This window comes from Macaca nemestrina, chromosome 19 (assembly GCF_043159975.1).
Source record: "Macaca nemestrina isolate mMacNem1 chromosome 19, mMacNem.hap1, whole genome shotgun sequence".
NCBI classification, from domain to species: Eukaryota; Metazoa; Chordata; class Mammalia; order Primates; family Cercopithecidae; genus Macaca; species Macaca nemestrina.
Window position 1 is genome coordinate 60538018 of NC_092143.1, and position 288358 is coordinate 60826375.

A 288358-nucleotide genomic window follows, 5' to 3' on the forward strand; every position below is an offset into this window, starting at 1 on the left:
TCCACACCAGGAAATTCCCTCAGTTTCTTCTTTACCAACTGAGATTCCCTCCAGCACCTCATGCACAGCCAATGGCTCAAAATGCACTAATTTAGATTCCCAATTTTCACACAGTCCAGTTCCGTTAGATCACTCAGTGACCAAGGAGGAGAAGTCGGTGAGTTCCCATCCCAGGATATGGGGACCTCCCAGCCCGATCCTTGTGGTGGAAAAATGGCATGCTTTCACTTTCGGATCCTGTTCATGACCACAAAAACGTTTTGTGCTGGAGACCTGCGAGGGGAGAAGGCATGCACAATACTTTTAACAGTAAACAACCTTTATCCCACGTAAATGGCAATGCAGATATAATAAACAAATGATACAATAAGCCAATGATATAATAAGCAAATTGATATAATAAGCAAATTGCAATGGGAAGGAGAGAAGGGAAAAGATAAATATATATGTATATGTATATATGTGTGTGTGTATATATATATATTTATATTACCTAGACTATGGAGGATTCATCACCAGACAGGGAAGCAACAGCCTGATCTCCAGAGTCGGCCACTCATCCGTACACTGACAAGGAGATGTCTCATGAAGCTTCGGTGCAGTCTGGGACTGTAACCAGTTGTTTGACATGAGGCCCAGTCACCAGGGCTCTTCACGACTGGGCTCAACTAACACAAAAGGTCAACTTGTTTTTGCGATTGTCTGTTGTTTTTCAATAACTAGTGTATAGGTATAGATTGAAATAGAGATTTCTTCAAAACAGTGCTGGATGAATTCCTCAAGGGGCTCACACAACCTCTTCCAGGACTTGATGACCATTGTTTGTGTCCATGTTCAACTGAGTTCAAATGTAATATTTAACTTTTTTCCCATGCCTATATAAGCATAAAGGGTTATTTGGAGACTAGAAAGAGAGGTTTGGCATTAAATTTGGCTCAAATAGTAGAGTTACTTCTGTGGTTCAAAGTGCCCCCTCACCCTCTGGCAGCATCTCCCAAGTGCCAATCTTCAAGATCTAGTAAGGTCACCACCTCCTCTTTACACTCTTTCTTCCCAGGCCCCCAAGGACCACTGCCTATTTGAGCTGAGAGAAGCACATTGTCCGTATGTTTGGGGCTTAGCTGCTGAGTAGATTTTCTCTTGCAGTTACTTAAGTGACGGTGGCTGAATTAGTTGAGGACTTAGCTCATCACTCTGCTCAGAAGTGCCCCAAACTGTGCTGTGTACTGTGGGATACTCTCAGTAAACTTTTTTACATAATTGAATCTGGAGAAAATATGTCTCAATTTCCACTGCTTTCTCTTGAGCTAGATGGGGGTATTAGCACACCTTGGTGACACTTCTCATTTGCCATCATGCTGGGAGCACTCCTGATTTAAGAAGTGAGGCTTTTACCAAATCACTTGCAGAAATAATTGTAGGAAACTATATGTCAGTCCTGCCTTAAATTTGTGCCCTTGCAATTGAGTCCTATAGAGAAGTATTTATGCTTCATTATTAAGACTTCGGTTTCTATTCAGCAATGAAGACAATCGTAGCTTCCAGAATGAGAAATAGCTAATGCAAACTTTATTTCTGTTGTATTTTCAACCTCCCCTGAAGGCTGTCAAAGTTAGTTTCAAGGTAGTATTCCTTCTATAAGACATTTTCCCCAGGACTTTGAGAGAAGGTGCCAATATGTCATCCAATGCCATGTCACTCCTGAATTAGTTCTACTTTAAAAAATCTAAAACTTATGACTCAGGGAGCTGAAGGGACTTCTTGAGAATCAGATGTTTCACAGCTATCTCTCTGGCTCTTAACTTCTTTATGCTGGGGTTAGAGTAAATCTCTTTTGTACATCTCTGTGCACAAAAATAAATGTAACCATTACCAACAAAGGACTAAGGATTTGTTTACAATAAATTGAAGTGTTAATAGGATGTGAAAATTTTAACTTTCATGTTTTCCTCCCCTAAGTTAGTTGAACATTATGGTAAATGTACTTTTCTTAAGACATTTAGAATGGATTGGTTCAAAACATAATTTATGCAAACAATAATTACCTTTAACATCTAGATATATTAAAAATATCTACCTGAATTTATGTTTTCCAGAATACTTTGCTTCACACACATACACAGATGAGAATAATCTTCAAGTGATTAGCTCATTAAAATCACCTCTTTAATATGATCTAAAACAAAAAATACTTTAAAGGGTTTCAGAAAGATCAATGAAAATTAGTATATCTCTTTTCTACTAACACTTCCTCCTTACTCCCAACACATCCTAACATTAAATATTACTATAAAAATGGACAGTTCTTTGCTAAAGGTCTGATAAGTGGCTGATCACTTAATTCCAGTGAAAATTTCATGAGTATATGTATTAGATTTAATGTTTCAGAGGTGAGAGCTAAATCTGGTTGCTATCCTTTTAAAATGCCTTATAAACAAATCATAGAGTTGTGTAGCTGTTATAAAAAAAGGTTATCATGGTCAGGAGGATTACTCATAGAATGTTGATTACTAAAGGGCGTATGGGCACAGGACAAAATATGAAATACTCCCAGGTAATCTGAGAAGGGAAATACAAGGAGGAATCTGTTTTTTTGGTTTAGCTCTACTAGTTTATTCAATATTTACCTTGTCCCTGTTCAACAAACATTTAATTTTCATTTTATTGGGAATGCAGAATTAAATGTTTTCCCGTATCCAAAGAAACAAGAATACGTGCTTATGAAATAATATAACTATAATTACTTATAAAATAAAATAATATAACCGCCATGGTAGAACTACACATGCAGTATAATATGAACAATGAAGAAGTTTCCCACCTCACACTTTGGACAATGGGATTAGAAAAGGCTTCTTGGAGGAAGTTTGGTGAAGTGATTCTTAAAGGATGAGTAATTGTGAACCAGGTGTTGAATCTGCCTGGGCAGAGGAACTCAAAGCGTAGACGCTGTTGATGAAGAGTCAGGGCTTTTGCTTTAGCTGTGAAAAAAGCTTTCTTTTCATCATGATGACACAAAAAGGGAAATCAGAAGTAAAAACTTCTCTTTTGGTAAAAACATGTTGAATTTGAGACATTAGAACAAAATTCAATTAGAAAAGCCTGGCAAGTCATTTGAAATGAGAAAGGACAACTGCACTGCAAATAGATTTGGGTAGCAGAAATAGTCACCTTATTTTGTTCCCATCTCACTGACTGTTCTTTCTCAATCCATTTCTTACCCTTTGCTGCTTGTAAAATGTGTGTGTCTTCTGAGTTCTGTACTTTGCTTCTTTTCTTCTTACTTAGTAGCAGGTATGATTCTGTGGTCACTTCCATTGTGTAAACTTAGCTTTCTTTCTCAAGCTCGAATCATGGGACATCACTACTTGGATATTTCATGGGAACCTCACACTTTCATAGTAATTTTGTGGGGATATCAAACAGCATATTGACAAAAAAGCTTTCCCTCTGATATGGTTTGGCTGTGTCCCCCACCTAAATGTCATCTCAAATTTTAGCTCCTATAATTCCCACGGTGTGTGGGAGGGACCTGGTGGGAGATAATTGAATCATGGGGGCGGTTTCCCCCATAGTGTTCTCATGGTAGTGAATAAGTCTCACAAGATCTGATGGTTTTATAATGGGTTTCCTCTTTCGCTTGACTGTCATTCTCTCTTCTCTCCCTTCATGTAAGACATGCCTTTGCTTCTCTTTTGCCACGATTGTGAGGCGTCCCCAGCCACGTAGAACTGTGAGCTTACTAAACCTCTTTCCTTTATAAATTACCCAGTCTCAGGTATGTCTTTATTAGCAGCACAAGAACAGATTCATACATCCTCTCTTTACTGTCTCTCTAGTGCAAGCTTGCTACTTCCTCATATGCTCCACTCAGTCAATGGCAGCCTTGCGAACTTGGCCACTCACGCTAGGACCTGAGTGGCATCCTCTATTCCTTTTTCTATACTCTCCGTGTCTAGTTACTTACCTCTCCTTTAGTGCACTGTGGCTCTATCCCAGATGACTCATACAACCTGCATAGCAGCAATCACATTGTAGTTTATGGTCATTTCATCCACGTCTACTACTCCACCCATTTCTTTTTCTCAAAGCTGTTCCTTCTTTGAGAGCAGAGGCTGTATGATATTCACAGTGGGCCCAACCCTCAACATCCAGCACATATCAGATGATCAATTAAGATCTGTTGAAATAAGACCACACAGGAAGGGATTAATTTTAACTAAAAAAGGAGTATTATGAGGAAAAGTGTTTGGAATATCCACTGTGGGTGAATTAGCAGAGGCTCTGGTAAGAAAATGTTGGTCTGTGATATGTGTGTGTACATGCATTTGCACACACATGCACACATGTTAGTTGTGCACATGTGTTTTCCCTAACACTGCAGCCCAGGGCAGAATAAGGATGGCAGCTGGTAGGTGTAAGTCAGGGTTGTAGAGTGGCCTGACGGACAGTTAAGAGGTGTAAGTATCCAGGAAAGATCAACTATTATTTTGATGTTTTTCTAGGTCCACATTGACAACATCTTATGGAAATATCTATGTAAAACATCTATAAAGAGAACTGAGCTAGGCACTGAGGACAATATCACACATACAAAGATGATAAACAAGATCTATAACAAAAGGCTGAAAGTGCTGGGAATATTTAACCTAGTAAAGAATAAAGTGGTCAGGTGCAGTGGCTCAAGCCCATAATCCCAGCACTTTGGGCGACCTAGGTGGGTGAACCACCTGAGATCAGCAGTTGAAGACCAGCCCAACCAACATGGTGAAACCCCATCTCTGCTAAATATAAAAAGTTAGCTGAGCGTGATGGCGCATGCCTGTAATCCCAGCTACTTGGGAGGCTGAGGCAGGAGAATTGCTTGAACCTGGGAGGTGAAGGTTGCAGTGAGTCGAGATTGCACCTGTGCACTCCAGCCTGAGCAACAAGAGTGAAACTCCGTCTCAAAAAAAAAAAAAAAAAAAAAAAAGAATAAAGTGACAGTATCAGAAAAATAATATAAAAGCCCTAAAAATCATTTCTGTAAGGAATATATTCCTATTGCTTCTTTAAGAGGAAATATGTTTAAGTTTCAGAGGAAAAGGTTTAGGTTAGAAACTGTAACTTTCCATTCCATAAAAAAAGCTTTATGAAAAGAAAAGAAAAAAGGTATAAGTATCCAGGATACTCCTGGAATTGAGTGTGGTCACGAGGAAGACAGACAGGCTAAATGAAGCTGGAGGAGCTCAGGGGCCAGCTGAGAATAGACAGTTCGTTACATTGGCCCTGGAGAAATGGGAGAGGATCGTCCTTCCCCTCAATCCTGGAGAAAGACCCATGATCCTATTCCATGTAAGACAAGGCATGGATGACAGCACCGACATTTGGAGTCAGGACCTTGAAATTCTTATGGACTCTCCAGTTAGATGGACCGAGAGCTGCTTCTGCCTTAGGTGGCGAGAACTTGGCCAACTTGGGGGTGGAGGAGGCCTCTAATAAGAGAGTGGGAAAAGTTATGTTGACTTTCCCAGTTAGAACTCCCAGGATAATAAAGCCCAGCAGACTAGAAGCCCTATTTTCTAGCACAGAGAAGCCAGCACGCCCTTAATGAACAGTCCCCACATTCTGGGGGAGCAAAAATAGGCAGCCCTGAGATCACAGCCACAGACGTCAATATCCCGAAAGAGTGAGAGTCCCAGTGCCGTGAGTCACAGTGTCTCACTGAGCTTTCCCCACGTGTTCCTCCTGGTGAGTCAGTATACATGGACTGACTGCTTTGGATGCAAAGTCTCTGAGCCAAGCTGTTTTAAGGAAATTGTTAACATTGTTCATGAGGTAGAGGAGAATTAGGGAAAAACAATGATAGTTGCACAATAGGATTTGGTGCAGTAGAGGAAACAAAATGGTCTATTCTTGGGAATCAGTAGGGTGTTGAACACATCTCATGCAATCTTTTTTGAACTAAGTCACACTAGTTTAAAAATGTGATCAGAATATAATAATGCTGGATTGAGGCAATTATGAAACAGGCAACTGCCTGGGAAAACCCAGCAAGGCCTGGAGGCCCCAACATAAGGCCTCTCCCGTTCACTGATTAAAGTTGGCATTCCTTCAGCAGAAGGCTTCCTTGGAGTGCGTATTACTGGGAGGGCAGCATGCTGATCCATTGTCAGTTACTTACATCTTAGTCTAATGCCACAGGTTCACCAGGCACGCCTCACCTCGGAGGCTTGCATTTGTGGTTCCTTTTCCCTGGAAGGTTCTGCTCCAGAAATGTACAAGGTCTTTTCCATCGCTCTTCACTTTTCTCCCCTCAAATGTGACCTTCTCAGTAAGGACATTCCCTGACCAATGATTTTTAAAATTGTAATTACCCCCGTCCCCCACCCCGCCACCTGCCCGTGCCCAGAGCTCCCCATCCTCTTTTTCTCTTCTAAAAGACTGTGTTTTAACTTATTTCTTATCTGTTGCCATTCCCTAGGATGTAAACTTTGTGAGGGCTGGGCTTTTTTCTTGTGAACTGCCATGTATCCTGCAAATAAAACAGTGCCTGGCCCAATGTAGGCCTTTAGTAAATCCCAGCCGAATGTGTAAATAAATGAGTAAGTGAAGAAATTTTCAAGGTTATTTTGGAAGAGAGAGAGAGAGAGAGAGTAAAATGAGGGTAAAGGGGAAAAGGAGAAGAGAACGTTGGATTCATGGAATCCAACTCATGAGTGACTGTCACCAAACCGGGGCGGGGGTGTGATGGGAGGCCTGGCTCACTGTGGACAAAATTGCTCTACCTCACAATTTCATCAAGGGTGGGCATTGCTAAGACTGCTGGGACAGGGTGAAGTGGAGGAGTTCAGAGGCCAGTGGAGAACACTACTGTGTTCTTCCTCTGCTTTAAGGCTCCCTTCCTTGCAGGGGGAACCAAGGAAGAAAACATTAACAACATGAAAAATCCTCCTTCTCCCTGGAAATGAACAAAGTGTGCATTCACTAAAGGAGTGCAACACTGGGGAAAGCTGGTTTTATCTACTCATGACAAATCTATTATTTTGGTTTCACCCTAGGTTTTGTTTATGGAAGTTCTTGGAAAGATAAGGGAAATAGCAAAGAAAGAGAGCAGGGGAGTCCTCGGTTGCTAACAACAGTCCTGGACTGGAATCCATCACCAGCATGACAGGGCTTGCAGAGTTTTAGGGCAGGCACAGCAGTACTTACTGAGTGTCAGACAGAAACCACCACACTGACCCATTGTGACTAATGAGCTTAGGGAGATACCCAGAAATAAATAAATAAATAACCCTCAGAAGACAGAAAAAACAAACAAAACTGGTTTTTGGCAATTATTTCATTCGTTCGTAGATAGACAATGACATTCTTATGTGCGAGGAAAAAGTGAAATAGAAGCAATGCAGTAGCTTTGGAGAGTGAACCCGGAAGTAAAATAGTGGGTTTAAAAATCTTTCCAAATGACCTAGAATGATCATTGTAAGTACTTTGGTTGAGAGATACACAATTTCAAAAGTACATGATTTTCATTCTAAAGAAAAAGCAGGAATTTAAAGTAATTAAATTATTTATTTTAATTGACTTTACAAATTAGTCTTTTTGGTGGTGGCTTGAAAATTTCAGTCAACGTACTAATTTTTTAATAGTAACAGTCTGAAATTTGTGAAGGATTTACTTTGTTAAAATGATTGGAGCACATTTAAGGCTATTCAATAATGAACTTACCCACTTGTGTTCTGCTATTCTTCTCAGGCTGAGGAGGAACATGGGTTCCACCAGGGAAGGAGATGGGAACCTTAGCCTTGATCACAGGGCTTCTCCATCTGAGGGTGTGAGCTTGTGAATGTCATCTACTTTTGAGGACATACTTCATGAACTGTGCTGACTACAATTACAATATTGTTATTCTTGAATCCCAGGTTGGATATTGTGAATGGCAAATTATTTCTATCTAGTAACTTTACTTCTGTAGCAAAAGTAATTGAAAACCCCGTAACATGATAAATAATAATTTAATTAACTTAGTTATCTGTACACAGCCAGGGAACTGGAGAGTCGAAGTAGTCTTTCAGATATTATAATAGAAGAGAACCAAAACATTGTCTCTGGATGTCTAGAATTTCAGGAAAAAAAAATTTTTTTTTTTTGAGACAGAGTCTTGCTTTCTCACCCAGGCTGGAGTACAGTGGCACGATCTCAGCTCACTGCAGCCTCTGCCTTCTGGGTTTAAGTGGTTCTCCTGCCTCAGCCTCCTGAGTAGCTGGGATTACAGGCAGATGACACCACGCTTGGCTAATTTTTGTATTTTTAGTAGAGACAGAGTTTCACCATGTTGGTCAGGCTAGTCTCGAACTCCTGACCTCGTGATCCACCCGCCTTAGCCTCCCAAAGTGCTGAGATTACAGGCATGAGCCACTGTGCCTGGCTGAAAATATTTGTTTTTAAACCCATTTTGTTCAAATTATATAGCCTTTTTTTTTTTTTTTTTTTTTTAGTACACCTAGATTGAGTTATATCACCTCTTCTAATTCTCACTCCAAGTGGAGGTTTTATGAGACAGAGATATGTTTAAAGATTAAGCAAACTGATTAAGCAAAAAAAGTTTGATACAAAGAAGGCAATGGGAAAAAAATTGCTCTAGATAGTTTAGATGTAATGCTCACAATGACCCTTTTCAGCTTGTCCGAGGACAATTGTGGTTAAAATTTTAAAAAATGACTGTGTTCACTATGGACATTACTGTGTATCTTGAAAGCTGACCCCTTACTTAGCTAGGCAATCTTCTGCACATTTACTGTAATGTCTTCCTCCTCCCAATGGCCGTCTCTGCAGCTGGAACAATATGTGAATGACATTATACCTTTGGAGAGAGTTACACCCATTTGATGCAGAATCAGCTACAATAAAGTTACGTCAGTCAACAAAGACTGCTTATGATTAATTCTCTTATAAGTATGAGAGAGGAAGAAAGTGTATCATTGTACTTCTTTCTTAACTGTGGGATTAGAACATTAATCTAAAGTAAGTAGTAAAGTTGATGACAGCAGGTTAAGCAGAACAGTATTACAGAAAAGATTCGGAGTTGGATAATGTGAAATCCATGTAAAACCTCATGTGAAGAATTGCTGTATGGTTCATAAAATTGCCATGGCGAGTTTTCATTGTCTGACACTGTGGGAGAATCAGTCTACTCTATACCCCAGAATTTTCAATATTTGAAATCTTGAGTCTACAGAGTATGCTCAATGGGTCAGAATGTGAGGCCTTTGTCCCCGGTGCACAGAAGTGGTCTACATGGACAGATGTGAAATGTGCAATTGGAGGGATGCTGGATAGTGTGAGTTCTCAAGTTGCTTTACCTCCTAACCTATTGCTTAATGATAATGAAAATTCACTTTGTTTATGCAGTCAACAAATATTCTAAACATTAAAGACACACATTTCAGAGAAAAGTAACAAAGTGCTTTTTGTGATTTATACCTTACTGTGAATTAATTTCTCAAACATTAAAAAACTTATCAACTAGTTATGGCCAGTTTTTAGAGGAAGAAGGTAGCAGTGAATATGAAGACATCAGGCATGTCATGTGCTAGAAATAAAGAATAAACATGCAAAGGTAAAGACAGATTTCACTTCCTTCCATTTTATGATGGGTCAGCTGGCATTTGCAAATAAGCTCATTTTTCACTTGCCCAGCAGTGATAATGATCCATAAATCATATAGAAACTGAACATAAAATGTGGTCTTTTTTCATGCAGTTTGTCACTATTCTAGTAACAGTAAAATATATATCCAATGGAAGTGGGGTCGATTAGTGTCATTCTTTTCATGCTAGTTTTCAAATAACTGTTTTTTTTTCCAGAGCCATCTGGCTATCCCATCTATCCAAAGTATTCTTTGGAATACTTACTATGTCATTTCTAGTAAGAAGAAGAAGAAAGAAGCCATCCATCCTGCCCATGACCCTATTGCAACATGATAGAAACAACCTACACGACCCTGTCACATTCAATATCCACCTGAACACAGGAATTCAATTAGAAGCCTAAATTCACTTTTCCAAGGAAGCTGAACCGAAAAATGGCAATCATCTGGTGATTCTGATCAGTTTGGGTATACAAGATAACAATTTGTGATGAACTGGCACATCTCCATTGGACTGTGTATTCATCGGAATTTCCAGTGCTTAGAAGACTAGGACAATCCTTGTGGCTAAGGCAAAAAATTAATAAAAAAGACATATTGTGGTGGCAGTAGCAGAAAGAGAATCAGCCTAGCCAATTCTTAACTCTGAAATTCATCCCCGAGTTACTTCTCAGCCTCAATTTAAGCATCCATATAAAAGGAGGGCTTTGGATCATACAATAGGGATATTTCGAGATTCTGTGGTTTCAGTAGTTTGTACATTAGAACTCTTAACTTTGAGATGATTGAGTTCATCTTGAAGATTTAAAATACAGTAAAAAAATGAAAACAAATCTTTATGAGCATTTACTATGTTCAAAGTGCATTCTTGTAACTTTACAGAAACTGTGTGAAATAGAAGCTATTATTATCTTCATAATAATAGTCCAGAGATGTTCAGAGAGATTAAGAAACTTGCCCCAAACCATAAAGTTAGTAAGTTGGGAAACGGGGATTTGAACTCAAGTATGTGGTATGTCTCCAAAGCCTGAACTCTTAACCATTAACTTAAATGCACACAAAAAACCAAAATAGAAACCTTTTCAAGTTTAATTTTTGTTAATCATTAAAATATAGTTATTTTGATTGACTAATAGATGGAGTGAGATTTTTAAAAATTCTCTTAGCTCCTTTGGTAGTGGTTTCATTGTTTTTTTTGTTTTTTGTAAACTTTAATAGGTTTTCTTAGGTTGACAACCCATTCTCTATATTCCCGAACATCTCCTGACTTGTTCCTTCAGTAGAGATACCCTTTTCTAGCCAGCATTGGCAAAAGTAGCAATAGCATGCACCGGCTTGTTTGACAGGCCCTGGGTGAGCCTTTGTTGCATGAAGTAGGAGGTCTGTTATTGTCTTGGTAGCATGTGCCTTCATTATAAGTTTGCCTCTTTGAAAGAATATTCAAAGACCAGCACGAAAGAGAACATTTCCAGGATCCAAGAGAGTGTATGTAGAAACAGTGGCAAGTTAGAAAATCAACTTAGATATCAGATAGTTAGCAGCCACAAAATATGTTCTGAGGAAAAATTCATAGCAATGTGTAACAGCTGAGAAAAAGAGGGAAGATGCAGGAAGGTAGATATTGTCAGAACTTACTAGACTAAGGATTTATTGCATATTTTTTACTAATTAAATGTTGGGGATGTCAGAGCTGGTTGAAAATAACTGAAAGTCTGGTTAAATAAGGCTTTTTCACCATAGCTTACCTAAAGAAACTTAGGTGCAAAATCTAGGTGATTATTATTATTTTCTAAAATAATAAAGCTAGATAGGAGAATTCTTAAATGTGGAAACTTTGTGTCTGCAATGTACACTAAGCATTAGTGTCTGGTCCATATATTTGATAATGGAAAGACCCTGCTTTAGCTATGCCAAGCCATGAGGTTACCTAAGGCAAGAATGTGGGTGTGTGTGTGTTTCATCTGAGTTATGACCATATAAATCTTATTATCAGTAGAATTCAGTTGGACATGAGAAGACATGACTGAAGTTAATCTCATATTTTGTGTTTAAATACTCATTTTTCACTTAGTAAAAGTGTCTCCTTGCAGGATTGAAAATCACGTCATTATGTCATTTGAATAAATACAGGATTACCTGATTCTTCACTGCTTTATAATCAGGAAAGTTCCTTCCAATCCTTCTTTTGATTATGAAAGAACATAAATACTTCTTCTGCCTTCTGGGAAAATGAGGACATACATATTGTTTCAATATCAGTGTTTTGCTTATATTATCATCATTTGATTCTCTGTGTTATCACATAAAATTCACTGTTTGCTAACTTAGTAATGATGAATTCTGCACACAGAAAACATCAGAGATGTTCTGAGGCGTAAAATTGAAAATATAGTGGTACCATGTTCTTTAGGAAAATCAAAGTAGAAATGAAACTGACTTCAAGGAGTAAAAAATTTGTAGTTGTTAAAACATGTTCTTTTCCACAAATCATGGAAACACTGAGCTGGAAGGACCTGTTTAAGGTAATCATTTCGTATCTGGATACATTTCATACAACCTCTTCTAAATAGTGTTTTATCAAAGGAATTCTTAGGGAGTTTACTGAGAAAGAGATTCCAGGTAGTTTTTTTCAGTACTTACATCAGTTATAATTGTATAAAATTGCATTTTAATTTTGTATTAAAATACAAAAATTGTAATTTAAATTCAGCTAAATACTTGTTTCTGCAATTTAGGCTTTTGGCTCATTCTTATTAGTTATTGGTTGTGGAAGAGACCTGGTCACTGACCCCTGAAAGGAAAACCTCCGCATGTACTTCAAAATAGCAGCAAATCATGTATTAGCATTCTCTCTCTCTCTCTCTCTCTGTCACTCTCTCTCTCTCCCTCCTACACACACATATGCCTACATTATACTACTTCTTTAATCTTTAAAATTACATCTAGATTTCTAATTCTTTTTATAATTTTCACTTTCTTTGTATTCTTTTTAATTTTTAATGTTCTACTCAAGTCTTAGACTGGAAGTGAACAGATTATTCTGAGAGTAATAGTTATTATTTCTGGACAACTATTGATCAACTTTCACATTTGTGCCACTTATTGTGCAACCTTGAGAAGGTTACTTTGCTTCTCTGAGTCTCTGTTTCCATGCCTGTAATCTAAGGATTACTCTAGAATTGAATTAGAGTATGTAGCTCTCTTGACCACTTGGTAACCTTCACTAATGTCTCTTTTCTTCTTGCTCTGATAACCGTATCCATTTGTACTTGTTCTTCAGACCTTATCCTCTTGAGTTTTAATTATATCTCTATTGTGTCTACATTTTTTTGTTTTGTATTTGTAAAAATGAGTCAAACTGTAGAAGAAAAAGGAAGTAAAGACACCAATCAGACAACAGCCTGATGTCTTTGGCCACGGAGGTAATCTCAGCACACTCTGGACAGCAAAGCAAGAGGAGTCTCAGCGTTCATCATGGAACACGTCTGTGGTTTCTGGCTTCTGGAATTTAAATGATTTTTTATCTTCTTGTCTTATCAATCATCCCCTTTACATAAAACCATCTAAGACTATGTTATTGAACGCTGTTAAACCGTATAATCTCTAATTCAGTATTCCTCTTTGTAGACCCAGAAGAAGATACGAGACAACATGGAAATGCAAGAACAAGAAGAATTCTTAACCTTTAATTGTTTCTAAATTGTTAGTTGCATTGAAACTAGTCAGTCGAACGTGTTCCATTCACACTCTTACCTCATGTATGAAGGTCCTCAAGTTAAATTAACCGATTTTGTCACTTTTGTTCCTTGAACTTTCTATGAATAGAAGCAGCTAGTAATATTTTTGGATTTTATCTACATGACTTTCATTTTCCTGGAATTGATTTGAAACATTTGAGTTAAGCCAACTACCATTCTTTACTCAATATTTGCTTTAATCCATTTTTTTTTTTCCCTTTACTCCATGTCCAAACCTCATTATCCATATTTAAGGAGGAAGGTCAGCCAGAAGAAAGTTCTGAAGCATTGGAGGGACTTATCCTGTGGCATCTTTTAAAAGGAGGCATATGGACTTTAGCATTTACGGAAAAACAGTTCCACTTCTGGGGCTGATGGCTTTCACCAGTGACATGGCACATGTTTTTCATCAGGCTAGATTGTGAACATTACTTTCTCTTTACTCCAACTTTTCTCTCCAAGTCATCTTAGAATGTCACAACTTTTGAATGTCACAACAATGATCTCTCAGTTACCCGAGAGACAATTGCAACTTACAAAATAAACAGCAAATGACTTAAAGCATCCAGTTAGTGAAGTCCCTCTGCCCTGACCTCATCCAGCACTTTCTCCTGCACTATGTCCACCTGGAGTCATCCTGAATCTCAAGATCCTTCCTTCCTGCCTGGAAGATGCAGAAAAGGAATCAGCTAGAAAAAATAGCTAAAATACTGATAAAAATACATATGTGAGTCATTTTATATCAGGGGTCCCCAACCCCTCCCCCACCCCCACCCCCAATAGTACCTGGCTGTGGCCTGTTAGGAACCAGGCCGTAGCAGGATGTGAGCTGCGGGCAAGTGAGCAATCCAGCTTGAGCTCTGCCTCCTGTCTGATCAGCAGTGGCATTAGATTCTCACAGGAGCGTGAACCCTATTGTGAACTGCGCGTATGCAGGATCTAGGTTGCCTGCTTCTTATGATAATACCTGATGATCTGAGGTGGAATAGTTTCATCCTGAAACCATCCCTGCCGCCGTCTGTGGAAAAATCGTCTTCCACAAAAGTGGTTCCTGGTGCTAGAAGGGTTGGGGACTGCTGTTTTATAATCATATTTCTTAATAACTATTAATATAGAGAGTAGTTCATTTTTTACTTATAAATTTATTGCTGGTTTTATTATAACAACGTTACACTGTTTATGGTTTAATACATATGGTTCAAAATGTATAATACATCAAGTAGTAAAGTTTTAAAATTTTCTGCTTAAAACAAGTTTTGTATAAAAAATGCAGATACATTTTACATGGCAAATCAATTTTTAAGTCATCCTAAAGGCTGATTTTTTTTGAAATTTAAAAACATTTAATTTCAATTTATCTCTTATATAAGCTTTATTACTATAGCATGATTTCCTCTGCAGTTTCACAATGCAGCAAAATTCCCATTTCATGGTAAATTGGGTTTTAAGAGGCAAGGTTAAAATGCTTGGAGGATCCTGAATACACCTTTGAACTTCCAATAGGGGTTACGGTTGTTAATTTAACCCTCATGCATAAGCAGAGGCACAAGTTAGCTGCATGTGCTCTAGACCCCAGAGCGAGCCACCACTGAGAAGCAAAGAGCAGCAGCAGGAAGAGCAATGAAACCTCCTCAGGACTTACCGGGCTGCTGCACAGGATCTAGCTTCTCTCCCGTAAGACGGGCGCATTGAAAGCCTTGTTGCAGCAGCACCGCCGTCTGTGGAAGCACAGGCTGCCTCACTTCTCCAGCTGCTCTAGCACCTGCCTTCCCGGTAGTCAGGGTGCCAGGGAGAGGGAGGAGCACCAGGGTGGGGAATATTTAGGGGACCTCTTTCTTTCAGGACCACACCCTTCTAGGTGAAAGCACAAACACTTGATTACTTTGCATTCCACCTGCAAAAACAAATTTAGGTTTTGAATATGGCAAAAAAAAGAAGAAAGGAAAATATAAAACTCTGTATTTTATATACAATAAGGAATAATGGAGGTTGATAATGATCTTGTGATCAGCTAAAACAATATCAGTAAGCACGTGAGGTAGGGTGCTCTCTATGGGCAAAAGGGCGAATATCTTGAATGACCAGAAATGACTCGAAGAGCTGCATTACTATCATGGTAGCATGCATGAAGTAATACATCTAAACCTTTGCTAAGCTAACATTATTACTCTCAAGCTTTATTACCCTCAAGCCTTAAATGGCTGTAGCTGTTTAATTTAAAAGCAAGGCTTAAAAAAATAGAGGTTACTCATAAGTGCCTTTCCATATCCCTTTTTGACTTGAAAGTTATTTCACCAACTACTTTTCTGAAATGCTGCTTATAATGCATATTCACAGATTGCCCCATGTGTTATTCTAGTCATTGGCCCTTTTTTCTTATAAAAAAGGCCATGTTTTGTATTCCTACAAAATCTGCAGACATTGTTAACATAATACACGTCATTATACATCATATGTATGCTACATCTATTCACTGACATTTAAAAAATAAGGAGCTATTTTCAAAGACTAACACAGGATCTGTTACTGAGATGTGTGTAGGAAGGAACTCAATGTAAAATATTTTCTTTGCATAGATCCTTTCAAAGTGATTAAAACACGCAAAATATTATTTATACTAAACTTTCTTAAATGTTCTATGATATTTCTATTTCAAAATTCTCTTATTGTGAGAATATGTGAAATATAGATGTAGCAAATTTAATGCATAAGCTTATACCCCTTAGCTTGAGGAAAAGACCCAGGTATGGCCTCCCAGCACCAAAAAGATGGAAGAAACTCTACTGCAACTATTTCCCTTTCTCCAAGCAGCTCAAAATGCTTTAGCAAATACCTTGTGATTCTTACATCATTATCAATGATATAAGAAAAGGCAACGGAGATAAGAACCAGCGCTCCTGCTTAATCCACTAAACCACATTGCATTTTAAAATGATAAACACCTTCCTTTGGCAGTGGAAAAATAGAAGCTTAAGAATGTTTAGGAAAATTTCCTGGCAAATATGATCTTAAGGGTTTTGAAAAACTTTAAGATTTACTACAATTTGAATAGTACTTGAGAATTAGGAGTGACAACATATCGCTTTTGGGGTATGAACCCAAACATTTAATTTATAATTGTGATCAGTTTATAAGAGAAGCTAGTAAGTGCCAAATTATTAGCCCAATACAGTGAGCTTTTGCTATGCTATTTTGAATAATTTAGTCCAAATATCCAGATTTGGTTAGTGTGCTATTCCAGCTCATTCTAGTCATATTAGACGGGAGCAAGGATCCTCTGTACAGAGCATAGTGTGTGACTCTCGTAGCTGCGTTGGGCCAGCTAGGTTGCCAGGAACACTGGAAATGGGACAGATCACCCTTTCTGTCACTATCACATTTTGCGTGAGAAGTGGATCAAAGCCTGCAGTGGAAGGTTGCACAAGGGAACCAGAAGCCGAGTAAGTCTCCGTTACCAAATAGTTACCATGCTGCAGAGGGTCAGGGATGGAAACAGCTGGCTGGACAGACCCAGAGGCGGACAAAGCAGAAGCTCCTTGACCTCCTGACAAAGTCTGGCACTTAATAAATCCTGACTGCTGGACTTCTGTGGAACGGCCACAGGATTCAATCCCATAACCACTGTCTTTAGAGGGTGGCTGAACTTGTTTGCTTTCACCATCAACACCGAGGCTTATCTCTGCAAGTTTTTTAAATTTCGGGCCAAGTGAGTCCAAGAAGCTGTCATCCAGGTCATCAGCAATAAAACTGCAACAACCCACGGAGCCCACAGGAGAACCAGTAGCATCTGCGCCTTCATTATCATAGATCAACAAGCAGTCATTTGCTTCCTGGCCATCGTCTTCCTCCGCACAGGCAAACGCTTTCTAAGACAGAGAAAAAGTGGGAAAAAAATGAATTTTAAGAAAGAGTCAATTGAACAATATAATACTGTTTGTAGAACTCATTTGGATTATGAATACCCAAATTAGGTAATCTATATAAGTAAAGGACACTGTCTATTAACAATTTTGTTCAAAAAATTATCTGGTGTTTGGACAAAAGTATGGTTGACATTCCCTCAAAATTGGGCTAGAACCTTTGTCTAGATTCTACAAACCTTATGGGAGCCTGACCTGTGGCTGTAACACACATCCCACCTAGAAATATCCCAAGAATCCTCATCTCAAACAATCCCTCCCTTTCTCCCATTCCCCTCAGTCTTTCTTCAAACACAATATCACTCTTTGCTTGGATACTAGGTCAAACCTTGGCACTTACCAGTATCAATACCAAAACTCAATGTGAGATCCATTCTAACCATGCCTGTCTACCCACTAATCTTTGGTTATCAAATGAGAGGCAAGCATCCTACTTTTCAAAGTCTTGTCTGTTTTGTACCCATGTTCCTTTTCTGTTCTATGCTTCCTGACATGTCATTCCTCCCATCACTGATCTTCCATCCTGTTCTTTTTGCCTCCCCTTTTTTGGGGGTCATTAATTCAGTGGTTCTTCAACTTTTTTAGACCAAGACTCTTTTGATAATGTGAATACTATACCACTCTCTCAGGAAAATATACACACGGGTATTTGGATATCCTTTATGATATAGGAAATACAAAGTGAACTGATTTGTATTCCTAAAGAAGATGCTGGAAATTCTCATATAAAAGAGATTTGCCCTCAGTTGTTTGTTCAGTTGGAGGAATGAGATGCTACTTGCTATATGCTTTCATGTTGTGGTTATCTATTCATTCTTCTTTTATTATTAATTTGTTTATTTTAGAGACGAAGTCTCACTCTGTTACCCAGGCTGGAGTGTAGTGGTGTCATCATAGCTCACTGCAGCCTCTACCTCCTGGGGGCAAGCAATCCTCCCACCTCAGCCTCCCGAGTAGCTGGGACTGCAGCTATGCTTGGCTCCCATTCTTCTTTTCATCAGTGATCCAATTTTGACAGCTACCTTAGGTTATCTGTATTATTTTGGCAAAAAAACTAACAAACCACTTTTTTCTTACATTTTAACAAGCTGTAAATAAAAAGAACCACAAAACTGAAGTATATAATCAAATAAAAAGATCTCTAATGTAAATAAGATAACCAAGAAACAAAGTTTTTCACCAAATTACCTGAGAAAAGTAGGAGTCCAGAAAATTCATGCTTATTGCCCCATCAGTATAGTCCTTATTGGTTCCTCCAGTGGAATGCCTTGTTCTCATGGTTCCAGACTGCCCTGAGGAACAGATGCCAACTCCAGTGACTGCTCCGAATCCTGAAGCAGCCGCTGACACTGTCCCTGTTGCAAAGCCTGCAGCACCTCCGGATTCAGTGGCTGCCCCAAGCTTAGTGGTCATTTCCATTCCCGAAGTGCCTTCCACCGCTGTCCCTCTGGCATACGTACTTGTACAAACTTCTAAAAACAAGGGAGAACATTCTGTAATATCTTATGCTGTTATTTGTTGCATTTTTATAGAACGGGTCTTGGGTGTCTATAAGCAGTCACCACGTAAAGCAAGTAAGTGGGAGAAAATACAATTATGTGACTAGAGATGATAACATCCCACAGTGTGTTAAGTGAGAGTCATAAAGGGGGGCATATAAGTGGGTGAAAAAGCTCTACAAATATACTAATTTTAAAAATGTACAAAGAAATAAGATTTTCAGTGACAACAGCCAGAAATAGAAAAGACAGGCTATTTAGTACCCAGCTATGGGAAGCTTCTAATGCAATGCTTGTATGTTTTAATGAAAAAACATTATAATTCAGCAGTCATATGAGCTCAGTATGGAAACCAAAGAGGAAACATACATAATGTAATCATGCAAGTTAGCATGTCTTGGTACCTAAAGAGAATTTAACAAATCACGACTATTCAGCCTGTTACCTTTACATTATGCTTTCATGGAAAGTTATTTTTTCTAGATAATTCTTTATATAGCTCTTGCTATGTAATTCTAATGGGAAAAGCAGGTGAGGATTGGAGCATCTGATAAAGGAAGACAGTTACATATTTGGGGAAATCTCATGTGGATTGTTCAGGATGGACACTTGAAAACAATCTAAGTATGGAATTAAGCAAAACTTTAATAGTAGGCATTATTATTGTTCTTTTAGTTCACTGAGTAGTTGTGGCACTCAGATAATATTAATGAAATAGCCACTTGATAAAACCAAAGAAATAAACAAATTCACCTGTATGACCTGTATGACAACATAAGTGACCATGTCCTATTATGACTGAATGAAGGAATTAGTGATTGAACTGAAATCAGGATACTGTTAGTTCTGGGGAAGGAAAAAGGAGAACAGGATTGAGGATGTGCACATGAGACTTTAACTGAAAATGTGGCCAATGTTTGGAATAGACAAAGTTGGGTGGTAGATACATAGATGTTTGTTATATTTTCCCTTACATTTGTCTATATGTGTGAAGTCTTTCCTAATTAAAAAACTAGTAATTGATTGAGAACTATACTTCACTAAAGTTTGGAAAAAGTATAACAAATCTTTAGATATTGAAAATGGTGGCATCAATGGATAAATTAATTTATTGAAGCCAGACATGTCAGGGAATTGACTAATATAAGAATATTAAAACAGCTTTTCTCCATTTCAGTGGTAACAGCTCCTGACATGTGCACACAGATGAAATTATTAAGAAGAAAATTTTAATTTTTTTTTTTTTTTTTTTTTTTTTTTTTTTTTTTTGAGACGGAGTCTCACGCTGTTGCCCAGGCTGGAGTGCAGTGGTGCGATCTCGGCTCACTGCAAGCTCCGCCTCCCGGGTTCCCGCCATTCTCCTGCCTCAGCCTCCTGAGTAGCTGGGACTACAGGCGCCCGCCACCGCGCCCGGCTAATTTTTTGTATTTTTAGTAGAGACGGGGTTTCACTGTGGTCTCGATCTCCTGACCTTGTGATCCGCCCGTCTCGGCCTCCCAAAGTGCTGGGATTACAGGCTTGAGCCACCGCGCCCGGCCAGAAAATTTTAATTTTAACCACTTCTTATTTTTGAATATCTCTCACTTAACTCACCATTGCTTTCAAATATTTTATGTCCACTTACCAGAACTTTCCATGAAATCGGCTCCATTGGCTGTTATAGGAGGCACACAAATATTTGTGATTTCCTGCAAACCATGTGAAAAATAAATTAATTTAAAAGTGCACTAGATTTCAGAACAATATAGTGACATGTGGCCCCTTGCAAATTTGCAAATGATAACATTACAAGAAGTGCAAATTCTTGCAGGGATAACCATTTTTATGATTTTGACATCTGAAGAGCTAAAATCCTAAAAGCCTCCATCTATTCAGCACTGACTCTCAAACTGAAGGTCAAGAAATCTCTTATTTTTATGTCCCTTTGCCTCTTTTCCTATCTCAATGTAAATCAAACATTTTTTCTATTTAATTGAAATAAATAATTTATGAACTAGATGTTTACCTTGTCTTCAGGATGGGCTCCTTCAATTCCCCACTGATGAATTGTTCCTTCTGAGCCATCAGGAACTGGGATAAAACCACCTGTCACTCCCCCAGTAGAACCTGCCCCACAGTCACAGGTCAACAGCAGAAGGGGGGCCACTAATGAAAAACAAAACAAAACATCAGAACACTTGACTATTTTAGGAACTATTTAACGTGACAATTGTCAGAAATGTTACAAAGAAAATACAGTATCTTAAATACTTGTAGAAAATTCCTAATGAAAGCCAAAATTAGTTTCTACAAATGATTGGTACAGTAAGCACACTAAAATTTCATGTGATTATGAAATTGAAGGAGACAGATCAGATCATTTCTTGTTTTTTTTTTTTTTTTTTTTTTTTTTGGTATGTTGTCTTAAGATAGGCACTGATGTATGGTGAAAGTGGCTGTTTGGCTCCTCAATCCTTTTCTTTTATATATTTTTATGATTATTGCATTTATTTGCACATTTGGGGCTATGTATATTGTGTCAGGTGAATACACAGATAAATATATGACCAGAATGGCCCAGATTTTAGGTGGGCACAATGGTGTTTTGGCAATCTAGTCTCTAATTATCTCTTAGCAAACAGTAATTAACCAGAAAACTCCCTCAGTAACTAGAGTGATAACCTAATAAATGGCTATCAATGCATTCTTAATTGTGATTTAAGAATTTCTTAGTTGTGGCTTGAGCTTGGCGGGCTCTTCGGGCAGTGTAAATATCTTTCTGTGCACATCCTTGGCAATAAAGATTAACGTCATTCTCATGTTGACTGACCAAAAGTGAAATACTTTTTCTTGAAAGCAGGTGTTTCCTACACTTTGTTGTCAGTGGCCCCACTGCCACCTCTGCTCTGCCAAGGCCACCTGAATCCTAATGTTTCAGCTCTCTTCACTTAGAGGCAGCTTAGTGAGGGGTTTAAGCACGCAGCCTCTGGAGTCAGATTCTAGAGTTTAAATTTTGGCTGTACCACTTAACAGCTATGTAATGTTGGGCATGTGATATCATCTTTCTTTGCTCAGTTAACTCATCCATAAAATGGGGCAATAAATAGTATCTACATCATAGGTTGTTGTGAGGATTGAATTAATATAGGTAAAGGCCCCACTCGTTAATACTATTGCATTAGGGTTTAAATTTCAACATATGAATTTTTTTGGGGGGACACACACGTTCAGACTATAGCAATTCATCTCCCAGTCCTCTCCAGGGGCCACTGTAATGCACTGCACGCTTTTCCTTTCTTTTCCAGTCTCATGTCACAGCTCTGAATTTGACCTGCATCGTCTCTTTTGAACTCTTACAATGACCTCTTAAGTGTTCTTTCCTTTCTAATTTACCATACACACTGTTGCCGGGGTTGTCTTTCTAAAATACAAATACGATCATGTTAGTCTTTCATTCAAATGCTTTTAGCAGCTCCTCTTTTTCATAGGATAAAGCACAAACACCACAGCATGTGTATGTAGGCTTTTCAAATTAGTCCCAATGCATTCTCCGTTTCTCCTCCACTTTCCACAATTTCCCCATGTTTTAGCCTTCCAAGGCTGTATGATTCCTAAAACAGAAAATATTAAGTGTTTTCTGGCCTTGGCTGATGCTGTCAATTTTTGGAAACGCCTTTTCCATTTTTTATACCGATTATATCCTAATCATTCTTCAAGGCTCAATTGAATTATTCCTCTATTCCATAAAATCTTCTGTAATTACCCCTTTGTAGTAATTTCTATTATAGCTTTATCATGGTATTTTTTCCCCTATAGTTAGATATGCATGAAAACCAAAATCAAGTTTCCTTTTCAGCTAGAAGCTAGCATAGTGATTCACATAGAGGTACTTAAAATTTTTTGGTTCTTCTACTCGATTAATATGATATCGAAAAACCAAATCTCTGAGTGTCAATTTCAGCTCTTAAACTAAATGGTATATAATAACTTTAGAATAGTAAATGCTTTTGGAGAATAAGGAAGGGAAAAACATAGCATGTGTGGCAATTAGCTGTATCTATAGCAATTTATTTCTTTTCAAAACAGAGACCTGAAAAATATTGCAAAACATTAATATCTGTTCAGTTGAAGTGATGGTTATACGTGTAGTTGTCTACACACTTTCTCTACTTTTTGTGGTTTTAAAATTAATAATCATAAAATTAATTTTAACTCTAAAAGTCTGTGATTTTTATAATAAATTAAGAACGTGTGAATTTAGCAAGGATTTCTCTTGTTTATACAAGAATTAGTCAGGAAGTTCTTTTAAATAGTGCCCTCTTACAATCAAAATACTATTTGATTTACAAGATTTTGATTCAAATACAACTTTTCAGAAACTTATCTATCGAATAAATTTTACCTTTATTGAAAAAGGATACTTATGCATAGTTTTCTAAATGTGTTTAATAAACTTAGTGAAGGTCTTAAAGGGGATGCGTATTCAGATGGTAATCTATTTTGAGGAAATGCTAGATGAAGCAATAACTTCTCAGAACCTATGCTATCTTAATAGCATATGATGTTAATATTAACATCATTAATAACATATGATGTTAATATTAGCATCATATGCTATTAATTAATATTAGCCTATGATACCCTATTTGTATTTCCCTAAGTTTGACTAGTGTTCTCTTTTTATCTTAGAATCTCATGAGATGAAATGAATATGGAGAAAACATCTTAGAAAGTGTCACACTCATGGATAAAGCCATAATTTTGACCATGAACGTTACTAACAGTGTATAGAAAGTCTTCATGATTCGCTTTTCTCTTGATTAACTCGTGCTGTCTTCTAAATGTCTGACATATATAACTTGTGTTGCTATATTAATATAGACTGTTAGCAAGTGACATGTTACACATTTCAGATTCTTTCTGAAAATGCCATTTCCCCCTAGCTTTACCTATAAAACATCAGAGAATGTTCTTTCCCCATTGCACAGATGAGCAGGGTAGCATGGAGGCCTTTGCAAATGAGGACACCCCATCCAACAGAGAATGAAACATTGGCTACTCACACAGCAGCAGCAGGAGTCCAAGGAGCAGCAGGCCGATGGCGGCAGGCCCCAGCCTCCCTGAGGGCGGCCTGCCGTATCTGGTCCCAGGCCATGTGGTTGGGTAAGAAGTTCCACAGACGCCCCTGTTGTCACACTGACAGACTTCCAGTGTCAAGCTGCCTGGCATCTCACACCGATTGTTCTGACTGTCTGTAAGTACCAGGGAGATGTGGTATACTCCAGGAGCTATCTGTTCCTGGGCTCTGAGGAGGGCCGAGGTAGCTGTAGAGAAAGAATCATGCAAATCAACAGTGGGACGAGGTGTCTTTTCAGTCTGTTTTGTGTTGCTATAACAGAATATCACAGACTGGATAATTCATAAAGAAAATACATTTATTTCTCACAGTTCTGAAAGCTGGGAAGTTCAATATCAAGGTGTCAGAATCTGATAAAGGCCTTTGAACTTCATCATCCCATGGTGGAAGGCAGAAGGACAAGAGAGCAGGAGAGCAAGTGGGGGCTGAACTCACCCTTAAAACAACTCACTCTTACTGTAATGAACCCACTCCCATGGTAACACCATTAATCCATGCATGAGGACAGAGACCTCATAACCTCATTACATCTTACAGGTCTCACCTCTCAACACTGTTGCAGTGGGGATTAAGTTTTCAACACACGAGCTTTGGAAGACCTGTTCCAACCGCAGCAGTGTCTTACGCTCTTACTACTTATTTTCATTAGCAGAGTTAGAGTTGCCACAAACAGTAGGGTTGATAATAGAGAGAGGTTTGAGCAGTGATGAGGGCTATAACGGGTTCAAGTGGGTAAATCTGTCTATACCTGCCTCCTTGTCCTCTCTGCTGCAGGTAGGCCCATTATCCTCCCCCATGAAACTCAGTTCTACTCTGCTTTTCCCACTAAAGAAGATGGGCAGCATCATTTAGAGTCAGGCACTCCTCTTCTGGGGCTTAACCACTCTCTTGTATGTCTGCACCCATCCTTGGACTTGTGTGGCCCTCTGAGTGTATATGTGTTCCTGACTCTGTGTTCTTGTGTTTTACTTATCAAGACTTTCAACTTTAGCTGCTACTACCTCAACTGCTCTTCCCAGTTCTTAGACCATGAGCTGCAGGTCTATGATATGGGATTTCCTTGTGGTGATGGCCTATTGCCTATCTGAGTCCTGAGAATAGACTGTTTTCTATCTCCCATTGCTATGTTGCCTTTTTTTAAGTGGACCCCACAACAGTTCCTGTAAGGTTCAGTATTGCATTTCTTGAATCCTTTCTGATCCCACCATACCCTTTGACATTGTGCCTTGCCCACCTAGTCTAATCACTGTTGCCTTGCCCAGTCACACTTGGGCAGGTGTGTCTTGTGCCACATCCTGGCCCTCTCTGATCTTTTTTTGGCAGCCTCTTCATTGGTCACGTATCCAGTAAACTCATTTGGAGCAAAATGCTACATGCACAGTTTGGAGATAGATCTTTATGCCAGAAGTGTGAGGGCCCAAGGGAAGATGACCATGGAGACCAAGATCCTTTTGGTAACTCTGGCAGTGGCTGCTACTTAGGACTGAAGGACATGCTTTAACAGCATGTACATTCATGAAAGGAAGCAAGGCTGGTTCAGAAAGGAGCTAGGGAAAAGTGAGTTTACTAAGGGTTTGAAGTGATCCCATCATCACTATAAAATCCAGAAAGGACAGAAACTTTTAGGAAGTCTAATGTCTATTTCTATGACACTTCTGGAAAGCACAAACAATGTAAAATAAGTATGATAAAGGTTAGGAAAGAGAAAGAATGAATTAGCTCCTCCCTGTTGGATAAAGGGTTTGCAAATTTCAGTCCACTATGCTCTCAAGGTTCCTGACTAGTGACAGTGTAAGTGGCACTCCCTGTGAGCCTTGAGCAGGCTGACTTCTTCATGCTACATGTCTGCTCATAGACTGCTCCATTAGAACAAGTTTATGTATTTAGTATTTAGAAATCTAAACAGCTCTGTGATAAATAGATATCTGACTTTTTTTTTTGAGATGGAGTTTTCACTCTTGTTGCCCAGACTGGAGTGCAGTGGCACGATCTCAGCTCACTGCAATCTCTGCCTCCTGGGTTCAAGTGATTCTTCTGCCTCAGTCTCCTGAGTAGCTGGGATTACACACATGCACCACCACACCTAGCTAATTTTTGTATTTTTAGTAGAAATGGAGTTTCACCATGTTGGCCAGGCTGGTCTCGAACTCCTCACCTCAGGTGATCGTCTCACCTTGGCCTCCCAAAGTACTGGGAATACAGGCATGAGCCACCGTGCCCCACCTAGATGCCTGACTCTAATCTTTTTTTTGGGTGCACTATGGAAGTAGAAATAAACAGATTTAAAATGTTAAAATATCAAATGAACCCTAAAAAGGATTCAAAATAAAATATTGAATGGTGCTAACAGCATATCATTCCTTTTCTCTTCTGAAAAGAGAAATAATTCACAAGGCTACAACCACATCTTCATTGCAAAGAATTTTTCAAGTTACTTTTGGAAGGACCTGCTCTTAAATGATCTTCCTTATCCTTCTGGAAATATAAAGGAGCAGTTTGCATTTGTAGAAGCAACTTTACTGTTACTCACCATTGAGGGTTGTGATACTCCATATAGCAGGCAACTTCACAGGTTGATCTTCCAGTGCAAATGTATAGGGGCCAGTGTATCTATTATTCAGTGTTCTAGTGGTGACAACCACGGAAGGTGAAGAACTGCAAATCGCATCTTTATCGAGGACAGCTGTTGGACAATTGTCACTGAAACCGGGTACTCTAACATATACCGTGCCTGTAGAAGTTCTACCTGTGTATTCTGTAAGAACAACGTTTTAGAGTTAAAGAAATGTATGGAACAAAGTTGTACAAAAAAGGAGAATCTTTACATTTCTCTTTTCTGCAGCCAACTTAGTGTGTCTTCTCGTGAAATACTATATTATCCTCAGAAGTAAAAAAAGTCATCCTATTTCTGCATCTTGTAAAAAGCAAATTGAAATTTACCAAACAGGCTGATGTCTCCAATTATAATTAATTGAAAAATAATATAAGATACTTGAACCCAAGACCGGTAAGATGATGAATTCACCAATTTCAAATGAAATCAGCACAAAAATAATAACTTTCTTAAATGTGTTGATTTCACTTGTAATCAATGTGTGAAAGGTTTTTGCTTCTAAAGCACACATTTTTTATTTGGAATAAAAAATTATGTATTTTTAATACTGAAGATATAAAAGTTTATTAAATAAAAATTTTAAATGCTGAAAATAAAATATAATGAAGTAAAAATCTCTCTGTGGGGGCATTATAAGTCATTTCTGTTGTTACCCTTACTACTTTTTTTCCTGTTTTCCCAAATGGAAATATTTTTGATATTTATTTTTTTGGGGGGGGTTATATTTTTTATTACCTTCAACATAAATTAATTTTATACTTGGGGAAACACACTCAATGAATATTATTTTAAAACATTCTAGAAGAGGAAATTGCATTGTTCAATGATAAAAGTACATGAGGTCTCTATAGGTACCTCACTAAAGCACCTCACATTCAAGTTGAGCTTCCCTGATTTTTTTTTGTCTACGAATCCTCACCCATCCCCTCACACCCAGGGATTTCTGTTGGTCAAAAAATTTCTGCTTCGGCCGGGCGCGGTGGCTCAAGCCTGTAATCCCAGCACTTTGGGAGGCCGAGACGGGCGGATCACGAGGTCAGGAGATCGAGACCATCCTGGCTAACACAGTGAAACCCCGTCTCTACTAAAAAATACAAAAAACTAGCCGGGCGAGGTGGCGGGCGCCTGTAGTCCCAGCTACTCGGGAGGCTGAGGCAGGAGAATGGCGTAGACCCGGGAGGCGGAGCTTGCAGTGAGCTGAGATCCGGCCACTGCACTCCAGCCTGGGCGACAGAGCGAGACTCCGTCTCCAAAAAATAAAAAATAAAAAAATAAAAAAAAAAAAATTTCTGCTTCAACCACTGCAAACCATAGGGACCTAACACAGAATTTGCTGGTTCAAACTCCACTGAGAAGTTGGAACTCTTAGTTTTCTCTCCTGGATTCAGTTGCCTCAGACTTGAGGCCCAATGCTCCTAAGATAATTCTCTCTCTAGTGGTAAAGATAATTCTCTCTCTCTAGTGGTAAAGATAATATGTTGAATAATCATAATCATCTATGCATAGAGAAACATCAATTACAATAACATTTCTCTAAAATGATTCAAATATTTTTCTTACCGTCTATGGCCAGAACCTCAGCTGTGATTGTTTGGTTAACTATGAAAGTGGAATCTCGGTCCATATTTTTGACAAATTTGATTTCAGCAGTTTTTGAATCAATCATTAGGTAACCACCATTGTTACGTCCCATGACATACCTGTTTCATAATATTAAAAAAAAATAGTTTTCTTTCAAATGTGGAATGTTACATATTTAATGAAAATGACTCATTTTATATTTAGTATATTCATATTTAATATATGTTGACATGGAAATATGCTTTTATAAAAAGCAACAGAAAATTAACATAGCATGGATGAGCCATATTTCATAATTCTTTTTTTTGAGACAGAGTTTTGCTCTTGTTGCCCCGGCTGGAGTGCAATGGTGTGATCTCAGCTCACCACAACCTCTGCCTCCTGGGTTCAAACGATTCCCTGCCTCAGCCTCCTGAGTAGCTGGGATTACAGGCGTGCACCACCATGCACAGCTAATTTTGTATTTTAAGTAGAGGTGGGGTTTCTTCATGTTGGTCAGGCAGGTCTCGAACTCCTGACCTCAGGTGATCCGTCCACCTCGGCCTCCCAAAGTGCTGGGATTACAGGTGTGAGCCACTGTGCCAGGCCCATATTTTATAATTCTTAAGCATATATTAGCTGAGTTTTCCAACTCTGCTGTGCACAATAAAATAAAATACCTGTGTCCTTGCTCCACATAATATAGCAATTATTTTGCATGGTGCCATTATATTTTAGGCATATATGTCTTTGTATGTGCTGTTTTATATGATTAAAACATGTTCTTATGGTGCACTTCTACTCCTTTGTAAGACTCAACTGTAAGTTTCCATGAGACATGTTCCCAATTTCTGTTGATAGGCTAAGGCATTTTTCTCTTGGTTTCCACTGTAACTTATGCTTACGTTATCTTTGCTTCCAGTACAGTTAGATGATTTAGCTAAATGTTACTTCTTGAGTTACCCAGTTTCTTGTTTTTATCAATGTCATATCTCTATTCTTGGTACATAATAGTTTATGTGTTATGTTGTGATAGCTTATAGATTAAAACCTCATCAAGAAATAAGATATAAATAAAAATAGTCTTACCTGACATTTGAGGCAGCTTTGCCAGTGTCCTCATCGATGGCTTGATATGTTCCCAGGATATAATCCACCAATTTTTTGCTACTTATGCCTTTTTGCACAGTAAATGTCTTGGAAGCAGGACGGAATGCTATTCCTTCTCTTACATTTATTACCTGAATTGTGACTGGGGTTGACTGAACTCGGTATCGGGAGATTACTGATTGGTGAAATTCAGCTTTGTTTTTGACAGCAATACTAAGTTTCACGCTTTGTAGTTGTTCATAATCTAGAGCCTGGAGAAAAAATAGAATTAGAAGGCAGTTTCACAAAAATATACTCCCGCAAACCCAGTAGATGATGACAGCACACTATGCAAGATGCTGTGAATGAATTCTTTTGTTTTTAAATAGCAAAACAGCCTCAGAAATTATTGTAATGTTGAGATAGAGAAAGCTTTAGGATTCTTAACTCATGAGACCTCAGTTTGATACTGATTATTACAAAGCGGGGTACGTCTTTCCGACTAGCGAGACACCATCATAGTCTCTTTAGGCTATGAGGTGCAGTGGAAAGAACCCCAAGTTTGCTATGGTAACATGATTTGAATCCTGGTTCTGCTGCTTAATAGCTGTGTGACTCAGAGAACAATGTTTGGTTTCTCTGATCCATACCTCTCCACTTCTGAAAAAAAGCCTTACCTCATCAGGGTGTAGTGAGGACTGAACAAATCAAGCCCCCTAATACATTCTTATTACTGGCAGTTATGGTCATTTGCAGAATCTTCATTGGATTTATGTGCAATGGTGTCTTTCCTGACTTTAAAAATTCCTAGGTGGGAAAGGCAAACTATTTTCACAGTCTTGGTTGGCAAATAGGTCCCTGCAAAGCAGTGAGTGGGTGGCCCAGCAACTCTATGTAGACCCATTTTCAGAAGGTCTTGCATGATAGCCATTTGTTTGATCCCCTTATTGAGGTGGCCCAAATCAAGGCCTGAGGTATCCCAGGATAACTTTCCTTCATTCACTAGTAAATTTTTTTTGAGAGTGATGAGATGAGAAAATGCTCATATTGGTTACACCTGTATATCACTAAAAGTGATTCAAGTAAGAGATCTGGATTTAAGTTTTAACTTTGCAATGACTGGCTTTGTGTGCTGAAGCATTTTCCAGTGAAACGGAAGAGAAAGATGTCTAAACAGGGAACTATAATACAAAGGGCAAGAGGCAAAAGAGATTATAGGGTCTGTGTGTGAAAGCAAAGGAATAATTCTACTTAGGAGAGCTATGAAGGGTTCCTGAGCGGTATTCATCTAAGCTAGGTGTTGAAGGATGCCGGGAAATTACCCAGGCATAGGTGAAAGCAGTTGCAGGCTGAATACAGATGGCAAATCGTCTTGTGAATTTCATCTTAAAGGGCTAGCAGCTAGCAACCCTGGCTGACCGTAGAGTCACCTGAGGAGCCTTAAGGACCCACTGCTGACTGGGTTTCTCCAATAGTTCCTACACTCTTACTGTCTGGGGAAAGTTGCAGGTGACTTGAGTTGGTAATTAGGGTTGAGGGCCAACTGCATAGCCAATGTAGAGCTAGGGATGGTTTTAAAGAGAAGAGTAAGGGATCCAAACTGTTTTTAAGAAAAATGTGGTGGTGAACTGGTAAGAATGAGGAGAACAAAGTCAATAGAGACAAAAGGTAGGGATATCTATTAGGAGGGACTGCAATCGCCTAAGAGAAGAGAGGCAACGCCAGTCCAGGGCACAGGCAGTAAGAAGGTAGAGGAGAGCCAGATTTCAAAGACAATTTCTAAGGCTGTATGTTGTGAGGAAATGCCATGATTCGGGGGTAAGGGCCACATTTCTAGTTTGGGAGACTGAATGACACCAATACATGAGATAGAGAATAGCTCACTCCCAGGCATTGTTGGGAGTTTATAACAAAACCTTTGCAAGTGGGGATGGCTGTAGCACTAGTCCTGAAGAGTAGAGTAACAAAGGTCTGCATGTACAGCTTTTAGCAGCCCCTTGTTAAGGCATTATATGGTCTGTCGCTCAACTGGATTTAAGGTTTAAATAAGGATGCTCCCGTGGAATCCAAAATGCTGTACCAAAGGCCGGGTGCAATGGCTCATGCCTGTAATCCCAGCACTTTGGGAGGCCGAGGTGGGTGGATCACTTGAGGTCAGGAGTTCAAGACCAGTCTGAACAATATGGTGAAACCTCATTTCTACTAAAACTATAAAAATTAGCTGGGCGTGGTATCACACAATGTGGACCCAGCTGCTCAGGAGGCTGAGGTGGGGGGATCACTGGAGCGTGGGGGGTGAAGGCTACAGTGATCACACCACTGTACTCTCGCTTGGGTGACAGAGTGAGACTTTGTCTCAAAAAAACAAAACAAAACAAAACAAAAACCCCAAAAACCCAAAAACCAACCAACCAAAAAAACCAAAGTGCTGTACCAAGGAAGGGGCCCAGGTCACACTCTCAGATAAGGAGTCTGTCATAGCCAAGCATATTAAAAGCTTTACTCAATTATTTGTCTTTTATTTTGCAGACTTTGTTCATACATTCCCATTTTGTAGGAAGAGTAGTAATTTCTTCTCTACTGACTGTAGCTAATCCATTTAAAACAGACTGACAAATTGGCAAGCCATGATTCCACCTATTCTTATCTCGTCCTAACTTCAATCTGATTGTTGCGAATGAGATTAAGTCAAGAAATGTGTTTTACTTTCTTGTGCTTAAAGTATGGACAGCCATAATATATTACTATGTGCTTAAAGTATACTTAGTCACTCCCATAGCATATTAGTGTGTTTGTGTTTACTATAGAAAGTTCAATAGCTTGGAAAGAGTTCAAGATGTTAAGAGAGGTTGTCCTCAGGTTATGGGGCTCTATGGGGATTAAAAAAAATTCAATCTACTTCTATGTGTTTTCTATAATGAAGTGATATTAACAAATAAATACGTTTTATCTGCAGAAATGATCGTTTTGGTTAATACAGATTTTTTTTTTTTTTTTTTTTTTTTTTAACCAGTGAAGGGAAATCAGACCTTACCTTCACCACTTTCAGGATGCCTTCATTAGTTCTGGGATCAGTTTGTATTTCAAACCAATTTCCTTCATTCCCAGAGGTAAAGAAATATACTGCAAGCCAATTATCTGTGTACTCTTCATCCAAATCTGTTACTTGAAATCGAATTAATTCAGAACTTAAGGTATTTTCTTCAATACGTGCTGAATACTGAAAAGGTGAGAAGCAGAATTAAAGACTCAATGACGGGTTTTACATGAAGGGATTACGTTTCTTCTAAATGGTAATCCTTATTTCTCAAATTCTGTATTTCCTTCTTCTGATTACCAAATTCTTTTATTTTTAAAAAAGCATATTTCTTTAAAGATAAGTGCAGAGAACTTAAATAAGAGCCAACAAACAGGCAAGTACTGGATTAGGATTTCAAAGTATTAAAATATATATATATAAATGATTCTTTAAGGAGCAATGGGTGTACCTGAGAGTCTCTAAACATTGGGAAGTTATCGTTGACATCTTTCACTTTAATACTACATTCACATTGAGTTGATAGTCCTTCTCCATCTTTGTCTGCACCACTCACAACCAGACGATAGCTGCTAGCTTGCTAAATTTGGGTAAAAAAATAAAGAAAAATAATTAATCTCTAAGAATTATAATTGGAAACTACTTGATTCCTATGGGTAAGGAGGTATAAATATTCAAGTTTATGTAGAAGACATTTGCGGGGCTCTGGATGGTTGGGTGGAGGTCTTTAAGGGGCTAGGGCAGGTTTTCTGTTTTTGTGAGCTTCTTACGGCAGGACAGTACTGTATCCTTAGAGCAAAAATGGGCAGTGAGTAGGGTGCGAGTAATAAGCTCACTGATGGAGCTTCTCTGTTAGTCTATTGGGAAAGTCATTTGTACAAAAATAATATGGAGTCTGACAGGGTAGCTTGTGGTAGTGGAGATAGAAGGTGCTGGTGGTAAGTAATGAGGGAGATTGGAGAAGGAGATTCTTTAGTGCTCTGGAAGCAGGGATAAAATTAAAAGGAGTCAGGAGAAAAAGTGTGATATAAAAGAAGGTTTTATTCCAGATAGAAATTTCTCCCTTCATCTAAGATGCTTGCTTCTCCTCCATCACATGAGGAGTTAGTCGTAGTTCAATCTTTGTCCATGTACGTTTATGTCAATGCTTTCTTTCACCGCCCCTGTTTAACTACCATTGGTATGTTCAGGGTACAATTGATTCTGCAGTTGCCCAGTACACATCTTGCCTCACCAGAATCACACTCAAAAATGCAAACAATTTCCCTAGATTAGCCCAGTTAGGTACTGAGAACCTCTTTTCTTTTTTTTATTTTCAGGTGAAATGGAGTCACCTCTCTTGGTTTTCTTATAATCAAACCCTTTATTCTTGAATGTTCCCCCAAGTGCTTTGCTGTACCTCTCGGTCAAGAGAATTGGTCAAAGTACGGACTTCCCCAGTGTTTCTGCTTAGAAGGAACATGGGTGTGCCTGCTGGTTCCTGAGAGATAATTTTGAAGGCAATTTTGGAATTCAAGTGGTTTGGTTCATCTGCATCTGTGGCATTTAGTATCATCACCAGTGAGTCTAGGAATACAGGAAAATGTTTGTTAAAGAATATGTAACAATTGACATTATGTTTACTTTAAATATTCAAAACAAGTTCACATTGATGCTTATTTCTAAATATCCTTAAATCATCTATATGTTCAAAAAATTGCATATCACTTGTGATACCTCTTTCCGTCTCTCCCAACCAGGTAGAACTGCGCTTCCTTCCATAAAAACCCTTCAGTTCTCTCTAAGCCTTACCTTTGTTGAGATTGAGGCTATATTCTATCTCAATTTTCTCCCTTGATAGATTGTCATAACTCTCCCCTTTCCACATATTATCCAAGTAATGTGAGTGTGTCTCTGTCCCTTACAACCTAAAAGAGCCCAGCTGATGCATCCAGGCTACCCAAGGCTGCCTGTTTAGCTTTGTGACTGCCAAATGCTCATTTAAATTGTATATATAGAATAAGATACTATTGACCTGATAACCAGACTATAACCTAGAAATACAATGATAGTAAATAATTAGCTCAAATACACATTTTAGAAAGGAAGACCCAGATTTATCTTAATGAATTTTAGTTTTCAAAACAACTGATTAAGAGCATAAATTAGTTTATAAGAATGACATATTGTAGTGGTACTCATATTTGAAAGCAGACAAATTGAAAGTGGTAAGTATCGTAAAAGACTTACTTGAGGCACTATTTTCTTCAATTTCACCCATGAAAATTTGTTGTGAAAATACTGGAGGATTATCATTAATATCCAAAATTTTAACCGTTAGTATAAGTGGCTTCTCTACATCTAGTCCTTGAGCGTTGAGAGCCCGACATGTGATCTAGGAACAGAGGGGAATGTGGATTATTACTCTGCAATCTTAGTTTTCATACTATTAAAACTTGTAGAAATAAGGCCTCTGTTGGCATGTACATAAATTTTGTGCAAAGAATAAATGTTTCCCCAAAGGGTAGACAAAGTGGAAAAAAGTGCCTGCTCTGGGCAGACCAATTGGGCAAATTGCCCCTTCCACCAGGCTAATGCTGTGTCATGGCAAACTGGAGCACTTGGCATGCTAGATTTCAACCCTCACTCATGCACCCTCTGCTGTGTTCCCTCAGGCGAGGCTCTGTGGAGGGACTAATACTGTTATTTGCTGGTGGACTGATTCATGTACTGAACTCTCCTCTAAATTTACCAGTAGAAAAGTGTCACTTTCTAAAGCGATGGTATACAAGGAGAAGGGTAGCCCAATGTTGAGGACCCAAACTTACCAGGAAGCTTGGAGTTTCCTCTCGGTCAACTATCGCTGTTATGTTAATATCGCCAGTGTTTTTGTCAACAACAAAGATTCCAAAAGGCGGCTGATCAATTCCCACTCCAGAGATTCGGTAGGTAATTTTCTGGGTTGCTTGGTAATCTGAAGTAATCTACAGCCCCAAATACCCAAAATGTTGAGGTGACCATTACTCAAGCCTTTCCCTCTCCACCCCCACTTCCATAGTCTAAAGTCAACTGTTTATTCGATTCACTCTTTTTGACATTGTGCCATTTACATTTTGCCTTGATAGATACTAGGAATATGAAATAAAATCAAACTGTTGCTTTCGACGACCAGCCTGAACCAATGTGTGCTAATCATTTTGGTGTTAGAATATTTGCACGGACTATGGCCACATGATAGTGTTAAAATGTTAAAAGAAAGTCAGACATTTAATATTGACAAGGCTACTCCTGAAGGCTCCCTCTTTACCTGACAACATTAAAAAACAAAAGATATTTATTTAGTTTAAATAGGGGGAAGTGGAGAGACAAAAAGGGAAAGAGATCATATGGTAGGGTTAAAATATGTATTAAAATAATCTACTTTTTATTATGGTAATTTTAAAGCTTTTTAACATGAAAAATGTGAAATATATATAAAGTTAGAATAGTATAACAAGCCGGGTGCGGTGGCTCACACCTGTAATCCAAGCACTTTGGGAGGCCGAGGCGGGCAGATCATGAGGTCAGAAGTTTGAGACCAGCCTGACCAATATGGTGAAACCCTGTCTCTACTAAAAATGCAAAAACAATTAGCTGGGCATGGTGCCGCACTCCTGTAATCCCAACTACTCAGGAGGCTGAGGCAGGAGAATTGCTTGAGCCCGAGAGGAGGAGGTTGCAGTAAGCCGAGATCACGCCACTGCACTCCAGCCTAGGCAGCAGAGTGACTCCATCTCGGGGAAAAAAAAAAAAAGAATAGTATAACAAACCTGATACATCCTATCACTGAGCTTCAACAATTATCAATACATAGCCAATCCAAATTTTGCTCCCAACCATTTCTTTGTCTTATACATGCATTATTTTTCCTATTTGTTTGCTACACCCTGTATCCAAGTAAGCCTTCTATGTTAAAATTGGTTAGTATGTCTCAATTCTTTTTCATAACCCTAGAAGCTACCTTCCTCTCTCTCTTTCTCTCATTATTATTATTATTGTACTATTTTGTTGAGGATACCAGTTCACTTGTTCTGTGGACTCCCCAGTCTTCATTTTATTATTTGGAATTGCCATATTATTTTAATTTATACCTTATACATTTATTCTAAAAACTCATACTGCCCCTGTCGATATAACTTACCTTGGCAATTGGGTTTCTTTTTGAGTTATCTTCTCCTTCTCTGCAGGGTTTGGCAAATTTCACCCATTCACGTTTCTGCCTTCTTTTAGCTTGTTGCACAGTCATCTCTTCTTCGTCATATTGACCTTTCGTCTTATGTAAAAAGGGATTCCATTTGTTATGCAAATTAATGGTAATTTTTACTTAGAATATTCATTACAGACACCTAGGTTGAGGAACCCCCTATGTTTCAAGATCTCTAAGACTGTTAGGTGTCTAATTAGCTCTCCTTGATACTTTGTCAAGCAAGTGATAAATGTTATATAACTAAAATAATTACAAAGCTATATGATTTTTAATATTAGCATTTAGTCATATTTTATATTTTCTTTTTATACTCCACAGTATCTTACTGGGCCCCTAGGGTTTGACCAGTTGATTTGCTTAAGATAAGAAGAAAAGAATGCATGAAATAAATTATAATAATGACATTTATAGATGACTAGTGTTTAAATATTGTTGTCAGTTACTAGAATTTTAGTTCTATTTATTTTCACAATTATTGAATAATTTTAGATATTAACTATTTATTTCTCCTAAACACAATTTAATTTTTTAAACTAAACTATTATTTTAAGTACAAAAACCTTTTTCATACTTTACCTCTATTCGCAATTCTCCATGAACCAATATGACCACCTGCAGACATTTAAATAAAGTCAGATTAAATGTGAATTCTTCAAATAAGGAATTACATACAATGAATAATCCAGATTATTATATTCCATTGTTCATATTGTGATTTGTTTCTATTTCAAAAGAAGTAAGTTTCAAGAAACAATAATCAAAGGGTAAGTTCCTACTAGGAAAAGGAATATTACTGTCGATATAAACACATTTTTAATTGACTACAGAATTTTGATGATATAAAGAAGAACCTACTGGACTTTGCAAAAACTATGCCTAATAGTCAGTTGCAGTAACCAGACAATTCTTACCTGGCTGCTTTGCATACAGTTCCCAGAAGCTATGAAAGTCATCACTTTGGGAAACATTGGTAAGCACCATTGTGAAATGCTTCAGAGCGGGGCCACAGGGGATTATTAAAAACCATCAGCCACCCAACTCATTTGTAGGAAGGCGATCCTGTATTAGTCCTCTGCAATTACGGAACATTTTCTCTAATTGTACAAGTGAAAAGAATGGAATGGAACCAGTCTGGTTTAGAGAACAAAACAGAAAAGATGAGGATCTGCTATTCCAGTCACAAACCCTGTTTGCAGTGAGGCATGGATCTGTTCGTCTCTGCTCTGTTACTTCACTTTAAATATTGAACTTAATTTTCAGATTGGTCCAAAAAAATTTAAATGAGAGTAAAACGAAGCCATGTAAGCTAGGGTCTTCACCTTCTCAAGAGTATATGAGATGTTCGTCTGCGTCATTTTTCATCTTCTGTTCTGCCTGGCATGCATTACCTCTTTCTACTCCACCCACTTAAATACTGCTCATCCTTTCAGATCCATCAAGTTTCAACAACCTCCCTGAAACTGTCTTTACTGATGTCTCTTTTTCTGAGTTTGTATAATACATATTCTGTACAACGAAATTTAGCCCATGATGGTTTACCACAGTTTATTATTTCTTGTTTTATGAGCATGAAAGTATTTCTGTGCTAAGCCAGGAGAATTGTAAACTTTCCAATTCAGTGCTGTTAGTTTTTTTTTTTTTTCTTGTAACCCTCACAGGTACTTAACAAGTATTTGCTAATCCACTGATTATCTGATGAATCTGTAGAAAAATAATGGTGGAAAATCAGTTAAAAGGAAAAAAAACTGGAAGAGTAATAACAGTAGCTAATGTTTTTTGTGTAGTTTCGGTATCAGCTGCTATTTCCTAGAGCTTTATACTTATTGCCTCATGTAATACTTACAGCAGGCACCTGAAGGAGATTCTAGTATTATAATCCATAGTATAAGGATGAAGAATTGGAGATGTGAGGGAATGAATACTTTGCCCTAGCTAGTAGCCATAATAGGATAGCAACCGCAGCAGCCTAACTCCAGAGCATGTACCTCTGGTACCTACTACTAAATTCTTTTTTTCGCTCTTTTTGCCCTGGCTGGAGTGCAATGGCATGATCTCGACTCACTGCAACTTCCATCTCCCGGGTTCAAGGGATTCCTCTGTCTCAGCCTCCCGAGTAACTGGGATTACAGGCATGGGCACACCACCACACCTGGCTAATTTTGTGTCTTTAGTAGAGACGGGATTTCACCATGTTGGCCAGGCTGGTCTCGAACTCCTGACCTCAAGTGATCCACCTGCCTTGGCCTCCCAAAGTGCTGGGATTACAGGTGTGAGCCAACTACTGCTAAGTTCTAACGAAAGTTGTCATAAATAGAAAACAAACAAACAAAAAAACAAGCAAACAAAAACTAATGGTACAAAGACAATTATATGACAGTCAATTTAGATTTCTATTTGGCCAAAGGCTGTGGTTGCTCCTGAAACAATGTAGATTTATTACATTGTTTATTTTCTGGGGTTATAATGAATAGACTAGTCCAAGTCTGAACCAAACGAGTAATTATGTCAGACATAAGAAGTCAGAACTCTTCCATTCTAGACATTCCAGCTGAAACCTTGATTCCAAAGAGTGTGTGTTCAAATTTGTCATGGAAAAGAACCATTACCTGTGGTTATAACATGTCTCAAAATGATTTTCCAACGTTGTTGCTCTTTTTTAAAGCAATACCTTGAGTTACTTGGTAGAAAAGACCACAGCGAGGTAGTAACTGCACAATTCCTTTCTCAGAGAATAAGAACGACTCAGCTACACGTGAGAGGAGGGATGGGCCAGGCACGCTCCCCTTTACAGGAAAGCTGGAGAGTCATCCCGAAAATATGAATCATGCTTGGACTAGCCCCACAGAGAATGATTCTTCTAATAGACAATAAGGTACAATTTCTGTTTTCCTGGGAAGTAGGTGACAGGAGACATTTCTGAATATTGCAATGATCTTTAGATTTTTAGAGGACATCACAGCCTTACATTATTTTCAATAGTATTTTTTAAAAAACAAATTATTTTAGTTAATTAATATTTATATAAGGGCTACTTGTTTTAGTTAATTTACTAATATAATAATTTTGGATATTTTAAAAACAATTTATGTGTTTTTATTTGTAAATCTGTTTCTTTTCATTGGCAAAATTGTATATATTTATCATGTACATGTTGTTTTGAGGTATGTATAAATGGTAGAATGACTAAATCAAGCTAATAAATGTTTACGTAGTTTTCTGATGATTTGAATGAACTAAGTTGACTCTTTTGGTGGCCTGGATTGGAAATACCAATGTGGAGTAAACCTCCCTTATCTTGAGAATTACTGTACTTTTGTTTATTTTTGTTTTCTGGTTATTTTGTAAATTTTAATTATATGATTTTTAAAGCATTGATATAGCCTTAATGCCTTGGTATAGATATGAGTTACAAATATTATCAAAAGCAAATCTAATTATTAAATTTAAAAAATATATGAAATAAAGCAATTTGATATCCATATGCTCTATTTGTTAATAAAAAGGTACATGGTTATATCATTAAGGTTCCTATTGAATATGGTATGTACACAATAAATATAATCTGAGGATATGGGTAGCTAGATTAAACAAAAAGCAACTATAATAGCACCTGCTCTTTAGTTTGGCTGAGATCTTGTTTAGGGTTATCTCATACTTTAGTGTGGCAGGGGACAGAACATAAGACTATGGATTAGATGCAGGGAGCTCATCCCAGCCAGGCCTAGGGCCTGACTACGCTTCTGATTTCTAGAATGGGGATTCTTGTGGAAATTTGTAGAATGAATTAAATAATTCAAATAAATCAGTCAAATTTAAAACATGATTTTGTATTTATTAAACTTTTTTGGGAAAAATGTCATGAACCATACACAGGCAAGTAATATCATTTATATTAGCATATTTCATAATATCTCACAGCTTTCTATATATGTTGAAATTTAAAATGTAAAAACCCTAAACATTGTGATAAACGTTGTGTTTATCAAGGCAAATTCCTTAATTGAACAAAGTTGATATACGTCTAATTACATGGAAACTATTTGTGAAGAATTCAATTTCCAATAACTGATTTTTAGAGTAAACTCAATTAATTTAGAAAGTTAAGCCTTGTATCATGACAGAATGCTAGAAAAATAAATATCCTTGGATATTCTTAAATGCTCATTTGAAATGCTGTGTAGGCTGCAGTAAAGTATGATAATATAAAATTGGATACTGGATTCTGAATCACTGAATTTAAATCCAACTCTCAACCATGTACTAGCATATAACTTGAGAACATTCCTTAATCTTTCAGTTTCTTCATCTGTACAACAGGAATATTAATTTTACTTACCTTATAGGTTTGTTGTGCGGATTAAATAAATTAATTAGGTGTAAAGCACATAGGTGAGCCCTAGCCCATAGTAAGTTAGTTTTATTAAATTGACATTGACATTTAATGAAATGTTAATGCAATTCTGTCACCAAACTTCAAAAAGAGGTATAAAAGGCTTTTTTTGAGACAGAGTCTCGCTCTGTCGCAAGGCTGGAGTGCAGTGGCACCATCTCAGCTCACTGCAACCTCCGCCTCCCAGGTTCAAGCGATTCTCCTTCCTCAGCCTCCCGAGTAGCTGAGACTACAGATGTGTGCCACCAAGTCCAGCTAATTTTTGTATTTTTAGTAGAGATGGGGCTTCACCATGTTGGCCAGGATGGTCTCAATCTCTTGACCTCGTGATCTGCCTGCCTTGGCCTCCCAAAGTGCTGGGATTACAGGTGTGAGCCACCGCACCCAGCCTAAAAGAGCCATTTTTATATGAAGTGACCAGTTATTATTCATTATCAAGGTGTATAAGAATGTTCTCTTTCTTGACCATGAGAAAGAGAAAAGAAATAGTACTCCACTGTACAACTGTGTAGGTTGCTCCTTGAATAATGCCAGGGCACTGTTCACACTGTAGTTTATGTGAATGCACCTCCTGGAGTTGTGCAGTGTACAACCTAGCCAGCTGCACAGCAGTTCTCCAAGAAAAAGGTATGTATTAGATAGATTCAAATATTTGTCTCATGATTATGGATAGTAACCAATTGTCTACGTAATTTTCTTATGATGAACTACTCAAGGCAAGGCCTCACCTTAGGCTACCAGATTGACTCTTAACTGGACAGAAAGAGCCAAAGGCTAAAAGGTTTGTGAGAAACCTCATGAGCACTGAATGTTCTAGCTCCAGATGAAAACCAGTTTCAGGTATGAAGCAAGAGGGAGTGCTAATTGGTAGAAGTAATTACACCTTTCCTGACTTCTGCCCAAGTAGGCAGGGCTGGAAGAACCACTTGGCAAGGTTATTCTGATTTTAGAATATTAACCTTTTGAGAGGTTCAGTAGGACATTTATTTTTCTATGTATTAGCAGTGCTGGAAACTGGGTCAATCGGAAGAAGAGATACCTCAGAGATTTTTCATTTTGTTAAACATTTGGGCCATTTAGCCTAAAATTCTTTTTCTAAAGATTTTCTTTTTTAGATATTTTATAGAAAACAAAGTGGTTGAAGATAGTTGTGCTCTATTTAGAACACTTGCTAACTCAAACTTGGTATTTAAACTACTTCTCTCTTTTTTTTCCTACCACCAACTTCTTTAAAAAAAATTGTACTCTAAAAATCTTTAGATTTCAAACATCTCTATTAATTTTTAGTGAGGAAAGCTTTACCTAATATAATAACATGAAGTTATATAGCAAATTGTTCAAATGCTCATAGAAGTGTTGGATGACAAACTGTTGTGGATTTGGTGAACTATGAAACACAATGGTTTCCTTTGAAAATAATTTTTGTTTTCAAAAGCTTAAATCTCTGAAGATAAGCATTTTCAACCACGAGTCCTTTCCTCAAAAACGTTTATTTTACATTGCATAAAATGGATCAAACAAGCACAAGAAACTGATAAATACTGCATTTTTTTCAACGTAGACAGTTATTCCCCATGCCTTCTCCTCCCAAATATAGCTTTTATTTTTTCCTGTCAATTTAAAATTTGATGTGACAACTGTTTTTGATATACTCTTTAGCTGAAGACAAATGTAGGCCCTTTCTTGACTTAGTAACACTGGTATCCATGGTTATTTAAGATAGTAAGACACAATATGAAGAAGATATCAAGAATTACCCCATTACTAAAAATAGTACAAGTGATAAAAATTAGAGGGTACAAACCACTTCATCTTTCTCACAGTACTTTTAAATTGTTTTGCATGCGCTGCTGTTTTATTCTCACTATGGCCATTTTCATTAGGCAGGGGGTGGGGTATGATTCTTATTTGACAGTTGAGGAAACAAAGCCTATAGTGAGTCAGTGGCATAGCCAGAGATTTAAGTCTATGACTTTGCTATTATTTCTCACTGTTCTAGGCCAGCCATGTATGGATGGTGAATTATTACAAAACCTTTAAACACATCTGCCAACTTTCAGACCCCACCTGCAACAACGAAAGATGAGCATTCCCACTTGAGAATGCTTTAGAAAACATTGCTTTTCTCCCCCATAACCACATTGTTTCAAAACTCTGGGTGGCTCCCCACTTGTAAAAGGTTTCCATGAGCCTTCACAGAATGCACCTTTCAATCTGATCCTCAGCTGCCTTTCCAATTCATGTCCAGATTCTCCAAAGCAAACTGTCATTCTAGTCAAACCGGTGTGTCCATTTCCCCTAGGCAAATGTCCTAACTGTGCCTGCCTTTGATTATACTCTTCTGACAACCCACGAGATCTCCTTTTGGCCTGCGCGTCTATACTTATCCCAAATCAGCTCAAATTTCACTGAATCCATAAGGACTTGATTGCCTCACTCCTGACTGACACTGCCTTCTATCAATAGCATTAATAGTAGACCAGTACTGTCCAAAAGAAAGATAAGAATCACAAATGCGAGCCACATATAATTTAAAAATTTAGTCACATTTAAAACATTTTTAAAAGGTGAAATGCACTTTAACAATATATTTAATCTAATGCATCCAAAATACTACCATTTCAACATGTAATCAACATAAAAAGTTACTAATGATATATTTTACATTCTTTTGTTCATTCAAAGTCTTCTTCCAATTATGATGTATATTTTGTGTTAAACAGCACACCTCAATTCAGACCAACCACATTTCAAGTGGTTTAAAAACACATGTGGCTAGTGGGCCATATTGGACAGAGTAGGTTGAGACCACTCAGTTGAACAATTATGTATGAAGTGATACTGTTGTTTAAATAGCGTGTGTGTGTATGTAAAATTTTCCTGAGTGGAGCCAAGTGTATGTCATTTCATAGTTTCCTTTATGACTAGAATTATAGGGACATTGTGGGGGAGGTTTATTGTTTAGAGAGGGTTCATTAAATCATTCACTTGTTCATTCTTCAAACAATTGCATGTCCACTCTAAGATAGATATAATAAGCATTGGGAATATAAAAATAAAAATTAGCCTCAATATAAGGATGTCACAGTCACTCCAGAATCAGAGGGGTAATTGAGAGTGGCCTATATGTCAAAGCAGAAAAAAAAGAGGCCTCCTTAGCTTGTGGTGGCCCAATCCTATGTCCTCATGGCAACACTATCCCGACAGCCCATGCTGCATGGCCCCTAACTTCCTGAGCTTTGCCACTGGCTTGGACATAGGGGTTATCAGACTACCTGGAGTGCAGCCCCGACATTTCCCATCTGGAAAGGTGGGAAAGTCATACAACTGTCACATTTCTCTTGAACAACATCCTCCTTTCAAATAAACTCATCAGGTACTGAAAACAGTTACATTGTTGTAATAGAAATAGAATTTTAGAGGCTAGGTGCAGAGGCTCACACCTGTAATCCCAGCATTTTGGGAGGCCGAGGTGGGTGGATTCATTGAAGCCAGGAGTTTGGGACTAGACTGATCAACATGGCAAAACCCCATCTCTACTAAAAATACGAACAAATTAGCTGGTTGTGGTGGTGCACACCTGTAATCTCAGCTACTTAGGAGGCTGAGGCACGAGAATAGCTTGAACCCTGGAGGTGGAGGTTGTAGTGAGCTGAGATTGCACCACTGCACTCCAGCCTGGGTGACAGAGCCAGACCTTGTCTCAAAAAAAAATAATAATAATAATAATAATCTTAGAGAGAGCTAAGAAAGCCCTTTCTCGAGATCTAGCTCCGTGTGACTTCTTAAAGTCCATTTCTCTCAATGTTTTTAGATGAAGAAATGAGGTAAATTGATGCCTAGGCCAACCCAGCTTATCATAGAAACCATTAGAATTAGCATTAGAAATTGTTTTGATGTTCATTTTTAAGGTATGTTTAACTACTTTGATTGATATCTCCATATAACAGATAATATTGTGACTTTTTTTTTTTTTTTTTTTTTTTTTTTTTTTGCTATAAGAACACAGTTAAGGAGTAAGTTAAACTGTAACATCCAGGTTTTAAATAGTCCGTAACATTCCGTTTCTCTTTTAGATAATACTATGTACAACTTTCTCAATCAACAGAAGTATTTCTCTTCTGAAAAAACGGCTTTAAAATGTTCTATGTCTTTACCCCCACTCCCAAAGGCTGACATTTTCTTTTGGCACATAATAGCTAAACATAAATACTTACTTAATAATCCTCCCAACTTCTCTAGAGTAAAACACTGCTTTGATTTTAATTCTGCGATTTTTTACTTTTAAAAGCATGTCAGGTATCAAGCCCAGGCGTGTAGAGTTCTTAGCTATATGCTAAGAGACATGTAATCTTGGGAAACAGAAGTGGCTCCTGTGTTCTTGTTTGTGGGTTAGAAAAGCTAATAAAAGCATAACTTTAAAGAAAGTGAAAATGTTGTGGAAAATATAACCTGTGATTAAGATTACTTAATTCATTAACTAAAAAGAAATTCCAAACGGTTTTTAAAACTCATTTCTTTCTGGTTTATTTTTCTATGTAAAATACAACATAGACAGAAAACAACAAAAGAAGGAAATTGGTAATCTTCACAATTTCATTTTAAAGTGTGGATTTGCACTGCACTCCTTTTAGAACTTATAATAAAGATTGAGCAATCAAATATAATATTCTTTAACAAGAGATGAAGCAGGGAAGTTTGTGATTATTAGGAAAATACAGGACTTACCATGAAGATGGCCAGAGCCCCTGTGGTTGTGGGCAAGAGCCCCATCATTGTCTCTGATTTCCCTGGTGAAGAAGTCCAAGTGAGCCGCTGCTTCTATCCTGCCAGCCGTCTGCAGATGATGGCTAAGAAAAGCCCTCCGTGGCGTCTCGTCTCTGCTGCCTTCCAAAGGAGTCTACAGATGGTCTGTTATGCGGTCCCTCCCCACCCTAAACCAAGGGTAGGTCTCACCAGAAACGCTTGCATCACCTTTGCTCCCAGGTAAAAACTTAGCCACACCTCAATTCCTAAAGCAATGAAATCCTTTGTTGGAAGCTGAAAGAAAAGTTCACAGGCTAAAGACAAAGTTTAATAGGAAGGTACCAGATGAATAGTAAATTAATCATGATGTGGAAGTGCAAAAGCTAGTCCGGACTCCACTTTGTCAGTGTTGATGTCTTATGGCTGAATCTAGTTGACTATGGTTACAATGAAAACCGAAAAGCAAAGCAAAACATACAAAATCCCCCAAAATCTAACTTGTAAAAGAGCATTTATTTTCAGCCTGAGTATGTGTGGGTAGATCTAAAGTTAAGCAAAATGTAGATGTTAAGAAATGATATATTTTATTGAAAGGCACTAAAAATATGAAGAAAAGAAAAACATCCCATTAAGCAACTACGAATGTAGGCTTTGAATTAAAAAAAAAAAAGAAATAAAGTTGAACAGTTGTATGGTGCTTTGGATATTTGAAATATATAAATAATGCATTGCAAAATTACTCCACTAATATTCAAATGACATCTTTTGTGCTGTATTTCTTTTCATTTATAACTTTCAAAAAAGCCTAGATTGCCTAATAAGGTAGATTATCTTGGTGCTCTTTTCATTACTCAAGACATTTTCCCCAGTGTGGTGAACCTGCTTGCTGTTACATAGTCGGAGGTGCTTAAATATTTCGACTCTAACTCAAGATAAAGCAGAGGGGAAAAATTACCAGCCCCATTTTAGCTACTTTGCTTATAACATTAGAATTTAAAGTACTTTTTAGTTTCAGAAATACTGAAAGAAAGGTTTGGTGGAAGAGCAATTTTATCTTTGAAGTATTACACATCAGGTTTTAGAAACCACTTAATCACAGAGTGTTTTTGTTTTTTGCTTTTTTTGAATTGGGGTCTTGGTCTGTCGTCCAGACTGCAGAGCGGTGGTGTGATCTCGGCTCACTGCAACCTCTGCCTCTCGGGTTCAAGCAATTCTCCTGCCTCAGTCTCCCGAGTAGTACAGACAAAGGAATTTCCTTCCTTCCTTCCTTCCTTCCTTCCTTCCTTCCTTCCTTCCTTCCTTCCTTCCTTCCTTCCTTCCTTCCTTCCTTCCTTCCTTCCTTCCTTCCTTCCTTCCTTCCTTCCTTCCTTCCTTCCTTCCTTCCTTCTTCCCTCCCTCCGTCCCTCCCTCTCTCCCTCCCTCCCTCTCTCCCTTCCTTCCTTCCCTCTCTCCCTCCCTCCCCTTCCCTTCCTCCCCTTTCTCTCTCTCTCTTTCTTTCTTCTTTCTTTCTTTGCTCTTCTTTCTTTCTTTTCTTCTGATGGAGTCTAGCGCTGTTGCCCAAGCTAGAGTGCAATGGCACGACCTCGGCTCACTGCAACCTCCGCCTCCCGGCTTCAAGTGATTCTCCTGCCTCAGCGTCCTGAGTAGCTGGGATTACAGGCACGCGCCACCACGCACGACTAATTTTTGTACTTTTAGTAGAGACGGGGTTTAGCCATGTTGACCAGGATGGTCTCTAACTCCCGAACTCAGGCGATCCACCCGCCTCGGCCTCCCAAAGTTCTGGGATTACAGGAGTGAGTCACTGCACCCAACCAATCACAGAGTATTTTAAGCAGAAAGGATTGTGTAGTCTAGGAGTTAGAAAAAATATCTCGTGAGCAAAATTTTGTTTTTGTTACTTTTTAAATTGTGGTAAAATATACATAACATAAAAGCTATCATTTCAACTATTTTCAAGTGTACAAATCAGTGGTACTAAATACATTCACATTGTTGTGCAACCACGACCGTTACCACCCTTCATTTCCAGAAAAGTCTTGTTTTTGAAATAAAGCCTTTGTAAATAAAGTTTTATTGGAACACAGCCATGCCCATTTGTTCATGCATTGTGAATGGCTGCTTTTGTGTTGTAACAACAGAGTTGATATGGACAGAGACTGTACGGCCACAAAGTCAAAAATATTTTCTTGTTCTTTACAGAAAAAAAGAAAAATTGCTCATCCCTGAGTGATACCATATATCTTAAATGGTATTTGTGACAAATCTGATGAGTGTTGATGGTAACAGAGAAATAATTAGGGAACCCTTAAAATCTGCTTCCACTAGGAAGGAAAATTTCAAAAGACCACATTTGGTGTTCTTTGTAGAGTTCCCGCTAAATTCTATATATCATATTTTATGCACTTTTTGACTAAGATCAAAAAGTGAACTACTACTGAATCCTTTCCAACATGAGAAAACTGAGACACAGGACAAGGTCTTTTCTGAGTGAGGAGGCGATTTCTCTGTGACTAGTAGACTAGTTAACAAATAAATGTGATAAAATCTGAGCTGAGTACTATTGAATTTGTCAGTGATTTATATAATGCGGAATTCAGTGACCAAAATGTTGGTTACCTTTCTGAATTTAGTGTTTGAATTTGTTTAACAGTGGTGAGAGTTTGGGTTCATGTGGATGTATATGGGTGCTTTTTTCTTATAATAAAATGTGAGGACATATATAAGCATGGACAAACCCCATAATATACTAGAACTTATTTTTTGAATGAGGGGATTATAGATGTATTTTTATTTTTTCTTCATTGCATCTTTATATATTATATTTTCTGATTTTGTTTTTTTAATGAGAATACTTTTTTAATAATTAAAAAAGAAAGTTATTTGAAAAATGTGAACAAAGCTGGCCTTTATGAATAATAGCATTCTAAACTTCGAGGCAGGGAAGAAGAGACAAACAATATGCTTTTAGATTTTTTTCTTCCCCATCATTTAATATATTGCAACTCTTCAGAGTGTTATTGTGATGAAGACAAAGGAGATTTTTAAAAATGATAACCAGTGAATTATATTTGTAAGCATACCTATTAAGTTGCATTGTGGACTAAATTCTAGATATGATTCACTTTGTTATGATTTGCATTTTCTAAAACTCCAGTTTGTTAACAATTTTAATTAATTAGTGCTTAAAAATGGTAATGATCATTCCACTGTTAGCTTACCTGAACACAGGTTAAGGATTTCACTGGCAATTCACTTTTGTATTTTGAAATGCCATCTAAGGATTTTTGGTCAGGTAGTATATTAAGAGCAAACGCAGCCTTGATAGGAGCGTCATATGGCACATTGGTCTGATGCAGGCTGATTCCATTTCTCGTCCCTGTAGAGGAGGACTGTAGAACGCAATGACAAATCTCATCTTGCTGTCCATAGGCATTTTGGGATCTCTCATCTTTCCAAGTGCCCTTGACAGCACTGCGTTAAGCCAACACTTCCTTTCCTTTGGAAGACTGGGGACCTCCGTATGGTTATAAAGCACCCTTGTACTGGGGCCACATTTACATGGTGTTAGGAAGGTAATCTGCAGGTTAGTCCTGCTGGGACGTGCATTTGGGTAGAACCTCTGGACTTAGCAGTTCTTTCTCTTTTCTTCTCATTTATGTTTGGAAAAGGGAAGAAGGAAAAATTTTCCCGTGTTTTCTGGTGAGTGGTTATGTTATTACTCTCTGGATAATGTCTTTGGAAACCTAAGCCCAACCTGAAACTGGATCTTACTCAAGAGGTTGAAATAAAGATAAGAATTATAACACTATCATAATCACTAAAAGGGATCTTCATTTTGTGTGTAGATTGTGCTTAAATTAATGTGCCTTGTTGAAAATATATGAGTTGAAAAGTGGGTACAACACATCACCAGTTGAAATAGCTAAAGAAACCATTCCTCTCTTTGGTGGAAATCGTACCATGTCATGTTGTCACATAAGGAGTGAAGCAATAAGAATGAATATTTATTCCAATGAGCAGTGTCTTCAGAGGTTTCCATGATGTTTCTAGAGCTCATTATCTACAGAACTTTTATTGTCTATTAAGTAGAGAATGTTAATTAACTTTGCTTTCACTGGCAAGCCTTCACTGGCTTTAGTTTGTTTTGATGGGAAGCATGTAATATATCTTATATCTCAGACATTACTACTTTTTGATATTTAATTATTCTTGAATATCCAGAAATTCATGAATTGAGATCATAGTTTCACAAATCATGCATTAACAAAATTATATATACATCTTGGGCCAGGCATGGTGGCTCATGCCTGTAATCCTGGCACTTTGGGAGTCTGAGGCGGGTGGATTGCCTGAGGTCAGGAGTTTGAGACCAGCCTGGCCAACATGGTGAAACCCCGTCTCTACTAAAAATACAAAAAATTAGCTGGGCGTGGTGGTTTGAGCCTGTAATCCCAGGAGGGTAATCTTGGGAGGCTGAGGCAGGAGAATCTCTTGAACCCTGGAGGCGGAGGTTGCAGTGAACCGAGAATGCGCCACTGCACTCCAGCCTGGATGACAGAGCGAGACTCTGTTTCAAAAAACAAAACAAAACAAAACAACCCAAAGTTACACATACATCTTGAAATGGCTTGCAAAAATAACGATCTATCATCACTTTTTGTTATTCAAAGTAATCGAAATCATACAACTCTTCCATTTAGGATCATCATATGAAAATATCCAGAAATGTAACAAAATGCAATAATGTGCATCTGTAGAGAACAGTCTGTACTTGAATAATTAGTAAAAGAAGCTGTTGACCCAATTTCCTTTTAGATGGTGTGTAACATGGTTCACCATGCTTCTCTGATCCCTGGAATTACTTCTGTAAAAAGATTTGCAAAATTTTTATCATATACTGATTTAAACTCAGACTTCAGAAGGGTAAATGTGGATGAACATAACTTTCTAAATGTTTTACTTATGTTGTGGACCAGAGTCAACCTCTTTTTGCTCTGAATTAGTCTGGTCAGGTAATTGCTTATTTGTGGGAGTATATTTGTAAGGTCGTAAAAAGTGTGACGAAGGAGTTTTCCAAATTAACCTAATGCTCACTTTAAGAAAATGTTTCTTTTAGGAAAATCTCTTCCTCATTCTTATTTGTCAGAGGTACAACTGACAAGTTTTGATTTACTTGTAAATGTATTTTGAATCCACTTTAGTTCTCTTCTCTGAGCTTCCTCATTAGCTAAATTTTTAACATCTCTCATGTAGCCTGGGCAGTGGGCTTTTAACTGAACTTTTGCTTTTTTCTCATCTCTTGTCCAGTTTGTCCCTCACTTAGCACACTGAGTGCTATTTCTAAAAAGATCACAGCTTCCAGTGTGCTTGGAACAGAATAGAAACTGCTTGTCATGTTGTATAAGGAACTGCCTGACCCATTCCCCATTATCCTCTCCAGGCACTTCGCCCACTCCCTTTCTCTCATAGGCACACGTTTAATTCTTCCAAAGCCCTAAGCTCTTTCTACCTCAAGTCTTCACGCAGAACCTCCCCATCATTAAGTGGTAGCTAATGAGACCTTCTCAGAGTTGTCTTTATTCCCAACACTTGAGCACCCTCATCCCTATTTTAAAAAATCATTTATCCCAGTCTGTTTCCTGTGTAGTGCTTAGTATACACGGCAGAATTTATTTCTTGGGTTGCTTGTATTGTCCTTCTCCACCACTCAACTGTGAGCTTGACTGGGAGGAATACACGTCTATTCCTTTGACTAGAATATTCTCAACAGTTTGCAGAGTGAATAAATGAAATTACCTTTTAAAAATCTGTGCAAATATATCTGTTGGATCAAAAGGCACATATAGTCCAAATTTTTCATAGATTGTCATCCGTAAGACTATACCAATTTATGTTCCCACCGACAATGTAAGAGAATGCCTGTCCCTCCTCCTTGTCTGTCTCCTTCTCATAAAGTTTGTTATTGGTAAATCTTTTCTGCTTCTTTTATGAGAAAAACAGCACTCATGAAAAAACATATTTTAGCTCTATTTAGAAATTTAAATGTTATTTAAATATTCTAATAATTTATTACAACATAAGAAATTAAAATAAGGTAAAGTATTTCAATAGTATATCAACTTAAGACACCAGATTGAGAACTTAGAAAGTTCTGGATCTTGGTTAGACCCAGGGGACCTGGCATCCCTCCTGAACCTAACGTTGTCCTAACTCTTCCATCATGTCAGGTGATAGGATGATATGATATGAAAAGATGAGAACCAACTATGCAAAGTCAAATATTAATTTACTACACTCTTTGGTTCTGCTACGTCCCCTTCATTTGTATATTTTACATCTTCCTTTTGATGATAAAGAGCACAATCCTCAGAAGTCCTCAAGTATTTTTAAGTAACGTGGGAGAGTTGGCTTCTGTTTTTCTAGTAATCAAATTGTATCGGTCTTATTGTTGGTAATTTCTGAGGAGGGAGATTTTCTTTTTTATGAGTGTTTTAATTTAGATCTCCACCCATGGGAAGGAATAACATGTAGACAGCTCCACCAGCTTCTGAAACCACAGCCTGGAGTCCTGCCTGCTAATGGAAATGTATGAAGCAGCATCTGTGTTTCTTGCCATGCCGCGGATGCCTGTCTGTAGAAGAATGGAGTCTGAAAACAGCATGGAACGTTAAGGAGAAATGACCTCCAGGATTTCAGGAATGACTGCAGATGACAACCACTAGCTCTATCATGATGAGGAAGGGAAATGCTTCTAAAAGAGGAGCCTGTCATTGTTTATTCTTCAGAGTCAGCGCATTTTTCTACCAAAGACTCATGTATTACCGGCTTTTTACCTAGTGGGGCATCACAGACTGATACTTTTATGATTAGTGAGTTCCAGGTTCGTTTGTCAAACCTGTAAAACTTGCACAACTTATTGTACTCTGTGTTTCAGTGTTGGTGTTTTAAGAAGGAACTACAAAACCTCCTGAAAAGATTAATTTCAGAGAGAACAGCCATTTCAAGTGTCTTATTTATTTATTTTTTGGCTGCATTTTTCAGGTGACAGAATAACGCGTTCATCTCAAGTGGATCTGTAGTGCTTAGGAAAGCACCAAACTTTTAGTTTACACGCACGACTATTTTCTCTGCAGTTTTGGACATGTTTAACTGACTTTCCTTTGAATAAACACAATATTCTATTCACTGACGTTAAGAAGTAGATTAGAATCTATTACTTACCTGAATTGTTAATAAATCTGTCTTATACATTAAAATGAGACTGCAGTCACGCCCTACTCTCCCCTTTGAGCTATGTATTCATCTCCTGAAACTCCTTGCTATTGCCACAGGCAGCTGTAAATTAACTTAATAATGCCGCACTGGACACCATAACCTGTAACCTACAGGAGGGGTGTCTAATCTTTTGGCTTTCCTGGGTCACATTGGAAGAAGTATTGTCTTGGGCTACATGTAAAATACACTAATACTAATGATAGCTAATGAACCAAAAAAAAAAAAATCTCATGTTTTAAGAAAGTTTACAAATTTGTGTTGGGCCGCATTCAGAGCTGTCTTGGGCCACATGTGGCCCACGGGCTGCAAGTTGGACAAGCTTATCCTATAGCTTAACAATGTATAGCCAATCGTGAATCAATATCATTTATATTATTTATAATATTATTATAATATTATAATAATATTATTATAATATCATTTATATTTTAATATTATTTATAATATATTATTTGTAATATTAATATTATTATAATATTATTTATAACATTATTATATTATTATAATATTATTTATAATATTATTATATCATTATAATATTATTTATAATATTATAATATTATTTGTAATATTATAATAATATTATTTGTAATATTATTTCTTTAAACCAGTGAGAATTTCTGACAAACAACTTTGTATCAGCCTATTCCTGGTCCCCATTTTTTGCCTTTACAAATCCACTTGTTGCTAACTGGAGTATATACTGAGGGCAACTTGAATTTATATCTATGCTCCTGGGTTGCAGTCCTCTAGTTTAACTCAAATAAACTATCTACTTAAGTTAAAAAAAATCTGCCTTACAGAAAAATGCGTTATTAGCCTATAGTTTTTCTTTATTGTTTCATATTAACATTTAACATCATTTCAATTTCTTTACTGAAACTTCTTAAGATTCCCATGGATTCATTCAGTCTGAATTCTAGGTGTGCTTCTCAAAGCACAATTTTTGCAGCATAAATTGATGTTTTTGATCTGAGACTGGCACAGCTGCAACATATCTGGCCTTTCTTCTGGAAGGTACGCCTAAAAGAGATTAAAGGTAGAGAAAACTCCACCTCTGCTCTTCTTCATTAGCACAGCATGACCATGAGTCAGTTTAGGCTTCCTTTTTGATGCATTAGACACCAGGCCAATTTTATGGATGTTTGTTGCTCAACTTGTGCAACATGGTGGCTTAATGTCAGTCTTCAGTGTGAAGTCAGGATGGACAGATTGTCAGAACACCTCTTTATTTCTTTAGACTCTGAAGTGATGCAATTTCTGCTAAATTGGGTTGGTCTGCTTTCATTTGAGGGCAGTGCTTTGAGCTTGTGAAATTTTATCTCCAGTTACTAAGTGTTGCTATACTGAAGCTCCTCAATATTCTTTATTTATTATTGTTTTTTGAGACAGGGTCTCACTCCTGTTGCCCAGGCTGGAGTGCAGTGGCATGATCATGGCTCACTGCAGCCTAGACTTTCCGGGCTCAGGTGATCCACCCACCTTATCCTCCCAAGTAGCTGAAAGTACAGGTGCACGCCACTACACCTGGCTAATTTTGTGTGTGTGTGTGTGTGTGTGTGTGTGTGTGTGTGTGTGTATATATATATATATATATTTTTTTTTTTTAGTAAAGATGGCATTTTGGCATGTTGCCCAGGCTGGCCTTGAACTCCTGGGCTCAGGCTATCCACCTATCTTGACTCCACAAAGTGCTGGGATTACAGGTATGAGCTGCTGCGCTAGGCTGCTCCTCAATATTCAATTGATCTATTAAGGTTTTCCTTTTTGGGGGCTATATTTTGATAATTTACATTTTGTAGGAAATTATTTATATCTCCCAATGTTTTCAAATTTATTATTACACATGTGCACTTAGTACTTTTCTTAGAAATTTTAAAGTAAATTTTTATAGAATAAATATATAAATGAATAACTTTTCTTTATCCTAGTAATAAGGATCTAGAGAGTGAATCGAAAAAAAGAATCTATTCACAATCTCAGTTAAAAATTGTAAAATTCTTGCAAGTTACTTTCCTAAGAATCCACAGAAGAATATTAATAAAGGACACAAAATAGGATCAAAGAAAATAGACATTATTAGATTTCTGGATGAAAATAATTACTATTATAAAATATCAATCCCTAAAAAAATGCTTAATGCAATTCTCAGACTTGACCCATACTATAAGTAGGGAATAGAGGTGGGAGAGAATGAAAAAAATCTGAAAGTCTATGTGAAAGAAAATATGTACCTAAAAGCTAATAAAAGAATAATTATGAAGAATATTGAAGGGTTTTGTCTTACCAGATATCAAAATTTACTATAAGGATACTATTATTCAAAAAGCAACTGTTAGATATAATTATTGTTTCTGAACGCACATTTCTATGTGGGAGGCTTCAGCTACAGGAAATCTAACCTTGCTCCCCATCTCTCCTTCGCGCCTGTTTTTGGATGTAGGAAGAAATCATCTGGTTGATGAGCTTGGGAGAAGAAACTAAACTTGCTTGGTTCAGCCCATTGTCCTTGCCCCCATGAATCCTCATCTAGAGTTTTCTCTCTTTTGAAGCCAGCCTGTTGACAAGACGCATCTTGTGCTTATGCTAGCTATAAGCTCATAGAGGCACCCTCCATCTTTCTGCCATGGTTGTGGGGTTTGTCTGTGACTGGGTGAGAAAATTCAATTCTGAGATGAGTATTAGGATGCTCACTGTGACTGCCCATCTCAACCATATCACCCACATCTATTGTGTTACAAATTATAAAGCTTATATATATATATATTTTTTATCTCTTTTCTATACCTTGTTTCTCATTTGCATCTAATATGTTGGTTCCCTAACAATTAACCGATATGTCATTATGCTAGGAATAGATACATAGAATACATAAAGTATAATATTTTGCAGGTAATAAAAATAATTAATTAGAGATATACCAGGTGACTTAGAGGTATACGTACAGGGTGTTTTTGAGTGAGAAGAGCAAGATGTAGAATAGTGAATGTAGTATTGTGTGTGTGTGTGTGTGTGTATTGTATATGACTGTAAATGATTATTTGAACATAGAAAAAACTGTGAAGGATCAAGAAAGGCTATTAGAGTGGGTTTTTTATGCAAGAAAACACTACTATGATGTGTTTAACTGAGGGGAGAGGTAGCTAAGTGATAAAGGAAATGGAAAAAGATTTCACTGAGAACTCTGGAATACGTATCCTAACACCACACTTATTCATGTTTGTCAAATTAAATACACATTTGAAACATTAAAATTAAAAATAATGTCATTGATATGTTTAATATATTTCCTTTCAAAGTATTAAGATAAAAGAATGTTTAGTATTTCATGTTTAAAACTATCTCAAAAAAGATGAACTTTACTATTTGATGTTTAAAACTATTTAGAAAAAGTTTTATATATATACATGTGTAATTATTATTTTAGAGCTTTGTCTAGTAACAAAAATAGCATAAAAATACTCTGCCGTTGGATTTCTCTGAGTCATGTGTTTTGCGCTAAATAAGAACAGTGTGGTCTGAAAACACATGCGTCAGTTCTGCTTGTGCTGCTGAAGGTATTGACAGAGTGATCAACTGTGTTCATTTATTTTTCACATGACTGACAGAGATGTGCACTTGAATTAAAAGAGACAGGGGAAAAAATAGGGAAGAACCTTATTTTTACTAGCAGTTTGAAATGAAATCCCCAAAGAGCATCGTTCACTACTTTGGAAATAACATTCTTACTGCTGAAGACAGAGGGAGAGTATTGCTGTCCTGGCAATGGGTGTCAATAAAAAAGTGACATTACTAGGGGCACTGTGATTCACTAGCAATTTCTAGGAGCACAAAAAGTTTAAAAAAGTGATCCCAGCTGTACCATTGGAAACTCTGGCCCATAGCAGGTGGGTAGCTCCCAGTTGGTGAGCATAGAGGCCAGTTATCCTCATCACCAAGCCCAAGGCAATGATCTGGGAGAATCTTGTCAGCTGTGAGCCAGCATCTCTCTCCAATGGGTCTAATTCAAGAGGCTAACCACGATAGGAAGTGGGGTCTCCAGGCAGTGGCTTCAGATGTGTGGCTGGATCATAAATCAAAGCAATCCTGAATTCATGCAAGCAATTCAGGAAAAAGCATGCAGCCCAAAAGAGTAGATCTCCTTTGGAGGAACTAGCCTGTAAGCTCTCAGAGGGCAGGGGTCAGGTCTCTCATTGGCCACTTCTCACCTGGTCCACTACTTGGCTCTCAACAGCCACTTGTTGAGTAAATAAGTGGAAGGATGAATCATTGGATGTGGGAGTAGAGATGAAGGGAATTGAATTGTGATCCTTAGCTGTGCTCCAGATAGAGCTGGTCAAATAAAAGCTAGAAGCCAGGGGTCCCCATAATCCCCTTGAGGCTATAATCTAAAGATCATTGAACACCCAAATACACTTTTATTTCAAGTGAGCAAGGGAGATGATGTTTACTGAATACCCTTTATATACTTAATTGTGGTACTAAGTATTTTTTAAAATATTATTTATTTAATTCTTTAATTTCTCAAATACCCTGTAAAGAATAGATTAATAACTCTTTTTATAGACAAGGCAACAAACACTCAGAAATGGTGAACCCAGTAATTTATTCAAAATCACCATACTGGTAAGTGGTGTAGCTGAATATTTGAACCAGACCTGTCTGACTTCAAAGTTCATGCTTTTCCCACAACGCCAATGACTCTGAAAGGAAAGGCATAACTACATAAGAGAACATTTCATAATTTGGTAGAGAGTGCGTTTTTAGTCTTCATGTCCCCTTATTTGCAGACTGAAAACAAAGCAGTCTTATCGGCTATGACTTTGGTTTTTAAAAATCATGGTATTTATTAGAATTTCAAATAATTACAGATTTGTATGTTTATCAAAAGGGGTTGTGGGTTTATAAAAGTTGAAAAATACTGTACTTGTGTATTTTGTGTTCATTCTCTTCTTAAACTGTTTTAATCTTTATCTTTGAAGTTATATTTAAAAAATCAAGGAATTACAATATCTTAATATTTAGTCATGAGTTACTTGTTTTTTTTTTCAAAAAAAATTTAAAGACAAATTTTTAAGAGAAGTATTTAGATTCACAGTGAAAATGAGAGGAAGGCACAGAAGATTTCCCCTATACTCCCTACCCCCCATAGCCTCCCTGATGATCAACATCCCCCACCAGAATGGCATATTTGTAACAGTAATGAATCTACACAGACACATCACAATCACCGTAGTCCATTGCTTCCATTAGGGAACACTTGGTATTATACATTTGGTGGATTTGGACAAAAGTGTAATGACATGTATGCACCATTATAGTATCATACAGAGTATTTTCACTGCCCTAAAAATGCTCTGTGCTCTGCCAATTTATTCCTCTCCCTCCCCAACCCCTAGCAGTCACTGATCTTTACTGTCTCCGGAGTTTTGTCTTTTCCATAATGCCACATAGTTAGAATCATACAGAATGTAGCCTTTTCAGAGAGGGCTTCTTTCACTTAGCAATATACGTTTATAGTGCTTAGATGTCTTTTTACGGCTTGATAGGGCACTTCTTTTTAGTGATAAATAATATTCCATTGTCTGTCTGTACCAGTTAATTTATCATTCACCTACTGAAGAATATTTTGGTTGCTTCTCAGTTGTTTTGGCAATTATGAATTAAACTGCCATAAACATCTATGTGCTGGTTTTCATGTGGACATAAATTTTCAGCTTCTTTGAGTAGACACTAAGGGGTGTGACTGTTGGATCATATGGTAACAGTATGTTTAGTTTTTAAAGAAACTGCCAATTGTCTTCCAAAGAAGTTGTACCATTTTACATTCGCATCAGAAATGAATGAGAGTTTCGGTTGTTCCACATCTTTGACAGCACTTGGTGTTGTCAGCATTTTGACTATTTTAATTGATATGTAGTATTACCTCATTGTTGTTTTAATTTGCATTTCCCTGATGATATATCATGTGAAGCATATCTATTTGCTATTTATGTATCTTCTTTGATGAGCTGTCTATTAAGGTCTTTGGCTGATTTTTAAATCAAGTTGTTTGTTTTCTTACTGCTAAATTTTAAGGGTTATTTCTATATTTTAGATAACAGTCTTCTATCAAGATTTGTCTTTTACAAATATTTTCTTCCAGTCTGTGGTTTATCTTCTCATTCTCTTGACATTGTCTTCGCAGAGCAGACATTTTTAATTTTAATGAAATCTAGCTTACCAATTATTTCCTTTATGGGTCATGTCTTTGGTGAACTAAAACATCATTGCCATATTCAAGGTCATCTAGGTTTTCTCCTATGTTATCTTCTAGAAGTTTCATAGTTTTGCATTTTACATTTTAACTCTATGATCCATTTTAGTTAGTTTTGTGAAAGGTACAAGATTTGTGTCTAGATTCACTTCTCTGCATGTTGATGTCCAGTTCCAGCACTAGTTGATGAAAGACTATCATTTCTCCATTGCATCGTTTTTGCTCTTTTGTCAAAGATCAGTTGACTATATTTGTGTGGGTCTATTTCTGGGCTCTCTATTCTGTTGCACTGATTTAATTGGCTAGTCTTTAGCCAATATCACACTGTCTTGATTACTCAAGTTTCATAGCAAGTCCTGAAGTCAGGTAGTGCCAGTCCTCCAACTTTTTGCTTCTCTAAAATTGTTCTGGCTATTCTGAATCTTTTGCCTTTCTGCATAAAGTTTATTTTGTTTGTTTGTATTTTTTTTTTTTTTTTTTGAGATGTAGTCTCACTCTGTTGCCCAGGCTGGAGTGCAATGGCACAATCTCAGCTCACTGTAACCTCTGCCTCCTGGATTCTAGCAATTCTCCTGCCTTAGCCTCCCCAGTAGTTGCAATTACAGGCATGCACAACCACACCCAGTTAATTTTTTTTTTTTTTTTTTGAGTAGAGATGGAGTTTTGCCACGTTGGCCAGGCTGGTCTTGAACTCCTGGCCTCAAGTGATCTGCCCACCTCAGCCTCCCAAAATGCTGGGATTACATGTGTGAGTCACTGTGCCTGGGCCTTTCTACTTAAACTTTTGAATCGGCTTGTTGATATCAACAAAATAACTTTCTGGGATTTTGATTTGGATATAATTAAGTCTATAGGACATGTTGGGAAGAACGGACCTCTTGACAATATTAAGGCTTCTGATCCATGGACCTGAAATATCTTTCCATTTTATTTAGTTCTTATTTGATTTCTTTCAAAAGTTTTGTAGTATTCCTCATATATATCTTAAACATATTTTGTTAAATTTATACCTAAGTTCTGAATTTTGGGGGATGGTAATATAAGTGACATTGTATTTTAAATCCCAAATTTTACTTGTTCATTATTGGTATATGGGAAAGCAATTGATTTTTTTATTTTAAGTGTATCCTGCAATCTTCCTGTAATTGCTTATTAGTTTCAAAAATTTTTTGGCTGATTCCTTCAGATTCTTTACATAGACAGAACAGTTTTATTTTTTTTCTTCTCAATCTATATTCCTTTTACGTCCTTGTCTTGTCTTACTGCATTAACTAGTGCAATATGACATTAAAAAGGAGTGGTGAGAGGAAACATTCTTGCCTTTTTTCTGATCTTACTGAGAAAATCTTGGAGTTTCTTATCACTAAGTATGATGTTAGCTGTAGGTTTTTTGTAAATATTCTTTATCAAGTTGAGACAGTTTCCCTCTATTTTTAGTTTACTGAGATTTTTTTTTTTTTAATCGTGAATGAGGGTTGGATTCTTTTTTTAGCTTGTTGATGTGATGGATTACATTAATTGACTTTGAAAGGTTGAACCAGTTTTGCATACTGGGATAAATCCCATGTGGTTGTGGTGTATATTTTAAAAAATAAATTGATGGATTTTATTTGCTACTTTTTTTTGAGGATTTTTCTATCTATGTTCATGAGAGATATGATCTGTAGTTTTCTTTTTTTTTTTTTTTGGTAATATTTTTGTCCAGTTTTGGTATAGAAGAATGCTGGCCTCATAGATTGAGTTAGGAAGTATTCTCTCAGCTTCTATCTTCTGATAGAGACTTTAGAGAATTGGTATAATTTATTCCTTAAATATTTGATAGAATTCACCAGTGAACCCATCTGGGCCTGCTTTGTGTTTGGAAAGATTATCAATTATTTATTAAATTTCTTTAACAGATATAGGCCTATTCGGACAGTGTATTTCTTTTTGTGTCAGTTTTGGCAGATCGTGCCTTTCAAAGAATACGTTTGTTTCATCTAGACTCTCTAATTTGTGGGCATAGAGTCATTCATATTATTCCTTGACTATGCATTTAATGTCCATGGGATCTGTAGTGATGTCCCTTTTTCATTTCTGATATTAGTAATTTGTGTCATCTCTCTTTTTTTCTTACTTAGCCTAGCTAGAATTTTATTGATTTTTTTATCTTTTCAAAGAACCACCTTCTGATTTCACTGATTTTTCTCTGTTGTTTTCCTTGGTTTCAGTTTCATTGATTTCTGCTCTAAGTTTTATTATTTCTTTCCTTCTGCTTACTTTGAACTTAATTTGCTTTTTTTTTTTTTTTGTAGTTTCCAAAGGTGGAAATTTAAATGATTGATTTTAGATTTTTCTTTTTTCTAGTGTATACATTTAATGCTATAAATTTTCCTCTAATCACTGCTTTCTCTGCATTCCACAAATATCATAAGTTTAGTTTGAAACATTTTAAAATTATCTTGAGATTTCTTCTTTGACCCATGTATTATTTAGAAGTGTCTTCATAATTAAAAAAAACCCTTTTTAGTATTACAAAAATAGTAAATATGCATTGCAGAAAGTTAGAACACCCAGTCCAAAAAGAAATTAAAGTCACCAAATTCTGACCACCAGAGAGTATTTTTATTAAAACCTTAAAGTACATGTCTTGTTTGTAAAATGGGATAAATTGCATCTTCTTTGCAAGAAGCGTTTGGGAGAATTAAATAATTAAACAAGTGATGTTAAAAAAATACTTAGCATAACATTTAAGTACATAGAGGGTACTTAATAAATATTAGTTCCCTTTCCTGATTGAAATTCTTCCAGTTACTTTTCTATTCATATTTACTTGTCTTTTTGTACCAAGGTAAGATTCTACTGTAGGTGCTGTTTTGTTACTTGCTTTTTGCGTGAATGAGCTCTACCTTTTAGAGCTCATTAAATATTCATCTTCTTAATGTTAGTAAATACTTATCTTCTCTAATACTCAGTCCATATTCAAATTTCCTCAAGTAAACAAAACATGATTTTATAGTTCGTTTGTCCAAATCAGGATCTGATTCAGAAACACAATTTTTTCCTCAAATTTCTTTAACTTTAGCAGTGTCCTTTTATTTAATTATTCTTTTTAATATCAACTGGTTGAAAAAAACCGAAGCAGTTATCCAACAAAATGTTCCACTTTTGTATTGGTCTTGAGATGTTGTTTAACTTGTTCCTCTATTCTTGGATTTCTAATCCCTTGTGTTTTACTCCTATATTTAAAGATTTGTCAAATTCTAATTAAATATTTTTGTCCAGAATGCATCCTAAATACTTCATATTGCATCTTATCGGAAGACATCATAACATATGATTGACCCACTTGCTTCTTTTTTTTTTTTTTGAAATAAGGTTGGATGGGGTCTTGCTATGTTGCCCAGGGTAATCTCAAACTCCTTGGCTCAAGCTTTCCTCCTGCCTTGGCCTCTTAAAGTGCTGGGATTTCAGACATGAGCTACTATACCTGGCTTTTTTTTTTTTTTGTCTGAATGCTGCTAATTGATTCAGGTTAAAATGGGAATGAAGACCCCAAGGGAGATTCTAGTGATCTGAAGTGACAGTCTATTTAACCTGCGAAACAAGTTCCAAAATATTTCAACAGTTGCAAAAATACACCAAATATTAAAGATATTAAACTAGTTCATGGTAATATGCTTCAAGGTCTAAAGACAAAGCGGCTTATCTGTGCAGCTGACTTCAGTGGTGCCCAATAGGTCCAGACTGTTACAGGTCTAGACGGGCTGAGAAATAAATAAAGAACTGAAAGCTGGACCAGCCCAATTTCCTGCTTTCATCTAAACTTACTCTCCACAAATAATAAGAGTAAGTTTAAGTAAAGGAAATTTAAGTAAGGGAAACGTATGTTCAGGTTTGCATTTCAGATGTGTCTTTTCGGTGCCAGCACCAAAGAGGCACTAAAAATACACATCTGAAATGCAAACCTGAACATGTGTTTCCCTTACCTAAGTGTTTTCAATGTCTTCCCAAATACTGTAAGATAAACTTCCAGCTATTTTGAGTGACACGTGGTTTTCCAAAGCTTGGTCAATGACATTTTCAGTCTAATTTCCTGTCCTTCCCTGGCATGACTTTATGCTCTTTATGTGTGTGACATACTAGACTGCTGGTGGTCCCCCCACCACTGCTGGAACAGGACTCCCCCACCCCGTTCCTAGCTGCTTCCCTAGCACTAAGCTCAGGATCCGTCTTCTCCAGGTACTCGGCTCTGAGCTCGCATACTAGCCTGTGCTCTGTGTCTGCATGCCCACAGCACCCGGGTAGAGTTTTCTTAAAGGTTATATTAACTGAAATGTTGGCTTAAATTTGATCTCTGTTATTGGCCTTTGATTCTCCCAAGGGTGGGATTCTCTTTGTACCCCCAGTGCCTAGTCTATTCATAGCAGATACTGCATAAATATTTGTTGAGCTGAAGTGAACTCAGTGGATTAAAAGCCTGAGCAAAATATGAGCTAGAAATCATTCCTCTGAGGGTAACATCAAAGAACAGAGCGGTGGGGGGGCGGTCCTGGGAGGAAATCTAAGATCAGGGTCAGTGACATCAATTCAGACAGTAGGATATGGGCAAGTTTCAGTGTCTGAAACTTAAGGAATCAGAAGAGGCAGCTACTTAGTGCACCCAACTCCAAACCAGGAAATGACTGTGTTCTAGAAGGCAGACTCTCCCTCTGCTCTGCCTTGGGCTGGGTGGGAGGGGCTGGCTTCTAATCACCTTTCAGGGTGTGCCCTTCTTCCTGTCTTTCTGGACTCAGCCTACTCTTTCCTGGCTTTCTACTGTCTCTTGTTCCCTCATTTTTCCTTCCTGCTATTTCATTTTTTTTCCCTCTCTGCCTATTGATTCTTCTCTTTCTGTGTTTTTTTCTATTACTTCCCTCCTTTGTCTTTTCACTCTTTCTCATTACCTCTGGGCAGAATGAGGATCTGAAGCTTGTATCAATCTCTTTATCAGAGGAAAAATTTGTGTTTTGCATTTTCACTTAAAAATGTAAATGTCCCCAAATAACTTTTTCTCACTCTTAAAAAAATCAACTAATTAAAGTGCTTGATGTTAATTTAGATTTAATTCAAATCTGCTGTGCAAGAGCTTGAAGAAAAGCAAACTACTGTGTGTTAGGGGGAAATGTGACCCCCACCTTTACTGGGGTCAGGTGCAAGCATCCATCCTCCTGATCCATCTATTATCCCCCCGATCCATCTATCATTCCCCCGATCCATCTATCATCCCCCTGATCCATCTATTATCTATCATCATCCATCGATCAGGGGGATGGATGTCCTGACAAAGGTGTGAGCATCCCCTTCTCTTTCAGCCCAACAAGAAGGACAACACAGGGAAAGAGGTGAGGTTAACACAAAATCCCAAATAATTCTGGAGTTCCTTTTCGAAGAGTTGTCCCTCAGGGAACAATTGTTCATTGCTCTCCAAGAGGTTTTGTCCAGTTTTCTCAATTGACTATAAAACATTCTGGGGATTGCATACCTCAATTGACTATAAAACATTCTGGGGATTGCATACCTGCAGCTTTACTCACAAAGAGGATCCTTTAGCACTGATTTCTTCTTGAACAAAATGCCTGGAATCTTCAAGTCATTCTCATTCAGGAAAGATATTTTATCCAACAGGGATTATCTTGCTAAACAGGAATAGGTGACAACTGGGCAATTTAACACCCAGAGATTATGTTGCCCAAGAAACTCACTTTTTGAAGGTGATGACTGTGAAGCCCAGAGGGATAAGGGACTGGTCTACCCTTCCATGGCCTGCCAGTGTTGATGACAAAGTGCTAGTAGATAAAGGGGACATGTATCAACATCTACAGGATGTGGTCTAATTTTATATTTCAAAAGTTGTTCAAAGCAAAGACAGTCAAAAGTGGGGTTTTCTAGGCTTCAGTTAAATGAGTGAAGAAATGTAATGCACCTACAACCACAGCCTTATTTCCATGTAGATAAACTGCCTCTCCTTAGTAACGATCACAGTGGGCCTAGAGTAGGTGAGGATCATTGAGTACTCATTTTTACAAATTCTTCTCTTGCATTCTGGGGATTTAATGACTTTCTTACTTTCCCAGTGCTTTTTCAGAGGAGGTATTCTGTAGAAAGGACCTACCCAGTGCTTAACTTCCTGTGATGTGAATAATACCGAGTGTACTGATGGTATCTCTCGCATGCACAGCATTTGTTCTGCTCCGGGGGATCCTGCCTTGTGTCTATTGCTCTAGTTTCCCTCTTCCTAGCACTAAAACCCTTCCTATATCTCTCTCAACTTACTCACAGAATTCAAGCATTTGAGAGCCTAAGGAAACTTAAAATGAACTAGTCTGATGGCTTTCAAATTTCTTTTAACCACAACTCATGGTTCAAAACAGAGTTATGCCACCAACAAGTACACACACATACACACAGACACATGTACAGAAACGAAACAAAATTTTTAAGGCAATACTTACTCTTACTTTGTGTGATGTATTCAGATTTTTTAAAAATTTTATTAAATTTCATTAAAAATGTTTGTCTAGATAGGCATGCTAAATTGACTTTGTGATCCATAATTGGAGGTGTGACTAAAAATTTGAAAACCACAGATTTGGTCAAATTCTTTAATTTTATAAATAAGCAAAGAAATAGGAGCAGATTTTATGTGACTTATCCAAGAATTAGACCAAAGTATGAATAGAATTCTCAATCCAGTCATGCAAAGTTGCAAGCCTTGGTTGCAAGAAGCTGAAGCATCTAATATTTTACCCCAGAAAGGTTAATAACACATCTTTTTATAATTTATTTTTTTAAAAGATAGATTTTTCCCATAATCTACAGCTAATAGAAGAGATCGTTTTGGTAAAAATGTTAAGTGACTGAAGAAGGATAACTTAACAAATATTCATTTTACAGGCAGGTATTAGTGCCTAAGATGTACTGAACACAGTCTGACCTAGAGACATAAAGATAAATGAGATAATGGTATAATTTTGGATCAGGGTGTGCCAACAGGCATGGAAAGAAAGGAACTAATTCAATTCATGCTGTGAGGTGTTATACATGACTGCTTGGTTATGCAAAATTGACAAATATTTAATGAATGTCCATTACGGTGATTGTATTTTCTAAAACTCAATTTAATGTGACAAGAATGTATACATAAGAGGACAACAGGTGGATGATTTTAAGTTAAGCCTGAGAGGAGTGGTGATAATAATTACAAACCTGCCCTGAAAATTCAGGAGGTATGGTTGCTATTAATCACGCACCCAACCCTTAGAGTCACCAATTGTTTCAACTTTCAGAACTCATGAGAAAGCATTTCCTTATTTTGACCAGATTTTCTTGTTGGTAAATTGATGGATGTTTTCTCTTTCAAGTAGTCATTGCTAATCTGTCTGCCTGTCATGGAGCTTAGTGGTTTCAACTTCAGATTTCATTTCTCAGCCTTTTTTCTTGTTAAGCTACTTGTTTTTCTGTCTTAGCTGAGGATGCTTGACAAGTACTTTGCCAAAACATGCAGTGAAATGAACACACCCTCATCTTCAGAGAAAGAACACTCCTTTTTATTCCATGGAAACCATAATTCCTAAGCTAGGGAGATTATCTGTGGTCTTTTCTCTTTATCCCCTCCTTTTGCCCTTTAGGGGAGAGAAGAGTGTGGAGGGAGGAATCGGGGAAGCCCAGTGCCCTACTGATGCTCTGGACTTTGTTTTTGGAGGTAGCCTGTGATGCAGGGCAGAAAAGAGCTGATGCCTTGGAGAGAGACTGGGAGAGGCTGGAGTTAATAGAGGGTAGGTGTCCTGTTCTGTCTTATTCTGCTAGTGAATTGCTCACTTTTTCAGATTCTCTGGCTTGCTTTCTCCTTTTAGAGAGCCTCTCGAGTCTCTTGACCCTCCCCTCAGAAAATCTGAAAATTGAGGAAGACACTAGCTTCCTAAATTAAAATAGATCAGTTACTTAGTTGATACCAAGTTACCTATGCGATAAAGAATTTTTCTTTACTTTTTGTTTCTTTAGATAATTGGTTGTTTTTTACTGATACATTTTATGAAATTGGGATGAGTGAAAAAGTGGTAAGGTTCTAGTTAACGTTTTTTTAGCACTTGCTCTGTGACTTGATCCTCAAGTACTACTAGATTTCAGTAGTTGGTGGAGGCATTCCGAGTCTTTGGTAAAGGATTCTAATCATGCTGTGAAGATTATGCTGCTGTATAAATAGATAACAGCCATCAGAAAAAGTTAGTAACTCTTATTAGCTTGCAACATTTGTTTGGGGAAGTTTGCACCCAGCTTGTAATTGTTATGAAAGTGATTACTATATAAACGGAATGTTCCCTCACATGTCCAGGTCTTCCATCCTATCCAAGGGATAAAACAAAACATTTTATGCGAGTTAAAATGTCAGTTGTCACAGTACCTTCTTTCTTGCCAACATCACAGTGCAGGTGAGGCAGAGCATATACGTTCCCTAAATTAAGGGAGGCAAAGAGAGGGGTGGAAATGGAAACTATGGAAATAGAAAATAACAAGGAGCAGGCTAGTATGTGAAATCCACAAATTGTGAAATATTAGTCATAGTGTAATATATTCTGGACAGTGTAAAAATCTTCAATTGTTTGAAATTAGGAATGACGATAAGTAATAAGTGCCATCTCAGGATAAGATCCACCATTATCATGTCAGATCATGTCCTCTTTGCTGGGAATATATATATATATATTCTTGTTCTCATTTGCACTGAAGAATAAGCTGGGAATATTTTTTTCCGCTAAAACATGTATTTTAATCTAAGGATACTTATTGATATCTGTCAACCGAGTTCTATCAATCAGACCACAGGTAATACCTGGGAGATTCTCTTGTGGCATTGTGGTTCAGGTCCTCTCATGCCTATTTTCTTGGGGGAAAGAGTTCTTCAGGGTTCAAATTGTTAGATGTAATTTGGTTCTTTCTTAAAAAATTACATCCTCTAACTTTGGTTCTAGGACTATACTATTTGTAGATAGGGGCTGGACACATTGTAGATAGCAAAGCCTATATTGTCTTCAGTCCAAAAACCAAGTAAGTTTTATGGTCATCAAAAACAACTGGAACAACCTAACCCTTGGTAGCAGGGGTTATCTATTTAAATATGCCTTTATGATGCTGGCAACCTTATAAACAAATATAAGCTTCATAATGGTATCGGTTGGACTCACAGACTCAGAACTGGAAGGAAAACTAGAACTCCAGAGATACAAAAAAAATTATAGCTATGATTATTGTACTTTGATGTATAAGGTGTCTTCAGTAACATCAAGGACTATCTTGTTAACAGTGTGTTGTAATATACATATTTTAAAATATGTGCATAGTCATTAACCCCAAAACTTCAATTCTAATGGAAATAATGTAAAGTGCATGTTAAGCTCTATGCACAAAGGTATTAATCACACAATCACTTATAGTATAAAAGGAGTAGAGGAAACCTCAGTGTCCTTTCATGGGATGAAATACCTCTTAATGTATTTTACAAAGAATATGAAGCATAAAATGCAGGCATAGGCTTTTATATAGGATAATCTCAATTTAAAAAATAATGTATGCAATGAATATGGGTATTAGAGAAAAGCTAAATTTCAGTCACAGATTTCGTTTTCTTAGGCCTTATCTGTCAGTTGAAGGGTAGAGCTGTGTTAGCATTAGTTGAAGAGAATTATCATAGTGTTAGTTGTTGTCTCTGGGTAATGGGAAATGATTTTCATTTTCTTTTATATTTTTACATTTTCCAAATTTTCTACAATGAGCATGCTAATTTTATACCAGGAAAACAATCATCCTGCACCAAGAGCAAAAAAAACAAACAAAAAAAACAACCTTGACATCTTAACAGAGATTTTCTTTTCGTTTCATTTCTATTCCTTATAAATGTAGAAGGCATGTTTTTCTTGAGGTGGAGGACTAGGTCTGAGTCAGCTCCTTCAGCACATAGTCCTACATAGGGACCCTTATAGTTTGCAGGGCAATTCCTGGGCTCCGTGCTTTTAGGTTACAGCGCCACCTTTGGGATATAGCCAGTATCACTCGTTACCACCATTTGCTGATGATGTGAAATGCACAATTATAGTACGATTTTGTGACCACCATTTGCTGATGATGTGAAATGAACAATTATAGTACGATTCTGTGATGTGGGCAGCTAATAATTCAGTTATCCCAATGGTTAAGATGTGTAGATGGAATGCATATTATTTCTTCAGTGCCTTGGTTCATTGAAACAACTCCTTGCTGGTCTTCTCATCAACAGCTTCATTCTCTTCCTGTGCATGCCAAGGCAAACTTCACAAGTGATTTCAAATTCACTATTCTCCTTTAGGCATTTCAATGGTTCTCTTTCAGATTTAACTTTCAGATTAAAATGGAAATTCCTTAGCATGTCATTCATTTCCAGATTTCTGACTCCTTCCTGTCTTGTGATGATCTGCCTTTATTCTTCAGCCTTACCAGCTGCTTCCAGTTGTCGGAGAAGCCAGTCTTTCTTCATCTTTCCTGTTTCTCTCCTTCTCTCCAGTTCCATCCTATTGGCCTGGAATGCTCTTCTCATTTCTTCATCTGGCTATTTCCTGTGGTTCCTTCTAGGCTTGGCTCAAAGGTCATTTGTTATGGGAAGCCTTTCCAAACTCATTAAGGCTAGGCCCCCCTTCTCTTCTCCATTAACACTCTCATTCATACCCCCTTGTATAACTGTATCTCATATTGTATTTCAACCCTTTAATTCTTCCTGAATCTGACTGAAGTCCTTGATGGTAAGGACCCTAATTCACCTTTCTATCCCTAGCCCTTAGCTCATAGGCAAATAACGAAAATGCTCAAAAAACATTTAATGAATGAATGAATGAGCATTGGAATTGGTTCATGGTGATTTCCTTATAGTTTTTCTTTTCAATTTTCTTCATCTATAAAAGAAAGATCATAAGGTACATTAAATAAGAAAAATTTTGAGAAACAATTAGCCTAGTGCTAGACACATACTAGTAAATACTTGTTTTTTACTTTTTTTTTTTTAATAATTCCTATCTAGTTTCATGTTCTTTACATATGGTGGCTCATGCCACACTGATATCAAAGTCCTCACCCAGTCACTGCCTCCTTGTTAAATACATAATGTGTATTTCACGAGACTTCCTAGTCAATCAATATTTATTCTGATCACATGCATGCATGGTGGCTTTTGTGCCAACATCTCACCATCACTCACCACACAAACTTGCTGCCTCCCTATCACACACACATTCAGCCTCTCTCTTACCTTTAACTCGGTAATCTTATCAATCTCAGAAAACCTTAGCTCTGTGAATTTCTAACCAACGTATGGTCCTTTTTTGTTTTCCTCTCTCTTTTCTTTTTCATTTTTTAAAAGTTGTATTTTAGAATCAGAGAGTACATGTGCAGGTTTGTTACAAAGCTGCACATGATGCTGAGGTTTAGGGTATGACTGTCAACCAGGTAGTGAGCACAGTACCAGATAGGTAGTTTTTCAGTCCTTGTCCCACACGCACCTCCACTCTAGTAGGTCCTATGTCTATTGTTCCCATCTTTATGTCCATGGGTACCCAATGTTTAGCTCCCAGTTACAACTGAGAACATGTGGTATTTGGATTTCTGTTTTTGCATTAGTTCCCTTAAGGTAATCATTCCAGCTGCATCCACTTTGCTGCAAAGGACATGATTTTCTTCCTTTTTATGGCTGCATAGTATTCCATGTTGTATACATACCACATTCCCTTCATCCAGTCCATCACTTATGGGTACCTGGGTTGATTCCATGTTTTTGCTATTGTGAATAGTGCTGTGATGAATATATGGGTGTATGTGTCCTTTTGGTAGAGCAATTTATTTTCCTTTGGGTATACACTCAGTAATGGGATTGCTGGGTAGAATGGTAGATCAATTCTTAGTTCTTTGAGAAATCGCCTAACTGCTCTCCATAGTAGCTGGAGGAATTTACATTCGCACAAACAGCGTATCAGTGTCCACTTTTCTATGCAGCCTTGCCAACATCTGTTATTTTCTGACTTTTTAACAAAAGCCATTCTGACTGGAGTGAGATGCTGTCTTACAGTGGTTTTGATTTATATTTTCTGGTCCGCTTTTTAAGAAGAGTTTTCTCAATGCTTAGGGTCAATCTTTTATGCCAACAGCAATAAATACAGGTAGTCTTCAATTTTCATTTGTTCCCCTTTCATTCAACTCACTTTATCTACTTTATATACTGGCACCCTGACACTACCTTTCTCATGCACAATTCAGCTAGTGAACAAATACTTTGTGCTAGCACATGCTACCTGCCTGCCAACACTTCAGTAACCAGACAATACACACTGTTATCTGTAAAATGGATTTATACAATTTTATTTATAAAAAGTATATATAAATATATAAATGGATGTATATAATTTATATAATTGTTTGAATAGTTTTATTGCCTTTTACCTTATTATTTTCAAAAATGATAAAACATCTCACAATCTTTGATTTGTTTGCTTTCTTAATCCATAAAAGCATTGGCAAAATTGTTGCCAGTAATTCCTTCTCATTATCAACTGGCTTTCTTCAGCTTACTGTTATTTCAAGTAAGCTAAAATAGAATTTAAATAAGTTGTCTTAGTAAATTAATTTTCATTATCTGTATTCGATATTTAGTCTATGTTTAAAATACTGTAGCAATCATTTACATATTTCAAAATTTATGATAAAAATGGAAAATTATCTCATATTTACTGATATTAAGTTGGCTTTCTGGAAGTGGGGTTTTTCCATGTGACATGTAAGTTTAAAGTTTAGGATTCATTTATTTGGCTTTCACGTTGCTTTGGAAAATGTGATTAAAATAAATAACTTTTATCTGGTTCTTAATACTGAGAGCTCTATTTTGCTGCCTCTCATATAATTTTTTTGTTACTGAATTTGTACATAAGAAATAACTTCAAAAGAAAAGAAAAGCTATTAATAAACTAATGGCTGTAATGAAAGCAATCTTATTATCAATGGACTCTGCCAGTGATCAGCACATTTCCAGAAGTATTAGCATTCTTCTAAATCATTTATCCTGTGTAAATGTCATAATGGAAAAGGCAAAGTTACAAATTAATGCCGGGGTTTTGAAGGCATCAAAGTTATTAATGTATACATTCAATTTAATTTTAATTAATTCTAAACATATCCTTCAAATTTCTTTTAACTTGAATGTATTAGAAGTGCCAAGATAATAATAATAAAAGAAGAGTCAATGGGTGGGGACTGTACTTACCAGATAGTAAAACACACTGAAAACAGTATACTACAGCTGTAACAATAGTCAAAATTATCAGCATACCCAATAATATATCAATCTAATAGAAGAGAGACTAGAAATGTACTTAAGTATGTATGGTAATTTATAATATTTATTGATTTTTTTTATTATCAACTAATATTTACTGAATGCCAAATTCTGTATAATGATGAGTAATATCAAGTAATTATAATCTTTATTAGATTACTAAACATTAAAAAGCTGATAACATCAATTATTATTAGGTCTATGGCTAAGCAAGCTCTGTCAGGAACAGCTGGCAGAAGTGTAAATGGACATTCTTGTTGACAGAAAAATTTGGGAAAACGCTATAAAAATTATGTGTCCATATACTTTGATATGGCATCCCTCTTTAAAGAGTCTATCCTATACAAATATTTCAATTTCCATGTGTTTGTTCTTATATGTACATGTATATTATGTCTATATTAGATATGTAAATATTCATTGTAGCATTATTTGTAACAGCAAAAACTGAAATCAACCTAATTTTCTGGTCATAAGAGAATGGTTAAAAAGGTGTGGTGCAAATTTATGAATATTATGCAGATTTTTGAATGAATGAGGTTGATAAACATGTGCTGACACAACATCATGTTCATGATAAGGTGAGAAAATCAAGCTACAGAAAAGTATACTAGAAAAAATTCGATGACAAACTCTTGGCACTAAATTCACATTCTAATACCTCTGTTTGGCTAACTGTAGGAAAAGCAAATCTGCTGCCACTGCTTTAAAAACTGGCTGTATTGGTTATCTGTGCTGGATTGATAATTACCAATTGTCAATTTTGCTCTTCCATCACCCACTTTTAAGGCCTTTGTGGAACTACGTTTCCCAGCTTCACTTTCTCCGTAGCATTTTTAGAATTTAGTTTACCCATCTATACCACAATTTCTTTCAAAAAGCACGTGAAGTTATTTTCCGTGACTTTATTTTAGTACTCTTTCTGCAAAAGATCAATTTCTCCGGAAATGTGATTGTCTTGTTAGTTAATATGCTTGCGTCTTCTCCTAAAGGGTGACATTGACACAAGCTTTTTGGAGATCGTTCAGAAGGCTGCTATCTAGAGGCGACACTGTTGAACTGCAGACACTTACTTTCAGGTGCTTGAGAGAACTTGACTATATTTTTCACTTCTAAAATTAAATGAATGCATGCTATATACTAGACATTCTAACACCACAGATATAGAAAGGAGAAATGCATTGTCCTTATTCTTAAGGGGCTCACAGGCTAGCAAGCACAGGGAAGTAGTGTGGTAATTTCTGAAGGGAATAAAGGAGAGCTAGCTATAACAATTGTCAGAATTATCAGCATACCTAATCATATATCAACCAAATAGAAGAGAAACTATTAGCAGCACCCAAGCAGGCTGGGGTGGTGGAAGAGATAACAAGAAATGCTTCTGAGAAGTGGCAATGCTTGAGGTGAGTAAGGAAAAGCCAAACAGATGAGGGCAGTGGAGAGGGCTCCAGATTAAGAAACTAGGGTGGAGCAGTGTGACAGAGGTATGAGAAAGCAGGCCCTGTTCTAGGAACTACAATTAGTCCAAACACCTCACTTAAAATGATAAAAATGGGAAGGGCATTCAATTTGCAAATACTTTGACTAACAAGTAAGATGATTAATTGGAATGGTTTTAGAAACATCAAGGACCTGCTCACCTCAGTGGTGAGCTAAAGGATTTCCTAGGCTTGGAATGGTGACTTATCAGAAGATCCTGACTTCCACAGAGACAAATACTAGGCTCTCCACCTCAGTGAACAAGCCACGTGGGTGTCTCAACAGAACACAGACAGTCATGAGGATTCCTGAGGGCCATCTCAGTGCCACCTCATAAAATTGGGCCTGCCCATTGGCCAGCACAAAAAATTTCACTGGTTCTCAATTTCCTACCAAGTTAAATCCAGCCTCCTAATTGGATTCAAGATCCTTCTATAGGCTGCCTTTCATATATCCTTCCAGAATTAAATAAAAAGAATTTGGCATATAGCAGTAAGATTTTTGGAGTGAGTCCTGGGTTTGGATTTTAATTTTGCTACCCACTTAACCTCTAACAAAAATGATTTCTGGCCACGTGCGGTGACTTACGCCTGTAATCCCAGGACTTTGAGAGGCCGAGACTGGCGGATCACTTAAGATCTGGAATTTGAGACCAGTCTAGTTTAGTAGAACCCCTGTCTCTACTAAAAATACAAAAATTAGCCATGTGTGGTGGCATGCACCTGTAATCCCAACTACTCATGAGGCTGAGACAGGAGAATTGCTTGAACCCCGGAGGTGGGGTTGCAGTGAGCCGAGATCGCGCCATGCACTCCAGCCTGGGATACACAGTGAGGCTCCATCTCAAAAAATAAAAAAGGATTTCTCTTAGCTCAGCTTTTGTGTCTTCATCTATGACATGGGTATAAATCATACCTCATAGTGTTATTTTGATAATTCAGTAGGATAGTATATTTTGAGTAAATAATGCAGTAACCATCATTTAAAAATGACTGACTATATGATAATTTTAAAATTCCTATTTTGTTTCAGACATTTTTGTTTTGATTTAATTTAATGTAACTTAATTTAGGAGAGCTAAGTAATTAAACATGAGGCCAAAGTACATAAGAAAGTGGCAGTCTTTTATTGCAAATATGCATACACTCTCAGACGAGGTTCTCTGGTCCTCAGGTGTGGTGGGGGGGCCAGGGAAGTCGTGCCGGCGCTCTCGGGTGATGTTCTCCGGTCCACCAATGTGGGGGGCCGAAGAAGTCACACCGGCTCCGGCCGGCGGCGGACTTTTATGCCTGGGAGCTGGAAGGGGAGGAGTTCGGGGTGTGTGTGTAGGAGTGGCTTCTTGAATTTCAGTGTCCTCGGCTTGACGTCATTCTGCGCATGCTCAGTTGATTTGGTTCTTTTCCCGGGCGCGGGAAAATCTGTGAAGAAGAACCCGGAAACAACAGGGACTGCTCCATCTTGTTCACCTTCCTCCATCTTGTCCCTTTTCCTTCACCCAAACAGTCCAACCTCTTATTGATTATAAGAATTTAGGGCGCCGTGGTCTGTCTGGCTGCTTCCTGCTGTAAAGGGGCGTAGTTAGGGTCTGAGGTTGGCAGTCGGGTGTAGGGATGCAGGAGCATTTGGTTGAAGGTGACTCGGGTGATCTCTTGGACCTTGGCTCGGAAAAAATTTTATTAGAATGGGAGTAAGACATAACATAAGGCAGAGGATTAGTATGGGAATTAGGAATGGAAGCATCTGCTGTACTACAGGCGGTAGCCATACCGGTGGTCCGGGGGTTAAGGGGGCGTTAAATTGTTGAAGCTAGGGAAACCCCGATAATTAAGGGAAGAAAAACAGCCCGCTTTTGGATGTTATTGCTGGAGCTGAGCTGGGAAGCTAGTTCAGACAATTCTCCTTCGCTATATAGGGTTAAGCTAGGCACTAAAGATACCGGAATGCAAAGGGACTGGGTGATGGAGGTATGGTTAAGAGTTTTAGATAGAGTTTGGTTACACCAAAAGTAGCCTCCAACAGGGGCCGTCTGGATCCTGCTGGGAGCTTATGTGCAATTACACCATGAAGAGTTTGGCGTAGAGTAGCAAAAAGGAATCTCTGTCTCACTGTCTCTCTTCATATCTCTCTCTCTCTGTCTCTCTCCATCTCTGTCATCTCTGTCTCTCCCCATCTCTGTCTTTGTCTCTCTCCACCTCTGTCTCTCTCTCTCTCTGTCTCTCTCCATCTCTGTCTCTCCCCATCTCTGTCTTTGTCTCTCTCCACCTCTGTCTCTCTCTATCTCTGTATCTCTTTGTCTCCATCTCCGTCTCCGTCTCCGTCTCTCCACCTCCCGCTCACCAAGGCTGCTCCCCTCACCAACTCCCCTACCTCCTGGCTTCTCCCTATCTCTGACTCAACAGGGACTGAGTGCAGTAGAGGCCCTTGGGGAGGTCTGGGCTTTCTACTGCCTTCTGGTTACAGCCTCTCCTTCCCTGTATCTGTCCTTCATCCTGGCCTAATGAGTCCACATTTTATTTAGGGAGAGGGCAGAGTGACAACCCTGGGTGTGGGGGGGGGGCAATCTGCAGGGCCCTGCATGACTGAGTGTATCTGGTTGTCTGTAGACCAGGTTTAGAATCTCCATACAAAGTTAGGATTAGTAGGAGTAACTAGGGGAATTAGAGTGAACCATAATAATGATGACAAAGGTGTAGAGGGTAAGTTCAACATTGCCGAAATCACAAAGGGCACCCTGCCAAGCTAGGTCTTCTATGAGAGTAAAAAGTTGGGAAACCTACTGGTTGGGGGATGGGTCAGGAAGGAGGGTGTCTATGGGGTTTATGAGGGAAAAGTCAGTTAAGTTAAGATGAAGAATGGTGAGGAAGCGGGAAAATTTGAGGAGGGTGTTGATCCTTGAGTAGAACCTGGCCACCTGGAGAAAGGGAGGGGGAATAGATGTTTTGAGTTAGGTTAAGATGTTTCGTCCCAAGAGGGGGTGGGACAAGAGGGCATGATGAGGAAAGAGTGGGCAAAGCATGCATAGTCCAGGCAGTAATTTAACATTGGTGTCTGGCGAGGGTTAGACGGTTTACCGTCTACCCTCACTACTGAGATAGTGGATGGCTGGCTAGGACCTCCATAGGTTGACAAAACAGAATAGGTAGCCTCCGCATTGATGAGAAAAGAAATTGGCTTACCCACTACCTGTAGAGTTACCCTAGGCTCAGCAAGGGTGACAGGGGTCTCCGAATGTGGGCGCCGTCAGTCGTCGTCCAGGTGTAGGAGCTGGAAGGAGCCTTCCGACCCTTGAGGAGAGGCACCACGTTGAGGCGCAATGCCTGCCCTGCTGGCGGGGCAATCAGACTTCCAGTGTCCTTCCTGTTGGCAGGTTGGGCATGGCGTGGTAGGCAGGCGAGGATTTGGACAGTTTTGCCTAATGCTTAGTTGTGCCACACTTAAGGCATGGACGAGACGGAGTGGCCGGCTTGGCCTGGAGACACTGGTTTGCCCAGTGTCCTGAGTCTCCGCATTTATAGCAGGAGCCCCTGGGAGACTTGCCCTGTGTCTTCCCTGCCGGCAGAGTGGGCAACGCTGGTTGGAGGGCAGCCACTAGAGCTTGCGCCTGAAGCACAGCCCTTCTTTTCTCCTTGTCTAGCTCTGCGGCCTCAGCTGCTGCTTCTCTGGAGTTAAAAACTTTAAAGGCCAATTTTCCTGTATGGGAGTCTGAGGCCCATCTTCAACCTTTTTTTGCTTTTTTCGAATATCTGAGGCTGACTGGGAAATAAAATAGGAGGCTAGGACAGCTACTCCGGCTGGGGAGGTGGGGTCTAGCTGAGTAAATTGGGCTAGTGCCTCTATAAGGCGATTTAGGAAGGAAGCCGGGTTCTCATCTGGGTGCTGGATGATTTCCTTTAGTTTATCAAAATTGACCACTTTGTTAGAGGCTGCCTGCATACCGGCCAAGAGACATTGAACCATAATGTCTCTCCTATGGTGGCCGGGCTGCTGCAGTTGGTAATCCCAATCTGGTTCTATGGACAGGACAGCCATCTTTCCTAACAGGACGGTGGCGTCGGTTAAATGCCATTGATCTGCATGTTGCCTGGCGGCTGCGAGAATGCACTCTCTTTCCTCTGGGTTAAGAGTGGAAGTAAGAATGACATGTAAGTCATGCCAGGTAAGGTTATATGCTCTGGCCTAGGTATCGAAACTCTTTGGAATATTAGGTGGGGTTGGCTGAGAAGTCGCCAAGTCGTTCTTCAATTTTGGAAAGGTCAGCCAAGGAAAAGAGGATATGGACTCTAACCACGCCTTTGGCTCCAGCAACTTCTCGGGGTGGGGGAGGGGGCAACAAACTAGCAGGGGAGGTTGGAACAGACTGACCAGTAGGGTAGGTTAAGACAGGCTGACCGGTAGAGGGGGTTGGGGCAGGCTGACTGGTAGAGGTCTGACTAATGGGGGCCGCTACCGCGGTCTTGGAGCGAGTGTGGGCGGAAATGGGAGAGGTAAGAGGAGTGGCTGAGGGAGGAGTGTTGGGAGGGGCGGTAGGAAGTCCATAGGGAGGGGGGTTGGAAAGTTGGGAGGGAGGTCGCCTGCCGTCGGCCCCATCTGAAATGGAGGTGGAGTCCTCCTCAGTTGCTGAGGTGGGGGCCAAGGGCCGGGTTTAGGGGTTTAGGCTAACAAGACCTGGGCCATTTAACACCGGGCGCACAGGTCTGGGCGAGAGCGCAAGTCCTAAAAGCCTTGGACATAGATAATTTCTGACCACTTTCCGAGCCTCTGGCAGAAATTAGAGAGATCTAATTAAAATGTTACGGTCTAAAGTGCCTTCAGGCGGCCGTTGAGACTGGTTGTCAGTCTCAATGTTGAGACTGGCCACGTCACAGTGGAGAGTAAAATCAGTCGCTTTCATTTAAGATCTTGCTGTAATTGTAAAGTTTTGAGATTAGTTAGAAGACACCCTAAAGGGGTGTCTCTAGGTATTTTGGATTGGGGATTTCCTATTGCCTTTCTCTCGCCTATAGGCGGAAACCGAACTCTACCTGGCTACAAAGCGTCCTTTGGAGCCACTAGAGACCGGGAGGCTCCTGGAGCCGGAATGGAGATTACCTCCAGGCGGACGTCTCCGTCCTGGACGGGTCTCACACGGACTGGAATGGAGTTCCTTTGGGCAGACGTCTCTACCTTTGGGAACTCTCCTGTGGGTCACCTGGTGACCAAAAAACCTTGGGCCTGTGCAGGACTTCTGGCCAAGGAGTATGAGAGGGAGGCAAGAGATACTCACCCCTAGGAGACTTGGAGGTGTGGAAAGCGATGTCTAGGTCCTGGTCCGTCCGCGGCGTGGAAGGAGGAGGCTCCTCGGACCTTAGGGGGCCCTGAGGAGGGGTCTCCTCCCGGGTTTTTAGCATGCCACAGTGGAGAGGAAAATTAGCCGCTTTCGTTTTAAATCTTGAGCTAGATGTAAGGCTTCCAAGTTTTGGAGGAGACACCCTAAAGGGGTGTTTGTAGGGATTTTCAATTGTGAGGTTTCCATTGTTTAACCACCAGAAATGGAAACCGACCTCATGCAGTGGCAAAGCGTCCTTTGCTGCTGCTGGGGACCGGGGGCTCCTGGAGCCACTAACGGAGAATTGAGGAACTTCAAGACGGATGTCTCCGGGTTGAAGGCCTCACTGCGCCACAGGGTGGCTACGTCCTTGGACGTACGCACGACTCTAGGCCAAGCACACGGAAACGGACGGAGATGGTTAACAAAGGGGAGTACTCACCGAAGAAGAAATTCTCAGAGCGGCACCAGTGGGAGGCTGGAACACTTGTTTGGTGTTCGTGGCTGGTTGGGTTGGGAGCCGGTTCGCTGTGGAGGAGGTTCGTTAGACCCTTAGGGGATGTTGAGGAAGGGTCTCCTCCTGGGTCGGGTTTCTGCACCAACTGTTTTGATTTAATTTAATGTAACTTAATTTAGGAGAGCTAAGTAATTAAACATGAGGCCAAAGTACATAAGAAAGTGGCAGTCTTTTATTGCAAATATGCATACACTCTCGGACAAGGTTCTATGGTCCTCAGGTGTGGGGGGGGGGGCCAGGGAAGTCACGCCGGCGCTCTCGGGTGATGTTCTCTGGTCCACGAATGTGGGGGGCCAAAGAAGTCACACCGGCTCCGGCCGGCGGCGGACTTTTATGCCTGGGAGCTGGAAGGGGAGGAGTTCGGGGTGTGTGTGTAGGAGTGGCTTCTTGAATTTCGGTGTCCTCGGCTTGACGTCATTCTGCGCATGCTCAGTTGATTTGGTTCTTTTCCCGGGCGCGGGAAAATCTGTGAAGAAGAACCCGGAAACAACAGGGACTGCTCCATCTTGTTCACCTTCCTCCATCTTGTCCCTTTTCCTTCACCCAAACAATTTTTAAGTAAGTTTAATTTGGCTACTTAATAGTCTTTGGATTTACCCTGTGTTTTGACTTTTATATCTTTGTAATTTCCATCAGACAAAATTCTATATCATCTTCAAGGATTCTTCCTCAATTCCCCTGATTGAAAATAATTATTCTTTCCTTATTCTACAGAAATTGTTTCTCTGGTACAGAAACAATAGTAATAATTTTGGTGAATAGAGAATCAGTGAAAAAAAAATTGTACAAGAAAATTTTCTTACCCTTTTCACAAGTACTATTTTCACCTCTTTCAAAAATTTTTATTTATTAATTAAATGCTTGGTACTATTTTATTTTAAATTCATTTCTTAAATCTCATGCCCCAAGATTGAATCCAGTGGGAAGAGATAATTTTTTTAAACTTTTATTTTAAGTTCAGGGGTACATGTCCATGTTTGTTATATGGGTGAACTTGTGTCATGGGGATTTGTTGCACAGATTATTTTGTCACCCAGATATTAAGTGTAGTACCCATTAGTTATTTTTCCTGATCCTCTCCCTTCTCCCACTCTCCACCCTCCAATAGGTTCCATTGTCTGTTGTTCCCCTCTATGTGTCCATGTACTGTCATCATTTAGTTCCCATTTATAAGTGAGAACATGTGGTATTTGGTTTTCTGTTCCTGCATTAGTTTGTGAAGGATAATAGTTTCATCTCCATCTGTGTTCCTGCAAAAGACGTGATGTCATTCTTTTTTATGGTTGCATAGTGTTCTGTGGTGATACTTAATTTTTTAATTGCAATGTCTACAATAATTTATGGAGTTCATTAAATTTATGTTATTTTGTAATGAGCATTTACTAATAAAATAATTCTATTGATAAATTTTATCATTAAAAAACAAATGAATTACTCTAAATTTTAATTTATAAGTGAATTCATGCCCCTGTACTGTGGGGCATGATAAAGATGATGATTATTTATAATGATAAAGATGATGATCCATAAAATGGGAAAAGATTTTCTGAATTTGTCTGTTTACCTATAAAATACTACATTAACCAAAGAGAAAATAAAACATTGTTTCCTCATCATATGTAGTTTTTAAATAAATACATAAAAAATTACATTTAGTAATTAATACACCATGATCAGAAATAACTAGTTCAAAAGAAGAATTTTTTTAGAAAGTAACTTTTTTCTTTAACAAGTTTATTAATTCTGTGTTCTTAATGTTTTCCTTTCCCTTCACCTAAGACTTTTCCAAGATTACCTATTAATTCACGTAATGATGCTACCCCCTCAAGTAATTTCACAGGGCAGGAAATATGATTCAGACTATATGTTATCATATTTATTTAAAAAATATAATTTCTTGAGCTTTTGGGTTCATTTTCAAACCTTAACATAAACACGATATCGTTTTTACTTCTTACACAAATTAACACCCTGAGTTTTAAGCAGTAAAGAGAATATTGGTTTATGCTGTTTTGTTTGAGATGACATTTAAAAAATATGTCCATTTTGGAAGCTTGAGTTGTATCTGAATGATACTGATCACCTTGGAATGGTGGAAGAGTTCTTCCTTACTAACAATGTTGAGAGAAAATTACATTGTTCAGCTCTTGTTTCCACAGATAGTATGGAGGAGGGCATCTATTAGAGGTAAATCTTTTCTTTGGAAGCAGCTTTAAGTCTTTGTGTATTGATAAAGAGAAGAAAAAGCTCACAGGAACATTTTCTTATCCTTTCACAAGTGGTGTTTTTACCTCCTTTAAAAATTGTAAGCAGGGCCAGGCGTGGTGGCTCACGCCTGCAATCCCAGCACTTTGGGAGGCCGAGGCGGGTAGATTGATAGAGGCCAGAAGTTTGAGACCAGCCTGGCCAATATGGCAAAAATCCGTCTCTACTAAAAATACAAAAAATTTAGCCGGGTTTGGTGGTGCGCACCTATAGTTCCAGCTACTCGGGAGGCTGAGGCACAAGAATCGCTTGAATCTGGGAGGCGGAGGTTGCAGTGAGTCAAAATCACGCAACTGCACTCCAGCCTGGGCAACAGAGCAACACTGTCTCAAAAAAAAAAATTACTTATTAGTTAAATGCTTGGTATTATTCTTCATTTCTTTAATCTCATAGTGTTTTGACTATTTTGTAATTCTTAGAATGATTGTCCTAATAGAATGCAAACTCTAGTTTTGCAGGTCAATTTCCACTTTTTTGGTCAGTTTAAAATATAAAAAAATCCAAATTTAAAATAGTCACTATATTCTAGAAGAGAAAACTGATTGAGTTCATTTTTATAATTTTTAACATGTTTTAAATCTTAAACGATAACAGTAATTTAAAATACACTCAACAAATTTCTCTAACAACAACATGTGTTTCTATATACCAAGAGTATGATCCTACTTATCCATTTGTAGTTAAAAAAATTCAAACAGTATGGAGATTTCGCAAAGAACTAAAAATAGAACTACCATTCAACCCAGAAATCTCACCACTGGGCATCTACCCAAAATAATAGAAATCATTATATAAAAATACCTGTTTTTAAAATTTTTTATTTTGTTATTTTTCTTTTTCAACCTTTATTTTAGAATCAAGGAATACATGCACAGGTTTGTTACAAAGCTATATCACGTGATGCTGAGGTTTGAGGTATGACTGAACTCATCACTCAGGTAGTGAGCATAGTACCCAATAGACAGTTTTTCAGCCCTTGCCCTTCTCCTTCTCTCCTTCCTCTAATAGCCCCCAGTGTCTATTGTTTCCATCTTTATATCCATGTGAACCCAATGTTTTGTTCCCACTTATAAGTGAGAAGATAAGGTATTTGGTTTTCTGTTCCTTCATTAATTTGCTCAGCATAATGGCCTTCAGCTGCATCCATGTTGCTGCAAAGGACGTGATTTCATTCTTCATTCTTTTTTATGGCTGCATAGTAGTCCATAGTGTATATGTACCACATTTTCTTTGTCCAATCCACTGTTGATGGGCACCTGGGTTGATTCCATGTTTTTGCTATTGTGAATAGCACTGCAATGAACATATGGGTACATGTGTCCTGTTGGTAGAATAGTTTATATTTCTTTGGGTTTATACCTAGTAACGGGATTGCTAGGTCAAACGGCTATTCGACTCCCAGTTCCTTAAGAATTCTCCAAACTGTTTTCCACAGTAGTTAGACTAATTTGCATTCCCACCAACATTGTGTTAGTGTCCCCTTTTCTCTGCAGTCTCACCAACGTGTTAGTTTTTGACTTAACAAAAGCCATCCAATGCAAACTTTAAGAGAGAAATGCCCATGTCAGGATTTGCCACAGAATGGAGTGTGTACCAGATGCTATGTGGCTGGTTGTTGCTTGAGTGTTAAATCACCATGAGACCAATGCTCCTTAGCCACCCCATGGATTGCATCAATTATAGAGTAGTAAAATATACTAAAGTAAGAAATGGATGTAGCAGCTGGCAGTATACATAATTTGGAAAATATCAGGAAATATGTAAATAACCTTCTAGCATTACAATGTTTTAGCTATTCTGTGCTTATACATCATAAAACTTAAGTTTTTGAGAGACAATTTTTCTTCCAATTAGGGAATAGCAAAGAGTATGCAACAGGCAAATTTGGGTCCTCTTCATATCTGATGAAGTTATAGTATAAAAAAGCAAACTGGCTAGGGTATCTGAACAATGGGTTCAAGGCTTTGCAGCACAACTAGCTGGTTGGGATCATTTAACCTCTCTATTTCTAGATTCCTTGTCTAGAAAATGAGAGAATTGGGTAAGAGGTTATCTGAGATGACTTAAATTCTACAATAGTTTTATTCATAAAGGAGCAAAAGGTAGGCAAGAAGCACTACAATTATTTCCCTTCAAAAGGATTAGGCCTTGAAAATAAGTTTATTTCATTTACATTATCTCAGCCACGTTATTGCTGCTACTCTATACATATTTTACAGAATTAAGTAAAATTACCTGGCTAGTTTCTTTTTCTCAAGTCAGCTTTATGCCTACTAAAAGTAAGCAATCTATGTATGTGTTTCCATTTTATTTATTCAACATAAACAGTAGTGTTGCAAAGAGAAACACAACTTTGTAATGGATTTAAATAGTTGGTTAATTATTGTTGTTAGGAACTTAAAGCCATATCCCAGAGTTTTATTTTAAGTCTAGAAATGAATAGAAACTCTATGAAGGCAGAAACCATGTCTGTCTTCTTCACCTGTATATTCACAGAGCCATGACTAGCACTCAACACCTAGTTGCTTCTAAGTAAATATTGTTGAATATATGAATAACTACAGAGTGCTTTTGAAGAATATCTGCTTGCCAATTGAAAGCTCTATGATTCAGTTCTATGAAATTGATTAAGCCATATTTCATGTATTTTTCTGACATAATTGGCAACAGTAGGGAAAAAATTCCCTGTAAGTGGGGAAAACTTTAGTATTTCCTCAATAACTCTTTCTACTTTAGGATTGTCATAATTTTTTTGCTATTCTAGATTAATTTACAGTTAATCTTATAAATCAATAAAATTCAATAAAAATATATATTTTTTCTTCAATGAACCATTTCCAGCGATGCTTTCAGTTGGCAAACTCTTTCCTTATTATATTAAGCATGACCTATTGCTTAATAGCACGCAATCTTGAAAAATCTTTTGAAGAGACAAATGACTTCAGATATCTGAAGATATTGACCGATACTCTACGTTCCTTTTCAATTTCCTTTCAGAAATGTACATTTTCATTCAATTTTTCAATTAAAAGTTTTAATATAAATATTTCTCTAAAGAAAAATATGGCTGGTGGATGTAGACAGGGCTTCTTTTGTAACTTCCAAGAACAAGGCATCTTGGTTGACAAGATTGGTGCTACAGGCCTCAAGACCCATAGGATTCACAATGTGAGTTATGTGCTATTCATTAGACAGTATCAAGGGATGCAATACATTTTCTGTACATTTTTTGACACATTATTTAAAATCAGAAAGAAATTTAAAAGGCTTATCTAAAGTGCCTAGCCATATTCACCCTCAAAATGGTATAATCAAATAATGGCATTGACCTTAGAATATCTGAGTATTTGTTGACTGTTAATATATATGGTACATTATATATCTTTGGTGGATGTATTTGTGATTACAAGGTGCAAGGTCTCCATAGAGAATACTGACCACAAAGCACTTACTGTTGGGTGTAATGTATGTTACCGTATCGTGTTACTGTGTGTCGAGATGTCACTGGGGATGTGGAGTCAACGGTTTGGCTTATGGGAAGGTCTGGGCTCACCATTTGCATCACTTGAATTTCTGGCCCTACTAAAATATTGCCACTCATCACAGGTCCCATACAAACATCAGTCATGCTACTATTGCTCATGTCAGGCACACCAGGACTAGCCAGTACTCTCTCAGCATAGATTACATTGTTGTAATCTGCTAACTCAGCAGGTACACAAATATTCCCTTGAATATCATAGACAGGTGCCATTACTGCTTCGGTTACTACAACACTGGGTGCAAGTTGAGGATCAAAAATAATTGTAGTGGGTTGCACACATTGATCAGCAGTACCGTAAGTCTCAGTCACAATAATATCCCCATGAACCACGGGTTCAGATGCTGCCACTTCTTCTTGGAATTCAGCTTCTGAGGGAGTCAATCCTGAAGATTCATTAACAAAGTAATTAGGTCCGAGCAAAGGGAGGTCAGTACTGATCGGTATACAAGCCTGGTGTGAAGGAAATGGTTCAATTTCTGTGTTTAAGCAGATCTCAGCAAGAGTCCTAAATTTTGGATCTACAGTTTCCATGCAGCTTTCATCTAAGTCATCCACAATCCAACTGCAACAACCAATAGAGCCTACGGGAGACCCTACTCCCTCGTGGTCATAAATGAGCAAGCAGTCATTGGCTGGTCGACCTTCATCTTCATCTGCATAAGCATATGCTTTCTAAAATTAAAAGGGAGTGCAGAATTAGAAATTTCTTTTCCCCTAAAGCAAGGAAGAATAACAGCAATCCCTCAGAGAGACTTCTAAGTTGTTATGGAATAAACTGAATAATGGTATCAGTCACTCATTAAAATAATTGATACTATTCATGCACATTCTGTGATAGTATTTGTAACTACCAATTTTAAGATATAGTTTACAATTGCAACAACATCTTCAGCATTTTTTTTTTTTTCGTAAAGAATAATGGTGAAATTCATGTATCACCAGATGGGGAATAAAGCAGGCTAACTGAAATATGAGATAAAATGGGTTGTTATTTAAGCCGAGTAAACTTACTAAATAGGAATTCATGAGGGGATTTATTTACTCTTGATGCTACTCTATTAGGCCAACTCAATGTCTATAGGGCTTCTTTTTTTTTTTTTTTTTTTTTTTCTGATAGACCCATGATCTTTTTTCTTTTTTTCATGGATACATAATAGTTGTATATATTTATGGAGCACATGGGATGTTTTGAAACAGGTATACAATGCATAACGATAAAATCAGGGTAATCAGGGTATCTCTCACTTCAAGCATTTATGATATCTTTGTGTTAGGGACGTTCCGGTTCTGTTTTAGTTCTTCTAAAATGTATAATAAATTATTGTTAACTATAGTCATCCTGTTGTGCTACCAAATACTAGATCTTCTTTATTCTAACAGTATTTTCGTACCTATTAACCATGTCCACTTTGTTTCCCCTCCCTAGTACTCTTGTCAGCCTCCAGAAACATCATTCTACTCTCTATCTCCATGAATTTGTTTTTTTCTTTTAGCTTCCACAAATGAGTGAGAACATGTCAAGTTAGTCTTTCTATGCCTGGCTTATTTCACTAAACACAATGTCTTTCAGTTCCATCCATGTTGTTGCAAATGACAAGATTTCATTTTTTTAGGGGTGAATAATATTCCATTGTGTATGTGCATCACATTTTAAAAGTCCAATCATCCGTTGATGATTGTATTGGTTGATTCCATGTATTGGCCTCGTGACTAGTGTTGCAATAAACATGGGGGTGCATATATGTATTTCTTTGATATACTGATTTCCTTTCTTTTGTATATATACCCAGCAGTGCTATTGCTGGACCCCTTTTCTTAGTGAAGGTCAGTTGGTGGATAAGTCACTGGACTGAGAATAGGAGAGCTATCTTAGGTCTTAATCTAGCACAAGGCGTGGTGATGCTGTGTTCCTGAGTTTTAACTCCTTTCGTTCCCAATTCTGTCTTTATATTTTTTCTTTTCTGTTGGAGGCTCCCGGAGAACATGAAGGACATCAAAAGAAGAGGTCATAAATGTACCTTTTTTCCCCCTTGATGAACACTTTCCTGCTTTGCTACTGCTATGGGAAACAAGGTGAGGAATCAAGGAAACAAAAGATAGAAAAATGGAAAAGGGAAGTGGAGAATGATGAGGGGTGTGGCCTCGTTCACAGTACTAAGATGTGCTATGGCAGTTGAATATGAAATCCTGCGGCAAACTAGTATTTTGTGTTTTAAGGAGAAGTGAAACATTTTTTATTCAGGTTTGGGATAGGGTTGAGAGTAACACTATATTTCAGAAGAGGCTTACTGCTATTGTATTTTACTATTATTATTCAGTCTCAAGATGATTGTGTGTGTGAGGGCATTACCTCTGAGAAGTAGCTGTCCAAGAAAGCCATGTTGACGTCGGAGTCAGCGTAGTCCCGCAGGGTTCCCATGGTAGAGCTCCTCTTCCTTGCGGCCCCTGCGGCCCCCGCGACTCCTGCGGCTCCTGCGGCCCCTGCGGCCATGAGGCCAGCGGCTGTCCCCATCCCTGTGTTGAGCTCCACTCCCGATACACCTCCTTCCACCGTGCCCCCGGCTGCATAGGTGTTGGTGTAGATTTCTGAAAAGGGAGGATGTTAGTGTAACAGCGCTCGAGTTGCCTGCAGCTCGTATCTGCCTAAAACGCTGCCGCCGCCTTCTGCGGTGCCACCACCCACCCAGCGCTAAAAAGCTGACAAAGAGCGATACGAGTAACACCGATACATCTCCAGGCTTGTTGACTAAAGAAAAGTAAATTAATGACACAGAGGGAGTCAGTGGTGGGACGTGGCCTTCCCACATTTGCACAGACTTCGCCCTAGACCTAAAGGTGTAGAACTTGCCAAGAGGAGCTGCAAGCAGGCGCCCGTTCCCGCCGTGGCCGCTGCGGGCTTGACCCATCCGGGAGCCCTCCAAAGCAAGGCCAGCGGCGTGACTGCAGAAACTGAGCTCATAGTCCTCCTTCCTTCTGGAACAAGATGCAGCTGGGCTCACAGGGATGTTCAGTCACAGAGCTTCTTTGTATGCAAAGGGCCAAACTCGGAACACTAAGGAACCATCAGAGGAAGCTCACATGCACTGCAGAATTCAGCACCCTTTCTATCTGGTGCAATCATTGCCAGATAGCTAAGGAGTGTGTTCAATATTCTTAGATATACGTGGGGCTGGTAAGACAGGAGAGTTTAAGACACTCTCTTGAGGCAAAAGCTTGTCTGAATTTAAGAAAAGTTTTTCAGTGTATTATTAGAGTACATTTACTACCTTTTCTTTAGCTCTTTTTCTTTTTTTTTAAACCAGCTTGTGTTATAAATAATGACTACAGTAGCATGTACTCTGTGCCAGGCACTATTCTAACGCATATTTTGTGATATATGTATATATACATATTTATATATGTGTGTGTATATATACACACACGTATGTTATACATAATAAAATAATCTATACAATATATGTATGTATGATATATTACATATGTAATATGTATTATTTACTCCTCACAGCAACACTTTAAAGTAGGTACTATCATAAGCTCAATTTCAAAGATAAGGAAACTGAGGCCCAGGGAGGTTAAATGTCTTGACTAAGGACTTATTACTACAGGTTGAACATCCCAAATCCAATAATCAAGAATCCAAAATGCTCCTATGTCTGAAACTTTTTGATCACCATGGCACAAAAAGGTTGAGCCAAACTCAAACTCATGGTCCTGTGCGTTTCGGATAAAAGCTATGCAGCCCTCAAGCAAGTGGCAGAGCTGGGAATCAAACCCAAGCATTCTGCTTCCAGAGTTTGCTCTTTTAACTGCTGTGTCATACTTCACTGTCTGTAGTTTCAGATAGAAAAAAAAAGTGGCTACTTCAAACAGGTCACACTCCCTCTAATTATACTGTCAAAAGATTGACAGACTTTTCCATAAGGTAGTTTTACATGAAGTTGGTTTCTGGTTGAATAATTGTGAAAAATTTAAAAGGAAAAGCAGATTTTGGTGTTTACTGACCAGAGGAATCCATCCGATCCTGGGTATTTGAGGCTGTCATGGGTGCACATATATTTGACACATCCTGAAAAGAAAAATAAACATTTGAAAAACAAATGCTTTATGTTAAACATTTAAACACTGACATCTGTTCATTTTTGTGCAGCATGTAATTGTTAAGACATGCTCAATTTCCACTGAAACTCCACACTTCTCTGGAAAGTGATAGTCCACTCACCCTGTCCTCCGGATGGGCCCCTTCAATTCTCCAAGACTGCATCACTCCTTCTCCGCCCTCAGGCACAGGAGCAAATCTTGTTCCCAGGCCTTCAGGCTGTCTCTGTTTGCAGCAACACAGCAGCAGCAAGAGTGGAGCCACTGCTCAAGAAAGTGACAACGCGTTTACACAAATTGCTCAGTTTAGGAAGTCACTGGATGAATCATTTTTGGGGAGCATTTGGTGGCATTATATTTAGAACAAAAATACAAATATATGTAAGAAAATCTCATTTTTTTCCTTTAGAGGATTGAGTATACATATCCAAGTTTATAAATACAACACCACCAAATCACACAGAACTTTAGAACTAGATGGCAAGGAGTTTGAGATCAGGTAACTGAATTTCTTTACTGACAGATTAGGAAAGTAAGGTCGTCTTTAGTCTAAGACTCCTGAGCTGGTTGGGGCAGATACACACACACATGTAAGTTAAACACATCGTGAATATATGCTATCAAGAGGATTGAATACAGGATTCAGCTATGGGACCTGGAGATAGGACCTTTCTTCAATCCTTATTACAGTTACGCTTAAAATAGAAGTCAAATAATACTCACTAAATTTAATGGAGATATTTACAATTATTTTAAGACTGGTTTATAGACTATGATGAAAAATTAAAGCTATCAAAAATGTTTAGCTATCCAAGTGTTTCTTCCAAGAGGAAATTTACTATTTGTTACCCTAATAATCACCTCAATTCTATATTTTAATCCATAAATATAGACACTGCTTAAGTTTTCTAAGATTCTAGAATACACTCTGTTTAGTTCTTCGGGCCCACTCTAGTTGCTTTCCATACTTTCCTAATTCTCTAGCATGGCATGCATTTTACTAAGGGGGTTAATTAAAGATAAAGAATAGAAGGATAAATGCTTGAGGAGATGGATGCCCAGTTCTCCAGGATGTGATTATTTCACATTGCATGCCTGTATCAAAGCAGCTAATGTACCCCATACATATGTATACCTATTATGTACCCACAAAAATTAAAAATTAAAAACAGATACAAAAGAAGAGAATATCAAAGCTGCAAAATCAGCTTTAATCTTATTACAACAATTAATTTGGCAATTTTGCCATCTACACTATGAACAGTGAAAAGTCAAGTTATACATTTCCATAGCATTTTCTGGAAAAGGGCTAAAACTAGAATTGGTAGCCCCTAGGCCATGGTTCCACCTATTCTATATTTCTGTGAATTTAAATGTGAGCTGGATCATGTACCATTGCAGGCATGAACTCTAACAAAGGTACTATCTAATAAATGAAGTGTTTTTAGCACATACCCAATACAATTACTGTATGTGTAATCTCATTTGGAGCTAACATCAAAAGTGTCAATTTGAGGCCCTTCGGGAACATAGGTTTGGACTCAGATCCCTCCCACTACCATCACACTGCCCCCTGTCTCCTAAAATCGACCATGGACTTCTCCGTTGAAAACAAGTGTCCATAGGGCTATTCCTCTCCTATTCTACAATCATTCAGTTGAACAAGTCTCCTGCTTTCTTTGACCTGGTCTAGAAAAGTCCTGAAACTCTTAGTGCTAACCTTCTGGAAATGCAGCTGGCACTGGGTTTTTAACCCTGAACTGAACATTAGTCTCACCAAAGGGCTTGAACATGCTGATGCTTAGTCTCATCTTGAGTATGACCCAAGCATGAGTAATTTTGGAAGACCTTTAATTAATTCTTATGTACAACTAGGGTTGAGAACCACTAACTCAAAGCTTACCTGAAACCACTACTCAATTGCTGTAGAGTTACATTCTGGGAAAATATCTCTAATATCATTGTGAGAATCACTCATGATCTTTGCATAGCTTTGAAACCTCGCAGATTATTTCAAGAAAGAAATCCTCCCCAAAAGTCAGCTGTTATTTTTTGTGCCTTGAAATGATTACATTTTAATTAGTGCTCATCCCTGAAAACATAGCAACAATACAGTCTGACAAATTTAATTCGCAAATTTTACAACCCAGCTTTTGATCCCCATGAAACCTAAGTATTGCAAGGGCAACCTAAAATGTATGAAGTATCCTTCCTCTGAGGATCTATATGTTTAAAAAAACACTATGGGGAAAGGAGGGCCCTTTTTGGGAAAGTTTTCTTTGGGGATCTTGCCATTTCTGTGACCATAGTCTTCGTTTAGGCACTCACCCAGAGCCCGGAGGGTAATTCTCTGTTCTAGTCTCTTCTCCCTGCTTCCTACCGCAGGGTCACCTGTGCTCATCCGCCCTCATCGACTCTTCTGTGCCACGGTACTGAAGCCCAGAATGCCTGGTGTGTCATGAACGTGCCTCCATGCTGGCTCCCAGCCTCTCTTTTAGCCTCTGTGCTCCTAGGTGTGCGATGCTCTTCCATATCTTGCTCCCTTTTGTGTGTGTGTGTGTGTGTGTGTTTGTCTTTGATTACCTTTCAAATTTCCTTAGACAGCATCCTCCTTTAAAAGAAATCCTCAGCAGGGCATAGTGGCTCACGCCTGTAATCCCAGCACTTTGGGAGGCTGAGGCAGGTGGATCACGAGGTCAGGAGTTCGAGACCATCCTGGCTATCATGGTGAAACCCTGCCTCTACTAAAAATACAAAAATTAGCCAGTCGTGGTGGTGGGCGCCTGTAGTCCCAGCTACTTGGGAGACTGAGGCAGGAGAATAGTTTGAACCCGGGAAGTGGAAGTTTGCAGTGAGCTGAGATTGCGTTGCTGTACTCCAGCCTGGGCAATAGAGCAAGATTCCATCTCAAAAAAAAAAAAAAAAAAAAAAAAAGAAAAAAGAAAAAGAAAAAAGAAAAAAACCATCCTCAGCTTTTCAGGCTTACCTCAAAATCCACTTTTCCAAAAAGATTGTCCTAACTTTTCCATGGAAATTTCCATGATGGGATTTGTTTTGTGCTTTTCTGTAGTATATGTAGTGATTTGCATGTGTTTCCCATTTTTAGGACTCTCACTCTAGGCTTTCTTAGTTATCATTGTGGATTAAGCGCATATCCTTGTCCGTCCCATTGTTTATTTCTAAGGCACTCAAAAACTGCTAGAGATACCAAAAAGAAATGGCTACATGAACCTAACCATCCCAGCGAACCTCATTACAGTCCTATTTTGAAGAACTGTTGAAAAGAAGGATTTAATTGAGTACTCACAAAGCAGTAGCAGGATGCCCAGAACCATCATGCCGATCCCTGCTGGTCCAAGACCAACATTTGAAACTCCAGCTTGGTCTTCAGTGACAGGCCCATATGTGTCACCAGTTACGTCCTCTGTGTAGATGCCCGTGGCACCAGAGTCCAGGCACATGTGGTTGTCATCGCAGTCGCAGGCATACAACTGTACCATCTGTGCCAATTCGCATGCTCTGTTATAACTGTCCTTCACCAGGATTGGGATTTCATAAAATCCTGGAGATAAAACCTGCCTAGCCGTAAGGATTGCTGAGGTAGCTGAAATGGAAGAGAGGAAACAGAACAGAAAATAAATGGAAATTCCTTGGTTGTTGGGGGGGGTGGTGGTTAACTCTCCCTAATACCAAACATCGACTTAAAACACTTGATTTTTTTCATGCTTTCTTAGTCATAAAGCACCTTGTACTTTTTTAACATTTAATTTATTATTATTATTATTGTTATTTTTGAGACAGGGTGTCACTCCTATTGCCCAGGCTGGAGTGCAGTGGCACGAACATGACTCACTGCAGCCTTGACTTCCTAGGTTTAAGTGATTCTCCCACCTCAGCCTCCTGAGAAGCTGGGACTACAGGTGCGTGGCACCATGCCTGGCTAATATATATATATATATTTAGTAGAGACAGGGTTTTGCCATATTGCCCAGGCTGGTCTTGAACTCCTGGGCTCTAGCGATCCACCTGCCTTGGACTCTTAAAGTGCTTGGATTACAAGCATGAGCCATTGTGCCTGGCCTTTGTTTCTTCTCTTTTCTTTTTTTTTTGAGACGGAGTCTCGCTCTGTCCTCAGGCTGGAGTGCAGTGGCGCGATCTCAGCTCACTGCAAGCTCCGCCTCCCGGGTTTACACCATTCTCCTGCCTCAGCCTCCTGAGTAGCTGGGACTACAGGCACCGCCACCACGCCCGGCTAATTTTGTTTTGTATTTTTTAGTAGAGACAGAGTTTCACAGTGTTAGCCAGGATGGCCTCGATCTCCTGACCTCGTGATCCGCCCACCTCGGCCTCCCAAAGTGCTGGGATTACAGGCGTGAGCCACTGCGCCCAGCCTCTTTTTCTTTCTTTTCTTTTCTTTCTTTTTTTTCTTTTTTTAACATTTATAACTACTTTTTAAATAAGTATTGCTTATTGCTGGATTGCTACTTCTACAATGCAGGCAAGGACCTTGTTGCATCTTTCCGGAGCAACAGTAATTGGCATATAATATACATTCAATGAATATTTGCCCAATGAATAAATCATATTAAGTTGAAAGAAAATATTAGAAGTCTTCTATTTAGGATTACAGTTTACACAATAACCTCCTTAAGACTGTTTATACGTATCTGAGTCAAAATTGTTGCCCTTTCACTTAAAATTGTTCAAATTCGCCTAATTCTTTGTGCTATCATTGCCTATGAATTTTTATAAAACATATTATCTAAAATATTGGTTGGAATTTATTTATTAATACAAGGAGTGTTAAGAGATGATTAAATTTACAGCTAAACCATGAACAGTAACTGACTGATCCATAGCACACAATATTTTTTATTATGATGGTTTATTATTCTCAGTTAGCTAGATAGCAAGCCAGATTTGGTGTCTACCAAAATCTGTGCACAAAGTAAAAATGAGATAAGACAATGCCACAGCACATTAAGTAAAGTTCATTCTGTTCTAAAACACCAGCATTGAAACAGGTCTCTAGGAATATTATCTCCAGTGCGGTTATCTTTTTTCTTGGCAAACCTGTAATAGCTATAATATTATACCTCCATGCAGAACATTTTTTCTTATGTGTAAAATCATAACATCTAGGATCTGAATGAGGAAAAAAGTGGTTAGCAATTATTATTATTTATGAATGGGCTATTGAGCTTTATAGGAGATGGCATATTCAGAGTTGACGATATTAATGGAATTGCTTTAATGTGATTAACTTTAAAAAATATTAAAGTGGTTTTGCTGAAAAGAGCTAAAGGTTTGATGGTAAAAACAAATTGCCTAGTTGCTCACTTTGACCAAGTCTTTATTGGTAGTATTTTTCCTACCATATTTTAGGGTCTCTCCATTCTGTAAACAGAGGGGCTTGGTGGCCTCAAAGAGGTGGGAAGTATTTCTTCTCATCCTGGGCTCTGTAGTCTGATGGCCACCGAATAGCCCATGAGATTTTCCCTGTAGCCCCATATGAATATGAGATTAGGGAGCTATCTAAGCCCAAATGGGATCCTCCCATAGCATTTTCTTTTTTATTATGCGCTTAACCTTTTAGGAAAAAGAACCCAAGGTAGATAAAATGTTGTGTTATCTGAAATTTATTCTTAATTTTTATCGATGTCAGCCATTCAATTGTATGTAGCTATAGTCAAGATACATACGTATACAACTTTGTGATCTGCTTTTCACTTTACTTTCTTTGGTTTATGCGTTCTTTTGTATCTACATACTTTGTATAATTCCAATTTTAATGGCTGCATATTAGCACATCATAATAATATGTAGTATAATTTGTTTAATCATTCCTCTAATACTAAGCAATTCGGATTTAAAGTTTTACCCTTAAAAATAAGTCTGAACTCATAGCTATTGCTAAAAATAATTTAATTGCTCTTATGTGCTCCTGAGTAGTAAATGTTTAAATGTATCTATGGGATATATGAGTTTCAGAGACATATATGTGATTTGTCTGAGTTTATTCAGAATAGGGAATTGTGACATTCTTAATTTATGAGTTTGTTAAGGGTTCTGTTTATTTTAAACTGAATAAATATTGGTTTAATGTCCTACCTACTCAAAATGATGGGTAAACTGGTATTTATCTACCATTTGTAAATGCAATATTAATGAAACATTTTGACTTAATTCAAAATTTTGTCAAATATCCTGTGTACATGAAAGATTTTTTTTTCATTTAATGTTAATATGGCAAGAATTGTGGAAACAGAAATAGAATGTTTTATTAAGTGACTTGACACATTTTTTGGTAATTGTTTTGCTTTGGGACTTAAAGTCCAAAAAGCAAGCTTACATTTCACTTACCATTTGTTGATCTGACATCCCACATGTCAGCTGTTCCTGGTGGCTGATCAACAACACAGAAAGTAAAGGGAGACCCATAAGAATGCTCATGAACAGAGATAAGGACTGATGGAGAGTCAATGCAGATGGTTCTTCTTTCAGGAAAAATGTTTGGACAGTAATCGTTGATATCAGGAACCTCAATACATATGGTTCCTGTAGCTGTTTTTCCAGAGCCATCTGAAAGAGTAAGTGTGATAGGTGTTGAGGTAAATGGTGTTAGGGAGAAAACTCTTTCTCATATCCCCGATGATGCCATGGAACTTGTAGGAAACATATACATGACTTGGGAGGCTTGACAGGTTTCTGCCCGCTTCAGCGACCCAAAGTCACTCTTCCCTTTGTGTGCTACCTTCCAGCCACACTGCTTCTTTTGAGTTCTTTAAACAAGTTTCTTTTTTTACTCTGGACTCTGGCACATTCTTTCCACTCTTCCTAAAATGTTTTCCATCCTCATTTCATTTTGCAATTCTAACACATCCTAAGGCACAAAATCAAATGTTCTTCCTCAGAGAAGGTTTACTGCTTTCTAGTCTCACCCTGTTCCCATAAATTAGACCCCCAGATCAGCTATGGACCTCCATTCAGAATGCTCATTGAGTCCTGTGTTTGTAGAAATAAGCACAGTTGAAATAAATACTTGTTGGTGTTTTTCTTCTGTGTTCACTGTTTATTTTAATTGCATCGGTTACACGCTATTTCTTTCAGAAATGGCATTTCTGAAAACAAATATAAGCCTATTAGATTTTTCCCTAATCCACTTGAAACAAGTTTTTGGATAGTATAATTTATCAGAAAGGCCCAAAGACTAAAGATTAGGAGTACAGGAGCTTTTTAGTCCACTTTTCTACTCTATGTTCTGTTACAGCGAATAAAGAATTTTTTTTGCTTGTTTTTAACTTGAAAAAAATCTTAGCTTTCTCACTTTTAAACTAGAACATGGTAATCTCTAGGACACTTTAGTAGGTCATTTTCTGAGAAAGCAATAAATTCCTTTTACAGACGTTTTCTGTGTGCCTAAGTAGTAGTCACTGAGGTAACTGAATGAGAATAAACTGAGAGCCTAGTATAGTCTATATGATTTTGTATAATATGTTTATATACCCTATTCAGCATTGGACCTGATTTCACTAGATGAAAGATGTTGATTTCACTTAGTTTCTCATTCGAGAGCCATCAGATTATTCCACAGATTGTTTTATTTGTCATTCTCTGATCTTTGGTAGCTCTTCTATTACCTTGTGATTGGCAACCAAAACTCAAGCTATTGCTTATAGCGTTTACTCCCCAATAAAGTTTGCTCTTCCTAGAGGTCTGTCTCTTCACCTGATGATGGTGTGTGCTGAAGCAAACTTATTCCAACTATTCAGATTGCTCTGTGTCAGTGCAGACACTCTGCTTAGGTGAATAAACCATCAGCTTTGTTTTTGGATTTCTCTTGGTACATTTTGATAGCACTTTCTCTCTCTTTATTTGCTTGGAATGACTAATTATTTGTTCTAGAATTTGAAGATTTTCACATATGACCAATATGCAAACATAGGGTGCAATCAACATGGTTAGAATCCATTTTCAAATTAGATCTTTCAGAATACTGATAATAAATAGGACAATGTTATTTATGAAACTGACCCAGGCATTAAAAGTTACTTGCCACAGGGTGAAGCTCAGGATGCATGGACGATAGTTGGTTTGGTTTTATCATGGTTTGTTTTTGAATTTTATGCTGCTTCTTTACCTTTATTTTTGTTTTGATACTAGAAAGGTCAGCTATAAACTCATTGCAAACCTACAGTATCTGTCTTACATTAGGCATGTATCTCGGACACATATCTTTCCCCTTCCTTTGTGGTTCCTGACCTTTCTCTCTTGTTTTGTTCTACAGCAGCTGGTTTCCTAGGCACTGCTTCATATAATCATTAACTATTGATAAACAAATCCTATTGCTACTCACCAAGAGGACTGCTTAATAGATTTTCCCACGTGAGAAGTGGCTCACTTACAAGTTAAGTCAGTGCATCTGCATTTATGACTTTTAATATGGATCTTATATTTGGAATAACCTGTGCTTTCTTGATCCATAGCATCTTATTATGGAAATATGTCAAATCAAGCAACACTCACACAAGCTTCTCACTGTAGTTCAGCTTTAATGGCTCTAAAATAATTGTATTCACTGTAGTTCAGGTTTAATGGCTCTAAAATAATTATATTCACAAGGTGATGCCCAAATGAACTTTGGAGAGCATGTAGCCCTTACTTTAAGTAAACATTCCCAACATACCCTACAAGTGAGATTAGCCGTACTCAAGAGACAAAGTTATAAACAGAAGATAAATTATATTTTAACTTTTACGCTTTAAGCCATATGCAACTCACTTTTGCAAGTAGATGAAATAAACTATGGCTTAAGTGTAAATTATGATTTTAATTGACTTCAATTCTTGATTTAAGGTGCTTAGGACTTTCTATAGGTCTTACATACACCATTAAAAATGTTTGAGTATCTCAAATATCAGCATTAGAGTAACATAATACTTAATATAATAGTATTAGTTTTCTTAAAATACTGAAAATAAATTTTCTTACCATCTATAGCCAGGATCTCTGCTGTGTATATCCCATTGATAATATATTTTGACTTCGTATCAAATTCTCTAGAAAACTGTATCTCACCAGTTCTTGAATCAATTTTTAACCAGCTGCCTGCATCATGCCCTATGATATATCTGTTTTTAAATAAAAAATCCATTATTATGCTTTTATTAAAGTTAGTACTATTAAATCACATAAGAGCTACAGTGTGGCAAACTTAAATATTGTGTTTTTATGTTTTATAGTGATGATTGCCTTGGTTTATAAAAAGTGTATATATATCAATAAAAATTCAATGATATATACATTAATATACAGATTGGCAAGTTTTAAAATTTCATCATTCTTACTCTTCTGGCTCCTAGTATAACTGTTAATAAAATGTATGAGTTTATTTCAGCTCTGTTTATTAAATAATAGCAATATAAAACATCTGTTATTCATTTTCAAAAACAAATATTGCTTATTTATTTTCACATGTGGTATACTCAGGATTTTTTTGTGGCTTTTCAGCCATGTTGATTTCAGAGCACCTCACTGATGGCCTGTTGGGGGGTTGTGGTATCCTCTGTTCAGTGTGTCTGTCTGGATCTTGTTACAGATGATAGATTTAAAGTGCTTGACCTCACTGGAAGAAGATCTGGTCTCTACCAGGCACAATTTCAAGACTTCTGTTCCTTTATCTGAACTGCTTTTACCTCCACCCATCCTGGCAGACTTCACAGGTTTTATTTGAGTCTGTCAATTTGTTAACTGATTGAATAACTAAAACTGTGAACATCAAAGTAACTTATAAGTCAGTAGACTTTGTTTACTCCAAGAATATTGGGATGAAGAAAAGGAGATAGAGAAGGGCAGGATATAGAGAAGACCTGTGTACTTCACTGTGGTTATTTCCAGAATATTTTACACTGTTCTAATTCACATATAATCTACGTATCTCATGCCCCAATACTACCTTTTAATTTCTCCTCTTCTGACTCTCCTTATGCCTATCAAATTTCTAAAACACTGTTTTTAGCTTCTATGATTGTGTTTTTTCTCTTAGATTAAGCAGAGAATTGAAATTAGTCTCAAAGTCATAGGTAACACAGGTTTAAGAAAACAAGCGGTCACTCAACTTTTATGGTGTCTTATTGTCTACAATATGGCTTAATCGGCCCACGTCCAGGGTAGTACAAACTGGCCACAAAAGATCAAAAAGACTCATGGAGTAATTTAGGAGGCTCTTTGATCTTACAATTGCTCACTGGACACGATTACTTTTATAACTAGTTGGAGCCCTTACATTATTGAAGCCTCTAAAACACTGTTAAAATTCTAAGATTTCAAATGCTCTAATAGTCTTTTAAATCGAAGGAATAATAAAAGCAAAAAAACCTTCCAAAAGTATTACAACCAACATATACTAGCACATGCTACATGAATTAACACTGGATAGAACCATAGAACATGAGGAAAATATTTGCAGTACCTGACATTTGTTGCAGGGTTTCCTGTGTCCAAATCTATGGCTGTATATGTGCCAAGCACATAATTCATTAAAGAACTTCCTTTTATTCCTTCCCGCACACTAAAAGCCATAGTACTTGGATGAAATGCAGGTCCTTCTCTCACATTAACAACCTGAATTCTCACAGGGGTTGGGTGCATTCGGAATTGAGAAGCAACGGAGTAGTGAAAATCAGCTTGGTTTTTAACTCCGATACTAAGCTGAATATTAGGTGCTTGTTCATAATCCAGCATCTGAAATGAAAGAAAATAAAACACTCTGAAACAGCAAAGAACTCTCTTTTGATAAAGTAAGAACCCATGGTAAAGCAAACCACACACTAGAATAAAGTCCAGGAGATACGTTATTTAGATTTTGAAATGAAAAAAAATTTGCTTATTACTGTATTAGGTGTCTTAGATATCTTATTCTGTTTATCTTTTAGCATAATCCACTATGTAGATCATTTAAGCCTGTGATTTTAAATTGGAATAAAATTTTGGAGTTTTGGACTTTTTATACAAAAATGCTGAAGTGAAAAACGATATTTTCCAAATGAGGTGTTTATGAAAAATTCTTTAGAATAAAAGAAAAAATGTTTGCACTATTGAATGAATAAATAAATAGTACCCAGATTTTCTTTCTAGCACTCACATCTGAGAATCTTTTGAAAGTATAATCAGAATAAAGGCGCTAATATATATGATGTCACTGAACACATAATTTTTTTTAATGATGTAAACAACTTATAAAGAGTTTATGATGATTATAGTTGCTGGGTCTGGTGGATAGGAAGACGCCTTTATGGGGCATATTCAAATAAGTAAATGCCATGCCCAGAGAAAAGTCACCTTTGAAATGGGTATTCTGGATAAAAAATAGAATCTTTTGATCCAGAATGATTGATGTGGTGACATGAAAAGTCACAAGTGAAAAAGTAGTTGCAAAGAAAGAATTGCTGAGCAATGTCTGCTTAGAAGTGTTTTGGAAGCTAAGGTAAGCATCACTTGCAATGCATTTCCAACAGCAGAAGTCAAGACATCAGCAAGGCTTGCCATCAGCAGAACTCTGAGGTAAATCTCTGCTTCTCAGTGAAACTCCCTGATATCATGAATGTTTCCTTAGGTTTTAGAGTTACATCTTTTCAGAAGAGCTGATAAGAAAAACATTCACAGAAATTTATTTAGGTTCGTCTTGGGAGATGGCTCAGCATGCCACACTTGAATTTCAGCCAAAACCCGTCAGGTCTGGGATATTGATTCCTTTTGCACGTCTATTTACAGGTCCACATAATACCTTGTCCACTGGTCCACATAATAGACCACCCCACATGATATTTAGCACAGAACTGAATATAAATTATGTACTCAAAAATTGATTTTCAACCGGAAGAGATCTTTCTTCTACAAATCTTTTTTTATTTAATGGAATTCCATGCTATCTTAAAATAAATGAAAAATCGAGAACCTCTTTTTTTTTTCCTTTTCTTTTTTAATTTTTTTGAGACAGGGTCTCATTCTGTGGCTCAGGCTGGAGTGCAGTGGTGCAATCTCAGCCCACTGCAATCTCTACCTCCCAGGTTCAAGCAATTCTCCTGCCTCAGCCTCCCAAGTTGCTGGGACTATAGACATGCGCCACCACACCGGGCTAATTTTTGCATTTTTAGTAGAGATGGGGGTTTTGTCTGTTGGCCAGGCTGGTCTTGAACTCCTGACCTCAGGTGATCCACCTGTCTTGGCCTCTCAAAGTGCTGGGATTACAGGCATGAGCCACTGTGCCCAGCCTGATAACCTCTATTCCGATAGAGAAATCTCTTGTGGTTTTGTTATGTATACACACAAATGCACTTTTGTTTGTAAGAATATTAATAGTTCTCTCCCCATTGAACAGAGTGTGACGAAAATATACCAATATGTGTCTAAAGTTGTATCAATTAAAGATCTTCACATAATCTAGGAGCAGGAAATTGGTCTGGGGTGAATCTTTCCTCTAGGAGGGAAAGCCAAATAGAGGAAAGGCATAAAATTGTTTATTCATTCTTTGCAAGTGGGGCCCTTTAGTCAGGATTTTCTGATTGTGTCCAGAGGTCAGGGATTGTAAAGAGCAATGGAAACAATGGTTTACCTTGGAGTCTCTTCATAAAGTAAAGGAAGAGGCTGGGGAAACTCAGTCTCTGCAGTTTAAGGAACAAATGAAGAATAACCGCTTAACAAGGTACACAGGCGTGTGTTAGAGTGGGTGGGGGCTTGAGCTGCAGTGACCTAGAGTGAGGCTCTGGAAGGGATCAGGATGAAGATAACACATCCAGAAATGTATCTGGCTTCTGGCAGGATTTGGCTTCTGTAAATTGTAGTACAGAAGCTAAGCTTAGATTCTCTCTTCCATTTTTTTTTGTTCTAATTTAATATGACACGGCTAATTCTAGTGGGGACACTGATTCATTTTAAAATTAAGTATGAAAGAGGGAGAACGTTAGAAGTCTCCATCCAAAAGAGGATGTGATAGCAGTTTTTCCACAGCAGGGGACTCGGGAAATGCTCATTATCTGCCTGAGTGTGTGTTCTGTTTCCAGGAAGGCTCATTTTCTGGTAGAAATGTGTTGGGAAGAGAGAAGCAGGGCACGCACAGCTGGGAAGGAGTTTATGGCGGTACACAGACTTGGAGGGAAATCTCAGGGTGCTAGTTTTTTCCTAAAATTGGTTTTACTGGCCCCCGATTACACAGTGAGACACGAAGGTGGCAGTTAAATATGACTTTGGGACCAGAGAATTCTGGTTGGATCTTGTCTCTGCCATTTACCACCTGGGTAAACTGAGACTAGCAATTTGTCCTCATCAGTTTTGTTTCACTTTCTCTAAAAATGGAATTACTGGCTGGGTGTGGTGGCTCACACCCGTAATCCCAGTACTTTGGGAGGCTAAGGTGGGCGGATCACTTGAGGTCAGGAGTTTGAGACCAGCCTGGTCAACAATGCTGAAGTACAAACAATGCTGGTCAACAATACTAAAAATACAAACATTAGCTGGGTATGGTGGCACATGCCTGTAATCCCAGCTACTTGGTAGGCTAAGGCATGAAAATTGCTTGAACCTGGGAGGAGATGGTTGCAATGATCACACCGCTGCACTCCAGCCTGGGTGACAGAGTGAGACTCCATCTCAAAAAAAAAAAAAAAAAAAAAAAAAAAAGGAATGACCCTATTTTCTTCCAAGAGTTGTGAGGATTAAATGAGATAAAATACGTGAACCCTCTGGATATACCTTATAACAGAATAGTTGGTGTTTAGTAATTGCTTAATAAATGTTAGAATTATTATAAAAATAGAGAATCATTTTTTTTTTTGTTAGAGTTCCAATTGGGTAGCATTTTGCTTTGCTTTTTTCTCAGTGTTGGAGTCAATGTGTGTGTATATATATATATATACACACACACACACACACACACGTATTTATATTGCTGGTGTTTTCATATACACTTATCAGTAAATGCCAAGGAGAGGCTCTTATTGACAAAGAGACTTTCATTTTTCTGAGATCTTTCTCTTGTTAAACTGTAAATTCCTTGAGAACAGGGACCATATCTTATTCGCCTTCATATCTTTAGCGAATTCTCAATACATAGCAATTCTCAATACATCTTTTTTTTTTTCTCTGCCTCCCCGGTCAGGGTTCAAGTGATTTTCATGCCTCAGCCCTCCCGAGTAACTGGGATTACAGGTGACCACCCCACACCCATCTTTCAGTAGAGACTTGGTTTCACCCTGTTGTCCAGGCTGGTCTCGAACTGCTGGCCTCAAGTGACCCTCCTGCTTTGGCCTCACAAAGTGCTGGGATTACAGGCACGAACCACCTTGAATCCTTTGAATTGAATCTTTGTAATTTCCTCAGACTAAGAGAAGGGTTATATAAAGCTTAGTCAAAAATCCATTAATGAAGGGCCAGTTTCCACAAGGTTAAGGGGTATCCTGAATGAAAATGGAGAAAGTGTAAGAGGACATTAGTAACCTCATTCCAAATGTATCTGGAATGAGAGGCTGACCTCTGGCTGTTGAAAATGTCAAACATGGGAAAATTACTCTTATGTTCCCTAAAATAGTTCTTTTGGCTAGGTAGTAACACACACATAAAATTTCATTTTAATTAGCCTTTCTCTATTACTTTGGTATTTTTAAGCAAATTTTTTCTTACTCTTTTTAAGAGACTTGGAAAGTTATTCAGAAGAAAATAGATAGGGCTTTGTATATACAACATCCAAATTACATTGACAAATTTTTCATGAAATTAATATTTCAATATTTTTTTTTTAGCAATTAAGTATATCTTTTAAAAATGTTGTTATCACAGAAGGCACATGACGTAAGTCAGAGAGTACATTGCCTACATTGTTAATTTTTTCATGTTTATAATTTTATGCAGAAGTTATAAACGATGCAGTCAAGTCCAGGGACTTCTGTTTGGATGATATCTATACTATTAGTTTCAGGTAAATATTATCATCAATACTATTCTCAAATTTTGTGAGTCTCTACTATCTTTTGGACACTGGACCAGGTGCTGGGGATGGAAAGATATTTAGATCAAGTTCTTTATGCACAAAATTCTTCTATTATTTTAGTAGGTTGGGAGACAGACCAAAAGTGAAGAACAGTTACATAATATGAGATAATATACAAAGTCAGTCACTAAGATGGTAAGAACATAGGTAAGAATTGCATGTTATGTCTAGCTCTTGATTTTTAACCAGGATGCAAGGTTTAACAAATTCTGATCCCTGGAAGAAAAACTTGACTAAATATTCAGAATTTCATATGGTGGGAGGTGACCTCCTGTTCCTCTATTCCTCTTCGTATTGTATTTGGCAATGACTCTTTTTTTTTTTTTTTCAATTTTTACTGCCATTGCCTTAGATCAGATGCTTAGTACCTCAGGGCTTAATTAATATGATAATAATTTTGATAACTTTGGTCTTTTCAGAGTTGAACTCATGTTGTTATTTATTTATTTATTTATTTATTGGCAGAGTTTCACTCTTGTTGCCCAGCCTGGAGTGCAGTGGTGCAGTCTCAGCTCACTGCAACCTCTGCCTCCTGGGTTCAAGCAATTCTCCTGCCTCAGCCTCCCAAGTAGCTGGGATTAAAGGCATGTGTCACCACACCTGGCTAATTTTGTATTTTTAGTAGAGACGGGGTTTCTCCATGTCGTTCAGGCTGGTCTCGAACTCTCAACCTCAGATGATCTGCCCGCCTTGGCCTCCCAAAGTGCTGGGATTACATGAGCCACCTCGCCTGGCTGATGTTATTGTTATTTTAGAAAATATCCCAAATCTTTCCTTGGTCTATAAGTAGGAATTGAAAAGCTTTTTTGGTCAAGGGCCAGATAGTAAATGTCCTAGGTTTTAGGGGTCATATCATATATAGTTTCTATCTCAAGTATTCAAATCAGCCACTTGAGTGTGGAAACAGCCATAGAAAATATATAAATGAATATATGTGACTGTGTTCCAATAAAACTCTTTATGAAACAGGGGATAGGTTAAATTTGACCTCCAGATCATAGTTTGCTGACCTCTGTCCCAAAGCAATGTTTTCCAAATAGAAAGGCCATGATATACTCTTTGAATCCTTGTGTTCACTTAAGAAATTATAAAATATGTGTATTCATTTGGATGACAATCTTATATATAAATATTTTTCATAATTTTGGTGGCCAGCTCATAAGTTAATATACCATATGATTTCAGTGTGTATGGTTGTGCGTTGATGGTAAAGTAGTAATACTAAAATTGCTCAGATAACTTGAGAAAGAAAAGAGAAAGCCCCAATGAATAAACGATATGTTTGCATCCAGAAGGCTAAATGGTTTCCTAACACGCTATCTGAAAAAACCTCACAGTCACTTGATGATGTGGTTTGGGTGTCTGTCACTCACAAATCTCATCTTTAAATGTGATTCCCAAAGCTGGAGGCGGGGCCTGGTGAGAGGTGATTGGGCAGATCCCTCACGAATGGTTTAGCACCATACCCTTGGTGATAAATGAGTTTTTGCGAGATCTGGTTGTTTACAAGAGCCTAGGACCTTCCGCTTCTCTCTTTTGCTACTATCCTTGTCATGTGATACACTGGCTCCCCCTTAGCCTTCCTCAATGATTGTAAGATTCCTGAGGCCCTCACCAGAAGGACATGTCAGCACTTTGCTTCCTGTACAGCCTGCAAAATGGTGATTCAGCTGAACCTCTTTTCTTTATAAATTACCTAGTCTCAGCTATTACTTTATAGTAACACAAAAACAGCCTATGTGCTTGAATAGAGAAAAATAGTAACAAAACTGAATAATCACACTGTAAATTCCACAATCACACTGTGTAGCAAACTAAAAATATGTGTGTACATATATGTCTTAATACATGTTTTCCCGGCTATAAGTGTTATGTTGTTAAGCAGCAATTTCCTTTGATAAAAAATAACAATTTCCCTCATTACGTTAACGTTAATCTGAATCTTACTGGTTTGTGGTTTTATTCATTTCTAATTATACATTTTTCAGTTTTATCATTGTCTATGAATTAAAAGCAAGTAATTAAAGAAAAATTAATCTATAGAAAAAAAATCAAACCTGGTATTTCAGTATGCAAGGTTCTCAGGGGATCGATTCCAGCTTCACTTCTCTGATCTGACTTCTCATTACTTCCCTACTCGAATGCTCCACTACAGCCCCACGGGGTTGCTCACCATGCCCTGAACATGCTTCATGTTTTCTCACTCTGCGTGTTTCTTTATTTTATTACCCACATTAGCAATCTTAGCTATAATATCTTGCTTAAGCCTTATTTCCTGCATGAAATCTTTTCAGACAGATCTAGCTCAGAAGGATCTCACCATTTCATATCTCATTCATTATTTCATATTTCATTCCCTTGGCAATTAATTATGTTTCATATCATGACATCTGTACTATTTATTACACTGTGAACTCCCATACATTGTCTAATTTGGGGGTGCTTACCTTATCTTCATAAGTAGATGCTAGACACTGTCAGAACAAAACTGCCTTCCTATTTTTCTAGGTAATAAATTTTGTGTTGCTAGCTAGGAGACTCAGACTGACACGGTAGTTACTTAGGACCCTTGATATAAGCAATATTCAAAGTTATGAAGTACTTTTTCTGAAGGCAGATTCTATTCTGTCTCTAAGGTCATTTAAAACTTCTTTGGAAGAAAATATTGCAGAAGAAAATATTGCAGATCCTTATACTGTACCTTGACAACTTTCAAAATGCCTTCATTGGTTTGTAGGTCTGTTTGGATATCGAACCAATTCCCATCATTTCCAGAGAGAATTAAATATTGCGCCAACCAATTATCGGTGCCTTCTTCATCAAGATCAATTGCTTGTAATCGTAACAGTTCCGAACTTAAACAATTCTCTTCAATACTGGCTGAGTACTAAAATGCGGGGATCAATTTTGTAGTCAATGAATTTTCAAAAGAAGAAACGTACTTAAGAACACATAATTATTATTTAAAATACTAACAACAAACTATGTCAATTATTTTTGCACCATTATTCAATGCCCATAGTCCAATCAGGAAAATAAGAATAAAATGATTACAAGATAATAAAACTGACATTCATGTGCTGTATGTAAAATCAAGATCAAATTAGCACTTCGTCTCTTTTTCTTTTCTTTCTTTAATTTTTTGCTTATTGTTAATTTCTTTATTCTTTTAGACAGGGGATCAGATTTTTTTTCTGTAAAGGGCTGAACAGTAAATATATTAGATGTTGTGGGCCAGAGAATTGGTGTTGTAACCCCTCATCTCTGCTGTTGCAGCACAAAGCCCCCACAGACAACATATAAAGGCATGAGGACAGCTATGCTCTCTAATAACACGTTTTTTGTTTTGTTTTTGTTTTTGTTTTTGTTTTGAGACGGAGTCTCGTTCTGTCGCCCAGGCTGGAGTGCAGTGGCCGGATCTCAGCTCACTGCAAGCTCCGCCTCCCGGGTTCATGCCATTCTCCTGCCTCAGCCTCCGGAGTCGCCCGCCACCTCGCCCGGCTAGTTTTTGTATTTTTTAGTACAGACAGGGTTTCACCGTGTTAGCCAGGATGGTCTCGATCTCCTGACCTCGTGATCCGCCCGTCTCGGCCTCCCAAAGTGCTGGGATTACAGGCTTGAGCCACTGTGCCTGGCCTTGTTTTTTTTATTTTGTTTTTAAACTGAAACAGACAGCAAGTCAGATTTGGCCCTGCTGGTTTGGATTTTATGCTTCTTTATGCTTAGAGATGGAAGTGGAAGTTCAGAATGTTTGGGGCTCTAGTAGAATTCATTCAGCAAATCATGAGGCAGATACAAAAACATTAATGTTGCTATGTTATTCCCAGAATTAGATCAACAGATTTCTGTGTTTCTGTGAACAGAGTATACAGAGTAGACAGTTCGTTGCTTTTGCAGAGAAGGCTTGTTGGGAGTAGTGAGTCAAAGACCAACATACAATTTGAAGGTATATTACTATACCTAAGAAATTCCAAAGTTTCTACAACAAAGTTGAGTATGTCCATACGTAGGACAGAACCAGGCTCATGAGCCAGCATGAAAGCAAATTGATTATTGACACTTATGGAAAAAGGGTGATAAGAATACAAACTTACTGAGGTTTTCTCTAAGGTGGGGAAATTATCGTTGACATCTAAAACCTTGATTCTACAGTCACACTCAGAAGACAGTCCATCTGCAGCTCCATCCCGATCTGAGCCTCTCACAACTAGGTTGTACATACTGTGTTGCTTAATCAAGATGAAAAAGAATGTAAGACTTAGGTTTGTCTTGAATAGAATCTGATGCATTCAATGCCATTATTTCTCTCCTCCTTTATTTATATAATTAAGCTTTTAATTTTTATTAAAAATGGATTATTTTCCTTCCCTCCTTTATGTTGGAGTAAGGGTACACATAGATCATTTTATCTTTGTCTTTTCAAAATCGGACTTTTTATTTCTTTATTCATTCACAGAAGGCTTTACCTCCCTGTCCAAGAAACTGGACATGGTGCAGACCTCTCCAGTGTACCTATTCAGAATGAACATGGGTGCACCTGACGGCTCCTGAGAGACGATCTTGTAGGCAATTTTAGAATTCAGATGATTTTCTTCATCTGCATCTGTGGCACATAATTTTACTACCAGTGCATCTAGAAATAGAAATGGGGGTGGAGAATGGTAGGGACTCTTAGAATAAATTCAGCAAATCATAAGGCATAAGAAGACAGAGTGATTGGTCTTCTCCTGAATTCTCTCTGTTTGAGTTTTCCATGGGAATATAGTACCATAACTTTCAGCTCTACCAGTGATTACAAAAATAATTGTGGTTTACTTTATAAAACCTTTTACTGTTTTAAAAGTACTTGCACTCCTTAAATGATTAAATGCTAAATTAGTAGCAAAACATAGTTCTCTTTAAAGCACGAAGAAGAAGTTCGATAGATTCTTTATCAGAAAGCTGAATAAACAGATTTTTATCTGTTTTATTTTTTGCCATGGTCTTGTGAAATGATTTTCAAAAGCCTAATTAAGATTATAGTTTAATTAAATGCAACATTGTAATTATTTATTGAACACCTATATTCTTAATTGCCACTTATCCAGAAAGCAGATAATTACTCTTGGTTGCACTGGAAGACAGCACTTTACCAAACAGTCACAAATATATAATTATTGAAAAGAAGACTTGTCTGTAGCAATATAAGGAGTTCCTAATTACTCATAAGTAGAAAGAATAGGTATCCTAGGCAAATCCCCAGGGACATCAATCTACAGGACAGATTTTTCAGAATTGTCAGGTCCTTGATGTTCTTTTGCTTCCTAGGCAGGGGGACTTGGTTGTGGGTTTCACTTTCTCTTCCTTCACCAATGTTATCTTGAGGCGTGTTCATGAGGAATCAAAGGACTTTGGTTCTACTAGGCAAAATCTCTTTGCCTCTCTATGGGAGGACCATTCTAGTTTAAAAAAACATTTTGTGTTTATCTGCCTTTTCTCCTGAAATTTATTTTTCCTATTATTTTCCCCTAAATTTGTTTAGAGGTATACGGGCAGACATAGATTTGAAAGGGAAAGGGACATTAGAGGATTGGGGAACAAACCGATATTCATGTGCTGGACCTAAAATCAAGGTCAGAAGGCAAAGGGAGAGGAGAGACAGGAAAGTAGCCATATAAGAAAAGCATAAGCATAGGAAGGAAAGAAGTTCAGGAGAACTAATATAAAGGAAAGACAGAGGGTATTAGAACTGGAAATGGAATTAAGTGTAATGGAAAAAAATGAAAGAAAATGAGAGAATAGAATGTAGTTTGCTATGTAGTCTGTGAAGATCAATGATTAACCTTAGTGAATGATCTGATGGGTACAATTGCACGTGCTTGCACCATCACGCTCTACCTGGTGTGGGTCAGCGAAACACTTTGAGTAACAGACCAGAACAGAGCCTTCTTAAACATTCCTGGTTTATTCCTCAGTTTGCTCACTTGGATTTAGTTGTTCATGTGCCCAGTAACAATCTCTAGGGAAGGTGCTGAGCACCTGCTAAATTGCTGTAGGGACCTTCCGCAAGTAAGAAGATATTTTATTTTATCATTTTAGACATAGATTTCCTTTTCTAGCTCAGTTATAAGTTAAAATATGTGGGGTTTATTCAAAATACAAGTGTGACTTTTCCTGTCCTTTACATTTCCTGTATGTCAGTCTTCTAAAGCTTTTGACCAAGAGAAGTAGGTACGCTGTGACACAGAGAAGGAATGTCATTCTACTTACTGGCATCACTATTTTCTTCAATACTGGCTGTGTATACACTTTGTGAAAAGACTGGAGCGTTATCATTTATGTCCATAACTTTGACTCTAAGCTCAAGAGGCCTTTCTAAGTCTTCACCCCGTGAATTCAGAGCCCGGCAATAGATCTGTGGAAAGTTGGAAAAAAGCTGTCTTTTTCCACCAAAGGAATTTTAGTAACATGCTTGAAAATATATCAGAAAACAGGCAAAGAAACAATTTTTTTTTCCAGTGAATTCAGACTGTAGTACAGTCAAATAATTTAAATATGATCAAGACACTTGACTACATGTACATGCAACACACCAGAGAATCCTGAACTATAAACTTTTATTTTCATACTCTTTCCATTCCTTCAAGTCTTCTATTTGGGTTCAGTCTACCATGATTTATCAAAAGTAATCCATTATCTTAAGGCAATATTTTTTGAAAAAGGGAAGAAAACTCATATGAACAAATCAAAACATATGGCTATGACTTACCAAGAAAAGTGGAGTTATCTCTCTGTCTACCACTGAAGTGATGTTAATTTCCCCAGTGCGAGGATTAATGGTGAATACCCCATATGGTGGTCGATCGATCCCTACTCCAGAAATTCGGTATGTAATCTTCTGGTTCGATTCGCAGTCTGATCGAATCTACGAGAAAAATAGCTAGGGTTGTGATCCAATTTAGAGCAGATAATACTTAAGAGTGTAGTGGAATGAGAAGGGAATGGGTTTCTTAACCAAATGGGCTTTGGATTGAAACCTGGCACCATGAATTAGTCCTGTGTGATCTTGGAAAATTTACTTTACTTTGCCCAGACCAGCTTACAGTGGGGATAATATCATCTATCACACAGATTTGTTGCGGGAATTACGTGAGATAATGTGTACAACGTACACACTTGATGCTAGGTTTGTTATTAATAACACATTGTTCAATTCTCTGATTTTTTAGCATATGCAGAAAGAGCTTCACAAAAGAAATTACAATCTTTACTATTTTTTTTTAAACTTGTGTCATATTAATAAGTATCCTACCTAAGCTGGAGTTTGAGATTTAGTCAAAATGGTCTATAAATTGAGAATATCAGAGAACTATAATGGTTAGAGATATTGGTAATCATTTTATAAATGTAAACATACTGCACCACTTTTCTGCCAAATAGATTTTATGGCAAATATTCTGCCACATAGATTTTGCTTTAGTAGCTTTTTTATCTATTGCTGATAAATTTAAACTGAAACAGTTTTGAAATCTCACCTATATACTAAAGATAAGAGCATTCAGTAAAATAGTAAGATTTGTTACCCACACATTCACAGTCAAATAAAGATGCTGGAAATAGAACTTAGGTTATCTCAACTCTAATCCAAAGGCCCTTTTTGCATAGAAGAAAACTTAAGAACCTCCCAAAATGCAAAGATATAGAAAAGAATATGCAATATAAGTGGAATAACATAAAGCCACCACTATGAGTTGAATGGAAATAATAATTTAAAAGCATCCCTCCAATTTGAAAACATCTGAGAGAGAATAAATCTGTTTTCTTGAGCTAAGGTTGTATCTGTAACATCATTGCTGATGCTTACTACGTTTTAATGTAAAGCTGGAAGGAGGGAATTCTGCAGATCAGTTTACTGTTCAAGATCAAGATGCCCAGAAAGAGTGAATGAAGCTATTAATGTGAATCCCATCCTTCATGGATCAATTTATTACACATTCTTTAACTCTCCTTCCTTTCAGTAGGCATTATTTGTGAAAGTCTTTTAAGACTCTCTTATTTTCTGGGTGTGGAGATCTGGTGGGAACTTTTGATACTATCCTTACTTTCTCGGAGTGAATTCATCAAGTGCAGTAAACTTAGCTTGACTTTCTGGAGGGCCCATCTTCAGACTGTCATTAAGTGAATACACTTCCTATGACATTGACAGGCAATAATGAGCAGAACACAAATGGATGAACAAAGCCCAGTTGTGCTGGAGATCCAGCTCTTTTCTTCTAGAATCACTTGCCATTGACTGACCTGCCCCATGTCAGCCTCCCTGCACATGATATTCAAATCGTGCAGGGAGGCTCAGCAACTGGAGCAAATGACCACATTCTGTCCTCTAAAATAACTGTGGAGCAGTGAAGACTGCAAATCTTGGAAATATTTGAAAGTTTCCCTGCTCTGCAAAAGCATCTGTCATCAGCTTGCTTCGTCACTTACTTTGGCAATGGGGTTCCTCTTCGAGTTGTCCTCCCCTTCTCGACAGGCTGCGGCAAACTTGATCCACTCCCGCTTTTGTCTTCTGACTGTTTGCCATTTTGTAGTGCCATTTTCAATGTCAAATTCCTTCACCTTAAGAAAAATGGTTCGGGTGTCTTACAGTGTTCGAACAATTTTACTTAGAAAGGACATTTATTTAATATTGTAAGGTGCATTTGGAAGAAACAGTGATATTGAATTTGAAGAACAGAGAACGTTTTCATGAATTCACAACTCTGGATACATACAGCTTGGTTACCCCTGGCTGCCACCCCTTTTGGAATCATCTTGGTTCCAATTATCTGATTCTAGTGAAATAAATTTGATTAGCTACTTGAGGAGCTCATGATGTGCTATACTGTATAAGTTGGGGCAGTTTTCCTTTTTTCAATCTATCTTCACCATATAGGAGCCTTGCCTACCTAACCCTTCATTGAGCTTTCACCAGAATTTACAGTGTGCAGAGTTTAAAGATTATCATTGCTCCATGTATGCACATCCCATATAAAATAAAAGTTGTGCTGGTGAGTCGTGCTTACCTAAAAGAGAGAAGAGACTTTTTCTCTTCTGTTGATAAGGACACCACTGTGGCTAAGCACCCAAATATATTTTTGTGGAATTAGAAACATATTTTCAGTATTGGAGGAATTGATGATTCCTCCAATAATCCCATGGACACCTATAAGGCTTTGCAATGTTGTCATTTGTATCTGTGCTTGCTATATGGTTTTTCTTTTGTAGCCTTAAGTTGCTACTGTTGATGTATAGTTAAGAATTTCATACTCTTAATGAGATTAGAAATGTCACTACATGTGCAAGCATATGTGTATATATGCATAAACTATATATATGTGTGTGTTTATTTTTGTAAGTCCTAATGTACCCCCTGAAACACAGGTGATTATAAGTTTATTTAGGCTAAGCTTCGTTGAATTACCACTTTGTGGGAAGGAGGTGTTCTACTGAATGAAGCATATGTTACAACCAGAGTATTTACATTATTTCCCCATTTTGATACAACTTACTGAAATGTACCACCTATTCCCTATTTCACCAAAAAGATGAGAAAAGTAATTTTATTTTTTCCAATGACTTGAGAGGATCATAAGGAAAATTTAACTACAGTAATAAAATAAAGCTCTGCCAGAGATAGAGCACAGCAGCTCTAGTTCCTGAGTTCCACTCTAAATGGCACCAGATTATATGTTTTCCATTTAGTTGTGATTATACACTTTGAATGTTTGTCCTTTTTCTCATTGATGAACCATTAATTGTCTTTCTGTCTAATGTGTCTAAACAGTCTCTTCCCACTCTAAAGTGTCACTTTGCTTCTTTTTTTTTTTTTTTTTTTTTGAGACGGAGTCTTGCTGTGTCGCCCAGGCTGGAGTGCAGTGGCCGGATCTCAGCTCACTGCAAGCTCTGCCTCCCGGGTTCAGGCCATTCTCCTGCCTCAGCCTCCCGAGTAGCTGGGACCACAGGCGCCCGCCACCTCGCCCAGCTAGTTTTTTTTTTTTTTGTATTTTTTAGTAGAGATGGGGTTTCACTGTGTTAGCCAGGATGGTCTCGATCTCCTGACCTCGTGATCCGCCCGTCTCGGCCTCCCAAAGTGCTGGGATTACAGGCTTGAGCCACCGTGCCCGGCTGAATGTTTGTCCTTTTTCTCATTGATGAACCATTAATTGTCTTTCTGTCTAATGTGTCTAAACAGTCTCTTCCCACTCTAAAGTGTCACTTCGCTTCTTTTGCTTTGCTAGGGGTTGGAAAACATATAAATAAACTACTTATATAGTTTGATAAACAGGAGTTACTAAGACAACATGCTGTTGCAAACACATGCCTTAAGAGCATAGAGATTTGGGAGCCTGGGTTTTACCATTGCTATTTCAGTTCACCAGAGATTCTTTCTCTTAACTTTTATCTGGATAATTACAATTTCAAATATTCTGATTTTTATATATAACACATTACAAAATTCAGTTTTTGTTTTAATTTTAAATTGAGAAAATAATTTTATTATACATTACCTCAACAATAAATTCACTGTTTACTTCCATCACCACCTGTTTTAATAGAAGATACCACATTAGCATAAATCTGCATAATTTAGAGGAAGCCATGTCATAAAAACATTGACAATATTCTTTTATTAATTCACTTTTAAATATGCATTTTATTGATGATATGAAATAAATATGGCTAACACAAATGAATAATAGACTTTTTGCCCTCCAAATTATTTACATTTTAGGGAAGACAAACACGTAAGTCTACAGCAGGTTAGGATACCTCAGTGGGCTTGATGGAGGATAGAGAAGGCAACTCAAGTGATTCAAGTGAATTTCAAGAAGACTTCCTAGGAGAGTAGGGATTTGAAAGGGCTCTGCGGAATGAAGCTAGTTTCATAAGAGGAATTGATGAGGAAGAGCATTTCAGCCAGGGTGAAACAAGAACACAGTTGTTAAGGCTGTAAGTCAGCGGATGTTCCAGAAATGGTCAATAATATTTTTGCTGGAAGGTAAGGGAATGTATGAGGAGCTGTGGGAGACACAAGAATCTACATGCTACTGCCCTCTGACGCTCAGTGCCATCCATTAGAAAAACAGATGAATAAGTTCTTTGTCAGTTGGAATTTATTTTACTCCTAAAACTCCTTGAACTCTTATATCACCTTTCTATTGATGAATTATTCCTTCCATAGGTTCATCTACTGGAATATATTTTCAAGCTTCAAACATATTTTAATGTATTTTAAGATTTTTATTGAGCAGTCTAGCATACTTGTCTGTAATGAAAATACAGGTATGAATAGAAATTTTATTTTATTGAAATTTCTGTCATTGTGAAACTCTAAGTGTAAAGAAACATTTTTTCTCTGAATTGGATTAGTTTTACAATTATACTTAGCATCACAATTGAGCAAACAAAATGCAAATATTGAAATTTCAATGCAATATAATTAAATATGAAAAGTAAAACTTTATTGGAAATGCATTGCAAACACGGGGATGAAGTTTTAGAAAAATTAGTTCATAAATAAATATTACTTCTTATTAGAATTAAACAAGCTTTAGAACCAATTATATTTTGTCTGGTTTTGCCTTTCAGTTGTAAGTACTGGGAAAACTTGTTCATATTAATAGATGACACTGGAATTTTTTTTCTGGTAGCAGAGTCATTAAATTCTTAAAACTTATTCTGAAGTACATGACCTAAATCTATAAGGCAATTTATCATCAAAATGATTTTTTAATGATGTATAAGTTGACAACTCCTTTAGGTCCTCTTTTAATTTTGTTGAAGACAAATAATTGAAAACCATGACTTGCAAAAGGATTTGTTAAGTGCTTTGAAATTAACTCTCTTTCTCAATACTGATGTCAATATTTTCCATTATTCCTTAGTTTAGTGTTCCAGATAATTTCACAATCTATTGGAGTGCAACAGAATAATGTTTGCCATGGCTGAGAGGTGTGACTTTTTAAGGGGGATCTGGGAGAGAAGGACTAGCTTGATACCTCAAGTTCAGGTGCACACTGAGGTAGGTTGAGTTGAAGAAAGACTAGAAGTTGAAGATCTGGAAAATGCTAGAATAAAACTAGAGTTTTAAAGGAATATGCATTCAGCAAAATACGTGTCCCAATTTGAAGACTATTATAGCAACAATTAAGCTGATATCAAGTGTACATTTTGAAGTTCAATAATTTATAGTCCATAGTGGATATGTAGCCTTAAATTATAATTTGGCTTAATAAAAAACAATGTGTTTTGTCAAAAATTTCTTGAGACATGCGGGCATGAGAGCTCAGTAGTGTGGCTTTGGACAAATCCCCTGGTGTCTCCTTGTTTCAGTCTCTGATCCAAATAGAATGACCAAGGTGGAAGTGACAGGCACAGCAAACGCTCAGTACATTTGCAAAGAGGAAGGAAGAATGAAGGAAGAGTTTTCTTCTGTGATTTCAAGGGTGCGTTCATAGTGCCCCATGACGTCTAAAAGTACTAGTCTATCATTTTCAAGGATTTGAAAGTAGCCACATCAAGCAGACTTGTCTGTAGTTTAAAGGGATGAGGAGTTTTGAGTTCATTTTACCTTGGTCTTATCCTTTCTACAGAGCCCAGCTCAACTGAAGTAACTCTGAGAATTTTTGAGTATAAGTCCCTTTTCATCCTTTTGCTGTCCCTGAATTTTTTATTTTTAATTATTTTCAGGCCAGGGAAGTGGAACACGAGAACCCAGGGTTCTCATCTAGCAGAACCTGTGCTGTGCTTCCATAGTACATTTGTAGTATTTCTGCTCCCTGCTCAGCTGGTTCTAAGGATGAGGGTAACAGAAGTCACACTCTCCAAATCCTGTCACTTTATGTACAGGTCTCCCGGAAGGAACTTGCCAGGTATTACTCCCAGGCCCTGTGAAATCGTAAGCCCTATCAGGAGCCCTCACTTTCTAGGAAACACCTGTTAATAAGTGTTTTGGAAGAAGCATGGAATGACATCAGCCTCCTAAATTGCATAGCATAGTATAACTGTATGAACCTCAGTTAAACTGTGAAAAGTAGTCATGGACTCCTAGGTAATTGTGGAAATTCCTTGCCTACAAAAGTCTTTTTAAAATTTTTTCTTTTTTAAGACTAGTTAAGTGCAGTAGTGAGACAGCGGGGAAAGAATAGAACAAGGAGCTTGACCTGCAAGTGACTGTGGACAATCAGTTGAGAGAACTCACTACCTTTGGACCAGTCCAAAAGTCATGTTTTCAGAGCAATATGTGGTTTAGGCATCATCTGCTGATGTGGCTTGACCTGAGGCCCTGAGTAAAAGACACACACACAGAATGGAAATGGCTGAGCCAGTCATCACAATGGTAAAGTACTAGAAAAGGGAGTTGGAGGCACGTGCTGTTGAGGGAGCAAACATAACCCAGAGAGATGTGTGGTATCCTAAGTGTGTTACAGTCTCTCTGGGCGTGGTTGATGACAGTTTCCTGTTTCACTTTATTTTTGGATGTTCTTTCGATAGGTTGCATTAATGGCAAAAACTTGAACAGGACTTTTACTGGAAATATAAAAATGCTTAAGAAACTAAAATTTGGCCAGGCGCAGTGGCTCATGCCTGTAATCCCAGCACTTTGGGAGGCTGAGGCAGGCAGATCATGAGATCAGGAGTTTGAGACCAGCCTGGCCAACATAGTGAAACCCCATCTCTACTAAAAACACACACACACACACACACACACACACAATTAGCTGGGCATGGTGGTGGGTGCCTGTAATCCCAAGCTACTAGGGACACTGAGGCAGGGTAACTGCTTGAACCCGGAAGGCGGAGGTTGCAGTGAGCTGAGACTGTGACACTGGACTCCAGCCTGGGCGACAGTGCAAGACTCCATCTCAAAAAAAAAAAAAAAAAAAGAAAAAAAGAAAAAAGAAACTAAAATTTATGTCTGTGCTAATTTCTGAGAAAGAAATGAAGAATAAGACACAGGCCTAGAAAGAGTGACATGTTAAAACAGGAGGCAAGCAGGAAAACAAAAAAAGATATTGGGATGAATTAGGCAATGTAAAGGAAGAATGTATAGGGTTGGGCATTGGCCCAAAAGGGGAAGGGAGTCAATGCTGGCAGAGTGGAAAGAGTTTTGGGTTCACATCCTGACTGTCCCAGTTGTGAGCTGTCTGACTAATTTATCCCTTGAACATTTTTTTTTTTTAATTTGTAAGATTTACCTTTTGAGACTTTTGTAATCTCTTCAAATGGTTTTGTTAACTGTGAAATGTTTTGTTAATGTCAGGTGTTAGAATGGCAATGTAGTGGTTGGCAGCTTCAGAGAACCAACACCTCGTCTCAATTTGAAACAGTCGAGCTCTTTTTAAAGCTCACTAACCATATTAAAGTTGCTCATCAACATGTGGGTGGGAAATATATGATGAAGTGACTTGGTAAGAAAGATAAGTTAGAAACTAAATCCATTCATTCATGGAAACATTTTCATTGACAAAGCATGTGACAGACACTGTTCTCCATGTGCAAGACAAGTTTTGACCTGTAATAATATATATATTCCAGAGAGGAATAATAGGCTATGCCATACTCTATTGTCATCTAACTCTTAGAAAATTGCAGACATTTTTCTGGGTCTTGTTTTCTCTTTTAATACTTACTTCTAGAGAGAATACAATGATTTTATGTAAGATATGTAGACTCTAAGTCATATATGCTTCTTGCAATATTGGAATAGCTATTATTCTCTTACATTCTGAGTGTATTTAAAGTAGTAGCTACAGAACAAGGCTATTTTTTCATCTCTTTGACTTACCTTTTTAAAGTAAGTAGTCAGTTTTGAAGTCATCCGCATATGTAGGACCAACTTATTAATAAGCAGTTCTTGCCCAAATAATGCTTATAATAATAATTGAGTAAAGCAATTACCATCCTACCAGGTCTAAGGTAGAGTTGCCAAGTTCAAGCCTAATTATACCATTTTGTTTATAATTGAAGGTGTATCAATAATGGTGTTTTAGTTTGTAAGCCATGTAATTTTCTGCATAGAAAAGAAGGGCAAACATTTCTCATGCAAGTTATGTCTGAAGTTTTCCCTCTAGGCACTGTTGTCACACACCCTGTAGTCAGAGCTGCTTTCCACGAGTGAGGAATTCCAACCGTGCTCCCACTTGGGGAAGGGAAGGAAACATTACTGCAGCTTAAACAACGGTTTCGCTGCTCTGTAAGGAACTCCTTCCTGGATACTTAAGAACGAGAAAAGAGTCATCGGACTATGTACTCAGGATCCAGAAGCTCTCCCCCACGCAAAAAAGTATCGTAGAATCCCAAGGGCCATGAAATCTTTTTAGGGCAGGATTTTTATCCTGCGAGTCAATAAGTAGATATTCCTGAGAAAACGATACTAAGTTATAGGTCATGGTAATACCAGATATCTCTTGGGATATAGAACTTTTTTTGTATGAGGTTCTCACCATGAACTCTGCAGGAATTTGAAGGCAAAAAATATAAACTTATCCACTGATTTAAAATACATTTAGTAATTCCTTAGCCACTTATATCAACAAAACAATAATAGAGGTGATGTTTGCTTTGATGTAAACTTTGGGGTGATGAGTACGTTCTTTCTGTAATAAGCAGTACTGAAACTGATCATTTAAAGCAATCTAGGGTATTCTGTTTAGTACAAATATCAAACCAAATCAGATAAGGTGTTTCTCTCTCCATCATATTTCTGGAAATTTGCCTGACAAGTAAATAAAAACAAATTTCTGTTCCATGTTTTAGAATAACATATTTGAGTGCATATGAGAACTAAATTGATAAGTGGCGAAGTTAGTTTTAAATATGTTTTCAAATTTTGATGCCTGCTCTCAACTTGCAATGAGATAATAGCCATATTTAGCCACCTACCTTCTTTACTTTCAAGAATCAGACTATTTAATGGAAGTGTTTACATCTTATATGTAGCATGAATGGTCACCACACATAGAGAAAAATTCTTATCTGATAAATGGTTGTCTTTTATGACCTTATCAACTTTATATAATATAGGCCTCTTCTAACTAATAACTGTCCTGCCTTAAGTGATTCCTTCCTTATAAAATTTATACAATCTGTAGCATTACCTAAATCCTCAGATTCTCCAGCCAAATTTATGAAAACTATTTATGAGCCAGAAATGAACTTCTACTATGTAAGTATTCAGTGGAGATAATTTTAGAATTGCAGAGTTTCTACAGTAGAAGCAACTTAATAACATCATGTCTAACCATATATTCTCACATGGGATCAAAGGAAGCCCTGAGAAGGTGGGTGCTTTTGCCAAAGTCACACAGCCACTTTGAAGAGGAGCTGTGATTCAAACCCGGGACCTCTGAGTTTCGATTCACTGTTGATTGTCCCGCACCACCCTTATCTGTTTTATAGGAGAAGAACACGATAAGCATCCTTAGGAAGAAAATGCCAAATGACTCGTGATAAAATCAATGGCCTATTGTAATCTAGAGTTTTGAGTACCTTTTACTGGTTAGCCAGTCAGAACTTTGTTTAAAGTACTCTTTGCGGTTGAGATGTAGCTGACACAAAGTACCTGGGAGTCTCTGAGAGGCTGCCACACCCTCATTAGTGTAAGCTGCAATGATGCCCCGGAAAGTCTTTGATTTAGTTAATGAAGAAGGGGCAGAGTTCAAGTTCAGGAAATTAAAGACAAGTAGGCATGCCTACTTTCTTATAATATCTGTAACATCATATTGATTCTCCTTAAACAATTCTTGTATTTGTTTCAATTTTGAAACATGCTAGAAGTCTCTACCTCCCAATTCCAGATGTTATTGATTGATATGGTAAGGGATCTATTATACATGCATAAAGAAAAAATACATAAAGAACTTTTTCACAATTACCATGAAATGTCAAACACAAAGACTTCAATATCAATGAGGAGTAGGAGGAATTAAGTATTAAAAACACTAGTGTTACCCAGGAAAATAAATAAATACTACCAAAAAAGGTCCCAAGAGTCTGAAATACAATACTCTTTCAAGATCAAGGAGAGTAATCAACTCTTCAATTAAATAATATTATCATAAAACATGCCTGTGCAGAAGGCAATGGGACAAGATTTGGTGCTCAGAAGTGGCCTCTAAAATCTTGACACATACAGTTTTACTTACAGAAAACCAAAAGTTTATCTGAGTCAAAGCATGAAAAATTCAGAAGTGTAACAAGAGGTATATACTAATAACTTACTATTTCTATTGAAGACCAAGTTCGATTCTTGCCTCTTCTTTTAGTAACATTTATTTTATGCAGTAAATAAATCATGATCATTGTAACAGAATATTGCCCTTCTAGCTTGTGTTTTAAGTTTAAGAATATTTTTCAAAAATTGTCTTGTTTAATATTCTGTCTCCTAAACTCAGAGGATGCAATATTCTACCACTGTTCTCACGTTCCCTTTTGAGCTCAGGGTATGTGCCCTTTGGCAGTGTTTGGCTCCTGCGCTGCTCTTGAAGTTTAGATATGTGAATTCCAGAAGAGAAGCTCTCACTGTGCCTACTGGAGAACGACGTGCTCCCATCTCTCCCAGCCCTAGCTACTCTCTGTTTCTTACAACTGATGTTCAGAGGAGTCTGGTATAATTGCCACTTGCCTAAGAATAGGATGGGAATCATTTTCTAAGCATAGGTTGTAACACTAATGTGGATACTGCTGGGAGATTGAAGTGTGGCCAACTATAATGCATTTGTCTTAATTTGAAAAATTTGTACAATTCCTAATAATCCTGTCCTCTTATCTTCCCACTTATTTTTCTCAGCTATTTGGACTGAATTGTTCTATCATTTAATCATCAGTAGACTTAAGTCTAGTCTAGTATAACTAATTCTTTAAACAAAACTTTTCTAATTGAATTGGCAATAGTTTAGTGATTGGCCAACTGGAACTCTGTTCTTTGGAATTGAAATTATCTCTTTCTAGGGTAGGATACTTGCTATGCATGCTGCCTGTCTGGAAATCATGTCACACCTTGGGCACCCAAAGGTTAGAGGAAAGTAATATAATATCCAAAATGCCATGTTTACTGTAAAGAAATAAGTCATTTAAATATTTCTTTGCTGGTCTGTAGGAATGTATTAATAATTTGAGAAAAGGTTCGTCTTGATGGCTGGGCTTCATTTTTCTTTAGCAATATCTGACTGGAAAAAGTTTTCATGACTTAAATATTTCATCATTAGTTGCAATGTAATTTCAACATGGCTATCATTCCTCCACTTTGAAAGAAACTCATAGGGAAATAGCTGTTGAAAAGAAATGGGCTCGATTAACTTCCCTTCAAATTTAGAACCCATTTGCGCTGGGAGTTTTCACAGCAATCTATCTGATTTATTTATATGACCATAGAATATGAATTTTATTTCCAATTAAAAATTTTAAAATAGTCCTAGCACTTAAAGTGAAGTAGATTATGTCTCTGAGGGCATATAAATTTAATTCAGCCGGATTCTCACCCTGCTTCTCCATGGCACTTTGTTCCTCAAGGCACAGAGAGTTGTTTGAAATTAACAGAGGCTGGACTTCTAGAACTCTGTTTGTAGGAAGGGGATTAAAAATGGAATAAATCCCATGTAGAAAGCCCGATCACTGATAGAGACAAGACCTTGAGGCTGCATTTCCTTCCCACCTCTTTAAATTCTACTTACCACTAGAACGATCAAAAGGCAAAAGTTTCTGAAGACGAGCCAATCCATTCCTTTGGGTTTCTCTTGCATACAAATCCTGTGAGATTCAATTTGAGCCCTTGTCTTCTCGGTTCCGAATTCTGCTCTACAGCAAAATACGCTTCGAGACACCCTTTTAGGAGGGCATGGGTGATAACTCTGGTGATCTCTGGGCAGAGAGATGAAGATATTCTATAATGACTCTGTTTCCCCACCCCAAACTCTCAGGCTGGTCTGGAGGACTGGCATTGTTTGGGCTCTGGGTAAGATTTTAGACACACCTTGATTCTTATTGCAATGAAACCCTTTGTTGGACACCAAAGAAAAACCTTACAGAGCTAGGACAAGATTTATAGGGAAGATAGCCAATGAATAATAAATTACTCACAACATAAAAAATAATTAAAACGCTAGGGCCTATCATCATGCTGAATAAAATTAGAAGGCTTCTTCTTACTGCCAACGTTGTAAAAGCAAAATTACATATACTGACAACACATACACACACATGTCCACTACAGAACCCACTTCAAGGAATGATACTTTTAGCAGAGGCCATTGTTGAAAGTCATCAGGCCTCAAGTATGGTATAGGAAGAAAGATAGAATAATGAAGCTCGTCTCAATTCAGTTGATTCTTGCTTCTCTCTTTAAAATGTCTTGTAGTTGAACTGCACTCTCAATTTTAAAGATATTCTTGAATAACAAAGTTAAGATGAAGGAACTCTTATTTAACTAGTACCAGTATGTTTGTTTCCATACTTTGGCATTTTCTTTCTTGCTTATTCAGTCAAACCTTATTCAGTCAAAAAATATGATATTTACAAAATCATTTTAAAGTAACTACAATATAACATTCTCACTTCTCATGGTATTACCACTGATACAAACTACATAGTGTGGGTGAAGAACACCTTTTACACCATCACAAACATTTATCAAAGAGAAACTGAAGTTGGAAATGTGAGAATTTAATGAAAAAAAGCCCAGAGTGGGATCTGGATATTTTTGAATATTGTTTCCGTTTTTTCATGTCTCCCTTTTCCTTTGTTAGTATGGGTTTGACACAGGTTATAGGAATATCCTGATGCAAAAATTGCAGGCTGGCAGCAACATCAATAAACTTAAAAGAAAATGCAGTTAACTGTTCTCTGATTTATAGATAATACATGTTGGTTGGAGAATTTCAAAGGGAGACTGTTTCCTGTCTTCACTATCCCATCACTGTAATTCAGAAACAAGGTTGACCCTGGTAATAGAATATATTCTAAGTATTGCTTACTTTTTTGAGAAAAGTAGTTTTAGCATTTTTGGAAGACAGATAAAGTAATTTATTTTTGCATTATTTCATGTCATGTTGAATTAGATAATTTAACTTGCCTAAGATAATTAATGAAACAACACTAGGTCCTTATGTGACATTGCTTTTCACAAGGGAAAAACAACATTCCTGTCTATTGTTGTGTTTGAAGGAGATATTTCACAAAGATTTCTACCGTTTGTTTACACTATAGATTATTTCTTCAGAAATATAAGATTTTCTGTCTACTTGAATGCTATTTATAGGATGGGTTTTAAAGAAAAGAAACAGGAAGCAATAGAAATAGGTACTAGATCATTTATGTGGGTACCTCTAGCTTTCTCCATTTGAAACTCCTGATTTCAGTGGTATCCAGAATTTGAATACAGATTATAATCATGAGCATATTTAGAAGATTCTTCAATAACTAAGGAGTGACTACCTGAAGCCCCATCATTTCATTTCTATTTACTCCTTGGAGATTTGTGGGAATGATCTTTTGTTTTAAATTTTTTTTGGAGACAGAGTCTTGCTCTGTTTCCCAGGCTGGAGTGCAGTAGTGGTCCGATCACAGCTCACGGCAACCTCTGCCTCCTGAGTTCAAGCGATCCTCCCACCTCAGCCTCTCAAGCACTTGGGTTTACACGTGCATATCATCACACTTGGCTAATTTTTAAAATATTTTGTAGAGACAAGGTCTTGCTATAATGTCCAGGCTGGTCTCAAACTCTTGGGCTTAAGTAATCCTCCTGCCTTGGCCTCCTAAAGTGCTGAGATTACAGGTGTGAGCTACTGTTTCCCACACGGGATGATTTTACAGTGGAATTCTCAAAGACAAAACTTGGTTATGGTTCTGAGCTTGTGTAGATAAAGAGTAGCTACTTCTGTTTCTCTTGAAGGTATCAGTCATTATAGAAACAGAGCACAAAACATTAATGCTTAAAGATAACCACAGAGATCATATAATCCAATCTCTCCTATCCTCCCTCTCTCCTACCCATGTGATAGTGATAGTCCAGAGAGGCTGTACAGTTTATTAGGGCCAAAGATAGGCAAGAATTCCATCTCCTCTTTCAAAGTCTTATATAAATACCAAACCACTTTTGGTATTTATATAAATACCAAACCACTTTTGGTATTTATATAAATACCAAACCACTTTTCATTATTAGCTATGTATATAAAGGCAAAATAATTGATGGTTTAACACTATTAGCTTTAAAAGACTTTCCCATACTTTAGAGTTTACTAAAATGTTGGTTCTATGAGCAGAATATTTTTTAGCAAGTTTTTTATAGTATTTATTTTTGATGTCAAACCAGTGACATTTCATTTGCTCAGATGAAACCGTACATTGACTTTCAGGGATGCTATTGATATTTAATTATTGTTCTTATGCTTCTGTAATGTTGTATAAAGTAGCAAGATACCTTTATTCTCCACATCACATCTGTGTAGAATATAGTGAGAGCTTTAACACACGTACTTTTCAAATCAATGCTACAGAAGGCAAAGAATTCAATATGTACCAATACAAGTTCTCTTTGAAAAACAGAAATGTAATTTATACAGGCAAAGATATTGTGGAAATGACATTAGGGCAAACTTTTCCATCAAATTATTCTAGTCTAGGGTTACTACTGGATATTATTCAAGTATCCAAGGACAATTCTATTTCTTGAAAGCAGGAGTTAGGGGAAAGGAAATTTAAAAAATATTTATGGTCCTAAAGTGTGTTGGTCAAATGCAGCACAAGTTGTTTCTAGAGCTGACACAAGCAAAGGGTTTTCAATTAGTCTGGGCCTGGGGAGCAGGGGACAAAAGGTAAACAAGGCTTGTCAAGGTTTTGACCTAGAGTAATTGCTGTGAATACATGTCTGTTCACCTACCACACTGAAGATAAACATTTTGTCCCCTCATTAAGGCAATTTATGTATGGCAACAAGGGGCCGGCCAACCAGGTTATTTAGTGAGTGTTAGAAATCATAGAGATTAAACATCAGTTTCCTAGTTATGTTATTTCCATAAAGATTATGTTAGTTTATGCCCTAAAATCATACTTACATCCTGACAGAGATGCCTTGTTGATTATCTCTGCGACTTCACAGATATAGGATATATTCCAAATAAGTGGAGACAGAATAGCAAGGCTTCTAACTTTATATTAAATAAAGTGTATTACTTACATACTTATTGCATACTTGCTACATACTTATCTTGGAAATATCATCTTAGTTTACCTCCTGCCTCCCGATGACTACAGTGGCAGCCATTCTACAGCGTGATAATGACTTAGATGTCACTCTGACTTCTTCAGTGACACTGGCAGTGCCCCTCTTAAATAACAAAGTTGTATCATGTACATGATTAACCTTTGATGCTGTTAGTTATATATCTGGCAGCCTTGACTATGGAATCTGGTCAGCTCAGGATGTCTGAAGAAGAAATCCAGCAATAGGAAGGTCGAAAGGTAGGCAGTATTTTTTGAAATATATTTCTTGGGCCATTATGTAGAAAATGCAGAAAATTTCCTGGCCCCAAATTTAGTGAATCAGAATCTTTGGGGATGAGATCTAGAATTATTCATTCTTAACATGCTCTTTAGGTAATTCTGGGGCGGCAGGCTGAAGTTGAAGAATTACTGAATCAGGGTAATCACCTGGCCCTGTGGGTGGCCCAGGGAGAGATGGCACCAGTAGACAAGAACATTTTTCTTTTTTCTTTTTTTGAGACAGAGTCTCCCTCTGTCACACAGGCTGGAGTGCAGTGGTGCAATCTCGGCTCACTGCAACCTCCATCTCCTAGGTTCCAGCGATTCTCTTGCCTCAGCCTCTTGAGTAGCTGGGATTACAGGCACCTGCCACCACATCTGGCTAATTTTTTGTATTTTTAGTAAAGATCGAGTTTCACCATGTTGGTCAGGCTGGTCTTGAACTCCTGACTTCAAGTGATCTGCCTGCCTCTGCCTCCCAAAGTGCTGGGATTACAGGCGTGAGCCACGGCACCCAGTCAAGAACATTTTTCTAATGTGAATAAGATTAGCATCTCTTCATGGGGTGGGCCAGGGGCCGGGGAGAGATATTGGTTATTTATATTTCTTTTTATTTGAAATATTTATTTCTTTTTTCCTGGTTTTCCACTGGGCTGCTGATGTCTTTAATACTGGTTCTTTCATATACTTTTGTATATGAGAGAAATGAGCTTCTGTCATATGTGTCACAATTCACTTGTTTTTTTCTTTTGAATTTGTTTGGATTTTTTTGCAATTGATAATGATTATGTTTTTGCACAGGATAGGTTTTTATAAACAATTCTGCTTTCTGTATTAGTTTATCTGTCATAACTTATTACAATACAGAAGTTTGTAATACGTTATGCCAAACTTAGTGACTTAAAACAACACAAATTTATTATCTTACTGTTCTGGAGGTCTGAAGTCCACAATGAATCTTGGGCAAGGTTGGTTCCTGCTAGAGGTTCTAAGGAATAGATGTATCTCCCTGCTATTTCCTGCTTGGAGAGGGTGCTTTCATTCTTTGGCTTATGTCCTCCTTCCAGCGATCACATCATCTCTGCTTCCTTCCTCATGTCTCCTTTATGTCAGCAAATGTACATGAATCCCCTAGGTTGTATCAAGGTGTGGAATTTCTGGGTCATAAGTGAACGTTTTTTTAACCTGCTAGAGAATACCAACTGAGCTCCCATCAGCAATTGAAGGAGAGTTTTCTTTGCTCACCAACACCAATATCAAAAGCATTCTTAGACTTTTAAATTTTAGCCAATTTGTAGGATGAGTATTATATGTCATTTGCATTTCTCTGATTATTGCTGTTAGGCATCTTTGCATATGTCTATTGGTCATTTGGATTTTTTCCTTTGTTATTAGTATTAATTGTTAATATTAATATTTAATTAATGTTATTAATATTAAATATCAATATAAACATTTAATATCATCATGTTAAAGTGTTTTCCTCTTTTTAAAACTGTAGTGTTCTCTTTGCTAAAAATAACTTTTAGTGCTCTACGTTATGCATATCCATGTATTATTTGTTGGTTACATGCATTACAAATATTTTGAACTCATTCTGTGGTTCATCTTTTAAATTTTTTTAATGAGTTCTTATCATGACTAGAAACTCTTATTTTCAGTCCTCATTTATCAATTCTTTCTTTTATAGTTAATGCTCTTATGTCTTGTTTAAGATAGCTTTTAATGTACCTATAATATATTGCCTTGCAAGTTTACATCTCTATATTACCTGGAGATGATTTCTGTAAATGGTATAGGATCAATTTCATCTTTGTTTTTATATGGATACCTTAATGTCCTAGCACATTCATTGAAAACAGTGTGTTTTTTGCACTGCTTATAAGACCAGCTATCGTAAGTCAAAATCTGTGCGTAAAATACATAATATACAATAAAGATATTAAAAATATTAAAATTTTAAATAAAAATAAGTGTTCATAAAAGTGTGTATCTTTTTAAGTTGCATACTATCCCTTTTTTCCTTTCACTTATTTGCCTATTCTTATGTCATTGCTAATTTCACTTTAATTGCATAGTTTCGTAGTAAATCTTAATATCTGATAGAGAAAGTTCCCCCACTTTGCTCCATTCAAGTGTTTTGGCTATTCTTGGATAATTGTATTTCCTGTACTTTTTAAAATCAGCTATCTGTTTCACAAGTGAACTAGGATTTTGATTAGGATTGCAAAATATGTTGAAGTAAATTGGAAAGAATTAGCAAATTTCATTTTTGGCTCAAGTATTAGAATACATAAACAGAAAATATCTCTTTTTTAAGGTTTATTTAATACAGTTTAATTATTTTTCAGTGTCAAGGTCTTAGAGACATTTTAAATACTTACTGTTTGGTACTTGAGATTTATTTGATGCTAGTAGAAATGTTATATTTTGTTAATTACATTTTCTTGCAGATAGAAATGCAATTGATTTGAACCAGTTGATTTTTGTGTCCAGTAATTTTGTTAAACCCGTATTTTAAATTTGAATGATATTTCCAAAGATTCTTTTGGAGTTTTGACTACGCAATCATTTAATCTGACAATAATGATAGTTTTCTTTTTCTTCCAGTCTCTATAACCTTTCCCTCCTACTTTTTGAACCATCAATGCCATGTTAAATGAAGCTGTGATAGTGAACATCATTGTTATTTCTGTATTTCAAAGAGAAAACCTTTAATATTCCACTATCGGGTATTATATTTGTTTTATTGATTTTATAGAAATTGTGTATGAGGTTAAGAAAATATCCTGCTCATAATTTGCTAAGAATGTTTATCATAAGAACATGCTGGATTTTAGCAAACATGTCATATATATTGGGAAGATGATATATTTTTTCTGAATCTACTACTGTGTATATTACACGGATAGATTTTCTAATGTTAACCTGATGTTGCATTGTTGGTAATAAATACAAATTTGGTCACTAGTATTTTTGATATATTCCTGGATTCAGTTTGTGACTATTTTGTTTAGGAGTTTTCCATCCAGGTTCATTACAACCAAGATAATGGACATATCCATTATCCCTAAAAGTCTCCCCATGCAACTTTATAATCCTTCCTTCCTACCCTACCCAGGCAACACTAATATGTTTTCTATCACTAGAGATTAATTCACATTTTATGGAATTATATATTATGTTATGTATTTATTAAAGTATAGTTTATTTTTTACGTATGGGGTTACACAGTGTGTTCATTTTTTGTTTGACATTTGTGAGCACAATTATTTTGCAATTCATACTCAGTTTTGTGCATCCATAGTTCATTTGTTTTTTATTGCTAAGTAATATTTAATTGTATAAGTATAGTACAAGTTTTTAAATTTGTTCATCTGTTGATGAACATTTGCATTGTTATCAACTTGGGGCTACCCGAAATAGAGTTGCTATAAAAATTTGTGTACACATCTTTGGTACAGATTTATATATATTCATTTCTCTTGGGTAAATACCTGGGAGTAGAATGTCTGGCTCATGGTGTAGATGCACGTTCAACATTTTAAGAAACTGTCAAACTGTTTTCCAAACTTGAGATATCATTTTACTTGCCCACCAGTACTTGGTATGGCAGACTTTTTAATTTTAGCCATTCTATTAAGCACGTAGTGGTATCTCATTGTAATTTAAAGTTGCATTTTCTTTTTTAAAAATAATTTGAACTTTAATTTTAGATTTAGGGTGTACATGTTGTTACATGGGTACATTGTGTGATGCTAAGTTTTGGGGTATGGTTGATTCCATCATCCAGGTCTGAGTATAGTACTCAGTAGTTAGTTTTTCAGTCCTTGCACCTTTGCCTCCCTCCCCACTCTAGTAGTGTCCAGTGCCTACTGTTGCCATCTTTATGTTTATGAGTGTCAATGTTTAGATCCCACTTATAAGTGAGAACATGTGGTATTTGGTTTTCTGTTCCTGAATTAATTCACTTAGCATAATCGCCTCCAGCTGCATCCACGTTGCTGCAAAGAACATAATTTCATTCTTTTTTAGGGCTGTGTAGTATTTCATGGTGTATAGGTATCCCACTTTGTCCACCATTAATAGGCACCTAGGTTGATTCTGTGTTTTACTACGGTGAGTAGTGCTGTGACGAACATACAAGTGCGTTGTGTCTTTTTGGTAGAATGAGTTATTTTCTTTTGGATGAGATTGTAGGGTTGAATGGAGGTTCTGTTTTAAATTCTTTGAGAAATCTCCAAACTGCTTTTCACAATGGCTGAACTAATTTACATTCCCACCAACGGCGTATAAGCTTTCCCTTTTCCCTGCAGCCTCACCAGCGACTGTTTTTGTTTTTTTTCTAAACTTTTTAATAAAAGCCATTCTGACTGGTTTGGGATGGTATCTCATTGTGATTTTGATTTGCATTTCTCTGATGATTAGTGATGTGGAGCATTTATTCATGTGTTTGTTGGTCGCTTGTATGTCTTCTTTTGAGAAGGGTCCATTCATGTCTTTTGCCCATTTTTTAATGCAGTTATTTGGTTTTTGCTTGTTCAATTGTTTAAGTTCCTTAGAGATTCTGAAAATTAGACATTGTTGGATGCATAGTTTGCCAATATTTTCTCTCATTCTGTAGGTTGTCTGTTTACTCTGTTGATAGTTTCTTTCACTATTCAGAAGCTCTTTAGTTTAATTAGGTTCCACTTGTCAATTTTTGTTTTTGCTGCAATTGCTTTTGAAGACTTAGCCATAAATTTTTTGCCAAGCCCGATGTCCAGAATGGCATTTGCTAGGTTTTCTTCTAGTGTTCTTATAGTTTGAAGTCTTACATTTAAATCTTTAATCCATCTTGAGTTGATTTTTGTATATGATGAAAGATAGGGGTCCAGTTTCATTCATCTGCATATGGCTAGCCAGCTACCTCAGCATCATTTATTGAATAGAAAATCCTTTCCCCATTGCTTATTTTTGTCAGCTTTGTCAAAGAGCAGATGGCTGTAGGTGTATGGCTTTATTTCTGAGTTCTCTGTTCTTTTCCATTGATCTATGTATCTATTTCTGTACCAGACCCATGCTGTTTTGGTTGCTGTAGCCTTATAGTATAATTTGAAGTCAGGTAATGTGATGAAGCAAGCTTACTTTATATAGACATTAATAACATTAATGAGGGCTCCACCTTCATGAGCTAATCACTTCTCAAAGGTCCCAACTCCTAATACCATCACCTTGGGGATTAGGAATCCAACGTATTAATTTTGAGAGGACATGAACATTCAGACAATAGCAACTCTGAAAGAGAGCTGAAGGAAAATTAACTAGTTCTAAATGTTAGTAATTTGGATACAAATTTTACTGTATTTAGTAGACATTATTTGTGTTGTGTGTGTTTTTGGGGCAGAGGGGTTAATAACCATTTTTAGGCTCTTTGTGAAGATGGGTTATTTTCCATTTTTATTTTATTTATTATTTGTTGGTTTCACAGAGCTGAGTAAAGTAAGAATGTCTTGACTCTGATATCATTTACTGCACATTCTCAATGTCTTCATTTTTATCATCTTTGGCAGTTTCCTCTTTGTAGAAGCTAAAATATATATATTTTTAGCTTATTTATTCCTAATTATGGCTTCTAGTTTGTCAATAGTTATCTAATTATATCCCTATTTATAATTAAAGTAAATGTACTATGTCACTGAGGCATATTAAAACGTATACAAATTTAGATCTGCTCCAAATTCCAAAACAATTAACTTGGTTTTTTTTCTACAACTTAGCTCTCTAAATTACAATTTCCTTATTTCGCTCCCTAGTGAATTTTGGGAGATTAAATTAGATACTTTTATGTAAAGAAAATAGCACATAATTTCTTCTCTTTTAGTGTGTTCCACTTTTCAGAATTTCTAGTGAGTGTTTACATATTTTACCTGTTCACTAAAACCTATAGTATGGGGTATAGATCTGACTTGATTTTTTCCACATATTAATATCTAATATTTAGTGATAGTCATTAAATATGATTTTCCTTTTTTTGTTTGCTACTCTGGTTCATAATGCATAATTTGTGATAATTGTCTCCCTGTATTTGAAATTTGATATTATATTGATTTTTAAGTTTTATTTTGACTTTCATGACTATTAAATATATTATTCATCTTAAAAAAGAATTCATTATCCTTACTTCACAAACCATAATGTTGTAAAAGGAAGGCTTTTAGGCTTTTGATAAAAGTGTTGGTAAAAGAAGACCAACCAGAAGGCTTCCAGGATTTTTCTAAGGAGGATTGAGTTCCATTAATAATAAAACCTATTAATTATGTCACTTGTCTTGAGTTTCCCCACTGCAAGTCTTATATTCCAGTTTTCCAGTCTCGTGTTTATTTTTGTCTTTATACTGAAAGCAGATTAGTTTTCTTGGTGATGAATTCTCAACAGTCAAGTTTATAGAAGATGATGTATAAAGCAAAATATGAATTTATTAATTTGCAGTGAGTAATAGCTCTTTTCATGGGCAATAACTTTGAAGTTCATATCCTCTCTGCAAAGGATGCCCTCTGCTTGCTCTGCTTGCCCTAGCAGTCAAGGTAGCAGTCCAAAAATTATTCACTGGTCATGAACAGAGAGCAAAGATGAATAGATATTTTGACACGCCCTTCGCCTAAACTGCAGGAATATTTGATAAAACATTTTTGCTCTAGGAGAAGGAAAAATTACATTTATCCTGCCAGAGAACAACACTTGTTCTTGAGTTCAGCAGGTTCAGAATCTTTCCATACGTTTGATTTCATCTATCAGGTGATCTTTTATACTTTTTTTAAATTTATCAATCTCACAGAGTTCTGGGAGTACATTTCTACTGCTACTATGATTTTTTTTTTTTTTAATGTGAAGAAAGATACATTCTTGTCCCAACTTTAGAATCCCTTTTTTGGACTCTATTTTTCAAATCTTTGAAAAATGTTTATGTAAAAATAAACCATTTTTTCTTTATCCTACAGCTCTAACTAAAAATTAGTTAAGTCTAAATTTTTACATAGCTCATCTTTTCCTAAAATGCATGTAAGATAATTGGCTGAGACACATTTTACAATCTCACAAAATGTAGTCATATTGTCATTCAAAGAGGTGCTATCACACCAATGAGCAATTTGGAAAAAGTAGTTCTGTTTGGAGTGGTGAGAATTTGATAAGCAATTTGCTGTAATCGAGGGTGTCAGTTCTCTTATAGACTGTCAATGCAAAGATGGGTTTTAGAACCATGTGAGTATAAAGAACTACATTTATTCATGTGCTGAACAAGTTTCTGTTTGCTGCTGTGCTGACTTCTGTGCATCACACATTAATTCAACATTTGTTATTTAATTATTTTCATACCCAACTAATGGCAATATAATGTAATTTTTTTTGTTGTGCCTTAAAAACGAAACAAAACAAAAAACAATAACAACATCAAAAAAATGGAGTTTTGCTCTTGTCGCCCAGGTCAGAGTGCAATGGCATGATCACGACTCCCTGCAACCTCCGCCTCCCGGGTTCAAGCGATTCTCCTGCCTCAGCCTCCCAAGTAGCTGGGACTACAGGTGCCCACCACCATGCCCAGCTAATTTTTGTATTTTTAGTACAGACGGGGTTTCACTACGTTGGCCAGGCTGGTCTTGCACTCCTAACTTCAAATGATCTGCTTGCCTTGGCCTCCTAAAGTGCTGGGATTACAGTCGTGAGCCACAGTGCCTGGTCTGTTGTGCCTTTTAAAATAAGCTAGGTGCAAGAACATGTCTCAGAGAGTGGGTAAATTGGTATGATGTTATTAGTAACAACTTATTAAAATGTTGGGGTTATGTTTACAAAAAATGATAACTTTGATGAATTCATAGCCTTTCCTTCTGGCAGTAGATATCAAAACTAATTATTCAGTCCATTCCTAAGTTTGTAATGGTAAAGCCAAGTCATGTATTGTAGAAAAATGGTTATATGTGTAAGCACTCTATGGGGGGCAAGCATCTAATTAACATAAATGATATGAAAGTTAATGACACAGGGGACCTGAAGATTTTTCTATTTTACACCGTTGGGTATTGTTACCTAATCTATTAATATGGTAGCATCTGACCCATTCTTATTTACAGGGAAATGTTCAAGAAAGGCCTGTCATGTCAGCAAATTCTGAGGTTTCTCATGGCATCTATTACCAGAGTGCCGCAATATCCCAATAGCTGTTAACAGACCTTGACAAGGCTTTCTCCATATTTTTCTCCTATCATTTCAGTGCCCACCCACCCAAAGGGCCAGCTCCTGCATTTTTTCACTTCACTGATGCCAAAGCCTCTTTGCCCACCTGTGCAGCAGATGCAGGGAATTAACTATTTCCAGAAGTGGCCCTCCCTTATTTATCCGATGGCTTAACCACAGGGCATGTACTACAGTGGCCCCCAGTGTTTTCCCCAGGAGGACTAAGCTTCGATTGCCCATGGTTGTAACTGGCTTGATAGGTAAAATTTATTGGTAGCTTTCCCTTGCATGTTTCATCTCCCTGTCACCTACCAGTGGTTCCTTTACCTCCTTCCAAAATTGCTCTGTAATCCTGTCTCAGAGTTTGCATTTGGGTGATCCCAATATAAGGCAGTGATCAAAACAAGCTGAGAATCACATGTCTATAATTCATTAAGCTGAAACTGGCATATGCTTTGAGACACACAGTTAATAAATTGAATGGATCAAAATATTTTTCTTTGAAAACATGTGACAAATTATATTCTGGGTCCAATCAGATGCAAACTTTGATAAGAATCAGAGCCTGATATTCTGAGCAGTTTAGAGAAAGTTCTGGAGGCAGAAATTCTTCCTTCTAAGTTTTATATAAGAGCTAAAGAAAGAAGAGGTATGACTGAGAAACAGGCGCAGACTGGGATATACCAAGTTGCTCGGCTTCCTTTGTAAAACTAGGAAAAGCAATTCTCTCAGGGTCAGCCGGAATTTGTCTTATTTGAACTCAATAGCCAAGCAGATGACTAGAAACTGGCATCATTTCTAAACTGTTAGACCAACCTAACATTCTCCATTTGTACTTATTATGTTTGAGTTTTTTCAAGGCAATTCATAGTGAGATTTAAATTTAATCTGTTGCTCAGTGACCTTTTTCGCTACTTTTTTTTCTGTAATTGATCTGTCCAGGGCTTTTGTTTTGTTTTTGTCACTTGTTTTGCTACCTGCTGTGGTTGGATCACTCACTCACTTGGATTATCGCAGTAGCTCTTTAACATATCCTCTTGATTTTTGTGACTTCCTTCCCAAAGTGTCAACCCTGTAGGTAAAATGTTCCTTTAAAAATACAAATCCAGGCTGGGCACAGTGACTCATGCCTATAATCTCAGCACTTTGGGAGGGCAAAGCAGGAGGATTGCTTGATCCCAGGAGTTCGAAACTAGCCTGGACAACATTACAAAACTCTGTCTCTACCAAAAATACAAAAATTGGGAGGGCATGGTGGCTCATGCCTGTAGTCCCAGGTATTCTAGAGGCTGAGGTGGAAGGATCTTTTGAGTTCAGAATGTTGAGGCTGCAGTGAGTCATGATCATGCTACTGCACTCCAGCCTGGATGACAGATCAAGAGCCCATCTCAAAACAAACAAACGAACAAATAAACAACCCCAAACCTGAACAAAGCACTCCTCAGCCCCAACTCCCCAGTAGCTCTCCATTACATTCAGAATAAATTTGTTAGGATGGCCTGCAAAGCCAAGCTCAATCTCAATCTTTTCCTCTGGGATCCTACCTCCTGCTGCTTTCCTTCTTTTAATCTCTCCACACACAGAGATCTTGCTCTTGCATGAATATCCCTCTGTCTGAAATGTCCTGTACCCAGATAGCCACATGGCTTGCTCCTTAATGTTCTTTAAATCTCTGTTCAAATATTACTTTTCTAATAGAACCCTGCCTCAATTACTCTATATAAAAGTACATCCCTCCTGCCCTGCAATTCCTCTCCTGAATTATCCCACTTTATTTTTCCCTTGATCATTTACTGTCATCTAACATATCATATATGTACTTGTTTATTTCTTTACTATCAGACTTCCCTCATCTCCATTCTATCTTGATCATAAACTCCATGAGGAGAAGAACTTTATCTTTCACTGTCATGTCACCACTGCTTGGTGTAACTATTTGGAATTCAATAAATATCCGTAGAGTAAATGAATGAATACGTGAAAACATTGGCGAAGGAAAGAATATATGAGGAAATAATATTTAAATTGCTACATGAAGGATGAAAGGATGCTGCTATATAAAAGTAAGGAGGAGAATGTTTCATGCAGAGTGAGTACTATTTGCAAAAGCCAAAATGTTTCCTTAATTAATTTCTTTTCAACTTTTCCATTACATCAATCACAGTGCAAATTAACGTCATCCACTGTGGACCAATGCTACATAAGACAGCTCCCTGCAGGCTTTTCTGGGACATTCACTGGAAATCCATTGAAATTTTAAAAATAGGGGGGTTGACTAGACACTTGAAAAAATGCTCATCATCACTGGCCATCAGAGAAATGCAAATCAAAACCACAATGAGATACCATCTCACACCAGTTAGAATGGCGATCATTAAAAAGTCAGGAAACAACAGGTGCTGGAGAGGATGTGGAGAAATAGGAACACTTTTACACTGTTGGTGGGACTGTAAACTGGTTCAACCATTGTGGAAGACAGTGTGGCGATTCCTCAAGGATCTAGAACTAGAAATACCATTTGACCCAGTCATCTCATTACTGGGTATATACCCAAAGGACTATAAATCATGCTGCTATAAAAACACATGTATGCATATGTTTATTGCGGCACTATTCACAATAGTGAAGACTTGGAACCAACCCAAATGTCCATTAGTGATAGACTGGATTAAGAAAATGTGGCACATATACACTATGGAATACTATGCAGCCATAAAAAAGAATGAGTTCATGTCCTTTGAAGGGACATGGATGAAGCTGGAAACCATAATTCTGAGCAAACTTTCACAAGGACAGAAAACCAAACACCACATGTTCTCACTCATAGGTGGGAATTGAACAATGAGAACACTTGGACACAGGAAGGGAAACATCACATGCTGGGGCCTGTTGTGGGGTGGGGGAGGGGGGAGGGATAGCATGAGGAGATATACCTAATGTAAATGATGAGTTGGTGGGTACAGCACACCAACATGGCACACGTATACATATGTAATAATCCTTCACGTTGTGCACATGTACCCTAGAACTTAAAGTATAATTAAAAAAAATAGGGGGGTTGACTCAACCTGATTAATATTTTAAAAGGTCACATAGGTTCATCTATACAAAATTGTTTGAAGAAGGCTGATGTGGAAGCAGAGAGACTACCTAGGAGGCAGTTGCCAGTATGATGGTGACACATAAGGATTAAAACTATTAAATGGTTTGGCTCTGTGTCCCCACCCAAATCTCATCTTGGATTATAATCCCCATGTGTCAAGGGAGGGAAGTGATTGGATCATGGGGGCAGTTTCCCCCATGCTGTTCTCATGATAGTGAGTGAGTTTTAATGACATCTGATGGTGTTATTTGCATCAGCATTTCCCCTGCTTGTAATTCTCTCTCCTGCTGGCATGTGAAGAAGGTCCTTGCTTCCCCTTCGCCTTCTGCCATGATTGTAAGTTTCCTGAGGCCTCCCACCATGCAGAACTGTGAGTCAATTAAACCTCTTTCTTTTCAAAATTACCCGTATCAGGTAGTATCTTTATAGCAGTGTGGTAATTTGCTAATACAAACTATTAAATGGCTTAATATATATATTGGTTATAAAATAAACAGAACTTCCTAATGGATAAAATTTGGGTAGTGAGAGAAAGAATGAGATCAAGGAGTCCTTAGTTTCTGGCTTGAGTAAGGGGTAGATGGGATAATATTTATTGGAATGGGGAAACTCTGGAGGTAAAATCATAAGTTTAATTTTGAACCTTTAAAAAGGGGTCTTGATGAGGTCTCACAGAATCAGTGTAAAATGTTAAGAGAAGAGAGCTTGGGACCAAACTTTGGATTGGATAAATGAGAAACAAGGGAAATAGAATGAGCAAGACTGGCTGATGAAATACAGGGGATATCAGGAGAGAACGGTGTTACACAAGCCAAGACACAAGAGTGTTTCAAGGATGAAAGAAGGGTTACTTTTTAAAGATTTTTCCCAGAGGTTAAGGAAGAGGGAGAACAGAAAAGTGGGCCTTGTGCTTGCAATGCGTAGATCTTAGACAAGCTTGATAAGGACCATTATGACAATCTGATGGGAGGACTTTGAAGTCTGATGGGACATGGAAAAGAAAAGACAGCATGTGTACATGAACCTCAAGAAGCTTGATGAAGCAAGCAAACAAATGAGGCATTAGCTGCAAGGAGGGGTGCAGATGAAAATGTTCTACTGAGAGGAAGGAAAGGAAGGAAGAGAGGAGAGAGAGAGAGTAGACAGAGGAGACAGGAAGAGAATGAGAGAGAGGAGATAAAAAGAGAGAGTGGAGAGAGAAAAAAGATGGGAGAATGAGAGAGAAAAAAGATGGGAGAATGAGAGAGGAAAGAGAGAGAAGATAAAAAGAGAGAAGAGAAAGAAGGAGAGGAAACAGAAAGAGAGAGAGAGGAAAAAGAATAGGAAAGGTACTATTAGGGAAGGAGCAAAGTCCTTGATTTGAGCAGAACTGGAGGACTGTGTTTTCATATGAGTAGATCACAAATCCGTGGAATAAGCCCATGGGAGGGAGGAGATGGGTGCAAGTACCGGTGGATATGGAGGTTTTGCAGAGGAAGATGAATGCATTTGAAATGGATGACTTTTGATTTCTCAATGAACAATAGGATTAGGTCATCAACAAAGAATGAGAAGGGAAGAGGGGGTATGGGAGGTTTGAGGACAAAGAAGACGCAGAGTAACAATCTAGTATGATGAGATGGGACATCTATAAGAGAAGCAGATAGGATTTCAGGGAAGTATCTGATGTTATGCTGAGATTTGAGATTGAGTGTTTAATATTTAAAAAGTCAGCTCACTTGGATAATTTGTTTGGCTGTTTGTGTGGAGATGGAGATTGAGGGCGAAAGGTCTGGGACGAGAGGCAGAGAGCAGGGAAAGTAGGTTGAAGGCATTCACAAAGAAGTGACTCTAGTTGTACTCATGAAGCTAGATTAGACAGAGAGGTGAAGCTGACAGTGAGAAAGTGGTGAGAGTCAAGACACTGAAGCTTTGATAAAGTGGAGAAATGACAACAGCATGAGCCCATGAGCTGCAGGGATGAGAGGGAAATGGTCAGAGCCTGTAGAGGCAGAAACTGAGGCATTCCAGGTACCAATATGCCAGGTTATGACAAGGAAATGGCAGCTGAGTGGAGAGGGGAAATGGAGGTTTAGAATGAGAATCTGGGTCTTGGGTGGTTCATCCATGTGGATGTTTAAGTTACTATGAACACTTTCAGAAGTTGATAAAGTCACAAAAGACTTTAGGCCAGGACATTGAGGCTTCATTAAAAGTGGAGACATTATGAAGAGGAGAGAGGGAAAGGATCATACGAGTCTGAAAGAGGTAAGATTTTGTGCACGATGAAGTTGATAATAGTCTGGAAGTGGCATTGGAGAACAAAAGGAGATGCATCTCAGTAAAGATGAAAGGGTATGATTTAAAAGTCAAAAAAGAAAAGTCACTTTAAAAGAAATAAAATGCTGGTGTATGCAAAAATAAAAATGCAGAGTATGAAAGAAAGAAAGGTAAAAGTATAAAGATGCTACAAGCATCAAATAAAAACTAAAAATGCAGCTTTTTATCATCTGCTCATTTGTGGGGCTAACCACCTGGTCAAGACTGGGCTCTAGCATCTGTAATTAGTGGTCCAGAGAGTAGGTTCCTCAGTACACATTTAAAAAAAGACAGCTAGGAAATGGAGAATGAAAATGTATTTTAACGTTGTGAAAATAAAAGAATTATCTCTCTTCCAATACAGGATGATAATAATAACTAGATTTGATAACTTTGGTTTTACCATCGAAAACCTTCCCCTTGCTTACAATTCAGAAAAGATAAGGGAGGCATATTAATCATTTTATTGCTGTATGCATAACTCTTTGGAAATTACAAATCAACTTAAAAAAAAAAAAAACCAACAGATAACCAAGCAAGAAACTAGCACCCAAATAATCCAAAAACGTTTATATTGAAACTTGAATAAGAGAACCTTGTTTTAAACACCACTAGAGATGAATATTAGAATTTTAAAATGCTTGTAAAACTGATAGCAAAAGAAAAATAAGTTAGACTAGGTACAGTTTGATGATAAAGTGTTTAGTAATTCAAATACAGCTGAACTGGGGAGAGAATGCAGACAATTAAACAAGATTACACATTGTTTTAAAATTATTTGATGGATAATAGGTTGATCTTGTCAAGATTTGTCCTAACATAAATTGAATAATCTGGAAGTGGAAGACAGATTTGATTTCAAGGAGAGTAGCACTCTACTGTGGACTGCTGTATCCTAGTACAATGGGAAATGGGTCTTAAAAAATACCAGAAATTGTAAAAACAAAAAGTTGCAATTTATGAAATAGGCATGGGAAAATGTGGCAAATGCTTTTAAAAGTTTGTTTTGGGTTTTAAATGTCTTCCCAAAATAGTCATGGGTATTTATGGTAAAGATTATAATGCCTTTCAACTCCAGTGAAAGCCAAAAGGTGTCATATGTTTTGTACCATGACAATCAAACATTGGTATAAATTCAGAAATAAATTGCCTAGATTACTAAAAACATCTACTTACTAGAGTAAAAAATGTAATTTTTGAAGACATATAATTAAAATGTTGTCAGAACATTTTCTTGAATAAAAATTATGATGCTAAAAACTTTATACACAAATGTAGAACAGATGTCTAGATGAAGATATATAAATATGCCTAAATACGTACTTTTTCTTTTGATTTTTCAGTGCAAATACAATTACATCAGGCAACACGCTTAGAAGTAAATAATATGTAGCAGGTGTGTCTGGAATTCAGTATCAAAGTAAGCTCGAGATGTTATTTTGGTTGATATTAAATGGTAAAGTATTTATAATACACTGATTTTTGCCACTAAAGACTACCTCTTTAGAAAGCCAGATAGATATTTTATAAACATTGTGGTTTGTTTTCAAACCATATATACATAGCATTAAATTGCTACCTCTTTCTTCTTCATTTTGTTAAGAGCAAGTTGATCTGAAACTCAGCTTGAATCCTAATTATAGTATTCACTTATAAAATGATTTCCGTGTCTCTTCTTGGTCTATGACATGATATATATGATCTAGAGTAAATATCTAAAAAGAAGAATGAAGTTCTGTCTAAAGCTTGTTCATTGAAAAATGACATGCCTTTAAATAACTACTAAAATCATTGATATCTTAAAAAGGTAATTTTAAAATTTAGGACTAAAGGGAAAATCAATGTGCAACCCTGGAAGAAAAAATTGGTTGGAAAGTATCTTCCCGGAAAGATAGATGACTAATACTTCAATTTTTCTTGTTTTTCCCATCAATGTGCAATCCTGGAAGAAAAGTTTGGTTAGAAAGTATCTTCCAAGAAAGATAGATGACTCATATGGCTATGTTTTTTCTTGTTTTTCCCATCGTTTAACAGTGTTTAGGAGTTCAAATGTAACTAAATTGGGGGGATCTTAACAACCATCGGATTTTAGCAGCAACAGTTATTAAAGACAGCGATTTTGTTGTTTGCAAGACAGCCTAAAAAATATCTCTGGAAGATATCAGATGTCTTAAGAAAAGGCTTGTGATGATATTTCATATCAAAACAGCAAGCAAGTTTCCTGTGGTCAGCTACCATTCCCTTTAATAAATTACTTAATTAATTCATTAATAATTATTTCTACTCCTTAAAACTCCTGGACCCAGGCATACTCAAGTATATTTTAATAAATACCTTTTGACTTTATTCCTGGAAAGATTACCCATCCTTAATGAAGCCCCCTAAGTGGCAGAAAAAGAAAAGACTCCCTTTGAATGACTTTATTTATACCTCTGCATTTGGCATACTACAGACTATCAAAATTTTACATATTCTACGACTTAAAAGAAGATGTATACTGTGGCTTTTAAAAATATTAGCCTTATCTGCTGTTATACAGAGCAAAACAGCTCTAGCTTAAATAATTCACTCCTATCCCCTTTTGACCAGTGTAGGAAGTCAAATATTCTTTGGCCTTGTAATTTCCTGGGAAATTTGAGTATTCGGGGTAAATTCTTTAAAAGTTGTATATAATTCACAACTCCAGGGCAAATTTTTTATTCTAATTTTATTTTGTCATATAGAGTTTCAGTTTAGTGAGCTTATAGTGACATTGTATTTAAGAAAGGAAAATGTTTCTCTACCATGCAATAGTAAATTTACCTTTTCCTTAGAATGCTTTCTTTTTAGAGATTTTTAATTGGGTAATACTATATAGCAAACACACAGAAATGGTATATCATAAATAGGACATTATTAAATTTTGAAACTAGAAAAATATGTTATACTGTATAATTTGGACACTACCTATAAATCAGAGCATAAATAAGCCCAGATCTTATTGACAAATCAAATCAGGAATTTAAAATTTATACTAGTGAGAAAAATTAGGGGGTTATCTATTATTATTTCACTCTTATCAATACAATATTGTCAACTCTGTTAAAGGTTCCTGATTGATCCCTGCAAAAGGGCAGCAGAGGTTCGCTAAAGCAACCACTGCTTTACGTGCTAAAAGCGAATAATTAGCATGGTATTACTTTACAAAACAATTCTTTTCCAACTTTCCCCATTAAACATTCTACATGTTCTAAAAACATTTTTTTAGACCCCCTTTAAAAAAAAATTCCCCAAAGCTTAAGCATACTGCAAGCTGCTGCTTTTTTTCTTGTCCACAGCTCAGCCTATGTAAATCATTTTAACTTCAGAGCTATGTAATAAAGAGCTGGATATGAATGAATATCACGTACTAAAAACAAAACCTGAAAACACAGTTCAGTTCCCATTTGCTTACTTGGAAGGTCATTTACCACTAGTGATGACAACCATGTCTGGCCTCACTTGCTTCAATTCGAGAAGTAAACTTAGAAAGTTTTGCTTTCTTAAGTCAATACCACATTGCTAAAGGGAAAAGTGAGTGTGATATTCCTCAACCTTACCAGTAAGCAATATTCGTCAAGATTACATCTATCACTAAACACAAACTAGAATCAGAAGAATCCTTGACTCCACAGGAGATTTAACTGAGACCCCAAATTAAGATTCAGGCTCAGGCGTTGCTAGTTTACCCTGAAGAAACCTCATCCTTTTGTCACTCTCTAATGGAATTTTCCTCCTAGGAAACACTTCCTAATTTGAAATTTATTTTATCTAGTGCAATAATTAAGGAGGAGTGCTTGATGGTTTGTGGACTTGACTATGTAGTCAAACTTGAAAAAAATTTTTTTTTAAATTTTTATTTATGTTATCTGTGAAACTGAGGGCATGTGGCACACATTTTAGATTTTTCCCACAGACATGAACACATATTGCATATTTAGTTCTTTTTAAATTTTGCTCAAGCTATATGGAAAAGCAAAACAGAGCAAGGAGAATTATGCCAATTGCCGTTGTAAGGCCAGTTACATGCTGGAGATAGACTACAGGCCACTCAGGCACAAAGAAGGCTCTGCCTCAAGTTTTAGTTCCTTAGTCCTAATATAAGAAAAATGTTTATGAACGCTAAGGAGAGCTCTCCCCTAGCAGCGGTGTTTCCATTTATTTTTCTCATTGTGATTTCTCACCTTGCTCCTAGATGACCTGAGCATGAAGTTGTGCGTTATAAATCACATTGTTAGTTTTTTAGTGGTGGGAATTGGATCTAAACCACAGTGACTATGAAAAAGTGAGCTGGGGTCCTGACTACTTGCTATATTGCACGGTACTGTACTTTGTGATTCGACTTCGAGCTGTGCTAGGGGAGGCGGACCCAATGGTTTGGTTAAAGTGATGGTCAGAGGAACTCCTCATGTGGCCAATGGTGGCTGTCCCTCCCAAGCTGCTCAGGCCAATGCCACCACCACTTATGCCAGCTCCACTCAGGGCCCCACCCCCAGCACCCATGCTGGTGCCAACCAGGCCACTGCTGCCTATGCCACCGCTGATCCCAGTGGTGCCACTAATTCCAGTTACGCCAGCACCAGAAACAACCCTCTCTGTCACAATCACATTGTGGGCATTGGTTAACTCGGGGTGCATACTAAGACTACCTATCATGCCGGAAGTTGGTTGGATTACTCTTTCTGTCACTACCACATTTGAAGACTCTCTAGGATGATGAATAGTCAGAGAGGCAGGTAGACTAGAGCTTGGTGCTATTACCCTTTCTGTCACTATGACATTTGACCCATCTCGCAAGTCAGGCATCTCTAACATTCCATGCAAATCAGTGCCAGAGATTGGGCCGACCACTCTCTCTGTCACCACCACGTTTGATGCTTGTCGGTTATCGTGAAAGTGTACAGAGGGCTTCAGAGTGTCAGAGGTGGTGTAAGACTCGGTCACAGTGACATTACCATAGCCCAGAGGATCGAGAATAGGCTTAGGATGCTGCACACCAGGTCCCGAGGGATAGGTGCTCTCAGAAATTACTGTGGTAGTGCCGAAATGTGGGGAGATTGGTGGGTGTCCACTAACGATGGGCTCTGTTTCCTGAGGAAGGCAAACTGGTTCAGTGCTTTGGGGTGGCCAAAAAGGATCAGGGTCTGGATATGATTCAATTTCTTTTCCTAGGCTGATGTCTGCCAACTTCTTAAATTTAGGTCCCAGAGTATCCAAGAAGCTGTCATCTGGATCTTCTCCAATGAAGCTACAGCAACCCACAGAGCCAGCAGGGGAACCTACACCTTCGATGTCATATATGAGCAAACAGTCATTGGATGGGCGTCCTTCATCTTCATCTGCATAAGCATATGCTTTCTGAATTTATAGGAGAAAGAGAAAATGAAATTATAAATGCATATTTAGTAATAATAGAACAACCTTTATCATTAGTTTTTCTTCCAGAGCATTTCCAAAGAGGAATGAAATAAAACAAGATTCTAACATCTACTAGAGATGCTTTAAAAATCATTTTATAATTATTTGAAATAATTCAGTTAAAAATTATTTTAAGTATAATTCCAATAATGTGATTTTAAAAATTTACTTAGATGGACTTATTTATAATTGTGTACTTTGGACATAAAGCCATACACACAAAAAAACACATGAATTATTTATAACAAAGTTAGAGGGAGGTATATAAAAATGCTGAACTTGAAGGACATAAAAATGTGTTGTTTTGTTTTTTGATTGGAAAAGGTAGTTCATAGTTTATTTGGGTTCACTCAGGATTTTGTTTCTTTCCTTCAGATGGAGTGAATATGATGATTCTGTGAAGTTTTATTGCAACATGGCTTTTTCAGCAGAGCAACAGGAAAATTTGACTCTGGGTCTGTTCTACAAAATTAAAGGTGACCAAAGACATTTTTTAAAAATATAATCTCTCTAAATTCAAAGTAAAAGTTCAAAGACATATATGATTTTGTTTCATCTTTGCTGTTCATAATAGTGGATTGTAAACTTTCAGGTTAACAGAAATATCTCATAGGAAACCAACTCATTGTGCCATTCATATAAAAAAAAGTTATTGAGCCTTTGCTATTTGCCAGACACTCTGTGTTTGGAACTTAGCTATGCATAATGAACAATACCAGGTACAGTTCTTCTCTCACAGAGCTTACATTTTGGTTGAGTGAGACAGACAATACAGAAGCCTATGGTCAGGAGGTGGCAGATGCAGGGTAAAGAAAAAGAAAATGATGGGTGTTGTTCTTTTAGATAGGGTAATCAAGGAAGGGGTCTCTGATAAAGTGATATTTGATCAGAGAGTGGAAGGAAGATATTTCTATGTTATTAAAATATAATAGAAAATATTTTGTTATATATATGAATAAGTATTCCTATGGTTATCAGCAAGCCTCATTACTGTCTATTGCTATTTGAAGGCTTTTACCAATATTTCATTTAAAAACATCAGCCACTCTTTAAACCAACCACTAGGTTAGTTAATGAACCATTTTAGGCCAGAATGTAGAAGGACAGAAATGTTTTTCTAGTTGGTATCAGGGACAGGAACTTCCTGAAGGTTGAGTATCATATGGTGTGTAACCATGGACAATTACATCTCTTCCTGTGAATGGCAAAGTTAATTCTCCTGCAGCTGCTTCTCCAGGTTTCATGCTCTTCCCACCACCTGCAGCACGTTCTTACAATGTTTTGGAAGTAGACTATGGCTCTTGACCCCACTCTTATTAACTATTGACTCTGTGTCTAGAGCTGAACTATGTACTGGCAATATAATGTAGAGAACATATGGATGAGACACTAAAAGTGGTGGTAAACATATAAACTGACAGATTTCAGCAACGATAGGTTCTATAAATGTGTAAACAAAGTACTGCAGAAATAGAGATGAGAAAACATTACTCCTATTTTGGATGAGAGGGTTAACTGTAAAAACTTTGGAGGGAGAGTGATATTTGGACTGGGTCTTGAAGAATGGGTAGGAGTTTGTGAGAGACATAGTGGGATGCAAGCATTCCAGGATGCAAGCACAGGATGAGCAAACGCATGGAGATGAAAAGTCTGTGGCAAAGGTGCTCAGCAAGTGGAGTTGATGGCAAGGAGTAATTGGAGATGAGAGGGAGGGTTCATTTTGTGAACAATCTTAATTAACATGTTAAGGACTTTGGATTGCATGCCATGAACAAAAGAGCTGAGAGCCATTGGCTGTTCTTAAGTTGGGGAGTAAAGTGCTCAGGTCAGAGCTTTAGATCTATAATTAATTAACAGCATGGATTGTTGGACACAAAGGCTGAGAATCTAGTTAGGAGACTCTTGCCCAAGCCCCTTTAGGAATTAGTGAAAGCTTGGGGTGAAGAGCAGCGGGCACATGGATGGCGAGAAAGACATGTGGCTAGGGACCTTACCTGACAGAAGTAGCTTTCCATGAAATTCATATTCAGACCTCCTTCTCTACATTCCCTCATAGAATTTCTTCTTAATGTTCCAGAGTATTCTTGACATATCTCAGGCATTCCTGATGTTTTAACTCCCTCTGTTAGTTCAAATCCTGTCATTCTCTCTCCTCCTCCCAGATCTTGCATTTCTCTGCCACCATACTCATTTGTATAAACTCCTAAAAGTGTTGATCAAATTAAGTTTATTTTCTTTAGTCTATCACAAACTAAAAAATTAACAACTTGCCTTATAATACATGATTTTTTCATTTAGGTATGCATTTGTGAACAAAGAAATAAAAAGATAATACATAAAGAAATGAGATATAAATACAATATTGAGCTCAAAATAATATTATTAATTTGTTAATTTGATAATTATCTGTTGAGAGATTACTATATTCTCTGCTGGAAGTGAAGGCTGCAGAGGACTTATAAAAATCTATGCCCTAAAGAGTTTGATTTCAACCTGAAGGAAATTGGAAGAAAAATACTCAAATTCTGAAAGTTAAAAAAATAGTGTAAGAATGCCCCAATGTGTAACTAGAAGCACAGGACATCCAGAAAAAGACATGAGAACCACTGGCTTTCAGAAAGGAGGCCATGGCTATGTAAGGAGAAAGGTTTTCATGAAGAATCTTGGGTTTGCACTTGGATGTGAGGAGTAAGTGGAAGCCTGTTACTGTATTTGAGGTAGATACTTGCTTCAGTAGCACATATACTAAAATTAGAACTAGACAGAGAAGATTAGCATTGCCCCTGCACAGGATGATACACAAATTGGTCAAGTGTTTCATCTTTTTTAAATTAAAAAAAATAAAAAGAAATATTTGAGGTAGGTGAGATAAAATGATGACTGGGACCGTGGAACTGCTATGGAATGATGAATGTTGTCAGTGGGATATGTATCCACTGGTTTTAGTACGTGAAGGATCTTGAGTTTGGGAACAGTGTGCTTTTCATGCTTCAATTGTCCTTGGTACCTCTTATGGTGCTTTGTTCAAAATCTGTGCAAAAGTTTGTAGACTTAATGGGAACAAATGTGTAGATAAATACTGATGGATTTGATGATTTGATAAGTCTTGAGAACTGTTTTGATGTTAGTGAATGTGAGTCAACAATGAGATTCTGCTTTTGAGGTGAGAAGACATTGGGGTTGTTAATGAAAATGGAAAAATCAGGTGGAGAAATAGATTTAAAGATTACTGTGTCCAATTCTTTGAATAAGTTCCAGTTCTACAAGTTATACACATGTCTATGCCTGTTAGAGTTTAAAGTAGAAAACAATGGTTACTGTTTAAAAAGACTAAGAGAAAAATAAGCTAACCAATAGTATTTATTTACCTTGAGAAAAGTAATGTGATACAACTATTTTCACAGATATGGATGTTATTTTAATTGTTTTTTTTATTATAGTGGTAGTTATCCACTTACTGTGAAATTCTAATTGTTCCCTGGTTTCTGTCTGTGAACTGGTCTAGATTCCTGTTTTAAGGCAAGTTGGATTTATACAGTCTTACCCATGTGCTAGAAGAAACTCCACCATGTGCACACAATCTCAGTTGAGAGCTTTGAAAGATTTTGATAGTGTTTCATCTACTTGCTTTGAATTAAAGAAATTGGACAAATATTTTTTAGGTAATATTTGTGATGATACTGAAAATGGATGTAATTTTTTTCTATGTTATAATAAGCAGCTAAAGTCAAAGCAATTCTGAATCCTTAAATTAATTGTGTATAAAGATTTTAGCCTCAATCAATGAGCACAGGTCTATTTTAGTTGGGTTGTGCTTTAATTTGAATTAGTGTATATATGTGTATGACATATGTGTGTGTATGTCTGTTAATGAAATTTGCTCTATTAAATTAAAAATCTTGACTAAAACTTACTCATGGTTACAATTCAGTACTTCTGCATATATAGAGATCCTAATTTGGTCATCTTCTAAGTACTCTTTGATGGTTGAGGAAAATTTTTAAAATGCAGCATATAAGAATAATAATTACTGTAGGTTTTTCCTTGCCATTTAATTTACAAATTAGTCATTTAAAAAAGAATGATATAAACACTTTTGAAGAAAAATAAGACCAGCAAACAACATTATGCAAAGAGAGAAAACAGACTTCCTAATCATTTGAGTTGTTAAACAATTTTTTTTTCTTACCTGAGTTGTCAATGCATTCAATTATATTTGCATTATCAGGTGGTATTTGTGGTATGATGGTGGTCATAACCTAAAAGACAGGAAACAACATTGCCATTTGTAATGACCAATGACTGTAATCTTTCTATAGTCACATATTTGGTTTATTCTCAAATTACCTCAGGTTTCTGGGAAAAAAAAAATACTATTTAGGAAATGCTGAAATCCATTTAAAATTTGAACTTCACTTAGAAAACCTTCCCTGGTTACGTCCATCTAATTTTGTTGTGCTTTTGATTCCTCTTCATTTTCCCCATTAGATGTCTCAGCACAAAAAACAGCATAGACTGTGAGTGATGGCGGCCATCTTGGTTCATGTGTAAAGACTGAATTTCAGTGACTACCAAAGGCTATTTATTAGAATGTGGCACTTACCCCGGGTTCAGGCTGTGGTCCTTCTACTGCCCATGAATGAATTGCTCCATCTGAACATTCAGGAACAGGCTCAAAGCCAGCTGCACTACGAGGAGCACCTCCACAATCACAACAAATCATCAAAAATGGGACCACTGGTGGTGGAAGGATAGTAATACTAGATTAGCGCTTGGTGCAAATAAAAAACAAAACAACTTGACTTTTTATGGTCAAATTTGAATTCCTGATATAATTCCGGTTGGTTCTAAAATTATGAAAGTTTCAGAATACAAGCTGAGTAATGGTCAGAGCCCAAAGCAAATAGGAGCTTTTGTATATTAGACTGCAGTCAATTTTAGTTTGTTTTATAGTATTAAAAATTACAAATAGTGGGCCTGGCATGGTGGCTCACGCCTGTAATCCCAGCACTTCGGGAGGCGGAGGCGGGTGGATCGCTAGTGTCCAGGAGTTTGAGACAAGCCTGAGCAACATGGTGGAACTCCACCTCTACAAAAAAAAACAAAAATTAGGTGTGCATGGGGGCTTTTGCCTGTAATCTTAGCTACTCCGGAGGCTGAGTTGGGAGGATGGCTTGAGCCAGGGAGGTTGAGGCTGCTCAACCAGGGAGGTGGGCGGTGGTTGTGCCACTGCACTCCAGCCTGAGTGACAGAGTGAGACCCTCTCTCAAAAAAAAAAAAAAAAAAAAAAATTACAGATAGTATCACATTATTAAAACCAATTAATATTTCCATGTCATTATTTAGAAAAATATTAAAGGAGAGAAGAAGGAAAGATGAAAGGTCAGGCAATATAGTTGATCCTTTGTGTTCTCTCCTCCATGTCTTTATTTTCTTCCTTTTACATATGCTTGCCTTTATTTCAACGGTAAAATCTTATTCATGCTTCCAGCAATTCTCCTTGAGGCTACTATTTCCCCCTAGGCAGGTGTCTTTTCTTTCAACAACTCTTATACAAATAGAAAACATCACGCTGCTTAGCGGTGTCTTCTGTTGTTAATCAAGTGGAGTTTTCTTATTTTTCTATTTATTATCAGCCTCTTATACAATTTAATCTTGGTAAATGGTTTTGAATAAATGGATGAAAGAAAGAATTTGTAAATTAAAAATGTGAAGAAGGAGGAAAGGAAAAAAGAAGGAAGTAAATTAGGGAGGAAGGAAGATAGTAAGGATAGAAATAAGGGAGAGAGGGAGAGAAGAAAAAAGAAAAAAAGAGAAGAAGCCCATGTGTTGGTTTTCTGAAAATCTACTAGAGGAAACTTTGGGTCTACAGGTAGTGATGACTCTAAGGCCCATATATAATTTGTAAATCTTTTATTAACTACAGTACCCAGAGGTAGTCAGCAATATAAAAAACCAACTCAGGCCGGCCGCGGTGGCTCATGCCTGTAATCCCAGTACCATGAGAGGCCAAAGCAGGTGGATCACGAGGTCAGGAGATCGAGACCATCCCAGCCAATATGGTGAAGCCCCGTCTCTAATAAAAATACAAAAATTAACCGGGTGTGGTGGTGCGCGCAGGTAGTCTCAGCTACTCAGGAGGCTGAGGCAGGAGAATCGCTTGAACCTGGGAGGCGAAGGTTACAGTGAGCTGAGATTTCACGACTGCACTCCAGCCTGGGCAACAGAGCGAGACTCAAAATCAAAACAAAAAACAAAAAACAAAAAAACCCCCAAAAACAAAAATCTCAACATGAAAGTCAGGTATTATTTACAGTAGTGATAATCAGCAGTTGGGTAATTAAGTTGCTCTTATGAAGTATTAAATTTAAATATTTTACAAGGTAAGTTGTAATCAATATGCATAACAAATAGAGAATGAACTCTTTTCATATGTATTTTATGTTATATTCTGCAACTTCACTCGCATTTTTGCCTTCTTCCTGTCTTGGTTCATTTTGATGAGAATGCTTTTTTCTTTCTCTCTTTCCCTTTTCCCCGTTTCATAGAAATTTTCCTAGTTATTACTTCAATTAATTATGAACCAATAAGAATAAACTCTTATTTGTCAATGTAGAAATTTCATTTTTTGGAAATATGTTTTAAATTTTGGAAAAAGAACTCCAGCTTTAAGCTGTGTTATCACCATGACCAGACTTGTTTAGATGAGTCCAATATTGATGAAAACTTCAAAAAAAAAAAAATGAGTTGTTTAAAATCAGAGAAAACCCAGTTCACAAATAAATGTAGCAAAAAATATCTGTCGCTGTTCATGTGCAAAGAAAAATGAAAGTAGAAGAAAAATATTTTGTATGTAAGTGCTGTGACTTTATATTTTGTGTGTGCGTTTGATTTAAATATCTGAGGTACCTTCTGACCTTAAGATTTTGATTCCACATTTGAAAATGACAATGTTTGCATTAATTTAATTGCAATGTGCAGACTACAACCTACTTACTTTAGAGTGTTCTCATTTCTCAAAGACTGTGCCATGTGGTTTATCTTGCTCTAATTTCTATCATCATTCAAGGTAATGTTAAAGGCCACCTGGAGAATCCACTGTATTCTACCTTTATGGCTAGACCCTTGACTAGTGCTACCCTAGTGGCCATAGAACACGCTAAATGCTTCCTGTGTGGTACTTCTTTTTCATCATCAAAGCATTGTTTTAAGGTAAGTATTATTTCATACATGACAAAAACAAGGCTCAGAAAGGTTAGGTGACCTTCAGAAGAATCAGACAATTTGGCTTAGAAACCAGAGTTTAACCCTAGGGACTCTCCTTTTATTAATACTATGCAGTGTTAGTATCAATAAAATCTCTTTGAGACCTGCCTATCTTTTAGTCTAAACTTTCACCATGCTGTCATGCACTTATTTTATTTCTTGCACATTGGAGTTCTTCATTGCAGTACCTTGCACTCTCATTCTTTTGGGTTTTTGCACATAGTTTTTTCCCCCTTGTATTGTGTTCCCTTTCTCTAGTCCATCAGCCTAACTCTTATTCATCTTTTAAAATGCAACTCAGAGTTTACTCTTTCCCTGTAGCCTGCCTGCCTGCCTGCCTTCCTCCCTTCCTTCCTTCCTTCCTTCCTTCCTTCCTTCCTTCCTTCCTTCCTTCCTTCCTTCCTTCCTTCCTTCCTCTCTTTCTTTCCTTCCTTCCTCTCTCTCCCTTTCTCTCTCTTTCTTTCTCTTTCTTTCTTTCTTTCTTTCTTTTCTTTCTTTCTTTCTTTCTTTCTTTCTTTCTTTCTTTCTTTCTTTCTTTCTTTCTTTCTTTCTTTCTTTCTTTCTTTCTTTCTCTCTCTCTCTCTCTCTCTCTCTCTCTCTCTCTCTTTCTTTCTTTCTTTTCTCTTTTTTGACTGAACGCCTGCTTCCTGGGTTCAAGCAATTCTCCTGCCTAAGCCTCTTGAGTAGCTGGGATTAGAGGCACCTGCCACCATACCCGGCTAGTAGAGACGTGGGTTTCACCATGTTGGCCAGGCTGGTCTTGAACTTCTGACCTCAAGTGATTTGCCCGCCTTGGCCTCTCAAAGTTCTGGGATTACGGGCGTGAGCCACCACACCCGGCCCCCTCTGTAGCCTTTTCTGATTGTCTTCTTCACTGCAATAGCAATTTGAGCCTGCTTGTTATGGCATTTCCCCATTACATTGAGACTTATTGCAAATAAGTTTTTATCCTCCACAGTCCTGTAAGGGGTCAAGAAGTTTAATTTTTTTCACCTTATAAACCCAGTGCCAAGCGTAGAAATTTCTTTATAATTGCACAAAATGAGAGTTTGTAAAATACGTTTTATCAAAGAATCAGAAAACGTATCTCTTCCCCCACCAGTTTTTGGGGTACACATATACATAGGATTTGCTAAAGTACTCACATCCTAAGACCAAGAACCCCATGATGAGCAGTCCAATGCCAGCAGGACCGAAATGCACATTGTCTGCGAACTGTCCTCCATTAGAGTGTACAGTAGAAGCTACTGGCTGAGAGACAGTATAAGTTGTGCTGGTTTCATAGTTAGTGGAAGAAGTACTTTCTTCTCTGCCAGTATTGGTAACTTCAGTGCTCGCCTGTGTATTAGTCCTGTCATCTCCATCAACATTTTGAATGTCAATATTAATTGTACCAGTGCAAGTTCTTTGAAGAGCATCTGTAATAACGTTCAAAATGGAAGAAATATTTTAGACATTTAGTGTAGTAATGGTTGGACAATACTGAATTATTTTTTACACCAATATTTATTTCAATATCTTTAGTCCCATCATTTCTCCTCACTTGTCAAATCATCCCTTGTTTTTGACTCGGTTTTAAAAATCAATTAAATTATTATATTATTATTATAACTATTAGTCATAGTAATACTATTTATTGGATTATTTCTTTACATTTGGATATTATTTATAATTGGACATTATATATAATTTGGATATTATATATAATTTGAAAAGTATAGAATTACAGAAAGAAGCAAAACAAAACCAGAAACCAAATTCGTGGTAGCAGCACCCAAGGACAACCCTCGCTGATATTTTTTAAAATGATCTTTTGTCCTTAATTATAATGCCTAATGGTTGCTTATTATTTATGTTACACTGACGTGATCATATGGTTCATTCCATTTTTTTACTTTCAGCTATAAGTATTCTTTTGTATTTTAATAAACTTTTAATTAACATAGTTCCTGATGGTTATATAATTTTATATCGAACGGACCATGGTTTACTTACCCAGTTGCCTATTATTGATGTGGTTTTCAATATTTAATTATTAGTGCTGTAATTAACATCTTGTGCATTCAGCTTGTTATATTTAAACTTTTCCTAAGATTATTGAAAGTGGAATTATTCAGCAAAAATATGGGAATAATTTGAGGTTGTTTTTGTAATCTTTATTACATAGATGTGAGCTCAGTTGTCTGACTTTATTAATTGATGTAACCCTAGAATCTGTCACAATGGCTGACATTTAGTTAGGACTCAATTATACACTTTCTAAATAAGTGAATAAAAACATTTCTGAAATATAACAGAAATACGTTTAAATCCAGTCTGTATGTTATCAAAGCCCATGTCCTTTCAGCTCAACTATGCTAATCCTGCTGTTTTGTTTTTGTTGCTATTTTTATCATTATCATCACATCCTTCTAAACCTATATTGTTATTGTTCCATTTTAAAAAAGAGACAACAGCTATAGATGGAATAAATAACTTCTCTAAGATTATATAGCTAGTACGTGATGGTAGAAGACACAAATCTAGTCTTATTTCAGGACTCACGATCTTAGCTACTAAATTATACTGCCTCAAGTTGTTAAAGATATGAGTCTATAATGCCCAATGTGACAATTTTTGTTGGAAAGGGGTTACTTTAAAATGTGATAATTAAAATTTTAGTATCTTAAGATATATACAGCTTTCTCTAGAAAAGATAAAAATGTCAATTGATTTCTTACCATCTATAGAGAGAATCGTTCCTTGGTATTTTCCTCCGAGCATATTATACTGTTCCCTGGTAACTTTATTTTTCAAAGTGATTATGCCTGTTCTTGAATCAACAGCTAGAAGGTCAGCTGGATTATTTCCCATTACATATCTGTATTTGAAAGAAAATGATACAAATTAATGTCAGCTCTCTAAAAAAAGAAATTTTAATTTAAAATGTATTTTTTTTCAGTGAGTGATTATAACCCCTAGATATAGTTTTCAATTACTAGAGACTTTATTTTTTCTCAGGGCAGTCTTAGCTATATGGGGCCACTCAGGGGTACATCAAGATTTATATTTAAGAAAAAAAAAATACTGAGCACCCATTTCTGATGGAGTGTCCTTTTATGCCCAGTTGGATGTCAGAATAATCCTTTGATGCTTGCAGTCTCATTTTCATTTGATTTAGGTAGCAGCAGAACTATTACAGAAGACCCAGATCCTAGGATTTCCTGGGCTGTTCCTAATTCTAAACTATTCTTTTACAAAGAAGTTATTTCATCAACTTGGCCTGCACTTCCCCCGTTTCCACTCCTCCTCTCCGCATACACTAGAACTTGAAAAGACCTCTTCTGAATTCCAAAATATGGCCTTGCCTTGAGCCTCTATTCTATTCTCTTCTCATCTTTGACTTCCATGTTTTTCTTCTCATCTACTATTTGTGAAACAAACACTGGTCAGGTAATTCTCTCTCTCTGTCTCTCTCTTTCTCTCTGGCATTCTGCTAAGCTCTGGGTTGGGTCTACCTTCAGTGAATTCACTCCTGTGGGGTACAGGAGAGCTCATCAGCAACATGGTACAGTGTGACAGGACCTCTAACAGAACTACTCACACTATGTGTGGAGAAAACCAAGAAAGAACTTTTAAAACACACGGGTGGGCTGAGTGCGGTGGCTCAAGCCTGTAATCCCAGCACTTTGGGAGGCCGAGGAGGGTGGATCACCTGAGCTCTGGAGTTGGAGACTGACTTAGCCAACATGGTGAAATCCCTTCTCTACTAAAACAAAAATAGCCGGGTGTGGTAGCATGTGCCTGTAATTCCAGCTACTTGGGAGGCTGAGGGAGGAGAATCGCTTGAACCAGGTAGGCGGAGGTGGCAGTGAACTTGGATCGAACCACTGCACTCCAGCCTGCGTGACAGAGTGAAACTCGTCTCAACAAACAAACAAACAAACAAACAAACCCCAAACAACAAAAAATGCATGGGTAAAGTGCTTCTCCCATTCTTCTTGTCACAGTCACATGTGCAAACACAGGTACATGTACACACACAGATTTTCTTTTGTGACTTGGTAGAAATATTTGCATATATAGTTTTAAAAAATGACATGGCATAGTTTTCCTTAATATAACTAATTTTTCATACCAGCGTTATTGACCCATATTGAATGCTGAATAAAGTGAAGAATATAATTGAAATGAGCTAATAAAATCTAATTGATTTAAAGCCGGGCAGATTTGCAATCGGAAAATCATTCCATAAACTCTTCTGAGGGACAAGTCATGGCCTATAGTAATCAGCTAATTGATCAGTAAGATACAGAAATACAGGAGTGTCAATACTTTTGAGATATATTATTTTCACATATCACATCTTTACAGTTTAACATCTTACATCTTGCATGAATTTTTATGTTTCCTTAAGTTAAACATTTTAAATGAACAGTTTATAGTACTTTTTACAATTAAATGATAGTTTCAAAACTAAGGAAAAGTACTTTAACTCAGATACTTATAATCTATAAAAAGAACATATGTACTTAAGTTCAGTATGTAAGGAAAATTAGTTGAAAATCTCACTCTTACCTAACAGTCGTTGAAGGTCCACCTGTGTCCAGGTCAGTAGCTACAAAGTCTCCCACTTTATAATTTGATCCCATATTACCAGTTACAACATATGTCTTTGAACCTGGACGAAACACTGCGCCTTCAATTACATTTAACACAGTCACAGTAATTGCAGTTGCTGTCAGTTTATACTGAGACATAATTGAATGATGAAATTCAGCTTTATTTCTGACACCAATACTAAGTTGCAGATTCTGCATAGCTTCATAATCTAAGGGCTAGAAAATACAGAGTAAAATAGTTTTAGTATAAGAAGAGAAAACGTTCCAGGTGAAAGAGAAATCCTTTGATAATAGCAAAAAAAAATATGATTCTCTTTCTTTTATGAAACAAAAATGCACACAAATACACAATTTTTAATCTTTAATTGACGTAAATTTGTGCAAATAAAGTAAGAAACAATTCAATTGCCCTAGACTAATTGTTGAAAAGTTGCAAATGTATGATATGAGCTCTAATTGTTCACCAAACAAATTAAAAACTTAAAATAATATGGATAGTCAAATTTATGTATTTTTTAGTGCAAAGGCAATTTATCTTACCTTCAATCATTTTACGTTTTTCAGAAAGTAGCTATTTATTACACAGTATGGGTCAAATATATTAGGGTTTCAATCATTTGAATGGTTTTATCTATAAGAACTATTTAGAAGAAATTTCACATCTGTAAGTGTGACTCTTTGAACAAATCAGATAATATAATGTAATATATATACTATAAAGAAATATTTTCTTCAACTTGTTCTAGGAAATATTTATCTCATAAAATAATCAAGTAGTGATTTTCTTTATGAAAAATGATATTAATATCTACAACACATAAAATCCACAAACTATTATGCCATTAGGCCCATATATACCAAATATATTTTTCTAAAATTTCACAAGAGTAATTTAGATAAAAATAGAGATTCACGCATTGAGCTCTCTTATTTAGCTAAAATTTTGAATCTTTGTTCTAATGTTGGTTTTATTTGCAATTCAAAGAATGGCTGTAAAATCAAATGTATGTATACATTACACACATATAAAAATATGTGTGTATATATATGTGTGTGTGTGTATATATATAACTATAACAAGGGATTTAATATATGATATGTCTGGGCAAACAATTATCATTCCCATTTTACAAATAGAGATATTGAGGACAGATAGGCTGAATAATTTTCTAAATAATATAATAGTTTGGGGCAAAATAGATTAGACTCCAATTTCCCCAGTATTGAATCCTAAATAGTATCATGGAAAGAATGTGAGCTTCATATCTAGAGAAAACTAGGTTTAAATGTTGGCTGTACTACTTACTAGCTATGAGAACTTACGCAAGTTCTGTGCTCTCTTGGAGCCTCAATGTCTTTATCTGCAATATGGAAATAATATAACCTAATTTGCAGGGATGCTTTGAGGGATAAACTAAAGCACCTGCACACTGTATCAAGTTAAATATAAGCTGTAGGCATGGTGACACTTTAAGAAGACACAGGGGCCGGGCGCGGTAGCTCAAGCCTGTAATCCCAGCACTTTGGGAGGCCGAGATGGGTGGATCACGAGGTCAGGAGATCGAGACCATCCTGGCGAACACGGTGAAACCCCGTCTCTCCTAAAAAATACAAAAAACTAGCCGGGCGCGGTGGCGGGCGCCTGTAGTCCCGGCTACTCGGGAGGCTGAGGCAGGAGAATGGCGTAAACCCAGGAGGCAGAGCTTGCCGTGAGCTGAGATCCGGCCACTGCACTGCAGCCTGGGCGACAGAGCGAGACTCCGTCTCAAAAAAAAAAAAAAGAAGACACAGGAGGCAAAAAGTCACAGATTCTTATGGGGACAGAGTTGTTTGAGAGTCTGTTTTCCAGACCTATTCCGAAAAAGAATAGTTAAATAAGGATTATATTTTACCATGAAAATACATATTGCATGAAACATATACAATCCATGCACAGCTGTTGTAGATTTTTAAAATGGACTCTACAAGTTGTGTAGCACAGGGAGAAACTTGACTATCAGCTCCCTAGGAGGCAAATTTTTTTTCTCACATCTCATGAAATTTTACTGCAGGTAAACGTGGACCATTAATATGGGGAGGACATAAGAGCATTCAGTTGTTCTGGACCAGTTGACTTGGACCAAATTGCCAGTATATCTGTGTTCCTAATAAGCCTTGATCAGCAGCCACAGTGAGATGGGAGTATGATAATTCTACATTTATAGTAATTTAATTTAAACTTTATGAAAACACACTGGAGGAATAAACACATTTTTATTTACATGATGGATATTCCACATGTGTAATAATTGACCTACAATGTTGACATGGACACAGTTTTAAAGCCCCTATTAAATATGCTTTTAAAAAATTCTTAAAACACTAACCTTAAGGATTAATTATACTTTGTTGTAAGCATAAAATATATTATTTTTAAAGTGTTTTCAATTTATATGATCTATTTGGGAGTAATGTATTGACAACATGTTTCAAGTTAAAATTCAATGCCTGTTTTTTAAAAATGATTATAAGCAGAAAGACTATACTAAAAAGCTCTATGTTATATATAAATTTAGAACACAGTAATTTTTATTCTTTCACTAAGTCAAGTTTGTGAAATGTTAGCATCATTTTAAGTTTAACATTTTGAAAAAAGATTAAGAAAACAAAATATTTAGGATAATTACACCATACCTTAACAACCTTTAAAATTCCCACATTTGTTCTTTCGTTCATTTCTATGTCAAACCAATTTCCTTCATTTCCAGAGATAAAGAAAATTACCGCCATCCAGTTAGCTGAGAACTCTTCATCCAAATCAATTACTCTAATCTCGAGCATATTTGAATTTAGGGTATTTTCTTCAATACTTATGTCGTACTGAAACAAGAAGTGAAAACTCTTAGCACAAACTGTGTGAAAGAGAGAACTATAGTAGGTTATACTGGACTGTTGATAAATTCATTATTTAGAAAATATATCTGTGGTTTTCATCTCATTTTTCATTGCTTAAATCTATATATTCTTGCATAAACACAAGAAAAAGGTATATATCTACAGTTGGGTTGTATGTCAATAAACATAACATGTGCCTCTGTAAGCAGAATTGTTCATATATGTTTTAGAATATAGTGCATTTAGAGTTATTAATTCCAAGAACAAATACTTACTGAAGACCGTTCCATGTAAGGGATATTATCATTGACATCAAGGATTTTAATGTTGCACTCACATTCCGCTGACATGCCATCTGCCCCGCCGTCTCGGTCAGAGCCTCTTACAGCAAGAGAATACTGGCCATATTGCTAAAAATACATATTACAAGCAATATCACACTTGACGTAGACAGCCTTTACTTTGTCTTATGTAAAGTTCTTTGAAATGTTGGCTCAACATTTACATAAATCTACGATAGAGGGAGGGTTAACACAGAATATGGAAAATCCACAGGTTTCATGTGATTATTCCCAATAATGCTTATCATGCATTATTTAAATGATGCAACACTTTTTAAAAGGCTTCATTTCTTATTAATAATAATATGCCCAGATGTTGAAAAAGTTTATAAAGGGTAAAACAAACCAGAATGATCCCAAGGAGAGAGAGTAAGTTTACCAAAAGTTTATGGCATGAAAATTTCATAACCTAAATAATCAGCCCCGAGTGGGCAAGAAGCATATAGAGAGGTAACATAGATTTGTGTTTTGGGAGGTAGTGGGTTGTGGCAATGGAGTTATTGGTGATGTATCTATTCTTGACTCTATTCAATGGTGCTTACATTTCTAGAAGCTGGTAAAAGCTATGGAGGCTTTCTTTGACTCATGCAAAAATGCACACTCATTCGAAATGATGGATATGATTGAGGGGGTTTTATGGGGACATCTTGAGGTCTCTCCATTGACCCCAGGTTGAGAATATCTGCTCTGGTGGCTTCCCAATGGCTGCAGAGTCCCTTTCCTTCTGACAGCCCTTTCTTACAGTGCTTTACCATGAAAGCTCTTTTGACATGAACGAAACCCCACTGGGCGTTTAAGGAAGTTTGAGAGAGAAAAAAGTAAACATTTAATTTCTTCTAATGTTTATTTTCAAACATGCATGAAGGGAGACTTAGGTAACTTAGAAGCTTATAACATTTAGATAGTTAAAGAGTATTAAAATAATGTGATTTATCCTAAACCTAAAAGTCATCAGCAAAAAGATTGTCATTTTTAATAATTAAAACAAAATTAATTGAATACCATCAGAAAATAGTTTCCTCACTTATGCCCCTAATGTATGTTTAGGTCAGCAACATTCTGTTAAAAGGCAATATTTTTTAAAATAATGAAAAAGCACATATTTTAAAACTAAATCATGAAATCACATAGCATGCTAGAAACCTCACAATGCTGATTTTACTCTGTTAACAATCACTAGTTATTTTCTTATCTGTAAACAAAAAGATTGATCAGACTGTCATTCTTATCCTGTGGTTCATTTCCCAAAGTAAATGAATGGGTGGGCTATCAATAGATGTTATGTAGGAAAAACAAGGGTTCTGTTGTCAATGGAGCTTAGATCTGCTAGGTTAAAGAAAGAGAACTTAGTATGTAAATATTCTTGGAGCCTCCAGCATACTCACATGCATTGTAACTCACCAAAATGTGGACATATAGCAAGTGATTCCTAAATTCATTTTATTATAGAACACACTTTTTAGAGAAATAGAGTTTTTCATTGTACCTTAGGCATATTTTCATGTACTTTCACAATATAGTTTTCTTACATTGAAGCAAATTTTAATTAATTAACTATATGAAAAAAGCACAAAACGTAATTTAAAAATCCTCCCTTTTTCGTTTAAAAAATATTTCTTACATGAAAGAATTATGTAAAAAGTTATACAGGTAAAAATTTGAAACATCATTTTCTTTGTCTTTTTGTCTCTTCAGTATCTTTGCTTTTAGAATCAGTTCCTTTGAGACTAAAAACCCACAAAGAAAAAGAATTACCTCTCTGTCTAGAAAATTATTCATCGTTCGAATTTCTCCAGTATTTCTGTTGATAATAAACATTGGTGAATCTGAAGGTTCTTGTCTTATAATCTTGAAGGCTATTTTTGAATTCAAATTGTTTGGTTCATCTGCATCAGTAGCATTGAGTATCATCACCAGTGTATCTAGAAATCAAGGAAAATTGATTGCAAATGGGCGACTTACATTTTTGTTACAGTATAATATATCACCTTTCCAAAAAAGTGTTAGAGTTAGTTGATCCATATGATGTGGACTTCATTGTCTTACCTTTCTACTCCTTCAACATATGAATATCTTGGCTCTTTTCTATATCTTTGCCTAATAAAAAGATCAAGTTTACTAGGAATCTAGACATTGCTGATAACTGGGAAACAAAGGAAATGTGTTATTCTGGCTATTTCTTCTAGTATTTTTTCTTCTTTTTTAAAGGATGTTGTGGCAAAACAAAATGATAATAAGACCAGACCAACATTTTCCCAACTTTCTCAACACTTTCTAGCTATATGATCTTGGCCTCAGTTTCTATGTCTATAAATGGGGATGATATTACTGCCATCCTCATTGAATTCATGTGAGAATTAAATCATTAGTAAGAGAAAACTATATAAAGTTCCTAATGAATAATGCACATTTGATAAATATACATTATTACTGTTTTGTTTTGGGTGATCCTTCATCAAGTGTAAGGTAATTAGTAGATGTAAAGAAATGCTTGTTTAACTACATACATTGTCCTGTCTCTTATCTTTTTCATTAATTTTATAAGTAGTTTTGATGAAGATTATTGGGTTATTGGAGAATGTGAAAAACTTCCAGTGCTCATTCGTAACTTTGGAATTGTTCTCTACTCTCCAACTCTATTTCAAATACAATTTTCCTACAAATGCTCCAAAGCATCTGTCATCCCCCACCTATATTCACTGTAGCATAACCTTTAAAATGTTTTCACTAGATAATTAACATTTATATACACTTATATAATTTATATAATTAAATTCCATGCAACTATTTGAAAGCAGTGAAACAATCTAGGTGTCCTGATATGGAAATATGTTCAAAATACATTTATATAAAAATTCCTGTGGATTAGTATGTAACAGATGATACCATTTATGTTAAAAAGCATGTGATTTATGTTTACATAAATAGAACGCATGTACACAGTGCATACCTCTGAAGAATGGTACTAGGAAATGCAGACAACAGATTTTTGTTCCCTTTTCCTTTTCATATTATATAAATTTAATGAGCATTTTTATAATAACATTTTTAAAAGTTGAAAGTATAGGTACAGTATTTTAATGAATAAAAGTAAAGTGTAGGGATTTTTGGAATTCACAAGAAATTTTATCACTTCCAGGTTAAACCACAAAATGAAGTTTTGTGTGGAAGTGACTTCTATAAGTGATTTTAAAGTAGCTAACTTTAAAAAGGTGGGGCGGTGGGGAACGCAGTATGAGCAGAAAAGGGTGGGATTGCCCATCCACACAGTTAGACTGGGAGGCTGAATTCACATCCCGATGCCCCTGCCACCACTGTGCAAAATGCCTTTAAAATTTCTTGTTAGGACTCTTCTACAGGGCTGGCCTGAGAGTCATATGAGAAAATCCTCCTCATTGCTTTGGAATCACGCCTTGTGTCTCTCAGTTTGGAGCTGCTTCCATAGTTGAAAGGAAAGACTTGCTATTCTGCATATTTTCTATGGTTTATCTGTTACGTTCATGATGTGTATTTGACATAGTTTAGTCTCCAGTTAGGTGCCTGCTTGTTAGGAGTGATTTGGAAGCCACTACATTACTTACTTGCATTAGAATTTTCTTCTATTTGTCCTACAAATGTAGCCATTGAAAACACTGGTGGGTTGTCATTTATATCCAAAACCCTGACTCTGAGCTCTAGCGGCCTCTCTAAATCTTGGCCCATTGAGTTCAGAGCTCGGCAGTAGATCTGGGAGAGAAAAGATAAATAATTATATTGTGAAACACAGATGTATTAAGTTCTTACTTTGAGCATTATACTAGCACTGTGGGGAATTAAAAGAATTATTATGTCTAACTAGAACATAGGCACAAGCCCTGCTTACAGTCACTAAAGGAAAGCAAATGTGGCATTCTTAAGCTAGGTAGTAGCTACATGGGGGTTTGTATCATTATTATTATTATTTGTATTTGAAGCATCCCTAAGTGTAATGTGTACTATTTTACAAAATGGCATATTTCCATATATAAATGCATTGTGATACTAGCCTGGGCAATATAATGAGACCCTGTCTCTAAAAAAGTAATAAAGATTTTAAAAATGCATTGTGCTCCAAGAAAAGCTAACAGGGTAGCATGCCTTTTTAAAGTGTGTGGGGTATCATTGTGGTACAGATGGGAGAAATAAAGATTTGGAATTGAAGGCTAAAGAATTAAAGTTGTGTGAGGAATACAGGCAGGCAGTGTGAGTGAAAACTGCAAATCTCGATTATTATTTGAAGGTATTTTGGGACATGGATTGATGGGGTTTTAATAGAAGAGGTAACAGGAGCAAAATAGGGTTTCTTTATTCCTAGTTTTAATATTAAGAAGTGTTGGCCATGATGATAGAGGGGAATGGGAGTAGCCAAGGAGTCGGCAGAAGGGAGACAGTAAAACAGAGGTGATGGAATGATTCTCCAAGTAACTGGTAATTATAGGACGATGGAAATGTCTTGGAATACGCTGTGGGAAAAAGCAAACAATTGATCCTGCCTTTGGATTTAATGGAGAACATTTCTGAGCTGGGCGAGAGAGAAATAATTGTGGGAGTTTGTGATGGATGGTCTCAGCCTTTTTCGTGAAGTTGGTCACAATGTCAACTGCTTAAAGTGGAAATGAGGTAGAGGGTTTGAAGAGATAGGATACTTAAACTGTGTGACAGCTCCTATAAAGAATGGAGTGAGATTCCCTTAAGAAAGGATGAATTTTCAAGGTGCATTCGGAGCTCAGGCGAGCTTGAGGAATACAAATTTATAGTAAAGTATACTTGCTCAGAAAACAGTCCTGCGGTAGCTCTAGAATCATTACCTGACATTAGACTTAAAAGAAGCTAACATTCTTTACTGAATTTAAAAAAACCGAAAAATTAAAAAGTTAGATATTTGTCCTTCCAAACAAATACTCTAGTTTGCCAATGAGGACAGTATAGACGTTAGCATTTTTGCTAACACTTAAGTGAAACATTTCCTTCTCTCTGAATCTTTGCATTTCTTTTCAGTCGTGGGATGCTCGTGAATTAAGAAATAACCAAAAATGCCAAATATTGAGACTCTTGAAATCAAATTAAGTATGATCTGAGATTAAGAGCTTCTGAGAAGAATTTCAGCATGAACATATATATTGACATGAAGTCCACTTACAATGAAGAAGGGAGTGACTTCTCGATCAACTATGGATGTTATATTAATTTCACCAGTTTTCTGATTAATGACAAAGATCCCATACGGTGGCTGATCAATTCCTACTCCAGAGATGCGGTATGTAACTTGCTGGTTTGCAGCACAATCTGAGTGAATCTGCAGAACGAACACAAGTAAAAATATTACAGGAAGCAAATAGAGTTCTATATTTGATATATATATGACAGCTTTCTTGAGAGTTGTTGCATATGATGACCTTGTTATTTAGGAAATATTGACAATGGAGAATTATTTTCCTAGATAAGAGTAACAATTACAGCTCTAATATTTTCAATGGTAACTGACAATGTAATTAAAGAAATTCAGTTTCTACTTCTATCAAACAAGAAAAAAAGCAAAATATCACCCCACTATATCTAAGTCTATGCAATCATTATGCATACCTTCATTCATTCAACAGTTAAAATTTTATGTTGTCCAGCACTTTGGGAGGCCGAGACGCGCGGATCACGAGGTCAGGAGATGGAGACCATCCTGGCTAACACGGAGAAACCCCGTCTCTACTAAAAAATACAAAAAACTAGCCGGGCGAGGTGGCGGGCGCCTGTAGTCCCAGCTACTCGGGAGGCTGAGGCAGGAGAATGGCGTAAATTCGGCAGGCGGAGCTTGCAGTGAGCTGAGATCCGGCCACTGCACTCCAGCCTGGGCAACAGAGCGAGACTCCGTCTCACAAAACAAAACAAAACAAAACAAAAAAAAATTTATGTTGTACTTTTTGCAGGGTCTGTGCTTGCACTGGAGCTACAGAATGAAATTGCTTGCCCTCTTAAGGAGTTTACCAATGTTGTCATCATGCAACTGTAATCTTCAATTTTTTTTCAATGTAAAGTTTTCAAAGAAAGTAGATTTATTTAGGTGACAAGTGTTATCTGGGTTTGAGCGGAAGCTCTGAATTCTGAAAATGGGAAGGAAGTATTAGCAGAAAAGGAAGGAGACCATGCAAATAAATGGTTATAGAAACCGGAACTCTTTCTTTGAAGTAAAATATAGTTTGACTGTAAACAAATCTTAGTGGGGAGTCTTCGTGAGCGTCTGTGTGGATGTATGTGTATATTTGTGTGTGTATCTGTGGATGTGTATATCTGTATGTTCATGAATTTGTGGGGGTGTTTCTGAGTGTGTGTGTGTATGTAGAAAGGAAGATACAGAAAAATGAGTAGAAAAGGGGTATGAGAGAGGGCACCTTGTGAATGTTAATAAACAAACAAAAAAGTAGGAATTCAATTCTAATACATTGTGAGGCAAAAAGAGCACACATTGAAAATTTTTCTTTGAATGTGCTGAAAGCCAAATTATTTATTAAAATAATGATCTTTTTTCATCTAGAGTTTGGGATAACACACGATCACGTGTATGCATTTCACCAAAGAGATGAGTCAACGTTTACCTGTTTCTCTGAGCACCTGCTTAATTTGTCCTTATGAGTTTCAGTTTTCATCATCTAGATGACTATAGTTCTGTTCTGTATTGTAGTTTCTCAGTGAGACATGTTCACAAAATATTTAACAGACAGTTGCTTTTGAAACTTTATCCATCCTGATTTTCAATGTTATACTTTGGAGTTGATACTTACTTTGGCGATTGGATTCCTTTTTGAGTTGTCTTCACCTTCACGACATGCCGCTGCGAACTTGATCCATTCACGTTTCTGCCTTCGGATCGAATGCCATTTAATGGTGCCATTTTTAGTGTTATAATCTCTTACCTTAAATGACAGCAATAAATAAATGGTATATATTAATTTGAATTCGTAATTCAAATTCCACTGAGATTTTTGGAAGAGGATATAATCTCAGAAACAGACGATATTTAATTGGGAAAATTGGTAATTTTGGTAATCTATTAATTTTAGCATTATATGACCTTTACCTATAAGAATACATTTTCTTCAGAAAATATATTGCTATTCTCAAATTATTTTCTTGTTTAAAAATTTGGAAAAATGGATTTGTTGTATATTACCTGGATTCGGAATTCACTGTTAACTTCTACCACCACCTGTAAAAAATAAGATAATCACACTAGTTATTTTTTAATTAAATACTTTAAAATTTATATCATCCAGTTACTTTAAAAATGACATGAAACCATTGGCTTGTGAGTCATTAAAATTATTTTATCAGCCAAATAGCAGGTGGATTTGGTTTATGTCTTGGGTCTGATGATGATGCTAAGAATTTTTGTTTTTACCTTTCGATTTACTCTTCTCTTTATTACTATTATTTTATACTTGTATTTCTCCCTAAATAAGAAATTTTCAACTTTTAATTGAATTTATTTGGAATTGCAAAGTATGAAAAATTTTATTTGTATCACTGATATAAGAAAATTATAGTTTGCATTTAAAAATACTAAGAGTAGTAATTAAAAAATATTAAAAAGTTCTTTTTATAATTTTAATTGTATCATAAAAGAAAATATAAACAATGAGTATCTACTTTAAAAAAAGTCACAATAGATAATTCAGAAAATAAATATTTATGATCAATATGAGAAGTGTAAAAAGATAATGTTTTTATTGTGAGAATTACATATCCATTGTGTATTTAATATTAATAATTATGATTATTACTATTCTTATAATTTATTAAATAATAACTCGGTATTAGATTATGTATTTATGTAAATCTATGCACTTAATCATCACAACAAATACATGTGGTCATGACTAATACTATCTCCATTTTACAGATAAGGAAATTTGAGTCTTGGATATTAACTTATGGCTAAATATAATTCAATACAATTTAGCACAATTTAGCACAAATTTGCACTTGAGCTGTGGGTTTTACAATAAAATATGAGATAGCCTATTCCCTCAAGTAAATTGCTACTAAGTAAAACGTGCTACAAAGAATTTATACTGTAACTTTAAGAACTCGAAAAATTCTGATTTTAAACTAATCTATTATCCTTGTGATTGGTAATATTTACATACAATGATAGTAATACAGCACGAAAAAAAAAAAGAAAAGTAAATCGCCCAAATTTTAAAACATATAACTGACATATTATCTGTAGAACCCATCTTGGACGCAGAACTGAAATGATGAAATGATGTTCATGTAAATGCATGCTCCTTGCTACCTGTGAATTTATGAACACTCTTCCCTCTCTCTTGTTTGTGAGTGTGGGATGGGACATGGGCATACCTTATTCGTCTGTTTGAAAGGCATTTCTTCATAGCTGCAGAATTGTGCATGCATCTGTTATCTGTTATTGCACTTCCCTTACTGCATTGGAGCATCAGTGCTTGCTGTTTGTTTTGGAAAACTATGCAGATGACTAAGAAATATTTCCAGCTTTATGAAGCTGGGTCATTCTTTTTCCCATGAGAGACAACTTGGGCAGAAGACCAAGTAGGTTTCGCCATACAGTCAGACTCTCAATTGGATCTGTAATCTAAAAACTGCCACGTCTGCTTAAAAATGTGGTGGGTTGGTGTAAGCTTATTTTCTATTGCTCAGAGTCTAGAATAAACTCTGATACAAAGTCACTCTTGGACTTTCAAAGGCAAAATAGTGAAATCTGAGTCTTGATAGAGTTGGAAAATCTTCAATATATTTCCTCAATTCTCTGAACTTTAGTTTCCTCACTTGTAATGACAAAAGTAGACTAAATTTTATACAGGTAACTTTGCAGCTCTAATATTAAATGCCTGTGTGCAGTAGGAAAATACTGAAGTACTTAGATGTGGGAAGGGCATGATAAAATTGTGGTTTTAAAGCTTACTCTGACAACGGTTGGTAGGACTAGTGACAACAGTCGGTAGGACTAGTGGGAAGAGGCGGTGATTACAGACTCTTGTGGGTCTCTGTATCACAGCAGACTGGAGGTGAGAAGGAGCTACCCTGGAGCAGAGGCAGAGGCAGAGGGAGTGGACGGGGAAAGATTAAGGGATACTGCACCATAGCATTGGCAGGGCTTGAGAACAAATGGGATGGGGGTGTTCAAGCGAGGGAGGAACCTCAGGGGATGGCAGTTGTAAACTGTGGGACTGGGAACAAGACAGCAATAGAATTTTGCAGATTAGAACACATTGAGTTTGAGATGTCAGATAATGCCTGGGTGAAGATGATCAGCAACTGGAAACATGGATCAAAAGTTGAGCAAAAGTTCAAACTGGATATGTAGATTTTGAGGTACATCTGCTCAGGCGGACTGGTTGAAATCATGTGAGAATTTGAAATTCCTGAAGTAGAGGATACAATCAAGAAGCAGCCTGCAATTGAGGATAAAACTAGAAGAATTTCTACATTTATTGAACTAGGAACAAGGACAACAAATGAATAAAAAAAAAGGAAGGAGAAGGCCGGGAGTGGTGGCTCATGCCTGTAATTCCAGCACTTTGGGAGGCCGATGCGGGTGGATCACGAGGTCAGGAGATCAAAACTATCCTGGCCAATGCGGTGAAACCTCGTCTCCACTAAAAATACAAAAATTAGCTGGACATGGTGGTGCGTGCCTGTAGTCCCAGCTACTTGGGAGGCTGAGACAGGAGAATCAGTTGAACCCGGGAGGCAGAGGTTGTAGTGAGCCAAGATTGCACCACTGCACTCCTGGGGACAGAGCAAGACTTTGTCTCAAACAAACAAACAAACAAAACCAAAAGGAAGGCTAGGAGGAGTGGCGAAAGAAGCAATAGGAAAATATAATGCATTATAATGGAGGTCAGAGGAAAAGGAAAATGGAAAGACAGATGGGGTTGAAAGAGATAATGTAAAAAAGTTGAGCAGAGTGAATTCTGAGGAAATCCTGAGGTTCTGAGGGACCTTCAAGAGAATATTTTTAGCGGGATGGAACATGCACTTGCTTGACAGCAAGGGGTTAGGAAATAAGAGGAGGAGAGGAAGACATAAAGATGGTCACTTTTTCAAGATATTAGTGATAAAAGGGAACAGAGGGACAAGATGGTAGGATTAGATATAGCATTCAATGACATTTTTTGAGAGAGGGGAACCTAAGGATTTTTGAAAGTTTAGAAGCTAGGAGGAGATTTTGATTTAAAAGGAGATGTTCAGAAGGAAGATTCTTACAGAAGTGTTGTGATGGGGAGAGCAGGAGAGAACGGGCAGAAAAAGAAAGGACCTCAAAGACAAAGGCAAGAAAAGATAGAGATTAAAATCAATCAATTAGGAAAGGGAAATTGGAAGACATTGTACTAAATGACCTAGACTTTGTCCCTGGAGTAAGGGTGAGGTGGATGGAGATTAAAATCAATAAATTAGGAAAGGGAAATGGGAGGACACTCTCCTAAATGACCTAGACCTTGTCCCTGGAGTAAGGGTGAGGTTATTTTCTGGCAATTAAGGGAGAAGTTTGGATTCCCAAATGAGTTTGGAGTGTGCGCTATGGAGGCTGTGATGGAGATTTACCTAGAGATGAACACAGGGGTTGTCAGGCTGAGTATATCTCAGCTGTCTTGCCCGGTGGATAGGGATGTTGGGGTAAGTCATTAAATCAATCTGTGCCTCAGTTTCCTCAGCTGTATATGAGACTAAAAGTCCCCTCTAGTCCTAAAATTCTGTGAAAGCAGTAAATAATTCACCTGAAATGCATCCTCAATGAGTTTTCCCTTCGTTTCTGTGTTAAGAATCAATCCATATATGTACTTTTTAAAAGCTACAGGAGACAAAATTGCAGGCTAATTTTATGAAATCCCCAATTACAGTAATTTTTCATGTTTTTCTTTTTAATATTGAAGTTCATGCTTCCTTGCACATAATAAAAATGGGTTTGAGGGTAACAAGCTATTTTTATTTTTAAAAATCTCTTGCATTTAACAATTGTGAGATGGTCTTCCCAGTCACTTTTTTAAGCATTCAATTCTAACATAATTGTTAAGTTTTTGTTAAGCATTCAATTCTAATGTAATTATTAACTTTTATATACATAGCAAGGATGCACTTGAAACAAAGCTAAAATATCACAATTTGCTTTATTTAAAAACCTCCTCTTGCATTTACTTTGTACTGCTCTGACAAAGGGTATCAGCCTGGGGTTGACAACACCTCAATGGGTTGAATTCTCTAATTTATTCTTTTTGTTTGTGTATTTTACAAGTACATACTGAATGTGAGTTATGTGGATCCAATGCTAGATTAAGACTTTTAAAGGCCTAAAAATATTATAGTAAGCCTCAGATGAAATGCAAAGTGAATTTAATACTACACTATTAAAATGCTGGGGAAATCCAGTATTATTGTTTCTATGTTTAATAGTGTAATAATTTTTTGGAGTGTGTGTGGGAAGAGCTGTATAAACTATTCAAAAATTTCCTTGTGGTACCTCTGCTGTGTGTGATTAGACATCTTTTGAGCAATCTTGCACTAGTGCAGGGCACTATAAGGGATACAAAGGCAAATCAGACATAGAACCTGCCTTCAAATAACTTACAGTCCTGCAGTTTTACAAGCAACAGGCAACCATTAATTTGTAGAGATGTGATTTCTCATTAGATAAGTATGGAAAACTGTGCCCTATTCTCATAGACCAATTAAGAGTATGGATCAGCAGCCAATGGGATTAAAAAAAATTTGACCTGTCTAAGTCCATTGAAGGAATTTGCATATCAAGCATAATCAGCAAGGGTGGCATGACCCAGCACTGGGCAGGGGTGTTCCCTGAGTTGAGGGAGCACTATAAATCTAATTGCGACGCCTGGCAGAGCAGGCTTCCTGCTGAGGCAATGTCTATTAGGACACAGGGATACTCAGCAACCATGTCTTTGATGAATGTGTCATGGAGAAAGAGTTACCAGAAATTAAGTGCTCTGGGTAGAGATAAGATAATTTCTAGACTGATGAGATTTGTTAAACAAGTGAATCTTATTCCTAGGGCCAGCCTTTCAGATTTAAGACAGCATTCTTCAGTGCTTTAGGTTCTACTCTTTCCTAAAACAGGGATGACAAAATGTTTTTACTCTGCGGCAACTCAAACCAATTGAGCGATGATGTTTGTACTCTCTGTTTCTGTAAAGGTGACGGAAGATGCTAATCCTAAATCTGCAGTGAAATAATAAAGCTTTTATGAACACCATATATAACTGTTAATGATGATACTTGAATGCAATTTGTAAGTTTCACTGAATACATGAACAGAAATATTCCTTCCATTCTCTATAAAATATTTTACTGAAACACTAATCTCTATGCTGTATATCACTATAATACATGCTCAAGACGGCACAAAGAGCCCTCTCTTTTGCGTGCCTTCTGTTTGGTCTGTACTAGTTTGTTAGTCCTTCTTTTGCTTTAGGCATCTGTGAATGCAATTATGGGGACTTAAGATGTCTTCAAGTAAGTTTAGGAACTGTGTAATGAAATGTGTTTTATTTTCTGTGCATTTCAGCCTGAGTGCTGAAAGTACTCTTAAAAACTCCTGCTCATATTTTACAGAATTTCAATTCAGTTCAAACTGTGGAGTTAGTTTATCAGGTGGTCAGAGGGTTGGAGTTTTGTTTGTTTGTTTGTTTATTTGTTTTGAAATGAAATATTAACCCATAGAAAGAAGGGGAACATGGTTACTATAATGAACCAAAATAATCAGATCATTCATTGTCATAGATAAAAGTCATTTTCTCTGTTCTTTGAGCTTGAGCTGCAGAAATTTACCTTTTTAGAAAAAGACATCTTCATATTTGTAGTGACTTAAACGGACTAATTGGACCTGGCAAAGTTGCAAGTAATTTTCAGAAATCATTAAAACCATAGAGATCCCGCTGGCTCTGTTTTGCTTTCCCACAGTGACCATGCTGTACTTTTTACCATTGTCATACACATGCACACAGATTTCTTTTATCTGGTGCATAGGAAGCATTGTTCTCTGGCCTAGAGAAAATACATTCTAACTCCTTTCCCTACTCCATGCAATGATTATACGGAAACAAAAAGAAGAAAGCAAAATAGATGTAGAATTAACAAAACGTGTTTGACTTGCAGTGTTATAGCAGGTGTAATCTCTTGTCTGTCTAGGAGACTTGTCAGAACAATAGACTAGCCATAGAGCAATCTTGTTTGCTGTAAGAGCAGCTCCTCCAGCTTTGTTCTCCCTGATTCAACCCACTCATTTGAACAAGGTTCACAACCTTCAGATGCATTGAGCTGAATACACAGTATGCTTGCAAACAGATAGTTACCCATTTCTCAGGTGGATGTGCTTAAAAGACATGACCAATTTGAATATCTTAAAGGCCTTAACTACGGTACAAACACACTTCCTAATGCAGGTTCCCACTTACTGACTTTGAGTAGAGATGAATATAAAGACTTTACATAGATTTTTTTCACTTTTTGGTAAAAGCACGCATTTATAATGAGACTAGAAGAAAGATAACTGAAATAATTTGCTATAGTGGGTGGTTGTTTTGAAGAAAAAAGTATTTTAAAGAAAAATACAGATTAGGAAACTCCAAAGGACAATTACCAAAATTATCCCATGTGGCAAAATCAGTACTTAAAATAAATTTTGATCTTCCAAACCTTAGAAAGTGAAATGTTTAAAAAAAAAAAAAGCTGTCATGTCAACGTGAAAATGAAACATTGTAATTCATGATAGTGTAAGTTATTTGAGAAATAATTTTCATAAGGCATGTGAGAGACTTGTGATTGATTTCAATATAAAATAAGGTAACCTCCTCTTCCCCCATTCCCAAAAACAACCCATAAACCAACAAAAAACAATCTAGGCACAGCCAGAGAAAGTTCAATAAAGATAAACGATTTTGATGATGATACATTTTATTGAAGAATGACTAAATAGAAAGTGATTGTTTAAAGACATTTGATATGCTGTAATTAATTTGAAATAAATAAATCAAGAAATAAGGTACATCTTAGAGATTCTATGAAAGTTAGTGTACACCTTTCTGAACAAGCTGATCAACTAAAACTATAATAGCCCTTAATGGATCAAATTTATTTGAAATTTTAAGTCAAAGTATTTGATTACTGACAATATGAAACTCTTGCATTTCAAATGACATACTGTATGATGCTCAGTGATCCCTACCAAACCCTAAGTAATGAAATCAACTGATCCTAAATATCCACTGAAAAGAGTATGGGATAAGACTAATGTTTGAAGGAAAGCTTGGAAGTAAAGCCACCATTTTACTGATGCTCATTTATAACTAAATCCACTGATTATGTCCTGCCTTAGTTAATAAACTGAATTCAAACTAACCAGCATACCTTGAATCAAAGATCTAACTTATTATACCAACCCAACATTCCAGTTCAAAAATCAAGCAAGTAGAAACAAATGTGAACCACAGCATTATACATCCTGCCAAGCTGGAGGGCAATTGACTTGGCACCTGCCTTTTTGAATTACATTAACCTTATTGTGAGAGAGATTACAATTTTCAAATTTTCACTGAAAGTGAAATTGACATAATACATTAGTGGTGCACTTAGTATTATCTCTACAAAGAGAAAACGAATTACATGTAAGGGGGCAATGGTAAAGTATTTCATCACATTCGTCTGACCATCAAGTGCACAACTTTTGTATCACAGTCATCACTGACATTCCAGTAGTAAGATCAAGTGTAATAATAGTTATATTTACTCTTTAATTGTAGCCACTTCTTCACTTCATATGTCATTTATAAACCTCCTATACTGCCATTTTTTGAAATTAAAAATGTTTTAAATAAAATCATAAACAGTGTGGGGCTTTGTAAAGTAGTGATACAGATTCTAACCAAATATGCAACTGATGAGTTTATTTGGATAGCGAGGCCAGCCACAAACTGCTATGATTTTAAATTATGTGGATGCCATTTTTATGTTTTAAAAATTAGAGTAATTCCACTATCAAAGATACTAAAAAAAAAAAAAACAAAAAACAAAATTAGGTTAAAAACCCAGACACACTTGTGATATTTAGTTTAAAAGCCCTCTTGCAAGAGATTTTGAACCACAAAGTGCTACTAACTAGCGATAGGAATTTCCTAAATTCAATATTTTCCCAGCATGACTTAGCAATGACTTCAATGTCAGAGATGTAATACAATGAGTTGACACTGATGCATTAACATGATCTTGAGTCTTCAGTTAGAGAGAAATGCTATTGAAAAATCTAGTTCATAAAATCACCTTGTCATTAACATATATTTTAAATGGGTTTAGGTTAGAAATAATGCCTACTAACATTTTCTAAAAAGTTTTCACTTGTTTACAATGAGCATGATTATGAAGGGTTTTTACCAGAATCCACTCACCAGAAAAATGAACAGCACTGCAGCTACTCTGAAGAAACGCCAGTCCATCTCTGCTGGATTCTCTTACATCCAAGACCAAGGGAGTTTTGTTTGTTCTTCTCTGTTCTTTTTCTTTCTCCCACTCAGCTGGTGTCTGATTAAAATAATTTCTCAGTAGATGTTCTTACATGCAGGCTTTGAGGTGTTTCTGCCTTCCTCTGGGAGAAGGACTGAAGGTACGTATAACCAGTCTGGATCCCCACCCTAAAAACTTGGGCTGGTCTCACTGAAATGCTTGACAAGATCATCATTGCTCCCAGGTAAAAACTTGGGGACACACCCTTCTTCTAGCTGAAAAGCAACTCTCGATGGGGCAAGGAAGATTCACTCCTTTACTGAAGGTTTTCAGTAGCAGGCTCTTAAAGTGAACAGAAATGTGGAGGGTTATACAGGTGATGGGGGCTTCTCACCCCATGCTTTCTTTACAGCTAGTTTAGTTTCTCCCCATATTCAACAGGCAGGTATAACTTGAATGCTCATATTATTCATTCGATTAGCTGTTTGTAGCCAAACCCTCGGGTCATAGTAGAAAATTACAAATTTTCCATTTTAGTAGATGTTGGGAAAGTTTCAGTTATTTTCAGCTGTTAAGAGAAGGAAAATTTGCTAATGCGAGTGAGGCTTTTTTAAAGTTATTAATTCCAATAAGTAAAACTGTGATGCTTATAATTATTAGAACCTCTGCATAAGTCACAATTCCCATTAACTGACCAGCCTTAAGTCTAAGGAATCCTCCATTTTCCCTCTAAAGGAATGATTTTCTTTCCCTAAGTATTTTTCTTTCTTTATGATTCTTTTTTTTTAAATACAATAAAACAAAAATTTAAATATTACTAAACTTAATTAAGGGTGAATAGTGAGGACTATCAATTAAAATCCTGATAATAATTTTAAAAATGAGATTTGGTGCCTGAAATACTAATGGAAACACAGAAAGCTGCTCAACAGGTGAGGTGGGTTAAAAGTCAATGAAATTCCCAAGCACAGAGCCAAGAATCTGTACAGTGAGCCAATTAGAACACAGGGAATACACTGAAGAAATGGCTGCCTACACATGTAGATGGGAAACTGAATGCAGCCCTGAGGTTTGTGAAAACAAATAGCAACCTTCACAAGGCAGCATTTGGACATATTTTTGGACTCTCTTCTCTTCCCCTGACAATGTCTAGTATAAATATTGTGAGTGGCAGGAAGCTCATAGGCACTAGATGCCCTCAGAGTTTGAAACGGCTACTTGGAACAAGAGACCTATCTGATGAGATGTTGATTATGGTCAAAAAGTACTCAAAATGTCTCCAAAAGGAAGAATATCTCTGAGGGTCAGAGAGTCTATAGAAGGCTGTCATTTCACTACAGATTTGTGGCAAAGAAGATGCATGGTTTGAATTTTCATATTATCCATCATAGACTGTAGAGGGTAGGAGATAGCCTGCCCATGTTTATTTGCAGTGAATAAGAATGCTTATGATTGTAAATAGCAGATGTAAATAAATAAAATTTAGAAAGATGGGTTGGTCAATTTTCTCTAATGAGAAATGTCAAGTAAAATAGACTGCATAAACCTATGACTTAGTCTGAGCAATATATTAGTATCAGGTTGTCTGACCATGAATAACAGAAGACTCATTGGGCACCAGACACAACTGGACCTACTCTTGCAGCTTTCCAGTGGCAAGTCAATGTGTATGTACCTTGGATTCTGGGCACGATGCTAGGACATGCACGGGGCCTTCTTCATCCATTAAATTACCTTTCCTTAAACCCAACCCTGACTCCACCTCTAACTCAATGCCTCACTCCAACCTTCCTATCTGACTAGGTGATTCATAAGGCAGCAACCTCCCAAACATGTTTCTGGAGAGGAGGTGTGGTAGAACTCCAGCACTGCAGAGCAGCGTCTGTGTTGGCAATCACATGAGAGCCAATTAGATGTTAAACACAGTGGGAGAGGGAAATTATTAATCACTTTCTCTCCTTTGCCTCCTTCCCTACCTTTTTCTGTTTCTTACTCATTTTAATGTCCTCAGAACAGTGGTATCCAGTAGAAATTTCTGCAATATGAAAATGTTCTCTCTTTATGCTATCAGATATGGTAGCCACTTATAATATGTGGCCACTGAGAATTTAAAATATGGTTATTATGACTAAGGAAAAGAATATTTAACTTTGCTTAATTTAAGTTTAAATAACCACATGTGGCTAGTGGTTACCATATTGGACAGTGCAGACATCGTTGCTTTTGTTGTCTATCTTCTCTCTTACTCCAAGATTTAATTCCTTCTGGTTTTTACAAACTCAACTCTCTTCAATCTACCCTATGCCTTTTCTTAACTGAGAACTCCACCGTTGTTCCAGCTTTCAATTAGCACATTTAATTAGTTTTCCTTCACGTACTCCTATCTCAGTTGGTCCTGTCCCTCTTCCTGACTTAGTGGTCCTCTTTCCTAATGCCAATGAGTTAGCATACTTTACAACATAGGCAACACAAACCATTTCATTTCCGCATTCACATTGTTTTCAATTCTTTCTTCCAGCAATCTCATCTGTAACCTCACATCACACTGTTGCTTCTTCTTTCCCATCTCAGTGAACTCCTTTTCTTTACTCTGAACGTTGTTCAGTATGTGTACCTGCATGTACATAGCAACAGTTCTCATTTCATAAAAATTTTGTGAAATTTGGGGTGATTTTTCCGTCTGGAATTTCCCTGGTGAGCTGACAAAGTTTTCTATAGAGACTAAAATTCTCTAGAGAAAAGGATTTTCCTCTTTTTAAGAAGGCATTGCAAACTCCAGAATGTATCTTAAGTGTTTGCATTTCTACATTTGTTGTTAGCTTGAAATATTGCAATACCTTTTAAGAAAACAATCAGCCTCTATAAAAGTAATTTTGAAAAACAAAATAATCTGCTTATTTAACAAAGGTAACATGTTGTATTGATCTAGAAGTTCTCAAGCCTAAAGACAGTAACTGTTTTATCCACCTTCATTTACATAGCATCCATAGCATGAATTCGTATTTCAGAGAAATTCTTTGGAATGTGCTTTTTTTCCATTTAGCAATAAAGTATTTTTAAATTGATATATAGTAGCTGTACATATTTTCGGGGTGCATGTGATGTTTGCATACCTGTATGCGTTGTTATAATGATTAACTCAGGGCAACTGTGACATCTGTCACCTCAAACATTTATTATGTCCTTGTGTTGGGAAGCTTACAATTCTTCTCTTGTAGCTATATTGAAATATACCATAAATTACTGTTAACTATGTTTTAATGTTATATGTGAACCTCTAGTTTTACATATGTGTCTAAATTTTCCTAATGAACTCTACAAATTGTTTAAAAAATAGGTGAAAGGTAAAAAACTTAAAACTGGAGGAGAAATTGAAGTAAATATGTTAGGCATTATATAAATAAAAATTTTCTTTTTGCCTCTATAGTGTTGTAATATTCCCATGAGATATATTGATTGTAGATCTTGTTCACATTGTTTGAAATTAAACTATTCCTCAAAGAGTCAATGTCACACCCACATATGTCTGGGAGATGGGGGTTGCATTTTAAATTAGAAGATACTTTTCTTTTTAATATATAACAATCACATGCAATGTCTGGTTGGTAAGTGGATTTTTGGTTTGGACAAAAGAGCTACAGAAGTAATTTTGGAATATTGAATATCTTGGAAAATTTAAATAGGAACTATAGAAAAGTATGACCTATTTTATCAGGTTATATTATATTACGTCTTTTTATTTTTTTTGAGATGCATCTAGCTCTCTTGCCCAGGCTGGAGTGCAGTAGCGCGATCTCAGCTCACTGCAACCTCTGTCTCCCAGAACAAGTAATTCTCGTGCCTCAGCCTCCCGAGTAGCTGGGTCTACAGGTGTGAGCCACTACGCCCAGCTAATTTTTTGTAGTTTTAGTAGAGATGGGGTTTCACCATGTTGCCAGGCTGGTCTTGAGCTCCTGACCTCAAGCATTCTACCTTTCTCAGCCTCCCAAAGTGCTTGGATTACAGGTGTGAGCCACCGTGCCTGGCCATATTATGTCTATTTTTACAGATATGTGAATTATGTTAGGAGTGAAATGTCATGATGATGGAAATTTTCTTCATGATAGTTCAGCAATGAAACAGATAAAATAAATATGACAAAATATTAACAACTGTTAAATCTAAATGATATCGTATGGTTTTCTTTGTTTTGTGTATATTTGAAAATTTTCCTAATAAAAGTAAAAGCAATGAACTTAAGTAGACGTCAGCAAATTATTGCCATGGGTCAAATAGGGTCCACTGTGTGGTTTTTGTTTTTTTTTTAGTTGAACACAGTCATAGTCATTTGCATATAAATTGTGGCTCCTTTCACTCTACAACAGCAGGGCTAAGAAGTTATGACAGAGACCATGTTGGTGTAGAAAGCCTAAAATAATTACTTCTCTTGCCCTTTACAGAAAATGTTTGACAATCCCTTGACTAGATGAATAGATTATAGCTTGCAGTACAAATATGACTCATGAGTAGATTAGTTGATTTTAGGAGAAGTCACAAAATTGATCTCAAGGATGTGAACAGAAATCACGTTGACTGAAAGTAACCATTAAAATTTAAAAACCTAGGCCAGGCGTGGTGGCTCTTGGCTGTAATCCCAGCACTTTGGGAGGCCGAGGGGGGCGGATCACTTGAGGTCAGAAGTTCGAGAGCAGCCTGGCCAACATAGTGAAACCCCATCTCTACTAAAAAATACAAAAATTAGTCAGGTGTGGTGGCAGACACCTGTAATCCCAGCTACTTGGGAGGCTGAGGCAGGAGAATTGCTTAAGCTGGGGAGGGGGAGGCTGCAGTGAGCTGGGATGGTGCCACTGCACTACAGCTTGGGCAACAGAGTGAGACTCCATCTCAAATTGAAAAAAAAAAAATTAAAAAAACCAATCACTGAGAAAAAGATATTTACAATAAAACTGTAGTTTTAGTTTTATATGTTTAGAGAGATTTTGTTTATAATTGACCAAAATAATCTACAGCCTAACTCTTCTTCCTTTCTTTCTAGATCTAAGGGAAATCTTAATTATTTTTCTCTAGTCAATTCTAGAATGAGAATTCAACAGCATTACATCTTTTTATGCCTTTCTCTATATAGAAACAATGTTTATGAACAAGGGAAAATCTTAAATGATTTTGAGAACTGTGACCTCTATCTAATATGTGAGTATTTTATGATGAAATAAGAATGGTGAAAGAGACTAAGCTATTATTACTTGTGTTTTGAAGAAGTTAAAAATATATGATAAATCTGAGTATTGCTACATGTTCATCACTGTACTAGGCACTGTGTTCAAAACAATTTTGAACTCTGCTCTTAAGGAGCTTACCTTGTAGCTACAAACACACTGACACAGAAGTATTTCTACTCCCTTCTGGAAGACTGTTCTACTCATACACCTATGTGGGTTAGCCACCATCCCACTGTAGTGTTTGGATTTCATGTGCAACTTCAGGCTTTTTTTTTGTTTTTTCTTATAATATGTCATCACCAGGCCAGTTCTACAGCATTTATTTTTTTGGCCTACGATATTCCTTGCACTATACTAGTGACTGAGGTTACAAAGATGGATAGAATACGGTCCTTGCCCTCATGAGGCTCCAAGCTAAGTGGAATGGAGAAAACAACAGATTTTTTTTTTCCACTTGCTGAACAGAAGCGTACATAAGATGCTTTGGGAATCCATAGCCCAGTTTTATTGGAGGTGACATGAGAGAAATCTTATAATGTTAATGGCTACACATTTGTGGCATAATAGAACTGATTGCTAAAATACTTAATTGCTTCCTTTCTTTGTAGCTTACCTAAATCTCTCATCTTATACTTTAAATTTTATAGTGTTTAATTGAATGCAGCCATAGTCAATTGCTTCTATTGTCTGCACTTTGCCTTTCGGTCTTCATTTCTGCTCTCATTGTTTCTCTCCAGGTCCCCTTCACCTGGCGTTGCTGTGCATACTTCTGATTATACATTTTGTATCCGAACTCTACATTTTAGTCCATGTTGTATTTCTTTTCCAGAATAGTGTTTCTAAAACATTGCTTTCTTTATGTCATGCCTCTTCTTAAGAAAGTGCTGTAGGCTGGGCGCAGTAGCTAATGCCTGTAATCCCAGCACTTCGGGAAGCTGAGGCAGGAGAATGGCTTGAGCCTGGGAGTTCAAGACAAGCCTGGACAAAATGGAGAAACCCTGCCCCTACAAATGAATGTGAAAATTAGCTGGGTGTGGTGGTGCACACCTGTAGTCCCAGCTACTCAGGAGGCTCAGGTGGGAGTATTGCTTGAGGTTGGGAGGCAGAGGATGTACTGAGCTGAGATGCCACCACACTGCAGCTTGGGCAACATTAAGACCCCGTCAAAAAAAAAAAAAAAAAAAAAAGGAAAGGAAAGAAAAGAAAAGAAAATGCAGTAACTCCATATTTCCTCTCAGATGAAAATGACTTTACATTGTAAAAACATTATGGCAAATTTATGTCTGCAGGTTATTTATTGTATATGATGGAAACAAAGTGCCATCACCCTTACAGTCTTAAGATTTTTCCACCATTGCCTTTCATTTTTGAAGACCCGGCTTTTGATAGTGATGATACCAATATGAAAGGTAATAGTCGTGATTGATGTTTGTCGAGGATATTTTTCATTTATGGGTATGTGTATAGCCCATGGGCATGTAAACAGCTTACTCCATCATTTTCAGAAACTGTTTGTTGACTGCAGTTTTAAAAATCCAATTGCACTGATGTTTCCTGAGCCCTGGTAGGGACTGCGATAGTTGCCAGGACAATTAAAAAAAATTTACATTTTACTTTAAGTTCTGGGATCCATGTGCAGAATGTGCAGATTTGTTACATAGTTAGAATGGTGATCATTAAAAAGTCAGGAAATGACAGATGCTGGAGAGGATGTGGAAAAATAGGAATGCTTTTACACTGTTGGTGGGAGTGTGAATTATTATTATTTTTTTCTTTCTTTTTTTTAATTTTACTTTAAGTTCTAGGGTACATGTGCATAACGTGCAAGTTTGTTACATATGTATACTTGTGCCATGTTGGTGTGCTGCACCCATCAACTCGTCAGCACCCATCAACTCGTCATTTACATCAGGTATAACTCCCAGTGCAATCCCTCCCCCCTCCCCGCTCCCCGTGATAGGCCCTGGTGTGTGATGTTCCCCTTCCCGAGTCCAAGTGATCTCATTGTTCAGTTGGTGGGAGTGTAAATTAGTTGAATCATTGTGGAAGACAGTGTGGCAATTCCTCAAGGATCTAGAACAAGAAATACCATTTGACCCAGCAATTCCATTACTGGGTGTATACCCAAGGGATTATAAATCATTCTACTATAAAGACACACACACATATATGTTTATTGCAGCACTGTTCACAATAGCAAAGACTTGGAACCAACCCAAATGCCCATCAATGATAGACTGGATAAAGAAAATGTGGCCCATATACACCATGGAATACTATGCAGCCATAAAAAGGGATGAGTTCATGCCCTTTGCAGGGATATGGATGAAGTTGGAAACCATCATTCTCAGCAAGCCAGGAGAAATTTTTAAAAAATAGATAATAGAAGTTTCAAAGTTTAAGAAGGCTATCATCTTGACTGGATCTCAAAGGTGTGATGAGGCAGGCTTGTTCCTTTTACTAAGCACACTGACATATGTGGTATAGGAAAGACTTATAGTGTTTTATGAGCCCCTGCAAAAGGGAAATAATTTTCCCATTAAAGGAATTTGAGAGCACTTCATGGAAGAGGTAGATTTTGAACTTTTCAGGATGACTACATTCACAACAAATAAAGATGCAGATGTAAAAGAAAGCAGAAAGAAATACATATTTTTCAGGACCCAAAGAAGTCATATTGGACTAGGTGTCTCACTTGTGAGAGTTAGCAGGGCTGATAATAGAATAGAGTGAAAGCAGAACGTGACGGACTTTGAATGCTCTGCTGAGAAATTTGGACTATATTCAATGGCAGATAGAGAACCAGTGTGGGCTTTTGAGCAAGGTATTGACCTTAAAGTTGTGTTTTTGGAGTTTGTCCTGGAAGCTCTGTAATGAGTGGGTAGGCAAGAGACACTACAGGGAGAAAGATGAATTTGGAGGTTACCATAATAGTTTAGGTAAAGAACTTGAAATAGTGTGGTTTCAATGGGAAGGGGAAGAGAGATGGGAGCATGATGAAGTTAAAATAGACAGTAGCCGATGGCAGATTCAAAGGGGGTGGAGGAATAGGGTGATGGAGGCTCAGGGGAAACACTTTGCTTCTTTTGAAATTAGGTGCACAGGGAAGATACTTATCCCATTAATAACAACAGCAAAAAAAGAATCTGTTAGAGTTTTTTGTGGAAGAACTGACCAGTTTTTAACATGTAGTTTGTTTGTGTTTTTTCTCTATTTTTACTTTAAAATTCAAACTTTTATCCAGATTTACAATATGTTAACATTTTGTCCTATTAGCTCTTTCTATGCATAAACACATCTTTTGCTAAATAATTTAAAAGTGAGTTGTAGATATTGTGCCACTTAATTACTACAGCATATACCTTATAATAATAAAGACTTTCGCTACACAATCATAGTTTTAGTGTCTTTGTTGCAAAAAGTACTAAAAATTGATGCTAATGAGCTATTTGGCACGCTGAACGAAAAAGAATACATGAGTCCATAGTGTTTCTCAACAGGGTGGTGGCGGTGATGAAGAGTAAACTTTTCTTTAGGGAAGATTGCTAGTAAACAGAGAAGAAAATGATAGAAGTAGAAAATTGAGATATTGCACCCAGCAACATAAATAACGGATTCAGACCAAGACCATCAATGGGTATTCATACTATTGAGTAAAAGTTTGTTACAAAACTAGGAGTTTACATGGTCTCCAAGTATCTCACCATCTTACTGATTGATAAAACCTAGTATTGTTAATAATGAGACAAAGTGACAATATGTACCTCCTTTCATGATGTAATGAAAACTATACAATGTCACACACAGTATTCTGGCCCAAAATATTTAACCTGAATTATCAAAAGAAGAAACAATCCAAAAAACATCAATTTTAGAATTTCTAATAAAAAATAACCTGGATCTTTAAAAAATGTCATTGTTATGACATACAAAATATAGTAGGGGATTGTACTAGACCAAAAGAGACTAAACAGACAAAGCATGCGAGGCTTAAAACCTAGATAATGGGTTGATAGGTGCAGCAAACCACCATGGCACATGTATACCTATGTAACAAATCTGCATGTTCTGCACATATGTCGCAGAACTCAAAGAAAAAAAAGAAACAAATACGACGTTCAATCCTTAATTGGATCACAGAGCCTCCATCAACAATAAAGAATAGCAGTAAAGGACATTTTATGGGAAAATGGGCAATTTAAAATTTTGATTTTGGGCATTTTAGACTCTAGAAAAAAATTAAGTTTTTAAATGTTCATTTCTCTTAATATTTTTAATGTCATTGGTCTATGTGTCTGTTTTTATACCAGTACCATGCCGTTTTTGTTTTTGTACCACTACCATCCCATTTTGGTTATTGTAGCCTTATAGTATAGCTTGAAGTGGGGTAATGTGACATCTCCAACCTTGTTCTTTTTGCTTAGGATTGCTTTGGCTATTTGGGCTCTTTTTTGGTTTCATATGAATTTTAGAATTTTTTTTTTTCTAGTTCTGTGAAAAATGACATTGGTAGCTCCATAGGAATAGTATTGAATCTGTGGATTGCTTTAGGCAGTACGGCCATTTTAATAATATTGATTCTTCCAATCCATGAACATGACATGGTTTTTCATTTGTGTCAACTTCTTACAGTAGTGTTTTTTAGTTCTTCTTGTAGATATCTTTCACCTCCTTGGTTAGATGTATTCCTAGGTATTTTATTTTCCTGTGTGGCTATTATGAATCAGATTGCATTCTTGACTTGGCTCTCAGCTTGAATGTTGTTGGTGTATAAAAAATGCTACTGACTTTTGTATATTAGTTTTGTATCCTGAAACTTTACTAAAATCATTTATCAGTTCCAGGAGACTTCTGGGGTAGAATCTTTAGGGTTTTCTTAAATATACAATCATATTCTCAGTGAAGAGAAAGAGTTTGACTTCTTCTTTTCGTGTTTGGATGAGGCAAATTAAAAAAAAATGAGACAACTAAATATGTAGATTGCAATACATGGTGAAGAGGTAATTGTTATAAATATTTTTACATCAGGTGAAATAGCATAACATGCTGAACAAAACCTACAGGCAAACTAGATAGGACAAAGAGGTTTTAATTTATGTCTTTAGTCATTGACAGATGATAAAAAATGGTTCTGCAAACAAATTAGACAAAGACAGCAAACACAAAATGCAACACAACAACAAGCCAAATGGAGTAATCATATTCACTAATATAATTGCTAATGTTTGAAATAATACACTGATGTATAAATCTGAGGAGCACAGTAAAAGAATAAGTCATGACCAATTGAAATTCTTTCTAAAAATGCAAGTCGGTTTAATGTTTAAAAAGATCTATTACAGTAATTAATCATTATAACAACTCAAATTAAAAAAATAACTTCTATGCATATTTGAAAAACTTGATATAATTAATCATTTGTTTTTAAATGAAAGAATAAGTATAAAGAAATAGGATGGTTTCTCACTTAATAAAAATGATGTATTATACAAAAATCTACTATTATTCCTAGTGTCCAAATGGTAAACACAGTCTTACTAAAATCAGGGGAAAAATAATCTCATTATTACATTCTTAATGTCTGTAGATGTAATAGCCAAAGAAAATATTGGAAAGGAGTAAATATTATTATATTAATAGACCATAAATTTGTCTACATGGGAATTCCAAGAGAATCAATTATAACTTGTAAGACACATGAAAATTTAATTAAGATTGTTGAGTACATAATTAATAAACAAATTAAATAAATAGTTATTAGTTACAGAATATAATGAAATAAATATGTCCCACTTAAAGTGGCAACTGTGAGTATAAACTATCTTATAAAGAAGCTGAGAAGAAATGTGTAGCACCTGCCTGACAAAAACTTCAGGCTTTCTCAAGAGACAGAAGAAGTCATGAATCAATAGAAAAGTGCTCTTGTTTTTGTACAGAAAGAGGCAATATCATAAAGAGACCTCCAAGTCTTTTGTGTGTGTGAAATTTGTCAAAATTATTTCATATTTCATATGGAACAACAAATGATCAAGAATAGAAATGAACATTCTGGAAAAGTATAGTAATTAGTAAAGTCAAGTCTGACAGATTACTAAACATAGTAATACTATAGTTATTAATGCAATTTGGAACTGGGAAATGAGTAAAATATTAATTAGAGATCCAGAAATAAACTTAATAGAAGAGGTAACAAAAGCTCTCTAGTCTGAAATAAAGATGGCTTTTCAAATCACTGAGCAAAATGTACATAACTCAAAAGATGGTGTTGAGCATGTGGCTAGCCACTTAGAACAAAATTCACCAACTTCTTATGCCAGAAAAAATTCCAGATGGAAAAAAGATTTAAATGTAAAAGAAACTAATAGTAGGGAAAAAATAACTGAGTAAAAATGGAAGTACCTTGAAGTGGGGAATGTCTCTCTAAATCCAGGACCAAGAAGGATTGACACATTTAGCAACATAAAAGTTAAAATGTCTATATGTTAAGTAAGCATAAGCAAAACAAAAAGAGTGGCAAGGTAGAATAAAAGGTTTTTTACATATATAACAAACAAAGGTCTAGTTTCCAAAATATATACTTAACTCTTGTAAAACTATAAGAAAAAAATTGATGACTCAAAAGAAAAATAGGCAAAAGAAATAAAGAGGTCTTTCACTTACATGAACACAGATAGGTCTTGCATTTAAAAACATATAAAATGGTTAATATGCAGAAGTAAAGATGTTCACCCTCAGTCAAAATCAGATATATAAATAGCAAAAAACACCAACAACCAAACAAGTAAAAAAAATTTCATCCATCAGATTGGCACTTTATAACAAAAGTACTAGAGTTTTGTTATAAATACTAGATATCTATTGCTGAGGCAGAAGTAGAAAATCATTTACTTGACTGAAGTGAAAGTGTAAGTTTATATAATGTTTTGGGACAGCAATTTGACAACAGCTAACAAAATTAAAAAATATATACACTTTCATGCAACAATTTCTATTCGTTGAATTTAGCTCAAGATACACTGGCACAACAGATTAAAAATTACCTACGAGGATGTTCATTTCATTGTTTTTGTAATAATGAAAAGTTCTTAGCAACCCCAATGTCTATTAGAATAGAATTTGGTCAGAAAATTTGGGTTCATTTGTACGGCGTAACAAAAAAAAAATGGCAGATCTTTATATATTGATAATGAATGGTGTCCAACTTACAGTAAGTGTAAAATCAAGTATGTAGAATAATGGGTCCAATGTGAACACTTGCGTATAAAAATAAAAATATGTTGTGTAGATGTATTTTATATATGCATAGAAATTTTTTGTAATTATTCACTAAAATCTGTTAACTGAAGAAATAATTATATGCTTAATTTTCTATTCTTCTGATACATTTCTATGGTTTATGATTAACAGGCCTTTGTTTTATAACAAAAAGTAAAAATATTTTAAGCTTCATAATTGACTTTCTGCAGCAATGTACATATATAGTATTGGCACAGCAACTTGATGAGATGATGCTTTGTCCATCTGAGGATAGAGATGAGGATTAAAGATGTATATGTAAAAGCTGTCAGTTTAAAGGTGTTAATGATATTTTGTCTACATGGGAATTCCAAGAGAATCAATTATAACTTGTAAGACACATGAAAATGTGGAGGAAATCATTTAGGGAGAGCTGAAGAGAAAGACATGAAAATATCCGAAGAGCAAACTGGCTTGTCCACATTTGCTTAGAAAGAAGAAGAGTCAGCTAAGGAGACGGAAAAGGTGCTTCAAAGAAGTCATAGAACTAACTCAGTCCAACGCAATTTAAATCAAAGGCAATGCTTCGAGGTAAAAAGTTTCTGTGCTACTCCTGAAGACAGGAGAATAGGAAGAGCACTGAAATTCCCCTGATGTTCTTTCCAACTTTCTGACTGTTACTTTTCTGTTTGTTTGCCAGTATATTCTTCTCTAACCACCCATTCAATGTATCATCACATGAAGCTTGGGTCTGTGTCCCTCTTTCCTGTTTGTTGTCTCTCCCAAAAGTGATCTCATGCAAATAACAACTTATAGATAGATCTATACAGTCAAGGCCTTTTCTCCTGAACTCCAAACCTACACATCCAATTGCCTACTTGACATTTCTTTTGGAATTTTCAAATACAATTCAAACTCAATGTGTTGGAAATTCATTCTCACTTTCACCAGTGATCACTTCCCAGAAAATAATACCCACATCTATCTAGTTGTGCAAGACAGAAACCCAAGAGATATTATCAACATTTTTTTTTCTTACCCTTCTATTTTAATCCATCACCAAGGTTTATTGATTTTTACATCCAAAATATCTCTCAAGTTCATTCACTTTTTTCCATCTTGACTACCACTATGTTAGCCAGGTGATTATTGTCCTTCACCAGAATTTTTGTTATAACTTTCTGGCAGGTCTGCATCTATGCTGGCCAGCCTCCAATCTGTTTGCTACATTAAAGGTAGAAAAATAATTTCGAAGAGCAAACCTAAGCATATCAATTCCTTAAAAAAAGAAAAAAAAAAAACACTTCTTGGTAACTTTTAGAATAAAGGGGAACAAGAGTCCTTCGTCTGGACCGCAAGGTCCTACATTATCTAACACTTATTTATAAATAAAATATTTATCGCCCACTCTCCAGTCTCACTTTATACCACATTCAGTCCAGAAGGAGCTCTTGGGACCCTTGTTCATCTCCTTCACATCTGTCATAGTTGCCAAGTTTACAGGTATTCGTGTGATTGTTACTCTCTATCCTCACTACCAGACTGTTATGTCCCTGAGAACAAATAAAACGTTTTAATCGAAACTGTGTTCTTGAAACCTAGCATATAATAAATATTTTTGGATTAATGGATAAATGAATGAAAGCAAAGTGGAGTTTTAAGAAGAAAGGGTATGTTTCAATCTTCGTTCAGAGATCTGAGAAGATGGAATTAAATCCTAAAGAAGCCAACCAATTTGAAAATAGATGATTGTTGGAGAATTCCAGAAGCACTTATAATTATGTGGAGGTGAGTGTTGGCAAGAATATCCAAACAGACTATGGGGTATGTTCTGGAAAGGGAAGGAAGCAAAGAATAGATCCCTTATATGATTAATTCTGAAGAAATGCAGAGTATGGGTTTGGAGTCTGTGAGGTCAAAAGACATATGTATGTTTAATACAAGCAAAGGAATGAGATTTCCAGAAGGATAGTAGATTTTGGTTGTAAAGCTTTCATATTTGAATTCAGATGTATAGAAGTAAAATGATTTCCTAAGGCTTAGGATGTGGCCATGAGAACCGGTGTTCATGATGGTAGGATCTGTACTCTAGAGCCTGTGTACATGCTCCCTGAGAAGTAAAAAGGGCCTTAAAGTGGGGGAGTATGTGTCCCTCCCTCTGCTTCCTTACCATTGCCTGGGACCCAGTATACACATAATAAATATTTTGAGTTAAATTGAATTAAAGCCCTATTTTTTCAGAACGTCTGCCACTTCAGGTCTTGGAGCATCTCTCTAGACTGTATCTCACAGTTACTGCCATAGAAACTCTACTTCATTACAACTTCTTGAATGAATAATTAGTATTTTTAAAGCCATCTATTTCCTCATCCCTTCATCCCAAGCAGTGATATATATATATATCTCGCATTTTTCCTACTGCTAGGGACTTCAAGAATTATGTTGCAGTTGCAGCCAGTGAGCAGCAAATCGTTTTTGGCAATTATGGCAAGAGTTACAACAAGAAACAGGTTTTAAAAACGTGTTTCTGGTTCTTGGGAGGGTTTTTCAACTAGAGCAACTGCAAACATCATCAAATTTCCATGATATAATCAGCTAGGTGGTAGGAAACGCTGATGACTAACCTCTGGAAATGCACATGCAAGCAGTCAAACTTGTATGTTGTGAGTCACAGAACTTTAGACTTAGAGTTAGTGAGAAGAACACCCAGGAAAATCTGCATACATTCAGATATATTGATTGAGAGGTAACACCTAATTCTATCAGGAATCTTGTGTCAATGTTATATCATCAACTCTAACCCATATTAATCATATCAAGCAGAAACTATGGAATCTTAGCAAAATATTTTACCATTGAAAATATTTGCTTCCATCCAGAAGTATTAAATTTGATGCCAATAAATGTCTTACTTAATAGAGCATAGAAAATTGTGTCTAAAATACACTTGAAATGTCTTGTATAATAGAGTATATAGAAAACTGTTTTCCAAAGTATACTTAAACTGTGAATTCTTAGGCTTTATTTTATGTTTGATTAAATCCACATTTCTAGAGAGTGAGACCCACAAAACTATAGTTTTAGTAAGCACCCAAAGTGGATTGGATATACTTTAAAATCTGAGAACCCTTTTTATAGATATTTGGTTAATAAAATTTTATTTGTAAAGATGTTCTTGTGCATTTATCACAACTGTTACAAACAAGTACAGACTACAGTGATTCTGAGAGTATTCCATTACTTAAACTCTTATTGCCAGTTTATGACATCTCAGCAATGGGAAACAATTTGAATGTTGCTGTTAATCAGAGGAATTGCTTGGCATAGCGGGACAGAAAGCAAGCTTTGGAGTCAGACAAAGCCGAGATCAAATCCTGGCCACTTGATTTGATCTCGAGTGACCTTGGCCAAATCAATTAATGCTCATAAGTCTTAGATATTCCCATTTGAAAAATGGAGATACTATGTTGAAAAGGCAAGCAAAAGTTTATAGAAACTAAATAAGGGGAAGGAGAAATCTTGGTGAGTTTGTATAACTTCAGATAGTGCAACTGAGATGAAATGACGTGTATGAAGGGAAGTAGTGAGAGATAAAACCAGATAGATGGTTATGAATGGTCTTATAGCCACTGGAAGCTACTTGAGCCTGATGATATTAATTTTCCAAATCCCAGATTGTTGCCTGATGGTCTTTATTTTATTAGAGATATCTCTGGATATCTCTAATATCCTTAGATATCTTTTCTGCCCTCTACTTAAATCATCTCAGCCTCTCACTGTCTAAAGATCCTGAAGCAGATGACAGGGACATTGTTTTGGGAACATGGAAGTCAAAAAAGGTAGTGCTAATCTCTCTGCCAACAAAAAGGGTTGCCAGCGACAATTTGAGCACTTTCAGTGGAAGCTGCCAAGCAGTCAGAAACACACACACGAACATGGAAGCAGAATGCATTGTTCATTGAGCGTTCACCATGCTAGGATCTGAGAATATGAATATAAGTGAGAATATGAATATAGTAATATGAATATAAGTGAGAATATGAATATAAGTGGGTTAACAAACAAAGTCTACTGGAGGAATATATGTAAATTAAAATGTTATGTGACAATTTCTGTAATAGAAGTTTGTACAAAATTCTGTAGGAGAAAACACTTATTTGTCCTAAAGAGTGAGAGGAGTCTTCGGAGAGGAGCCAGCATTTGAAATGGGTCTTCATGAAATGTGGAGGATGTTGTAGATGAGGGAGGTGGAGAATGCATCATCCTAGAGGAAACAGAGTTTTCCAAATCCTCAGTAAGACAAAGCCTGGAGAGGTGAAAGAGACAGGACTTGGCAGCTGACTGTTCTTGGGGTTAGCTTTGTTGTAATTAGCCTAGCCTTATTTTATTCCAATGGGAGACACAGACGAACTTCCTTCTCCAGCTGTGGAGTGGGCTGCAAAAGCCCTCACAGGAATGGTATGTCATGTGGGTTATCATTCTCTTCCCTCCAGCATTTCCTCACCAGGACACACCCTAGCAGGTGGCTTTGCAATCATCACTGGCCTGCTCACATCAGCCCACAACAGAATTGTTTTCTGAAGGCCAAGTGCTGCTTTCCCAGTGCTCCTTCAACAGTTGGTTTATGTTACTCACCTACAAGGCATCTTTGGATGCCCTGTGATAAGCTTTTCCTCCTCAGCACAAGTTGAGAATGAGGGCCCTGATGGGAAAGTTTCCTAGCCATCTTATGTATACAAACAGAATCTAAAATAATGTTCTTAAATGCTAGGTATTCCTCTCTAAATATTTGCTTAACAACCTATTATTGTTGCTTATCTATTATATATCTTCTTTTCAGAGGATGTTCTCGGCCTGTGTGTGTGTGTGTTGCCGTGTATGTGTGTGTTGGTGCATATGTGCTTGTTGTTTTGTGTGTGTTGCTGCAAACTCCTCACAACATACCAAAGATTCTCCTTTTCTGATTGCCCTTTTTATTGACAAGATTTTTGGATCTGGAAATGTTCCATGGGACTAGATATCCCATTGTGAAATCTCCATGTCTTTCTCCCTAATTCTAAACACAGAGGCTTTTTGACATTGAATGGGGTCTCACCCAATAAAGCTGTGCTTGAGCCAGGGTTCCCTCACGCCAGGATCCTTGGTAAGATGCAGGTTAGCCTTCAAGAGTTACTTCCTCTTTAAAGAGGGCATTTCCCAGAGACCTTCTCTGTTGTGAAGGAGGTGGTACAAATAAGGTCACACCCCTGCACTACAGTATGGTCTGAGTGCCAGCAGGAATTCCACCTCCTCCTCGGAACACCCTTGCCTCCACCCACACTCACAGCCAGTATACACGCACTTGGTGAAAGAATACCCATCAATTCTTATAACAGAGAAAAGATCCTGGTAGTAAAATAACTTGAGAAAGTGAGGCATAATAAATTTATAGAGACCCGCCAATTAGTAAAATTCAAGAATTTATTTATTCATGCAATAAACATGGATTGAGTTCTTATTATGTCTCAGATGCTATGCTGGGTGTTGAGGAATGAAGATACTCATAAGGAGGTCATAGTCCAGAGAGCATGATGCCCTCATGGAGAAAATGCAAGCATTATTTTGTATTTATAGGTATATTATTTATTTTTCTCAGGTCAGAGGAGCCCAACCTGTAAGCTAGGAGCTTAGAGGGCTGAAATAATTGCAAGGAACCTCTGAAATCTTACATTTACTCATCAAATTTTATAGACTTATTAATTGATAGTTACAAATTTATATATTTTCCACTCATTACTTAAAGTAAATGAATAGTAAATATGTCCAAGTAGCTATTCAAATTTTCAAATATTTATAAAAATCATCTCATTTATAAAATGTAATAAAATTAATAAAATATAAATTAAAATAGTTGTAACTTTAGTCATTTTTTGATAGATATTAGCAGTAACATTGCAATATAGTAAAAAGGTTTTATATAAACACAAGCTTGATCAATATTTAAAAGGAGACTCCCATATTCCAAAAATATAAACCTCCAGAGAGCCACTGACCATTTAAACTGCGCTAACATAAGTGAGCCAAGGCATAGTTTTTAAAGCAAATAATGAGTAATTTATTACTATTGTTTTTTCACCCACAAAGAACTTTCAGTTTGTAATATTTAATGCTATAGTTTTGATTTATTCCACTAGTGTGGATTGAGCGCCTACAACTAGACGCTGCATCTGGCACAGAATTTTGTGTAAAAACTTTATATGATTTTTTGAGATTAGTTAACAAGATATATGAATAAGTTAATTTCTCTGTAATGACTATTTTTTCTCATTAATTTGCACATAAGATGTTAATGTTTCAAATAAAATGTAATTGCCCTTGCTAAGTAATACTGTCTAGGTAAAAATGCAGGGAAAAAATGAATGCAGCACAATGTGTTTTTTATTACAAAAACTGGAAAAAACTTAGATATCCTCTAATCTTCTCCATGACCTGATACTTATTTATTTATTTATGTATTTGTTTTTTCACAAATACAACCTTTATTGTTAGCAGGGTCCCTACGAAGGGAATAGCAGAGGTTACAAATATGAAAAAATAACCCTGCCCATGAGGAAAAATGGGTGTAAAACAAACAGATACACAGATTCTGGAACTTTACCTTTGTGTCTGTTTCTGCCTAGACTCCTCTTTATGAGTTTGTTTATTTTTTAATATTTATTTATTTATTTATTTACTTATTTATTTTTATTTTTTTGGAGACAGAGTCTTGCTCTGTCACCAGGCACCATCTCTGGTCACTGCAACCTCTGCCTCCTGGGTTTAAGCGATTCTCCTGACTCAGCCTCCCGGGTAGCTGGGACTACAGGTGCATGCCACCTGTATTTTTAGTAAAGACCTGGTTTACCATATTGGCCTGGATGATATCTATCTCTTGACCTCGTGATCCGCCCCTCTCGGCCTCCCAAAGTGCTGGGATTACAGACGTGAGCCACTGCGCCCTGTCCTATTTTTACATTTTTTATTCTACTTTAAGTTCTAGGATACAAGTGCAGAATGCGTAGGGTTTTTACATAGGTATACATGTGCTGTGGTGGTTTGCTGCACCTATCAACCCGCCATTCAGGTTTTAAGCCCTGCATAAATAAGCTGTTTGTCCTAATGCTCTCCATCCCTTTGCCCCCAACCCCATGACTGGCCCCAGTGTGTGTTGTTCCCCTCTGTGTGTCCGTGGGTTCTCATTGCTCAACTCCCACTTCTTGGTGACAATATGCGGTGTTTGGTTTTCTCTTCCTGTGTTAGTTTGCTGAGGATGATGGCTTCCAGCTTCATCCATGTCCCTGCAAAGGATATGATCTCATTCCTTTTTATGGCTGCATAGTATTCCATGGTGTATATGTGCCATATTTTCTTTATCCAGTCTATCATTGATGAGCATTTGAGTTGGTTCCATGTCTTTGTTATTGTAAATAGTGCTGCAATTAACATACATTTACTTGTAGTCTTTACAGTAGAATAATTTATAGTGCTTTGCGTATATACCCAGTAATGGGATTGCTGGGTCAAATGGTATTTCTAGTTTTAGATCCTTGAGGAATCGCCACACTGTCTCACACAATGATTGAACTAACTTGCTTTCCCACCAACAGTGTAAAATCATTCCTATTTCTCTACAGCCTCACCAGCATCTATTGTTTCTTGACTTTTTAATTGTTGCCATTCTGACTGGCATCAGATGGCATCTCACTGTGGCTTTGATTTGCGTTTCTCTAATACCAGTGATGTTAAGCTTTTTTTTCATGTGTTTGTTGGTCACATAAATGCCATGACTTGATATTTAAATTACCCTCTTATATCACATGTTTGATGGGAAATTGTGAAAAATTTGTTAAACTTTTAAAAGTTCATAAATGAATAAATGTATTGCAGTAACTCTAAATAGTATTATTTACATTTAAATAAGTAGAGGAATATAAGCACCGAAAGTGAAAATGTAATATAAGATCAGAAATTCTGTTAGTGTGATTATCTACCACATGCATTTTACTGCAATAGAGAGAGCAGACAAAAAGACTTTCTAATTTAATGAACATAGTTGAACACCTCCTTAACTCCTAACTTAAAGTATATTTTACATGAAATGTTCACTTCTTTTGCATTCTTATGAAATGAATCAATCACCATCTTTTGAAACATCCTTATTTTTAAGGACAGAGTATATAGTTTATTTAATTGTCCTTGAATTTCAGAAAGTTGTGGCACTTAAAACTGAAGATTATCTAAACTTGCTGAAACATAAGAGGATGCTTTAGTATTTTGGGTCATGTGTAGGACTAGCCAATACTTGATAGCATTGAGCAAATGAGTAGATTGTGGCAGTCTTATCCATCTTCTCAAAATAACTGCTTATATACCTAAGGGCCTGTTGCTTACTAGGAGCTGTTACACATCAGGATGGCATTTGTAGAATCTAGTCAGGTAATCGCTTTCCTGAACATTGGACAGCTGATGAATTTGTGAGAGTGATACATACAAAAGTTTACTAGCCCCCTACCTGAAAGCAGTATCAGGTCAAAGTGATGATGTATTTGTATTTATATGTATATTATTCACCAAATTTTCTAACTTGGGGGTAAATATTTGATTTAAATAGTAAGCCCTTAATTTCAAAATGATTTTTGGAAACTCTTGCGTGCATCACCTTCACAAATTCATCAACAGTCCAATGTTCAGGAAAATCATTAGCTGGCTGGATTCTACAAAATGATGTGGAGATATTACTAAAAGCTAAATGGACTTTCTTTTACTGCTTAACTAAATATTTATTTAGTTATATTTATATTATATTTATATTTAGTTAGGTATATTAGAGATACCTCCCAGATAACGCCATACCCATAAATGCTACCTCACACTCAGCTTATGATGCATGTCTAAGTTGAATTGGAAAATCACTTGTGAAACTCAGGAAGCATTTGACCATTGTCCTATGTCCACTGCTATCTTACTATCCTGTGAGCTGGTATAGTTGCTTTGTGTCAATATTACTATTAATTTGCTAAATTAATAGGTCTACTAAATGTATATTCTCAGTGAGAACTTGTTAAACGTGTTTGTTTCTGAGTAGGTGTGTCCAATTAGCATAAATTCATACTCAGTCTTGTTATTTCTTTGGACCAGCTGAAGTTATTCACACAGAACTTAGCTTTGAAGTCAATGCATTCTTAATATTTCAATTACAGAAACTTTAAGAAAAGAACTAATTTTTTAAAGTCTCACATCATTTGTGACATTATAAATGAACGTTTCTTGGTAGTATTCCAGAAAGTACGGTTAATTTTTTAAAAATCTTTTGTTCATTTTTAATTAAATTGTTCCTTGAGAAGAACTGCCATGTCTATTGGTCTCAGGGTTCTTTTTCACAGAGTAAAAATGGTATGTTGGTTAAGTGTGGCTGCTTTTAGTTCTAACAGGTTGTGATTCTAGGAAGTAAATATTTTTGTAATAAGTACATTTTCTTATGAGAAAGGAAACTTTAAAATTGCATTAAGAAAAGCTGCTGCACAGTTGGTTTTTTTTTTTTTTTGAGATAGATTCTCACTCTGTCGCACAGGCTGGAGTGCAGTGGCGCTCTCTCAGCTCACTGCAACCTCCACCTCCCAGGCTCAAGCGATTCTCCTGCCTCAGCCTCCTGAGTAGCTGGGATTACAGCTACTGTAATCCTACTGTAATAGTAGCTGTGACAGGCGCCGACCATCATGCCCGCCTAATTTTTTGTATTTTTACATGAGACGGGGTTTCACCACATTGGCCAAGTTGGTATCGTACTCTTGACCTCAAGTGATCCGCCTGCCTCAGCTTCCCAAGGTGCTGAGATTACAGGTGTGAGCCACCACACTCCACCACAGTTGGTTCTTATTGTAAAGTATAATGCCAGTGTTTTATATTTAATTGGAAATAATATGCTAATTATTAACATCAATTTATTGCCTTAAGAGAGCCTATGCCATCTTCAAAATTTAAAAAAGTCTCAAATATGAATGTTTCTTGTGAATTTCATCTTGTGGAGAGTAAGATTATAAGATAATGGATGAAAACTTCATCAGAATATCACTTTGATCATAAAACCCTAGAAAAACCTCTAAATTACCGAAAAACAGCAATATACTTTGTGAACATAACCTTACGTAGTGGTATAAAGTTACACATGTCTGATGGAGGAGGTAGGGTAGTAGTCGTGGAGTGTGTCAGCCTGGGTTTAAACCCAGGTCCAATCATTTCCTATCTATGTGACCCTGGGAAAGTTATTTAATCTTTCTGTGCCTTAGCTTCCTTATTGGTAAAATAGGACTAACACCAGCACCTACCACATAGTGTTAGGAGAATTACGTGATTCAATATATGTGCCAGGCACAGGATAAGTGCTGAATAAGTGTTGCCTGTTATAATTACAACACAGAAATGTATATAATATATTGAAGTACATGCATCCTATCTAAATTTCCATTATTTTTTAAATGTGTGGTTGAATTCACAGAAATTAATTCTGCACATGATATACTTGGTGTATTTGGTTCCTTCCTCTGGTGTGTTGTATTAATTTATATTTTCTTCAGCGTATAAGTATATACACTGGGTAAGAGTATAAAAGGTATTTCTTGTGATGGGTTATGGTAAAAAAAAAAAACAAAAGGGATTGAACGTGACTGTCCCATAGCATCCAAATTCCTCCCTAGTTAAGTGTCTTCTGAAAATTAAAGCCTTAGTTTTTTTTTTTTTTTTTTTCTTTCTCTAGTGAACAATGAGCAGTAAAACTGACTCCAAGGATGGAGAGTGAAGATAATGGTATAACTAGCTTGGGAGAGCAGGCGATCCCCTCAGGGTGTCCACTGGGCGAGGAGCAGAGGCGGCAGGTGGGGAGGTAGAACTGGGTGGAGAAGTCCCAGAGCAAGCAGTAACCTGTGCTCAGACTCTGGGCTGGGCTGGACTGATAGGTGGGGAGGCTTCTCTGAGATTAGGCATGTTTGGTCCTTGAATGGATTGAGTACAGGTTGAGAGAAAGGAGAGAAAGTGTGAAAGTGTTTTAGGGCATGTGATGCAGTTCTGAGGAGGACAGCACTGTTGAAACTTGGGAGGGAAAAGAGAGGAACAGATGGCGCAGGGGCAAATGGTGAGAGATGTTCAGGGGAAGTGATAAAAATGAAAGTTGGAATCAATTGAATGAGATTTGGGCCAAGTGTAGTGGCTCATGCCTGTAATCCCAGTACTTTGGGAGGCTATGGTGGGAGGATCACTTGAGGCATGGAGTTTGAGACCAGCTCAGGTGACATGGTGAGACCCTGTCTCTACAGGAAAAAAAAAAAAAAAAAAAAATTAGGCAAAGTGACATCCACCTGGTTAATTCCAACTCCTCAGGAGGCTGAAGTGGGAGGATTCCTTGAGTCCAGGAGTTGGAAGCTGCAATGAGCTATAATTATTCCATTGTACTCCAGACTGTGCAGAATGAGACCCTATCTCAAAAACATAAAAAAAGAGAAAAGAATCTGTACACACTAGACTCCTTATGACTGCAATGATGTGCTAGTGCTCCTTAAGCTGTAAGAGCAAAATTGAACAATGGCAAATCAATGCAATGGTGTGGTTCACAGGTTGTACTGTTTGCAGTGTTGATGAACAAAAAGTTGTTGCTGCATTAGTAAAGTCTGAATTTCATTTCTGGAGCTAATGATGAGTTTTATCTAATAGTAGTCTTCATAATGAATTGAAAAAGCAAAAAGGTATTGATGTGATTTTCAGTGTGATATGTTTGGAGACTTTTCTAAGGAGATATTGAACCATCCAGGAAACTAGCCAAAGGTTATAGTTATCCATTAAATCTGATAAACAAATTGTAGAGAAGCAACGAAAGGCAGTCTGTGAGAAAAATGGATTGGTAAGTAGTTTTGATCCTTTTAATTGTAATTGATCTTTTAACAGATACAAGTTGCATCTGCTAAAACTCAACCCTGGATCACTAAAAAGACCATCCTTTCAACCCCCAAGCATTTCTGTGATTTCTTGTGGAATTCATTCTAGTGTTTATGAGCAGATCTGGTCAGATGCTTGAGCACCACTGCTCTTCCCCAAACAACACCTACTGTCTCCATCCCAGGAGAGCTAGACCCTGGGATGCAGCCATCTGGGGTGAAGAAAATAAAATGTTGCCCTCTTTTCTTATGGGGGGATATGAAATTAATGATGCATTACAATATCTTTCAAAGCTAAAGAGTTTTGTACCACTGTCTCCCTGAATCTCAGACATGGGTGGGCCAGGAAGAGCTCAGAGTGGCACACACTATGTGGTTTTCCCAGACCAAGGCTTTGTTTCTGGGTTGAGCTTTGCCTGCTTTTCTCTTTCCTTAGGATGAAGTATCTGCCTTTCTTTGCAACCACATATCAATGATCAATGTAACCTTTTAAAAATGACTTCGTGGCCAGGCGTGGTGGCTCATGCCTATAATCCCAGCACTTTGGGAGACCGAGGCAGGTGGATCACCTGAGGTCAGGAGTTTGAGACCAGCCTGGTCATCATGGTGAAACCCTGTCTCTACTAAAAATACAAAAATTATCTGGGCTTGGTGGGGAGGGGAGGCTTTAATCTCAGTTACTCAGGAGGCTGAGGCGGGAGAATCGCTTGAACCCAGGAGGTGGATGTGCAGAGAGTCAAGATCACACCACTGCACTCCAGCTGGAGCGACAAACCAAGACTCCATCTCAAAAAAAAAAAAAAAAAAAAAAAGATTTCACAAGATTGTGAAAATAAAATATTTCAAAGGTTGCTAGAGGGAAATAAATAAAATGATGCCAATTCTTTCATTTTAGAGCTTCTAAAGCATTTCTTTTTCATAGAGAGCTTTTTTAGTATTTAGTAATTTCAATGAATAAATATGTAACTACATAAATTGTATTATTTCCTTTTGTAGCTTCTCCTAAAATGCAAGATCTAGTAACTTGCAAGAAGTATGAATCTAAATGTAGGAAAGGCTGCCTTTCTTTGACCCAGTTGTATGCCTCCAGGTTCAGTAGGTATGGGATGAGCCACCAGCAATTCAGGTATGCATGAGGGACTGATGAGTTACCCAGAAGAGAATCTTATATATCTCACAGGGGAAAAGAGTCAAGCAGACAAGTTTGGTCCAGGAAACAAAAGACTGGTTGCCTTAGAGGAAAAAAACAATCAAGAATATACCATGTTGTCCATCACACACATTTATCTCTTGACCTCAATGTATGCTGAGGTGCTGAACGTAAAACTGAAATGACATAAGATCCTTTTTAGACAAACAAACACTGAGGGAATTTGTCACCACCAGACCTGCCTTTTAAGAGCCCCTGAAGGAAGCATTAAATTTGGAAAAGAAAAGCCATTACTGGCCACTACAAAAACACACTGAAATACACAGACCAGTGACACTATGAAGCAACCACATAAAAAAGTCTACAAAATAACCAACTAACATTATGATGACAGGATCAAATTCACATGTAACAATACTAACCTTAAATGTAAATGGGCTATATGCCTCAATTAAAAGACACAGAATGACAAGCCAGATAAAGAGCCAAGATCCATCAGTATGCTGTCTTCAAGAGACCAATTTCACATGTGAAGACACACACAGGACTAAAATAAAGAAATGGAGGAAAATTTGCCAAGCAAATTGAAAACAGAAAAAGTAGGGGTCTGAATCCCACTTTCGGACAAAATAGACTTTAAACCAACAAAGATCAAAGAAGACAAAGAAGAGTGTTACATAATGGCAAAAGGTTCAATTCAGCAAGATCTAACTATCCTGAATATATATGCACCCAATACAGGAGCAACCAGATTTATAAAACAGTTCTTAAAGACCTTCAAAGAGACTTAGATTCTCACACAATAATAGTGGGAGACTTTAACACCCCACTGACAACATTTGACAGATCGTTGAGACAGAAAATTAATAAAGATATTCATGACCTGATCTCAGCTTTAGACCAAGTGGACCTGACAGATATCTACAAACTCTCCACCCCAAAACAATAGAATATACATTCTTCTCATCACCACATGGCACTTACTCTAAAATTGATCACATAATTGGAAGTGAAACACCTCTCAGCAAATGCAAAATAACCAAAATCATAACAAACAGTCTTTCAGACCACAGCACAATCAAATTAGAACTCAAGATTAAGAAACCCAGTCAAAACCACACAACTACATGGAAGTTAAACAACCTGCTCCTGAATGACTCCCGAATAAATGATGAAACTGAGGCAGAAATCAAGAAGTTCTTTGAAACTAATGAGAACAAAGAGACAGTGTACCAAAGATCTCTGGGACACAGCTAAAGCAGTGTTAAGAGGGAAATCTATAGCACTAAATGCCTACATCAAAAAGCTAGAAAGATATCAAGTTAACAACTGAACACCACAGCTAAAAGAACTAGATAATCAAGAGCAAACAATCCCAAAACTAGCAGAAGACAAGAAATAACCAAGATCAGGGCTAAACTGAAGGAGATAAAGACACACACACACACACAAACCCTTCAAAATGTCAACAAATCCAGAAGCTGTTTTTTTTTGTTTTTTTTGAAAAAATTGATAAAACAGACCGCTAGTTAAACTAATACAGAAGAAAAGAAAGAATCAATTAAATACAATCAGACTTGATAAGGGGGAAATCACCACTGACCCCACAGAAATACAAATAACCATTAGGAAATACTATAAACACCTCTGTGCATATAAACTAGAGAATCTAGAAGAAATGGATAAATTCCTGGACACATACACCCTCCAAAGACTGAAGCAGGAAGAAATTGAATCCTCAAATATACCCATAATGAATTCTGAAATTAAGGCAGTAATAATAATAATAATAATAAAGCCAGGACCAGACAGATTCACAGCCGAATTCTACCAGAGGTACAAAAAAGAGCTGGTATCATTTCTACTGAAACTATTCAAAAAAATTGAAAAGGAGGGACTCCTTCTTAACTCATTCTATGAGGCCAACATCATCTGATACCAAAACCTGGCAGAGATACAACAAAAAAAAGAAAGCTTCAGGCCAATATCCCTGATGAATATCAATGTAGAAATTCTCAGTAAAATATTGACAAACTGAATCCAGCAGAACATCAGAAAGCTTACCTACCATGATCAAGTTGGCTTCACCCCCAGGATGTTAGGTTGGTTCAACATATGCAAATGAACAAATGTGATTCATCACATAAACTGAACTAAAGACTAACACCACATAATAATCTCAATTGATGGAGAAATGTCTTTGATAAAATTCAACATCTGTTCATGTTAAAAACTCTCAATAAACTAGGTATTGAAGGAACACACTTCAAAATAATAAGAGCCATATATGACAAACTCACGGCTGAATATCATACTGAATGGGCAAAATCTGGAAGCATTCCCCTTGAAAACTGGCATAAGACAAGAATGCCCTCTCTTACCGCTCCTATTCAACATGGTATTGGAGTTTCTGGCAGGCTAATTGTCAGGCCTCTGAGCCCAAGCTAAGCCATCATATCTCCTGTGACCTGCATCCAGATGGCCTGAAGTAACTGAAGAATCACAAAAGAAGTGAAAATGGTCTGTTCCTGCCTTAACTGACGACATTACCTTGTGAAATTCCTTCTCCTGGATCATCCTGGCTCAAAAGCTCCACCATTGGGCACGTTGTGACCCCCACCCCTGCCAGCCAGAGAACAACCCCCTTTGATTGTAATTTTCCACTACCTACCCAAATCCTATAAAATGGGCCCATCCCTATCTCCCTTCACTGACTCTCTTTTTGGACTCAGCCCTCCTGCACCCAGGTGAAATAAACAGCCTTGTTGCTCACACAAAACCTGTTTGGTGGTCTCTTCACAGGAATGCAAGTGAAAAATACCATTTAGGACATAGGCATGGGCAAAGGTTTCATGACAAAAACATCAAAACCAATTGCAACAAGAGCAAAAATTGACAAATGGGATCTAGTTAAACTAAAGAGCTTCTGTACAGTAAAAGAAACTATCAGAGTGACAGACAACCTACAGAATGTGAGAAAATTTTTTGCAATCCATTTATGTGAAAAAAGTCTAATATCTAGACTCTACAAGGAACTTAAACAAATTTACAAGAAAAAACAAATGACCCCATTAAAAAGTGGGTAAAGTCATGAATAGACTCTTCTCAAAAGAAGACATACATGTGGCCAAGAAACATATGAACAAAAGCTCAACATCACTGACCGTAAGAGAAATGCAAATCAAAACCACAATGAAAGATGATCTCACACCAGTCAGAATGGCTATTATTAAAAAGTCAAAAATCAATGGATGCTGGTGAAGTTGTTGACAAAAAAGAATGCTTTTACACTGCTGGTGGGAGTGTAAATTGATTCAGCCCTTGTAGAAGACAGTGTAGGTAGCAATTCCTCAAAGATCTAGAGGCAGAAATACCATTTGACCCAGCAGTCCCATTGCTGTGTATATACCCAGAGGAATATAAATCATTCTGTTATAAAGATACATGCACACATTGCATCACTATTCACAATAGCAAAGAAATGGAATCAACTTAAACGCCCATCAATGATAGACTAGATAAAGAAAATGTGGTACTTGTACACCATGGGATGCTATGCAGCCATAAAAAGGAACAAAATCATGTCATTTGTAGGGATATGAATAAAGTTGGAAGCCATTGATTCTCAGCAAACTAAGGCAGGAAGAGAAAAGCAAAACCACATGTTCTCACTTGTAAGTGGGAGCTGAATGATGAGAACACATGGACACGTGTTGGGGAACAACACACACTAGGGCCTGTTGGAGAGGGGAAGTTGCGGGAGGGACAGCATCAGGAAGAATAGCTAATGGATGCTAGGCTTAATACCTAGATAATGGTATGATCTGTGCAGCAAACCACCACGGCACATATTTACTTATGTAACAACCAGCACATCCTGGAAATGTACCACTGAACTGAAAATCAAAGTTGAAGAAAAAAATAAAAATAAAAGTGTTAAACCTTAAAAATCTATTCTAAATTTATATAATTATAAAATATATGAATGAATATTGCATATGAATGAACTTAAGTATATAACAAATACTGGATATCATTTGATGTTTAAAAGGGCAAATTTTGGATAATTAAAAGGAAGTAGAACCACAAAACCTTGCAACTGTAAAGGAACTTTGATGTCATTAGGTCAAGTTCTACTTTTTATTCTCTGTATGACACAGACCTAGAGAGGTAAAAAGATGGACTCATCTTTTCACAAAAGTTTGAGATAGCATAAGTCTTACTCTCTTTCAAGTGTTCTATCCATTACCTAATAGAAAATTCAGAAGAAAATTACACCCAAGAAATGATGTGTGGCTAGACAACTAAATTGTTAAAAAAAAATCTTAAATCAATTCATTAATAACAAATTAACACTGTGAACACTAAATTGGAAATGGTTTGTGTAACCATTGTTAGGCATTGCTATGTTGGAGATGGGGATGCTGAAACTGAAATTCACCCCAGAAACTGACATACTGTCTAAGCACTTGACATAAGTTTTATCTCAGTACCTTACCTAAGTTATCTCAAACTCTCAGTTACACTATTACGTTTAACCGAAGAGATTTTAAGTGCAGGGTTTAAGCTTCATGAAAACAGGAAACTCATGTTTCTTGTGAACTACTTTATCTCCAGTGTTTAAACCAGAATTGTCTTAAAATAGATATTCAATAAATATTTATTGAATGAAGTAGTGCAAATTGTATTCAAATCACAATGTGAGTGATTATAAAGCCCTTGTTGATTCCTAGATGCCCTGTTTACTCCCAGGCTCTGATGTGAACAGAGCTGACTACGAGGCAGAAGAAATTATGCCTTAGTTGCTCTCTCTGAGAACATCCTTTGTAAAATTTCAACAGGGATAACTAGTACGTGTCTTTAACCAGACAGAAAGTTATCATCAAGTTCTGCTGCCAAAACTTCATGCTTTATAAAAATGCATGAAAAGAACAAAAACAAACACCCCTCAAACTGTGCCTTCCTGCCACCCTACGACCCCTCTACCCACTTACCCATCAAGTAAAAAAGCACGTTTTTTAAAACTTTGATAGATAATTGTGTTAATGAGGCACTAAGGTAAAATTCATGCTAGACCCAAGATTCAATTTTGTTAGCTCTAAAATTTGGTCACATGTAGTTTCTTTGACAACTGCATAATAATTATTTTCAAATAGCAACATAAGATTCACATAAATATCCAGAGTAATTCAATTGTTGCTAGCTATAAGAGAAGGTAAAAGGAGAAACCCGCTTGTCCTTTTTGGAACCACAGATGCCCAGCCTGTGGAATGTTACCGATGGTACATTTCATGTACATTTCATGGTACAGTAGATAATAACTGAACGTTTTATACTGTTAAAATTTTATGGCTTCCTAGTGTAAGGCATCTACAGGGCATCAGGGAATTGTTATGCTGGTGAACAAGTAATCTGCTCATTCAAACCATACGGTTATCAAAGGCCAGACATATTTGTCATTGAAGAAGGAATTCAAGTTTATTGTTGCTTCCTCTAGGAGAAGTTTGTTTTAGTTTTTGGAATGGTGTCAGAAGTCAAGTAGTAGTTCCACGATAAATGTGGATCAATAGTTAGACAATTTCAGTGTCAATATTCTTCTACTCTCAGACTATACAAGCTTTATTGAAATTCTGAATTCAATTTTGAATTCACAACATGTAATAAATTCTAAAAATGTGGAGAAAAGCCAAAGGAGAATCATAAAAAGAATTTCCATGTTGGAAGTTAGACTTAAAGGTTAATGATCTCTGTTTATCCAGTCTAGTAAGTTTAAGCCTGAGGGAGGATAGTTATTTTCCTATCTATTCAGTTGACAAACATTTATTAGTTCTCACCATGGGCTAGTAAGTATTCTAAGTATTTAGGATACAGAAGTAATTAAAATAGTTAAAATCCCTGAGTTATTGGGGCTTTCAGTCTAGTGGAAGGAGACAGACAAGAACAATAAAATAAGTAAATTACATAGCATGTAGGAAAGTGCTGAGTGTCATGGAAAGGTTAGAGCAGAGGAAGGGGAATTTAAAAGAGCAGGGACCAGCCACTGTTAAATAGGATGATCAGGATGAGCTGTACTGAACACATGATTTTTGAGGACATAACTTCGAACAGTCAAGGGAATTTTCTATGCAAATATCTGAAGGATGAACCTCTCAGGTGGAGGAAACATCCAAAGCAAATATCTTAAGGCAGAAGTACCTGAAACAGAATAGAGGAGAAGGAGAGTATGTCAGAAAACTGAAGGGAAGAGTGGAACAGATGATATGGGGCCTTTGTAAAGACATCATTAGGAATTTGACTTTTGCTCTGGATGTGGTAAAGTGTTGCTGGATTTTGAACAGAGACATGATGTGATTTGACTTCTATTTTCAAAAGATGCCTCTCACTGCAATGTGGAAAATAGAAAAGAGATGTGGAAGGTGGCAGTCACGTAGCTAAGAGGCTTTCACAGTAATCCAGGTGAATAGTCTTGGTTGCCAACATTAACACTGTAGTAATGGAGGTGGGAAGGGGTGGTCCTGAATAAAGTTTGGAAGTTGGCTTCACAGACAGGTTGGAGATGAGATATGAAAGAAAGAGGGGAGGCAAAAATGTTTCAAGATTTTTGGTCTGAATGATGGAAAGCATGGAGTTACAATTTATTGTGATGGGTGAAAACAATAAAGGTCATGATTTGGGGACAGAATGAGGGTGCTGAAGATGAATTCAGCTGGGACATGTTAAGTTTGAGATGTCTATCAGACATCTAAGAGCAGATATTGAATAAGCTATTGGATAAATACACATGGAGTTCAGGAAAAAGGCCTGGGCTGGAGATGTAAGTTTGATAGTCATTGGTGTCCACATGGTTTTTCAGGCCTTGAGATCAGAGGATACAATCAATGGAGTGTGGCAAGAAAGGAGAACCAAGGGCTAAATCTTGTGGAATTTTAAATATGAGTGTTCAGGAAAAAGAAGCAGACACTGGAAACGAATCAACGAACTGGTGAAGAGGAAGAAGAGAAGAAACATGCGGTACACTGTGGTTCAAACGAGGGAACCATTTTAAAGAAAGATGATTAATTCAGTTGAATAATGCAGATAGGTCACACTATAGGACTGATAGGAAAATGACCATTAGTTGTGTCCAGTTCCTGAGAAACAGTGGGGATGAAAGCCTGATTGGAATGGGTTTAAGGGAGAATGAGAGGAGAGGAAACGTGAAAGCGGGTATGTGCAACTCTTGCTGAGAGTTTTGTTCTAACGGGTGAGAAAAATGGGGAAGTAGCAGGGAAGAAAAGTGGGAGTAACAGACTTTTTGGTACTTTTTAACAAAAATTTTAAGATGAGAGAAACAGAAATACATTTGTACATTGATGGGGAGGATGCAGTAGAAAGGGAAGGCTTTTTCTAAAATTGAAGACAGAATTGCATTTTGAATTGAAGACAGGTGAGTTTTTCAGAGATCCATTGATGATTGAACCAGAGGATGCATTTTGACCATAGTAAGGAAGATTAAAGATAAATATTATACACAGCTTCCTGATCCTACAGCAGTGAGACCAGAAGATATTATCACAGGAAGTTATTAAAAGTTATCATCTGACATTTAAAAGTCTTAACATAAATAATAATGTAACAAATGGTCATGGAGTATTTCTACCCCTAGAGCTAGTGGGGATACAAGGGTGAGTGAAACCCAGTCTTAGTTTTCAGGAGTTCATTATAGGAGAGTCCACCATAGGAGTATGGACCCTAGAGCCAGGCTGGCTGGGTTGAATCCTGACTTTCTTATTTGCTAGCTGTGTGGTCTTGGGCAGGTTAGTTCAATTTTCTCTGCTTCAGCTTGCATATTTGTAAAGTAAAGTAATAGTATGTTCCTCATAGATCAGTTGTGAATATTAAATGAGCTAGCACAGTTAAATAATTTATACATAGCACATAGTATCTACAGCTACTTACTAGCTATTCTGAGTCCAATGTTATAAGTGCTCATTTAACGGAAGAAGATTAGAGTACAGTACCATGGCAGCATACAGGAGACAGTTATTCATTTTGATTTAGGGCTTATAAGGAGTCCCAGAGTGCTTTACACAGAAGGTACATTTAAATGGACCCTTCAGAATGAGTCAGACTTGACCAAGTAGCATGAAGCTCAGCTGAGCCTGGATAAGCAAAGGCTCAGAGTTGGAGCTTGCAGGGTGTGCTTGAGAGCAGGGAGACCAGGAGTGTGAAAGGTCAGGCTGGGAAGTTGTCACTGGAGATAGGATAGCAGGGCCTTGAATGCCTTCTGTGGAATTTGCACCTGGTCCTCTTATAGTCATCTCTGACAGTATTCAAATAGAGAGTCCAGGGAGTAAATAGGGGTGGCCCCAGGAAGCACAAACTCAGCCTGCTTTCCTCTAACTTGCCATCTTTCCCCCAGTTGAGTGGCATCAGCAGCCACTCCCACTGCATTTTTTCCTGTTTTTTGGTTGGCCCTTTCTATCCTCCTCAGTTTCCCACCACTTTTAACATTCTCTCTTGCCTTTATATACTTTTACATTCTGTGCCCTATGCTTGACCACTTCGTAATCTATAAAGTCTCAGCTGGGACTAAGCTCTGGAGTTCTTCCTGACTTCTCTGGACAGGAAGTAAAGATTCTTCCTCCAGGCTCCCTGGGTGCTCTGGGCTTCTCCTGGTGGAGCATTTATCTCATTTTATTTATTTTATTTTATTTATTTTCAGCCTAAAAACCAAACTAAAAGAAAAAAATGACAAACCAAAAACACTCTTTGAGCTCCTTGAGTTCTCACATTGCTTGGAATGCAATACGCTATCATAAAATGCTGAGTAAATGAACACATTGATGAAATAACAAATAACTTTAATCCTTTAAGAAGAAAGCTGATCAGAGAATCAGGAGAAAGTGAAGTTGTAAATCCACAAAGGAAGTTCAAGGAACTCTCTTTCAGGGGGACGAAGTTCAAAGAAGTCTCTTTCAGGTCCCCCTCAGCCTCCTAAAAAGGAATCCTAGGAAATCACCTTACGTTTTCTGAATTTATTGTTGAGTATTCTTAGCTTTAAGGTTTTTTGTTGAAAAAACTGAAGATTTAAAAGCACGTGAAATTTAAGGCTCAAACCAGGTTCAAAACATTATCTCCCTAAGGTATAAACTCAATGGGACACTTTTGACTACAAAGAAAATAGTGTTTGAATGAGACGCTACATTCTGACAGAGATGAAAGAAAACCCACTCATTCAGGACGATGTGTATATTACAATGTATTAACTTGACCATCCTGCGTGGTCATCAAGGTTGTATTAGCTCCTTCTTGCATTGCTATACAGAAATACCTTAGACTGTTTTAGATATGAAAATAAAGAGGTTTAATTGATTCATGGTTCCACAGACTATACAGTAAGTATGATGCCAGCATCTGCTCAGCTTCTGGTGAGGCCTCAGGAAACTTACAATCATGACAGAAGGCAAAGGGGGAGCACACAGATCACATGGAAGGAGTACAAGCAAGAGAGAGAGGCAGGAGGTGCCACACACTTTTAAACAATTAGATCTCATGAGAATTCACTATCTCAGTGGCAGCACCAAAAGGGGATGGTGTTAAACCATGAGAAACCAGCGCCATGATCTAATTACCTCCCATCAGGCCCCACCTTCAACACTGAGGATTACATTTGAACATGAGATTCGGCGAGGACAAATATCCAAGCCATATCAGAGGCCATCTCATGGAGACATTCGATTTCCTAGAGATAAAGGCAAATAGGCATGCACTAAATCACCTATCCAGGCAGCTCAGCTCCCTCACGCAGGGCGCTTGCCCATCACTTTCCTGCCTCAACAGAGAACGCCTCCTCCTCCGCATTCTCTGCCCATCTTCTTCCTCTCAAGCTGCCTGCTTCACAGACCTTGTCGATATATGTCTTACAATCAGAAGAGACGCATCTAAAATACTGTGATCACTTTCCTCATTCTGACTTGAAGTGCAGTTGATCGTTTTCACATATATCCCTCACGTACTCACCCTGCTCTTTTATACACACGTGGACACACGCACACGTCAGCTTCTAGGAGAAAGGGGTTAGAACCTTCTCATCTTTCACAGAGCCCTTCTCAGTGTAACTTAAGTTTTCCAAGAAGGAAGAAATTAATACTAGAAACTAAATAGGTGGAATGTGCTTAGTAAATGCTTGTGTATTGTTTCCCAAATAGAGAAAAACAGTATAAAAAATAAAAAGAAAACAAAAACAAATACAGAGCAACGTGGGTGCACAGTTTACTAAGTATTGTGAAGTGCAATTAGTTAGCATCATTTATATAGATTGGATTGGAGGTGTTAGAACAGAATGTTTATGTTTCTCTTTTTAACGAAGAAAGTACAAAAAAGGGATACGAAATAAGAGAAGAATAAAGAAAGTGGATAAGGAAAATCAAAGGTCTCCTCTGTTGTTTCTGAAATGTTCCCTGAGATTCATTCACAAACAGGGCGTGGTTTATGAGACGTGGCAATATGTAAATTTGTGCTTATTGTATTCTGTGAAAAATAAAGCAGAAACTTACCTAGTTTGATTTGGCTCTTAGTGTCGCCTAAAGGAGTTAAAGATACCTAGTTTTCTTAACTGGATAACGTGATAGAATCGGGAGAATTTTTAGGAAATAAGAGACAGATAAGTTTTTATTTTTCTAAATGAGAGGTTACTTGGTAAATACCACCAAAACATTTATGTTGTAGGATCAGAAACCTCCTCCACACTCTGAAAGCCTACACATGACATAGTTATTTGATGTTTATATATTTTATCTTCAGTCAGCATTAACATACCATGAAAGAAAGTCGTTCATTCATTTTTCTGGGTCGAAAGTAAGTTCTTACAACCTTGTGGAAGACAATGATGTCTTCAAATTTCTGTTTGTATTCTTACATCCACACATATATTTTATCTCATTGAGCTCTTATCAGTGGCATTTATTTAAAATCCTACGACTAAAATCCTTCTCCCATAAGCCTTATAGCAAGAGACCACTGAACCTGGCATCAGCACCATTTTCAAAAAGTGTTTATGAACCCTCAAGCGAAGTGCTTTGCCAGCCATCACTGCAGAAACCACTCCTGAGAGGGGTGGACTGTCTGATTCATCACCTTGGAAAGTGGTGGTGATACTTCCTGGATGTAGATTTGAAGAGGAAACAGAGGCTCTAAAACCTCACTAGCACTTCCTTATTTCTCTATGAAAGCCTCTCCATTTTTCTCTAGAATATCACTTCAGCTCATGGGCATATTTCTTTTTTATTTTTTTGTAAGCACCCAATCTGCATTGTTCTCCAAAAGCTAAGAGATCCCTGATATGGGAATCTTGGACCAGGCTTCTCTGGTGGGCTCAGACACAGTTCCCAGGTCCAACCATGTAATAACGAATTCTGGACTTTCATATGCAGAAGGGCAAGAAACTATGTAAAAAGTTCTGTGCCGTAATAGTGTCAGGACCTTTTTTTTTTTTATACTGGAGCACTAATGTTTGCCTTCTGAAAAGAAAGAGGTAACTCAAGAACGTGCTTTTAAAATTTAAACGATGAAAGTATCAGAAAATTATGTTATTTTGGAAGGGCAGAGATGAAAAACAACAAGAAAACGACACAGAAAATAATTATAATTTGCTTTTTAAGAAACCTTTCATACAGGAAAAAACAACAGGTCATTTGGGATTTTAAAAGCTTGGTGCTAAAGACTGCAAATTTCAGAATGTTGTTGCTAGGAAAAAAGCAACAACAGGAACTGGTACTCTTCTATGTGGAAACTGCTTTGTTGACAATCTACAAACAGATCTCCTTTTAAAAAACACACACACGCACCAAGCTAAAACTGCTTATTCAGTGACGCTTTCACCAAAGGAATCATTCCTTGACTCTGTTTTTAGTTGGGTGTGGTGAGATAATTTTCTCCCTTGGCTGGAGGCTTGGAGAGGCGCCAGAGCGAACACCCATGTGAACACAAAACAATTAGGAAAGATTCATTCTGAATTAGTTGGTTCCCAGGAATAGGCTGGGATTTATTAATCTGTCCTGATTGAAATTGCTTAAAATATGAACTTGGGAGTTGATAAGCAAGCAGGCAGAACAGAAGGCTAAATCAGGGACAGTTAAATGTCTAAGTGCTCTCAGAACATAAGGAGAGCCATAAGAAACATATTTGGCTAATACCTTTATTACTTTTCTCATTTTAAAAGAATAGGAGAAATATTAGTGTTGTGTCTATCTCACAAACTTGGCTCTGTGAAAGCATAGATAGATATAGTTCTAAAATATTAGATCTATTCAATATTACTAGATCTATTCAAATAATTGGCAATTCTTTTTTTTTCTAAGTAAAAAGACTTGTTTCAGTTTTCAATTTAGACTGTGCAAAGTCAAATAAATATTCATGAGGCATTTTCATTAAAAAATTAAAAATAACTTATTTGAAGACATAACTTTTCTCTCCAACTTTTAAACAGTTAAAGATTTCTGTAGAAACATCACATTACGTAATACCTTTCTTTTGTAGAATGCTTACTTAAAAGCTGGGACCAAGATAAATTTTTCTAAAGAAATAATTGTCTAAAATGTGCACGGACCATTTGTTTTCAGACTTGTGAGCAAGAGGTCAAATCGTATCTATTAACTTGTTGGTACAACTGCAAATAGCTTTGGGGCGGGAAAGGGCACAATCCAAGCATTGTTATTTAATTCACGAGTGCAATTAGGTACAAGCATTTGCAGCCATACTTAAAGTAGTATTCCACTAATAACAGCAGGGGTCAATGCTGAAAAGTCTATCCGATTATAGTATAATTCTGAGAGTTATTTTTCTTGCAATACTGTTAACTTGCTTTGATGATGAAAATTGTGTGTATATAGATATTAAAAACAAAACCTCACAGAATTTTGCCTTCTGGAGGAAATTTTACTGGCTGAATTTTGTTTTCAAAATTTTATATCTGTGAACTTTGGACAAAGAAGTGTCATAGTTAGACATCCAGAGTGACTTTATAGTGCTATAATATAATAACTGGTTAAAAAAACACACTGTGTTCCATGTTCAAAGTTTGGCAGATAAAGAAAAGGTTACTTTGAAAGTTTCTGATTAGACGCTACTGAACTCATTGGAAATGATTGTTGAGTTGAGATAAAGAGCCTCTCCTGTTGTATCAAATAAGTGACACGTCATTTAAATAATCTCGGCTTCGGCCGGGCGCGGTGGCTCAAGCCTGTAATCCCAGCACTTTGGGAGGCCGAGACGGGCGGATCACGAGGTCAGGAGATCGAGACCATCCTGGCTAATATGGTGAAACCCCGTCTCTACTAAAAATACAAAAAACTAGCCGGGCGAGGTGGTGGGCGCCTGTAGTCCCAGCTACTCGGGAGGCTGAGGCAGGAGAATGGCGTAAACCCGGGAGGCGGAGCTTGCAGTGAGCTGAGATCCGGCCACTGCACTCCAGCCTGGGCGACAAAGCGAGACTCCGTCTCAAAAAAAAAAAAAAAAAAAAAAAAAAAAAAAAAAAAATAATAATAATAATAATCTCAGCTTCATTTTTCTTGAATGAAAAATATTGAGATAGCCACCAAACAATACCCACTTATTTGAAAGAAATATTGTGTTTATAATTTAGAGCAATTTTATGGTGCAAATGTGATACTAATTTGCCTTAACATTCCACAACTTAACATAGCAGAGTTTTCAGTTTTATTTAGGCATAATCTCTATAATTTTATAATTCAAATAGATTTTTCTTCAACTTTCCAAGAACCATCAAATAAATAAAGTTTACAATTTACTGGAAAAAAACATAACATTAAATGCCATTTTATTATCTTTTTATTTACTATGGTTTTGCAATTATAGAAGTATTGTGATATTCTACCCTGTCTTATCTGAATGCTTTAAACTATCTTATTAAGTCAATATATTTTAGGTTTCAGGAGTTTTGTATCCCTTTATTTTGTTTTGTTATTGCAGACATCTTCATGAATCTACCTTTTGCTGTTTAAATAAAATGGCTTCCTAAGGATAATTTATTCTTGGTTTTCTTTTTTTCCCATTATTAAAGCTATTACTCAACTCAAAGTATTTTATGACTTGTTTCAAGCCTTCAATTAGTATATTAGCTTTTTGAAGGAAGGTGATAAATATCGCTGATATTTATATTCTAGGCCACCAGCATAGGTGCTCAATAAAAATCTGTTAAGTAAATAAATAAGCAAATTTCCAAAAATGATATAACTGTGATATGAATTTTTTCATGATTGTTGAAACATATTGTTTCCGAAAGGATTCTATAATTTATAAAGTTACTAACAATGTTTTGTTTGGCCAATTTTATCACAACATAGCCAACATTATCATTGAAAATATTTCTGTCAGTCTTATAGGTGTAACATATTATCTCAAGGTTGTTATAATTACATTTTACATTTTAAAAGTTATAGGCAAAGATAAATATTTTTCAACTACTATTAGGTTCCCAATTTTAAAATTACTTAGCCATTGTTGGCTTATTTATTCATCTTATTTTGTATCTGCTCAAAATTTGTTATTTGAAGCATATTTTATATTCCTTTCTTCTCTTTAACACTGAAGTAATATTTGGGGTCAATAATTTCTTTAAGTACTTAAGATATAAAAGCTATTATATAAAAATAACATTACTGAGAACAGTTTAAAATTTGGCGTAGTTTATATGCAAATAAATTTATTTGCATATAATAATGCAAATAAATTTTGCATGCTTCTTTGGAAAAACCACTCATAGAATTTTGGAAGAAATCATTTCAATCAGAGATTCCAACATGACAGTATAAAGTAAATTGTACAGAATGAGAAATTTTACACCTTATGCTAAGTTCCTATTCTTTGGTTATATTGACCCACAACTACTGCTTTCCCAAATATGCTCTGAACATCAATCTTCACCCACTCACATGTTCATGCGTGCTCCTTCAGCGACATTGAACTGCAGCATATGGCCACAGGATGCCTATGGTTCTTGACACGCCCCAAATCTCTATGTTCATTCAACATCAGCTGACTCACAGACGTATTGCTAGTTGATCAGTTTACAGTAACAAAAAGCACACTTCCTTCCCCCAAGGAGCTTAGAATCTGCATTATTTCCTCTATGTGAATTCCATTTCTTTTCATTTTTTCTAATTTTAAAGACCTGGCCATTTCCATAAAGTTCCCAACTCTTACAGTCTGAACTCAGCTCTCCCACTTACAGCTTCTCGATAACTTTGTTTTTAGCCCTATTTTAAAGCACGTATTCTAGTGTACCTTTTGTTATAGTCATAAGGTGGTGTAATGGTTTACAGTGTACTCTGAAATCAGACTTCCCGGATTTGAATCACATTTCAACATCATTGCTACCTTGGGTAAGTTTCCTTACATCTCTGTGCCTCAGTTTCCTCATCTATAATAGGGGACAATAGTAGAAACTACTAGTATATTTGTTGTAAGAATAAATGAGATAATACATGTAAAATGTACATAGTAAACCCTTAAAGAATGTTAGCTATTGTTATCTTTTTCTTAGTTTGTAAATCACTGAGAAATTGACTCTATTTTATTCATCTTTGGATCCCTGATAATTATCATGATTAATAGCATATAATAATAACTTAATGAACAACATTTTAATGTATAACAAGTTTTCTAATGATTCCTTTTATGGCTTTGAAAAAAACTAAAGCATTTTGGATAAACCTATAAAAGAGTAGATAATTAGACTGGTTAAAAGTAAAACTACTGGGAAGAAAAATGAAATTACTAGAAAAAATGTAATCCTTGAAACTAGAGGTTTGTTTGATGTAATGAATTGAAGAATTGGTCCCACAACTGCTTTTCACAGTTTTTGTTGATGAGTAAAGTTGTTTGCTAGGTAGATTTTTTTAGAAATCAATTTATTTTCAATCACCAAAATCACATACCTAAGTAGCATGTGAGACCCAAACATGTCGTTTACAACTGGAATTTTCAGGATTTGGTCTGAGACTCTTCAACTATTGCTAGAGTATAGCTCTAAAGCCATATGGTCACCCATTAGAAAACTAAAATAAAAAGATGGAAAATGTCAAGAGTTATTAAAAATGTAGAGCAGTTGGAGCTCTCATACATTACAATTGAAATATAAATTGATAGAAATACTTTGGAAAATTATTTGGCACTATCTAGTAAAACATAGGAACATATACATAACCTGTGGCTTAGCAATTCCACCTATACCTATCAGAAATGAATAATATATGCACTGAAAGACACATATAAACATATCTATAGCAGGACTATTAATAGTGTCCCCAAACTAGAAACTATTCAAACGTCCATCGTTAAAGCAAAATATGTCCTGAAAAGGGCTCCATACCTCTATATTCGAGTCCTCATGGATGAACAATAACCTAACTTAGGAGTATGCGCCTGTAACAGTAGCTGAATCTTGGCCAATCCCAGCAGCCGTACTTCAACCACTGATACACTGTCGAGTGTTCAAACTGCGCTCAAATAAGGCAAAGGCCGACCTGTAACCAATTCAGCGGTTTCTGTACCTCACTTTGGATTTCTGTACATCACTTCCCTTTTTCTTGTCTATAAATATGTTCTGACCATGAGGCATCCCTGGAGTCTCCCTGAATTTGCAGCGATTCTGAGGGCTTCTTGATTCACAAATTGTTCATTGTTCAATTAAACTCCTTTAAATTTAATTTGGCCGAAGTTTTTCTTTTAACACCACCAATAATAGATTGAACAATACATCACAGCACATTCATATAATGGAATACTATAGTGCAATGAGAATAACCAACTCACAACAATCCCAAAGTATATGGATGAATCAGACTAACATACTATTGAGTGGAAGAAGCTAGTCACAAAGGAGAACATATAGCATTATTTCATTTATTTAACGTAAACAAACAAAAACCAAAAAACAAAAACAGGCAAAACTTTGTTATCAGTATTCATGCCAGTGGTGACATTTGAAGAGTTAGTGATGACTGGCCTAGTAATGTTCTAGATCATGATCAAGGAGCTGGTTACATGGGTCTAGTTACCTGCTAAACATTTATTGAGGCATATGCCTATAACAGGTGCACGTTTCCATATTTTATGTTAGTTTTAGAAGTAATTAAACCTTCTCTATGAGTTTGGACAGAGATTCTTCTAAATTTGCTTTTATAAAGAACTTTTTGAATCCCTTTAGAACTGACTAAAGGAAGGCAGCCAGAAAAATACACTGTAATGTCCTTGTCCTAAGTTCAAGACATTGCTGTGTCCAGAGGCATCACATTCTCTCTTCTCTGTCTGGAAGGGTAATTAATTCTAAGCCTGCCTCCCTGGAGTTTGAAGAAGAAAAATTAGTCCTTTCCCTAATGTTAAGTGTTCTAACAGTCACAGGAGAACCCAGCCATAAACTCCGGTGTTTCCCCAGCTTATCTCTTGCTGAGCTGGAGGACCTTTATGTCAATGAATTCCTCCGACACCACAGGTAGATTCAGGGAGGTCAAGCGCCCTGGGCTGCTTGAGGAAAATTAACACCAGCTTTTATCTAACAATTGTAGAAACTAAGAGTTTACATTGCATCCATGTATTCTTATTTCCTTGTACTGGATGTTTACAGAGGAGAGTCAATATTCTAACGGGGAGTTTTGCACTTTCAGTGTGACAAGCCTGTTCTACCCATGGGCCAATGAGGTTAGCTTGGGGTAGTTCTGCTCTGCCTCTCCGTTCTCTGTTAGCTTTGGTAAAAGACTGCATATGGGCCGTTATTTTGAAGAAGGAATCAGGAAACGTGTAAATGCATCTCAATTGCAAAGTATCTAAAATTTTCCAGGAAGATGATACTGAATAATTACACAAATTCCTGACTGCTAACTTTTTTATTGTGTTACTTTAGTAAAGCACCAGAAATGAGCTTGATGCTGTCCATGATTCACTTGTTATCACACCCCGTGAGATCAGGAAGAGTTTAAAACACAGTTGGTGTCATTTTTGCTTTCAATGATAATTACATTATGTGTTTGTTGCCCTTTCATGTGAAAGTCAGCTTGCTGGCAAGAACTAGTGTTTTCACTTCACTTGGTTTATGGCAAAGCTCCAACTCCTTGCTCAGTAGTCACTGATATCTCCTTTGTCTCAGGTGTCCACATCTCCTCCACTTGGCAGATGATCTCAGACCAGCTCTCCTTTTATTCATGACAAAATTTTACTGCTTCTTCCTCCATGTTACTTTCCAAATTTATTTCCTCCTTACTACTTCAGTCAACAAGATTTTTTTCCCCAGGTCTCTTGATCGTCTCTCTCTCTCTCTCTCTCATTCCAAACATTATCTTTTATAATAATAATCAGATAATCTCCTGATTATCTTTTTTTCACCATTGGCCATATCCCTTAATTTTATTCTGATGCAATTATTGATTACTTATATGAACTCTTCCATTGCTTTTTGCATTTCTACTTTCATTTCTTTCTTATTTCTTTCACATTCCCACACTAGTCAGTCATGCCTGTTTTCTCCTTTTTTACTTTTCTCTCTTCTATTCTACCACTTATGCTTAAGTTATCCCATATCCAGTTTAAAATAGGTTTTTCATTATTTTTCTTAAATATTCTCTTTCATAAGCTCTATTTGGCAAAATATATAATAGAGGAGCCCAGTTTTTCTCTCTCCATGCCCACATCTGAATCTATGATGTGCTTGCGCAGTTGTACTACTTTGTCTATGTTAGCTGAGGAATTTAAGACACATCTTTTATACAATTTTAATTTACTCATCCCAAATCTATATACAAAATTTATTGGATGAACATGTTGAGAATTTTGGGGTTTCAATTTCAGTAAAGTGCATAGAACTTTTCTGGTCTTCATTTTCTATTTTTCCTGTACTCAGTAACATCTGGCTAAATCACGACTTTAGCCATCGCCCATCCTCCCAGAGTCTGTGTTGTGACTGCTTCTGGGACTTCACAGTCCTGGTGTTTTTCTTCAACCTCTGGGAAATATCCCAGGAAAGTCCCTTAATATTTACTAGGTTCACAGAGTCAGAAACTGCAGAGAGAAGGACAGAGGTAAAAAAAAGAAAGAAAAAAGAGGAAGAAAATAATCACATGCAGAAGAGTATAGAAAAGAGAAGGGAAGAAATGGAAAGAAGGAAAACATGAAAATGCAACAGGAATAGAGACAAAAACTCTGGTTGGGAAATGTCTGAAGGAAAAATAATGCTGAGATTACATCTGTTGCCTTCCAGGGACTTTATCTTTGCCTAACTGTGGGTTAGCTGGCTTGCAAGTTACCATTTGCAAAGAAGCAGCATGTCTCTGAACCTGTGAAATAAAGGGTTTTATTATTTTTCTGAGAAACACTTGATTATATGGCAATCTAATTTAGTATATGCATGATGATGAATGGGCATGAAAATCTAAATAGGGAGGTTACTGATCAAACACTGTAGAATTTAGATGTTTGTCTTCAGTTTTAGACATGGAATAACAAAGAAGTGATGGAATCAAAATTATGATGATGGGGGAAAACACATCTCATTTTAAAGGAAAAATAACTTTGTTGACCAATGATACAACTATTTCTTGCTATTAGAGTCCCTGATCACAAAGTACAGATCTGGAAACTTGGCTTTTAAAAATAATGATAACAGCCATAACCACCTGTATAGTGCATTATAGTTTCAAAAGTAAATCATTAAACCATATTTTATTGTCAGATAAGAAAAGTTTATGGGGTTTTATTTCAAAGTAACTGTGAAGTGAATTGAATAAGTACTTTAAAACTCGATGTTTAAATTAAGACTTATTTCCCAATTTGTGGGACCGCTCTTAGTTTCAAAAATCATAGTCATAGCATTCGTTATCATTATTTTCCTCACATTTCAAGAAATACATAGAAAGAATTGGCATTAATATTATTTTTATCTAAAGTGTGACTCAAAGTGAAAGTTAGAACGTTAAAATGTATGCCTGTCACTTTCTTACTTAAATAATGTTTCAGCAAGAAAAACAATTAATGTAATCAATCAGAGGATCAACAAAAATCTTCACAGGTTTCAGAAAAACCTTGAAAAAATATTTATATTGAGTTCAACTTATATATTCCTAAGTATAGACTATATTTTGTAAGTCTTCAAGAAACCATGTCATGAGGAGTACTATTACATTGTTTTCATAATTATTAATGAGTAGTATTGTTGTTAGTACCTTTTATTAGGAAATGTAATATTACTCCATACATAAAAACAGTCTGCTGCAAAGGTTGGAGACAGATTTGCTTAGGATGCTGCCACCTTCAGGAAATTTTACCTTATGATAATTTGTATCTATGATATGAAGAAAGATATTTCTGTTTAAGGGGCATTGAAAATTCTCTGTGCTCAAATTATAATTTTATTTTACCTGATGAGAGAGAAGTGAAAAGTACTGTTAATATTTAAAAATTCTATTTTGGAACACATTTGAAATGTGTCTTGTTATTCCATTGAGAAAAAAACATTTTTCATTAAAAAATATATTATGCAAATTTTATATACTTTTAAATATTATCCCTGAATTTGCAAAATATATTAACCATTACAAGTGATCAATAATTAAATAATATTCCTGCTTAAAAGGGATTCAACAATAAAGTAATTTACTTACAATTAATTTGCTTTCAATTATGTAGCAATTAATATAGTTGTGCTTAATTCCATAAGATGTGATCGAGTAAATCATGCTTTTATTTCAAAAACAATTTTCACTTAATACTGCGTTGAAATAGTACTGTTCGAAGTCATAGCTCATCACAAATGTAAGTTTACCCAAAACTAAGGATTTAAAAAGAGTTTTGGAATTGACAATAAACTCCTCAGTTTCCTCAATTCTCATCATGCCCTGAAGACTAATATCATAGAAAAATAATAATTAAAAAGTATTTCTTTACATTTCTTACTATGTATAGTCACATTTTTATGTTTCCATTGAATTAACATTCTTCCAAAACACACACATCTATACAAAAAGTATTAGCTCATTAGAGTCCTTTTTTCTTTTACAAAAGGAACATGTTTTATTTTAACCACTGCAATTTCATAATAATTACACAAAGTTAATTATTTATTTGTACTCCACCTCTAAATCTCTTCCTCACACCTCTTTTAAGCATATTTTTGTGCAGTGACTTTCTCTGAACATCCTTTCATCAATGGAAAAGTTTGAACTCTTTACATTTGTCAGTTTGATGGTTAAAGTTTTGTATGATTTGTGGTAGAAATGTTAATTTCTCCGATTTTAATGAAGTTGAGGCTTTAAAAATATTTTATTGACCATTTGCATTTTCCTTTCAGTGAGCGCCTCAATTTGTAGGAGCTCTGTGACTGTCCAGTTATAAACAGTGGTTGTGATTTTGAGTAGAAATCATTTCCTTCTCTGAGCCCAAGTGTGCACCTTTGTGAAACTGTGGAATTACTTTTCCATGTCGTTGCTATGACGTTTACATGCAAATCACACATGAAAGTGACTGTTGTACGTCAATGCTTGTTAAACAAACATACAACAGTTTTTTACATCAGTTTTTATGATCTCAATTATTAGAATCTAGTCTCTCCGTCACATTGCTCTTACACAGTTTGAGGATCTATTTCATTGCAGTTGAGACACTTAAGAACATTTACTTATAAACAACAATTTACCCCTGCACTTAGAGGTTGCTCAAAAAGGAAATGGAGACTACTCACATATATTTAGGAAGGCAGCAAAGAAGATGGTGTCCAGGCCTGGAGGTGAGCTCTTGATTTGAATCTTGGTTTCTTTAACTTACTTATTGTGTAATCTTGGGGAAGTGACCCCTCAACTCTCATATATAAAATAAGGAAAATAATACCTGTTTCAATTTTTATTGAGGCTAAATGAGATGAGGAATGTAAAATCTTTAGCATACAGTCTAGCACATAGAAAGCTCAAAAGAAAGATGTTTATGGCTACCTATATTCATTTATCTAGTTATAGAAAATAAGTTGTCTGATAACCTTGCTTTGTACAAAGTCTTCAGCCAACCATTACATTTTACTTAACTTGATTACATGTGTTTAAGACTTCCCCCTATTTCATTTGGCCATTTATTTTTTTGAGTGTTAATACTTTCTAAAGACAGAACATGTACACATGCACATCCACACAGATGCACCCCGAGTGTATAGAGGTAGTTCAGTTTTTAAGATAATCTAAATGTTTTCCATTTTATTCTTTACTCATAAGATGATCTTTTATTAAAAGCAGAGAAGCACAAAGTCCCATTTCCAGTGTTCATAATCTATGAAACACTTTGCGACAAAGAGAGAGAGATATATATCCTTATTTCTATTTGAATGCAATTTTAAAATATTATGTATAACATTTTAAATTATATTGTTATATTATATAATAAATATATAATATATGATATATTATATATGATACACTATATATTATGATATATATATAATATGACATATATTATATATAATATTTTTAAAATTCCTCAAAGGAAGGGCAAAATGATAAATATAAGAGCTAATATCTTCTTCTGTGCATTGCCTAATACTTTCTTTTAAAAAAAGAAATCTTGGCCGGGCGCAGGGGCTCATTCCTGTAATCCTCAAACTGCGGGAGGCCAAGGCAGGTGGATTGCTTGAATCCAGGAGTTCCAGACCAGCCTGGTCAACACGTTGAAATGGTCTCTATTAAAAATACAAAAATAAGCAAGGCGTGGTGGTGCGTGCCTGTCATCTCTGCTACTTGAGGGGCTGAGGCATACAAATTGCTTGAACCCAGGAGGCAGAGGTTGCAGTGAGCCCAGATTGCACCACTGCACTTCAGCCTGGGTGACAGAGCGAGACTTCGTCTCAAAAACAACAACAACAAAAAAAACCTTAATTGTCTACTAGGTGTTAGGGATATGTTAGGTCTTCTTTCACCTCATTAATCATGTTTGTTTTGGAGTTATGTTTCTATGTGTCACTGGGTGTATATTTAAGAACACTTTCATTTCAGCAAATAATTTATTATTGGATCAACCATAAAGTTATTCAAAACACATAGTGGGATATAATTGATTATTGTATAGTGACCTTGTATCCCTTGACCTTGCTAAATATCTCGCTATTTATAGGCATTTTATTCCAAGTGCTTTTGGACTTTTAAATACATAATCAATCTGTCTTAGAAGCAAGGTCATGTGCCGGGCGCGGTGGCTCACGCCTGTAATCCCAGCACTTTGGGAGGCCGAGGCGGGCGGATCACAAGGTCAGGAGATCGAGACCACGGTGAAACCCCGTCTCTACTAAAAATACAAAAAAATTAGCCGGGCGCCGTGGCGGGCGCCTGTAGTCCCAGCTACTCAGGAGGCTGAGGCAGGAGAATGGCGTAAACCCAGCAGGCGGAGCTTGCAGTGAGCCGAGATCGCGCCACTGCACTCCAGCCTGGGCGACAGAGCGAGACTCCGTCTCAAAAAAAAAAAAAAAAAAAGAGAAGCAAGGTCATGTTACTTTGTTTTTTCCATACTTAGATCTTACATATATCTCAAAAACATTTTATTAATTTCAAAAGAAAACAGGCACAAAAGAGTATAGACTATAATTTCATTTGTATTAACTTCACTTGAAAATCATGCAAAACTAACTCATGGTGATAGAAATCAGAAAATATCTTATCTCTGGGGCAGGGGAGGGCCACTGAGTGGAAAGGGGCCTAGAGGAGTTCTCTTGGGTGATCAATGTGTTCTTGATCTGGAAATTTGTCACCTGGGGATATGCATATGTCAAATTTGGAGATATACATATGGGGATATACATATGTCAAAATTCATTGAGCTGTACAACTAAGATTTGTGCATTCTCCTCTAGGTAATTTGCATCATTTTTTTCCTGCTTATTCTTTTTCTGATATGGGGAGGTAATGGAATAGTAAACATGGCATCAGAGTCCTCCACGTGGTTCTAGTTGGTTCAGGGCTCTATCCTTAACTGATAGCAACAAGGGATAGCAGCCCAAAATCCAAACCACAAAGCTCTCTGAAGGCTGCTACAGTCAAAGATTTACATCGAGGTTTTAGGTTATTAAAAATCCAGTCACTAGCCGAAGAATGGGAAATGATCACCTCTACTGGAATAATTGGGTTTGGATTCTTTCGATTTGAAATCTTGCCCAATATCAGGGTGTTGTGAATAAAAGATACAACTAATGCTTTCAAAATTTAAGACATTATGTATTGATATAAAACAGCTTTTTAAAAGTAATTTATATTAATTGGAAGCTCTTCCAATGTATCTTTACAACTGTAATACAACCTGCAGACAGTTGCTATGTCCATTAGTAATTAAGTTAAATAGCCTGAAACATTATAAAATTATGGATGTTTATAAATATAAAATATCTATGTATAGTTGAATAAAATGTGCACTCAATACAGCTCAATATGCAAATTATTTTCTCATAGGAGGCAAAGCATGCCAAATAAGTAAAACAAGCATGAGTTACTTTAGTTAATATTAAGTTGAGTAGGAGGAACCAGACCCTGATAAGGGAAGAATGTGGATCTGTAGTTGAGCGAGAAATGTTAAAGAGGTGTGATTTGCTTTGTAAATAGTAACCATGATGAGACACAGAAAAACAGAGATGTGTGCTTTAAGACACAATGCCAGACACCATTTGCTTCGATCTTTTCTTTTTATTTTATTTATATTCAAATTTCCAAAAACACCAGTTTTAAAAATAATTAAATGAACAGGCATATTCAGTCTTTTAAAGTGTGATAGATAAGGTTTTAAAAGTTATTGTGAAAATATTTGTTGGGTACATAGATGTATATTTGAGTTAAGAATGAATCACCGTCCTCTTTCTTTACCCCAATAGACACTCCATGCCATAAGGGAGCATGCCCTCCTGTCCTCCTGGCTCTGGGCATGTGGAACCATCCCTTCTATTGGTCATTCAGAATTTTCTCAAGGACTCATATGGAAAGCTGAACCTGCAGGGTCTCTGAAAGCTTAGGAAATCCTCAGATGCTTTAGAAATGCCCCACCCTGTCAGAGAAATCTCTTAAAAGTGGTGGGCCACTTTGAGCCTTACTGTTTCTCAGTCTGCTGAATCCATTTAACATGGGGCTGCAGAGGGCAGGAGTCTGGCTGAGCACAAATCTTTAGAATCCGTGGTTTTGGAACAGGATATGGTCATGCTACACTTTGTCAAGAATTTGGGGCTTCTGGGTTTAGAAAACATGCTCAAAAAAATGCCTGAGGTTGTTTTGGAGCAAATATTTGGAGATTCCTTATTTTGTTCTAGAAACTGCCCTGGAATTTGGGGAATAGAGTTCAAGGGACCCAGTAAACCTGCTTGGACTCCTGAATAACAAGACTGGACTTAAATAGGGATTTGCCAACAGCTGGTCCATAATCATAAAAAAAAACTGTTATAAAATGTCGAAATGACAAGGTGTATGAGAAAAAGTAGCAGTCTTATGTCCAGTCCCTACCTGTCCCTGATTCCTACCTACCAGAGGCAGCCTCTTTCAATTCTGATCTTCTGGGATTTCTTTCATATTGTTAAATGTACTTACGTTGACTTCTCTTTGGTTCAAAATTTGAGATATAATCTATTAAATTCCTTCTACAGAAAATGAGACCATCATTTAGCTCTCTTTAAAACCAACAAGTGGAAAAATTCATTTCACATAGACATTTGTCTTTCAACTCATCTGCCTAATTCAGTTATTCCATAATTTTTAGTAAGATGACAATTCAGTGCTTATATTATTCTGACTTCATATGCATCGTTTACAGCTGAACCAGGTAATATTCTTTTTGTGTAATTTTTCATGTCTCTTGGAATTAGTTAACAATTGATGTTTACATTTCCATGTATTTTTCATTAAGTCATCCTCAGCATTTGCAGAACTCTGAAAGCTTAGGTAATCATTCCCTCCGTTTTTAAAATTTGTTTAATTGTTAGTTTGCCTGATTTGTTTTTTAAGTTTCTCTCCTGGAGTATTCTACCTGGGCTGCAGTTTGGGCTGCTTGCTCTCCATATCAGACTTGTCTTAGGACTTCCCTTCATTCTCATCCTTAGACTTGTGTGTCTGTGTGTGTGTGTGTGTGTGTGTGTATGTGTGAGACAGAGTCTCACTCTGTCATCCAGGCTGGAGTGCAGTGGTGTGATCTTGGCTCACTACAGTCTCCGCCTCCCAGGTTCAAGCGATTCTCCTGCCTCAATTGCGTGCCACCACACTCTGCTAATTGGTTTTTTTTTTTTGGTGTTTTAGTGGAGATGGGGTTTCACCATGTTGGCTAGGCTGTTCTTGAACGCCTAACCTCAAATGATCCACTCGCCTCAGCCTCCCAATGTGCTGGGATTACAGGCACGAGCCACCAGGCCTGGCTTTCATACGTAGACTTTTCTGCTGCTCTCTCCTTTGTTGGATCTCTTGCTTCTCAGGTCCCATGATTTCTGTTTTCTTGACTTATTTCCTTGTTGTGAGTAGAGCAGCTTCTGAGAACAGGTGCTTTGAAAGTAATCATTTTGAGACTTGACATATATTAAAATGATTTTATTTACTCTCTTGCTTCATTGATTGTATGATAGATATCAAAGTCTAAGCTAGAAATTAATTTCCCTCAGAATTTTACATCTATTGCCCCATTATCTTTTAACTTCTAAGACTGTGATATTTACCATTATTCTAACTGAAGTAATTCAGGAATGGAAAATCAAATATAGTGTGTTCTCACTTATTAATGGGAGCTAAGCTGTGAGGATGCAAAGCATAAGAATGACATAATGGACTTTGGGATTTCTGGGGGAAGTGGGGGGGTGGGTGAAGGATAAAAGACCATACGTTGGGAACAGTGTACACCGCTGGGGTGATGGGTGCACCACAATCACAGAAATCACCACTAAAGAACATATTCACGTAACCAAACACCACCTGTTCCACCAAAACTATTGAAATAAAAGTTAAAAAAAAATTCCTTCTTTAGTCTTAAAAATATTTTTAAAACGTATTAAAAAAGAAAATTGTGTCATTTAGTGGCGTTTTGTCAAGGAGAATACATACTTGTGTTCAAACTCCAATATTTAACCTTTTTAATTATACTACATTGATTTCTTGTTTTCTCAAGTACTTCGTACCTGCTCAAACATGCTTGATTGCTTGTTAAGGCCAAGACATAACGCATTGATTTGTGCTTCAGTGGGCATGAAGCACATTATTAACATGAATAATAATTTTGTTATTTAAAAACATTTTTTTTTGAGATGGAGTCTCACTTTGTTGCCCAGGTGGGAGTACAGTGGTGCAATTTCTGCTCATTGCAACCTCCGTCTCCTGGGTTCAAATGATTCCCCTGCCTCAGCCTCCCAAATAGCTGGGATTACAGGGGTGTGCCACCATGCCCAGTTAACTTTTGAATTTTTAGTAGAGATGGGGTTTCACCATCTTGGCCAGGCTGGTCTTGAACTTCTGACCTCAGGTGATCCGTCTGCCTTGGCTTCCCAAAGAGCTGGGATTACAGGCGTGAGCCACCGTGCCCAGCCTAAAAACAAATTTTGATATTGGAGCATTATTGCACAATTGATAAAGAGAGTTAATGGGTCAAGAGAGTTCCAGAAAATATACAGAGATCTCTGAGTTACCAAAATACTTTACTGCTGTTCTGTTTGAGTGGTTACTTAGTTTTTATGCTTCTTAATTTTAAGATGATGGCCTAAAAATTATATGAGAAGTTCTTTAGTTCTGAACATATGTTATTGAGACTTTCTGAAACTAAAATTTCTGAAAGACTAGTGATAAACTTATTTGTGGTAGAAAAAATTCTATTGTAAAATCCTTAATCATACTCTACCTATGAAACATAACTTTCAATAATACATTTTCAGCATTTGAAACACTTCCTTTAAACTCATTCATGTACCTTATAATTGTTCACATATGCAACTGATTTAAATCCCCTAAGTACCAGAATGAACCTAAAGATACACAGTTTTTGGCAAGCCTAGTAATTTCTATCTGTATCTCAAATATAGTACATATATGAAACCAGGCTTCTTTCAGTTAGTTTTAAATAATGATGAAATTAGATGAGATGAGACAGAAAAAATTACATTTATAAGAAATTCTTTGTGAAAAGGAATTTGACTGTGGGAGGAAAACAACAGAGATATCACAGACTGAATATACCTGAAATCAAACCTAAATGATGGTAATGAGATTAAAACAAGTGTTTGTGTACAAGGGTAAAGATAGAGAGAAAGCAGACAATTGTAATGACTTTTGGAAGTTAGAAATCAGATGGACAAGTGGAATTTGAATCAGTAGATGACTGAGAGTTGAAACCAAAGTAGATGTATTAACATCTGAAAACCTAAAAGGCCTCATGGATTGGAGACAGATACAGAGGGAGAGGAAAGTAAGGTTGAGAATCAATTATTGCAATAATTAGTACCCTCACTTTCAAATTCTGCACAGCTGATGGATGTCCCTCCTTTACCCAAGAAGATTAAAAGGTTACTCTCTGGAGAGTAACTGAGTAAATTTCAGATAGAAAGACTCTGAGCTTGCAATTACCTCCTATGGTGAAATGGGTTAAATAAATATAGGTATTTGAATGGTAAGATCCTGACAACTTTGCTTCATTAGCTCAGAGATGTTGACTGCCAGCATTATTTCTCCAAGGCAGAGAAATGAAAGATTGTTTTGTAGAAAACAGTCTGGGGTACTCAAATGTAATATCCTAGATAGGTTGCCCACTAACAAAGTCCACAAGTTGACACTCCCTGTTCGTACACATTGCATTTCTATTCAGTTTTTTCATTGCTTCATTCTTAAATATGAATGGCATCAAACTCCCCAGCAACTCTGAAAACTAGAAACCAAAGATAAATGTCTTTGAAATACTTAGAAAAAATGACTACCAACTTAAAATACTATTCTTAGACAAACTATCAGTTTAGTATAGACGATAAAGGATAGAATACAGACATCTTCAGATATTCCTTGTCCTCAATTTTTTCTCTCATGTATCCTTTTGTAGGAAGCTAGCAGAAGATGTCATGCATCAAAATGAGAAATAATCTTTAAAAAGAGGTTGACATGGGATCAAAAATCAGGAATTCCAACACAAGAGAGAAGAAAATAATCAAGATGCTGCTTAAAGGAAGATCAAGGATGACAACCAGCCTAAAGAACAACCATTCAGATTATCTGACAAAGGACTATAGGAAATTTGACCCCAAGAAAAAATAATAAGCTACTGAGATATTTGAATAATGTGTATTTCTTCTGGAAATTTCAGGGGTGATAGTATATACAAATCTAAGCAAAAAAATAAGCAAGCAGAGAAAAGCATGCAGTGTCAAGCTGCACAAACTTCAAACTCAGCATACATTACAAGCATGTGTTAAAGTTGGTTGTGTAAAATATATCTAATGGCAAATTGGTTTAAAATTGAATATTGCAAACTGGAAATTATTCACATGAGCTTAAAAGTGTTGTCAAAAGCTTTAAGGGAAGCAATCCATGGTCCTCCTTCATTCAAGGACTTGTTTTGTGCTCTCTCTACCTGAAATGCTCTTCCTCAAGACATTTGGTTGACTTACTGTCTTAATCATTCAGGTCTTTGCTCAAGCATCACTTCTTTGCTTAATTTATTAAAAATAGCACCAGCTATCATTTTAAAAAAATTTTCTAAAGACTTGGAATCAACCCAAATGTCCATCAGTGAAAGACTGGATTAAGAAAATGTGGCACATATACACCATGGAATACTATGCAGCCATAAAAAAGGATGAGTTTGTGTCCTTTGTAGGGACATGGATGCAGCTGGAAATCATCATTCTCAGCAAACTATCGCAAGAACAGAAAACCAAACACCGCATGTTCTCACTCATAGGTGGGAACTGAACAATGAGATCACTTGGACTCGGGAAGGGGAACATCACACACCGGGGCCTACCATGGGGAGGAGGGAGGGGGGAGGGATTGCATTGGGAGTTATACCTGATGTAAATGAAGAGTTGATGGGTGCTGACGAGTTGATGGGTGCAGCACAGCAACATGGCACAAGTATACATATGTAACAAACCTGCACGTTATGCACATGTACCCTAGAACTTAAAGTATAATAATAATTAAAAAAAAGAAAAAAGAAAAAAAATTTTCTGTTTCATTTCCTTCATAGGACATGTTAGTTTCTAAAATGACACTTAAAAAATTGTTTATGTTTAGTCTGGCTCTTTTCTGTGTCCCAGCCCTTGAAACATCTGGCTATGGTGAGTGCTTAGTAAAGACTGTGGATTGAGTGAACCCAATGGGCAGTGGGCTTCATGACAGCAGAGACTGTCTTGTTCACTATTGTATCTTCAACTCCTCTTCAAGTGTCTATAGATATAGGTACCAGGTATAGGTATTCCAAAAACATGCATTGGTTGGATGAATAAGTGACTGAAATCAAAGATGAGGTTTCTCTTAAAATTTTTTAATGAAAATGTTTTGCACCACTTTGGGACTTCATACAGTTAAAGAAAAGTCACTTTTTTCCTCAATGGAGTTCACGGTGAGTGATGAAATAAATTCTTCTCTCCTCCATGATGGACCTCAGAATCTGAGCTGCAAGCTCTGAAGGTGTGTAGTGTGTTCTCTCATACCTCAGAGAGCAAATCCAAATAAACGTGATCACTAACGTGGTTAAAAGGTGATGAGTATACCTCAGGGACAATACCAATTCAAAATCCCCATGGAGTTCTTTTCATGATGCATACCCTACTTCTTCTCTTTCTTCTCTATATTTGGAGATATTCATAGTTTATAAAAATGTTGGGAAAAAAGGCAAATAATTGTATACATTATGAATAACAGCTAGTTATTGCTAGGATATAACAGCTAGGATTTGACTGATTTTTCTTAAAACAATATGAAAAGAAGTGAATACTCAAAGAAATGGGTCATCCCCTGAAAGTGTAATTAGCAAGTGTTGACAAGCTCCGGAGAAGACATCTGTGAAATAGTGACTATGAAAAGGAGGTGGGGATGGTGGTGTTGGTGTTGCCATTCTCACTCTATCTGTGTAAGTTAGTTATATATTTCTATTGGGTAAACATTTCCATTGGACTTTCGGCTGAAAAACATTTAAGTAACAATCATAAAGAGCAAAAAAGAAACCAAAATCAAAATTTAAGACAGCACAGACTGATACTGATGAAATAATACTCCATTGCTCATTCTAATGTTTTTAAGAGCTAAGGGTGTGTTCTGCAAGTTCCACTTTTAATCAGCAGTACTGGCAAAACAAGGGATGCTATTGCCCTTAGGCGGAAGGCAAGATCTAACCTGCCGTCTCTGTGAGCCTTAACTATATCGTCCAACTCTGATTCAAATCAACTATGATGAGTGAGGCTGTGCTCTGAAATACAAGGAATTCTCAGTCTAGATGAACATATATATTCTTAAGAATTGAGAAAGAATTGAGAGAGAGACAGAGAGAAGCAAAGATGATTGAAAAATTCCAAATTAATTTATTTTACACATATGTTCTCATTTATTTACAAATACTTATTCTTCTGGATTGCTAGTCATAGTGACAATGCCTTTGGACAGATTAATAAGGGTGATTTATACATCTTAAATGATGTTTCTGTTTTGTTATTTTGATGCCACTCCTGGGGTCTGACTTTAGCCAGAATACAGGGAGCACGAGGGAAAGCTGATGACTTACAGCTTGGTGGGAGAGTCAGGTTGGCTGTGCTGGAGCAGCTCAGATCTATTCATCTGGGGGATACCTGTGTGTTTCCTGTTGACATGTGTGGACCATACAGAGAGGGACCTGGAATGGAGCCCTGGAAGAGGGAAGGGACTCTGACCATGTGTTCCTGAGTAGCGACAACCACCGGTGAAGCTGGGCCTTTGCATGTACCCTGAGCGTTGTTGTGAAAGGGGCCTGTGGGAGCCCCTGTACATCCGTCAAAAGCATTTAGGGAAATATGGCCAGGACTAGAGAGTGTAAAGCCACCCAATCAAGTACAAGTTCTCACCTCACCTTCCTTCCCCTGCTTTTATCCCCTATGGGGGTGAAAATATACCTTAGAAATGAGGAATATCACAGCAGAAGCCAGACTCATGCATATACACACCCAACTAATGTTTGACAAGGTCACCAAGAACATACAATGGAGAAAAGATAGTCTCTTCAATAAATGGTGTTGGGAAAACTGGATATCCACATGCAAAAGAGTGAAATTGGACCCTTGTCTTACAACACACGCAAAAAGCAACTAAAAATGGATTAAAGACAAACACAAGATACGACCTGAAACTATAAGACTAGAAGGAAACATAGGGAGAAAACTCCTTGGCATTGATCTTGGCAATGATTTTCTGGATATGACACCAAAAGTATATGCAACAAAGGCAAAAATAAACAAGTGGGGTTACATCAAATTAAAAAGCTCCTCATGGCAAATAAACTATCAAGAAAATGAAAACGTAGCCTAAAGATTGGTAGAAAATATTTGCAAACCATATATCTGAAAAGGGGATAATACCAAAAATAGATGAGGAATTTTCCCAACTTGATAGTGGTAAATTACCTGATGTAAAAAAATGTGCACAGGATTTGAATAGACATTTTTTCAAAGAAGACATACAGATGGCCAACAGGGGCATGAAAAGGTGCTCAACATCATTAATCATCAGGAAAATGCAAATTAGAACCATAATAAGAGATCACTTCATGTCTGTTAGGATGGTTATGGTTTAAAAAACAAAAGATAAAGTGATGAGGATGTGGAAAAGAGGGAGCACTCATACATTGTTGGTGAGAATATAAATTGGCACAGCCACTTTAAAAAACAATATGGAGGTTCCTCAAAAACTTAAACCTAGAACTACCATATGTTTCAGAAGTCCCATAGTGGATATATATCCAAAGGAAATAAAATCAATATCTCAATGACACTCTGGTCCTAACACCCATTGCTGCATTATTCACAATAGCAAAGTTATGGAAATAACCTAAATGTCCGTCAACGGATGCATGGCTGAAGAAATATATATACACAACTACATACAATAAGATATCATTCAACCTTAAAAAAGAAGGAAATTCTGCCATTTACAACATGGATGAAACTAAAATACATTATGCTAAGTGAAACGAGCCTGGCACAGAAAGACAAATACTGTATGACCTCATACATATGTGGAATCTAAAATAGTCAAACCCATAGAAGCAGAGTGAGAATGTTAGTTGCCAGGGTTAAGGGTGGGTGGGAAAAATGGGAAGATGTCAGTCAAAGGCTACAAAGTTTCAATTGTATAAAATGAATAAATTCTAGAGGTCTAATGTACAGCATAGTGACTATAGTTAGCAATGCTGTGTTGTATACTTGAAATTTACTAAGAGTATAACTTAAGTAGTTTCACCACAAAAAGGTAAGTATGTTAAAAAAATGGATATGTAAATTACCTTGACTATAGTAATCAGTTCACTAGGTTTATGTAGTATATGTATGTGGAAACATCACATTGTACACCTTAAATATATATATAATTTGTATTAAATATGTAATACATATATATATAATTTGTATTAAAAAATTTAAAATATCAAAACAAAGTGAAAAGAGACAGGAAGCCAATAGCACTCTTATTCTCAGAGGCAAAACTGAAGTTACAGAGTCATTAATTGGAAAAGGGGAGAAAGCTTTGCACTGAATAAATATTGAAGGATTGATTCTCCTATTTGCACCCTCTCTCTCTCAATACATTTACACATTTATTACATTATTTCTTGACATTTTGATTTCTAAATTTGAACTGCATTTGCTGATTTTATGCCTTAAAGTTCTATTCATCTAAGAGTAAGCCAAAAGCCCAATTTATCTAGAGGCAGGGTGAGATTACAGTCAGTGAATGCATTTTGAAAGGATGATGAGAAGCCAAAAATTAAAATTGTGTTCTACTGATCTCCTTCATCAAATTAAAAAGCTCCTCATGGCAAATAAACTATCAAGAAAATGAAAATGTAGCCTAAAGATTGGTAGAAAATATTTGCAAACCATATATCTGAAAAGGGGATAATATCAAAAATAGATGAGGAATTTTCCCAACTTGATAGTGGTAAATTACCTGATCCCTATGATCTATTTCTTCAAGATCATTTCCTAAAAACAAGTTAGGAATCAAGAATAAATATGTGGATTTATTTTCATTTATTCCGTCAGCACCAGTGATCTGAGGATTAACATATTTTTTCAGTTCTGAAAGATTCTCAGCTCTTTCTTCACTGGGAGCTCCACTGAGTGGTGGAGCCTCTCAGGCTCCCCTTCTTAATTCTTAACTGTTCTGTCATGTATCTTTAAAACCTTTTTATCTTTCTGTGTTGCATTTGGGTGGAAGTGTACAACACTATCTTTTAATTTATTAAACTCTCTCCCTCTGTCAAGTCTAGACAATATCTCATCTGCTGATTTTTTAAAAGTTTTGTCAATGAGTAGATTTTGATTTTTAAGATTTCTAATGTGTTCTTTTTCATATGCTTTTGTTTTTGTATCATGTCTGTCTTGCTTGGTTTCATAATTTCTTTCTCTGTCAGAAATTTCCTTCTTTATTTCTTTGAGTATCCTAATCATGTTTATTTTCAAATCATTTTCAGATCGCTCTTACATGTTCGTTTTATCTGGAACAATTTACTTTCTGATTTTTTGTTGATTTTGTTGATTTTCTTTCTTCCTGCCATCTTTTTGGAATTTTAATTTATAAGCTCGTTTTCATGCTTATTTATTCTATTTTCCTCTCTTCTTATTCATCCTTCTCTGTCTTCTGCATTTTTGGGATGACTTGGAGAGCTTCAAGCCCAAAGTAGGTCTTATATTCATGGTTTACAGCATCTCTGCTGTTATTGTCAACATGCTGACCCAGTTACTAAGCTAGGAGGTGCAGAGTCAGTTCCTGACTGCAAAGTGTGTCTGCTCTCTCTAGCTTCCCTATTGACTTTGCATAAGACTTCACCATAAGCAAGAATTAATTTGAACTTTTAAAACCTCATTTCAAAGGTGGTGGGTGTTTCCACTTCAGCGTCCCCAATTGCAGCTTTAAGCAATTAGCTAGGCTGCAGTACTCCATCTCATGTGGGACACTTCTAGAAGCAAGAGTGATTTATCTATTATTTTATTTTAGCGTTTATCTTTGAATTTTAATGTGTGTGTGTATATCTTTTTTGTAAGCAAGTCTACAGTTATCTTGTATTTTTCTGTCTTTCTCCAAAATAAAGCAATGACTTTACTACACCTTAGCTATCCATAAACAGTGTTCCCATTTCTGGCCACAACTATATGTATTTATTTTAGAGCATATTAATAATGTATTTTATATTCCTTTTAAAAATATACTTTATCTATATATGTTAGGAACATGGCAATGACAGATGACAGTGTTAAAACCAATGCTTTTATTAATATCACCATCCTAATGGTTCTCTAATCTCTGTAGTTGTAATGCTGTTACAGAGTTAAAGAGTATAAAGAGATTGTCGCCTTTCTACTAGTCTGGCTTATAGATTGTCATAAGATTTTAATATCTCAAGTCAAATGGAATGGGCTGTAAGAGAAAAAGATTTCTTTTAAAAACAGTGTTAATACTATAGCATTACTAAAAGAAATATTCAAAAGAAAAATATTCACATTATACATTGTTGCCATATCTCAAAATATTTCAAGACTTTCTTGGAATTTCAAAGCCTTCATCAGAGTTTCCGAAGACAAATCTCTGTCCTCTAAGATGGATTTGACTTTTAACAGTGACCAAAAGTCACTCAGAAACAAGCTGCTGGATTCATCTATTATTTAAGCTGGGTAATGCATTATAGATCATAAGCAAACAGTTTAGAACAAAAATTATAGAGCAGTGAGTTTTTTTTTTTTTTTTTTTTGTGGCTTTTAAATTGGGTCTACAAAGAGTTCCAAAAGAAGTACTTTAAAATGTTTTAACTGTTATTCCAGCTTTCTGAAGCAGTTACAATGATGCAAATGCTCATTTAAATAGTAGATTCTGGTATATTTGTGGGAAAAAAATCCATAAAATTACCTAATTGTTGTATCTTAAGAAATGGAAAGAGACCCACAAGTCGGGATACTTGGGCTCAAATCTCTAGATCTCCCATGAAACAACTCTGGTTCTTGAACAAACAGCTTCACCTGCCTGGCCTCAGTGTCTTCTGCTGTCAAATGGTGGTTGGTGGTAGACAATCAGGATATGGGTTGGGAAAATAAATCTAAAATTTTCTCTAGTGATATAATTGTGACATTTATGTTCTTTTATCTATTTCAAGACAGTTTCTGTCATTCTTTAACCTTTACTCTTCTACACTGAAAAGAATAGGATTTTATAGCTATTATAACATTTTATAGTTTTATAGTTTTATATTCAATTTCATTTTCCCAAACCTTGAATTATTTGTAGTTTTCTGTGCTCTTTATAATTTCTTCAATTCATTTTAAAGTCCAACAAACCAAACTGGATGCTAAGAACCTAACTGACAAGGTAGCAGAGATTTACCTCTAGGCTTTTGTTTGTCATTTAAAAATATTTTCCAGAGTCTTGACTTGCTCACAACAGTATTTTGCTGAATCATTCAGCATGTGGAAAACTGGGACACCCTTTCTTCTCTCTTCCTCTGTCCACTCCCAGGCTTTTAAAGCCAACATTTAGAGCCATATCATTACAGGTATCTTGAAATGTAGTATAGTTTCTTTGATTTATGTTCTAGAAACATTTTTCTCTAAAATAAACAGTAAAACATTATATATCGCAACAGGAAGAAAAACCAAAATGTAACTATAAATATTGCTTGGTTTTTTTTTTTTTTTTTGCTTTTTTTCAACCATTCCAATAGTAAGAGTAACAATACCTTTAAAGATAGATTCAATGTTGGAATTAATAGGATGCTGTGAATGTCTATATCTAGTGAGCATAATAGAATATGGAATAAATAATTATAAATCAGTGTATGAAACATAAGTTAGTGAAAAGTCAGTAATAAGGATGATTAAATTTTAGACTTTCGGAAAGTTGATGAAAGTGTTGTCTTAGAATTCTAATGAAAAAAGTATTTTTTTGATTACTGTATGTGGGATTTTATTTAGTGTCTAGGGAATAGTATTAATGACCAATACAAATGTTTATTTCGTGATTTTTCGATGGTTCAATTTTTATGGTATTTTAATAATCTCTTGTGAGAAAAATAGGCAAAATGAGGGTCTGGGACTTCAGTGACCTTAGTTTTCCCTTATTGATGTGGCTCCCTTCATTCCTGAGATTATAGCTCCTCAAGTTTCCTGCTGCTGGCTGCTGCAACAGACCACCAAAACCGACAGAAGCTATTCTGGGACTACAGCTATTCCTGTAACTTATGGAACAAACAGGAGTAGAGAAGATTATGATTTTTCTGTATTTTTGAAGGAATTAAAGTCAAACTTCTCAGATTTCCCTCTAGCAGGTGAAAACAAGGGAACCAGTTTTTGTTAAGATTTATAAACTGTAGTATTTCTTACCAATGCAGAATTCTAATTTTGACCAGTTGACCCCTAAGCTTTTGAAAAATTTTTTACACATTGCCTGGATTCCATCATTTTATTTATTTATTTATTTTTTTAATTTATTTTTTATTATTATTATACTTTAAGTTCTAGGGTACATGTGCATAACGTGCAGGTTTGTTACATATGTATACTTGTGCCATGTTGCTGTGCTGCACCCATCAACTCGTCAGCACCCATCAACTCGTCATTTACATCAGGTACAACTCCCAGTGCAATCCCTCCCCCTCCCCCCTCCCCATGATAGGCCCCGGTGTGTGATGTTCCCCTTCCTGAGTCCAAGTGATCTCATTGTTCAGTTCCCACCTATGAGTGAGAACATGCGGTGTTTGGTTTTCTGTTCTTGTGCTAGTTTGCTAAGAATGATGGTTTCCAGCTGCATCCATGTCCCTACAAAGGACACAAACTCATCCTTTTTTATAGCTGCATAGTATTCCATCATTTTAAAATATTCTGGTGTTATATCTGGAACCCTATCTGTACATTTTTTCTGTTTCGATTATAACTAATTCTGGCCTTATTTGGGAGAAATTGAAGAAATGGCTTTTAAGTAACTTTTGCTGTTTATTTGATGTTTGTCTTGTGCTCAGGCAGAAAAAAAATGGACTTCTGCTTTGTTCCCATGATAAAGCAACCTGATTATTTTATTATTATCATTATTTTTGCTTTCTCTCTTCCTGGAACCACTCCCTCAATCTCACTCCACACATTTCACTCTAAACCTCACTGCCATCATGGTACCTACCATGTAAAGAACAGTCATGATTAAAATTTCCCAACATCACTGAATTCTTTTTTGCACTAAATGACAGATATAGCTCACCAAACGCCACTTATAATACTATCAGTGGAAGAGGAAACAATTTTTACTCCATCAATAGATTCTTCATTATGATGAATGATGATCTATTTGATCTGTATCTTAACATATTTCTGGGCTTATTACTGATGAAAAGGAATCATCCTAACAGTACTGATACTAGTGTTGGTATAATGACTAACTTTGTTTCCATCTCATTGGGCTATGGAACACCCAGATATTTGGTGAAACATCATTCTGGGTGTTTCTGTGAGGGTATTTTCAAATGGGATTGACATTTGAACTGGTTGACGGAGTAAAACAGATTGCCTACCCTAATGTTAGTGGACCTTATCCAAGCAGTCAAAGGCCTGAAAAAGGCAGATTCTCCAGGAGTAAGAGGGAACTCCTTTTGCCTGACAGTCTTTGAATTTGGTCATCAGGTTCTTTTTTTTTTTTTCTGCCTTGGACTCAAACAGAAACATTGGCTCTTCCTGGGTCTCAAGTCTGCTGGCGCTAAGACTGGAATCACATCATCTGCTCATTGGGTCTCCAGCTCATCAACTCACCCTGCAGAATTTGGGACTTGCCCACAATTATGGAGGGCGGCTAATTCCTTATATTAAATCTTTTTGGTTTTGTTTTTCTGGAGACTCCTTGACTAATATAAGTGACTTAGTTTCAGATATACATTTCTGGCAAACAAGCATGACTTTTATTTCTAACACCATAGCATTCCCCTGCAGGCTCACGCATGCTCATATACAAACCTCAAGTATGTATGTAAGTTTGATGCTTAGAGTCAAGAATGAATAACTCTGTGGTCCATTAGTTTTGCTTAAAAAACTTTTATGAGGCCAAGCGCAGTGGCTCACGCCTGTAATTCCAGCATTTTGGGAGGCCAAGGCAGATGGATCACCAGAGGTCAGGAGTTCAAGACCAGCCTAGCCAATATGGTGAAACCCCATCTCTATTAAAAATACAACAACAACAACAACAACAACAACAGCAACAACAACAAAATTAGCCAGGCGTGATGGCAGGCACCTGTAATCCCAGCAACTCAGGAGGCTGAAGCAGGAGAATCGCTTGAACCTGGGAGACAGATGTTCCAGTGAGCCAAGATTGCATCACTGTACTCCACCCTGGGCAACAGAGCAAGACTCCGACTCAAAAATAAATAAATAATAAATAAATAAAACAGAAACAAAGAACAACAACAAAAAAACTTTTATGAGTTATCATCCATATTGGTAATTTGAATAATCTACACTACTACTCGATAACATCCAAGAGAAAGCTGAAATGGGATAATGTGCGAAAGATGCTTTGGTATCGTTTATTCTCATAAATATTACCTATAGTGCTTATATCTTAGGTGGCATGATTTGAAATGGAAACAAAGATACTCTTGGAGGTTTCCATCAATACTTTTAAAATGTAGCTGCTCATTTGTAATGCATTGGTGATGTTGATAGAGAACATTTAGAGTATGTCAAAGTGTTACCCAGTTTATTTGCCACCCCTGTTTTCTTCCACAGGGGTGAGGGACAAATATCTCTGACTAAAAACAGAGAAAACAATAATCATATTTGACACCTGCACAGTTCCCCTTACCCCATACGACTAGGAGAATATATGAGTGTTTAACTGAGGTAAAACAGAAGTGGAAATAGGTTTAGAAATGTGCATCACCACTATTACACAACAGCTCTAATTGCTTATAGAATTTGATGTGTTTCTTATTGCAAGAGGTCTGAGGGCATTGTTTGTTTTGCCTGTTCCTTATGGGTGAGGAAATAGTGAGAAAGGAGTTGAAAAAGTTTGGCTTCTCAGAGCTCACCGTGAAGAATGTGAGGTCATTTCTTACCTGAAGGGTTGGTTTATCTCCACATCCATGAAACGTCATTTTCTCTGCAGACACTGCCAATTTAAATGTATTTTGTGTGTGATGTAGACAGATGTCTGCTGGGAGCTGGACTGAGGCCATTAACACTTCACGAGAGAGGTGGTTCTAGTACCTAAGTGGTAGTTAGCAGCTCTGACTTGTGGTGCTAGTTTTACCAGTGACTGGGCCTTTAGGATTTGACTAGTATTTAGTACAGAGGCTTATTTCTTGGAAACTTTTTCTATCATGAGCAAGAAAGAAAAACTAAGAAGCATTCCTCAGTTGACTTTCTTAAAGGTAGCTAAATAAATTATTAGTTGAGAATAAAGCTACCTCTCTCCCGGGAGAGGGACAATAAACTATATTGTCCATTATTAAAGCATTCCCTCTATTCTGTAGTCCATAAATTTTTTGGTGGAATTAGTCTTGTGAAGTATTTCTAAGTGGCTAAATTCTCGTGTTTCACCACTGCTTAAGGCATACAAATATTTAAAATCTTAATGAACTGCACATTTTATATATTGTTACCAACTGCAAAGATTTATCATTTCTGTGGAATTTAATTGAAAAAACTTGTTTCTTTTTTTCTTTCTTTTTTCTTTTTTTTTTTAAGACAGGGTCTCACTCTATTGCCAAGGCTGGAGTGCAGTGGCACGATCACGGCTCACTGCAACCTGTGCCTCCTGGGCTAAAGCAATCTTCCCACCTCAGCCTCTTGAGTAGCTGGGACTACAGGTGCAGGCCACCATACTCGGATAAGTTTTGTATTTATTGTAGAGAATGAGGTTTCACCATGTTGTCTAGGCTGGTCTCAAACTCCTGGGCTCAAGTGATCTGCCCATCTCAGCCTCCCAAAGTGCTGGGATTAAGGTGTGAGCCACCACGCCCAGCCAAAAAGTCTATTTCTTTCACACAAAAACTCTGGCTCTTTTTTCTTTCCAGGGCTTTCAGGCAAGGCTCATTCCTGCAAGCCGTCTTCCAGTTTTCCTGCATATGTGAGTCGTAGAGGAAAATCTGCTTAGCTAAGCTCCTAGGCTAATAAGCATCTCTTTTCTTCTAATTCTTGTGGGCTTTTGTCTATGGCTGTTGTCAGGACTGCTTTACTTTCTGTTTTCCGGAAACATAGGCCAAACTGTGGCAGCTGAATGACCAAAGCTATTAGCCAGACTCACTCTATCCGAGCTATCTTTTTCTGGGGTTGTGGGGAGGGTGGGAGGGCATCTGATCTCCATTTCCTGTCTTCTGTGACCTATCTAGACCCATTTCTAATAGATCCTCCAACTTCCATTCTGCTCATTCTGTCTTCTAAGCACCATTTCTCTGAACATTTAACCTGGTACCCATATATCACTACCCAAGTTTAATTTATGACAGTGGTGGTTAACAAATCAATAGCACCTACTTGTCCTGAGATAATTAGTGAGCAGTACCAGTGGTCTGGTTTCTAAGATATTCCACAATATAAATACAAGGCACAAGGTTTGCTGGTGAGATGTTCTCTGGACTAGCAGTAACGTCAGATTTCATTTTGGAATAAGAGTTTCGGATTCCAACCATGGTACAAAGTAGAATATTTAATGTTAGGACATTAATCCAAAGTACCAACGAAATTCAAACATCTAAAAGTATTAACAAGTAGGAACTAATAAGGTTGACGTGGATAGGCTCTTGAGACTAAGTTATGGGATTTTTTTTAAAACTAAAAAATGGAAATAAAAACACTTTGAAATAAACGCCAGGGTTTATACCATCAGTGCAAAAACTAGGTAGCCATATAAATAAAACAAATGCCAGCTAAATGTTCAGCAAGACCAAAAGAAGCTTCCATTCCCCGCCCACTTAAATAAAAACACTAACCACACCCACACAGGCTAGTTAGGTATGACTCCTCTGAGAAAGAGCTTCTTGCATTTTCTCAGGGAAGAGTCAAGCCCCCAAACCTCATATTTTGTTTTCCTATGTCCTCTCGTACTATTTTAATAAGCTTTCAAAAATAACACATTGTCATTTCATTCATATAAGTCATATAAAACCAGAGATGTTAGCTTACTGAGGACAGAAAATTTGTGTATTTAATATTTTTAAGCTATAAGTCCTATATGCTAGATTAATGTTTACTTTTAATCATTTAAAAATATTTTTTAAACTCCATCCAAATATATCAGGTTGATGAAAAAATAATTGTGTTTTTTGCCATTAAAAATAAAGACAAAGACCGCAATTACTTTCACACCAATCTAATACATTTGTCAGACTGCTAAGGGAAGGACAGCTTGCATTACAGACTATTTTTATACCATAAAGACAAAATATAAGCAGTGCTTCAAACCTGAATGTAGGAAGTTAAAGTTTTTTTATTTCATCATTTTGCTTTTCTGTATTTTCAAAATTTCTACTATAGCATATATATTTTCTATTAGACATAAAATAAAATAGTGTTTACTTTTCAAACGTGGTAATTTTCACCAATAAAGATAAAACACCGAAGCCAGTGTTTTGACTCCATTAACACAGACTTCTTTTTAAAAATGTGCAATAGGTGAGCTCTTATTTTGACATTCATTCAAGCCCTTCCCGATTAGCCCATAGTTCGTTTCACTTCAAACATTTCTTCTTTGTGTTTGCAGTTGAAACATTCTCTAAACAACTCAGAAGGCTGCAGAAAATGCTATGCTTCATCAGGCAAAATGGAGTGAAAAAGGGAGTGTGCTCAAAGCTGGCAGTGAAGAATGTCATTGTCTGACAGACTACACAGCAATTTGAGACTCAGCAGTTTCCTTTCCATTTAAGACAGCTGCATTGTAAACGAGAAGCTAAATCACGAAGAGATGCAAAATTTTTCTAGGAAATTAAATGTATGTTAGAGATACTGAACAAGACTCGTTTTTGTTGGTCTAAAGGACTCTACTGTGAGATGGTCTGTTATTCAAAAGGTTCCACTTTCTAGTTGTTTTTCTTTGGGTACTACTGCCTCTACAGACTACACCCCTGCCAGGCAGATTGTTTATGGTGCTGGTCTTCAGGAATGTGGTGCCTGGGCCTGCTTGTCAGTACCGATTCTTACTGCGCTCTATTTTTCTTCAGGACTGACAGAATACTTCAGCAGCAGACTAGCCAAGAGCTGGTGTAGGACCATAAAGCTCAGGACACTAACTCCTTTTTCCACTGGGACGGCCTTCTCACGAGGTTAATCTGATCACCCCTAGTTCCAGTTCTTTTCTGTCATTGGGTCAGCCCTGCGTTCAGATTCTGATAAGTGTCCCAAGTGCAACACCCACAAAAAGACCAGGAGCTGCCAAGCATCCTAAACGTGCAAGTCTTTGAACCTTGTGGAGCATTTTCATATCCAAATTATGTCTTATTTGATCTTCGCAAAACTTTCCCCGTGAGACAAATATGATCCCCAGGTCACAGAGACAGACAGATGAAGGACTGAACCCACATCTTCAGACTCCATTTTAGTGAAAACAGAGTTCTTTTGTGTTTTGTTTTACTTGTTAGTTTTCCAGGGTGTCCTTAGTAAGTCACATTCCTCAAAGGCCAAAACAAACAAACAAACAAAAAGCAAATCTACACAGAAAACAAATACAGGAAGGAAAAGAGGAAAAAGGCCCTTTCTGATAAATGGCAAATTTAAAGTGCCGATAATATGAAGATACATTTAAATTGAAAATACATTTGCCATAGCTTCTAGAAGCAATCTTGGAAAGCTTTCCTGTACCCTGAAAACACTTTGCATGACCAATCTCCTCCGTGTGGGGAGAGTATGCAGAAGGCATTTGCCAAGGAAGCTGCTGCACCTCACCACTGTGGAGGCAGCATGGCCTTTACTATTTGTGCCGTATGATTGGGTGACTACAGTACTGCTCCTAGCATGAAAGCTGGCTCTGTTTTATGAGATTCCCACTGTCATGCCCTACTTTGGCCGGCGTACAGTGCTAAAGATAACAAATGACCCCATCTGCTGTTCCTGACCATGCTGTATGTGCCAAGTTTAAGTAAGGAGGTCTTGCCTCGTGTCCTGTCTGGGCAAGCACGATGACCCATCTGTAGTACCCGTATCTCTCTGAGATCAAAGACCAAGTCCCATTTCCAATCTGCTAGACTGCACTGGAAGGTTAGTTATCTCAATCCATGAGTTTTAACACTTCAGGCTTTTCAAATGAATTCAAGTTAGAAGGTATTTTAGAAGTCAAATCAGTCTAAGAGCTTATCGGCTAAGGACAGTAAGAAAATCAGGAAACCTTTGAGTGACTTTCAAAATGAATTTCCTACAGAGTCTCACACTTAGAGACAACTAAAACATAAACTATTTGTATGTAAATTGTTCATTCTCCTAGCAGGTACCAGGGTTTTCAGGCGAACTGTTGTAAAGACACTAGAGCTTTGAGGGTTCTGGTTCTAGATCCCTGTAAAATCTGTAGAGCATTGAAAACCTGTATTTGTAAAACACTCACAGCTGATTCTGACAATCAAGGCCTCTTTTCAAGAAAGTCTGTTGATTTCTATTTCGAGAAAAAGGAGAAATTAAAAATAAAGCCAACAAACGGCCAGGACCATCTTAGGGGATTTAACTCTTTATCCCTTTCCCCTGTTGTATCGTCTGCATAGCAGTTAATACTCTCTGAAATCGCCTTGCTTCTTACTTGTTTCTTCCCACCCCCTTACCCATTGTATACACTCCATGAAAGCAGAAACATTGTCTCTTTTACTTTGCACTAAAGTTTGTTGAATGAAAAAAAAAAAGACTTCAGAAAGCACCTCTGTCCACCATACCTTTCATATGTTAAAAGACATTAAAACCCTGTACATTTAAGTGATTTAAAAATTGTCCAAAACCACAATAAATGAATGAATCAGGATAAGTGTCTCTGTGCAGCTCAAGTGTTGGTTACTGTGTGCTAGTTAGTTTCAGGTGGTCACCTGCTCAAGTCCATTTGTCTAGATAGTATTAATTGATTGCCAATAAGTCAGGGACCTCATTAGGTGTTGTGATAAATACAAAAGGTACAATAACAATCTTTTTGCCTCAAAGAATTTATTATCTAGTAAGTACAATAAAACCTGTCCACTGAAACTACTCCCCCAAATCATTCCTCCTACATGAATAAAATCACTGAATCTTTGGCATATTCACCAAAGATACAGCAGTTTGGCACTCATATTTTGGTAAAGAGTCAAGTGTATTGTATAGTCTATAAAAACCCACTACCCATGTAATCCCAGCACTTTGGGAAGCCGAGGTGGGCAGATCACAAGGTCAGGAAATCAAGACCATCCTGGCCAGCACAGTGAAACCCCGTCTCTACTAAAAAATACAAAAAAATTAGCTGGGTGTGGTGGCGAGCACCTGGAGTCCCAGCTACTCGGGAGGCTGAGGCAGGAGAATGGCATGAACCCGGGAGGTGGAGCTTGCAGTGAACCGAGATTATGCCACTGCACTCCAGCCTGGGCGACACAGCAAGACTCTGTCTCAAAAAAAAAAAAAAAAAAAAAAAAAAATCCACTACCAAATTAATCCACCAGTGTGCCTGTTACTCGAGATATTGGTACATGTTACTATGGGAACATGGTTAGAGAGTTCTTTTGATGGAATTGCTGGATGTGACTTCTTCTAGGTATCTATATTTGACCATCTTTTGTCACAGAATTTGCTAATCCCTGAATAGCCACCTTGAGGAGGGGAAAAGCAGGGAACTGGTACAAACAATAAATTAAGTTTTCATTTATAGGTGCTTACCCAAGGCCTGAATCTTTCTAATGACTTCAGGAATATACTTGTTAATACAGGGCCTGCAAAAATTTCCTGTTGTCAGCAAAACTTTGATGGTATCAAAATAAATATGAGTCATATAATTTCAGCTTTTGAAGGTGGGGTTTGAGAAACCAGAAAAGAAGATTTCCTGACTAGCAGGTAGTGAGACAGCAGCAGCTCCCTGGGAATGGAGAATCCCGCATCTTCGCCTCCACCCAGTGCAATTGCAGAGACCACCGCCAGGATGCCTAAGGCTGGTGCATTGAAGCAAAAGAGAATTTCTTTTTCCCTGTCAATATTCTGATGCCGCATGAAACAAACACCTCTTTTGTGACCCCTGCAGTCTTAGACAGATCAAAGCTTTCAAGAGGAGGTGTTGCCGGACAGTTTCATTGCTCACGGCTAATGAGTCACAGGAGAACCCACCCAGGAAAGTTGCTAAGCTGGTTTGCTGGCTATTTGGTGAAGACTTTTAAAGAGATATTGCCACATTTGAAGACAGAATTTTACTTTACATAAAAATTATACGTACAGAGGACAGTGAAAAGACAATTTATACCCTGACAAAGTAAATGGGATTTCTTTCAATTTTCATCCTTAAAAACTGAACTGAAGAACATGACATAACTTTTCCTCAAACATCACATTCAAAAGGCAGATTTAAAGTTTCTCTGTATGTGGTGCTATTAAACTCTGAATAAATGTAAATAAGTTGGAAATATGCCATCTGTTACTGTGGGAAAATCATGATAAAATATTACTCAATAAAGCCCTGTTTGGAGACTGTACACACAGGTGTGGGCACATGCACACCATCAACAACCTTCCTTATATTGTAAAAACCAAAGCATATGCATACTTGATTTCTTAAGTATTATTCTTACTTAAATACAATTTGCTTAGACAAAAAAAGAGCTAAGAAATAAATCCTTTTACAACCATCATTTCACATGGTTTTCTGTGAACTTTCATTTGGCAGGAATTCTGTGCCTTCATGTATCTTTTACCTAAATCTTAAAAGGAGAGGCGTAATTAAAAAAATACATCTAGCTATTCGGGAGGCTGAGGTGGGAAGATCACTTGAGCTCAAAGATTTGAGACTGCAGTGAGCCAGGACCATGCCACTGCACTCCAACCTGAGCAACATAGTAAGACCCTGTCTTTTACAAATAAAAATAAATAAAGAAAACAGAAAACAACTACATTAAAATTTTGACATGATTTTAAAGACTCTTGACTTAGCCCCTCTCCAACAGGATTGGATTGGATGCTTCCTTTACTTGTCTCTACAGCTTGTGGTGTCTTTATCTGTAACAAGGCCTGCAGCATGGTGCCTGAAGCAAGAAGTGATCCAGCCAATGGTTTGTTGCATGGATTGCTAACTAACTCTAAAGCTATTTTCTTTATAGCTTGTGTTATATGAATATCCATACTACCAAATAATAGCTGTAAAGCCTATGGTAGACTGAAGTAGAATAATTTGAGTGAACCAATAATGACCTCAACACTTGACACTAAAACACTTCCAATTTGAGCCAAGCAAGTGCCATGGCTCTCATCTGTAATTCCAGCACTTTGAGGGGGTGAAGTGAGCGGACCGCTTGAGCTCAGTTTAAGAACAGCCTGGGCAACGTGGTGAGACCTTGTCCCTACAAAAAATAAAAAAATTAGCCAGGCATGGTGGGGCGTGCCTATTGTCCCAGCTACTCAGGAGGCTGAGGCGGGAGGATGACTTGAACCCAGGAGGTCTAGGCTGCAGTGAGCCATGATAGCACCACTGCACTTCAGCTGGGCCAACAAAGTGAGATCTTGTCTCAAAACAACAACCACCACCACCAAAACAAACACAAAACCCCAAACACTACCAATTTGAGATTGAGGAGTGCAAGCAAATTCCTTCTTTAGTATGTTTAAATATTGTCATAGACTCAAGTTAAAAGATAAATGGCATGTATTTGTAATCCACGGTGTCTAGGCACTATACTTTGCATAAATATGGTCACATTTAATTATTGCAACAAACCTAAGAGGTGTTATTCCTACCATTCTACAGAGATGAAGAAACTGAGACTTAGAGAAACCTCCTAGTTAGTAAATGGGAGAAAAGACGGGGTTCAAAGTTGAGTCTGTCTGACTTTAAAGGCAATGCCCTTTACATATAGCTAGTAGCATTTTTATTATTCATAGCTTAGTGTGAATTATTTCATTCACACCTTAGTATGAATTATTTTATTGAGACCTATTTTCTGCCACATACAGATGCTCCCAAATTTGCAGTGGGGTTATGTTCCAATAAACCCATCCTGAGTTGAAAATATCATAAGCTGAAAATGCATTGATTATACCTGGCCTGCTGAACGTCATATCTTAACCTAATCTACGTTAAACATGTTCAGAACACTTAATTAGCCTGCAGCTGGGCAAAAATCACCTAACACAAAGCCTATTTTGTAATAGAGTGTTGAATATCTATGTGATTAATGAATACTATACTGAAAGTGAAAAACAAAGTTTTTGTATGGATACTTGAAGTACAGTTTCTACAGAATGCATATTGCTTGCTGTTATCTTAACACTGGAAAAACCTAAGTCAAAACATTCTAAGTCAGAGACTGTATGATGTATCAATCTCCCTGAGAAAAGGGAGTTTTGAAGAAAAGAAAAAAGAGTGGACAATTTTAAAGAAGAAGGTAAGAGTAGAAATCTGGGCCACTATAATGATGCTTTGCAAAGGTTTCAAGGTGCTGAATGCATTTATGTTATGTTGAAGTTAAGCAGGGCATCTTGTGAGAAAGAAAGAAAACACTGAGGGAAAAAAGGATGGTAAAGGCTTTTTCTTAGAACTTGGATATATTTGGTTTTAGTAATCACTGGTCATTAGAGAAATGCAAATCAAAACCACGATGAGATACCATCTCATGCCAGTCAGAATGGCGATTATTAAAAAGTCAGGAAAAAACAGATGCTGGCGAGGCTATGGAGAAACAGGAACGCTTTTACACTGTTGGTGGGAGTGTAAATTAGTTTAACCGTTGTGGAAGACAGTGTAGCAATTCATCAAGGATCTAGAACTAGAAATATCATTTGATCCAGCAGTCCCATTGCTGGGTATATACCCAAAGGATTGTAAATCATTCTACTATAAAGACACATGCACACGTGTGTTTATTGCGGCACTATTTACAATAGCAAAGATTTGGAACCAACCCAAATGCCCATCAATGATAGACTGGATAAAGAAAATGTGGCACATATACACCATGGAATACTATGTAGCCATAAAAAAGAATGAGTTCATGTCCTTTGCGGGGTCATGGATGAAGCTGGAAGCCATCATTCTCAGCAAACTAACACAGGAACAGAAAACCAAACACCACATGTTCTCACTTGTAAGTGGGAGTTGAACAATGACAACACATGGACACAGAGAGGGGAACATTGCACACTGGGGCCTACTGGGGGGCCTGTTGGATTGGGTGTTGGGGGGCGGGAGAGCATTAGGACAAATAATGCATGCGGGGCTTAAAACCTATATGACGGGTTAATAGGTGCAGCAAACCACCATGGCACATATATACCTATGTAACAAACCTGCATGTTCTCCACATGTATCCCAGAACTTAAAGTAAAATAAAAATAAAAGTAATGTAAAACAGAGCAGTACATCTTTAAGTCATAAAGAGATACTGTATGCATCGTTACTTGGGAAATTATTTCCAGTTTATATTGGTTAACTTAAGCAACTATATCTTTGCTTATTTAAAATTCATTTTGTCTGATTTTTCATGTTTCCATGAGAATGTAAATGATGATTAAGAAGAGGATGAGTGTAAAAAATGTCAAGCTTGGGACAGAGGACTAGAATTTTCTCTGCAAAGACAAATATAGCCCTACTTCTTCAACACCAGTAACTTGGGTTCTGGAAATGAGAAAGGCAGGCCCACCTACTCATTCAGCAGGCTCATGGGGTATAACATAATGCTTAGGTTTCTTTCATGCTCATCTCTTTATGAAAAAGCAGTTGTAAATGCCTACCATTACTCAGTGAGTGCTTTGCTTCTGAAGAGCAATTCATAATATAGTAATGAAATATAGATGCCAAATGTTAACAAATTCGACTCCTTTCCTATCACTATTAGTCTGCCTTTCTCTAAGGATTCCAAAGTGTTGCATATGTCTCAATAATGGATGTCCTTGAAGGCAGCCTATCACTGGTTAAGAACACCAACTCTGGAAAAAGAGTCTGCCTGAGTTCAAATAAGCCTCTACCACTTACTTGTTGTGTGACTTCAAGAAAGTTACTCAGTGTAACCAAGTCTCAAGTACCTCAGCTGAAATGTGAAGTAATAATTTTATCTAATTCCCCATAAGATTGTTGTGAAGCCCAAAGTCCTCTTTGGTCCTCCTTAAGCCTGGCTGGGCACGATGGTTCACGCCTGTAATCCCAGCACTTTGGAAGGCTGAAGCAGGAGGATCACTTGAGCCCAGGAGTTTGTGACCAGCCTGGGTGACATAGTGAGAACTCATCTCTAAAAAAAAATTTTTTTTTTGAGATGGAGTCTCTCCCAGTTGCCCAGGCTGGAGTGCAATGGCACGATTTTGGCTCACTGCAACCTCCACCTCCTGGGTTCAAGCTATTCTCCTGCCTCAGCCTCCTGAGTAGCTGGGACTACAGGTGTGCACCTCCACACCCAGCTAATTTTTTGTCTTTTTAGTAGAGACGGGGTTTCACCATGTTGGCTAGGTTGGTCTCGAACTCCTGACCTCGTGATCCATCCACCTTGGCCTCCCAAAGTGCTGGGATTACAGGCGTGAGCCACTGCACCTGACCCAAAAAAATTCTTTTTTAAAATGAGCCTAGTGTGATGGTTTGCACCTATAGTCTCAGCTTCTGGGGAGGCTGAAGCGGGAAGATCACTCAAACCCAGGAGGTTGAGGCTGTAGCAAGTGGTGATGGGGCTGCACTCCAGTCTGAGCAACAGAGTGAGACCCTGTCTCAAAACAAAACAAAACAAAACAAAACAAAACAAAAATAAAGAGGATGATCCATATAGTGTGCTTAGTGTAGTGTCCAGCATGTAGCAAGTGCTCAGTTACATTTTTTTCCCCAAGAAATGAATTTTGAGGTTCCAACTAATCTTTATTTCACAGTCTAGTTAATTCTTCTAGGTTACAGTCTTTCTATATTCCTACTTCTCTTAAAATCCAGAGTTTAATATGAGACATATACAAATTCCTAACACAAATATGGTGGCAAACATGAAGAGTTAATTTTGGAAGTAATTAGGAAGTTGATGAAATTGGAATCACTTTTCAACCTTACAGGCTTCTTCCGCACACAGTAACTAGTAATTTACTTGGTTGCTGCATGGCTCTTCAAAAACAGAGAGAAAATAGAACACTTTATCTACACAGTTAAGCTGAAATATACCCATCCCAAATGGATGCTGATTGGGAAATTTCTTTTTTCTCTCTCTCTTTCTTTCCCTTCCTGCCTTCCTCCCTTCCTTCCTTCCTCCCTCTCTCCCTCCCTCCCTTCTTTCTTTCTTTCTTTCTTTCTTTCTTTCTTTCTTTCTTTCTTTCTTTCTTTCTTTCTTTCTTTCTTTCTTTCTTCCTTCCTTCCTTCCTTCCTTCCTTCCTTCCTTCCTTCCTTCCTTCCTTCCTTTCTCTCTCTCTCTCTCTCTCTCTCTCTCTTTCTTTCTTTCTTTCTTTCTTTTTCTTTCCTTTCTCTCTTTCTCTCTTTCTTTCCTTTTTTTTCTGCTCTGCCACCCAGGCTGGAGTGCAGTGGCACAATCTCAGCTCATTGCAACCTCTGCCTCCTAGTTCAAGGGATTCTTCTACCTCAGCCTCCCTAGAGCTGGAATTACAGGTGCCCGCCACCACGCTTGGTTAATTTTTTAATTTTTATTAGAGCCAGGGTTTCACTATGTTGGCCAGGCTGGTCTCAAACTCCTGACTTCAGGTGATCCGATGCCTCGGCCTCTCAAAGTGCTGGGAATACAGGTGTGAGCCACTGCGCCCAGTCTAATTGGGAAATTCTAATGTAAATTACACTCCAGAGATTCAGTGCCCAGAGATAATTGCACTTGACCTTAATAGAGGCTCTCAATAGTAAAACAAATACGAATTTTTGAACACAGAAAACACAAAAATATCTCTCACATATTTCTTCATCTGAGTATGCCAGAAAGGTCCCTGGCCTGGAGTGAAAAGACTCAAAAAGAAGAGGGAGCCATGGGAACATCCTGGCACTCAGTTGAAGATTTTTAACGTCCAGTCAAATCTGTAAGGTATGCTTCCCAATCCTTGCAAACACTAAATGGACCGGATGCTCTACCCACCTATCCCATTTAAATGTGATATTTATAGCTCATGAACAACAGTTAAAATGTGTTTCAGTAGAATAATTTTGTCATACCATGCCAAGTGTATTGTTTCAAGTGCCGTTGCTAGTTTGGAATTTAATGCTTTATTTATTTTTGCGGTCTCTCTAATTGTCAAGTATGTTATTCATGCTGTTTCACTGCTTAGGCACCCAAGTAATGATGCTCTTCCTGCCATGTACGCCAACACGTCACTATTTCCACTACCGGAAGCAAGAAGATGGTGAACACGAAAGTCATTACTAGATGATATTGGCGCACAACATTATAGCAGATTTTACATCCTAAATCAAGCTTATTTATGCCAATATTCTATTAGTTTATATTCTCTCACCACTGATTGGTAAACAAAAATGAAAAAACGTAGACTGGTGTTTTCAAGGGAGGAGAGTAGAGTGTGTGTGTGTAATGTATGTGTGTCTGAATAGATATTTCAAGCTCCTCAAAAATAATGTGACTATTCTGAGTTAAACCATTATCAAATATTATCACATTCTATTTTTCTTACAAACAAAGGTATATTAGATGCCAAAGTAATTTGTACTATTCATCAACTATTGAATACTCTTTTCAGGAAAAACATACATCATTTTATCTATTCCTTAACTCCCTCCCCAAGAGTTCTCTTGCCAAAGATGGTTGAAGTGCTATAATTACAAAATGACTTCAGAATATAGAATAATATGGAGGAACAAAAAGACTTATCATTCAAAATGATTTTTAAAAATACCGAGGGACACACACACCAACAAATAGTGAAATTCATAGACACTGAAAAAGATGTGATCAAAATGAGGTTTTCTGAGGTAAGCACAATGGGAAACATTGGAGGTGGAACAAACTATTAGGTCATGAAACTTCTTTCAGAGAAGGGCTATTCTTTTTTTTTTATTTTGATGACAGTGAGATGCAGCACATATTTTTGCAGTAGTTTCAGAAGTTTGATAGACACAAGTGTTTGAGTGCAGTTCTCAAACGTATTCACTATCAATAACACGTGATGCTGAAATTAATAAAGGACACATAGAAGTGCCTAATTTAAATTCTAAGGTATGTTAATTAGTATAAGAAAATATTTTTAAAAAGGAACAGATACTTGTACTTTGTTCTGTCATGTAGATATTTTCATAGTTTGACCAATCTACTTAAATCATCTGAATTTACCTAATGAGTTTGCTCACACTTACGTTTCTAACAATGTAGGCTCCCTGAAGCAGTGACTGAAAGTGTCTGGTGCACATCTTAGGCCCTTAATAATGTTGCTGAATGTGCAGGTAAAGGGATGAGTTACCAATTGCACAGGTGAAAACAGTTATGCTTGTGGAAGCAATGAACAAATAAACAGCAAACTGGAATTTCAAAAGCTACATATTATATTTTCATTGTTATTGACCATAATTTAGTTCATCTAGAAGCAATTTTAAAATCAAGCAGAGATTTTAGCTCTCACTCATATTCTTCTTGTATTGCTATTGAGAATATCTATTTTCTCCCTAATAATCATTCCTATTTTTTTTAACAAAATACCTTCTTTGAAGTATATTGAGATAGAAATATTCATTCTGGATATTTTAAAACCAGAGATGCTTACTGAAGACCAAGAAAATGACAAAAATTCTTTTGCAAATATTTATGTGAACTAGAAGATACTCATTCTTAGGGAATTTAATGCCTAAACTTTTGTCCAAAACTTTCTTTTAAATTGTTTCAGTGACTGTTGAATATTTAGTAATAAGATGAAAATACTGAAAACCAAAAAAGTGTTAGTTCTAACCCAATTTACCTTTCTATCTATAAAAAGCCCATATTTACAAATTGTACTGTATGACTTTGGTCAAAAGCAACTCATCCTTCCTTTAAAAAATCCATATGAGATTGCAGAACAATTTAAAACAAAGCCAAATGAGATTTGTCATGTTTGATTCAGTCCCTGCTCTTTTGTTCACCTTTTCTTTCACTTCTGGGATTGTCATTCAAGCTTGGTATCAACTTTCACTTCTGTGCCAAAGATTCACAAAAACATTTTCTATCATGCCCTCTTATCTTGCTACTATTCTTGTGTTTGCATCTTTCTATTGGTGGTGATGTTGTCACCCCAGCACACTCTGTCCCAATACAAGGTCAACCACACTCAGAAGAAAAAACTGCACTTGTACCTCCCAACTCCTCTGATCACAGACAGCACCTAGCACATTCAGGTGGGATGGCCGCAGACAGCCATCTCAGTGACCTCACAGCTCTTCCAGCTGTGCATGCATGAAACTTGAAATCATTTTGATCTCTTGTTTCTTTTCTGCTGTGTTTCCAAGCCTTGCCAAGTGCTCCTCTTATGTGAAGCTTTTTCTCTTTATTCCCATGCCAAATTTCAACCCAATCTCCATGACTTCCCTCTGCTATTTCACAGGTTATTTATTACTCCAGTCTTTGTCCATTCTGGCCCACGCTGGAAAATGTTGGTCTTGCCCTGAAAAAAATCTGCTCATTATGTCATTTTTTTTTGCCATATTCAGAATAAGCAGTAAGTATAACATCCATGGGGCACAAAGTAGCCATGCAAAATATAGCAGTGTTTTCTAGTAATTGCAGTCTCAAGTTTATGTTCTCTCTGAAAGTAGATAGAATATTATTAAGGAGAAGATTATTAAGGAGAAAAAAGATGTTCTCATAGCAATACATGAAGAATATGAGTAAGTGCTGAAATCTCTGCTTGATTTTAAAATTGTTTCTAGATGAACTAAATCATGGCCAAAAACAAAATGAAAATAAAACATGCACCATTTGTAATTCTAGTTTGCTGTTTATTTGTTCATTGCTTCCACAAATTTAACTGCTTTTATTGGTGTAATCTGCAACTCATTCATTTACTTGCTTTTTTTTTTTTTTTTTTTTTTTTGGTAACAGAGTCTCACTCTCTCACCCATGATGGACTGCAGTGGCATAATCACAGCTAAGAGCAACCTTGAACTCTCGGGCTCAGATGATCTTCTCACTTCAGCTGGGACTACAGGCATGCACCACCACACCTGGCTCTCTCTCTCTCTCTCTCTCTATATATATATATATATTTTTTTTTTTTTTGTATTTTTTGTAGAGATGAGGTTTTGCCATGTTGCCCAGGCTGGTTTGGAACTCCTGGGCTCAAATAATCCACCTGTCTCGGCTTCCCAAAGTGCTGGGATTATACGCATGAGCCACTGAGGCCAGCCAGTTGCATGATTTTCAGCAGGGTCTGTACACGCTGACTTTCATTAAGACAACTCTTCCTGTCAGAGACCCAGGCCTGACCGCTCTCTACAAGGGCAGTGACAGAGCATCTACACAGGAAGAGCTGGAATAGAATCTCATAAGGAAATAGACCTAGGGGATGTGGATTACAGCAAGGATATTACTTCCACTTAAAAGGATATATTTTTTGAGGTGGCTTGAAACTACTTTACATGATAAACAGATGTTTTACTCATGTTGAATTTTTATTAACCTATCTGCTATAAATTCTACCCCTCTCCATGAAAAAAAATCTATAAGGCTGCTATCCTCCATCTAGTAACTAATTTTTATTTGTTTACCTGGATGTTGCAAATTTTAATAGTTTTCTTACTGAAGCATTCAGAGTAAGCACGGGGTGATACAAAAAAAATTTAGCAACCCATTTGACATGGGCACTGAGCAATCAGACGGCCATCAGCTGGAGAAGACTGGGTTGGCTGGCTCGTGCATCCTGGCTACGTACCATCCCAGGCAGATGTGACCCTGGTGCACTGTGCACAGGCTCAGGAGACCTCTGCTACCCAGCCATCCGGTGCTATGGTGTGTGGGGAGCATCGCTGCTTAGGATACAGATTTCTCAGGCCTGGGACCCAGAAACTCCGGAGTTTTGGCTCAGTGGTCTATTTTAATAAACTCTCCAGATGATTTTAATGTAAGCCAAAGACAGAGACCTAATCTATGTGGATTGTTCCCACTACCCTCTTCCTTGCCTTCATAACTTGGCATAAAAGATAGGGGCTAGAGAGCAGGCAGTTTGCAGACTACCTTTGTTCTCTCTCTCTTTTAATCTTCAGTGTGTGTGTGTGTGTGTTTTCCTAGTAGGAATAAAGATTAAATTGACTAACAGAGTCTTGTGGAAATAACAGTGAAATAGAAAGACTATGATTGGTGTTAATAATACGGCCGTAACACCCATTGTTAAACACCTAATTATACAGTTTTATTCCATAAGGTAATAGTTTAATTATACAACCTTAGGTTCACAGGCTAATATTCTAGGTTTCAGTTTTTAAATTTATTGCATGAATATAATGGAAAAGAATTTTTTTTTAGTTACATTTTTTGACAATTTGATTATTTGCAAGAGAGAATTTTAACATACAGGGATACGGTATATGAAAAGAGGAGGTTTCAGTCAGGATCAATTTTCAGATAGAAATCAAAAATTAAAATAAAAAATATTAGATGAAAATCTTGAAAAGGTACATTGCATTCTCTTAATATAATTTCTCCTTTTGTTAATAATTCAGCATCAACATTATGAATAATCATCATTTTATTTATATGCAATGTGCTTAACTCTCTTTCCTATTCGGCTGTTTCTCATCATCACTGGATTAGAAAGTGATTTAACAAAACACTTAAAAGTGTGAAAACTGAAAGTAAACAGTTTCTGAAGGAAGATATAAAATCCAAAGCATGAATTGCATGAGCTTTAAGTTTGTTGATTTCATGATGTTGACTTAACAGGTCAGATACATTTTACTTCATTACTGATCTTTTTGCCAACTCTTGTTAGGTGAAGTTTTTTGTTTGCTTTGCTTTGTTTTGAGACAGAGTCTCACTCTGTCACCCAGGCTAGAGTGCAGTGGCATGAATACAGTTCACTGCAACCTCCACCTCCTAGGTTTAAGCTGTGCCTCAGCCTCCTGAGTAGCTGGGACTACAGGCACATACTACCATGTCCGGTTCATTTTTTTGTGTTTTTAGTAGAGACGGGGTTTTGCCATGTTGGCCAGGCTGGTCTTGAACTCCTGACCTCAGGTGATTCGCCCGCTTCTGCCTCCCAAAGTGCTGGGATTATATGCGCGAACCACCATGCCTGGCCGAGATTCTGATGTATGAAAGTTTTTAAAAATTGAATCTCTTAAGAAATCAGTAGGCTCAATTCTTTTAAAAAATGTGTTACTTCCCTTGAGTTTTAAAACAACCCTACTTGTAATCTGACATTTCATAAGAACTATAAACTTGTGAATCTCTCTGAATTTGACATTCTATCAAATTGAACTCAACAGAATAAGGCTACATATGTAATTAGAAAATAAACTATTAAATGTATTTTGAAGAAATTTGTATTCATTTGGCAATTGAATGTCTCACCTAATCAAAAACTTATTTAACCAACATAGGTTGCGTTTTTCCTTCTCAGAGAGGTAAGACAGAGCCTGTATTATTTCAATGTAGTCACTGCGTCATTCTGGCATGTCTTTGGTTGGGTATGACTCACTGAACAGAAAAGACCGTCTTTCACTACTGAAAATGAGACTTGTTTAAACAAAGCATTGTTAATTCTACTTGGTTGAAACAGGAGGCTACCTGGATGATTATCCTGCCTTTTTTTTTTTTTTATGGACTCATGACTGAGTCATACTTGGGACTTATAGCATGGGGTCATTGTATAACCAAAAATCTAAAAGAAGTTAAAAATAAAGCAAAATTGATAACAATTTCACAACGATCAAAAAAGTACATAATATTTCATATTTCATGCAATGAATTGTTATTTATTGTGGACTCCACTGCAAGAGTATCTTAATTCTCACAAGCTTATAAGCAGTATGGTGTTTTGTAATGTTGGGGAAGTGAAATAACATTCGGAGGTAGCTTTATCTCACAGTCAAACTGTAGATTTCAGTTAAGGAACTTGAGCTAGAATTCTTTTCTACGCTTTTTTGTTATTATTATTTTTTATACATTTCCAAGTTTCATTTTCTCTTTGGCCTATAGAGATACCATAATATTTTTTATCTTATTCCAGGAAATTCTTAAAAGGGGGATTCTTTATGCTCGTAAAAGTTCTCATATGTGACTGTCCAAATAGGCAAATAGATAGACTCTATTGTAAAAAAAGTAAAAAAAAAAAAGTAAAAACAAACAAACAAACAAACAAAAACCTATAAGACACAACTGAGTCAGAAGGAAACTAGCCACTCACTCTTGTCCTGTAATTATATAAATATAATAGGTATATTTGACTTAAGATACCTTTATTAGAATACCTCAAATGCAACATAATCTACCTTGTGGTCTTGTTGTAATCACTTATCACCAATAAAATGTTATCACAGTCCGCTTACATGCTAGGAATAATGTTCTGCACACACGAAGTTAGAGACTGTCTGGTTGTGGCCATGTGATGAAGTTCTCACCAGTACAGTATGAGCAGCAGTGATACGTAAAATTTCTGCCACAATTTAAAGGAAAATTGCTGGCCTTGATTTTCCTATTCTTCAAGCTGAACACAAATATGTTCACTGACCAACTTTGACCATAAAGTTAAGAAGAAAGTCTGAGATGCTGAAAAAAAAAAAAGGCGGGGGGGGAGGGATCTGGATTCCTGGATGGCTATGCGGAGCAGAGTCACCTTGGAACCCTGAACTGCTCATCTGGGGACTATTAGGTTATATATGAAACAAATGAATGTTTATTTTGTGAAGTGACTATATTTTGGGATCTCTTTATTACTGAAGCTTAGCTTTTTGACATAATGTTGAAGAAATTGGTATTGAAAGTGGGACGCAGATAGACATCACAAAAGACAGAAATGATGTGGTTTTGGCTTGAAAATGAACTAACATACAGCAGAGACAAAATATAGTAGGCTGGAAATATGGTTACCTTCAGTCATATGTTGAAAACATTTGGTAAAAATATTACATGTGATGATTTGCAAGACAAGCACATTTCCCACCGAGCTTGTTCCTCTAGGTGAAGTGATTAGAATTTCCAGAAAGACAGTGTGAGAAGATGGTGATGTGGTTTGGATGTTGTTCCCTCTAAGTCTCATGTTGAAATGTAATCCCCAATGCTGAAGGTGGGCTCTAGTGGGGGTGTTTGGATCATGGAGGTGGATCCCTCATGAGTTCGTGCTGTCTTCCTGATAGTGAGTTCTCGTGAGATCTAGTTGCTTAAAAGTGTGTGGTTCCAACCCCCAAATCTCACTGCTGCTTCGAATTTGCCATTCACCATGAGTAAAAGACCCCTGAGGCCCTACCAGATGCCAAGCTGATGCCCAGCACCACGCTTCCTATATAGTCTGCAGAACCATGAGTCAATTAAACCTCTTTTCTTTATAAATTCCCCAGTTTCAGGTATTTCTTTTTCTTTTTCTTTTTTTTTTTTTTTTTTTTTTGAGGCAGAGCCTCACTCTGTCACCCAGTCCAGAGTGCAGTGGCACCATCTTGGCTCACTGCAACCTCCGCCTCCCGGGTTCAAGTGATTCTTGTGCCTCAGCCTCCAAGTAGCTGGCATTACAGGCATGTACCACCACACCTGGCTAATTTTCGTATTTTTGTAGAGACGGGGTTTCACCATGTTGGCCAGACTGGTCTTGAACCCCTGACCTCAAGTGATCCACCCACCTGGGCCTCCCAAAGTGCTGGGATTATAGGTGTGAGCCACCGCGCCCAGCCGGGTATTTCTTTACAGCAATGCAAGAACAGCCTAACACAGATAGTTACAGTACAGAAGTCAGAAAACAGAAACACTTAAAACTAAATTAAAAAAAAAATGGGGTATGGTTATTGAAACATGCAATTGATTATAAGAAAATAAAAAACCCTGCAGTTGCTGTGTTTTCAATGGATTGTGTTACCAAATTAGCCAACAGCATAATTTGAAAAAGCAAAATTGGGAGGCATGAAGTAGTCTTCAACGAATGCATACGCTCTGATATTCATGTAAAAGACATAAAATAAGTGCCCAGAAGGCAAGATCAGAGGCCACAATGACCATAGACAAAGGAGTTCCTCTCAGAGAGTAGAACCAGGGACAGTCAGACGCGTCAACCAAGAAACCACTCGCCCCCCAGAGCAGACAGATGAATGACTCCTGCCGAGCACAGTGATAACTGCTCTAGATCATTCTCTCTAGTGTGCTTCTCATGCTTTCCTTTTCCAAATTGTGCCTTATATTGCATTTATCCTATTCCTGCTCTGCTACTGTTTATTTGGGGGATGGGAACTGGAGGGAGATAACATATTGATCTGATGGAGAGGACGGTGTTCCAACTAGTGATCCTGAACTTTGAGCTGGATGAAATAACTGAATTAGACTTTGGCTTGCCTTCTTTGGAAAGGGAACAAGTATGTTCTATTTGTGGAAGGAAGGAAATTTACATCTAAACAGTTGGGTGACTAGAGCCAAATATTGTGTGAGAAACTGCTAACTGTCCACCAAATTCCATTCTCTCCTGTGCTGTAGTAATAGAATTTAAGTTGATCATATGACTTCCTTGGCAGACGTTACATTTCTCTGAGTCCTCTGCAGATGATAATGTGATGTGATGGCATTCTTGCCAATGCAATGTGAGCCAAGTGACTGGTTACAATTTCTGCCTCACTTGTTTTAAAGATAAGTAAAAGGCAAAGGGCCTGAGGTTGCAAGATGTGGAATGTGAAAGAAACAAGATGACTGGAGTGAAATAAGCCAGAGAGCACAGGCCAGACCAGTACATAGTGCAAAGCTTGAATTTTATTCTGCAAGAAACAATTGAGCCAAGTAATGATAAGATTTCATTTACATTTTCAAAAAGAGACCTGCCTATGTTGGAGCAGAAAGAACACTTCGGAGGCTATTGCAAGAGCCCAGGTGAGTGATGAAGGTGGCTTAGTCTAGAATGGTGTCAGTGAGGGGAGTGCATATTCTGGATACATTTGAATTATGAGCCCCTTAGGACATGCCCATGAATTAGCTGTAGAGTGAAAGGGAGCAGAGTCAACTCAGGTGAATTCTAGGTTTTTGACCAGAAAAATTAGATGAACGGGAAGATTGGGAGAGGAGCAAATCTGGAGTGTAGTCTTAAACTACGAGTTTTGTTTTAGATATTTTAAATTTTGTCTGTTGGAGATCCAAGTAGAGGTGTCAAGTAAGCAGTTGCATAACTGGGTCTCATTAGTTTAAAGATGGTGTTTAAATCTGAGAGATGAGACATGATCACCAAATATGTCTGTATGTAGAAAATAAATAGAAGAGAGCCCAGTACTTACTGGTAGTGTGCACAAAATTCAGAGGCCAGGAGGAGAGAAAGAATAGTGAAGTCACAGAAGCAGAAGTATTTTGGAAGTTATGTAAAGAAACTGTTTCTCGACGGAGGTAATGATGGACTAGATAAAATGCTACTGTGGATCTGAGCTGTTGTATATGTTGTTGTTCTTTCATTATTTATAAATAAAAAGGAAAAAATATGTCTTATATAGCCAAGTCTACTTGGTTTTTCTATACCAGAAATGCTTATAGGGCTACTGTTATGAGAAAAGAAAAAAATGATACTTTTTAAAAATCCTAACTACCTTTTTTTTTTTTTGAGACAGGATCTTGCTCTGTCCCCCAGGCTGGAGTGCAGTGGTGTGAACATAGCTCACTATAGCCTCGACCTCCCTGGCACACACACACACACACACACACACACACACACATATTAGAAACGGGGTTTTGCCATGTTGCCAGGCTGGTCCCAAACTCTCGAGCTCAAGAGATTTACCCGCCTCAGGCTCCCAAAGTGTTGGGATTACAGGTTCGAGCCAGGGTGCCCAGTCCCCAACTACCTTTTATGAAAGCTGGATCCTGTTAAATAAAGTGCCCTCTATTCACCCTTTATTCTGCTGAGTACCCTGAAGGATTGAATATATATATGCATATAAGTGTTGTGAAAGGTGGGAAAATAGGCAGGACTGCCAGCTATATAGGACTGAAAGGATCAACAAATCATCTCTCCAAAAAACAACTATGAAACTGATAAAAACAGTTAAAAAAAAAAGGCTCTGGAAATCTACAAAAGGCAAACAACAAATTAAGAGATAACTATTCCCAAAAAACTACTGAATTTTAGAGAAAACAGTGGAAGTCTGTGGCATTCTTGCCTGAAGTTGTCCACTGGCCTGCCCCAGCTCAGATGATGCAGTAGACCAACCAGGGCCAGCTGGCCATGAAAACCAGCACGTTCGCTGCTGGAGGGGGCTGATTTTATTTGGAGTAGAAGATGGAAAAATCTCACCCAGCAGTGAACACAAAGAGCCTGCAGCATGAGGTTATGGTCCTGGTTAGGGCAAATAGCAGAATGTAAGACTAGCAAGATATTTAGCAGGGAGATAGCAATTGAGGGACTTGATAAACATTCCACGCATGCCTGGCTGCCTGGGAGCCTGTGCGCATGAATGGTGGAGGCGTGAGGGCCAACAATAACAACAAAAGGCCACGCTGACTTGAAAACTGCCCAAACTAAACACAGATCCACCAGCAGAGGGTGGAAGCCTTATAGGCCCACTGTTTTTGAACACAACTTTTGTTCAATCATTGACAAACCATTTAATTACGCAAAACCAGGGGTCACTTCTAAGAGACCAGGTTAAAAAAAAACAATAAAACAGTTAAGCAGAGGCATCAAGAGCTGCACATTATGGGGCTTCTACACTCCTCAGATTTGATGCAGATATGTTACTTCAAAACAACAGGTAGCTAAACAACAACAAAAGCCACCCCCCGCCAAAAAAAAAAACCCTCAGAGAAAAAGGAAGTGATAATCCAGAGTTGCTACAATAGATTATCTGAATTCTCTAGTTTTCTACAAAAAGGTATAAAACATGCAAGAAAACACAAATAGGACAACGTAAACTGTACTTAGTGTAAAAAACAGCCAATGAAAACTGTCTCTGAGTGGGTCTAAATGTTGGATTTAGCAGACAAAAATTTCTAATTAGATATGATAAATATCTTCGAATAACTTAATATATCAGTATACACATGTCCAAAGAACTAAGGGAAATGTGGTGGCAATTGCTAAAAAGGGGGAACTATTAATAAAGAAAAATAATCTACTAAAAAAAACAAAGTGGAAATTCTGGAGTTGAAAAATATGTAAATATTGACTGAGTGCGGTGGCTCACACCTGTTATCCCAGCACTTTGGGAGGCTAAGGCAGGCGGATTGCTTGGGTCCAGGAGTTCGAGACCAGCCTGGGCAACATGACAAACTCTGTCTCTACAAAAAATACTAAAATTAGCCCTATGTGGTGGGATGCACCTGTAGTCCCAGCTACTCAGCTAGTAGGGATGCTGAGGTGGGGGGATTGCTTGAGCCTGGAGACCGAGGTTGCAGTGAGCCAAGATCAAACCACTGCAATCCAACCTGAGCAACAGAGCAATACCTTGTCTCAAAAAGAAAAAAGAAAAAAAAGAAAAATATGAAAATATCTCTAAATGCATTTTTTGTAATATTCAAAAAACTGGAAGCAATTCAATTATCCAACGAGTAGTGAGTGACTAAGCAAAATATGCTGTATACACACACACACACATTCAATTATATACAAGTTTATTCCTTTTTGATGGTCAGTAGTATTCAATTGTATTCAATTCTATATAAGTGAATACTACTGAGCATTAAAAAGAAATAAACCTGTATACATAAATATGCTATAGGATTAAGCAAATATAGGCAAAGAGGTTTTTTGTTTTTGTGTTTGTTTTTTGAGACTGAGTCTCTCTCTATCATCCAGGCTGGAGTGCAGTGGCACAATCTTGGCTCTCTGCAACCTTTGCCTTCCAGGTTCAAGCGTTTCTCATGCCTCAGCCTCCCAAGTAGCTGGGATTACAGGCGTCCACCACCATGCCCAACTAATTTTTGTATTTTGAGTAGAGACAGGGTTTCACCATATTGGCCAGGCTGGTCTCGAACTCCTGATTTCAAGTGATCCACCTACCTCGGCCTCTCAAAGTGCTGAGATTACAGGTGTGAGCCACCACGCCTGGCCGGCAAAGAGGTTTAAATAATATGTTTGTAATACCTTTTAGAGAATGTGTACACATCAGAATCGGTGACATTATGCTGTGGTAAGAAACAATCTAGACGATTTATGATTTAAATCAGGGGTCCGCAACCTTTTTGGCACCAAGGACCAGTTTCGTGGAAGACGGTTTTTCCACGGATGGGGTGGTGGGTGGTGGGTATGGTTTGGGGATGATTCAACTGTGTTACATATATTGTGCACTTTATTTCTATTATTATTACATTGTAATATTAACATATAATGAAAAAATTATACAACTTACCATAATGTAGAATCAGTAGGAGCTCTGAGCTTGTTTTCCTGCAACTAGATGGTCCCATCTGGGGGTGATGGGAGACAGTGACAGATCATCAGGCAGTAGACTCTCATAAGGAACACGCAACCTAGATCTCTCACATGCACAGTTCACAGTAGGGTTTGAGCCACTATGAGAATCCAGTGTTGCTGCTGATCTGACAGGAGGCCAAGTTCAGGTAGTAATACGAGTGATGGGGAAAGACTGTAAATACAAATGAAGCTTCACTTGTTTGCCTGCTGCTCACCTCCTGCTGTGTGGTCGAGTTCCTAACAGGCCACAGACCAGTACCCGTCTGTGACCAGGGCACTGGGGCTTGTATTGTATACAATTGTACACTGCTGTTTCCACCAGCAGTGTAAAAGTGTTTCCTTTTCACCACATCCATGCTAACATCTATTTTTTTTATTTTTTATTTTTAAATGATGGCGTTCATCTATCATTTTTTTGAATGTGCTTTCTGACCCTTTTTTTCTCTTCTTATTCTGAAGCTCCCTTAATACATGTTTGTCTGCTTGATACTGTCCCATAAGTCCCTCAAACTTTCTTTACTCTTTTTTATTCTTTTTTTTTTTTTTTTGCCCCTTTGACTTGATAATATCAAATGACCTATAGTTGAGTACACTGATTCTTTCTTCTGCTTAATCTAGTCTACTGTTGAACCCTTGTATTGAATTTTTCAGTTCAGTTATGTTCTTCAGTTCCGGTTCTTCTTGATTCTTCCGTATATTTCCTACTGCTTTGCTGAAATTCTCACTTTCTTCATGTGTTGTTCTCCTGAGCTCATTTAGATTCTTTATGATGGTTATTTGAAATTCTCTGTTGAGCAGTTCATATAACTCTGTTTCCTTAGGTTTGATTTCTGGAACTCTATCTTCTTTTCTTTGGGCCATGCATCCTTGTTTCTTCATTTTGCTTAACTCTTTGTGCTGGCAGCTGCACATTAGGAAAAGCAGCCTTTCTCTCAATCTTCATCCAATGGCCTTGTTTAGAAGGAGACCTTCACCAGTCATCCTGTCCAGGGGTTCTGGGGGCATCTTAAACCTTCACTTCTCTAACTTACATGCTAGTTCAAACTTCCATCTTTGTCCTCAAAGGCCTCTAGGCATCTAGAGGTTGCTTGGGCTGGTTAATGCCCTAAGATGGGCAAGTCTGTCCCTCATAGGACCTCAGAAAAGTTGGAATTTTGAATATATGATTTTATCCTTTTTCCGCCAGTGAGAAACTGAGATATAGTGTTTTGTTTGTTTGTTTGTTTTTTCCTGCTTCCTCTGTGCTGAGCTTGAGGAAAAGGTATGGTGAGTGCTTTCTCTGTTGTCATTATTCCAAGCAGCCCTCAACGATCCAGAGTGTGCTGGGTCCTATAAGTACTCTGAGACAGATAAGATAAAAGCAGCCACTTGGACAGCCCCCCAAAAATCAGAATATTGGACATCCAGTCTAGTCATTTCTCTTCCTTCCCAGGGACAAGCTAGGAACTGGGTGTTTCATACCAATTTTATGGCATTGTGCCTGGGGGAAGGATTATGGTGACAGCGTGACTTGAAATTTCTTACCAGTTTTGATGTGGCTAGTTTTGTGCTTGCCTAGTGTGCAGAAGCCTCTTACTTGGTTTCTTACGAAGGGAATTGATGAGAATTGCTATTCACTCAAATGTTTACAGGGGAAAGGAGAGCTCAGGGCTTTCAAGTTATCATCTTCCTAATGTCACTCCTTTATGCAGGGCATTAGTATACAAGCGATATTGATTATTATTTTCCTTTTTCTAAGGCTAAGTTTTTAAAAAATACTCTCTATTTGTGATACACAAAGCAGTGTGATTGGTAAAGAACTGATGTCTTATTTAAAGAGTCTTTTCTTGAGAAATTTTTATTAATCTATAATGGACCAACAGGAATAGTCAGGAAAGAGAGCAATCTTCTTGAGTATGGCAGATACTAGGAAAAAGACATACTTGTAGGTACTGGAAGAAAGTCTGTTGATTTGGTTTGGCTCTGTGTTCCCACCTGAATCTCATCGTGAACTGTAGCCCCATAATTCCCACGTGTTGTGGGAGGGACCTGGTGGGAGATAATTTGAATCATGGGGGTGGTTTCCCTCATACTGTTCTCATGGTAGTTAATAAGTCTCACGATATCTGATAGATTTATCAGGGGTTTCTGCTTTTGCATCTTCCTCATTTTTCTCTTACTGCCACCGTGTAAGAAGGAACTTTCACCTCCCGCCATGATTCTTTGGCCTTCCCAGTCATTGGAACTGTAAGTCCAATTAAACTTCTTTTTTGTTTTTTGTTTTTTGAGACGGAGTCTCACTCTGTCGCCCAGGCTGGAGTGCAGTGGCACAATCTCGGCTCACTGCAAGCTCCGCCTCCCGGGTTTACGCCATTCTCCTGCCTCAGCCTCCCGCTGAGACTACAGGGGCCCGTCACCTCGCCCGGCTAGTTTTTTGTATTTCTTAGTAGAGACGGGGTTTCACCATTTTAGCCAGGATGGTCTCGATTTCCTGACCTCGTGATCCGCCCGTCTGGGCCTCCCAAAGTGCTGGATTACAGGCTTGAGCCACCGCGCCCAGCCCCAATTAAACTTCTTTTTCATCCCAGGCTTGGGTATGTCTTTATCAGCAGCATGAAAATAGTAATACAGTAAATTGGTACTAGTAGAGTGGGGTGTTACTGAAAAGATAGTTAAAAATGTGGAAGCGACTTTGGAACTGGGTAACAGGCAGAGGTTGGAACGCTTTGGAGGGCTCAGAAGAAGACAGGAAAATGTGGGAAACTTTGGAACCTCCTAAAGACTTGTTGAATGGCTTTGACAAAAATGCTGATAGTGATGTGAACAATAAAGTCCAGGCTGAGGTGGTCTCAGACGGAGATGAGGAACTTTTTGGGAACTGGAGCAAAGGTGACTCTTGTTATTAACGTTTTAGTAAAGAGACTAGCGGCATTCGGCCCCTGCCCTAGAGATTTGTGGAACTTTGAACTTGAGAGAGATGGTTTAAGGTATCTGGCAGAATAAATTTCTAAGCAGTAAAGCATTCAAAAGGTTACTTGGTTACCATTAAAAACATTCTATTTTAAAAGGGAAACAGAGCATAGAAGTTCAGAAAATTTGCAGCCTGACAATGCAGTAGAAAAGAAAAAAACATTTTTCTACAGGGAAATTCAAGCTGGCTGCATAAATTTGCATAAGTAACAAGGAGCTGAAGACAATGGGGAAAATGTCTCCAGGGCATGTCATAGGTGTTCATGGCAGCCCCTCCCACCACAGACTGGGAAACCTAGGAGGAAAGAATGGTTTTGTTTCATGGACCTGGCCCACAGTCCCCATGCTGTGTACAGCCTAGGGACTTAGTTCCCTGCATCCCAGCCACTCCAACCATTGCTGTAAGGGGCCGAGGTACAGCTCAGACCATGATTTCAGAGGGCACAAGTCTCAAACATTGGCAGTTTCCACATGGTGTCGAGGCTGCGGGTGCACAGAAGTCAAGAATTGAGGTTTGGGAACCTCCACTTACATTTCAGAAGATGTATCAAAATGCCTGGATGCCCAGGCAAAATTTGCTGCAGGGGTGGGGCCCTCATGGAGAACCTCTGCTAGGACAGTGCAGAAGGGAAATGTGGGGTCAGAGCCCCCACACAGAGTCCCTACTGGGGCATTGCTTAGTGGAGCTTTGAGAAGAGGGCCACCGTCCTCCAGACCCCAGAATGGTAGATCCACCAACAGCTTGCACCGTGCACCCAGGAAAGCCACTGACACTCAACGCCAGCCTGTGAAAGCAGCCAGGAGGGGGGCTATTCCCTGCAAAGCCACAGGGTAGAAGCTGCCCAAGACTATAGGAATCTACCTCTTGCATCAGCATGACCTGGATATGAGACATAGAGTCAAAGGAAATCATTTTGGAGCTTTAGAATTTGACTGTCCCACTGGATTTCAGACTTGCATGGGCCCTGTAACTCCTTTGTTTTGGTCAATTTCTCCTATTTGGAATGGCTGTATTTACCCAAACATGTATCCCCATTGTATCTAGGAAGTAACTAGTTTGCTTTTGATTACACAGGCTCATAGGCAGAAAGGACTTGCCTTGTCTCAGATGAGACTTTGAATTGTGGACTTTTAATGCTGAAATGACTTTAGAGTACTGTTGGGAAGGCATGGTTGGCTTTGAAATATGAGGAGATGAGATTTGGAGGGGCCAGGGATGAAATGATATGGTTTGGTTGTGTCCTCACCCAAATCTCATCTTGAATTGTGCTCCCATAATTCCCATGTGTTGTGAGAGGGATCCAGTGGGAGATAATTTGATTCATGGGAGTGGTTTCCTCCATACTGTTCTTGTGGTAGTGAATAAGTCTCTTGAGATCTGATGGTTTTATCAGGGGTTTCTGCTTTTGCATCTTCCTCATTTTTCTCTTGCCATTGCCATGTAAGAAGTGCCTTTCGCCTTCCACCATGATTCTGAGGCCTTCCCAGCCATTGGAACTGCAAGTCCAATTAAACCTCTTTTTCTCCATGGTCTTGGGTATGTCTTTATCAGCAGCATGAAAATGGATTAATACATTTGTCTATTGGCAGAACATGTTGAACAAAGCAAAGTTTCCTAACTGTGATAAATGATAAATTACAGATAGGTTGATAAATGATTAATGTAGCTCTCAGGGCCTCCGGGACAGGCTTGAGAAAGCTGGAGATTCTGTGATTATATCTCTTATTCAGCTATTTCAATTTCATTCACTTGTCCTATTTTTCTGTTTAAATATAATCACTTTAGATATGTGCCATGATATGAAAAAGAGTAGGAAACACAGATCTAAAAGATTATAATAATCATACTTTAATAAAGTAATTTTGAGCAGAGAAGAATAGAGCCAAAGGAAGGTAGAGTGGTGTATTAATTAAGGAAGCACAATGTTTCAATATATGTTTTCTGTTAGAGAATGAATTAGTAGCATTTATGCACCTGCTACCATACTTATCATTTCAGTTAATATATAATCATATTTAATCTTTATTGCTTGTGATAAAATTATTGCTACTAATATTTCTCAGTTGAGGAACCTGGAGCTCATAGAGTTAAAAACAACTTGGCCAGAATCATGAGTCTGCAAATATGGAGACTGGGAATTGAATCAAGTTGTTGGACTGGAAAGCGCAGTCATGGGATCCAAGAGCAGTTGATAATATGGAGAGCATGCAGGCAAGCTGACTGCCAATGTCAATGCAGTCTGCCTCTAGGAAGCTAGAGCCATCCACTGGGCTGGGATTTAGTATGAGTTTTTGAGGTTTTAATGGGCAAGGGTAGGAAGTGGCATGAATGAAACCGTGTCATCAATTCTAGAGTGGCTGGGACCTTAATGGAAAGGGCCGGAGCTATTATCAGAACCTCGGTTTTGGATCAAAATCAGAATTGCTACTGAAGGAAGTATCATTAATCCTGCAGTGTTAGGTTAAAAGTTGCCTGGGGGACTGGAAGAAGCCTAGGAGTTAGGACACTTACGAATTCTTAACTGTGAGGGAGGATTAAAAAGCCTAGAAATAATTCCTCATCTAACACAGGGGATCTGAGACTACATTAAGATTCATTCTATAGTTTTATCCACACTTCATCATTCTGAACTTTGGGAGTGTATTTGCTGGCTTCTGTGAACTTTGTATTCCTATTAAGCTCAACTTTATAATAATCAACTATGGACATTTTCAAAACTACATTTCAGTTAGTCTTTAGAACACGGTTATGACCTGCATGCATAATCTAGCAGTAGTTTTTAAACCTGAAAACATACTAGAGTAACCTAGGGAGTATGTTAAATTCATATTTTTGGGGCATAGCTGATCAAATAAATAAGAATGCTCTGTGACCATACACTTTCTAGTTTTTAAATTGGCTAAAATTTACCAATGTCACTCCCTTTTCCTTTTCTCAATTCTTTTATTATTCTCTTTACAATCAGACTAAAGCACACTTCATCAAGCAGAAATAAATGTTCTATTCAGCAAAGGTTGTAAAAACTGAGATATAAAATGGAGGAAAATATGAACTGTCATTTAGGACTTGTGGCCAATTTTCTTTAGCCAGCGACTTTAAATTATTGATCCAAGAATACCAGGTTCAATACACTTTTTCTTGGTAAGGGCAATCCCTTTCCAAAAGTCTGGTATCAAGGTGTAGTCTTGTTTTTTTTGTTTTTTTTGTTTTTTTTTTTTCCCATTACGTGAATTCTTAAAACTTCCCAGATATTAAGCTTACAGATGTTAAACTGGGACATGTACAAATGTCAGTCAACCTTCTTCCACTGCTATCTTCAATTAGCGAGCAGTCATATGCTTGCCCTTGGTTTGATTATCAGCCGATGTTTTCAACCAATTTTACCTCTATTGAGCTTTTTTTTTTTTTTTTTTTTTTTTTGAGACGGAGTCTCGCTCTGTCGCCCAAGCTGGAGTGCAGTGGCGTGATCCTGGCTTACTGCAAGCTCTGCCTCCTGGGTTCACGCTGTTCTCCTGCCTCAGCCTCCCGAGTTGCTGGGACTACAAGTGCCCGCCACTGCGCCCGGCTCATTTTTTGTATTTTTAGTAGAGACGGGGTTTCACCGTGGTCTCGATCTCCCGACCTTGTGATCCGCCCGCCTCGGCCTCTATTGAGCTTTTATAGACTATACTAGATAATTTATATTTTTATTTTAAAAACAATTATATATTATTTTATCATTTGAAGTTTAAATATAGGGGCTGAGCCCTAGAAAAGTAATTTGCCCAAGATATACAGAGCGCCAAAGTGCTGAACTAAGAATTTGAACGTAGGCAGTTTCCCTCCTGAGCTTGCTAGCTTAACCACCGTACTATAGACTCATTAGTCTGGGGAAACTCCAAAGTAATAACTAAAATTAAGGTGACATAATTGCATTCTTAACAACAAAAAAAGTAAAAATAAGACTATCTAAAAATTATTAGACAAGAAAGAATTATATAGGCAATATACTCTAACTTCCTAATTTAAAGATGAGAAAGCTGAAATCAAAAGACAGTGTAACAAATTTCAAAGTCATACTGTTGGTAAGAGATTAGATAAACCAATTCTTCTGATTTCCAATTTAGTGTACTGCTGTTGTAACCAAGAAACCTAGATATGTACAAGTGTATTTGAGATTCCACAAGGATAAACTGGATGTGACGGGGAGGAACTTTTGGACATACAAGTGAAGTTTTATCTACATTTTATAAACAAAACAAGTGTTTAAGGCCAATCTGTGGTTTAAAGCTAATATTTTGAAGAACAAAGGCTGTAATGGCTCCAAAAAGGTATGAAGACTTTCAGTTTTCTTTTGGGATGCTAACAGCTGGAAAAAACATCACCCTCACCCTTACAGAAGTGACACAGAGCCAGACAAACTACAAATTAGTGACTTTTCTTGAATTCATCGGAAAGGTGAGGTCACATGGCAACAAAGCAATCTGAAATATAAGTAGAAAAAAATACCTGCAGGGAGAGAGGGATGTGAGCATTTGTTTACCTGGGGGAGATACAACCAGGTACCAATAAGAATTTAGCTGAGGAATTCAGTTAAGGAGTTGGCAGAAGCCAAGTGTGAGCTGATGAGAGTGTGGAGTCTTTAGGGGTCGTAGACGTAAGGGAAATATTCTCTTGCAGGTTCTTTTCCAGGGACATTACAGGCTTACAGACACACACACACACAAGATTAGTGAGTGTCCAAGAAAGCATACTTAATAGGGCAGGGTTTAGGGAAAGAAATAGTAAGCGCTGCAGGGAAGGCATGAAACCCTGCATGGGCTTATCTTCCCCACGTAACAAAAGTCTTAAATGCAGGCAGAGGGGCAACAAGCACTGCTGCACTTATCACACTGGGAAAAGCCATTCTAGCTGTCTATGGGGAACAGAAAAAAAAACTCTCTAGCCTTGGAGGAAGGGCAGGAACATGTGTGGGCTCATAACCATAGCTGGTGGGTGGGTCAGGAGCACTAAGAAGGCCACTCCTAAAGATCCAGGGATATAGAACCTACGCAAGACCAAGGCTTCACCAGAATAACAGAGGCTGCCTCCCTCTCAGCAGGCTTACAAGCATTGAGTAACTTCTAACAGTGCAATAATGTTGGGAGAGTTGCAAGAGTTCCGAGAGAAAGAAAGAGAGACCCTCTCAGAGGCACAACAGGAAGGGAAGACCTCAAGCTAAAGATAAAGCACATAGTGAGAAAAACTGCAAATCTGTCTCCACCTGAAACACAAGTTATCTCTGGAAGAATCTGAATGCTATGGTATACACTGATTGCCAGCACAGCAACAAGAAACAAACCCAACTGAACACTTTCCTAGACTGGTTCACCTCCCCCAAATAAAGATCTAATGTAACAACAGGTATGCACATGTGCAAATATAGAAACTGTTTGCCTTAGTTTCTATTCCTACACTGATATACAACTTTCAACAAAAAAGTATGAGGCATACAAAGAGGCAAGAAAAAGCAACAAACTACCAAGAGAAAAGCAATCAATAGAGCCAAATTCAGATATGACAGAGATGACAGAACTATCAGAAAGAGAATTTAAAACAACTACAACTAATAGGTTGATGGTACTAAAGAAAAAACTGACAACATACAAAAAACAGACAGATAAGGCAATTTCAGCAAAGAGAGGAATGCTATGTCATGGAATAGCGTGAAAATGTTAGAAATGAAAAGCACAGTAACAGAGATGAAGAACATTCAAAGGCTCATTAGAAGACTTCACAAACTGAGGAAAGAGTTAGTCAATTTGAAGACAGGTCAATAGACATTACCCAAACTGCAGCACAAAGATATCCAAACTATATTTCTTATTTGTTGTTAATAAGAAGGCAAAATGCTACAACCACTTTGGAAAACAATTTGGTTCTTTTTTATAGGATTAAGTATATACTTACCATATGATCCAGAAATACCACTCTGAGTAAATACTCAAGAGAAATAAAAATGTATGCTCACACAAAAACCTGTATGTAAATATCTCTAACAGCTTTGTTCATAATTGTTAAAAACTGGAAAAAAAACTTGAATGGTAAATAAATAAACTATGGTACATCTAGACAATGAAATACTACTCAGCCATAAAAAGGAACAGACTTGATATGTATAAGCAACATTGTTAAATCTCAAAAGCATTTGTTAAGTGAAAGAAACCAAATCCCCAAATTACATATTATAGAATTTCATTTTTATGACATTCTGGAAAAGCAAAACTATAGAGCTGTAGAACTCATGAGTGGGTGACAGGGGTTAGGAATGGAAGGAGAAGATTACCAGAAAGGAGTAGCATAAGCAAATTTTGAGAGATGATGGAACTATTCCCAATGACAATTTTGATGATGGATATATGACTTGATGTGTTTGTCACAATGCTTAGAACTCAACACCACAAAAAGTAAATTTTACTGTCCATATGTTTAAAAATACATTTAAATAAAGATGTGTTGTTATACACAGAGTTTGGAATTGGAGAGTTTTTAGAGCTGGGGACATTGAGCAAACCTATTTTAAATTCAATTCAATTCAAATTTGTTTTTACTCCTTCAAATGTCTGAATGATTCCAGGGTGAAATCACAAGACAGTACTTTCTCTCTTACGGAGAGCACTAGATTAGAACTTGAATGAGCTTCTGTATTGTTCTGTGTCCCAGCCTGATTCAAAATAACATGCACTATAACATTTACTAATTTAAGAGTTGTTTGTTTCTTAGCTACTTAACATTTTGGTTAACTTAATCCTTTTCTTCTTCCTCACAAATACCCTTTGTCACTCTGTCTCCATGATCTTGCCAGGCATCAGATTGTTCATCCACTAAAGCATGCTCGTGGGTGTCCTAAAGAACGGCGAGGTGCGCTGGAGGCAGGCTGTCCTTACCTAAGTAGATTCCAAGTGACTATCCCCCACCACCACTAAATAATTTCATAATTATATGCCTTAGCTATTCAATTTACATTGCCCTGGTATCCAAAAGAATAATGATGGCAATTTACAATTACAATAAACTTTATTTGCATTTCTAAAACTTTGATGTACTCAATTATTTAAATAATGTACATACACGAAAAGAATGAATAAACTATGGGAATTGTAAGCACTGTTGAAGCTACTTTTTTCTTTTTTAACAAGTATTCGTTTTAGTATTCATTACTTATAGAGTTACCCTCCTGTCATTGATTAATAACATTAAAATACTCCTAATCACTAACTTAAGTTCATCAATGCAGAGATATTAATGTACAATTTCAATTTAAGGTGTGAAGAAGGCAAACAGCAAGAACTTGAGGTGAAGTCATCTTTTTATTCCCCCAATGTATAATATATTAATATTAACAGTAAACTTGAGAGGGTCTCTCTAGTTACTATTTAAAGTCAAAGGAAATCATAGAAGTAAACTACAAAAAGGGATCCTAAATATACCAATGAATTTCTTACTGTTTGAAGCATAATACAGTTTTCTTTTTAATACAGAATATGGGATTTAATTTTTAGAATCAACATGCATTTTATTTTAAAGATACAATTTTTAGATGATTAAGGTAAAATTTATATTGCTAAATTCATCTCCTTAGTGTATCAGGTCATCTCAGCACCAAAGCTTGTATTCTCAAGACTAAGGACTCTTTGTATGAAGCCCCACCTTGGTTTCCTGCCCAGTGTCTCCTCTTCTGATGTCAGAGTTCTTCTAAACCTTTTAGGCCTGAGCCTAAATCTGTTTCTGTGACTGATCTCTGTTTCCCAGTCTCTCCTGCAATATTCTATGGCCACTTAACGTAAATATGGCAACACACAAACTAGATCTTATTTTACAAAGAGTTTTTTTTTTTTTTTTTAATTTTAATGCTAGAATGAGAAGTTTCCCTGACTTAATTGGCAGTAGAAATATATTACTTTTTTTTTTTTTTGGCAGTAGAAATATATTACTTTTTTTTTTTTTTTGGTGGGAGAAAATATGAAACCCTGTTGGATTTGGAGGGAGAAACAAGACACAGTATGACTGGTCAGATGGTCATCGGATGGTTTGGGAGGAAGGTAATGAAGACCTCAGCCAGGGTGGTTGCAGCGGGAAGGGAAGAAAATAGACAGAAAAAGTGTTATATAAATAGAATCTATATAATTCTTTCAAGGAATTCTTTAAGGAGAGTGATGAATAAGGAGAAATCATGACTGGAAATGTCAGTAACAGTGGAGGGAAGAGTGGATGTGGTTGGAGCCGTCAGGAAGCATGGACAGGTTTTGTGTTTAGAGAGATTGAGTTTGAAATCTGTCTCTGGTACTTAATTCCATGTAACAAACAAGCGTCTGAATTTCTTTTTGCCTTAATTTGTACATCTGCTTACTCCAAAAATGCCTACCTTCAAAGAGTTCTTATGGGATTGAGTAAGCTACTGCATGAAAAGCACCTGCCACACAGTGATTTCTAGACCAATAAATGGAAGTTATTATTATTATTTTGATTATTATGACTACCTAAAGAAATGAGTGCCACGCTAGTTATTAACCAGTAATTGGCAATTGTCTGCACTCGAATGGACATCATGCAGCGTTTACATGAGGCGTCGCCGCAAGACCTAAAGAGTTGACCTAACTGAGTGTCTAGCTGTCCCTTCGAGGAAGATTGTCATCAGAGTGCTCTGTCTATGAGGACAGTCTTTCAAGAGGTTTACTCAATTAATCTGACTTGCTTGTGATTTGAAGTAATTTGGAAAGAATTTATAAAATGAAAAAGGAGATGAAAGAAGACAGGCTGAGGAGTGTAAGTGGGAGGTGTCTGTAGAGGAGTCAAGGAAGGCACGTTAATGAGAGGCTTCATTCAGATAGAAGAGGGGGATTGAGGGTTGGGCAGAGAGATCCTAGGGAGCCTGAGCCAGTGCAGGAGTCAGGGTGTGGTGTGTGAGCTGTTAGCTGCAGAGTTGCAATCACCATAAAAAGAGGGAGGTGCCTGGGAAGGGCAGGCAGCAGGAGGGTGGAGACGTGGGAGGGACAGGATTGGGACGCAACAAATGGGAAATTGCTGGGCCTAGTCGGGCGGGGCTCACCCAATAAATCATTCACAGTAGCTAGAACTGGCTTGAGTGTTTTCCTTTATATTGCGGCTCTATTAAAAGGGCACTGCTTCCTTATTGTGTGGGCTTTAGTCACTGCATTACTCACCGAGACCGCTGGACGGCTTCAGGCCACTTGAGGAGTGAGTGGCACCGGAGCAGTTGACTGTGTTTTGCTTGAGCAAGCACAAGCAAGTTTGCTCATCTCTGGAACACAGAAGATGGTATCAGAAATGGGACATACATAATATGAGGGTGGGACAGAATTATTACTTGAATTAATTATATTGCAAATATGCGTTGCTTATGAAATCATGTGCATGATACATATATAAGTATGTATTTAGTTTTTTTCTGATAAAAGTATGTTTTTATTAAGTATTTTAAATTAAAACTTGCTGCAGTCTGTGGTTGGTGTGCCAAAAACAGAAAGGAAGGGGGAAAAGGCATTAGAGCAAAAAGCTTGCATGGCCTTGGTCTGAGATAGAACTGGGTTCAAATCTTGGCTAAGTGGCAAAGCCGTGGGGCTTCAGGGAAGTTACTTAACCTATTTAGGCCTTGTTTTCCTCACCTGTAGGGAGTGAAAAGTGTCAAATGGGGTGTTATAAGGATTAAATGAAATATGTAACATAGCCAGCACACAGTAGATACTTCCTACAGGACGGCTGTTATTGCTTTTTAGGGTTTACATGAGGTGCTTTCTCTTATGCAGTTACCTCCCATATCTTTTCAAAGTCATAGAGGCAGGAGTATAATTCCAGTTTCACAGAGGGAGGAAATGAGGCAACAGTGGTTATGTTATTTGCTGGGATCATACAGTTTATAGCCAGCAGAGTTAACACTAAAGTCTTTTGACTTCCAAGCCTAGCCTTTCCACTTGTGCAAAGGCACAATGAGGTAGTAATCAAGGCCACCATTCAGCATTTCTTCAGTCTAGTGCTTTATTTTACAAAGCAATGTGTAAAGCATCACGTATTCTACCTTTATGAAATGGTGTGATGGAGGCTGGATTGGGGGCTCTCCTTTTGGCTTGATAAACTTTTTTTTGAATATTAGAGTAATTTTTAAAAATTTATTTTAACATTTATTTATTTGTTTGTTCACTATGTTGCCCAGGTTGGTCTTGAACTCCAGGGCTTGAGTCATTCTCCAGTGTCAGACTTCTGAGCAGCTGTGATTACAGGCACGTGCCATCGTACCTGGTGAGACATGTTTTATAGTTCCTCTCAACCCTATAGCACTGACCTTCCAGGACAATTCCCCTGCCTCCCTTGCAGAGAGGAGAGTGCCTCGGGAGACAGGTGGATAATAGATGTGGCCAAAGATGTGCAATAGTGGGAGAAGACACAGGTGGGCGGAAGGTGATGAAACCTCTTTTGCCGAAGTCAGTATTTGTTTGGAAAAAGAGATGTCGACAAAAGTGCTTTTCATTTTAACCTGTTATATGGCTGCAGTGACCATATCCACGTATTCTAACAAAGAGTTCCAGCAGGGAAGAATGCCAGACAGTTTTAGGAAGCCTGTGCATATTCTAGTGGATATCAATGGTTTCTAAATGAACCTCCCTAACCTGTTATGTTACTATCCTTGTTGGAACCCATTGTCCTTCGATAAAAGCCCAATTTTTAAGTACTGCTAGCAAAACTCTGTACAAGCTGGATCTTCTTTTTTTTTTTTTTTTTTTTTTTTTTGAGACGGAGTCTCGGCTCTGTCGCCCAGGCTGGAGTGCGGTGGCGCGATCTCGGCTTACTGCAAGCTCCGCCTCCCGGGTTCCCGCCATTCTCCTGCCTCAGCCTCCGGAGTAGCTGGGACTACAGGCGCCCGCCACCTCGCCCGGCTAGTTTTTTTTTTTTGTTTGTTTGTTTGTTTGTTTGTTTTTTGTACTTTTCAGTAGAGACGGGGTTTCGCCGTGTTCGCCAGGATGGTCTCGATCTCCTGACCTCGTGATCCGCCCGTCTCGGCCTCCCAAAGTGCTGGGATTACAGGCTTGAGCCACCGCGCCCGGCCGCTGGATCTTCTTTAGTTCTTTATTCTTACCTCTTGGTGCTCTCCACCTTGAACTCCATGCTGGCTTCATGCCAAATGAACCTTCTCTCAGTTTCTTAAACATACCATTGTCTCTCTCCTGTATACATTCACGGATGCTGTTTCCTCTTTTGGAAGCACTCTCTATCCTTTCGGCCACTCCAGTCTCCCCCATTACTTGGTAATCCTTATCCTTTAGAGAGTAGCTTAAAGATCATTCCCACCAGCTAACCTTCCCTACCTGCAACCATGAAGTGTGGGTCTGGAGTTCCTGGTGTGTGCTCCCAGTGCACATTCCCCTTTCCCTTCCCTGGCGCTCCTCACACACCGCAGTGTGTTTACTTATCTGTCTGCCGCACAAGTGCCCTGTTCCTGAGGGCAGAGGTCACAACTCTCCTATTCATGATTGTATCCCCTCTCCTGTTGACCATTGTATCAGGCCTAACACAGTGCCTGGCAAACAGCAGGGCAAGCTTTCCACAAATATTAGTTGAATAAGAAAATATATGCATAAAAGTATGCTTTTCCAATTTGTGAAGCCAGCTTCTCAGGAAGAAAATGGAGTTTATGAGCAGAGCTTTCCAGTAAATTTTTATTCAGTCATAATACTACAAACAAGCATATCATTATTTATTTCTTGGTTTTGAATGGTAATTATTTTTGCAAGTTCTGAGTATCTGCACCAATTTATGAAATACAAGCAATTTATGAAACCCAAGCAATATTAAACATGACAGTAGATGGCTCCTCTTTATAAATGATGCTGGTAACATTCTAGAAATAAATGGCTTGATTGGAAACTTCTGTTTAAACAAAAATGTGGGAAGTGAAGGGAATGAGTTTGCCTTCAACAAAGAGAAAGAGAATACAATCATTTTCTAAATATAATAAATGGAATATCATGTTTAATCTATGTATGCTTACATGTGGAAATAATTTTTATGACATGAAACTGGTAAAGTATGAGGCAGATAAACTTAGGGGAAGTGATTTTTCTGGTTATGAAATACACTTTTTCCCAAGGTACACGTAGTTTTACTTATTTGTAGATAATTTTACTTCATAAAAGCATATTTCTGAGTGAATGTTTCTGAAATATTAAGTTCTTGCAATATCTGAGGTTTGTTAAGCAGGTGTTTAGTTAAGCAGGTATTTAGTGAAGTTAAGCAGTATTTAGTGAAGTTAAGCAGGTATTTAGTCTCGTTTCTCTCTTATAAGTCAGCAACCAGAGGTGTTCAGCACATCAGAAAGGAGGAGTATAAGCATGTTTGAGAGAGTGACTGTGTCCAAAGTGTTTCCATACCCAGTTTATACTTTCAGCAACCCTGCACAGGGTGCTCTGCTTGTTTTCCGCGTTATAGAAAAGAACACCAAAATGCAGAGCAGGTAAGCATCTCGCTCCAGACCACAGAGTGAGTTTGTGGCCATCCTTATGAAAGAAGAGAAAGGAAGGAAAAAACCAGAAAAACAAAAAAACACAGTTAAGGCAAGTCCTCGACAGAATTCTTTTAAACAGAGAAACAACCTGGAAAATCAAGCTGCAGCTGCACAGATAACAGAGCAAAGCTCCACACAGAAACCTTTATTCTTTGTGTCATCAGTGGGGCCTGGGAAAAAGTTTCTTTTCCTTTCATGGACATGCATATGGTGGGCTCCGTGGGAACTTACATGGGGTGGGGGCCTTGCCTGAAACACGCCCGCAGTCGCTCAGACAAGAGAAGTTAAGCCCTGAGCTTGCCTAAGACACGCCCATAGCTGCACAGAAAAGGGAAGTTACACAGGCAGCTATATAGATAAGGGAAGTTACACAGCTACGCAGATAAAGAAAGTTTCTTATGGAAACTTTTGCATTCAATTGTAAAAATGGAAACCCTCTTGGGACCTCTCTCTGCTGTGGAGAGCTTTCTTCTGTTGCTTATTAACTTTCGCTCCAACCTCATCCTTGGTGTCCATGCTCCTTAATTTCCTCGGTTGTGAGACCAAGAGCTCGGATAACACCTCTGACAATGAGACTGCTTCATTGACCCTAGACCGTTTCACCAATGGCCTAAGCACTCACGCTCTTTGTAACACACTGAGGGTATGGTACAGAAATTGCATTCGTATCAACTGAACCCAGGCTTTTGAGCCTCAGCTGACGATTCCACACAACAGACTATACCTGCTCCATTCAAATAACTTTCAGCAATATAAGCAACATTAATCAGAACAGAGTATTTCTGGGAGCAAAATATATGGGTTTGAATTGTAGCTCCATGTTCTACTAGCTGTGTGAATTGAGCCAGCTTCTTCTTTTTTTTTTTTTTTTTGAGATGAAGTTTTGCTCTTGTTGCCCAGGCTGGAGTGCAATGGCGTGCTCTCGTGAGCCAGCTTTTTAACCAACCTTTTCAAGTTCCTTATTACATTAAATAGGTGTTAACGAACTCATTGGATTCTTCTGAGGATGAAATACCATAATGTATGTAAATTTCTTAACTCAGTATTGAGCACATACTAAATGCACCCCCCAAATCAGACTTTTTAATATAAAGCTTGATCAATATTTTATCTATCCATTATTAATGATTTAATATAATTGCATTAAAACAATATTTTATTGAAGAAATAAAGAAATAATGTACATTTACATGTGCAATCAACTAAATTACGTAAAATGTTAACTCTAAAACATCTGAGCCCTTGATTCAGAATCATTAGTTGGTTATCAACACTTTAGAATCTGTAAAATATACATAAACATGTTTGCTATCTTTATAGTTTCTATGCACATTTTCACTTGGAGTAGAAAGGTTAATACAATGTGTACAACTGTAGCATTTTGTATTATCTTCTTATTTTCTTTCACTTTTGATTACTTAAAAAAATATAATCAAGCAAAAAATAAATTTTATCTAATCTTAAACTATCTGGTCTTTCTTTTAATTGTTCATGCTTTGACAGTCTTAATTCTATGACTAAGATGTACAGCTATTAATTCAAGATTACATGTCTATCAAGAGTCTTTTGCTATGTTTTGATGCTCTTTAGGGAATTTAAAGGTAAAAGTTAGGCCTATCTTTCCATCCCTCTCAATTGAACTTTATATATAATCTTATTTGAGTTTAGTTAGATCTGTTCAAAGAAATTTTATTTTATGTTTGAACACATAATTAAGGCAGACAAGCACAAAGACGACACTTCCCTCTGTCCTGTGGCATCAGCAAAACTCAGTTTATTCTGGAATGTGCAAAGTTGAAAATTATAAGTAAGTGTAGTCTAATTCCATTTTTAAGGAAGGTAATATTTTGTAATTCAATGTTTAATGTTGCCATGAATAAGGTGAAAAGACTGGGCAAGTTTGCTATTCATTTTAAAACTAAATTATCCCATGCCTTTCTAAACCACATTTTCGAATTCCAAAATGGTTGGTATCTATTGCTAGTAAAAGAATGAGTGACACTTAGACCAATGGAACAGGATAGAAATACCAGAAAGAAATCCATGCATTTACTCTCAATTGATTTCCAACAAATATGCCAAGAACACACAATGAGAAAGAACAGCCTCTTTAGTTAACTGTGCCGGGGAAACAATATTTGTATGCAGAAGAATGAAATTAGACCCTCATCTCGCACCATATATAAAAATCAACTTATAGTGAATTAAAGACTTAAACGTAAAACCAGAAACTGTAAAACTACTAAGAAAAAATGTAGGGGAAGAGCTCTACGACATTGATTTAGAAAAATATTTTATTGGATATGGCCCCAAAAGCATAGGCAACAAAAGCAAAAATAAACAAATGGGATTACATCAAACTAAAAAGCTTCTACACAGCCAGTGAAACAACAAAATGAAGAGAAAGCCTGGGAATTGGACAGTATATTTGAAAACTATACATCTGATAAGGGATTAATAGCCAAACTCAAAAAATTCAATATTAAGAAAATAAATAATCCAATTAAAAGTGAGCAAAATAGACATTTCTCAAAAAAAGACATACAAATGGCTAACAGGTACACGAAAAAAATGTTCAACATCACCAATCATTAGGGAAATGCAAATTAAAACTACAATGAGATATCACCTCATACATGTTAGAACAGATATAAAAAAGACAAAAGGTAAGTGTTGGTGAAGATGTAGAGAAAAGAAAAACCTTGCAGACTGTTGATGGACTGATAAATTAGCACAGCCATTATGGAAAACAGTATGAAGGTTATTCAAACAATTAAAAATAGAACTACCATATGATCAAGCAATCTCACTATTGGTTGTATATCCAAAGGAAATGAAATCTATATGTTTAAGAGCATCTGTACTCCCATGTTCATTGTGGCATTATCCACAATAGCCAAGATATGGAATTAGCCTAAATATCCATCAGTGGATGAATGAAGAAAGAAAATGTGCTATATATACACAATGAAATACTATTCAGCTTTTAACAAGAAAAAAACACCTTGTTTTTTATGACAATGTGGATGAACCTGGCACGTGTTAAGTGAAATAAGCCATGCATAGAAAGACAAACACTGATCTCACTAATATGTGGGGTGTAAAAAAGTTGAACTCACTGAAGTAGAGAGTAGAATGGTGGTTACCAGGAGCTGCAGAGATTGGACAGATTTTAGTCAAGGATATAAAATTTCAGTTAGAAAGAAGGAATAAGTTCAAGAGACCTGTTGTGACTCATGGTGATTACAGTTAATAACAATATATTGTATATACTTGAAAATTGTGGCCGAGCACAGTGGCTAACACCTGTAATCCCAGCACTTTGAGAGGCCGAGGCGGGAGGATTGCCTGAGGTCAGGAGTTCAAGGACAGCCTGGTCAACACGGTGAAACCCCATCTCTACTAAAAATACAAAAATTAGCCCAGCGTGGTGGCAGGTGCCTGTAATTCCAGTTACTCGGGAGGCTGAGGCAGAAGAATCTCTTGAACCTGGGAGGCAGAGTTTGTGCTGAGCTGAGATTGCACCACTGCACTCTAGCCTGGGTGACAGAATGAGACTTTATCTCAAAAAAAAAAAAAAAAGAAAATTGCTAAGAATAGATTTTAAGTGCTGTCACCACAAAATAAGTATGTGAAGTTAAATAGCTTGATTTAGTCATTCCACTATGTATTTCTATATCAAAACCTCATGTTGTACATTATACAATTTTTGTCAATTAAAAATAAAAAAATAAATTTCCTCAATTGTCTTCAAAAAGAAAAAAAAAAAGAGAGAATGTGTATTGACTCCTGGTTCCACTGACTTTGCCTTTCCACCTGGGAGAAGTCTAGCCATTGCTTTCTGTTTCCCCTGTCCCAGGGCTGCAAATCTTTCTTCATTGAAGTTTTCAAAATTTGTTATAGTAACTACCTGAATGAAGACAGCTCAGGTAAAGTAAAATTAATTACCGTGATATTTATAAGCTAGAGAAACTGCAAATTTAAAATAAAAACAACAAAATTCACTGAAGTAGAAGTGATACAAAGACTTCATTTTCTTTTGAATTTTCATCTTAAACTAAAAAAAAAAAAAGGGTATCTATTGTGTACTCTTTTAACAGGATGCTTACTTCTAACACACAGAGCACGCATGGCATAAAAGTCAGAAATTTCTTCAAGGAGTGAGTCACAAATGGAGACAGCTTTCACACTAGCTTCTCTTCCTGTGTACTTTGCATTTTAATAATGTCAAGCGTTCTCCTATGAGGCTTGCTTCCTCCAAACTTTTCGCTATTAAACTATAGGTCGGGGCTAAAGTAAACAGAGCTGTCAAACTTACATGATAAGCGATTTCCTGAAGTTGGCAGGGTTTAAACTTTCAAGACAAAGCTAGTAGCATCAAGGTAAACATGAAGGTTTTTGATTTGGATACCAATCTCTAGGAAGGCATTATGGACTTCCTCAATTACAATGTCGAAACCACCTCCACCGCCCAGCTGAGAAGTTGCGAAATAGAATCAACTTACTCCTGATTATCTCAGCCAGCAATCAAGACTTTCTCGCCTGGGTTTGTTTTAGCCTCCAAAGACTAATGGGACAAGTCTCAACAAGGAGGAGCTATGGGCTTGGATACCAGGGTGGAGAATTTTACAGATGGGTGCACAGAAACCATCACTAGCAGGACACTTGGGAGAGACCTGGAGGCTGTGGTGACACCCTGCTTGCTGCTTCACTCTTCAGAAAATGGTCATCGTTTGCAGGCTGGAAATGCAACATGCATCCTTTCACATCATTGTTCGTCACACACCTAAATCTTGCACTTTATACAACTGTCAGACATTTTAGCTTTCCTGTGGTCTATTTTGGTTTTGGAAGGGCCTTGCAATTCAAGGTATATTTAGTAAAGGTTCACTTTTATTTTCACAAAACTACTAGCTTTATATCTAAAGATGGGTTTGAAGGTGCCAACGAAATGTTTTTTGCCAGGTGACAAAGGTGGCCTATTTCTCTGGTGTGGAAGCCCTGGCGTTGTCACCTCATCGCAAGCTTTGGAATGAAGCTGATCATCGATAAAAAGAATATCAAAAATCAGTTGGAGGGTTGGAAGAAAATCAAGTTTTATCTGCTCGTAGGAATCAGTGTCAGATTTCCGAGCTCTTCAGAGCACAAAGATATTTGGACTTGAAGAATAAACACTCAAGAGAGGAAAGGAGGAGGGGGTGATATCAGAACTATTCTGACATTGGGAGAGGAAACGTTAAATCTGTACAGCGGAATCAATGGATGGGAAAAAACATTTTCAATGTTACTGTCTTATTGAAGGTAGTTTATTGCCAAGGTCCAAAGCTAAATTTCCAATAAGGAATCTGATTTGTGCTGAACAACTCACAAACAAGTGCCTATGATTCTCATTCAAGTAAATGAAATTTAAAGACAACAGAGTAATGTCTTGTAGAAATTACTTAGATGAAATTATTTAACTTAAATGAAACACATGGCTATTTCTCTTCTTTTATTCTCCATTGTGGTTTCCATAGCTGTATAATAACATTAAGTAGGAGAGGAAAGAAAGTATGGTATTACTGTGGATCTTTCAGGGTACAAGAGAGATTACAGACGAAGATGATTTTGAAAGTTTAACGAATGATTTGTAATTTTGCCCCCTGAAATTCTAGTAATGACTGATGAATACTT

The 288358-nt window shown here is 37.2% G+C and overlaps 3 protein-coding genes, 3 long non-coding RNA genes and 1 other non-coding gene across 8 annotated transcripts; 3 read left to right on the top strand and 4 right to left on the bottom strand.

The window, feature by feature from the left end:
- Nucleotides 1-14518: 14518 nt before the first annotated feature.
- Nucleotides 14519-46104, bottom strand: LOC105468079 (desmoglein 3). Its single transcript, XM_011718041.3, has 16 exons — nucleotides 45544-46104; nucleotides 37002-37037; nucleotides 36360-36491; nucleotides 35008-35163; nucleotides 34430-34574; nucleotides 33600-33766; nucleotides 32652-32780; nucleotides 32198-32383; nucleotides 29164-29435; nucleotides 28075-28214; nucleotides 26431-26655; nucleotides 23827-24087; nucleotides 20790-20929; nucleotides 20409-20472; nucleotides 18474-18757; nucleotides 14519-17231 (listed from the first exon to the last, which is right to left on the bottom strand). Exons 1-16 carry the CDS (start codon nucleotides 45589-45591, stop codon nucleotides 16617-16619), a joined length of 3000 nt encoding a protein of 999 aa, XP_011716343.1. The 5' UTR covers nucleotides 45592-46104; the 3' UTR covers nucleotides 14519-16616.
- Nucleotides 46105-77026: 30922 nt separating this feature from the next.
- Nucleotides 77027-150876, top strand: LOC105468097 (uncharacterized). Of its 2 annotated transcripts, XR_011616982.1 has the most exons (5): nucleotides 77027-78424; nucleotides 127124-127191; nucleotides 146636-146736; nucleotides 149766-149922; nucleotides 150749-150869. It is a non-coding gene; the product is annotated as an uncharacterized lncRNA (long non-coding RNA). The 2 variants fall into 2 exon arrangements; XR_011616983.1 differs by lacking the exon at nucleotides 149766-149922 and having other exon boundaries at nucleotides 78244-78424; nucleotides 150749-150876.
- On the bottom strand, nucleotides 83983-123625 carry LOC105468103 (desmoglein 4). The gene is made up of 16 exons (XM_011718080.3): nucleotides 123405-123625; nucleotides 115239-115274; nucleotides 113176-113307; nucleotides 111461-111616; nucleotides 110962-111106; nucleotides 109179-109345; nucleotides 108807-108941; nucleotides 107414-107599; nucleotides 100141-100412; nucleotides 98661-98800; nucleotides 96033-96251; nucleotides 92977-93273; nucleotides 89794-89933; nucleotides 89577-89640; nucleotides 87922-88157; nucleotides 83983-86243 (listed from the first exon to the last, which is right to left on the bottom strand). Exons 1-16 carry the CDS (start codon nucleotides 123471-123473, stop codon nucleotides 85476-85478), a joined length of 3162 nt encoding a protein of 1053 aa, XP_011716382.2. The 5' UTR covers nucleotides 123474-123625; the 3' UTR covers nucleotides 83983-85475.
- LOC105468093 (uncharacterized) lies at nucleotides 136765-146167 on the top strand. Its single transcript, XR_011616984.1, has 4 exons — nucleotides 136765-137512; nucleotides 142168-142244; nucleotides 145038-145163; nucleotides 146044-146167. It is a non-coding gene; the product is annotated as an uncharacterized lncRNA (long non-coding RNA).
- LOC105468088 (desmoglein 1) lies at nucleotides 145132-177385 on the bottom strand. The gene is made up of 15 exons (XM_011718051.2): nucleotides 176786-177385; nucleotides 168523-168558; nucleotides 168134-168265; nucleotides 166501-166656; nucleotides 164924-165068; nucleotides 163098-163264; nucleotides 161277-161411; nucleotides 160801-160986; nucleotides 158084-158343; nucleotides 156247-156386; nucleotides 154672-154944; nucleotides 150864-150997; nucleotides 150450-150519; nucleotides 148255-148463; nucleotides 145132-146200 (listed from the first exon to the last, which is right to left on the bottom strand). Exons 1-15 carry the CDS (start codon nucleotides 176831-176833, stop codon nucleotides 145145-145147), a joined length of 3147 nt encoding a protein of 1048 aa, XP_011716353.2. The 5' UTR covers nucleotides 176834-177385; the 3' UTR covers nucleotides 145132-145144.
- On the top strand, nucleotides 148986-149087 carry LOC112424641 (U6 spliceosomal RNA). The gene has a single exon (XR_003015420.2). It is a non-coding gene; the product is annotated as a U6 spliceosomal RNA (small nuclear RNA).
- Nucleotides 177386-221605: 44220 nt separating the features above from the next.
- LOC105468114 (uncharacterized) lies at nucleotides 221606-281558 on the bottom strand. Its single transcript, XR_979292.3, has 3 exons — nucleotides 281261-281558; nucleotides 279333-279430; nucleotides 221606-221715 (listed from the first exon to the last, which is right to left on the bottom strand). It is a non-coding gene; the product is annotated as an uncharacterized lncRNA (long non-coding RNA).
- Between the last annotated feature and the right edge of the window lie 6800 nt (nucleotides 281559-288358).

What these genes read in the sequence shown, in the direction of transcription:
- LOC105468079 (XM_011718041.3), bottom strand. Translation starts at nt 45,591, where the DNA reads ATGATGGGGCTCTTGCCCACAACCACAGGGGCTCTGGCCATCTTCATG. An exon ending in ATGGAGAATTGCGAATAGAG is followed by an intron (nt 36,492 to 37,001) that starts GTAAAGTATGAA and finishes TTTTTACATAAG; the next exon opens with ACGAAAGGTCAATATGACGA. An exon ending in AGGAAACTCCAAGCTTCCTG is followed by an intron (nt 34,575 to 35,007) that starts GTAAGTTTGGGT and finishes CTCTGTTCCTAG; the next exon opens with ATCACATGTCGGGCTCTCAA.
- LOC105468103 (XM_011718080.3), bottom strand. Translation starts at nt 123,473, where the DNA reads ATGCAAGAGAAACCCAAAGGAATGGATTGGCTCGTCTTCAGAAACTTT. An exon ending in AACCCTGCAACAAATGTCAG is followed by an intron (nt 98,801 to 100,140) that starts GTACTGCAAATA and finishes ATTTAAAAACAG; the next exon opens with ATATATCATAGGGCATGATG. An exon ending in AGAGATCCTGGCTATAGATG is followed by an intron (nt 96,252 to 98,660) that starts GTAAGAAAATTT and finishes TTACTCTTTCAG; the next exon opens with ATGGCTCTGGAAAAACAGCT.
- LOC105468088 (XM_011718051.2), bottom strand. Translation starts at nt 176,833, where the DNA reads ATGGACTGGCGTTTCTTCAGAGTAGCTGCAGTGCTGTTCATTTTTCTG. An exon ending in GGGGTTCTTGGTCTTAGGAT is followed by an intron (nt 150,998 to 154,671) that starts GTGAGTACTTTA and finishes TTCCACCACCAG; the next exon opens with TGGTCCCATTTTTGATGATT. An exon ending in TGAATGCATTGACAACTCAG is followed by an intron (nt 148,464 to 150,449) that starts GTAAGAAAAAAA and finishes CAACACTTTTAG; the next exon opens with GAGTTTATACAAATGAGTAT.